At 38.4% G+C, this 288,358-nt stretch overlaps 1 protein-coding gene and 1 pseudogene across 10 annotated transcripts; both read right to left on the reverse strand.

Annotated features, from left to right (window-relative positions):
• Positions 1-4,697: 4,697 nt before the first annotated feature.
• Positions 4,698-183,424, reverse strand: Potefam2 (POTE ankyrin domain family member 2). 10 transcript variants are annotated; one of them, XM_039094164.2, is made up of 18 exons: positions 183,007-183,424; positions 176,951-177,065; positions 176,633-176,806; positions 145,499-145,605; positions 143,525-143,662; positions 142,469-142,530; positions 109,560-109,590; positions 106,884-106,956; positions 95,921-96,008; positions 92,991-93,073; positions 86,765-86,834; positions 82,306-82,334; positions 82,155-82,215; positions 80,670-80,764; positions 60,295-60,400; positions 58,799-58,875; positions 48,173-48,263; positions 4,698-7,618 (listed from the first exon to the last, which is right to left on the reverse strand). In XM_039094164.2, exons 1-17 carry the CDS (start codon positions 183,255-183,257, stop codon positions 48,189-48,191), a joined length of 1,635 nt encoding a protein of 544 aa, XP_038950092.1. In that variant the 5' UTR covers positions 183,258-183,424; the 3' UTR covers positions 4,698-7,618; positions 48,173-48,188. The 10 variants fall into 10 exon arrangements, 6 of the variants coding, with proteins under 6 accessions (XP_038950092.1, XP_038950086.1, XP_038950098.1 ...); XM_039094158.2 differs by lacking the exon at positions 4,698-7,618 and having other exon boundaries at positions 48,001-48,263; XM_039094170.2 differs by lacking the exon at positions 4,698-7,618 and having other exon boundaries at positions 48,001-48,263; positions 92,991-93,070; positions 183,007-183,391.
• Fbxw11-ps1 (F-box and WD repeat domain containing 11, pseudogene 1) lies at positions 158,381-176,619 on the reverse strand (annotated as a pseudogene).
• Positions 183,425-288,358: the final 104,934 nt, after the last annotated feature.

The following is a 288,358-nucleotide window of genomic DNA, read 5'->3' on the forward strand; positions in this document are numbered from 1 at the left end:
GGAGTTTTACTCTTTCTCCACATCCTCGCCAGCATTTGCTGTCACCTGAGTTTTTGATCTTAGCCATTCTCACTGGTGTGAGGTGAAATCTCAGGGTTGTTTTGATTTGCATTTCCCTTATGACTAAAGATGTTGAACATTTCTTTAGGTGTTTCTCAGCCATTCGGCATTCCTCAGCTGTGAATTCTTTGTTTAGCTCTGAACCACATTTTTAATAGGGTTATTTGTCTCCCTGTGGTCTAACTTCTTGAGTTTTTTATATTTTGGATATAAGGCTTCTAACTGTTGTAGGAATGGTAAAGATCTTTTCCCAATCTGTTTGTTGCCGTTTTGTCCTAACCACAGTGTCCTTTGCCTTACAGAAGCTTTGCAGTTTTGTGAGATCCCATTTGTCGATTCTTGATCTTAGAGCATAAGCCATTGGTGTTTTGTTCAGGAAATTTTTTCCAGTGCCCATTTGTTTGAGTTGCTTCTCCACTTTTTCTCCTATTAGTTTGAATGTATCTGGTTTGATGTGAAAGTCCTCGATCCACTTGGACTTAAGCTTTGTACAGGGTGATAAGCATGGATCTATCTGCATGCTTCTACATGTTGACCTCCAGTTGAACCAGCACCATTTGCTGAAAATGCTACCTTTTTTCCATTGGATGGTTTTGGCTCCTTTGTCAAAAATGAAGTGACCATAGGTGTGTGGGTTCATTTCTGGGTCTTCAATTCTATTCCATTGGTCTATCTGTCTGTCATTGTACCAATACCATGCAGTTTTTATCACTATTGCTCTGTAATACTGCTTGAGTTCAGGGATAGTGATTCCACCAGAAGTCCTTCTATTGTTGAGGATAGTTTAAACTATCCTGGGTTTTGTGCTATTCCAGATGAATTTGCAAATTGTTCTGTCTAACTCTTTGAAGAATTGGATTGGTATTTTGATGGGGATTGCATTGAATCTGTATATTGCTTTTGGTAAAATGGCAATTTTTACTATATTATTCCTGCCAATCCATGATCTTGGGAGATCTTTCCATCTTCTGAGGTCTTCTTCAATTTCTTTCTTCACAGGCTTGAAGTTCTTATTGTACAGATCTTTTACTTGCTTAGTTAAAGTCACACCGAGGTATTTTATATTATTTGGGATTATTATGAAGAGTGTCATTTCATTAATTTCTTTCTCGGCTTGTTTCTCTTTTGTGTAGAGGAAGGCTACTGATTCATTTGAGTTATTTTTATACCCAGCCATTTTGCTGAAGGGGTTTATCAGGTTTAGTAGTTCTCTGGTGAAACTTTTGGGATCACTTTAATATACTATTATATCATCTGCAAATAGTGATATTTTGATTTCTTCTTTTCCAATATGTATCCCCTTGATCTCCTTTTGTTGTCTGATTGCTCTGGCTAGAACTTCAAGAACTATATTGAATAAGTAGGGAGAGAGTGGGCAACCTTGTCTAGTCTCTGATTTTAGTGGGATTGTTTCAAGTTTCCCTCCGTTTAGTTTAATATTAGCTAGTGGTTTGCTGTATATGGCTTTTACTATGTTTAGGTATGGGCCTTGAATTCCTATTCTTTCCAGGACTTTTATCATGAAGGGGTGCTGAATTTTGTCAAATGATTTCTCAGCGTCTAATGACATGATCATGTGGTTTGTCCTTTCAGTTTGTTTATATAATCGATTCCGTTGCTGGTTTTTCATATATTGAACCATCCCTGCATGCCTGGGGTGAAGCCTACTTGATCATGATGGATGATTGTTTTGATTTGTTCCTGGTTTCAGTTTGCCAGAATTTTATTGAGTATTTTTGTGTCAATATTCATAAGGGAAATTTATCTGAAGTTGTCTTTCTTTGTTGGGTCTTTGTGTGGTTTAGGTATAAGAGTAATTGTGGCTTCATAGAAGGAATTCGGTAGTGCTCCTTCTGTTTCAATATTGTGGAATAGTTTGGATAGTATTAGTATGAGGTCTTCTAAGAAGGTATGATAAACCTGTCTGGACCTGGGCTCTTTTTGGTTGGGAGACCTTTAATGACTGCTTCTCTTTTGTTAGGAGTTATGGAGTTATTTAAATGGTTTATCTGTTCCTGATTTAACTTCGGTACCTGGTATCTGTCCAGGAAATTGTCCATTTCCTGCAGATTTTCAAGTTTTGTTGAATATAGGCTTTTGTAATAGGATCTGATGATTTTTTGAATTTCCTCTGAATCTGTAGTTATGTCTCCCTTTTCATTTCTGATTTTGGTAATTTGGACACACTCTCTGTGTCCTCTCATTGGTCTGGCCAAGGGCTTATCTATCTTGTTGATTTTCTCAAAGATCCAACCTTTGGTTCTGTTGATTCTTTGTATGGTCCTTTTTGTTTCTACTTGGCTGATTTCAGCTCCATGTTTGATTATTTCCTGCCTTCTACTCCTCCTTGGTGTATTTCCTTTTTGTCCTAGAGCTTTTAGGTATGCTGTCAAGCTTCTGATATATGTTCTCACCTGTTTCTTTCTGCAGGCATTCAGAGCTATGAGTTTTCCTCTTAGCACAGCTTTCATTGTGTCCCATAGGTTTGTGTATGTTGTACCTTCGTTTTCATTAAATTCTAAGAAGTCTTTAACTTCTTTATTTCTTCCTTGAGCAGATTGTCATTGAGTAGAGCATTCTTCAACTTCCATGTATATGTGCGGGTTCTTCCCTTATTGTTATTGAAGACCAGCTTTAGCCCGTCATTGTCTGATAGGATGCATGGGATTATTTCTATCTTTCTGTATCTGTTGAGGCCTGTTTTATGACCTATTATAAGGTCAGTTTTGGAGAAAGTACCATGAGGTGGTGAGAAGAAGTTGCATTCTTTTGTTTTAGTTTAGAATGTTCTATAAATGTCTGTTAATTCCATTTGGTTCATGACTTCTCTGATTCTATGTATGTCTCTGTTTAGTTTCTGTTTCCATGATCTGTCTTTTGATGAGAGTGGGGTGTTGAAATCTCCTACAATTATTGTGTGAGGTGTAGTGTGTACTTTGAGCTTTAGTAAGGTTTCTTTTATGCATGTAGGTGCCCTTGTATTTGGAGTATAGATATTTAGGATTGAGAGTTCATCTTGTTGTATTTTTCCTTTGATGAATATGAAGTGTCCTTAACTTTTTTGATAACTTTTATTTGAAAATCGATTTTATTCGATATTAGAATGGCTACTCCAGCTTGCTTCTTCAGACCATTTGCTTGGAAAGTTGTTTTCCAGCTTTCACTCTGAGGTAGTGTCTGTCTTTGTCTCTGAGGTGTGTTTCCTGTATGCAGCAGAATTCAGGGTCCTCATTGCATATCCAGTTTGTTAATCTATGTCTTTTTATTGGGGAGTTGAGACCACTGATGTTGAAAGATATTAAGGAATAGTGATTGTTGCTTCCTGTTATATTCATATTTGGATGTGAGATTATGTTTGCTTGCTTTTTTTCTCTTTGTTTTGTTGCAAAACAATTTGTTTCTTGCTTTTTCTAGGGTGTAGCTTGTTCCTTATGTTGGGCTTTACCATTTATTATCCTTTGTAGCGCTGGATTTGTAGAAAGATATTGTGTAAATTTGGTTTTGTCATGGAATATCTTGGTTTCTCCATCTATGTTAATTGAGATTTTTGCAGGATACAGTAACCTGGGCTGGCATTTATGTTCTCTTAGGGTCTGTATGACATCTGTCCAGTATCTTCTGGCTTTCACAGTCTCTGGCGAGAAGTCTGGTGTGATTCTGATAGGTCTGCCTTTATATGTTACTTGATCTTTTTCCCTAACTACTTTTAATATTCTTTTGTTATTTTGTGTATTTGGTTTTTTGACTATTATGTGACGGGAGGATTTTCTTTTCTGGTCCAATCTATTTGGAGTTCTTTAGGCTTCTTGTATATTCATGGGCATCTCTTTCTTTAGGTTAGGGAAGTTGTCTTCTATGATTTTGTTGAACATATTTCCTGGTCCTTTGAGCTTGGAGTCTTCACTCTCTTCTATACCTATTATCCTTAGGTTTGATCTTCTCATTGGGTCCTGGATTTCCTGTATGTTTTGGACCAGTAGCTTTTTCTGTTTTACATTATCTTTGACCGTTGTGTCAATGATTTCTATGTAATCTTCTGCTCCTGAGATTCTCTCTTCTATCTCTTGTATTCTGTTGATGATGCTTGTATCTGTGGCTCCTTGTCTCTTCCATTGGTTTTCAATATACAGGGTTGTTTCCCTTTGTGATTTATTTATTACTTCTATTTCCATTTTTAATTCATTCACCGGTTTGATTTTGTTTTCCTGGAATTCTTTCAGGGATTTTTGTGATTCCTCTCTATAGGCTTCTACTTGTTTATTTATATTTTCCTGCATTTCTCTAAGGGAGTTCTTCATGTCTTTCTTGAAGTCCTCCAGCATTATGATCAAATGTGTTTTAAAATCACAATCTTGCTTTTCTGGTGTGTTTAGATATTCAGTGTTTGCTTTCGTGGGAGAATTGGGTTCCGATGGTGCCATGTAGTCTTTGTTTCTGTTGCTTGGGTTCCTGTGCTTGCCTCTCGCCATCAGGTTGTCTCTGGTGTTACCTTGTTCTCCTATTTCTGACAGTGGCTAGACCTTCCTATAGGCCTTTGTGTCAGGAGTGCTGTAGACCTGTTTTCCTGTTTTCTTTCAGCCAGTTGTGGGATCAGAGTGTTCTGGTTTCAGGCGTGTAGTCTTTCCTTCCTACTGGTCTTCAGCTGTTCCTGTGGGACTGTGTCCTGAGTCCACCAGGCAGGTCACTTGGAGCAGAAAATTTGGTCTTACCTGTGGTCCCATGGCTCAAGTTGCTCATGGGGGGCTGCTTTTGAGCTCTCTGTGAGGCCTCAACCAGGAGGGCCTGCCCTGCCTTTTCCTGGAGCCCCCATGCACCGGGGTCCCAGATGGCATTAGGTGTTCTCCTCTGGAGTCTGTAATGTGGGCAGAGTGTAGTCTCTTCCGGTCTCCCAAGCGTGCCTGCGCCTCTGAAGGTTTAGCTCTCCCTCCCACGTGATTTGGGTCCATGTGGGACTTTCTTACAATGTGTAACATACACTTACCATGCCTAACAAGTTTTACTAATATCATCTCAAATGTGATATCACCATTTCTGGAATTTCAGTAATAGTTATTTTTATCACAATGTCCTTTAAGGAAACCAATGGCTTCCTTTAAATGGTCAGGTTCTTTTTTAATCATGAATTAAGATTTTCAACTCTTACCAAATTGTAGATTATTTGGTACTGCATCCATGGAATGTTTCATTACCAACACAAATATTTTCCAAGAGAATATCAAAACATGCTTATAGCATATATGAGTACTAAGTGTTACATATTTTCAAGGCCACATAATAATTTTTATCTTACATTTTCTTTTAAAATATAACTAAACTAAACCTAATTTAAATTTTTATTCTTTGATCAGTGCTCCTTTTGGCCCTCTTTTAAATTTATTCTTAGTTACTTTGGACATGTAGAAAACAGGAACTCTCCTTTCACACAATATATTAGACTGTCTATGTTATCTATCCTTCAGAAGTAAATCAATGGGGGTATCTCTGGTGACTAGCTTGAGGCCTGGTTCTTGGGAGACTTTTATATGCAGGGTCTATGGGAGGGACCCTAGCTTATATTGTTCCCTTTGGAGAATATAAAGTCTGAAATGGCTATTTCCTATAGCCAAGCAGGAATTCTGCAGGAAGAAGAGAAACATCAATCTACCCTTAAACCATCCTTCATTTTTTTTCTTTTGTACAACATGTTCAGGGTTAAAGATGGAGCAAAGAATGAGGGAATAGTCAACCAATGAGTGCCCTAGCCTGAGAAAAATTCCATGTAAGAGTTTATAACATGGACTTCTCACTGATATTGTGCTGTGTTTAAAAACAAAAACCTAGCATAACTACCTCCTGAGAGGCTTCATCTAACCGAGGATGAATCCGGTTGCAGAGACCAACAGTCAAACATCAGGCAATGCTTGAGAAATTTTGTGGAAAAATCTGGGACAGATTATTATCGTTGTTGTTATTATTATTAATAATTACTATTAATAAAGAATTTTATAATAGCTCAATATTTCAGCAGAAAACTTTATGAAAGATCTATGTTCATTACTTTAATACTGGTAATTCAATTTCAAAATAAATGACAGATGTATTGTTGTCTAGACAACATTTTAAATTTCTTTTATTTTGATCATTTGGTAAATTAATCAATGCCACAAACCAATTCCATTTTGCATTTCCCTATGCAACTTTCCCCATATTTCAACATTTCCCCTTCCAACTTATTGGCTTTGTTTTTGATAACTAAGTATGTTCAGTTAGTGATGTCAAATTGTAAATAGATTTAGGGCCATTTACTAGAGAATGCAGATCCTAACATAAACAGCATCCTCAAAATAGAATAAGTTTTTCTCCCATAGGCACACTATACTGACTATAGCTTATAGTACACTGGGGGAGCCCCAAAATATATCTAATGGAATGTCAGGGTTTACACTTTTTGATCTTGTGGAGATTGTTGAGTAATCAGAATTTCAAGAACTGCATCATATTTTAATGATAGCACTTCACAATATTCCTTAGTTGCTGGTTATTACTTCCTTCTGCCTCTTCTTATACCATAATGTTTCCTAAACCTTGATGATGAGCAGATTTGGTTAGCTGTTCTATTTAAGTTGAACTAGCAAGTATGATATTCTCTATAATTTAAATCATTATGCATTTTTGAATTGACAGCTGTGTACTATGTAATAAGATATAAATAACCTTTTATATCTAAGTTCGAGAGAAGCCTATGTGTTAGGTTTTAAACCTAAATATTTAGAAATATATTTAATGTTATGACCACTCAGCAAAATAACAACATATTGTGATTCGTTATGTTACACCATCACTCATGTGTTTTTCAACAGTATTACAATGTAAATCCTGAAATACATTCCTGTTAAAGAGCCTTCAAATTAAAAAGAAAAGCAGTTATTAATAGCATAAGATCATTGTACTTATCATGCCAAGTACTGAAAATTCATCTCACATGGAAAATTATTTAAGTACTTTTTGTAAAATATTTGCAGTTCTAGATCAATATAAAGGGTTTCATTATTACTGCCTATCTATACATACCATTCACTTGGCAATATTTTTTCTGGAATGTAATAATATCACAAAAACTGTAGTGGTAGTGTATACCAAATGAAATAATTTGTAAATCCAAGAGCCAATTTTCAGATACCATACAATTCAATAATAAAAGTTAAGCAACATTAAAGAATTAAAGTGCCTAATTATATAGTTTGTTCCAATAAAATGAGTTCAAGGCTCATATATTAAAACTTTATTATTTAGCTTATTTTCTATATTTTTCCATGGTAGAAACCTTATATTTTGATATAATACTTAATGAGAAGCCAGCTTTCTGATGATGTAGATGTGATTGATATACTGCATAAGCAGTTAAATTTTATTAATATTTTCAGATTTCGCAAGTGTTTTTCTGAACTTGTAAAAAGAATGTATCTGTGGTCTTAACAGAATAATATAGCACTTTGGAGAAAAGATGCAAAGAAGCAGTCCTGCCCTTGAGGCCAAGATGCAGAAGATCTCCACAGCAACCATAGCCTTGCCCTTGGAGCTGTAATAGACAGAGAGGAAAGTGATCCAGACGCTGCAGAATACCAACATGCTAAATGTCAGGAGCTTGGACTCATTGAATGTATCAGGCAGATTCCTGGCCAGGAAAGCTACCGTGAAACTTGCTAGAGCAATAAAGCCCATGTATCCCAGGACACAGTAGAAGGCAATCACTGAAACTTTGTTGCAAACAATGATAATGTGGCCATGTACCAGGTGTACATCACCATCAACAAAGGGAGGTGAAATTCTCAGCCAAATTACACAGATTATCAGTTGGATCGTGGTGCATATAGGAATGATGTAGTTAGGAGCCCCTGACACAAGCATCCCCATTAGCCTTCTTCCTGGAACAGTGGCCTTGAACGCCAGTACTACAGTAATTGTCTTGGTCAAGACAGTTGAGGCAGCCACAGTGAACACAATGGCAAATGTCTGCTGCAGAATGCAGCTGACCACACTGGGATGACCAATGTAGAGCAAGGAACAGATAAAACAAAATATGAGGGAAATGAGTAGGACATAGCTGAGAGTTTGGTTATTGACCTTGACTATAGGAGTTTCTCGGTGTTTCACGAAGACACAGAGTACAACAAATGTAAGAACAGAGAAGAACAGAGCCAAGCCAGCCAGAGCCATTCCCAAGGACTCTACATAATCAAGAAAGGTCACAGCTCTTTTGAGACAGTGAGTTTGATCGGTGTTGGCATACTGATCCTCGGGACACTTTATACATTGATCCATGTCTAATATAGGAAGTGAAGTATATCAGATCAAATTATTCTTCTTAATCATAGGATACATTAAATTAATGCAATGGAAAACCATAACTAAATTAGACATACATCATGTAGTATACTGAAATTTAAACGTGGAAGCTGATAGCAATTTCCAGTACTTATAAATTAATGCAAGTTTTTGGTAACATTTATCTTATATACTCAAGTGGTATGTAATATTTTCCAAAAAACATACTGTTACATAATATTCAGGTTTATATAATAATGTACCTTGGATTGATCATTCATGGAAATACAGTTTTGTCATTCATAATTTTGTATTTTATGCATAACTAGAACTTAGAAGAAACTATTTACTTGTACCTTATGATCTATTTGTCAGAAAAATGTTTTGTCCCATATATGGTCTCAAGTGGCTCTTTAGATATATAAACTCCAACACTCCATGTCTTAGAATATAGCATACAGCAAACACTGCTTAATTTTTATACTATCTAAATATGTTTTAATACAAGTTCTTAAACACACAACAAAGAATGTTGTTTACCATACATTATGTAAATTTATTAATGGAAAAGACACATAACACTAGACAAAGTAATAGCTGTAAAACTTCCGAGATTTGGAGTTCAGGCAAACTCAATCAATTCCTCACTAAGTCTAGAAAACTACTAATGAAGGGGTATAAAGATCATAAGAGCTAAATAATCAGAATTTTATGTGAGACTCTATTTCCAAGGAATTTTGCAAGCAGCATATATAAAAATCTCAGCAAATTGCCTGCTTAAACATAAATTGAATGGCCTTCTGGTCTGTACTTGTTCTGGGTCAGATTGGCATTTTTAAACCCCTCTCACAGTAAGCTTGTCTCTCAGGAGATCTGCTGCAGCCAGAGCCATAGAACTCCCAGGAGACCTGCTGCAACCCAGGGAAATAGGAGGTAAGATTCAGATAAACCCAAGCCAGCTAACACCAGAGATAACCAGATGGTGAGAGGCAAGGGCAAGATCAAAAGCAATAGAAGCCAATATATTTTGACACCAACTGATGCCAAAAAGCACATATTAAAAGGAGTCTTGTATAGCTGTCCCATGAGAGGCTCTGCTAGCACCTGACCAATCTAGATGCAGATGCTCACAGCCAACTATCAGATTGAGCAAGTGGATTCCAATGGAAAAGCTAGGGGATGGACCAAAGGAGCTGAACAGGATTGCTACCCCATAGAGAGAACAACAATATTAGCTAACTGTACCCCATAGAGCTGGCAGAGAATAAATCATGAAATCAAAGTGTACATTTGGAGGAACCCATAGCTGAAGCTGGATATGTAGCAGATAACTGCCTTATCTGACATCAATGGGAGGGGAGGCCCTTTGTCTTGTGGGGGCTTGGTACCAAAGTTTTGGGGGATGCTAGGCCAGTGAGGCTGGAATGGTTGGATAGGTTGGGAGTACCCTTATAGTGGTGGGTGAAGGGGGGATGGAATGGAGGGTTTGCAGAATAGAAACGAAGAAGGGGAACAACATTTGAAATGTAAATAGATAAAATAAGCAATGTAAAAGAAATGTTGAACATTCTTATTCATCAGGGAAATGCAAATAAAAATGACCCTGACTTTCTTCATTATTCCAATGATAATGGCTAAGATACAAAACTCAGGTGACTACATGCTCGCAAAGATGTCAAGAAAGAGAAGACTCCTCCATTACTGGTTTGATTGCAAACTGGTACAACCACTCAGGAGATTGATCTGGAGATTCCTCAGAAAATTTGAAATATTTCTGCCAGACCCAACTGCACCACTCGTGGACCTATACTCAAATATTCCCCACCATACCAGAGGGACCCAAACTCCACGATGTTCATAGCAGTTTTATTCATAATAGCTAGAATCTGCAAACAATCCTGATATCTCTCACAGGAATAATGGATACAGAAAATGTGGTTCATTTACACAATGAAAACTAAACTAGTATTAAGAAAGAGGACATGAGATTTGCAGGTAAAAGGATGTAACTGGAAAATATCATTCTGAGTGATCTCACCAAGACCCCAAAGTGCATTCATGATGTGTACTCAGGAAAACTGAATATTAGCCAAAATATACAGTATTCCTAAGATCAAGTCTCTGAGTTGCTAATTGCAATCTTTCCCACTGGGGCCAAGGCAAGGCAGCCCAATTAGGGGAAAAGATTCACAAATAGGAAACATAGTTGGGACAGTTCCCATTCAGATTTGGGGACTCATATGAAGATCAAGCTGCACATTTTTACATATATGTTGGGGTACTGCATTCAGTCCAAACATGCTCTTGGATTTGTGGTTCAATCTCAAGTGCTCCCAAGGATCCAGGTTATTTGACACTGTTGTAGAGTTTCAGTCATCTCCAAGGACCCAAATACTTCAACCAACTTTTCCATAAGACATTCTGAGCTCGTTTCAATGTACAGCTGAGGCCAGCTGTTCCTGTTTCATTTGGCTGCTGGGTAGACACTCTCAGAGGACATTTATGCAAGGCTCACATGGGCAAGCATGGCTGAGTATAAGTAATTGTGTCAGGGATTGTTACTAGTCATTTTTATGGGTCTCAAGTTGGACTAGTTATTGGCTGGTCATTCCTTTATTCGCTGATCTATTTTTTCCCTGTATTTCTCATAGATAGGACCAATTTTGGGTGAAAAGATTTAAGAGTGGTTGATATTCTTATCTCTCACTGAATATCCTACCTGTCTACAGAAGTTGGTCACTTCAGACTCCATATACTCATTGATAAGAGTCTCAACTAAAGCCACCCCCTATGATCATTGGTAGTGTCCTGTGTCCCAGGTCTCTGGCATACCTTGCCAGCTTCCAATTTTCACTGAATCTCTGACCCATTGGCCCTCTCTCATGTCTCCACACTTAATGCTCAACCCCTTTATTTGTCCTTTCTTTCTGCTCTCCCCACCCCCAGCATTTTCCCTCCATTTACCATCCTACACTTTTTGCCTAACATCCACTTACAAGTGAGTACATTCAATAAACATCCCAAAGTGTGGTTTAACTCACTCATGGTGATATTTTCTAATTCCATCTATTTTCCTGAAATATTCATGTTGTTCTTTTTTTTTAATAGCTGCATAGTATTCTATTGTGTAAATGAACCACATATGCTGTATCCATTCTACCATTGAGGGACATGTGGGTAGTTTCTAATTACCACTTATTATCAATAACACTGCCATGAACATAGTGGAGCATATTTCCTTGTGGTATGGTAGAGAATTAATCTGATGTATACCCACAAGTGGGTATAGTTGGGTCTTCATGTAAAATAATTTTCAATTTTCCTGAGGAGTCACCAGATTATGCAGAGAGGTTGTACCATTTTGCATTCTCACCAAACCTGCCCACAGAAACCTGATCTCCTAAGCCCAGAAGAGGGAGCCCACTTTTTTTCATTGACTATCCAAAAAGAGAGCTAGAAAACTAGTATACTCCAGGAGCACATAGGGCATGGGAACTGCAAAGAAGCCTGGGACAAGACACTTTCAGTCTACATCTACATCCAGAGCTAAGGCTGTCCCTAAGACCTATGGACCTAAAACCTGCCTGCAGAAAGACTGCCAGGAGCACTCTCAATCCCAAAACCACAGTTGGGAGCCAAATTTCATCTCACTTACTGTCCAAGGAAAGACCCAAGAGGAGCATGCAAGACACAGGAATTTCAGTGTGGCCTGGGAAAGGACCCTTCAGGTCTCCAGCTGTGTTCAGAGGTAAGGTGGTCTAGTCCCAAGCACTCTGGACCCAAAATATGCCCACACAGAGCTCGTCTCACAGGACAGCTCTCACTCCTAAGATTGCAGGCTCAGAGACTCAGAGGCTCAGAGGCTCAAATTCTCAGAGGCTCCCAGGCTCCCAGGCTCCCAGGCTCCCAGGCTCTCAGGCTCACAGGCTCACAGGCTCACAGGCTCACAGGCTCACAGGCTCACAGGCTCACAGGCTCATGGGAGAGACAAGGTCCAATCAGAGATTACAAGAACAAAAAGGTCAGCAATAACCCAATGGAGAAAGGAAAGAAAGAACCTAAGGAATAGAAACCAAGACTATTTGGCATCATCAAAACCCAATTCTCCAACCACAACAAACATTAGACATCTCCACACACTGGAAAAGTAAGACTTGAGTTTTAAAAACACATGTCCTGTTGATGATAGGGGACTTTAAGAAGGATATAAATAACACCCTTAAAAATACATGAGAACACAGGTAAACAAGCAGAATCCCTTAAAGAGGAAACACAAAAAAAAATCCCTTAAGGAGCTACAGGAAAACACCAACAAACAGGTAAAGGATTGAACAAAACCAGTCAATATCTAAAAATGGAAATAGAAGCAATAAGGAAATCACAAAGGAAGACATACCTGGAGATAGAAAACCTAGGAAAGTGTTTAGGAGTCATAGACACAAGCATCACCAATAGAATACAAGAGATAGAAGAGAGAATGTCAGGAGTAGAAGATACCATAAAAAGCATTGACACAATAGTCAAAGAAAATGCAAAAAGCAAAAAGCTCCTATTCCAAAACATCCAGGAAATTCGGAGCAAAATGAGAAGACCAAACCTAAGGATAATAGGTTAAAAAGGAGAATGAATTCCCAACTTAAAAGGCTTGTAAATATCTTCAACAAAATTATAAATAAACTTCCCTAACCTAAAAAATGAGATGCCCATGAACATTCAAAAATCCTGCAGAACTCCAAAAAGTTTGGACTGGAAAATAATTTCTTCTCATAACATACTAGTCAAAATACCAAATACACAAAGGAAAGAATATTAAAACCAGTAATAGAAAATGGTCAAGTAACATATAAAGGCAGACCTATCAGAAATATACAAGATTTCTCCAAAGAGATTATGAAGACTAGAAGATCTTGGACATATGTCATATAGGCCCTAATAGAACACAAATGCCTGTCCAGGCCACTATATCCAGCAAAACTGTCAATGATCATAGATGAAGAAACCAAAATATTTCAAGAAAAAAAGGAATTCACACAATATCTTCATACAAATCCAGTCCTACAAAAAGGACTCCCACACAAGCAGGGAAACTACATACTAAGAAAAGGCAGAAAAGTAATCTTCTCGCAACAAAGCCAAAAGAAGATAGCAACACAAACATAATTCCACCTATAACAACAAAAATAACAGGAAACAACAACCAATATTCCTTGATATCTATTAACATCGATAGATTCAATTCTCCAATAAAAAGACACAGACTAACAAACTGGAAACGTAAACAGGACCCAGCATTTTGCTGCATACAGGAAATTCATCTTGGTGATAAAGACAGACTCTACCTAAGAGTAAATGCCTGTAAATTTTTTTCAACCAAATGGTCTCAAGAAAGAAGCTGGAATAGCCAATCTAATATCGAGTAAAATTGACTTTCAACCAAAAGTTATCAAAAAAGGATACATTGTATACATAAACGGAAAAAAATCTACTGAGATGAACAATCAATTCTGAACATCTATGCTCCAAATATAAGGGGCACCCACATTTATAAAAGAAACTTTACTGAAGCTCAAAGCACACATTGTACCTCAAATAATAATAGTGGGAGACTTCAACACCACACTCTTTAATGGACAGATCATGGAAACAGAAACTGAACATAGACTTAGAGAAACTAACAGAAGTTATGAACCAAATTTACTTAATAGATATTTATAGAACATTGCATTCTAAAACAAAGAATATACCTTCTTCTCAGCACCTCATGGTACTTTCACAAAATTTGACCATATTATTGGTCAAAAACTAACAACAAACAAAGAATCAATGAAACCAGGAGCTTTTTCTTTGCGAAAATCAACAAGATAGATGAATCGTTAGCCAGAATAACAAGAGGGCCCAGAGACAGAATAGAAATTACCAAAATGAGAAATGAAAAGGGAGACCTAACAGAAACTGAGGAAATTAAAAAAAAATCAGATCTTCCTAATAAGTTCTATCCCAACTAAACTTGAACATCTGGGGGAATCGGGCAATTTTCTAGACAGATACAATGTACGAAAGTTAAAATCACCATCAGATAACCGTTTATACTCTGATAAAACCTAAAGGAATAGAAGCATTCATTAAAAGACTCATAGCGGAGACACCGCTGGAACCTGGAGGAAACAGACCGGATAAACAGTTCTCTGCACCCAAATCCCGTGGGAGGGAGAGCTAAACCTTCAGAGAGGCAGACAAGCCTGGGAAACCAGAAGAGACTGCTCTCTGTACACACATCTCGGACGCCAGAGGAAAACACCAAAGGCCATCTGGAATCCTGGTGCACTGAAGCTCCCGGAAGGGGCGGCACATATCTTCCTGGTTGCTGCCGCCACAGAGAGCCCGTGGGCAGCACACCGCGAGCAAACTTGAGCCTCGGGACCACAAGTAAGACCAACTTGTCTGCTGCAAGAAAGCTGCCTGGTGAAATCGGGACACACAGAGGCAGAATTCCTCTAGGACCGGGCACATCCTGTGTTTACCGGAAGTCCCACACCCGCGGATCCCGTGGGCTCTCCTGAGGCTGCAGAGCAGAAGAGACCACCAACACTGCCCACCCCTGCCCACATCCCTGGCCCAAGAGGAAACTGTATAAGGCCTCTGGGCTGCCGTGGGGGAGGGCCCAGGAGCGGCAGGACCCCTGCCTGAGACACCACCAGAACCTGAAGGAAACAGACCGGATAAACAGTTCTCTGCACCCAAATCCCGTGGGAGGGAGAGCTAAACCTACAGAGAGGAAGACAAGCCTCTGGAACCCTGGTGCACTGAAGCTCCCAGAAGGGGCGGCACGGGTCTTCCTGGTTGCTGCCGCCGCAAAGAGCCCGTGGGCAGCACCCTGCGAGTGAACTTGAGCCTTGGGACAACAGGTAAGACCAACTTGTATGCTGCAAGTGACCTGCCTGGTGAACTCAAGACACAGGGCCACAGGAACAGCTGAAGACCTGTACAGAGGAAAAACTACACGCATGAAAGCAGAACGCTCTGTCCCCATAACTGGCTGAAAGAAAACAGTAAAACAGGTCTACAGCACTCCTGACACACAGGCTTATAGGGACAGTCTAGCCACTGTCAGAAATAGCAGAACAAAGTAACACTAGAGATAATCTGATGGCGAGAGGCAAGCTCAGGAACCCAAGCAACAGAAACCAAGACTACATGGCATCATCGGAGCCCAATTCTCCCACCAAAACAAACATGGAATGTCCAAACACACCAGAAAAGCAAGATCTAGTTTCAAAATCATATTTGATCATGATGCTGGAGGACTTCAAGAAAGACGTGAAGAACTCCCTTAGAGAAACACAGGAAAACATTAATAAACAAGTAGAAGCCTACAGAGAGGAATCACAAAAATGCCTGAAAGAATTCCAGGAAAACATAAATAAACAAGTAGAAACCCATAGAGAGGAGTCACAAAAATCCCTGAAAGAATTCCAGGAAAACACAATCAAACAGTTGAAGGAATTAAAAATGGAAATAGAAGCAATCAAGAAAGAACACATGGAAACAACCCTGGATATAGAAAACCAAAAGAAGAGACAAGGAGCTGTAGATACAAGCTTCACCAACAGAATACAAGAGATAGAAGAGAGAATCTTAAGGAGCAGAAGATTCCATAGAAATTATTGACTCATCTGTCAAAGATAATGTAAAGCGGGAAAAAGCTACTGGTCCAAAACATACAGGAAATCCAGGACTCAATGAGAAGATCAAACCTAAGGATAATAGGTATAAAAGAGAGTGAAGACTCCCAGCTCAAAGGACCAGTAAATATCTTCAACAAAATCATAGAAGAAAACTTCCCTAACCTAAAAAAAAAAAAGAGATACCCATAGGCATACAAGAAGCCTACAGAACTCCAAATAGATTGGACCAGAAAAGAAACACCTACCATCACATAATAGTCAAAACACCAAATGCACAAAATAAAGAATATTAAAAGCAGTAAGGGAAAAAGGTCAAGTAACATATAAAGGCAGACCTATCAGAATCACACCAGACTTCTCGCCAGAAACTATGAAGGCCAGAAGATCTTGGACTGATGTCATACAGACACTAAGAGAACACAAATGCCAGCCCAGGTTACTGTATCCTGCAAAACTCTCAATTAACATAGATGGAGAAACCAAGATATTCCATGACAAAACCAAATTTACACAATATCTTTCTTCAAATCCAGCACTACAAAGGATAATAAATGGTAAAGCCCAACATAAGGAGGCAAGCTATACCCTAGAAGAAGCAAGAAACTAATCGTCTTGGCAACAAAACAAAGAGAATGAAAGCACACAAACATAACCTCACATCCAAATATGAATATAACGGGAAGCAATAATCACTATTCCTTAATATCTCTCAACATCAATGGCCTCAACTCCCCAATAAAAAGACATAGATTAACAAACTGGATACGCAACGAGGACCCTGCATTCTGCTGCCTACAGAAAACACACCTCAGAGACAAAGACAGACACTACCTCAGAGTGAAAGGCTGGAAAACAACTTTCCAAGCAAATGGTCAGAAGAAGCAAGCTGGAGTAGCCATTCTAATATCAAATAAAATCAATTTTCAACTAAAAGTCAGCAAAAAAGATAAGGAAGGACACATCATATTCATCAAAGGAAAAATCCACCAAGATGAACTCTCAATCCTAACTATCTATGCCCCAAATACAAGGGCACATACATATGTAAAAGAAACGTTACTAAAGGTCAAAACACACATTGCAACTCACACAATAATAGTGGGAGATTTCAACACCCCACTCTCATCAATGGACAGATCATGGAAACAGAAATTAAACAGAGATGTAGACAGACTAAGAGAAGTCATGAGCCAAATGGACTTAATGGATATTTAAAGAACATTCTATCCTAAAGCAAAAGGATATACCGTCTTCTCAGCTCCTCATGGTACTTTCTCCAAAATTGGCCATATAATTGGTCAAAAAACGGGCCTCAACAGGTACAGAAAGATAGAAATAATCCCATGCGTGCTATCGGACCACCACGGCCTAAAACTGGTCTTCAATAACAATCAAGGAAGAATGCCCACATATACTTGGAAATTGAACAATGCTCTACTCAATGATAACCTGGTCAAGGACGAAATAAAGAAAAAAATTAAAAACTTTTTAGAATTTAATGAAAATGAAGGTACAACATACCCAAACTTATGGGACACAATGAAAGCTGTGCTAAGAGGAAAACTCATAGCGCTGTGTGCCTGCAGAAAGAAACAGGAAAGAGCATATGTGAGCAGCTTGACAGCACACCTAAAAGCTCTAGAACAAAAAGAAGCAAATACACCCAGGAGGAGTAGAAGGCAGGAAATAATCAAACTCAGAGCTGAAATCAACCAAGTGAAACAAAAAGGACCATAGAAAGAATCAACAGAACCAAAAGTTGGTTCTTTGAGAAAATCAACAAGATAGATAAACCCTTAGCCAGACTAACAAGAGGACACAGAGAGTGCGTCCAAATTAACAAAATCAAAAATGAAAAGGGAGACATAACAACAGATTGAGAGGAAATTTAAAAAATCATCAGATCTTACTACAAAAACCTATATTCAACAAAACTTGAAAATCAGCAGGAAATGGACAATTTCCTAGACAGATACCAGGTACCGAAGTTAAATCAGGAACAGATAAACCAGTTAAACAACCCCATAACTCCTAAGGAAATAGAAGCAGTCATTAAAGGTCTCCCAACCAAAAAGAGTCCAGGTCCAGATGGGTTTAGTGCAGAATTCTATCAAACCTTCATAGAAGACCTCATAGCAATATTATCCAAACTATTCCACAAAATTGAAACAGATGGATCACTACCGAATACCTTCTACGAAGCCACAATTACTCTTACACCTAAACCACACAAAGACACAACAAAGACAGAGAACTTCATACCAATTTCCCTTATGAATATCGACGCAAAAATACTCAACAAAATTTTGGCAAACCGAATCCAAGAGCACATCAGAACAATCATCCACCATGACCAAGTAGGCTTCATCCCAGGCATGCAGGGATGGTTTAATATACGGAAAACCATCAACGTGATCCATTATATAAACAAACTGAAAGAACAAAACCACATGATCATTTCATTAGACGCTGAGAAAGCATTTGACAAAATTTAACACCCCTTCATGATAAAAGTCCTGGAAAGAATAGGAATTCAGGGCCCATACCTGAACATAGTAAAAGCCATATACAGCAAACCAGTTGCTAACATTAAACTAAATGGAGAGAAACTTGAAGCAATCCCACTAAAATCAGGGACTAGACAAGGCTTCCCACTCTCTCCCTACTTATTCAATATAGTTCTTGAAGTTCTAGCCAGAGCAATCAGACAACAAAAGGAGGTCAAGGGGATACAGATCGGAAAAGAAGAAGTCAAAATATCACTATTTGCAGATGATATGATAGTATATTTAAGTGATCTCAAAAGTTCCACCAGAGAACTACTAAAGCTGATAAACAACCTCAACAAAGTGGCTGGGCACAAAATTAACTCAAATAAATCAGTTGCCTTCCTCTATACAAAAGAGAAACAAGCCGAGAAAGAAATTAGGGAAACGACACCCTTCATAATAGACCCAAATAATATAAAGTACCTCGGTGTGACTTTAACAAAGCAAGTAAAAGATCTGTACAATAAGAACTTCAAGACACTGAAGAAGGAAATTGAAGAAGACCTCAGAAGATGGAAAGATCTCCCATGCTCATGGATTGGCAGGATTAATATAGTAAAAAGGCCATTTTACCAAAAGCAATCTACAGATTCAATACAATCCCCATCAAAATACCAATCCAATTCTTCAAAGAGTTAGACAGAACAATTTGCAAATTCATCTGGAATAACAAAAAACCCAGGATAGCTAAAGCTATCCTCAACAATAAAAGGACTTCAGGGGGAATCACTATCCCTGAACTCAAGCAGTATTACAGAGCAATAGTGATAAAAACTGCATGGTATTGGTAAAGAGACAGGCAGATAGACCAATGGAATAGAATTGAAGACCCAGAAATGAACCCACACACCTATGGGCACTTGATTTTTGACAAAGGAGCCAAAACCATCAAATGGAAAAAAGATAGCATTTTCAGCAAATGGTGCTGGTTCAACTGGAGGGCAACATGTAGAAGAATGCAGATCCATCCATGCTTATCACCCTGTACAAAGCTTAAGTCCAAGTGGATCAAGGACCTCCACATCAAACCAGACACACTCAACCTAATAGAAGAAAAACTAGGGAAGCATCTGGAACACATGGGCACTGGAAAAAATTTCCTAAACAAAACACCAATGGCTTACGCTCTAAGATCATTATCTTTGACTGTTGAGTCGATGATTTCTATGGAATCTTCTGCTCCTGAGAATCTCTCTTCTATCTCTTTTATTCTGTTGGTGATGCTTGTACGCCTCCTTGTCTCTTCCTTTGGTTTTCTATATCCAGGGTTGTTTCCATGTGTTCTTTCTTGATTGCTTTTATTTCCAATTTTAATTCCTTCAACTGTTTGATTGTGTTTTCCTGGAATTCTTTTAGGGATTTTTGTGATTCCTCTCTATAGGCTTCTACTTGTTTATTTATGTTTTCCTGTGTTTCTCTAAGGGAGTTCTTCATGTCTTTCTTGAAGTCCTCCAGCATCATGATCAAATATTATTTTGAAACTAGATCTTGCTTTTCTGGTGTGTTTGGATATTCTGTGTTTGCTTTAGTGGGAGAATTGGTCTCCGATGATGCCATGTAGTCTTGGTTTCTGTTGCTTGGGTTCCTGCGCTTGCCTCTCGCCATCAGATTATCTCTAGTGTTACTTTGTTCTGCTATTTCTGACAGTGGCTAGACTGTCCTATGAGCCTGTGTGTCAGGAGTGTTGTAGACCTGTTTTCCTTCTGCCATTTATGGGGACAGAGTGTTCTGCTTTCAGGCGTATAGTTTTTTCTATCTATAGGTCTTCAACTGTTCCTGTGGGCCTGTGTCTTGAGTTAACCAGGCAGGTCACTTGGAGCTGGAAGGTTTGTCTTACCTGTGGTCCCACGGCTCACGTTTGCTCGTGGGGTGTTGCTTATGAGCTCTCCGTGGCGGCAGCAATGAGGAAGATCCTGGCCACCTTCTCCGGGAGCTTCCATGCACCAGCGTTCCAGATGGCGTTTGGTGTTTCCCTCTGGAGTCAGAAATGTGGGCAGAGTCTAGTCTCTTCTGGTTTCCCAGGCCTGTCTGCCTCTCTGAAGGTTTCGCTCACCCTCCCACGGGATTTGGGTGGAGAGAACTGTTTATCCGGTTGGTCCCTTCAGATTCGGGCGGTGTCTCAGACGCAGCAGATTTCCTTCTCCTGTGCCCTTATCCAAGGGAACCCAGAGGCTGTATACAGTTTCCTCTTGGGCCAGGGATGTGGGGAGGGTTGGGTAGTGTTGGTGTTCTCTTCCGCTCTGCAGTCTCAGGAGTGCCCACCTGTCTCGGAGGTGAGCTCTCTCTCCCATGGGGTTTGGCAGTAGTGAGCTGGAGGCAGGGAGCACGAGATTCTAAACATTTCTTTAGGTGTTTCTCAGCTGTTTGTCCTTCCTCAGCTGTGAATTATTTGTTTAGCTCTGAATCCCATTTTTAATAGGGTTATTTGTCTCCCTGCAGTCTAAGTTCTTGAGTTCTTTGTATATTTTGGATATAAGCCCTCTATCTGTTGTAGGATTGGTAAAGATATTTTCCCAATCTGTTGGTTGCCGTTTTGTCGTAACCACAGTGTCCTTTGCCTTACAGAAGCTTTGCAGTTTTATGAGATCCCATTTGTCAATTCTTGATCTTAGAGCATAAGCCATTGGTGTTTTGTTCAGGAAATTATTTCCAGTGCCCATGTGTTCGAGATGCTGCCCTAGGTTTTCTTCTATTAGTTTGAGTGTATCTGGTTTGGTGTGGAGGTCCTTGATCCACTTGGACTTAAGCTTTGTACAGGGTGATAAGCATGCATTGATCTGCATTCTTCTACATTTTGACCTCCAATTGGACCAGCACCATTTGCTGAAAATGCTATCTTTTTTCCATTTGATAGTTTTGGCTCCTTTGTCAAAAGTCAAGTGCCCATATGTGCGTGGGTTCATTTCTGGGTCTTCAATTCTGTTCCATTGTTCTGTCTGTCTGTGTCTGTACCAATACCAGGCAGTTTTTATGACTCTTGCTCTGTAATACTGCTTGAGTTCAGGGACAGTGATTCCCCGTGAAGTCCTTTTATCGTTGAGGACAGTTTTAGCTATCCTGGGTTTTTGGTTATTCCAGATGAATTTGCAAATTGTTCTGTCTAACTCTTTGAAGAATTGGATTGGTATTTTGATGGGGATTGCATTGAATCTGTAGATTGCTTTTGGTAAAATGGCCATTTTTACTACATTAAAATCCTGCCAATCCATGAGCATGGGAGATCTTTCCATCTTCTGAGGTCTTCTTCAATTTCCTTCTTCAGTGTCTTGAAGTTCTTATTGTACAAATCTTTTATTTGCTTGGTTAAAGTTACACCGAGGTACTTTATATTATTTGGGTCTATTATAAAGGGTGTCGTTTCCCTAATGTCTTTCTCAGCTTGTTTCTCTTTTGTGTAGAGGAAGGCTACAGATTTAATTGAGTTAATTTTATACCCAGCCACTTTGCTGAAGTTGTTTATCAGCTTTAGTAGTTCTCTGGTGGAACTTTTTGGGTCACTTAAATATACTATCATATCATCTGCAAATAGTGATATTTTGACTTCTTCTTTTCCAATCTGTATCCCCTTGACCTCCTTTTGTTGTCTGATTGCTCTGGCTAGAACTTCAAGAACTATTTTGAATAAGTAGGGAGAGAGTGGTCAGCCTTGTCTAGTCCCTGATTTTAGTGGGATTGCTTCAACTTTCTCTCCATTTAGTTTAATGTTAGAAACTGGTTTGCTGTATAGGGCTTCTACTATGTTTAGGTATGGGCCTTGAATTCCTATTCTTTTCAGGACTTTTATCATGAAGGGGTGTTGAATTTTGTCAAATGCTTTCTCAGCATCTAATGAAATGATCATGTGGCTTTGATCTTTCAGTTTGTTTATATAATGGATCATGTTGATGGTTTTCCGTATATTAAACCATCCCTGCATGCCTGGGATGAAGCCTACTTGATCATGGTGGATGATTGTTTTGATGTGCTCTTGGATTGGGTTTGCCAGAATTTTATTGAGTATTTTTGCGTCGATATTCATAAGGGAAATTGGTCTGAAGTCCTCTTTCTTTGTTGGGTCTTTGTGTGGTTTAGGTATAAGAGTAATTGTGGCTTCATAGAAGGAATTCGGTAGTGATCCATCTGTTTCAATTTTGTGGAATATTTTGGATAGTATTGGTATGAGGTCTTCTATGAAGGTCTGATAGAATTCTGCACTAAACCCATCTGGACCTGGGCTCTTTTTGGTTGGGAGACCTTTAATGACTGCTTCTATTTCCTTAGGAGTTATGGGGTTGTTTAACTGGTTTATCTGTTCCTGATTTAACTTTGGCACCTGTTATCTGTATAGGAAATTGTCCATTTCCTGCAGATTTTCAAGTTTTGTTGAATATAGGCTTTTATAGTAAGATCTGATGATTCTTTGAATTTCCTCTGAATCTGTAGTTATGTCTCCCTTTTCATTTCTGATTTTGTGAATTTGGACACACTCTCTGTGTCCTCTCGTTTGTCCGGCTAAGGGTTTATCTACCTTGTTGATTTTCTCAAAACACCAACTTTTGGTTCTGTTGATTCTTTCTATGGTCCTTTTTGATTCTACTTGGTTGATTTCAGCTCTGAGGCTGATTATTTCCTGTCTTCTACTCCTCCTGGGTGTATTTGCTTCTTTTTGTTCTAGAGCTATTAGGTGTGCTGTCAAGCTGTTGACATATGCTCTCTCCTGTTTCTTTCTGAAGGCACTCAGCGCTATGAGTTTTCCTCTTAGCACAGCTTTCATTGTGTCCCATAAGTTTGGGTATGTTGTACCTTCATTTTCATTAAATTCTAAAAAGTCTTTAATTTCTTTCTTTATTTCTTCCTTAACCAGATTATCATTGAGTAGAGCATTGTTCATTTTCCACGTATATGTGGGCATTCTTCCCTTATTGTTATTGAATACCAGTTTTAGGCCGCGGTGGTCCAACAGCATGTGTGGGATTATTTCTATCTTTCTGTACCTGTTGAGGCCCGTTTTTTTGACCAATTATTCGGTCAATTTTGGAGAAAGTACCATGAGGAGTTGAGAAGAATGTAATCCTTTTGCTTTAGGATAGAATGTTCTATAAATATCTGTTAAGTCCATTTGGCTCATGACTTCTCATAGTCTGTCTACGTCTCTGTTTAATTTCTGTTTCCCTGATCTGTCCATTGATGAGAGTGGGGTGTTGAAATCTCCTACTATTATTGTGTGAGATGCAATGTGTGTTTTGAGCTTTAGTAAGATTTCTTTTACGTATGTAGGTGCCCTTGCATATGGGCATAGATATTTAAGATTGAGAGTTCATCTTGGAGGATTTTTCCTTTGATGAATGTGATGTGTCCTTCCTTATCTTTTTTGATGAGTTTTAGTTGAAAATTGATTTTATTTGATATTAGAATGGCTACTCCAGCTTGCTTCTTCCTACCATTTGCTTGGAAAGTTGTTTTCCAGCCTTCCACTCTGAGGTAGTGTCTGTCTTTGTCTCTGAGGTGTGTCTCCTGTAGGCAGCAGAATGCAGGGTCCTCGTTGCGTATCCAGTTTGTTAATCTATGTCTTTTTATTGGGGAGTTGAGGCCATTGATGTTGAGAGATATTAAGGAATAGTGATTATTGCTTCCTGTTATATTCATATTTGGATATGAGGTTATGTTTCTGTGCTTTTCTTCTCTTTGTTTTGTTTCCAAGACGATTAGTTTCTTGCTTCTTCTAGGGTATAGCTTGCCTCCTTATGTTGGGCTTTACCATTTGTTATCCTTTGTAGTGCTGGATTTGTAGAAAGGTATTGTGTAAATTTGGTTTTGTCCTGGAATATCTTGGTTTCTCCATCTATGTTAATGGAGAGTTTTGCAGGATACAGTAACCTGGGCTGGCATTTGTGTTCTCTTAGGGTCTGTATGACATCTGTCCAGGATCTTCTGGCTTTCATAGTTTCTGGCGAAAAGTCTGGTGTGATTCTCTTAGGTCTGACTTTATATGTTACTTGACCTTTTTCCCTTACTGCTTTTAATATTCTTTCTTTATTTTGTGTGTTTGTTGTTTTGACTGTTTTGTGATGGGGAGTGTTTCTTTTCTGGTCCAATCTATTTGGCGTTCTGTAGGCTTCTTGTATGCTTATGGGTATCTCTTTCTTTAGGTTTGGGAAGTTTTCTTCTATGATTTTGTTGAAGATATTTACTGGTCCTTTGAGCTGGGAGTCTTCACTCTCTTCTATACCTATTATCCTTAGGTTTGATCTTCTCATTGAGTCCTGGATTTTCTATATGTTTTGGACCAGTAGCTTTTTCCGCTTTACATTATCTTTGACAGTTAAGTCAATGATTTCTATGGAATCTTCTGCTCCTGAGATTCTCTCTTCCATCTCTTGTATTCTGTTGGTGAAGCTCATATCTACAGCTCCTTGTCTCTTCTTTTGGTTTTCTATATCCTGGGTTTTTTCCATGTGTTCTTTCTTGATTGCTTCTATTTCCATTTTTAATTCCTTCAACTGTTTGATTGTGTTTTCCTGGAATTCTTTCAGGGATTTTTGTGTCTCCTCTCTATGGGCTTCTACTTGTTCGCTAAGGGAGTTCTTCATGTCTTTCTTGAAGTCCTCCAGCATCATAATCAAATATGATTTTGAAACTAGATCTTGCTTTTCTGGTGTGTTTGGAAATTCTGTGTTTGCTTTGGTGGGAGAATTGGGCTCTGATGATGCCGTGTAGTCTTGGTTTCTGTTGCTTGGGTTCCTGCGCTTGCCTCTTTCCATCAGATTATCTCTAGTGTTACTTTGTTCTGCTATTTCTGACAGTGGCTAGACTGTCCTATAAGCCTGTGTGTCAGTAGTGCTGTAGACCTGTTTTACTGTTTTCTTTCTGCCAGTTATGGGGACAGAGTGTTCTGCTTTCGGGCGTGTAGTTTTTCCTGTCTAGATGTCTTCAGCTGTTCCTGTGAGCCTGTGTCTTGAGTTCACCAGGCAGGTCATTTCCAGCAGAAAGTTGGTCTTACCTGTGGTCCCGAGGCTCACGTTTGCTCGTGGGGTGTTTTCCTCTGGCATCAGAGATGTGTGCAGAGTGCAGTCTCTTCTGGTTTCCCAGGCGTTCTGCCTCTCTGAAGGTTTAGCTCTCCCTCCCATGGGATTTTGGTGCAGAGAACTGTTTATCCGGTAGCTCTCTTCAGGTTATGGAGGTGTCTCAGGCGCAGTGGTCCTGCTGCTCTTGGGCCCTCCTCTACAGGAACCCAGAGGCCGTATACAGTTTCTTCTTGGGCTGGGGATGTGGGCAGGTGTGGGCAGTGTTGGTGGCCTCTTCTGCTCTGCAGCCTCAGGAGTGCCCACCTGACCAGGTGGTGAGGTCTCTCTCCCACGGGGTTTGGGAGCAGAGAGCTGCTGCGAGCCGGGATCCGCGGGTTTGGGACTCCTGGTAAACAGCGGAAGTGCCCGGTCCTTGAGGAATTTTGCCTCTGTGTGTCCTGAGTTCACCAGGCAGGTCACTTGCAGCAGAAAAGTTGGTCTTTCCTGTGGTCCCGAGGCTCAAGTTTGCTCGTGGGGTGCTGCCTAGGAGCTCTCTGTGGCGGCAGCAACCAGGAAGATCTGCACTGCCCTTTCCCTACATGAAATTCTTAGGCAAATTAATGGAACTAGAAAATATCATTCTGAGTGAGGAAACCTAATCACAAATGAACACACATGGTATGCACTCATTGATAAGTGGATATTAGCTCAAAAGCTCTGAATAACCAAGAAACAATTCACAGACCATATGAAGCTCAAGAAGATGGAAGATGAAAATGCAGATACTTTAGTCCTTCTTAGAAAGGAGAAGAAATTACTCATGAGAGGATATAACGGGACAAAGTGTGGAGCAGGGACTGAAGGAAAGGCCATCCAGAAACTGCTACACATGGGGATACATATCACATGCAGTCACCAAACCCAGTCACTATTGGGGATGCCAAGAGGTGCATGCTGACAGGAACCTCACATAGCTGTCTCCTGAGAGGGTCTGCCAGTGCTTGAAAATATAGAGGTAGATGCTCCCAGCCAACCATCGGGCTGAGGATGGGTCCCCAGTGGAGGAGTTATAGGATGGACTAAGGTAGTTGAGGAGGTTTGAAACCTCATAGGAAGAACAATATCACCCAACCAGACATGCCAGAACTCCCAAGGGACTAAACCAACCAAGTTAGACATGAAGCAACCTGTCTCCAGCCATATATATAGCAGAAGATGGGCCTTGTTGGGCATCAATGGAAATAGATGCCCTTGGTCCTGTGATGGATTGATGCCCCAGTATAGGGGAATGTCAGGGCTGGTAGGAGGGAAGGAGTGGGTGGATAGGCAAGTGGGGGGGAGCACCGTTGTAGAGACAGGGTATGGGGGATGGAATGTGGGGTTTCTGGAGGTGAAACTGGTAAATGGGATAACATTTGAGCTGTAAATAAAGAAAATATTCAATAACAGAAAAGAAAAAATAACTGGTAGCTTCCCCTCTATGGAAGAAAACAGACTTTGGAAAGTCAGATCAGCAAGATTAATAAACTTTCAGTTTAATTAAAAATATGAACTACAAGCACAACACAGTCTCTTTGACATCTAAGCTTGCCTGCAATAATGTACAGATTTTCACAGGTTTATGGGGAAAAACCACATGTATTTCTGAAGATTTTGTTCTTCAAACTATTCAACTTCCTCTACATTCTTTCTCATATATATCTGCTTATTTGTACCTCTGGATCATCTCCTCCATCTATTATTTTTGTATTAAATAAACATGTTTCATATTATATCAAGGCATACTTCTACTGCAGTTTTCTCATCTTTCTGATATTTTCTTTAATATATTCCAAAGTAACAAACTTTTTCCTCTTTTTGATTTCATTCCAAGATATTCTGTTTAAAACTGAACACACTCTTTATCTAAAACTGTAAACATTACTGTGCTTATCTTCATTTCAAGAAATGCTCCAATTCAAAGACGTTTATGTGAATACTTAAAATGTTTTTCTTATCACTTTCTCAGCATATTACAGGAGAAATTGTTAGAATTTCTTTAGCTGAAATCTAAAATACATCTGAAATAAAAAGCATTGATAATCAGTTTTAATAGAAAATGTAAAAAATAAAATATGTGATAGGAAGATAGGAGCAGTCAATATGCAGGAGCCCTGTGGTTCATACTGCACCCAGATCTTAGCAGACCCAGTCAGACTTCTCCCAGGAAAGCAAACACTGACTATCCAAACACACCAGAAAAGCCAGATCTAGATTTTAAATCACACTTTATCATGATGATGGAGAACTTTAAGAAGGTCATAAATAACTGCCTTTAGGAAATACAGGACAACACAAGTAAACAACTAGAAGTCCTTGAAGAGGAAACACAAAAATCCCTTAAAGAACTACTGGAAAAAACAACAAAACAGGAGAAGGAAATGAAGATAACAATACAAGACTTAAAAATGGAAAGACAAACAATAAAGAAAGCACAAAGGGAGAAAACCCTGGAAATAGAAAACCTAGGGAAGAGATCAGGAGTCACAGATGAGAGCATCACCAACAGAATACAAGAGATAGAAGAGAGAATCTCAGGAGCAGAAGATTCCATAGAAATCATCGACACAAGTGTCAAAGATAATGGAAAATGGAAAAAGGTACATACAGGAAACATCCCAAAACATACAGGAAATCTAGGATACAAAGAGAAGATCGAACCTAAGGATAATAGATGTAGAAGAGAGTGAAGACTTCCAACTCAAAGGACCAGTAATTGTCTTCAATAAATTCATAGAAGAAAAATTCCCTAACCTAAAGAAAGAGATGCCCATAACCATACAAGAAGGCTACAGAACTGCAAATAGATTGGACCAGAAAAGAAACTCCTTCTGTCACATAATAGTCAAAACACCAAATGCACAAAACAAAGAGTATTAAAAGCAGTAAGGGAAAAAGATCAAGTAACATATAAAGGCAGACCTATCAGAATTATACCAGATTTCTCACCAGAGACTATGAAAGCCAGAAGATCCTGGACAGATGTCATACAGACCCTAAGAGAACACAAATGCCAGCCCAGGTTACTGTATCTAGCAAAACTCTCAATTAAAATAGATGGAAAAACCATGATATTCCATTACAAAACCAAATTTACACAATATATTTCTAGAAATCCAGCCAGATAAAGGATAATAAATGGTAAAGCCCAACACAAAGAATCAAACTACACCCTAGAAAAAGTAAGAAACCATTCTTTTTGCAACAAAACGAAGAGAAGACAAGCACAAAAACACAATCTCAGCTCCAAATACAAAGATAACAGGAAGCAATAATCCCTATTTCTTATTATTTCTCAACATAAATGGACTCAATTCCCACATAAAAAGACATAGATTAACAAACTGGATATGTAATGATGACCCAGCATTTTGCTGCCTACAGGAAACACACCTACCTCAGAAACAAAGACAGACACTACCTCAAAGTAAAAGGCTAGAAAACAACTTTACAAGCAAATGGTCGGAAGAAGCAAGCTGGAGTAGCCATTCTAATATGGAATAAAACCGATTTTCAACCAAAAGTCATCAAGAAAGATAAGGAAGGACACTTCATATTCATCAAAGGAAAAATCCACCAAGATGAACTCTCAGTCCTAAATAACTATGCTCCAAATACAAGGGCACCTACACAGAAAAGAAACCTTACAAAACCTCAAAGAACACATTGCACCTCACACAATAATAGTAGGAGATTTCAACACCCCACTCTCATCAATGGACAGATCATGGAAACAGAAATCAAACAGAGACATAGACAGACTAGCAGAAGTTACAAACCAAATGGACTTAACAGATATTTATAAAACATTCTATTATAAAACAAAAGGGTATAACCACTTCATGGTACTTTCTCCAAAATTGACCATGTAATCGGTCACAAAACAGGCCTCAACAGATACAGAAAGATAGAAATAATTCCATCCAAATCATACCACCATGGGCTAAAGCTGGTCTTCAATAAAAATAAGGAAAGAATGTCCACATACACATGGAAGGTGAACAATGTTCTACTCAACGATAACCTGGTCAAGGAAGAAATAAAGAAAAAAATTAAAGACTTCTTAGAATAGAGTGAAAGTGAAGGTACAACATATTCAAACTTATGGGACACAATGAAAGCTGTGCTAGGAGGAAAAGTCATAGCTCTGAGTGCCTGCAGAAAGAAACAGGAGAGAGCATATATCAGTAGCTTGACAACACACCTAAAAGCTCTAGAACAAAAAGAAGCAAATACATCCAGGAGGAAAAGAAGTCAGGAAATAATTAAACTCAGAGCTGAAATTAACCAAGAAGAAACAAAAAGGACTATACAAAGAATCAACAGAACCAAAAGCCGGTTCTTTGAGAAAATCAACAAGATAGATAAACCCTTAACCAGACTAAGCAGAGGACACAGAGAGTGTGTCCAAATTAACAAAATCAGAAATGAAAAGGGAGACATAACAACAGAATCAGAGTAAATTCAAAAAAGATCATCAGATCCTACTGCAAAAGACTATATTCAACAAAACTTGAAAGTCTGGAAGAAATGGACAATTTCCTAGACATATACCAGGTACCGAAGTTAAATCAGGAACATATAAAACATTTAAACAACACCTTACTTCCTAACGAAATAGATGCAATTATTAAAAATCTCCCACCTACAGACTGGTACAACAATTCTGGAAATTAGTCTGGAGGTTCCTCAGAAAATGGGACATTGATCTACCTGAGGACCCAGCTATACCTCTCCTGGGCATATACCCAAAAGAGGCCCCAACATATAACAAAAACACGTGCTCAACTATGTTTATAGCAGCCTTATTTATAATAGCCAGAAGCTGGAAAGAACCAAGATGCCCTTCAAAAGAGGAATGGATACAGAAAATGTGGTACATCTACACAACAGAATATTACTCAGCTATCAAAAACAATGACTTTATGAAATTCATAGACAAATGGATGTAACTGGAAAATATCATCCTGAGTGAGGTAACCCAATCACAGAAAAACACACATGGTATGCACTCATTGATAAGTGGCTATTAGCCCAAATGCTTGAATTACCCTACATGCACAGAACACATGAAACTCAAGAAGGATGACCAAAATGTGAATGTTTCACTCCTTCTTTAAAAGGGGAACAATTATACCCTTGGCAGGGAATAGGGAGTCAAAGTTTAGAACAGAGGGAGAAGGAACACCCATTCAGAGTCTGCCCCACATGTGGTCCAAACATATACAGCCACCAAACTAGATAAGATGGATGAAGCAAAGAAGTGCAGGTTGACAGGAACCGGATGTAGATCTCTCCTGAGAGACACACCCAGAATACAGCAAATACATAGGCGAATGCCATCATTAAACCACTGAACTGAGAATGGGACCCCCGTTGGAGGAATCAGACAAAGGACTAGAAGAGCTTGAAGGGGCTGGAGACCCCATATGAACAACAATGCCAAGCAACCAGAGCTTCCAGGGAGTAAGCCACTACCCAAAGGCTATACATGAACTGACCCTGGGCTCCAACCTCATAGGTAGCAATGAATAGCCTAGTGAGAGCACCAGTGGAAGGGGAAGCCCTTGTTCCTGCCAAGACTGAACACCTAGTGATTGTGATTGTTGTGGGGAGGGTGGTAATCGGGGGAGAGTGGGGAGGGGAAGCCCCATAGAAGGGGAGAGGGAGGTGTTAGGTGGATGTTGGCCCTGAAACCTGGAAGGGGAAAAACAATCAAAATGTAAATAAAAATACTCAAGTTAATAAAGATAAAAGAAAAATTAAAAATTCTCCCACCCAAAAAGAGCCCAGGTCCATATGGGTTTAGTGCAGAATTCTATCAGACCTTCATAGAAGACCTTACACCAATACTATCCAAATTATTCCACAGAATTGAAATAGAGTGCTACCGAATTCCTTCTATGAAGCCACAATTACTCTTATACATAAACCACACAAAGAACCAACAAAGAAAGAGAACTTCAGACCAATTTCCCTTATGAATATTGATGCAAAAATACTTAATAAAAGTCTTGCAAAGCGATTCCAAGAACACATCAAAACAATCATCCATCTTGATCAAGCAGGCTTCATTCCAGTTATGCAGAGATGGTTTAATATATGGAAAAACCATCAACGTAATCCACTACATAAACAAACTCAAAGACAAAAACCACATGATCATTTCATTAGATCCTGAGAAAGCATTTGACAAAATTCAACACCCCTTCATGATAAATGTCCTGGAAAGAACAGTAATTCAATGCCCATACCTAAACATAGTAAAAGCCATATACAGCAAACCACTAGCTAACATTAAACTAAATGGAGATAAAAGTGAAGCAATTACACGAAAATCAGGGACCAGATGAGGCTGCCCACTCTCTCCCTACTTATTCAATATAGTTCTCAAAGTCCTATCTAGAGCAATCAGACAACAAAAGGAGATCAAAGTGATACATATTGGAAAGGGAAAAGTCAAAATATCACTATTTGCAGATGATAAAATTGTACATTTAAGTGATCCAAAAAGTTCCACCAGAGAACTACTAAAACTGATAAAAACCTTCAGCAAAGTGGCCAGGTATAATATTAACTTCAATAAATCAGTAGCCTTCCTCTACACAAAAGAGAAACAAGCCGAGGAAGAAATTAGGGAAGCAGCACCCTTCATAATAATGCCAAATAATATAAAATGCCTTGGTGTGACTTTAACCAAGCAAGTGAAAGATCTGTATGATAAGAACTTCAAATCTCTGAAGGAAGAAATTGGAGAAGGTCTCAGAAGATGGAAAGATCTTCCATGCTCATGGATTGGCAGAATTAATATAGTAAAAATGGCCATTTTACCGAAAGCAATCTACAGATTCAATGCAATCCCCATCAAAATCCCAATCCAATTCTTCATAGAGTTAGACAGTACAATTTGCAAATTCATCTAGAATAACAAAAACCAAGGATAGTTAAAAGTATATTGAACAACAAAAGGACTTCCAGAAGAATCACTATGCCTGAACTCAAGCAGTATTACAGAGCAATAGTGATGAAAACTGTGGTATTTGTACAGAGACAGGCAGATAGATCAGTGGACTAGAAGTGAGAATTCAAAAATGAACCCACATACCTATGGTCACTTGGTTTTTGACAAAGGAGCCAAAACCATCAAATGGAAAAAAAGAGAGCATTTTCAGCAAATGGTGCTGGTTCAACTGGAGGTCACCATGTAGAAGAATGCAGATCGATCCATGCTTATCACCCTGTACAAAGCTTAAGTCCAAGTGGATCAAGGACCTCCAAATCAAACCAGATACACTCAAACTAATATAAGAAAAAGTAGGGAAGCATCTCAAACATATGGGCACTGGAGAAAATTTCCTGAACAAAACACCAATGGCTTATACTCTAAGATCAAGAATCGACAAATGGGATCTCATAATGCTATATAGCTTCTGTAAGGCAAAGGACACAGCCCTTAGGAAAAAATGGCAACCTACGGATTGGGCAAAAGATCTTTACCAATTCTACAACTGATAGAGGGCTTATATCCAAAATATACAAAGAACTCACGACGTTAGACTGCAGGGAGACAAATAACCCTATTAAAAATGGGGTTCAGAGATAAAGAATTCACAGCTGAGGAATATCGAATGGCTGAGAAACACCTAAAGATATGTTCAACATCTTCAGTCATATGGAAATGCAAATCAAAACAATCCTGAGATACCACCTCACATCAGTCAGAATGGCTAAGATCAAAAACTCTGGCGAAAGCACATGCTGGTAAGGATGTAGAGAAAGAGAAACAGTCTTGCATTGATGGTGGGATTGCAGACTGGTACAACCATTCTGGAAATCAGTCTGGAGGTTCCTCAGAAAATTGGACATTGAACTGCCTGAGGACCCAGCTATACCTCTCATGGGCCTATAACCAAAAGATGCTCCAACATACTCCAAAGACACATGCTCCACTATGTTCATAGCAGCCTTATTTATAATAGCCAGGAGCTGGAAAGAACCCAGATGCCCTTCAACAGAGGAATGGATACAGAAAATGTGGTACATCTATACAATGGAGTACTACTCAGCTATCAAAAACAATGACTTCATGAAATTCATAGGCAAATGGAGGGAAGTTGAAAATATCATCTGAGTGAGTAACCCAATCACAGGAAAATACACATGGTATGCACTCATTGATAAGTGGCTATTAGCCCAAATGCTTGAATTTCCCAAGATGCACAGAACACATGAAACTCAAGAAGGATGACCAAAATGTGAATGCTTCACTCCTTCTTTAAAAGGGTAACAAGAATACACTTTGGTGTGGATAGAAATGCAAAACTTAGAATGAAAGCCCATTCTGAGCCTGACCCACATGTGGCCCATACATATACAGTCACCAAACTAGATAAGATGGATGATGCAAAGAGGTGTAGGATGACAGGAACTGGATATATATCTTTCCTGAGAGATGCAGCCAGAATAAGGCAAATACAGAGGCGAATGCCAGCAACAAACAACTGAACTGAGAACTGGACTCCCGTTGAAGGAATCAGAGAAAGGACTGGAAGAGCTTGAAGGGGCTTGAGACCCCATATGTACAACAATGTCAACCAACAAGACCTTCCAGGGACTAAGCTGCTACCCAAAGACTATACATGGACTGACCCTGGACTCCAACCACATAGGTAGCAGTGAATAGTCTAGTAAGAGCACCAGTGGAAGGGGAAGCCCTGGGTCCTGACAAGACTGGACCCCCAGTGAAAGCGATCGTTGGGGGGAGGGCGGCAAATGGAGCGATGATGGGGAGGGGAACACCCACATATAAGGGAAGTGGGAGGTGTTAGGGGATGTTGCCCTGGAATCCTGGAAAAGGAATAACATTTGAAATGGAAATATGAAATACCCAATTTAATAAAGATAAAAAATAAAATATGTAAGGTGGACATATCCCCATAATACCCAAATTTATTCTGAATAATTATGGAAAGAGGACAAAAATATTTAAATGTGGATTGAATATAATGGATAATAAATATGCCATAACAATGAGGCATGAAAATTTTAAATCAAGAAATGACCCTCACCCAGGATATAGTCCACAGAACTGAAAAAGTTTAGCAGGTCGAAGGGCCTGAGTGAGGATGCCTCAATCCCACTTGGGAGGGGGAAGAAAGCAATCACAGGAGTGGATAGGGAAGGATGGGCCTGTGTGGGAAGGAGAGCAGGTACAGTAAGAGGGGAATATCATCAGGTGGGAGAAAAGGACTGAAATCCTGAATGCCAGTAGAAAGAATGGAATCAGGCTACCTCAGAGATAGAAGGTGTTGGTGGGGATTCTCCAGAATGTACAAGAGTCCTGGGTGGTGAGAAACTCTCCAGACTAAAGAGGAAGAACCTTAGATGAAATGCCCTACAGTGGGGAAGTAGGAACTTGTAGAGCCTACCTCCAGCAGAAAGACAGGGCATCAAGTGAGGGATGGGGTTGTTGTTCTACAATCCAAAACTCTGACCAATTATTTTTCCTCTCTGAAAGAATTGCAGGGATAGAAAGGGAGAAGAGCCTGAGGAAAAGGAGGTCCAGCGACAGGCCCAAAGTGAGATCCAGCTCAGATGGAGGCCCCAAGGCCTAACATTATTGCTCAGGCTATTGAGTGCTCAAACAAGGGCCTATCATGACTGCCCTCTGAGTGACAAAACAAGCAGCTGAAAGAGTCAGATGCAGATATTTATACCCAACCAATGGACAGAAGTTGCTGACCACTGTTGTTGAATTTGAAAAAAGCTGGAAGAATATGAGGAGGAGGGCAACCTTTTAGGAGGAACAGCAGTATCAATTAACCTGGACCCTGGAGATCTCTCAGACACTGGACCAGCAACCAGGCAGCACACACCAGCTGACTTGTGGCTCAAATGCATATAAAGAAGAGGACTTTCAGGTCGGGATTCAGTTAGAGAATATGCACCTAACCCTCAAGAGACTGGGGTCCTCTCAGGAGACCTCTTTCAGGAGTGAATAGGTCTGATGGAGTAGGGAGCAGTGGGTAGGGGGTATGGGGATGTCCTCGTGGAAATTAAGGGAGGAGGTATGGGATGTGGAATAGTGAAAGGGTGGACCAGAAGAGGGTAAAATGTAGAGATTAAAAAATATTTAAATAAAATTTAAAAAGAAGCAAAGAAATGACCTTCAGTCTGGGGAATGGACAAATTTGTAAGCATAGCACTCCTCTCTCAACCTTTAGCAAGTACCACTGAAAGCATCCTTTATTTTAGCACATGTAAACAAAAATATCAAGTCATAACTAGCGTGGGCATTCTCTTTTCTAACAAACTAACAAATTGTCTGCTGGAATAAGTAGATGATTCATAACTTTCTAGTTTAGAGCTTTGGCATAAAGTCCTGACATTATTTAATATAACAAAAATGTGGCTGACAATTTTAACAGAAGGTAGAGTAAAGGAAGCATAAATTTCTCATTTGAATAGAGATAGACTTTACAGTCCTGATTTCAGCTGTAGGAATCATAGACCACAACAATTTTGAAATTATGACATATAGATTATTTAAACAAAATCTCTATATTTTCTCAATACATGTAACTAAAAGCCAGAAAGATATAACAATGTCTTTTTGCAGGAATCATGCATTTATGCTGATGGAAGGAACACTAGCAGACCAGTAAAAGTCCACTTTATTATATCCTCTATTAGTTAAGGCAACTGTTCTTACTATTTTTCTCAGTAATATCACAAGGTACCATAAAATTGAAATTGACATAATAAGGGAATCTTTCTAGGGATAAGGTAAATAATGGGAGTCATTCAATCACTAAATTTAATCACACTGGAATTGTGACTCAAAATGACAAACTACCCTATAAAACTGCCAGAATTAAGAAAATAGGCAACAGTAAAACACACTATATTATGTTCCAGACTAGGACAGCCAGAAGGCAAACAAAATCATGGTTTACATCCAGCATCCCTAGAATGCTTTATCTCCCATGATAAACTAAAATATATAAATGAAAGATGCACTTACTCCTTGTCTAGATTCTCGCTGAAGTAATCATTCTTCACATAACCATGCTTTGCATAAATGCAAAAGAAACAATCAGCTTCTTTATCACCTAGCTCAATTATTATGCCTTTTGATCTCCAATAGCATCTGGGGTCACTCAAATGCGAAAAGATAGAGGAAAGCTTCAGAAGCAAGAAGAAAAAAAATCAAAGAAAACATCTTTGTTGTGTCACCAGGAAAGGTGCCTGAGTAAAATTCAACATGACCTGTCAGGCAGGCAGAATCTCATGTATATATTTTGAATAACCACATCCAGGTGTTAATTATTGCTGATATTGATTCTAAGGATCACATCTTCTTCAGTCAGCGCTTTACTGTTCAGTTCATGGTTTGTCTCTGGAGGATGCTTAAGCACTCTCTGGCCTGGGGCTCTGCATCTGAGAGCTGATGTCTGGATGAAAAATAAGGGGTAATAAGTTTGCTCATGATAATACTTCTTCTCCATGTCCCTTATGGTTATATTCACATAAGTAAACATGAAGGTCCCATTCATGATTCCTCTTGGACACATTTTCTTTTATTTTTCATTTTCAGAAATTTTTACTTACATTTTATTCCATTCCCCAGTTTCCTATACACAAGCTCCCTATACCATCTCCTCCCCCTTCTCCTATGAAGGTGTTTCACCTGCACAACCTCTCTTCCTTTCAGCCTCTCTGCCCTGACATTCCTGTACACTGGGGGTCCAGCCCTTGGCAGGACCAAGATCTTCTTACCCATTGGTGCCCAACAGGGCCATCTTCTGCTACATATGCAGCTGGACCCATGGATCTGTACATATGTATTCTTTGGGTAGTGGTTTAGTGCCTGAAGCGCTGTTGGTTGGTATTGTTCTTACGGGGTTTCAAGATGCTTTAGCTTCTTTAAACCTTTCTCTAACTCCATCAATAGAAACACTGTTCTCAGTTAAATGGTTTGCTGCTAGCATTCACCTCTGTATTTGTCATGCTCTGGCTGTGCCTCCTAGGAGACTACTATATCAGGCTCCTGTCAGCATGCACTTCTTGGCTTCATGTATATACTTGATCTCGAGGTGGGGCAGACTTTGAATGGTCATTCCATCAGTCTCTGCTCCAAACTTTGTCTACACATCCCCTCTGATGAGTATTTTTCTACCTTTTAAGAAGCATCTGTACTTTGGTAGGCCTTCTTGAGCTTCATGTAATCTGTGGATTGCAATTTGGGTAATTTGAGCTTCGGGGCTAATATCCACTTATTAGTGAGTGTACACCATGTGTGGCTTTTTGTGATTGGGTATCTCACTCAGGATGACATTTTCTAGTTCCAACCATTTGCCTATGAATTTCATGAAGTCATTGTTTTGATAGCCAAGTAGTATTCCATTGTGTAGACATACCATATTTTCTGTGTGCTTTCCTCTGTTGAAGGGCATCTGGGTTCTTTCCAGCTTCTGAAAATTATAAATAAGGCTGCTGTGAACATAGTGGTACATGTGTATTTGATGTATGTTGGAGCATAATTTGGGTATGTGCCCAGAAGTGATATAGCTTGGTCCTCAGGTAGCACTTTACCCATTTTTCTGAGGAATTTTCAGACTGATTTCCAGAATGGTCGTAACAGCTTGCAATCCAACCAATGATGGAGGAATATTCCTCTTTCTACAAATCCTCCCCATCATCTGTTATAACCTTAAATTTTGGTCTTAGCCATTCTGATTGTTGGGAGGTGGAATCTCAGGGTTATTTTTTGAATTGTATTTTCCTGAGAACTAAGGAAGCTGAACATTCCTTTAGGTACTTCTCAGCCATTTGATATTCCTCAGTTGAGAATTCTTTGTTTAGCTCTTTACCCCATTTTAATAGGGTCATTTGATTCTCTGGAGTCTAACATCTTGAGTTCTTTGTATATATTGGATATTAGCCCTTTATCAGATATATGATTGGCAAAGATATTTTTGAATCTGTTGGTTGCCACTTTGTTTTAATGACAGTTTCCTTTGACTTACAGAAGTTTTGGAATTTTATGAAGTCCCATTTGTAGATCTTATCACCATAGGTGTTCTGTTCAGGAAATTCTCTCCAGTGACCATGTGTTCAAGGCTCTTCTCTACATTTTCCTCTATTACTTTATGTGTATCTGGTTTTATGTGGATGACCTTGATCCACGTGGATATATGCTTTGTACAGGGTGAGAAGAATGGATCAATTTGCATTTTTTCTATATGCTGACCTTCAGTTTCATTTGTCGAAAATGCTATCTTTTTTCCACTCGACAGTTTTAGCTCATTTGTTGACGATTATGTGACCATAGGTGTGTGGTTTCATTTGTAGAACTTCAATTGTATTCCATTGTTCTATCTGCCTGTCTCCGGGCTAATACCATACAGTTTTTATCACTATTGCTCTGTAATACTCCTTGAGTTCAGGGATAGTGATTTCCCCCAAAAGACCTTTTAATATTGAGGACAGTTTTGCTCTCTGGGCTTTTTTTTTTTAATTCCTGATTACTTTGCAAATTGCTCTTTCTAAGTCTATAGAGAAATGAGTTTTAATTTTGATGGGGATTGCATTGAATATGTAGATTGCTTTTGGCAAAATGACCACTCTTACTAATCCTGCCAATTCATGAGCATTAGAGATCTTTCCATCTTCTGAGATCTTCTTCCATTTCTTTCTTCAGAGACTTGGAAGTTCTTGTCATACAAATTTTTCACTTGCTTGGTGAACAATTGTGAATGGTGTCCTTCCCTAATTTCTTTCTCAGTCTGTTCATCTTTTGAGTAGAGAAAGGCTACTGTTTTGTTTGAGTTAATTTTATACCCAGCTACTTTGATGAATTTTTTTTCAGGCTCAGTATTTCTCTGATAGAACTTTTGGGGTCACTAAGTATACTATCATATCATCTTCAAATAGTGATATGTTGACTTTTTTCTTTCCAATTTGTATGCCTTTGGCCTCCTGTAGTTGTCTTGTTGCTCTGGTTAGGATTTCAAGAGCTATATTGGAGAAGTAGGAGAAAAGTGGACAGCTTTGTCTAGTCCCTGATTTTAGTGGCACCCCAAATTTCTCTCCATTCAATTTGATGTTGGCTACTGGTTTGCTGTATATTGTTTTTAATATGTTTAGGTATGGGCCTTGAATTCCTGATCTTTCCAAGACTTTTAAGATGAAGGGGTGTTGGATTATGTCAAATGCCTTCTCAGCAGATAGTGAGATGATCATGGGTTTTTCTTTGTTCGTTTGAGTGTGTTTACACAGTGGATGATCTTGATGGATTTCTGTATATTGAACCATCCCTGCATCTCTGGGATGAAGCCTACTTGCTCATGATGGTGATCAATTAGATGTGTTCTTGGATTCAGTTTGGAAGAATTTTATTATTTTTGTTGATATGTTTTCTAGCAAGCCTACTTCATCAAACCATTTTTTCTGATTAACCATTTGAAATAGTTGACTCTGATTACAAACCTTCCACTATAACTCTTTTCTCTCTTTATACTTTGGGATATATTCCAAAGTATAAAAATTCAACTTATTCAATCTGTATAGTATTTTTACTTTTATGTATATTTTTGCACTGACCATTTGGTTTTGAATAACCAATTACTATACCCCTGTGTTAGAAGGATCCCAGCATTACTGTGATCCCAGCATTCAAGTAGATTTCATTCCAGGGATTCAGGGATGGTTCAATACATGAAGATCTATCAATGTAATACATTATACAACAAACTAACATAAAGAAAAAACACATGATTATCTCATTAGATGCTGAAAATGCATTTGACAAAATTCAACACTGTTTCATGTTAAAAGTCTTGGAAAGATAAGTAATTCAAGGTTCATAATCTAAACATAGTAAAAGCAATATACAGCAAACCAGTAACCAATATCAAACTAAAAGGAGAGAAACTTGAAGCAATCCCATTAAAATCAGGGACTAATGAAGGATGCCCACTCTCTTTCTACCAATTCAATGTGGTACTCAAAGTCCTTGCCAGAACAATTGTTAACAAAAGGAAGTCAAAGGGACACAAATTGGAAAGGAAGAAATCAAAATACCACTATTTGAAGATGATATAGTATAGTTAAGTGAACCCAAAAGTTCCACCAGAGAAATATTAAATATGATAAACAATTTCAGCAAAGTGGCTGGATATAGAATTAGTCAAATCAGTAGCTTTCATCAACTCAAAGGATAAACAAGATAAGATAGAAATTAGGCAAATGACACCCTTCACAATAGTAAAAAATTAATATGAAGTACCTTAGTGTGTCTGTAAAAAAGCAAGTGAAAATCTGTATGACAAGAACTTCACACTTTGAAGTAAGAAATTGAAGATTATCTTAGAAGATGGAAGGATCTCCCATTCTCATGGATTGGCAGGATTAATACCTTAAAAATGGCCAACTTGTCATAAGCAATTGACAGATTAGATGTACTCTCCATCAAAATCCCCACTCAGTTCTTCATAGAGTTAGAAAGAGCAATTTGCAAATTCATCTGGAAGAACAAAAAAAAAACAGGATAGTGAAAAATATCCTCAAAAATAAAAGAACTTCAGGGGAGTCACTATTACTCAAGATGTATTAGAGAGCAATATTGATAAAAGCTGTGTGTTATTGTTAGAGACAGGCAGGTAGAACAATGGAATTGAATTGAAGACCCAGAAGTGAAACCACACATCTATGGTCACTTGATCTTTGAGAAAGGAGTTAAAATCATCCAGTTGAAAAAGGACAGTATTTTCAAAACATGGGGCTGGTTCACCTGGACGTCAGCATATAGCAGAATGTACATCTATCCATTCTTATTGCAGTGTACAAATCTCAAGTTCAACATGATCAAGAACCTCCCCTTAAAACCAGATACACTCAAACTAAGAGAAGAATAAGTGGGGAAGAGCCTCAAACACAAAGGCACTGGAGAAATTTCTTGAACAGAACACCAATGGCTTTAAGATCAAGATCTACAAATGTGACTTTATAAAATTCCCAAAATTCTGTAAGTCAAAGGAAACTGTCATTAGGACAAACGGCAATCAACAGATTGGGAAAAGATCTTTACCAATCCTACATCTGATAGAAGGCTAATATCCAATATATAAAAAGAACTTACAAAGTTAGACTCCAGAGAATCAATTAACCCTATCAAAATGGTGTAAAGAACTAAACAAAGAATTCTCAGATGAGGAATATCAAATAGCTGAGAAGTGCCTAAAGAAATGTTCAAGATCCATAGTAATCAGGAAAATGCAATTCAAAACATGCTGAGATTCCACCTCACACCAGTCAGAATGGCTAAGGTCAAAATCTGAAATAACAACAGATGTTGGTGAGGATGTGGAGAAATAGGAACACTCCTCCATTGTTGGTAGGACTGCAAGCTGATACAACCACTCTGGAAATCAGTCCAGAGGAAATTGGACAAATATTACCTGAGAACCCAGCTATACCACTTCTGGACACATACCCAAAAGATGTTCCAATATATAACAAGGCCACATGTTCCATGTTCACAGCAGCCTTATATCCCTCAACAGAGGAATGAATACAAAAAAAATATGCAATATTTACATTTACTCAGCTATTAAAAACAATGATTTCATGAAATTCTTAAGCAAATGAATGGAAGTAGAAAAAAGGTACCCCAATCACAAAAATGCAGACATGGTATGCACTCACTAATAAGTAGATATTAGCCCAATAGCTCAGATTATCCAAGATACAATCCATTGAACTTATGAAACTCAAGAAGTAGTATGATATGACCAAAGTGCAGATGCTTCATTTCTTCATAAAAAGGGGGACTAAAATATTCCTAGAAGGAGATACAAGACAAAGTTTGGAGCAGAATCTGTAGAAATGGCTATTCAGAGACTGCCCAACATCTGGATCTAGCCCATATACATACAGACACAGAAACCAAGTCACTATTGGGGTTAAGAAGTGCATACTGACAGGATCCTGATATAGCTGTCTCCTAAGAGGCTCTGCAAGAGCTTGACAAATTGATATGGGGACTGTTGCAGCCAACTATTGAACTGAGAAAGGGGTCCCCTTTGGAGGAGTGAGAGGAAGAAATGAAGGAGCAGTATGGTTTTGCAACCCCATAAAAAGAACAATACCAACCAACCAGAGATACAGGGACTAAACCATCACCCAAAGAGTACACACATGGACAGACTCATGGCTGCAGCTGCATATGTAGCAGAGGATGGCCTTGTTGGTCAACAATGGGAGATGAAGCCCTTGGTCCTGCCAAGGCTGGATCCCCCAGTGTAAGAGAATATCAGCTCGAGGAAGCAGGAAGAGGTGGGTGGATGAGTGGGGGAACACCTTCATAGAAGAAAGAGCAGGGGTGATGGGCTAGGGGGCTTATGGATGGGATCAGTCAGGCTACATCCTCACTGATAAAAATGAGGATGCTTACAGCTAACCATTGAACTGAGCATGAGAACCGCAATGGAGCATTTGGAGAAATGACTGAAGGAGCTGAAGAGGTTTACAACCCCACAGGATGAACAACAATACCAACCAACCAAACTACCCACCATAGCTCCTAGTTACTAAACCATGAACAAATTAGTATACATGGAGGTGCCCAAGGCTCCATCCACATATGTAGCAGAGGGTGGAATTTTCTGACATCAATATGAGAAGCCCTTGGGCCTGTGAAGGCTTGTTTCCCAAATGTAAGGGAATGGAAGGCTAATGGGTGTGGGGTGTAGGAGTGGGAGAACCTTCATAAAATTAAGTGGGGGGAATAGGAGAGGGAGGAAAGGGGATAACATATGAAATGTAAATCCATAAAATATCCAATAAATTAAAATAAAACTTAGGTGACAACAGATGGTGGCAAGGATATGGAGAAATAGGAACACTCCCCCATTTTTGGTGGGATCATAACCTGGTACAGCTAATGCTAACTGGGACAGCAAAAGTACAGAAACATGAATTCTACCAAGATTATGAGAAAATCTGAATTATTTGGGTAATATGTAGTAGGTCTCTAAAAAAATCCAGAGTAGGATATACATGTATGAGTTACAAGTTGCCATGGACATGATAGGATACTTCAGTCAATAAGTAGAGCAAGTATAGGAAAAGGGCCAGGTGGACTGTACAAGGCAAGGCTGAAGAGGGTCTTCCGAGGCCCTTTGGTTCATTTCATACAATCATATCTCCCAGTTGCTGGACCTGGTGCTAATGATTTGGTATGTTCCCATTGAGAAATGGTTTTCTTCAGTAAAGCTTTCCTTGCTATTACCTAAACTTTCCTTTTTAGATGTTAGTCTTTACTCTGTGATGTTGTATAGTATAAAGAACAAGTATTTATATTGATTTTGCAAAATATCAGAGACTTGAGACTCAGAAAACACTTTGAACTTTGGACTTTTGCCCACTGGGGGAATGGTTAATTGTATGGGAGCACTGCAAGTTGACCTAAATGAAGTTTCCGTTATGAGAAAGATAACCATGAGAAATGTTATGGTTTATCTGTGAAATATCTCCCACTGAAATATGTAGTAATTAATTGCTTGTGCCCAATTGGTGATGCTGGTTTTTAAAAGCTGTAGGATTTGTAAAGGAGAAGCATGCCCTGTACAGTAGATTACTACTATCATCTCGTTGAAGAATATTCCAAATCCTTTGTTTCAGAACTTCTCATTTTATAGGTCTATCATAATGAGGATCTCTGCAACCTCCCAATCTAGCCACCTTCCACTGATTTGCTGCATCATGCCTTCTTCTTCCTGATGTACTAAAGCTCTCTGAATCGATACATCAAAACCATCCTTTGTCAAATGCTGTTTGTGACATGACTTAAATAACTTACACAGTTTCATAGAAAAAATTTCTTAGTAAATTTTCTTATCTCCTCCTAAATTTGTTAACAATGAAAGAAAGAATTCTACTATAAATTTTTGTTCAAATTAAGTTACCATCAAGGCTTCATTTTGAGGCATAAACAGTCTTAAATCCGAATATTAAAGTATCACATGTAATTTTTACTTTATATCCAGTGTTTTTGAAACACACAATTTTTATATGTATATGTATGCCAAATTGTAAATGATGACACAGAAGCATGTTAATGTGCAGTGGTTTAAGCAGTGCTAATTTTCAAAAAGTATACTTGAATAATCAATGACCATTGCTGAGTATTATATTCCTATATTAGAAACTAGAGTTAAAGGGAATGTAAATGGATGTCAACAACTTTAAATTGGTTACTCCATATATTTATTGAATAACTTTACACACTCAAAAATAATGTCTTATAAAAAGATGCATGTTATACAACACATAAACATAAGTAATATTTACATCAAGGGGAGAAGCAATAATATAAAATAAACATTCAATAGAATATATTAATATAACAAAACATAAAATAAATCCAAGGAAAGAAACACTGAAAATAATATAATATATTATAATAGACTACTATAATAAAAATGTGCTTCCCTTGAACCGATTTGTGGAAAAGAGATTTATGGTCTCCCCAGTTGTAATATTGTAGATGGATAGAATAATTTTCAGATAATCATGACAGGGCTGTCAAAGTTCCAGGATGAAAATATTACATTTAAGGGGCATAACTCTATCTTCTGCCTTATAAAACTATATGAAATATGATATAAAGAGTTAGAGCATTCATAACAAGTTATAGAACACTTATACCTGTAAAGATGGTTATAAAATCCATCTTTCATTCATCATGAATATTCAAATATATATCCTGTGTTCATGACAGGCCAATATGCACCAAGACAGCTGTCAACCTTAATATCAGCATGTACCTCTAACCTTAGTCTACTCTACCTATATAATTTTAAACCTAACCATAAAATTCAACTGAGCCTTAAATTCTAAACTGGATCATAACTCTAGTACTTGACAACAATGAGGAAAACATGGAGGGAGTTTAGGAACATTTTTTATTCATGAATGAATCTTTTCTACTAGAAATTCATTGATATTCTCCCTACAGTTACAGCTATTCCTTTTCTAAAGAATTGATTCTCTCACTTGTCACCATTCACACAGCCACATTTCTGCCATTTATTCCCTGTGTTTGAAATTGTTTATATTCTTTAACCAATATCATTCTATCTTATGCTTTATTTTCTAATATTCCCGAACTGTTAATATGTCACACACACACACACACACACACACACACACACACACACACACACACCTGAGATAACACTAGCTAAGACTTCTAGCCATGGGGGATATTAAACCAAAAATGGCTACCTCCTTCTACCAGACAAGATGGCCAATGGAGAGTTGATGACAAAAATGAAGCAACAAATTCTTGAATCCACAAGATTTTCATGACAACAAGATGTACAGGTATAAAGTGGGAGCAGAAGCTAAGGGAATGGCCAACCAATGATTGTCCCAACTTCAGACACATGCCATGAGAGTTCACCTCTGACATTATTAATGTACTTGCAGAAAAAAGCCTAGTATAACTGTCATCTGAGAGGTTTAACACACCAGCTGATGCAAACAGATGCAGCCAAACATTAGGAGGCTCAGGGGAATAGTTTTGAAGAAGGAGAGGAAGGATTAATGGAACCAGAGATATAAAGGATACCACCAGAAAACCTAAAATCCTAACTAAATGGAGGTCTATTGGACTGAACCACCAGCCAGACAGTGTGTATGCAATGGACCTAGGACCACATGTACATGTAACAGATATGCAGCTTGATCTTGATTTGGGACTCTGACAGCAAAAGCAAATGCTGTGTTTGACTCTGTTGCCTGATTTTGGATCCCCTTCCCCCAACTGAGCTGCATTTTCTAGCTTCAACTGAAGAAGATGCAATTGGTTCTACTGGAATTTGATATGCTAAAGTGATATGTTAGAGAAGGGGAAGAATCCCCTTCTCTGAGGAGAAAGGAAAGTGGAATGGGGTTGAGGGGAGGTAAGAGGGAGGGACTGGAAGGAGAGGAGGGAGGGGATGTTATGTTTGGAAAATAGATAATTAACTAATTAATGAAAAAAATCTGTCATTTTCCACCACATACACTGCAACATTTCCCTGCATTTATTTCCTGTGTTTGAAAATATTAATGTTCTTTAATATAAAACATTCTTTCTTATGCCTTATTTCCTAACATTTCTGAACTGTTAAAATGTAACATAAAAACACATAAAACGACATCTACATCTACATATCTGTTTATCTATATACCTTTTATAAATAATATAATCTTCATATGTATTTAAATATCTACTCATACATATGGCATGTATATCATCTGCATATCTGTAAGTCATCTATCTATATGGCACATTATCTATATATAGTACACCTTTTTAAATTTTAATTGGTTATTTTCTTTATTTAAATTTTAAATGTTATCCTCCTTGCCAGTTTACCCTCCACAAAACCCCCATCCTATCCCCTTCCTCTTTAACTCTAAGAGTGCAATACCTACTCACTCCCCCATTGCTGCCTCACCATTGCACAATCCCCTTCTACTGGAGAATCAAGGCTCCACAGGACCAAGGACCTCCCTTCCCATTGATGCCAGCCAGATAAGGCAATTCTCTGCTACATATGGAGCTGGAACCATGGAATTTTTCCTCGTGTACTCTTTGGTTAGTGGTTTAGTCTCTGGGAGCTCTGAGTGGTCAGGTTAGTTATTATTGTTCTTCTTCCTATGAGGTTGCAATTCTCTTCAGCTCCTGCCCTTCCCCTAACTCTTTCACTGTAGTTGCTGAGCTAATTCTGATAGTGGGCTGTGAGTATTTGCATCTGTATCAGTCAGGTGCTAGCAGAGCCTCTCTGGGGACAGCTATACCAGGCTCTTTTCAGCAAGCATTTCTTGGCATCAGCAATAATGTTGGAGTTTTGTGTCTGCAAGTGGGATGGATCCCCAGGTCGGGTGGTCTCTAGACAGCCTTTCCTTCAGTCTCTCCTCCATTTTTTCTCTGTGCATTACATTTAGATAGAAAAGATTCTGGGTTAAAATTTTTAAGATGTATGGATAACCCTATCCCTCCACTGGGGGCTGTGACTATCTACTAGTGAGGGTCTCTACAGGTTCTTTCTCCCCTTTGTTGGGTATTTTGACTAATGTCATCCCTGTTGGGTCCTTCACTGGCATGTGGAACTTTCAAGTAGCTATCCATAGTTCCCTATATGCCCAATGCTACACATTTCTGTTCAATTTATTGTCCCTATATACTTCTCTCCTGCCTCTTCCCATACCTGATCCTTTGCCCTTAACCCCCTCCTCTCTTCCTCTCGAGTCCCTACCTCCCACAATCTCCCAGGATTATTTTGCTCCACTTCTAAGTAGGATCAATGCATTCACACTTTGGTCTTACCATCTTTAATTAGCCTGTTTATTCATGAGATAAGTATTACATTGATAGTTAACTCTTTTATCCCTCATTCTACATTTAGATAATAACATTCCTCAGCTAGAATACAAAGTATATGTTTTATAAAAACATTATTTCTAAAGACTTTTAAGACAAAATGTAACTCTTACATACTTCTATGTTTTCTCTTCTATTTCTTGTGGATGGGGGAATAATTCCGTTTTATGGTGAAGCATGCACAAAAACGTGTTCTTATAGTATGAATCTGAAAGAAATTGTATAAAATAAGGAATTAATGAAATGAAAATCCAAACAATATTAGGTGTGATTTGGACCATTCCATCCAACTGAAAACTACAATATGAGTTTCATTCCTAATTTTAGAATATAATACATTATTATTAGAATTAGAATGAAATATTTAGTGTTGCAGAACCTAACCCACTATGACCTTTGCACTAAGGGAGGTACACCACTAGGAGGCTTAGCCCTACTTCTGCTGTACCAGAAACTCCAAAGCAATAAGAAAGACCCTCACTTCCCCTTGGGGCCATGTTAAATACCTGTGAACTTTGTCTTGTGGCCTGGCCTGGATAGTGTCCTACATCAATATAGGACCTGAGATTTCCAGTAAGGTTCTAGGCAGCATAACCTCCTGCAACAACTGAGGGATCCTTGTTTCCCACCAATGACACATAGTAATGTCTAAAAACAGGTAGAAAGCTCCCATTGCCCTAATTATGCCTATTTACACTGCTGGAGATCACTCCTCCAGATGGCTCATCTTCAGCTGCCAGATACCACCCGTATGACACAGGAACATTGCAGTAGTCTTTTGACAAATGCTGCTTCTCAGAATAATAGGCCTAAAGCATGTGGCTCTCAGTATTAGACAAAGTAAAACTCACATCTCAAACCTACCAAAACTTAGACTCCCCCAATCATTTTAAATGCCTACATTGAACCATAAAATGTGACGAAAAACAGGGAAAGGAGAAAATATTCCAATGAACAAACTGTATCCTCCCCCAAAATTATTTATCACATTATAAAGACCTCCAAAGAGAATGACATGGATGAACTTCAGGACAATGAATTGCAAAGAATGGTTATAACTATGTCTAAGAAATTCTATAATAATAAAGCTGAAAGCAATAAAATATAAATTTTAAAAATATTGCAAAAATAATAAACTGCATATTTGATTCTTTGAAAGATAAATAAGACTTATAAAGATAAATGATTGGGGAGATACAAATTAGTAAGGTATGAAATGAAAGAAAGTAGCATGACAGCAAATTGCAGTGAACTTTAGAAATCAGAAAAATATTTTTTAAAACATTCTACAATTAAATGTACATATTTCTAAGTTTAAGCTATATAACAAAATTAAGTCAAGATGATACAGATTATTTCAGTATGTCTCTAACAACTACTAACATTAAATCAGGGACAAGACAGAGCTGACAACTCTTTCCCTATTTATTCAATAAGTACTTGAAGTCTTAGCCAGTACAATCAGACAACAAAAGGAGGTCAAAGGGATTCAAAGTGGGAAAAAATCTAGATATCACTATTTGAGGATGATATGATAGTATTTATAAGCAACCCTTAAATACTACCAGAGAACTTTGAAACCTGATAAAAGACTTCAGAAAAGTAGCTGGATATAAACTTCACTCAAACAAATGAGTAATCTTCCTTTTTATTCAACAAATGATGTCGTCTACCTGGAAGTCTACATGTAGAACAAAAAATAAATCCATATTTATCATCCTTCATGAAGCTCAAGTCTGCATGGATCAACAACCTTTACAATAAAACTGGATACCCTAAATCTAACAGAGGAGAATAGTTTCAAATGAACTGGTATATGAGACAGCTTCCTCAATAGAACAACACCTCAGGAACTAAAAATATTTAATAAATGTGATCTCATGAAACTGAAAATTGTCTCAATGTCAAAGGACACCATCAATAGGATAACATGGTAGCTTTTAGCATGGGAAAATGTCTTCAACAACCCTACACCTCAGAGACTATTCCAAATTCAAAAAGAACTTGTAAAATTAGATATCAAGAGATGGTATAACCCAATTAAAAATGGATACTGGGGTTCCTGTAGATAAGGGTCCAGGAGCAGCAGGCCCGCTGTGTCTGAGACACCGCCGGAACCTGAAGGGACAGACTGGATAAACGGTTCTCTGCACACAAATCCCGTGGGAGGAGGAGCTAAACCTTCAGAGAGGCAAACACCCCTGGGAAACCAGAAGAGACTACACTCTGCCCACCTCTGACTCCAGAGTAAAACACCAAACGCCATCTGGGACTCTGGTGCACGGGGGCTCCCGGAGAGGGCAGCACAGGTCCTCCACATTGCTGCCCCCGTGGAGAGCTCATAAGCAACACCCCATGAGCAAACTTGAGCCTCGGGACCACAGGTAAGACCAACATTTCTGCTGCAAGCGACCTGCCTGGTGAACTCAGGGCACAGGCCCACAGGAAAAGCTGAAGACATGTAGATAGGAAAAACTACATGCCCAAAAGCAGAACACTCTGTTCCCATAACTGGCTGAAAAAAACAGGAAGACGGGTCTACAGCACTCCTTACATACAGGTTTATAAGACAGTCTAGCCACTGTCAGAAATAGCAGAACAAAGTAACACTAGAGATAATCTGATGGCGAGAGGCAAGCACACGAACACAAGCAACAGAAACCAAAACTACATGGCATCATCAGAGCCCAATTCTCCCACCAAAGCAAACACGGAATATCCAAACACACCAGAAAAGCAAGATCTAGTTTCAAAATCATATTTGATCATGATGCTGGAGGACTTCAAGAAAGACCTGAAGAACTCCGTTAGAGAAATACAGGAAAACATAAATAAACATGTAGAAGCCTACAGAGAGGAATCACAAAAATCCCTGAAAGAATTCCATGAAAACACAATCAAACAGTTGAAGGAATTAAAAATGGAAATAGAAACAATAAAGAAAGAACACATGGAAACAACCCTGGATATAGAAAACCAAAGGAAGAGACAAGAAGCCGTAGATACAAGCTTCACCAACAGAATACAAGAGATGGAAGAGAGAATCTCAGGAGCAGAAGATTCCATAGAAATCATCGACTCAACTGTCAAAGATAATGTAAAGCGGAAAAAGCTACTGGTCCAAAACATACAGGAAATCTAGGACTCAATGAGAAGATCAAACTTAAGGATAATAGGTATAGAAGAGAGTGAAGACTCCCAGCTCAAAGGACCAGTAAATATCTTCAACAAAATCATAGAAGAAAACTTCCCTAACCTAAAGATAGAGATACCCATAAACATACAAGAAGCCTACAGAATTCCAAATAGATTGGAAAAGAAAAGAAACACCTCCTGTCACATAATAGTCAAAACACCAAATGCACAAAATAAAGAAAGAATATTAAAAGCAGTAAGGGAAAAAGGTCAAGTAACATATAAAGGCAGATCTGTCAGAATCACACCAGACTTTTCGCCAGAGTCTATGAAAGCCAGAAGATCCTAGACAGATGTCATACAGACCCTAAGAGAACACAAATGCCAGCCCAGGTTACTGTATCCTGCAAAACTCACAATTAACATAGATGGAGAAACCAAGATATTCCATGAAAAAACCAAATTTACACAATATCTTTCTACAAATCCAGCACTACAAAGGATAATGAATGGTAAAGCCCAACATAAGGAGGCAAGCTATACCCTAGAAATAGCAAGAAACTATTCGTCTTGGCAACAAAACAAAGAAAAGAAAAGCACACAAACACAACCTCACATCCAATTATGAATATAACAGGAAGCAATAATCTCTATTCCTTAATATCTCTCAACATCAATGGCCTCAACTCCCCAATAAAAAGACATAGATTAACAAACTGGATACGCAATGAGGACCCTGCATTTTGCTGCCTGCAGGAAACACACCTCAGAGACAAAGACAGACACTACCTCAGAGTGAAAGGCTGGAAAACAACTTTCCAGGCAAATGGTGGGAAGAAGCAAGCTGGAATAGCCATTCTAATATCAAATAAAATCAATTTTCAACTAAAAGTCATCAACAAAGATAAGGAAGGACACTTCATATTCATCCAAGGAAAAATCCACCAAGATGAACTCTCAATCCTAAATATCTATGCCCCAAATACAAGGGCAACTACATACATAAAAGAAACCTTACTAAAGCTCAAAACATACATTGCACCTCACACAATAATAGTAGGAGATTTCAACATCCCACTCTCATCAATGGACAGATTATGGAAACAGAAATTAAACAGAGACGTAGACAGACTAAGAGAAGTCATGAACCAAATAGACTTAACAGATATTTATAGAACATTCTATCCTAAAGCAAAAAGATATACATTCTTCTCAGCTCCTCATGGTACTTTCTCCAAAATTGACCATATAATTGGTCAAAAAACGGGCCTCAACACGTACAGAAAGATAGAAATAATCCCATGCGTGCTATCAGATCACCACGGCCTAAAGCTGGTCTTCAATAACAATAAGGGAAGAATGCCCACATATACTTGGAAGTTGAGCAATGCTCTACTCAACGACAACCTGGTCAAGGAAGAAATGAAGGAATTAAAGACTTCTTAGAATTTAGAGAAAATGAAGGCACAACATACCCAAACTTATGGGACACAATGAAAGCTGTGCTAAGAGGAAAACTCATACCTCTGAGTGCCTGCAGATAGAAACAGGAGAGAATTTATGTCTGCAGCTTGACAGCACACCTAAAAGCTCTAGAACAAAAAGAAGCAAATACACCCAGGAGGAGTAGAAGGCAGGAAATAATCAAACTCAGAGCTGAAATCAGCCAAGTAGAAACAAAAAGGACCATAGAAAGAATCAACAGAACCAAAAGTTGGATCTTTGAGAAAACCAGGAAGATAGATAAACCCTTAGCCAGACTAATGAGAGGACACAGAGAGTGTGTCCAAATTCACAAAATCAGAAATGAAAAGGGAGGCATAACTACAGATTCAGAGGAAATTAAAAAAAATCATTACATCTTACTACAAAAGCCTATATTCAAAAAAACATGAAAATTTGCAGGAAATGGACAATTTCTTAGACAGTTACCAGGTACCGAAGTTAAGTCAGGGACAGATAAATCAGTTCAACACTCCCATAACTTCTAAGGAAATAGAAGCAGTCATTAAAGGTCTCCCAACCAAAAAGAGCCCACTCCAGACAGGTTTAGTGCAGAATTCTATCAGACCTTCATAGAAGACCTCATACCAATACTATCCAAACTATTCCACAAAATTGAAACAGATGGAGCACTACCGAATTCCTTCTATGAAGCCACAATTACTCTTATACCTAAACCACACAAAGACCCAACAAAGAAAGAAAACTTAAGACCAATTTCCCTTGTGAATATCGACGCAAAAATACTCAATAAAATTCTGGCAAACCGAATCCAAGAGCACATCAAAGCAATCATCCACCATGATCAAGTAGGCTTCATTCCAGGCATGCAGGGATGGTTTAATATATGGAAAACCATCAACGTGATCCATTATATAAACAAACTGAAAGAAAAAAATCACATGATCATTTCATCAGATGCTGACAAAGCATTCGACAAAATTCAACACACCCCTCATGATAAATGTCCTGGAAAGAATAGGATTTCAAGGCCCATACCTAAACATAATAAAAGCTATATACAGCAAACAAGTTGCTAACATTAAACTAAATGGAGAGAAACTTGAAGCAATCCCACTAAAATCAGGGACTAGGCAAGGTTGCCCACTCTCTCCCTACTTATTCAATATAGTTCTTGAAGTTCTAGCCAGAGAAATCAGACAACAAAAGGAGATGAAGGAGATACAGATTGGAAAAGAAGAAGTCAAAATGTCACTATTTGCAGATGATATGATAGTATATTTAAGTGATCCCAAAAGTTCCACCAGAGAACTACTAAAGCTGATAAACAACTTCAGCAAAGTGGCTGGGTATAAAATTAACTCAAATAAATCAGTAGCCTTCCACTACACAAAAGAGAAACAAGCTGAGAAAGAAATGAGGGAAATGACACCCTTCATAATAGACCCAAATAATACAAAGTACCTCGGTGTGACTTTAACCAAGCAAGTAAAAGATCTGTACAATAAGAACTTCAGGTCTCTGAAGAAAGAAGTTGAAGAAGACCTCAGAAGATAGAAAGATCTCCCATGCTCATGGATTGGCAAGATTAATATAGTAAAGTGGCCATTTTACCAAAAGCGATCTACAGATTCAATGCAATCCCCATCAAAATACCAATCCACTTCTTCAAATAGTTAGACAGAACAATTTGCAAATTCATCTGGAATAACAAAAAACCCAGGATAGCTAAAACTATCCTCAACAAAAGGGACTTCAGGAGGAATCACTATCCCTGAACTCAAGCAGTTTTACAGAGTAGTAGTGATAAAAACTGCATTGTTTTGGTACAGAGACAGACAGATAGAAAAATGGAACAGAATTGAAGACCCAGAAATGAACCCACACACCTATGGGCACTTGATTTTTGACAAAGGAGCCAAAACCATCCAATTGAAAAAAAATAGCATTTTCAGCAAATGGTGCTGGTTCAACTGGAGGTCAACATGTTGCAGAATGCAAATCAATCCATGCTTATCACCCTGTACAAAGCTTAAGTCCAAGTGGATGAAAGACCTCCACATCAAAGCGGATACACTCAAACTAATAGAAGAAAAACTAGGGCAGCATCTTGAACACATGGGCACTGGAAAAAATTTCCTGAACAAAACACCAATGGCTTATGCTCTAAGATCAATAATTGACAAATGGGATCTCATAAAACTGCAAAGCTTCTGTAAGGCAAAGGACATTGTGGTTAGGACAAAACAGCAACCAACAGATTGCAAAAGATCTTTACCAATGCTATAACAGATAGAGGGCTTATATCCAAAATATACAAAGAACTCAAGAAGTTAGACCACAGGGAGACAAAAAACCTTATTAAAAATGGGGTTCAGAGCTAAACAAAGAATTCACAGCTGACGAATGCTGAATGGCTGAGAAACACCTAAAGTAATGTTTAACATCTTTAGTCATAAGGGAAATGAAATCAAAACAACCCTGAGATTTCACCTCACACCAGTGAGAATGGCTAAGATCAAAAACCCAGGTGACAGCAAATGCAGGCGAGGATGCGGAGAAAGAGGAACACTCCTCCATTGCTGGTGGGGTTGCAGACTGGTACAACCATTCTGGAAATCAGTCTGGAGGTTCCTCAGAAAATTGGACATTGAAATGCCTGAGGATCCAGCTATACCTCTCTTGGGCATATACCCAAAAGATGCCTCAACATATAAAAAAGACACATGCTCCACTATGTTCATCACAGCCTTATTTATAATAGCCAGAACCTGGAAAGAACCCAGATGCCCTTCAACAGAGGAATGGGTACAGAAAATGTGGTACATCTACACAATGGAATATTACTCAGCTATCAAAAACAATGACTTTATGAAATTCGTAGGCAAATGGTTGGAACTGGAAAATATCATCCTGAGTGAGCTAACCCAATCACAGAAAGACATATATGGTATGCACTCATTGATAAGTGGCTATTAGCCCAAATGCTTGAATTACCCTAGACGCCTAGAACAAATGAAACTCAAGACGGATGATCAAAATGTGAATGCTTCACTCTGTTAAAAGGGGAAGAAGAATACCCTTGGCAGGGACGAGAGAGGCAAAGATTAAAGCAGAGACTGAAGGAACACCCATTCAGAGGCTGCCCCACATGTGGCCCATAAATATACAGCCACCCAATTAGACAAGATGGATGAAGCAAAGAAGTGCAGACCGACAGGAGCTGGATGTAGATCGCTCCTGAGAGACACAGCCAGAATACAGCAAATACAGAGGTGAATGCCAGCAGCAAACCACTGAACTGAGAATAGGTCCCCTATTGAAGGAATCAGAGAAAGAACTGAAAGAGCTTGAAGGGGCTCGAGACCCCAAAAGTACAACAATGCCAAGCAACCAGGGCTTCCAGTAACTAAGCCACTACCTAAAAACTGACCCTGGACTCTTACCTCATAGGTAGCAGTGAATATCCTAGTAAGAGCACCAGTGGAAGGGGAAGCCCTTGATCCTGCTAAGACTGAACCCCCAGTGAACATGTTTGTTGTGGGGAGGGTAGCAATGGGGGGGGAGAATGGGGGGAAACACCCATAAATAGGGTAGGGGGAGGGGCTAGGGTGATGTTGGCCTGGAAACCCGGAAAGGGAATAACACTCGAAATGTAAATAAGAAATACTCAAGTTAATAAAAAAAAAGCAAAAATGGAACAAACAAACAAACAAAAAAAACCAAAAAAGAAAAAAAATGGATACTGGTCCAAGCTAAGAATTCTTGCCATCTCTTATAACAAAGAAATGCTTGAGGGAAATTTCAGTGTCCTTAGTTGTTAGGGAAATGCTATTCAAAACGACTCTGAGATTCCATCTTACACTACTCAGTTGCTAAAGTCAATATCAAGTGATAGCACAAGCATGGGGAAACTCCTCCATTGAAGGTGAAATTGCAAACTTGCACAATCACTTTGGTAGTCAAGCTGAAAGTTTCTCAGAAAATTGGAAATAGTTCTGCCTCAAAACCCAAATATATATATAGATAGATAGATAGATAGATAGATAGATAGATAGATAGATAGATAGATAGAGATAGATCTCCAAGAAGTGTCCTACCAAACAACAAAGGCGCTTGCTTAACTATATTCATAGAAGATTCATTTGTAATTGTCAGAATCTAGAGAGAACCCAGATGTTTCTCAAATAAAAAATAAAATGAGGGGTATTTTCACAATGGAATAGTACTCAGCTATTAAAAGCAAGAGCATCATGAAATTTGCATGCAAATGGATGGAACTAAAAAATATCATCCTGAGTAAGGAACTAAGAGTCATAAGGACATGTATTTACTCACTATTAACCACAAAGAACAGGTTAATCACACTACCATCTAAAGACCCAAAAAGATAAACAAGAAAGAAAAACCAAGGAAGGATACTGGAATCTCTTTTAGAATGGAGCATAGAATAGACATTTGAAGTAGATGGAAAGAAAAACCTGGGTGGATGGGAGAGGAAATGTACAGAAGAATAGAGCTGGAGATCAATGTAGGGAAAATGAAAGTCGTGGGTGAGAGGGCTGAGAGAGTGAAGTGAAATTGGTGAGAGTACTTCTCTGGGAGAAATGAGTGACATGGAACACAAGAGGCTCCTAGTAGGAAATGACATGACCCTAGTTAAGAATCCTAGCAGCATGAGAAATGAACTGGAATTGATCACCTCCTGGAACCAGGCCAAACTTCTAGTGGAGAGAAGACACTAGACTACCCACTAAAACTTCAACCTCAAATTTGCCCTGCCTACAAGATGTGCAGGAATTAAGAATTAACAGGGATTGAGGAAATGACCACCTAATGATGGGCCCAACTTTGAGACCCAGCCCATTGGAAAGAGCCAATCCTTAACACTTTTAATGATACTTTGATATACTTAAAGACATGAGCTTAGCATAACTATCACCCTAGAGTCTTCATAACACAGCTGATAGAAACAGATGCATAGACCCACAGCCAATCATTCGAAGGAGTTTAGAGAGTCTTGTGGAAGAGTTGCTGGAAAGATTGAGGGAGTCATGGGAGTCAAGGATAGAAGAAAATCACCTACAGAGTCAACTAAACTGTGCCCATGAAAGTTCACAGATGCTGAACTACCAACCATAGATTATGCCTGGACTGAAATTAAACACCCAATATACATGAAGCAGATGTGAAGCTTGGCCTTCATGGGCTTTCTCTTATGCAGACTTTGTTGCCTGCCTTTGGATACATTTCCCCTAGTTGGGCTGCCTTGTCTGGCCTCTGTGAAAGAGGATGTACTTATCCCTGATGTGCCAGGGAAGGCCTCTTCAGAAAAGGAGAGGTAGAATTAGAGAAGGAGGGTATGAGATGGTGGAACTGGGAGGAGAGGTGGGAGAAGGCTGTGAGTGAGATATAAAGTGAATAAATAAATCAATTAATGAAGAAAATCTATATAGGAAACTACAATATTTGAAAATTTTGCAAAATGTAACTAGAGAGGCAATAGAGCACAGGTGGGAAAAAAATAACACTGGGAGAATGCTTTAAGCTAAAGGCTTAAGTGGCTATGTGGGTAGAATAATAAGTGAAGGTTTAAGTAAACATAAACTAAGGCTGTATGGGGCATCCTGGAAACTGCCAGTTTGTAAACTAATTTAAGATATGTATTTAAAATGAGTTTGTTTACAGGTACCAGGAATGTGTTGTGTTACCTTAGAAGTCATGAGCTTTTTTTGTGAAACTCCAAGAATCAAGGACAGGATACGCTTTTATGTGTTATAAGTCAAGAAGGACTCCATGCCATGCAAAAGAACACAGAGCATTGCTATGGATTCTGTTTTGTTTTCATAAATAAATGATAAGATCTTCTTGCTAAAGACACACATTCACACATGTTCAGCCATAATGGACTTGAAGAGGCTACTAATAATTTTTAATAGGACACTAAGCCCAGCAAAAGAAAGAGTACCAGAATGAGCTGGAGTGTTAATATGAAAGTTTCAAAGAATGAATAAAACTATTACTTTGAAAACATTTAAGTTTGATGTATTAATTCTAAAAGATATAAAATTTAACTTACTTCGCCTATAAACCATTATTTTGAGCAATATAAGGTGTGTGATTTTAATTTTAATATTTACTTACAAGGGGCCTTTTGCTTGTTCTAACAGTATTTTGTTCCTCTTCTTCTGAGGTCTGTATTTTATCTTCCATGGTAGATTCTGTGGGCAAGTGCACACATTTCACTAAGTTAACTATAAGGAATATATAAAATAAAAATCTGTGTATTGTAATACATAAAAATTAAACATGACAAAATAATTATTTTAATTTTCCAAGTAATATTTTGAATTAAATTAAAATATTGTGGAAATATTTCCTTCTTATAAAAGTCTTTTTAATTGGACGCCCTTCTGTAACTTGGTCACATGCTCATGTCAGAATGTTTTATCCATTCCAATATGTGGAAGGTAAACACATGTTGCTCTGCCTGTGGTTGGATTAGAATAGCTAAGGTAAAGAATGGGATCACGATTTAGTCTTCAGTAGGACTCAGATTATGCAAGTCTAATATGTAATTTCAATATGCTTGGACATTGATGTTTATAATTATAGTGTAAATGCATGTGTTTGCAGGCTGAACATGGTAAACATGAATAAGCTATATAAACAGTTTAATGGAAAGTAAGAACAGATACTAATAGTTTTATGAGCCTGAATTAAGGAGTTTCCAGAAGTACTGAATATGTAAAATGATCACAGCCTTGTGTTCAATGCAGAACATTAATAACAACAGATATATTTATATATTTGAAATTGTGTAGACCTGGACTCGCATTATTCCTTGGTGTAAGATATGTACCACTAACATAAACTCTTTTATGTTGTTTGTGTTACATTGTTGTTTTTCTGTTGTATGTTTTCTTATGATAATAGAACACATTTGGGTGAATTAAGATGTTTCTTGTAACTAACTTCAAGGCACATCACAACACAGTACCTTAAATTGGGATGATTTTGTCAGTGGCATAACATGTGCCTAACAAGCTGAGTGCCCATGTAAATCTCTAAGCAAAATCATTATCAACAATAAGAAAACATAACAAAATTAAAACAAAAGAATAAGCATTTACAAAAAATGTGAGGATACAAATTGTATTGATCTGTGAACTGCTCTAGGGTGGTTTAGGTAATGATCCTTAAAGTATGTGGACTATGCAAGGTAAGAACAAAAGAAAGCATGTATTACTATAATAACTAGTGTTTTTAGTTGCAGACCTGAATCCATGACTGATTAAAGGCACTGAAATCACTAATTATAATACACACAAATACAAAATGCCACCAGACTGAAGGTTCTCACATACATTACACCCTAATTTAACAACAAAATAAGCTCATTCAAAACCACCTATCCTTATACTGGGTTTTATCTCATTAAGAATTGTAGGAGGGAGGACTCATTCACCGAATATCTACATCTTACCTACTGCTCAAATTTTCTGACATATATATTATTACCAGTTGACTTATCTTTTGCTTACTACATCCGTAGATAGTAATCTTTGTCTACTTATAAGAGGTATGGTTCTGAACTACATAGTTTCTGTAACAATTATTTTTCAAAATGCACTACTCACTTTTCTCCAGAAGCTTTATTACTTTTTTTTCTGCATTATTGTACATATTAGATGAATGTGGAACTTCTGTGGAATTTTCATGCAGTCCATTAGAGTTAGACACACTCTGTTAATGACATTATTAACACATTTTAGAAATGTCTTATTTTATTTCTAAGAACATTATTTCTAAGCTTATGAAATTTGTACTTTAAAGTCTAGGAAACATGTTGAAAACAAAGATATTTTAATGGCATATCTTATATATACAATGAAGCTTAAATCTTACATTTCTGATGGAACCTCATTATATAACAGAGACAATGCATTCATAGAGTAGGATCTGATATGCAATATTAATAAAGGTTAATTATAAAGGTTACCTTTAGAATAAAAATTATTAATCCGATCTGTGCCTGGGAGGTGAACCTATGCCACAACCCACACATACCAATTTTGCCCAGAGACAGCTTGATGCCCAGGAGTGTTGACATATGTAAGCTCACAGGTGAGACCACCAATACTGCCACAATACCTGGCCAAAGTGGTATCTGCTGGGGCCCAGGAATCACAGCTAAGCCAGGGACAGAATCCTTCTGGTTTCCATTTGGACCCTGTGCTACAGCCCTCCCTACCACAATTCCACACAGAGAAAGTGTGAGTTCCAAGACTGCTGGCATATCCAGGGTTATAGGCATACAGGAGGGTCAAGTTCTAGTAACAGACAACAAGGCCAGCTAACACCAGAGATAACCAAATGATGAGATCCAAGAATAAGTATATAACCAACAGAAACCAATTCTACCTCACATCATCAGAACCCAGTTCCCCCACCACAGCAAGCACGTGGTACCCCAACACACCTAAAAAACAAGATCCTGATCTGAAAATTACATTTCACAATTAGGTGGGACTTAAGAAAGACATAAATAACCCCCTTAAAGAAATACATGAGAACACAGGTAAACAGGTAGAAGCCCTTAAAGAGAAAACATATAAATCCCTTAAAGAAATACAAAAAACAAAAAACAAAAACAAAATGAAACAGGTGAAGAAATTGAACAAAACCATCCAGGATCAATAAATGGAAATAAAAACAATAAAGAAATCAAAAAGAGAGACAACCCTGGAGTTAGGAAAACTATGAAAGAGATCAAAAGACACAGATGCAAGCATACCAGCATAATACAAGAGATAGAAGAAAGATTCTTAGGTATAGATGATACCATAGAATATATTGACACAGTAGTCAAAGAAAATGCAAAATCAAAAAGCCAGTAAATAGATTGGGCCAGAAAATAAATTCCTTCCATCACATAATAATCAAAACACATCAAAGAATATTAAAAGTGGTAAGGAAAAAAAGGTAAAGTTAAATATGAAGGCAGCCCTATCAGAATTATACCAGATTCTCAACAGAGATTCCAAAAGACAGATGGACCTGGGGAGCTGTCATACAAACCCTAAAGAAAATAATGCCAGCCCAAGCTACCATATCCAGCAAAATTATCAATTACCATAGATGGAGACACCTGGATATTACATGACAAAACATAATTTAAATATCTTTCCACAAATTCTGCCATACAAAGTATAATAGATGGAAAATTTCAACACAAGGAGGGACACTGCACCCTTGAAAAAGCAAGAAATTACAAAAAAACAAAAACAAAAAGAAGAGAGCATTTCTCTTTCAACCATCTCTAACAACAAAAATAACAGCGAGCAACAAGTATTGGTCCTTAATATCTGTTAACATCAATGGACTCAATTCCCCAATAAAAAGGCACAGACTAAAACACTGGATAAGTAAAAAGTACCCACCATTGTACTGCATACAGAAACAGATCTCAGAGTCAAAGTTTTACCTCAAAGTAAAAGGATGGAAAAATTTTATACGGCAAATAGTCTTAATAAACAACCTTGAGTACCAATTTTAGTATTCAATAAAATAGACTTTCAACAAAAAGTTATCAAAAATATGAGAAAAGATTATCCATAAATATCAATGGAAAAATTTAGTAAGAAGAACTCAATTGTGAATATATATGCCCCAAATGCAAGTACACCAACATTTGTAAAAGAAACATTACTAAAGCTCAAAGCTCACAGTGAGTTCACTTAATAATAACAGGGACTTCAACACCCCACTCTTGACAATGAGGAAAATGAAGTATCTCATGGTGCCTTCTCCGAAGTGTCAACATAATTGATCACAAAACAAGCCTCAAACAATGCAAGAAAACTGAAATAACCCCATGCAGCCTATCTGCTCACCATGGAATAAGAATGGTCTTCAGTAACAACAGAAACAACAGAAAACCAACATACATATAGAAGCTGAAGACCTTTCTACTCAATAACCTTTTCATGGAAGAAATACAAAAGAAATTAAGACTTGTTATAATTTAATGAAAAAGGAAGCACAACATTGCCAAACATATGGAACACAATGAAAGTAGTACTAAGAGAAAACTCATAGCTCTGAGTGCCTGCAAAAAGAAACTCAAGAGACCATATTACACGAACATTTTGATAGCTCACCTGAAAACTCTAGTAGAAAAAGAAGCAAATACACACATGAGGAGTAGATGACAGGAAATAATCAAACTCAGAGCTGGAATCAACCAAATAGAAACAAAAAGAACTATACAAAGAATCAACAAAACCAGAAGCTGGTTCTTTGAGAAAATCAACAGGATAGATACATCCTTAGCAAGATTAACAAGACAGCAGCTAAGACAGTATCCAAATTATGAATATCAGAAATGAAAAGGGAAACATGAAAACAGAAACTGAAGAAATGATAAAAAGCATCAGATCCTAATACAAAAGTTTATATTCAACAAAACTGGAAAATACTGATAGCATTTATGATTTTCTCTAGAGATACCAGGAACCAAAGTTAAACCACTATCAGAAAGAGCATCTAAACTAACTCATGGCTGCCAAAGAAATAGAAGCATTCATTATAAGTCCCTCTACCAAAAAGAAAAAAAAGAAAAAATCCAAGAAGAGATGATTTAGTGCAGAATTCTATCTCACCTTCATAGAAGATCTAATACCTATACTCTTCAAACTATTCCACACAAAAGAAACAGAAGGAACACTACCTAATTTGTTCTGTGATGGAACACTTATACTGATACCTAAACCCCACAAAGACTCAACACACAAAGAGTCCTTAGGACAAATTTTATGTATGGATTTCAATGCAAAAAGATCTTTACCAATCCTACAACAGATAGAGGCCTTATATCCAAAATATACAAAGAACTCAAGAAGTTAGGCCGCAGGGAGACAAATAACCCTATTAAAAATGGGGTTCAGCCCCCAGTGAACTAGACTATGGGGGGAGCTCGGCAATGGGGGGAGGGTTGGGAGGGGAACACCCATAAGGAAGGGGAGGGGGGAGGGGGATTTTGCCCGGAAACCGGGAAAGGGAATAACACTTGAAATGTATATAAGAAATACTCAAGTTAATAAAAAAATATAAAAAAATAAATAAATAAATAAATATAAAAATATAAAAAAGAAATGTCAGTAAAGAAATATATCTAATAAAAATTTTAAAAAAATAAAAAAAATGGGGTTCAGAACTAAACAAAGAATTCACAGCTGAGGAATGCTAAATGGCTGAGAAACACCTAAAGAAATGTTCAACATCTTTAGTCATAAGGGAAATGCAAATCAAAACAACCCTGAGATGTCACCTCACACCAGTGAGAATGGCTAAGATCCAAAACTCAGGTGACAACAAATGCTGGCGAGGATGTGGAGAAAGAGGAACCCTCCCCTATTGTTGGTGGGATTGCAGACTGGTACAACCATTCTGGAAATCAGTCTGGAGGTTCCTCAGAAAATTGGATATTGAACTACCTGAGGACCCAGCTATACTTCTCTTGGGCGTATACCCAGAAGATGCCCCAACATATAAACAAGACACATGCTCCACTATGTTCATAGCAGCCTTATTTATAATAGCCAGAAGCTGGAAAGAACCCAGATGCCCTTCAACAGAGGAATGGATACAGAAAATGTGGTACATCTAGAAAATGGAATATTACTCAGCTATCAAAAACAATGCCTTTATGAAATTCATAGACAAATGGTTGGAACTGGAAAATATCCTGAGTGAGGTAACCCAATCACAGAAAAACACACATGGTATGCACTCATTGATAAGTGGTTATTAGCCCAAATGCTTGAATTACTCTAGATGCATAGAACACATGAAACTCAAGACAGATGATCAAAATGTGAATGCTTCACTCCTTCTTTAAAAGGGGAACAAGAATACCCTTGGTAGGGAATAGAGAGGCAAAGATTAAAACAGACACAGAAGGAACACTCATTCAGAGCCTGCCCCACATGTGGCCCATACATATATAGCCACCCAATTAGACAAGATGGATGAAGCAAAGAAGTGCAGGCGACAGGAGCCGGATGTAGATCTCTCCTGAGAGACATAGCCAGAATACAGCAAATACAGAGTCGAATGCCAGCAGCAAACCACTGAACTGAGAATAGGACCCCGTTGAAGCAATCAGAGAAAGAACTCAAAGAGCTTGAAGGGGCTCGAGACCCCTTATGAACAACAATGCCAAGCAACCAGAGCTTCCAGGGACTAAGCCACTACCTAAAGACTATACATGGACTGACCCTGGACTCTGACCTCATAGGTAGCAATGAATATCCTAGTAAGATCAGCAGTGGAAGGGGAAGCCCTTGGTCCTGCTAAGACTGAACCCCCAGTGAACGTGATTGTTGGGGGGAGGGCGGCAATGGGGGGAGGATGGGTAGGGGAACACCCATAACGAAGGGGAGGGGGAGGGATTAGGGGGAATGTTTGCCCGGAAACCAGGAAAGGGAATACCACTCAAAATGTAAATAAGAAATACTCAAGGTAATAAAAAAAAAAAAAACTAAAGAGGCCATGGAACAGCAGAGCATTTATAATTTATACTGAGGATGGCCTGTGGATCTGTTCTTGGGGACCAATAGATTTTAATGTGTCTGAAAGGCCTTACACTTTCAGAATATAATTGCATAGGCTGTACCAATTTGTTTAGGTATTTTAGAGAGTACTTAATAACACCTTTATTTCATTAAAAAATACTCAATAAAATTGGCACAAACTGAATCCAAGAGCAAATCAAAATGATGATTCGCCAATATCAACTAGGCTTCATCCAAAGGATTCAGGGATAGTCAAATATATAGAAATCCATCAACTATATAAACAAACTCAAAGATAAAACCACATGATCCTCTCATCAGTTGCTGAAAAAGCACTGGACAGGATACAGTACCCTTCCTTGTTAAAAGTCTAGGACAATGCCTGTACCCAGAGCTAAACCTGTGACAGGTCTATCTGTACCCAGATTTCATGGGTAGAGAGCTGGCTTCTCAGAAGTGAACACAATATTGAGAGCCACCAGGAGCCTGGGACTGGATCCTTCAGGTTTGTGCACAGGGAGCTGAACCTGTGCCACAACTCTCTGTACTCAGATCCTACTGGGAGAAAGCTGGTCTCTGGAAGTGCTGACACATGGGGTAAAGCCACTGTCAGAGACAGGAAAACCAGCTAACACCAGAGATAAGCAATGGCAAGAGGCAAGGGCAAGAACCTAAGAAACAGAAATGAAGTCCACTTGGCATTATCAGAACCCAGATCCACCACCACTGCAAGCCTTGGACACCCCAACCAACTGGAAAGCAAAATTTGAATTTAAAATCACAACTTATGATAGTGACAGAAAACTTTAAGACATAATTAGCTCCCTTAAAAATTTAGGAAAATATAAGTAAACAGGTAGAAGCCATTCAAGAGGAAGCATAAAAACCCCTTGAAGAATTACAGAGAAACACAACAAAACAGGTAAAGGAATTGAACAAAATCATCCAGGATTTAAAAATGAAAATAAAAAAAAATAATGAAATTGCAAAGGTAGACAAATCTGGAGATAGAAAACACAGGAAAGAAATCAGGAGCCAGAGATGCAAGCATTACCAACAGAATACAAGAGATAACAGAGAGAATCTCAGGAGCAGAAGATATTATACAAAACATTGAAAAAAAACATCAAAAATGCAAAATGCAAAAGTCTCCTAATCCAAAACATTCAGGAAATCCAGCACACAATGAGAAGATCAAAACTAATACTAATAGGTATAGAAGAAAGCAAAGATTCCCAAATTAAATGGCCAGTAAATATATTCAGCAAAATATAGAACACTTCCTTAACCTGAAGACAGAGATGCCCATAAATATAAAAGAAACCTACAGAACTCCAAATAGATTGGACTAGAAATGAAATTCTTCCTGTCACATAATAGTCAAAAAACCAAATGCAAAAAAAAGAAGAAGAAGAAGAAGAAGAACATTAAAACCAGTAAGAGAAAAAGGTCAAGTTACATATAAGGGCAGACCTATCAGAATTAAAAGAGACGTCTCCACAAAGACTGTGAAAGCCAGAATTTCTGGGCAGAAAGCCAGAAAACAAAAATTCCAGCCCAGGCTACTATATGCAGGAAAACTCTCCATTACCATAGATGGAAAAACCAAGATATTCGAATGCAAAACCAAATCTACACAGTATATATCCACAAATCTAATCCTACAAAGTATAATATATAGAAAACTCCAAGTCAAAGAGGGAAACTACACCTTAAAAAATAAGCAAGAAATTGAATTTCAAATAACCCAAAAGAAGATAGCCACACAAACATAATTCTACCTGTACCAAGAAAAATAACAGGAAAAAGCAATCATTGGTCCCTAATATATCTAAATATCAATTGACTTAAAATATCCTCCAAAAGAGATAAACTAACAGATTGAATCTGTTAGAGGACCCAGAATTTTGCTACATACAGAAAATATCTCAGTGACAAAGACAGACACTACCTCAGAGTAAAAGGCTGGAAATTTTTTTCCAAGGAAATGGTCCAAAGAAAAAAGCTGGAGTACGCATTCTAATATCCAATAAAATGAACTTTCAGTCAAAATTATCAAAAATGATGAGAAAGAACACTTCATACTCATAAAAGGAAAAATCCACCAAGATTAACTCTCAATTCTGAATATCTGAGCTCTAAATGCAAGGGCACCTATATTCATAAACAAAACCTTACTAAAGCTCAAAGCACACATTGCAATTGACTCAATAAAGAGTGGGCGACTTCAACTACCCATTCTTATCAATAGAAAGATCATGGAAACAGAAACTAAACAGAGCCACAGAGAAATTAACAGAAGTTATAGAAGAAGTTAAATGCCAAATGGATTTAACAAACATCTGTAGAGCATTTCATTCTAAAACAAAGGAATTACCTTCTTCTCAGCACCTCATGGTACCTGCTCCAAAATTAACAATATAATCAGGCAAAAAACAGGCCTCAACAAGAAGACTAAAATAATCCCATGAATACTATCAGATCACTACAGACTAAGGATGGTCTTTAATAACAACAAAAATGAAAGAAAGAACACATAGATATGGAAGGTGAACAACACTCTACTCAATGATAACTTGGTCAAATAAGAAATAAAGAAATTAAAGACTTTAGAATTTAATGAAAATAAAGGGACATCCAACCCAAACTTATGGGATACAATGAAAACAGTGCTAATTGGAAACCTCATATCCCTGAATGTCTCCAAAAAAAACAAAAACAAAAACAAAAACATAAAAAAAATTACAGCTTGAAAGCAAATGTAAAAACTAATGAACAAAGAGGAGTAAATATTAACCCAAGAAAAGCAGAAGGCAGGAAATAATCAAACTCAGGGCTGCAATCAACCAAGAAAAAAGAGAAAGAACTATAGAAAGAATGAGAAAAATCAGGAACTGGTTCTTTGAGAAGATTAACAAGACAGACAAACCCTTAGCCAGACTAAGCAGAGTGCAGAGAGGATGTGCAAAATAACAAATCAGAAATGCAAAGGGAGAGAGAGGCAGACACGCCTGGGAAACCAGAAGAGACTGAACTCTGCACACATTACGGATTCCAGAGGAAAACACCAAATGCCATCTGGAACCCTGGTGAACGGAAGCTCCCGGAAAGAGCGGTGAAGATCTTCCTGGTTGCAGTGGCTGCAGGGAGCTCATAAGCAACACCCCACGAGCAAACTAGAGCCTCGGGACCACAGGTAAGACCAACTTTTCTGCTGCAAGCGAACTGCCTGGTGAACTCAGGACACACAGAGGCAAAATACCTCTAGGACCGGACACTTCCGGTATTTAGCAGGAGTCCCAAACCCGTGGATCCCTGCCCGCAGCAGCTCTCTGCTCCCAAACCCCTTGGGAGAGAGCCCTAACCGCCTGGTCAGGTGGGCACTCTTGAGGCTGCAGAGCAGAAGAGACCACCAACACTGCCCACCTCTTCCCACATCCCTGGCCCAAGAGGAAACTGTATACGGCCTCTGGGTTCCTGTACAGGAGAGCCCAGGAGCAGCAGGTCCGCTACATCTGAGACACCGCTGGACCTGAAGGGACCGACTGGATAAACAGTTCTCTGCACCCAAATCCCGTGGGAGGGAGAGCTAAAACTTCAGAGAGGCAGACACTCCTGGGAAACCAGAAGAGACTGCACTCTGCACACATTACTGATTCCAGAGGAAAACACCAAACGCCATCTGGAACCCTGGTGCACAGAAATTCCCGGAAAGGCAGCGCAGATCTTCCTGGTTGCTGCGGCCCTGGAGAGCTCATAAGCAACACCCCACGAGCAAACTGGAGCCTCAGGACCACAGGTAAGACAAACTTTTCTGCTGCAAGTGACCTGCCTGATGAAATCAAGACACAGGCCCACAAGAAGAGCTGAAGACATGTAGATTGGAAAAACTACACGCCCGAAAGCAGAACACTCTGTCCCCATAACTGGCTGAAAAAAAAAAAACAGGAAAACAGGTCTACAGCACTCCTGAAACACAGGCTTATAGGACAGTCCAGCCACTGTCAGAAATAGCAGAACAAAGTAACACTAGAGATAATCTGATGGCGAGAGGCAAGCGCAGGAACCCAAGCAACAGAAACCAAGACTACATGGCATCATTGGAGCCCAATTCTCCCACCAAAATAAATATGGAATGTCCAAACACACCAGAAAAGCAAGATCTAGTTTCAAAATCATATTTGATCATAATGCTGGAGGACTTCAAGAAAGACGTGAAGAACTCCATTAGAGAACAAGTAGAAGTATATAGAGAGGAATCGCAAAAATCCCTAAAAGAATTCCAGGAAAACATAAATAAACAAGTAGAATCCCATAGAGAGGAGTCACAAAAATCCCTGAAAGAATTCCAGGAAAACACAATCAAACAGGTGAAGGAATTAAAAATGGAACTAGAAGCAATCAAGAAAGAACTCATGGAAACAACCCTGGATATAGAAAACCAAAAGAAGAGACAAGGAGCTGTAGATACGAGCTTCACCAACAGAATACAAGAGATGGAAGAGAGAATCTCAGGAGCAGAATATTCCATAGAAATCATCGACTCAGCTGTCAAAGATAATGTAAAGTGGAAAAAGCTACTGGTCCAAAACATACAGGAAATCTAGGACTCAATGAGAAGATCAAACTTAAGGATAATAGGTATAGAAGACAGTGAAGACTCCCAGCTCAAAGGACCAGTAAATATCTTCAACAAAATCGTAGAAGAAAACTTCCCTAACCTAAAGAAGGAGATACCCATAAGCATACAAGAAGCCTACAGAACTCCAAATAGATTGGACCAGAAAAGAAACTCCTCCGGTCACATAATAGTCAAAACACCAAACGCACAAAAGAAAGACAGAATATTAAAAGCAGTAAGGGAAAAAGGTCAAGTAACATATAAAGGCAGACCTATCAGAATCACACCAGACTTTTCGCCAGAAACTATGAAAGCCAGAAGATCCTGGACAGATGTCATACAGACCATAAGAGAATACAAATGCCAGCCCAGGTTACTGTATCCTGCAAAACTCTCCATTAACATAGATGGAGAAACCAAGATATTCCATGACAAAACCAAATTTACACAATATCTTTCTACAAATCCAGCACTACAAAGGATAATAAATGGTAAAGCCCAACATAAGGAGGCAAGCTATACCCTAGAAGAAGCAAGAAACTAATCGTCTTGGCAACAAAACAAAGAGAAGAAAAGCACACAAACATAACCTCATATCCAAATATGAATATAACAGGAAGCAATAATCACTATTCCTTAATATCTCTCAACATCAATGGCCTCAACTCCCCAATAAAAAGACATAGATTAACAAACTGGATACGCAACAAGGACCCTGCATTCTGCTGCCTACAGGAAACACACCTCAGAGACAAAGACAGACACTACCTCAGAGTGAAAGGCTGGAAAACAATTTTCCAAGCAAATGGTCAGAAGAAGCAAGCTGGAGTAGCCATTCTAATATCAAATAAAATCAATTTTCAACTAAAAGTCATCAACAAAGATAAGGAAGGACACTTCATATTCATCCAAGGAAAAATCCACCAAGATGAACTCTCAATCCTAAATATCTATGCCCCAAATACAAGGGCACCTACATACGTAAAAAAGAACTTACTAAAGCTCAAAACACACATTGCACCTCACACAATAATAGTAAGAGATTTCAACACCCAACTCTCATCAATGGGCAGATCATGGAAACAGAAATTAAACAGAGACATAGACAGACTAAGAGAAGTCATGAGCCAAATGGACTTAACAGATATTTATAGAACATTCTGTCCTAAAGGCAAAGGATACACCTTCTCAGCTCGTCATGGTACTTTCTCCAAAATTGACCATATAATTGGTCAGGGAATGGGCCTCAACAGGGAAAGAAAGATAGAAATAATCCCATGCGTGCTATCAGACGACCACGGCCTAAAGCTGGTCTTCAATAACAATAAGGGAAGAATGCCCACATATAATTGGAAGTTGAGCAATACTCTACTCAATGATAACCTGGTCAAGGAAGAAATAAAGAAAGAAATTAAAGACTTCTTAGAATTTAATGAAAATGAAGGTACAACATACCCAAACTTATGGGACACAATGAAAGATGTGTTAAGAGGAAAACTCATAGCGCTGAGTGCCTGCAGAAAGAAACAGGAAAGAGCATATGTCACCTACTTGAAAACATACCTAAAAGCTCTAGAACAAAAAGAAGCAAATACACCCAGGAGGAGTAGAAGGCAGGAAATAATCAAACTCAGAGCTGAAATCAACCAAGTAGAAACAAAAAGGACTATAGAGAGAATCAACAGATCCAAAAGTTGGTTCTTTGAGAAAATCAACAAGATAGATAAACCCTTAGCCAGACTAACGAGAGGACACAGAGAACATGTCCAAATTCACAAAATCAGAAATAAAAAGGGAGACATGACTACAGATTCAGAGGAAATTCAAAAAATCATCAGATCTTACTATAAAAGCCTATATTCAACAAAACTTGAAAATCTGCAGGAAATGGACAATTTCCTAGACAGATACCAGGTACCGAAGTTAAATCAGGAACAGATAAACCAGTTAAACAACCCCATAACTCCTAAGGAAATAGAGGCAGTCATTAAAGGTCTCCCAAACAAAAAGAGCCCAGGTCCAGACGGGTTTAGTGCAGAATTCTATCAGACCTTCATAGAAGACCTCATACCAATATTATCCAAACTATTCCACAAAATTGAAACAGATGGAGCACTACCGAATTCCTTCTATGAAGCCACAATTACTCTTATACCTAAACCACACAAAGACCCAACAAAGAAAGAGAACTTCAGACCAATTTCCCTTATGAATATCGACGCAAAAGTACTCAATAAAATTCTGGCAAACCGAATTCAAGAGCACATCAAAACAATCATCCACCATGATCAAGTAGGCTTCATCCCAGGCATGCAGGGATGGTTTAATATACAGAAAACCAACAATGTGATCCATTATATAAACAAACTGAAAGATCAAAACCACATGATCATGTCATTCGATGCTGAGAAAGCATTTGACAAAATTCAACACCCCTTTATGATAAAAGTCCTGGAAAGAATAGGATTTCAAGGCCCATACCTAAGCATAGTAAAAGCCATATACAGCAAACCAGTTGCTAACATTAAACTAAATGGAGAGAAACTTGAAGCAATCACACTAAATTCAGGGACTAGACAAGGCTGCCCACTCTCTCCCTACTTATTCAACATAGTTCTTGAAGTTCTAGCTAGAGCAATCAGACAACAAAAGTAGGTCAAGGGGATACAGATCGGAAAAGAAGAAGTCAAAATATCACTGTTTGCAGATGATATGATAGTATATTTAAGTGATCCCAAAAGTTCCACCAGAGAACTACTAAAGCTGATAGACACCTTCAGCAAAGTGGCTCGGTGTAAAATTAACTCAAATAAATCAGTAGCCTTCCACTACACAAAAGAGAAACAAGCCGAGAAAGAAATTAGGGAAATGACACCCTTCATAATAGACCCAAACAATATAAAGTACCTCGGTGTGACTTTATACAAGCAAGTAAAAGATCTGTAGAATAAGAACTTCAAGACTCTGAAGAAAGAAATTGAAGAAGAACTCAGAAGATGGAAAGACCCTCCGTGCTCATGGATTGGCAGGATTATTATAGTAAAAATGGTCATTCTACCAAAAGCGATCTACAGATTCAATGCAATCCCCATCAAAATACCAATCCACTTCTTCAAATAGTTAGACAGAACAATTTGCAAATTCATCTGGAATAACAAAAAACCCAGGATACCTAAAACTATCCTCAACAATAAAAGGACTTCAGGGGGAATCAATATCCCTGAACTCAAGCAGTATTACAGAGCAATAGTGATTAAAAAAACTGCATGGTATTGGTACAGAGACAGACAGATAGACCAATGGAACAGAATTGAAGACCCAGAAATGAACACACACACCTATGGGCACTTGATTTTTGACAAAGGAGCCAAAACCATCAAATGGAAAAAAGATAGCATTTTCAGAAAATGGTGCTGGTTGAACTGGAGGTCAACATGTAGAAGAATGCAGATCGATCCATGCTTATCACCCTGTACAAAGCTTAAGTCTAAGTGGGTAAAGGACCTCCACATCAAACCACATACACTCAAACTAATAGAAGAAAAACTAGGGAAGCATCTGGAACACATGGGCACTGGAAAAAATTTCCTGAACAAAACACCAATGGCTTATGCTCTAAGATCAAGAATCAACAAGTGGGATCTCATACAACTGCAAAGCTTCTGTAAGGCAAAGGACACTGTGGTTAGGACAAAACGGCAACCAACAGATTAGGAAAAGATCTTTACCAATCCTACAACAGATAGAGGCCTTATATTCAAAATATAAAAAGAACTCAAGAAGTTAGACCGCAGGGAGACAAATAACCCTATTAAAAAATGGGTTCAGAGCTAAACAAAGAATTCACAGCTGACGAATGCCGAATGGCTGTGAAACACCTAAAGAAATGTTCAACATCTTTAGTCATAAGGGAAATGCAAATAAAAACAACCCTGAGAGTTCACCTCACACCAGTGAGACTGGCTAAGATCAAAAACTCAGGTGACAGCAAATGCTGGCGAGGATGTGGAGAAAGAGGAACACTCCCCCATTGTTGGTGGGATTGCAGACTGGTACAACCATTCTGGAAATCAGTCTGGAGGTTCCTCAGAAAATTGGACATTGAAATGCCTGAGGATCCAGCTATACCTCTCTTGGGCATATACCCAAAAGATGCCCCAACATATAAAAAAGATATGTGCACCACTATGTTCATATCAGCCTTACTTATAATAGCCAGAAGCTGGAAAGAACCCAGATGCCCTTCAACAGAGGAATGGATACAGAAAATGTGGTACATCTACACAATGGAATATTACTCAGCTATCAAAAACAATGACTTTATGAAATTCGTAGGCAAATGGTTGGAACTGGAAAATATCATCCTGAGTGAGGCAACCCAATCACAGAAAAACACACATGTTATGCACTCATTGATAAGTGGCTATTAGCCCACATGCTTGAATTACCCTAGATGCCTAGAACAAATGAAACTCAAGACGCATGATCAAAATGTGAATGTTTCACTCCTTCTTTAAAAGGGGGACAAGAATACCCTTGGCAGGGAATAGAGAGGCAAAGATTTGAACAGACACAGAAGGAACACCCATTCAGAGCCTGCCCCATATGTGGCCCATACATATACAGCCATCTGATTAGAAAAGATGGATGAAGCAAAGAAGTGCAGGTCGACAGGAGCCAGATGTAGATCGCTCCTGAGAGACACAGCCAGAATACAGCAAATACAGAGGCGAATTCCAGCAGCAAACCCCTGAACTGAGAACGGGACCCCCGTTGAAGGAATCAGAGAAAGAACTCGAAGAGCTTGAAGGAGCTCGAGACCCCTTATGAACAACAATGCCAAGCAACCAGAGCTTCCAGGGACTAAGCCACTACCTAAAGACTATACATGCACTGACCATGGACTCTGACCTCATAGGTAGCAAGGAATATTCTAGTAAGATCACCAGTGGAAGGGGAAGCCCTTGGTCCTGCTAAGACTGAACCCCCAGTGAACGTGATTGTTGGGGGGATGACAGCAATGAGGGGAGGATGGAGGGGACAGGGAGGGGTTAGGGGGATGTTTTCTGGGAAACCGGGAAAGGGAATACCACTCAAAATGTAAATAAGAAACATTCAAGTTAATAAAAAAAAAAGAAAGAAAGAAAAGAAAAAAAAATGCAAAGGGAGACATAACAATAGAAACTTAGGAAATTCAAAAAAAAATCATCAGATCCTACTACAAAAGCCTATACTCAAAAAAAAAAAGGAAAACCTGGATGAAATAGACAGTTTTCTAGACTGAGAGAAGGTACCAAATTTAAATCTGGATCAGATAAACCATCTAAACAGTGCCAAAACTCCTATGAAATAGAAGCATTCACTAAAAGTCTCCCAACCAAAAAAAGCTAAGAACCAGATCGGTTTATTACAGAACTCTATCAAACCATCACAGAAGACCTAATACCAATACTGTCTAAACTATTCAAAAAATAGAAACAGAAGGAACACTACCTAATTCCTTCAATGAAGCCACATTTACATTTCTACCTAACCTCACTAAGACCCAACACAGAAAGAGAACTGCAGACCAATTTCCCTTATAAATATCTATGCAAAAATACTCAATAAAATTCTCACAAACTAAATCCAAGGACACATCAAATGATCATCCATCATGAGTAAATGGGATTCATCCCAGGGATGCTGGGATGGTTCAATATCTGGAAATCTATCAACATAATCTACTATGTAAACAAACTCAAAGGAAAAAAATGTGATAATCTCATTAGATCCTGAGAAGGCATTTTACGTAATTCAACACCCCTTCATGTTAAAAAGTCTTGGAAATTTCAAGAAGTCAAGGCCCATACATAAACATAGTAAAAGGAATATATAGCAAACCAGGAGCCAACATCAAACAAAATGGAGAGAAACTTGAAGCAATCCCATTAAAATCAGTGACTAATGAAGGATGTCCATTCTTTTCCTTCCTATTCAATACAGTACTCAGATCTTATTAAAGCAATTAGGCAACAAAAGGAGGTGAAGGTGATACAATTGGAAAGAAAGAAGTTGAAATATCACTATTTGCATATGAAAAGATAGTATACTTACATGACCACAAAATTCCACCAGACTACTCTAAAACCTGAGAAACAACTTCAGTAATGTGGCTGGACAAAAAATTTACTCAAACAAATCAGTAGCCTTCTTCTACCCAAAGGATAAACATGCTGAGAAAGAAATTAGGAAAATGACACCTTTCGCCACAGTCACAAATAATATAAAATACCTTGGTGTGACTCTAACCAAGCAAGTTAAAGATTTATAGGACAAGAACTTCAAGTCTTTAAAGAAAGAAATTGAATAAGATCTCAGAAAATGGAAAGGTCTCCTATACTTAAGGATTGGCAGGAATAATATAGAAAAAATGGTCATCTTGCCAAAAGCAATCTACAGATTCAATGCAATTCCAGTCAAAATTACAACTCAATTCTTCATAGAGTAAGAAAGAGAAATTCTCCAAATCATATGTAATATTAAAAAACCCAGGATCTTGAAAACTGTTCTCACTAATAATCATACTTTTGGGGAATCGCCATCCTTGACCTCAACCTGTACTGCAGAAGAATAGTGATAAAACCCACATGGTATTGGTAAAGAGACAGACTAGTAGATCACTGGAACAGAATTGAAGACTTAGAAATGAACACACACTCCTAAGGTCACTTGATTTTTGACAAAGAACCCAAAAGCATCCCTTGGAAAAAAGCATATTCAACAAATCATGCTGGCATATGTTTTTGTCCATTCTTACCTACTTGTATAAATGACAAGTGCAAGTGGACCAAGAACCTCCACATAAAACCAGATACTGTGAATTAACTAGAAGACTAAGTGTAAAAGACTCTTGACCACATTGGCACAGGGGAAATTTCTTGTACAGAATACCAGTGTCTCTGTCTCAAAGATGAAAAATATGCAAATGGCATCTCATAAGATTGAAAAGCTTCTGCAAGGCAAAGGACATTGTAAACAAGAAAAACTCCAACCAATAGATCAGGAAAAGATCTTTACCAATCCTACATCTGATGGAGGGCAAACACCAATAAATACAAAGAACTCAAGAAGATAGACTTCAGAGAACAAAATAACCCTATTTAAATGGGGTACAGAGCTAAGCAAAGAATTTTCAGCTAAAAAATATTCAATGGCTGAGAAGTATCTAAAGATGTGTTAAAGATGCTTACTCATCAGGGAAATGCAAAGCAAAAAACCCAGCTTTTTGCTGCATACAGGAAACACAACTCAGAAACAAAGACAGACACTACATCAGAATAAAAGGCTGGTACCCAGATGCCCTTCACCAGAGGAATGGATACAGAAAATGTGGTACATCTACACAATGGAATATTACTCAACTATCAAACACAATGACTTTATGAAATTCATATGCAAATGGATGGAACTAGAAAATATCATCCTGAGGTAACCCAATCACAGAAAAACACACATGGTATGCAATTACTGATAAGTGGATATTAGTCCAAATGCTCGAATTGCCCTAGATGCACGGAACACATGAAACTCAAGAAGAATGACCAAAATGTGAATGTTTCACTCCTTCTTTAAAAGGGGAACAAGAATACCCTTGGCAGGGAATAGGGAGGCAAAGTTTAGAACAGAGGCAGAAGGAACACCCATTCAGAGCCTGCCCCACATGTAGCCCATACATATACAGCCACCAAACTAGATAAGATGGATGAAGCAAAGAAGTGCAGGCCGACAGGAACTGGATGCAGATCTCTCCTGAGAGACACAGCCAGAATATAGCAAATACATAGGTGAATGTCATCATTAAAGCACTGAACTGAGAATGGGACCCCTGTTGAAGGAATCAGAGAAAGGACTGAAAAGCTTGAAGGGGCTTGAGACCCCATATGAACAACAATGCCAAGCAACCAGAGCTTCCAGGGACTAAGCCACTACCCAAAGGCTATACATGGACTGACCCTGGGCTCCAACCTCATAGGTAGCAATGAATAGCGTAGTAAGAGCACCAGTGGAAGGGGAAGCCCTTGTTCCTGCCAAGACTGAACCCCCAGTGAATGTGATTGTTCGGGGGAGGGCGGTAATTGGGGAGGATGGAGAGGGGAAGCCAAATAGAGAAGGGGAGGAGGAGGGGTTAGGGGGATGTTGGCCTGGAAACCAGGAAAGGGAATAACACTCGAAATGTAAATAAGAAATACCCAAGTTAATAAAGATGAAATAAATAAATAAATAAATAAATAAATAAATAAATAAATAAATAAAAAGTCTGGAAAAGAGCTTTCCAAGAAAATGGTCAGAAGAAGCAAGCTGGACGAGCCATTGTAATATTGAATAAATCAACTTTCAACCAAAAGTCATCAAAAAAGTTAAGGAAGGACTCTTCATATTCACCAAGGAAAAATCCACCAAGATGAACTCTCAAACCTAAATACCTGTTGTCCAAATGAGAGGTCACATGCATTCATAAAAGAAACCTTAGTAAAGATCAAATCACACATGTACCTCAAACATTAATAGTAGGGGATTACAACATGTCACTTTCATCAATGGATGGTTCATGGAAACAGAAATTAACCAGAGACATAGAGAAACTGACAGAGGTTATGAATGAAATAGACTTAACATTTCATCTTACAACAAAAGGATACACCTTCCTCTCAGCATCTCATGGTAACTTCTCCAAATTTGACCATATAATCAGTCACAAAACAGGCCTCAACAGATACAGGAAGATAGAAATAATCCTATGCATCCTGTCAGATCACCACAGAATAAGGCTGGTCTTTAATAATAATAAAAAATGACAAAAAGACCACATATATATGGAAGTTGAACAATGCTGTGCACAATGATAACTTGGTCAAGAAAGAAATTAAAAAAGAAATTAAAGACTTCTTAGAATTTAATAAAAATGAAGGCATAACATCTCCAAAATTATGGGACACAATGAAAGAAGTGCTAAGAGGAAAAGTCAAAGCTCTGAGAGCCTGCAAAAAGAAACAGGAGAGAGCTTGATAGCACACCTACAAGAGCTAGAACAAAAAGAAGCAAATACACCAAAGAGAAGTAGAACACAGAAAATAATCAAACTCAGAGCTGCAATCAACCAAGTAGAAACAAAAAGGAACATACAAAGAATCAACAAAACCAGGAGCTGGTTATTTGAGAAAATCAACAAGATAGATAAACTCTGAGGCAGACTAAAGAGAGGGCACAGAGAGTGTATCAAAATTAACACTATCAGAAATTAAAAAGGAGACATAACAAGAGAATCTGAGGAAATTAAAAAAAACATCAGATCCTACTGCAAATGCCTATATTCAACAAAACTGTGAAGTATGTAGGAAGTGGACAATTTTCTAGACAAATCAGGTACCAAAGTTAAATCAGGAACAGATAAAGCATCTGAACAACCCCATAACTCTTAATGAAATAGCAGTTTTTAAAAGTCTCCCAAACAAAAAGAGGCAAGAACCAAATAGGTTTAGTGCAGAATTCTATTAGACATTCATAGAAGACCACATACCGATACTGTCCAAAGTATTCCACAGAATAGAAACAGACAGAGAACTACCAAATTCCTTCTATGATGCCACAATTGTGTTTCTACCTAAAACACACAAATATTCAAAAAAGAAAGAGAACTTCAGATCAATTTCCCTTATGAATATTGACAAAATATACTCAAAAATTTTCACAAACTGAATCCAAGAACACATCAAAATGATCATCCATCATTATCAAGTAGGCTTTATCCCAGGGATGCAGAAATGGATCAATATATAAAAATCCGTCAACATAATCTGTAAACAAACTCCAAGGAAAAAAAACACATGATAATTTCATTATGTGCTGAGAATGCATTTGACAAAATTCAACACTCCTTCAGAAAAAAAAAAGGTCCTGGAAAGATCATACCATAAAACAGAAACAAGAAGAAACAAGAAGAAAAAACAAAACCAAAAAGAACAAAAAAATTTCTGGATGCATCAATATTATAGATTTCAAACAAACAAACAAAATGGCATGGTAATGACCCCCAAACAAACTTTTAATTATTGGAAGGTAATCAAGGACCCACCTATGAACCCATAGTCCTAAGTCAACAATATGCATTGAGACATAAATGGTGCTGGTCAACCTGGACAGATATTGATAGATGAATTAGCTAGTTCTTTACCTCTCCCCCTGCATAATTCTCAAATTCAAATGAACTAGATATCTCAACATAAGGACTGATCTCTTAAGTCTAGTAGAGAAGAAAATAAAGAATAGTCCTTAATTCATTGGCAAAGTGAATGACTATATGAACATGATACTGTGAGTACAATCAATAAGACCAACAAGTAACAAATGGGAAAACAAAAAACTAAAAATATTCCTCTATAGAAAAAGACACAATCATTAACTTGAAAAGGCAGCTTAACAGACTAGAAAAAAGTCTTTACCTGTTATACATGTGAGAAAGACTACCTATAATATATAAAGAACTTATTCATTTATTCAAATGATGAATCATGATTCTCACATTTGACCTTATCATTGCCAATTACAAATGAAGAAATTGCAATAATCAGATATTTGCTTACTATACATCAAGATAAATTATTTAGCCCTGTAATGGGATTCTAAGGGTGTTATGTCATTGTAGTTAAATGCTTTAATTTACTATTAAGCTAGTAATATGTTGACTGTATAAGGTAGTTTAAAATATAGCACATTGACCTAAGGCAGTATCTTTGAAACAAACAATATTAAATGATAAATTTAAATTCTTACGTACAAATCCTTGAATTTCTGCACCCTTATGAAAACTTCTCTCACTTTCCAGTTTAGATTCTGATATTTCTTCTTCCAGTTCTTCTGACAAATCTATATCTTTTGTGTAAAAATTGGAACAATTATGTAAAACAATATTCTATAAAAAGAAATAATTTAAAGTTAAGTGTTTTTAAAATGTTTTTCAATTAACCATATTGTATACCTATATATTTACATCTTTGAAAAAACTTGTAATTGTAAAAAAAACTAACATCCTACTTGTATAGATACTAGATATTAGCTTATTTAGAATTGTGTTTTTATATGTTTTGTCTAGAAATTTACAAATAACTTTTCTTCACAATATCCACATTCAAAGATACTGTAGGAAAAATGCATTCATGTAGGAACAATTCTCATCCCTATAATAGTATTTCTTTAAATTCCATCTTAATAATGACATAATCAAGATTATTCTTAATTTAGCATACATTTATCAGTGAAAAGCATAGCACGCATATGCTCTGTACTGATGAGTTGCCTCTTTATGACATATTCTAGTTCATGGAGTCATTCCAGTGTATATTTCTCTTTTCACAGAAAAAAATGATTATTGTTTTCATTATGGCTACCAGAGTTTGTTATTGATGTTTAAATTATTCTGTACCTCTTCCACTAGAACCAACTTTGTTATAGGTATAGCCATTTTTCTCCTTGATAAGGAGGAATTATATTTTTAATCTGACATCAGGAGTTTTCATTTGTTTTTTTTTTGCTTTAATTTGTATATTCTCAATTAGTCCTAATATTGGCGATTGAAAACAAACAAGACATGGATTCTCTACTAAAATTCCAGTTTTGACATAGGTAGATTGAGTTTCAGAGAATAAGTACAGAAAAATAGATGTGAAACAAAAATATAGGTATATAAGGAAGTAACTGAATTCTCAATGACAGCTCCACCATATGACATTGTATTCTATTTTATTAAAACACATTATATAAATGGTATATTAATGCTATTTATTTTCCTTGTAAATAAAATACAAGGCGCTAGGAGTTCTAGAACAATACAACAATTGATTTTCTTTTCTGAAGGTGTGGTATATTGCTGTTTGTCCTGGGCACAACAGAATCTATAAATCAAATATGTCTCTGTCTTAGCATTTCAGGTGGCTTTGTGTACCAGTGTATACTCCAAGACCCAGGTCTAGCTAAATCATAGTTAAACTTTAAGCAACTCACATAAGTCTCAGGATTGCCTTCCATAAGTTTTATCAGACATTGCACACTGGAAATGCTAAGGCAATGGAAGCTGAATAATAAAAATCAAAGTGTATTTTACATTTATAAATATTTTATTTTGTGCTTGTGAATGTTTCTGAAGCATGAATAACATTAGTAAATGACATAATTATCATCAAAAATAATTGGTGTCAAGAAGAATTTGAGCATTTAAATGTATTAAATATGCATTTATCATTAAAATTCAACTCACAAAACTTACCTGGTTGAGATTGTTGTGATTCAGACTTAGGCTTGTAGATTGGATGAGAATAATCCCTAGTCTGAATAGATTTTGAAATGAGATAATTAATCAGTGTCTTGGACTTCAACTGTTATATAATTTTTCAAAATAAATATTAAAAAGGAATTACCTCTGGGTGTGGACATTTGTCAGCCCACACTAAAAGAAAAGAGTACATAATGAATCCTATGCACAATAACAAGTCCAAAAACTCTTTGTCAAGGATTTGAATGGCAATGAGTTTTCATTCCCTTATTTCAAAAGAAAAAAATCTGATTAATTTACTAGGTAGGATAGCAGCTGACAGAAATATAATAAAATACAACAGAAATTTATGGATTCAATGTGATCTCCATCAATATTTCAACATAATTTGTCATATATACTGAAAAACAAACCAAAACAAAACTAAAAAGGAACCTTCAAGCTTAGTATAGAAACATAGCAAATAAGGAAACAAACAAAAACAAGATTGCTAAAACCATCTTGATTATTAAAAGAGGCTGGAGGCATCACCATCCCAGATTTTCTGTTTTATTACAGAACCATAGTAATGAAAACATGATGGTATTAGCATAAAAATAGGCATTGATCAATGAAATTAAATTGAAGCATCAAACATAAGTCTAAACACATATGGGAAGAATTTTAATTTTAAAAAGCCAGAAATACACAGTGAGCAAATGAAAATATGTTCCACAAATGGTGCTGAACAAATTTAATGGCTGTATAAAAAAGAATGCACACAGAACTGTATTTATTACCCTTAACAAAACTGGACTCTAAATGGATCAAGTATCTCAATATAAGACCAGATACCCTAATTATGGCAGAAGAGAAAGTGGAAAATTGAGCTTGAACTTTCAGGTACAGAGAATGAGTCTTTGAAGATGAAAACTGTAGCACAGGCATGACAACCAGTATTTAATAAATGGAATGACATGACCTCAGGGCTAGGTCTCCTGACTGCCTCAGGTGGTAAGGAATGTAGCAGGAGAGGGCATCACCTACACACCAATACCTCACTGCCAAGGAGAGGATGGGCCAGCGTTTCCAAGCTCTTAGGGTAGCTCACCTATGTACCCTCCACCAGGGCCAGCTCTGTTGTGCTGTCCAGGTTGGGTACAGGACCAGCATTTCCAAGTGCTGTAGCTGTTGAGAGAGGACCTTGACCTATGCCTGGGCAGCACAGTAAAGATGACCCTGGTTATGAGGACAGTGGTGAACCTGGACCCCAGTATAAGCATGAGAGTTCTGGCTTGCAACACCTCTGCCAAGAGATGGAACTAGTGCTGAGTCAATGCCTTCCTCCCTCTTACCTCTTTCTGGCTATAGCACTTGGGAGGCAAGTCCCTGCACTTTGTTTGGGCAGCATAGTAGAGCTATTCCTGGTAGAGGAAACATGTATGAACCAGCCCCAAAGGCCTTAAGGTCACAGAACTAGCACTACCACCCTTCAACCATGAGGTAGTTTGTGCCTAGGAATGATGTCCTCTATCTACTTGCCCCTCACCACCTGAGGCAGTTGGGATTGCTGTCTCTGAAACTCATCAACTGTAGCACTCAGGAGAGTAGGCCCTATACCTCATATGAACAGCATGGTAGAGTTGGCCCTGGTGGCAGGGCTATGAGTAAATGAGCCCCATGGGCAACAAAAAGGGAGAGTTGTTCCTACCAGTCCTCCAAAGTAAAGTGGTATGAGCACCTGAGTGATGCTCTTCCTAACTCATGCTTCCCAACTGCAGAAATTGCAGACCTGGCCCAGAGAAATGAGAATAGGCTTTCCTGCCCCTCACTAGTTGTAGCACTCAAGAGGGTAAACACTTCAAATGGGCAGGGCAACAAGGTAGAATTGGCCCTGAGAGCAACAATGTGGGTGAGCCAGCCTCAAGAGTGTGAGATCAGAAAATCTGTTCTGGACTTCTGCACATGAGAGTACTGAGTGGCCTATCATGAAGAGTATTTGAGAGCTAACCATCATGGTATAGATAAAGAAAACACAGCAGGCTGAGAAGCTCAGCTACCATCTAGGCACAGGTCCAGGGTTTTGAGTTGACTCACTCCAAAATCTACATAATCTATGAATTGTAAAGTGTGAAAGCACTGGTCCTGTTTATCCAAATCAGTAATATCACCATTACACAGGGCAAGAACAGGCTAATCAGGCGAAGAGAGACCTAGCAAGGATATAGTATTGATGGTGTGGCAGAAGCCAGAGACTTTGATTAGGCTAATGACTGATTGCAATGAATATTTTCAAGTGAAAATAAAAATAAAAAAGAAATGTAGAGAAAAGTGGAAATTATGTAATATAAAGGTAAGCAAACAAATTAACCTAGAATAGGTTGAATGAGGTGACACAGATCCAAAATACAAATATTGTATGTTTTACCTCATATGGGTGATAAAATTCACAGAAACACAGGGGTTCTATAACAAGTAATAGATATCAGGGAAGGATCACTCAAGTAAGAAGAAATAGATTATAGAGTTGGAGTGTGTGGAAGCTTTAAGTAGGAAGGCAATGGAGAATAGTTAGAATGGTAAAATGGGGTGGTACAAGTCATTTGAAAAAACATATGGAAATTTATGATTATTGAAGCATTCTACAATAACTATGTATATGGAATTAATCTAAGTGGAGTCTGTATTGGCCAAAATGGGTCTAAAACATGACATGATAGGACATGATGAGAGGAATTAAGCAGGGGAAAACTTCATTGCTGATGGGAATGCAAACTTTCGCAACTACTTTGTAAATCAATTTGTCATTTTCTCAGAAAACTGGGAATAGTTCTACCTCAGTCCCCATATATATCACTCCTGGACATTTACTCAAATGGTACTCCAGCAAGAATCTTGCTCAACTATGTTCATAGCAGCTTTATTTGTAGTAGCCAGAAACTAGAAACAACCCAGATATCCCCCAACTGAAAACTGGATAAATAAAAGGTGGTACATCCACACAATGAAATACTATTCAGCTATTAAAAAAACAAAAAAAATGCACTTTGATGTCAAATGGGTGGAACTTGAGAATATCATCATGAGTGAGGCAACTCAGTCCCAAAGGACATGCATAGTATGTACTCACTTCTAAGTGGATATTAGCCATAAAATACAGGTACCATGTTACACCCCACAGACCCAAAAAAAGCTAAACAAAAAGGAAATCCAAACAAGAAAACTCGAATCTCACTTAGAACAGGGATTATAATAGTCCTAAGTGGTAGATGTAGAGAGGGAACTGGAAACGAGGAGCAATGGAAGAATTGAGGATCAGGTGTGGGGAGCACAGAAGAGATAGTTAAATGGCCATGCAAATGAACAAAAATCTGCAATTTATGGGGGTCAGGAATTAGGATCATCTCCAGAATAAGTCATGGCCTGGGATCAGGGAGGCAGTCAACAATTAATGGAGGTAACCTTACCTGTGACTGACCAAGAGACTAACTGGAAATAACCAACCTCAGGAAGTGAAAGGTATGGGGACCCTCTAGAGAGTACCAGAGACCTGGGAAGTGAAACATTCTCAGGACTCATTGTGAGTGACGTTAGCCAAAGAGGCTAACATTGGGCAAAGGGAACTCAAAGAGTCCACCTCTAGTAGATAGCCTCAAGTAGATGGACAGGGTTACTAACCCACAGTCCACATTCCTGACCCAGAATTGTTCCTGTCTAAAAGAACTGCAGGGACAAAAATGGAGAAGAGACTGAAGGAAAGGAGGTCCAATGACCGGCCCAACTTGAGATTCATCTCATAAAGGGGGGGGGGGGGCACCAAGGCCTGACACTACTATGCTATAATGTGCTTACAGATGGGAGCCTGGCACAACTGTCCTCAAAGAGACTCTAGCAGCAGCTGACTGAGACAGAAGCAGATACTAATACTCAACCATTTGACTGAAGTGAGGGATTCCTATGGTTGAATTGGGGGAAGGATTGAAGAAGCTGAAAGGGAGAGCGAACCCATAGGAAGACCAGCAGTCTCAAATAACCCAGACCACAGAGAGTTCCTAGAGACTGATGCACCAACCAGGAGCATACACGGTGTGGTCCTGAGTCCCTAGCACATATGTAGCAGAGGACTATCTGGTCTGGCTTAGATCGGAGAAGATGTTCTTAATCCTTAAGTGCCTTGAAGCCTCAGGAAAGGGAGAGGCTTGATAAAGGGGGAGCACCCTCTTGGAAGCAAGGGAAAGGAGGAATGTGATGAGGAATTGGGGGGAGGCTACAAGGGGACAACTACTGGAATGTAAATAAAATAATTTAAATTAAAAACATAAACATGGGCTGTGTGTAAAAATAATGAAAAAAATTGAAAGCATGTGAAACTTTTGATTACATGTGGTTGAGTCAATGGCCAAAAGGGCTCTTTGGAAACGCCCAAATATCTCAGTTGTAAGAGAACACATAGATCTTTCTGTGACTACACTAATTTTATACATTGCTCAAATTTAGTTACATCTGAGTCTTATTACAATTTTGATTGTCTTTTATCCTATAATAAATTTGTTCAGTGATTTATTCATGATGGTACAAACTATCATTAACTTGTCATAAAAAAAACTCTTCATGATGACATTTACCTTGACTTGTTTCATTATTGTCTGTACCATTTCCTGTGTTGTATGAATGGACAGCTTTCCTGGAAGTGTTCTGCAATGGATTGGGATCAAAGGTATTTTGTCAAATGATGTTAGTAATAATGAGCATCAGAAAGGTCTTATTTTCTATATATGAATATACTTTTATTTCTGACTTTAAGAAATTTATACTTGAAAATATAAGCAGTATATTTTGAAAAACATATTTTAGTGAGGAATCTCTTAAATATACTCAAGCTTACATTCATCTTTCATTTCTCATGGCACACCATTATATACAAGTTGTTCAGAAAAGAGGATACACATCTATACTCAGAGTATTATCTGAGGTGCAGATTTCAATACATGTTAATTAATTTTAAAGTATAATATCTAAAACTAATTTGTATTTCCTAGTAAAATTGTAAATTATCTATGAAATAAATATTAGCATTCTCAGAATGGGCATTTCTCTAACAAATACAAGATGAAACATGAAATAGTATAATAATGACACTGTTTTGTGTAGATAGGCATAATAGAAGGTATGTGATGGTTAAATTTATTTATAATATGTCATGATGAGTGTGCTAATCAATGCAGAAAAGGCTTCATTTCAGTAAAAATGTGCCAATATGTCAGAGTCTCCTAGGTTTGACCCCAGCTGATGCATGTGGAACCAGCACACCTGGACCACACCTGGGCGGTGGTCAATTCCCTCCTGCCTTTTGTTTTCTTGGCCTTTGTCCTTGAGATTTAGGCTGGTCTTCTCAGATTTCTCTCTAATTAATTCAGGTCACATAGTAGTAGCCAGGAAGTCATGAGACAGGGTTGTTTCCCACTGTGCTTCCCAGATTCTTTTTACCTGGGGAACTTGGGTATATAAGTGGTGAATAAATAATAGTAGGAGATTTCAACACTCCACTCTCATCAATGAACAGATCATGGAAACAGAAATTAAACAGAGACGTAGACAGACTAAGAGAAGTCATGAGCCAAATGGACTTAACAGATATTTATATAACATTCTATCCTAAAACAAAAGGATATACCTTCTTCTCAGCTCCTCATGGTACTTTCTCCAAAATTGACCATATAATTGGTCAAAAAACGGGCCTCAACAGGTACAGAAGGACAGAAATAATCCCATGCGTGCTATCAGACCACCACGGCCTAAAACTGGTCTTCAATAACAATAAGGGAAGAATGCCCACATATACGTGGAAATTAAACAATGCTCTACTCATGATAACCTGGTCAAGGAAGAAATAAAGAAAGAAATTAAAGACTTTTTAGAATTTAATGAAAATGAAGGTACAACATACTCAAACTTATGGGACACAATGAAAGCTGTGCTAAGACAAAAACTCATAGCTCTGAGTGCCTGCAGAAAGAAACAGGAGAGAGCATATGTCAGCAGCTGGACAGCACACCTAACAGCTCTAGAACAAAAAGAAGCAAATACACCCAGGAGGAGTAGAAGGCAGGAAATAAGCAATCAGCAGCTGGACAGCACACTTAAAAGTTCTAGAACAAAAAGAAGCAAATACACCCAGGAGGAGTAGAAGGCAGGAAATAATCAAACTAGAGCTGAAATCAACCAAGTAGAAACAAAAAGGACCATAGAGAGAATCAACAGAACCAAAAGTTGGTTCTTTGAGAAAATCAACAAGATAGATAAACCCTTAGCCAGACTAACGAGAGGACACAGAGAATGTGTCCAAATTAATAAAATCAGAAATGAAAAGGGAGACATAACTACAGAATCAGACAAAATTCAAAAAATCATCAGATCTTACTATAAAAGCCTATATTCAACAAAACTGGAAAATCTACAGGAAATGGACAATTTCCTAGACAGATACCAGGTACCGAAGTTAAATCAGGAACAGATAAACCAGTTAAACAACATCATAACTCCTAAGGAAATAGAAGCAGTGATTAAAGGTCTCCCAACCAAAAAGAGCCCAAGTCCAGACGGGTTTAGTGCAGAATTCTATCAGACCTTCATAGAAGATCTCATACCAATACTATCCAAACTATTCCACAAAATTGAAATAGATGGAGCACTACCAAATTCCTTCTATGAAGCCACAATTACTCTTATACCTAAACCACACAAAGACCCAACAAAGAAAGAGAACATCAGACCAATTTCCCTTATGAATATCGACGCAAAAATACTCAATAAAATTCTAGCAAACCGAGTCCAAGAGCACATCAAAACAATCATCCACCATGATCAAGTAGGCTTCATCCCAGGCATGCAGGGATGGTTTAATATACGGAAAACCATCAACGTGATCCATTATATAAACAAACTGAAAGATCAAAACCACATGATCATTTTATTAGATGCTGAGAAAGCATTTGACAAAATTCAACACCCCTTCATGATAAAAGTCCTGGAAGGAATAGGAATTCAAGGCCCATACCTAAACATAGTAAAAGCCATATACAGCAAACCAGTTGATAACATTAAACTAAATGGAGAGAAACTTGAAGCAATCCCACCAAAATCAGGGACTAGACAAGGCTGCCCACTCTCTCCCTACTTATTCAATATGGTTCTTGAAGTTCTAGCCAGAGCAATCAGACAACAAAAGGAGGTCAAGGGGATACAGATTGGAAAAGAAGAAGTGAAAATATCACTGTTTGCAGATGATATGATAGTATATTTAAGTGATCCCAAAAGTTCCACCAGAGAACTACTAAAGCTGATAAACAACTTCAGCAAAGTGACTGGGTATAAAATTAACTCAAATAAATCAGTAGCCTTCCTCTACACAAAAGAGAAACAAGTCGAGAAAGAAATTAGGGAAACGACACCCTTCATAATAGACCCAAATAATATAAAGTACCTCGGTGTGAGTTTAACCAAGCAAGTAAAAGATCTGTACAATAAGAACTTCAAGACTCTGAAGAAAGAAATTGAAGAATACCTCAGAAGATGGAAAGATCTCCCATGCTCATGGATTGGCAGGATTAATATAGTAAAAATGGCCATTTTACCAAAAGCAATCTACAGATTCAATGCAATCCCCATCAAAATACCAATCCAATTCTTCAAAGAGTTAGACAGAACAATTTGCAAATTCATCTAGAATAAGAAAAACCCAGGATAGTTAAAACTATCCTCAACAATAACAGGACTTCAGGGGGAATCACTATCCCTGAACTCAAGCAGTATTACAGAGCAATAGTGATAAAAACTGCATGGTATTGGTACAGAGACAGACAGACCAATGGAACAGAATTGAAGACCCAGAAATGAACCCACACACCTATGGGCACTTGATTTTTGACAAAGGAGCCAAAACCATCAAATGGAAAAAAGATAGCATTTTCAGCAAATGGTGCTGATTCAAGTGGAGGTCAACATGTAGAAGAATGCAGATCGATCCATGCTTATCACCCTGTACAAATCTTAAGTCCAAGTGGATCAAGGACCTCCACATCAAACCACATACACTCAAACTAATAGAAGAAAAACTAGGGAAGCATCTGGAACACATGGGCACTGGAAAACATTTCCTGAACAAAACACCAATGGCTTGTGCTCTAAGATCAAGAATCAACAAATGGGATCTCATAAAACTGCAAAGCTTCTGTAAGGCAAAGGACACTGTTATTAGGACAAAACAACAACCAACAGATTGGGAAAAGATCTTTACCAATCCTACAACAGATAGAGGCCTTATATCCAACATATAAAATATGCCCCAACATATAAAAAAGACACGTGCTCCACTATGTTCATTGCAGCCTTATTTATAATAGCCAGAAGCTGGAAAGAACCCAGATGCCCTTCAACAGAGGAATGGATACAGAAAATGTGGTACATCTGCACAATGGAATATTACTCAGCTATCAAAAACAATGACTTTATGAAATTCGTAGGCAAGTGGTTGGAAGTGGAAAATATCATCCTGAGTGAGGTAACCCAATCACAGAAAAACACACATGGTATGCACTCATTGATAAGTGGCTATTAGCCCACATGCTTGAATTACCCTAGATGCCTAGAACAAATGAAACTCAAGACAGATGATCAAAATGTGATTGCTTCACTCCTTCTTTAAAAGGGGAACAAGAATACACTTGGCAGGGAATAGAGAGGCAAAGATTAAAACAGACACAGAAGGAACACCCATTCAGAGCTGCCCCACATGTGGCCCATGCATATACAGCCATCCAATTAGACAAGATGGATGAAGAAAGAAGTGCAGGCTGACAGGAGCCGGATGTGGATCGCTCCTCAGAGACACAGCCAGAACACAGCAAACACAGAGGCAAATGACAGTAGCAAACCACTGAACTGAGAATAGGAACCATGTTGAAGGAATCAGAGAAAGAACTGGAAGAACTTGAAGGGCCTCGAGACCCTATATGTACAACAATGCCAAGCAACCAGAGCTTCCAGGGACTAAGCCACTACCTAAAGACTATACATGGACTGACCCTGGACTCTGACCTCATAGGTAGCAATGAATATCCTAGTAAGAGCACCAGTGGAAGGGGAAGCCCTGGGTCCTGCTAAGACTGAACCCCCAGTGAACTAGATTGTTGGGGGGAGGGCGGCAATGGGGGGAGGATGGGGAGGGGAACACCCATAAAGAAGGGGAGGGGTGAGGGGATGTTTGCCCGGAAACCGGGAAAGGGAATAACACTCGAAATGTATATAAGAAATACTCAAGTTAATAAAAAAAAAAAAGCTAAGGTACAGGACTCTCTCTCTCTCTTCCTCTTCTGGCTTGACACGAATAACCTGTGTGTGTGTGTGTGTGTGTGTGTGTGTGTGTGTGTGTGTGTGTGTGTGTGTGTGTTTGTGTGTGTTTAATCCTGCAGGCTTTTGCCTGATTCTCAGTACCATGTCGGTGCAGGCGCTGACACCGATAGAACTGACACATTTTATTAACTTCTTATACAGAAAAAACCTTTATCTTAATGATAAAAAAAAGACAAAAGTCTTTTTCTATATTATCGCCAAGTAATAAAATTGTATTTGGTATGCAAATAGTTCTCAGTGAACCTAAATATTCCCAAACATAGCATTTCCAAGTTTCTTCTATGTGTTTCCAAAGTAGCCACATCTTTCATTCTCATTACTCAGGAACTTTACAAGTTATGCAATGATGTTGTCCACAATTGCATATGTTCAGTCGTGCCAGCCTACTAGATAGTCACTGAGTGTACATATACACATACTCATTTTCTAAGACATTTTAACCTTCATGAATAGATTTCTGATAACAAAATACCATTTTCTCTCCTATCCTATACTAATAACAAGCATCCCTAAATCCTCCCAATATCATATGTTTTATCTACACTAAAATGCACCTTTCTGAAATAAAACAGTTGCTTGTTATGTTTTGTATCCTGTTACTATAACATAGGCTTGCATGAGGAGAATTCAATGCTTAGTTTCTCAGCATATAATAGATATGCACGATAAAGGCTTAGAAAGATTAAAAAGCTAAAAATATTTTCAGAATATCCTCATGTTATAGTAAGTTCATTACTGTCTGTTATGTCTGAAAAGATTGTGAAATAGGGAAATCTATAGTGTCTTGAATCTATGTGAATTCTGCATACTAGCTCAATTCCTAACATGTATTCATTCACTAAGGACACTGGATATGAATTGGACAACAATTGATTTTTTTTTCACGGAAATGAGCAAAATCATTTCAGTTGTTGCTTTACAATTAAGCTTTCTTTCTATAATCAAGCACTCTTAATATTCAACTTACATGATTACAGATTATATGATTATATTATTTCTTCAAATAAGGATCTTGAAATAATTTAATGACCATAAGGAAAAAATGCTCCTTATTATAACTTAATCTAATCAACACATCACAAATTTAGTTTTTCAGGCAGAATCATCTTTTGTAAATGAATCCGATTTGGAAGTCATTAATTTTTATATTATACATTATTTGAAATGGAGAGCCATGAGACACTTTATCCATGAAAAATGCTTGACATAGGCACACATTTAATCATATAATTATTTACTGAACAAGATAATGACTACCTATGTTACTGGTATCTAAGTATACCACATGATTTATAGGAGATAAAAGTCTTTTATTTTAATGTTAAATTATCACCTATTGAATGAAAGTATTATGCTTAAAGGTAGTTTACATTGGCCTATGGTAATATCATTAAAACAAACAGTATTAAATAAGAAATTTCAATTTAAAGAGATACATACCAAGTTTTGGTATTCTTCATTCTTATGGCATATGTCTTTATTTTCCAGTTTTAAATCCAGTACTGTTTCTAATCCTAGTTCTTCTGACAAATACACACATTTTATTTAAAATATGAAAATAAATTAGATAAATAATGTTCTATCATAAGGAATTAAAATAAATATATAAGTAGATTTTTTAAAAAAAGTTGATTCTAATTCAATTAAATATCATCTATAGATGAAACCTTACATAAAATTTCTAATATAGACATGACATGTTGCCTGTTTCATGTCATACAATTTTTTGACTAATTCTTCAAGAAATTAATAAATGATAATGCTTTCTAAAATCCACATTTTAAGATTTCATATACAGGAACACATTCATTGTATGCCCACCGCAGACACACACACACACACACACACACACACACACACACACACACACACACACGGGGAATAATTGAAACAAGCAAAATAGTTTCTGTTGTTAGACCTTAGTGCTATAGATGCCACATACTTCAGATAGAATTTGAATGAATTTACCTGGAGCTGACTTAGAAATCTACTTTTGTAGTATGAGAATGCAGTAGGCAAAGTACCAATGGAGGTGGGCAATCAGTAGTCTCACTAACAGACGATGGTTCAACTCAAAATATCTCTGAGCTGAGCAAGATATCCTTTATAGTATGATAGTAGCACTTTTACTTTTGAAGTAAGCAACAGTTTTCTCATTGGTCTTAAAGGCCCACTCAATGAATAACTCATGCTTGGTACTGTAAACCTAATCTATTACCCATGGATGGAGAAATCATACACCCTAGGTTAATCTCCTGGTATTACTTTCTTCTATCAGTATAGTTTCTGAATTCTAAGTATGATTCATATAGCCATTGTAATGCCCAGAGATAATGTAGCTCTTATTTCTCATCAACAAAGTTCCTTTATGCAGCAGACAGAAGTATTACAACACATCCAGAGCATGCCCAAAACAGAGGTCAATGCAAGCAGCAAACCACTGAACTGAGTACAGGACACCCCCTTGGAGGCAATTAGAGGAAGAACTGAAAGAGTTGAAGGAGCTTGCAACTCCATAAGAACAACCTGAGCTTCCAGGGACTAATCCACTACCGAAAGAATATACATGGACTGACCCAGGGCTTCAACTGCATATGTAGCAGAGAATAGCCTTGTTGGGGCACCAGTGGAAAGGAAAGCTCTTGGTTCTGCCAAGATTGGACCTCCAGTGCAGGGGAATATGGAGGGGGCAGTAAGGGGGATGTATAGGGGGAATACCCATATAGGGGAGGGGGAAGGAATAGGGGCTTATGGACAGGCAACCAGGAAGGGGAATAACATTTGAAATGTAAGTAAAGAAATATATCTAATAAAAATAAATAAATAAAATACATTGTAAAATACAGTAAAATGGTAGTAGTAGGTTCTTCTCTAGTGATTACAGCATGTCAAACATGGATTTTTTATACCAGTCATAACAATTGTGGGTTTCATCTTGTGGAGTGGGACTTAATTCCAACCAGAAAGTTTTTGGTTACTCCAGGTGTTTTTGAATTTCTGACGTTCTATAGCTTGGTCTGATTGATGATTATTCTTTCTTTTTAAGTAGGATGTATAACATCTTTCAACTCTTTTAAAGATAAGCAGTAGAAATGAAGATTTAAGTCAGCACTGGCTTGATGCTGCCTTATTCTATGTGTCAAATATATGGTACCCTTACCAATAGGTTATTGCAAGAAAGTTCTGGAGGACAATCAAGATCAATAGAAATAGCCTATAATCAATGTATCATTTTTAACATGTGATACATTTTCAAGGAAAAACATGTTATTAAAAGAAACAAAAAAATGGAGAAAATAATAAAGCTGTATGGCTCATCTTATATACTATATATTCCTTAGTCTGCAAATAGTATATGCTCTTACATTGCTTTGCTTGTGTGAAAAAATATATGACAATGAATGGACTAAGGCTTATTCTCAGATTAAATTTTTAACTTTTGTTCTTTCTTTTCTTATGCCAACTTGTAAGTTAAATCACCGTAAGAACTTAAAAAAAGAAGTATTACAGATAGCTACAGTAATACAAAATAAAATTAGTGACTATATAGTACCCAACCCCCACTTATACAGGCCTAAAATTAAGGTTCAGGGAAAATAGCAAAAGTGAGGAGATATAGATTACAAGATCTGGAGCCAGGACTCTTGCTGCTATATAGTATCTACTATGCATAGCTTAGATGTTGGAACCATGAAATTAGAAAAGTATGATATCATACAGATATCTGCAAAAGGACAACACCAGGTAAGGTGCTAATATGCATGAAGGAAATCTCAAAATACACATCCCTAGATGAAGAATAGGAAATCAGTGGCTGTTGAGAGAGGACAAACTAGGTTTCTTTTCCAGAGATGAGTTCTGTAATAGGTTATACAATTACAGTAGTCCACTTTAAATACTTTTATGTGTAAGCAACACCTAACAGATACACACAAACACATACACATACACAAGATAGAGAGATAGAGAGAGAGAGAGAGGGGGGGGAAAGAGAGAGAGAGAGAGAGAGAGAGAGAGAGAGAGAGAGAGAGGTGTCATTACATTAACAGTAGTATAGGCAAAGAAGTCACAAACAAGAGAGAGTCAGCAGCACAGAAGAGTGGAGGAATAAAGGAAAGAGTTAAAATGATGTAAATACATTGAATAGGAGTGATATTCTCAAAAATATTTAAAAAATAAAATAAAAGGCAACTCTTTTACTGACATTGTTCTGTCAACAATTGTATGAAAATAGTTCTGGCCTAAAATATTGACATTTTACTTTTGTTTTAATTAACAAGAAATTAGTAGTTCATTGTATTTGGCTACGTTATCTGTGATCATTAAACAAACTTATGTCAATTAATATTACACGATAAACATAACATTACCTTTTTGTTCTTCTACAGCATCATATATTTTGGAAGCTTCTGGTAAATCATCCACACCGTTTTCCATAATATTTTCAGGAATGTCTTGCTAAAATATATAATAATAAAGAGACATCAAAATGAGCTGAAGTTCCTATTTTGATTAAACTTAAAAGTAATAAATAATTAAAAATCAGAATATTTGCATAGAAAATTTTATATGCTCTTGAAGTCATCAGGTTTCCCTCATATATTACCATATGCTAAACCATAAGTCTAAAAACAGAAATATAAATTTATATGCAGAAATCAACAAGGAGCTAAGGTCATCCTATGAAAATTATATTTCTTACCAAACTTAAATATGATTTATAAAATACATACTTATGTGATAATTACTAGTGTGCTTGCTATATCAAAACCTTGATTTTTAAATAAATGTTATTGAGAATAATAAATTAGTATTAGAATAAGACTCTTGGATTACTAATAGAATACAAACTATGCTATCTGGAGAAAACCTTAAATTTTTAGAATCAGTTTTGTTTAGGAAAACAAAGATGTAAAAATCATAATTAATTTTGTGGAAAGTTTAGAGATAGAGAAAAATCAATTCACAAATTTAAATAGATAATATGTGAATCTGTTTTGTTAACATAAGGCACATAAACATTCATTGAAATATAAAAGCTCTTCTGTAATGAAGGGAGGATGTCACTAGGGCCTAGTAAACATTATTGTGAATAAAAGCATCAGGACATTCATTCAGTGTCTGGAATGATCCAGGTACTTACTTATTCTTGGCAAGGTAGAAGGTCTTTGTGCAATTACACAGTTTTAATACACCAGCATGAGTTATGAAAGACAATTTTGAATTCACATAAAATTCTAGTCTATTCTCTAAAAAGCATGACAATTTAATCACTTTCTATTTAAGTCACAGGTAGTGAGAACCTTAATTTAGAAAAGTTAAGTAATGAAACATCAATGTCACTATGCAAGTTGAGGATATGTAAATCTTCACATTTTGTTGAAATACTGTTATAGAAATGATGTCAAGCTGGTCCCAACATAAATGAAAAGGATGAAGAAAAGAGTAAAAAAATCTAATTGACTTTATCTTGAACTCCAAGTTGAAAGTATCTATGTATAGATTTTAACAATAGACTATAAGGGGTGGTTGTGTGGCAGAATTGTAGAGAATTTGTCTTGCATTCATTTGCTCCAGACTCTCAACTGATTACTTTTTCATTGGATATTTTAAGTATTTACATTTCAAATCTTATCTGCTTTCCATTTACCCCTCCACAACCCTATCACATCCCCCATCCCCTGCTTCTATGAGGGTGCCTCCACACGCGCATACACACAGACACAGACACACACACAGACACACACAGACACACAGACACACACACACACACACACACACACACACACACACACACACACACACACACACACCTCACTGTCCTGGCATTCCCCTACAATAGAGCATCACAGAACCAAGGGCTTCTCCTCCCACTGATGTCAAAAAAGGTCATCTTATGCAGTTGAAGCTATGTAAAGACCTCCAGCTCCTTCAGTTCTTTCCCTAACTCTTCCATTGGCGTCCACATGCTCAGTCCAGTGATTGGCTGCCAGCATCTGCATCTGTATCTGCCATGCTCTGGTAGATCCTCTCCAGAAACAGCTATACCATGCTCCTGTCAGCAAGCACTTCTTGCCATCTGCAATAGTATCTGTGTTTGGTGGCTGCATATGGGATGGATGCCCAGGTGGGGCAGTCTCTGGATGGTCTTTCCTTCAGTCTGCTCCCCATTTTGTTCCCATATTTCCTTTAGACCAGAGAAATTCTTAGTTAAAAAAAATCTGGAGATGAGTAGGTGGCCTCATCCTCCACAGGGACTCTTGCCTAACCTCTGAATATAGTATAGGTTCTCCCTCCCTGTTTTTTGGGCATTTCAGTTAATCTCATCCCTGTTGGGTCCTGTGAACTCCTTCTTTTCCTGGCATCTGGGACTTTCTGGTTGCTACCCACAGTAACACATCTCTCACAATTACTCACCTCTGTTCAATTTCCTGACCCTCTGTACTTCTTCCCATTTCTTTCCATACTTAAACCTGCTCTCCCTTTCTTTTTTCCCTCCTCTGTTCCATCCAAGTTGCCGCCCCTATCAATATATTATACCTCTTTTTGAGAAGGACTAAAGCATCCACAAATTGGTGTTCCTTCTTCATGAGCTTCATGTGGTCTGTGAGTTATATCATGGGTATTACAAACTATTTGCCTAATATCCACTTATCACTAAGTACATACAATGTGTGTACTTTTGTGACTAGGTTACCTCACTCAGGATGATATTTTATGGTTCCATCAATTTGCCTGTGATTTTCAAAGGCCATTGTTTTTAATACCTGAGTAGAACACCATTGTATAAATGTACCACATTTTTGCATCCATTCCACTGTGGAGGGACATCTAGGTTCTTTCCAGCTTCTCACCATAATAAATTAGGCTGCTATGAGCATACTGGAATATGTGTCCTAGTTATATGTTGGAGCGTCTTTTGGGTATATGACCAGGAGTGGTATAGCTGGGTCCTCAGGTAGTACTGTTGCCAACTTCCTGAGGAACCACCAGATTGATTTCCACAGTGATTATACCAGTTTGCAGTCCCACCAGTCATAGAATAGGGTTCCTATTTCTCCATATCCTCACCAGCAGCAATTTTGACTGGAGTGAGAAGGAATATCAGGGTGGTTTTGATTTGAATTTACCTGATGATTAAGGATGTTGAACATTTCTTTAGGTGCTTCTTCACCATTCAATATTCCTCAGGTGAGAATTATTTGTTTAGATCTTTACTCCATGATTAATAGGGTTAATAGGTTCTATGATTTAACTTCTTGACTTCTTTGTACATATTGTATATTAGCCCTCTATTGGATGTAGGATTAATAAAGAACTTTTTCCAGATCTATTGGTTGCAGTTCTGACATATTGGCAGTGTCCTGTGTCTTAAAGAAAAGCTTTTAATTTTATAAGTTAAATTTCTTGATTGTTGATCTTAGAGAATAAGCCACTGAAATTCTCTTCAGGAAATATTCCCCTGTGCCCACAAGTTCAAGGATCTTCCCCACTTCCTCTTCCATTATATTAATAGTATCTGGTTTTATAGAGATGTCCTTGATCCACTTGGACTTGAGTTTGTACAAGGAGATAAGAATGGGTCAATTTACATTCTTCTACTTGGTAACCTACAGTTGAATGAGCACCATTTGTTGAAAATACTGTCTTTTTTCAACTGAATGTTTTTAGCTTCTTTGTAAAAGATCAAGTGACCTGATTTTTGACAAAGGAGCCAAAACCATCCAATGGAAAAAAGATAGCATTTTCAGCAAATGGTGCTGGTTCAACTGGAGATCAACATGTAGAAGAATGCAGATCGATCCATGCTTATCACCCTGTACAAAGCTTAAGTCCAAGTGGATCAAGGACCTCCACATCAAACTACATACACTCAAACTAATAGAAGAAAAACTAGGGAAGCATCTGGAACACATGGGCACTGGAAAAAATTTCCTGAACAAAACACCAATGGCTTATGCTCTAAGATCAAGAATCGACAAGTGGGATCTCATAAAACTGCAAAGCTTCTGTAAGGCAAAGGACACTGTGGTTAGGACAAAATGGGAACCAACAGATTGGGAAAGATCTTTACCAATCCTACAACTGATAGAGGCCTTATATCCAAAATATACAAAGAACTCAAGAAGTTAGACCACAGGGAGACAAATAACCCTATTAAAAAATGGGGTTCAGAGCTAAACAAAGAATTCACAGCTGAGGAATGCGGAATGGCTGAGAAACACCTAAAGAAATGTTCAACATCTTTAGTCATAAGGGAAATGCAAATCAAAACAACCCTGAGATTTCACTTCACACCAGTGAGAATGGCTAAGATCAAAAACTCAGGTGACAGCATATGCTGGAGAGGATGTGGAGAAAGAGGAACACTCCTCCATTGTTGGTGGGGTTGCAGACTGGTACTACCATTCTGGAAATCAGTCTGGAGGTTGCTCAGAAAATTGGACATTGAACTGCCTGAGGATCCAGCTATACCTCTCTTGGGCATATACCCAAAAGATGCCCCAACATATAAAAAAGACACGTGCTCCACTATGTTCATTGCAGCCTTATTTATAATAGCCAGAAGCTGGAAAGAACCCAGATGCCCTTCAACAGAGGAATGGATACAGAAAATGTGGTATATCTACACAATGGAATATTACTCAGCTATCAAAAACAATGACTTTATGAAATTCGTAGGCAAATGGTTGGAAGTGGAAAATATCATCCTGAGTGAGGTAACCCAATCACAGAAAAACACACATGTATGCACTCATTGATAAGTGGCTATTAGCCCAAATGCTTGAATTACCCTAGATGCCTAGAACAAATGAAACTCAAGATGGATGATCAAAATGTGAATGCTTCACTCCTTCTTTAAAAGAGGAACAAGAATGCCCTTGTCAGGGAATAGAGAGGCAAAGATTAAAACAGAGACAGAAGCAACACCCATTCAGAGCCTGCCCCACATGTGGCCCATACATATACAGCCATCCAATTAGACAAGATGGATGAAGCAAGAGAAGTGCAGGCCGATAGGAGCCGGATGTAGATCGCTCCTGAGAGACACAGCCAGAATACAGCAAATACAGAGGCGAATGCCAGCAGCAAACCACTGAACTGAGAATAGGACCCCCGTTGAAGGAATCAGAGAAAGAACTGGAAGAGCTTGAAGGGGCTCGAGACTCCATATGTACAACAATGCCAAGCAACCAGAGCTTCCAGGGACTAAGCCACTACCTAAAGACTATACATGGACTGACACTGGACTCTGACCTCATAGATAGCAATGAATATCCTAGTAAGAGCACCAGTGGAAGGGGAAGCCCTGGGTCCTGCTAAGACTGAACCCCCAGTGAACTAGACTGTTGGGGGGAGGGCAGCAATGGGGGGAGGATGGGGTTGGGAACACCCATAAGGAAGGGGACTGGGGAGGGATTAGGGCGATGTTTGACTGGAAACCGGGAAAGGGAATAACACTCGAAATGTATATAAGAAATACTCAAGTTAATAAAAAAAAGTTTAAGAACCCTAAATAAAGTAGATTCAAAGGAAAATCCAAGCCTACGCAAAACAAATCCTTGAAGAATTTGTTCAGTAAAGTAAAGGCTAAACACATCAAACCAACAAACCTATAGTGGACATTGAAGTGAGCTTCATAACTCAGTTATATTATTGGTAGAAATGGCAGAACACAACAGGATAGACTGGAATATACCCCTTTAAAGAGTATTTGTGATTATCGATGTTTTCTTTATTACTTGTTTTTTTTTCTTCTACTACAAGTTGGGGGACTTTTTTGTCTGTCATCATGAAATGTAATATTCAACATATAACTCCTGCTTCAAATTTTTATTTTAGAATCCCATCATTGAAGCAAATGTTCCAATTGTAAACATTTTTTTGGAATGTTTTCCAGAAACAAGTGCACTCAAACACATTTTCATTGATAATCTGAGGAAAGAAACTTGAAACAACTTCTCAAACTCTTTCTTATTAGATCCTTCACATCATAAAAGTATCTAGAAGACTTCTCAGCCCACATATTTCCATAGAAATTGCATGACTCTAAATAAACTGAAAAGCTGCTAAAAAGAAAAACAATGTATCCTATTGTATCCTATGTTTCTTGAAGTTTTCTTTTATTATGCTAATGATATTGTTTTTGTTTGGGTTTTAAATAAATTTTTTCTTGCACAATTAAAAAAAAAAGACACTCCACGTGTGTTGAAAGTAAAAAAAAAAAAAAAAAAAAAAAAAAAAAAAACCATCAAGTGACCATAGGTGTGTGGGTTCATTTCTGAATCTTCAATTCTTTGTGTGTGTGTGTGTGTGTGTGTGTGTTTGTGTTTGTGTGTGTGTGCTTGTGTGTGTGTTCACTCGCATGCAAATGTGTGTGTGTGAGAGAGAGAGAGAGACTGAGACAGAGACAGAGACAGAAATAAAGAGGACGACAGGAAGACAGAGAGACAGAGAGAAACACTGTATTGTCTTCCTCTTGAAATCATTTTTTCTTTCTTTTAATTGGATTTTTAATTTATATTTCAAATGTTACATTCTTTCCCATCCATAAACACTCTATTCCATCCCCCATCACCCTTCTTGTAAGAGGGTGTTCCCCAACCACAATCCACCCCTTCCTGCTTTCAGCACTGACATTCCCTTACACTGTGGGGTTGAGTTTTGGCAGAACCCCAAAGAGTTTTGGCAGTATCTCCCTCCCATTGGTGCCCAACAAGATCATTCTTTCCTACATATGCAGCTGGAGCCATGAGTCTGTCCATGTGTACTATTTGGGCAGTAGTCTAGTCCCTGGTAGCTCTGGTTTTTGGGTATTGATGTTCTTATGGGGTTGCAAGCCCCTTCAGGTCCTTCAATCCTTTCTCTAACTCCTGCAATGGGGACTGTATTCTCAGTTCAATGCTGTGCTGCTAGCACTCGCCTCTGTATTTGTCATGATATGGCACAGCCTCTCAAGAGATAGCTATATCAGGCCCCTGTCAGCATGCACTTCTTGGCATCAGCTATGTTGTCTGGGATAAGTGACGATATGTATATGGGGAGGATCTCCAGGTGGGGGAGGCTATGAATGGCCAATTCCTTCAGTGTCTACTCCAAATTTTGTTTCCATATTGCCTCATATGAATATTTTTGTTCCTCCTTTTAAGAATGACTGAACCATCTGCACTTTCATCATCCTTCTTCTTGAACTTCATGTGGTCTGTGGATTATATCTTGGGTAATTCGAACTTTTGGACTAATATCCATTTATCACTGAGTTCATACCATGTGTTTTTTTGTGATTGCTATACCTGAGTCAGGATGATATTTTCTAATTCCAACCATTTGCCTATGAATTTCATGAAGTCATTGTTTTTAATGACTGAGTAGTACTCCATTGTGTAGATGTACCACATTTTCTATACCCATTCCTCTGTTGAAGGACATCTGACTTCTTTGCAACTTCTGGTTACTATAAATAAGGATGCTATGAACATAGTGGAGCATGTGTCTTTGTTGTATGTTGGAGCATATTTTGGGTCTATGCCCAAGAGAAGTATAGCTGGGTCCTCAGGTAGTGGAATGTCCAATTTTCTGAGGAACCTCTAGACTGATTTCTAGAGTGGTCATACCAGTGTGCAAGCCCACAAACAATGGAGGAGTGTTCCTCTTCCTCCACATCCTCACCAGCATCTGCTATTATTTATCTTAGCCATTCTGACTGGTGTGAGGTAGAATCTCAGGGTTGTTTTGATTTGCATTTCCCTTATGACTAAGGATGTTGAACATTTCTTTAGGTGCTTCTCAGCCATTCAGCATTCCTCAGCTGTGAATCCTTTGTTTAGCTCTGAACCCCATTTTTATAGGGTTATTTGTCTCCCTGCAGTCTAACTTCGTGAGTTCTTTGTATATTTTGGATATAAGCCCTCTATCAGTTGTAGGATTGGTAAAGATCTTTTCCCAATCTCTTGCTTGCCATTTTGTCCTAACTACAGTGTCTTTGGTTTACAGAAGGTTTGTAGTTTTATGAGATCCCATTTGTTGATTCTTGATCTTAGAATATAAGCCATTGGTGTTTTGTTCAGGAAATTTTCTACAGTGCCCATGTGCTCAAGATTCTTCCCACTTTTCCTTCTATTAGTTTGATTGATTTGCATTCTTCTACATGCTGACCTCCAGTTGAACCAGCACCATTTGTTGAAAATTCTAATTTTTTGTATTGGATGGTTTTAGCTCCTTTGTCCAAGATCAAGTGACCATAGGTGTATAGGTTCATTTCTGGGTTTTCAGTTCAATTCCATTTATCTACCTGCCTGTCTCTGTACCAATACCATGTGGTTTTAATCACTATTGGTATGCTGTATAGCTTGAAGTCTGGGATGGTGATTCCCACAAAATTCTTTAATTGTAGAGAAATATTTTTGAAATAATTGTTTTTTTCTATTCCAAAGGTATTTGCAAATTGCTCTTCCTAACTCTAGAAGTGTTGAGTTGGAATTTTGATAAAAATTGCCTTGAATCTTTAGATTACTTTTGGCAAGATAGCCATTTTTACTATATTAATACTGCCAATCCATGAGCTTATAGGAGATATTTCCATTTCTGGGCTCTTCTTTGAATTCTTTCTTCAGTGACTTGAAGTTCTTGTCAAACAGATCTTTCTCTTGTTTGTTTAATGTAACACCAAGGTATTTTATACTATTTGTGACTATTGTGAAGGTTGTTATTTCCCCAATTTCATTCTCAGTCTGTTTATCCTTTGAGTATAGGCAGGCTACTGATGTGTTTGAGTTAATTTTATAACCAGCCACTTTGCTGCAGTTGTTTAGCAGGTTTAGGAGTTCTCTGGTGGAACTTTTGGGGTCACTTATGGATACTATCATATCATCTGCAATTTTCAATTTGTATTCCTTTTTCATCCTTTTGTTGTCTAATTGCTCTGGCTAGGAATTTGAGTATGGTCTTGAATAAGTAAGGAAAGAGTCAGCAACCTTATATATTCAATGTTTTTAGTGGGATTGCTTCATGTTTCTCTCCATTTAGTTTGATGTTGGGTACTAGTTTGCTGCATATTGCTTTTACTATGTTTAATATCTTTAATTCCTTTAATTCCTGATCTTTCCATGATTTTCAACATGAAGGGGTGTTGAATTTTGTCAAATGTTTTCTCAACATCTAAAGAGATGATCGTGTGTTTTTTTCTTTAAGTTTCCTTATATAGTGGATTATGTTGATGGATTACCTTATATTAAACCACCCCTTCATCCCTGGAATGAAGCCTACTCGATCATGGTGAATGATAATTTTGACGTATTCTTGGATTTGGTTTGCGAGATTTTACTGAGCATTTTTGTATTACTTTGAAAGTAATTGTTTTATGTATTTATGTAATTATTTTATTGTATTATGTTTTCTTTGAATGTCTGAGAGAATTCTGCACTAAACCCCTCTCTTTCTGGGATTTTTTAGGCTGGGAGACTTTTGATGACTGCTTCAATTTTTTTAGGGATTGTGGGACTGTTTATATGGCTTATCTGATCCTGATTTATCTTTGTTACCTAGTATCTCTACAGAAATTTGTCCATTTCATCCAGATTTTCAAGTTTGGATGAGTAGTAGGGTCTGCTGATTTGGGGAATTTCTTCAGTTTTTGTTTTCTTTTTCTCCCTTTTCCTTTCTGATTTTTGTTAATTTGGATATTCTGTCTGTGCTCTCTGTTTAGTCTCGTTAAGGCTTCCTCTATTCAAAGGATAAACAGTCTGAGAAAGAAATTAGGGAAATGACATCCTTCATAATAGTCTCAAATAATATTAAATACCTCGGTGTGACTTTAACCAAGCAAGTGAAAGATCTGTATGATAAGAACTTCAAGTCTCTGAAGAAAGAAAACAAAGATCTCAGATGATGGGAAGATTCCCCCATGCTCATGGATTGGCAGAATTAATATAGTAAAAATGGCCATCTTGCAAAAAAAGCAATCTATAAATTAAATGCAATTCCCATCAAAATTCCAACACAATTCTTCAAGCAACTTGCAAATTCATTTGGGTTTGCAAGCTGGTACAACTACTGTGGAAATCAGTCTGGCAGTTGTTTAGAAAACAGGACAGAGTATGACCTGAAGACCTGGTTATACCACAAAGATACTCCATCATATAACAAGGATATATGCTCCACCATGTTCATTGCACCTTCATTTATAATAGCCAAAAGCTGAAAAGAATTGAGATATCCTTCAACAGAGAAATGGATCGAGAAAATGTGGTACATTTACACAATGGAATACTTTTCAGGTATTACAAACAATGATTTCATGAAATTCTTAGGCAAATGGTTGGAAATAGGAAATACCATCCTAAGTGAGGTAACCAAAACAAAGAAAAGCAAACATGGTATGCACTCACTGATAAGTGGATATTAGCCTAAAACTTAGTATAGCCAAGATATATCTCACAGATCACATGAAGCTAAATAAGAAGGAAGACCAAAGTGTGAATGTTTCAGTCCTTCTTAGAAGAGGGAAAAAATACAGAATGAAACACAGAGACAATATTTGGAGCAGAAACTGAAGGATAGGCAATCCAGAGACTGTCTCACATGGGGATCAATCCCTCATACATTCACCAAACCCAGACTGTATTGTAGATGCCAAGAAGGGGATGCTAACAGGAGACTGAAATAGCAGTTTCCTAAAACGCCCTGCCACAGACTGACAAATACAGAGGTCAATGCTTGCAGTCAACTATTGGACTGAGAACTGGGTCCCCAATGGAGAAATTAGAGAAAGGACTGGATGAGTTCAAGGGATTCTCAACCCCAAAAGAAGAACTACACTATCAACCAACCAGACACCCCAGTGATCCCAGGGACTAAACCACCAACAAAGGAGTATATATGGAGCCAGGGCAAATCAGGAAAGGGGATAAAATTTGAAATGTAAGTAAAGAAAATATCAAATAAAAGAAAAAATATAAAAGGAGTAAATTTAATATTCTATCATATATATACATATACATATATATGTGTGTATATATATAATATATAATATATATTATATATATACTCTAATACTATATATTATATATAGTATAATATATAGTATTATAATAATAATAATATATATATACTCTAATACTAGTACATTCTTTGGCCTAAATATTTACTATGTTTTGGTATTTTTCACAATAAAGGCATTAGATTATCATCATTTTGAAAAGAAATGCTTTTTTAGCCAACTGTCCAGCTAAAATTGTGATAGTTCAGATAGTTCAACAACTGCTATGTTCAAACAATTCAAACACCACAAAGAAAAACTCAGGTCAAGAATCTATCTGAAAAATCTCTGATTACCTGGATTTCAGAATAATATTCATCCTCCTCTCTTGAACACATAGAAATCAGTGACTCGGATCTGAAACCATATCTTTCAAGAACAAACATATAATAAAATGGGTGAATTGTACTCAGTAAAAATATTCTTAATGACTAGTCATTTGGACAGCAAATAGCTTTATAAAATTCTTTCAGTTGTTACTTTCTGCTTCTAATTCTCCCAATCTCTCTGGACTTATCAATAGAGTATGAACATAGTTCAACATAAGATTTGGTCAGTCAATATATTGATGGAATCTGAATATCATTTATCCCTAAATTATTTGTCCTGATGGTTGCACCCAAATTATAATTAATTGCTCATATACACATTCAGCATAAACATAATGTGTCACCCCTAAATAAAGCAGAACATTGCAGTGTCTACATTCTACTCCCTATTCATAAAACATCAAACTATATAACTTAAAAGTAGCAGTCCTCATTCTTGAGCATATTAATTGGTTATTGAAAGGAAATAATCACATTCATCCATTTAAACATAACTAATAAAGTCATTTAAAAACTTTTAAAACTCTTGAAGACTAACTTTATAAGTAAACACACAAATTATGTGCATTGCTGTTAGTCTTGCTCTTTTAAGGGGGTAACATACTGCAACAAAAATAACTCAGTTATGTTTCCTAATTGGTTCAATTTTATTCAAAGACTACAAGGACTTAAAAACTTTCTTATGTGGTTGATCAACATCATAGAATTCTTGATAGAGTACTTTTGCCTCCTTTGCCCTCTACATTCTCAACATGTCTTTATTCTATATAATATCATTCCTGCTCACTCTTCTACAGTGTTAAATGATGCTCCTTAGCCTTTAAAAGTCCATCCCAGGTAATTGCAGATTCCTGAAAGTAAACTATCTAAAAAACCTGAGAAGCAATTAGTTCCATGATTCAGGCAAATAAGGTAAATGGAGCATCAGCAAAACATAACTTAAGCCTATGCACGCTAGTATTTTCTATGAATATATTGCACATCCCAATCTATATGTAAGACTTGGGATAAGACACACAGGAGAAAAGGCCTTTGTCACCAGGTCACATATATTTGTCTTTCACTACTTCCCATAATTCATATATACTCTATCCCACTCTCTGTTTACAGAAACATTCCTCTTTTCTAGAAAGGATTCACTGTGGCTCAAGTAAATTTTCAACAGAAATATGGATATTTGTCATGTGTTACAATGAAGCACAAAGTCAATGCGTTTTATAAATTACTTTCAACCCTATTCTAATACACAGTATTAGATGATTTTCAATATCCTGTGTCGTGTATAATTAACTGTATTGTCTTTTTAAAACTCATCAAAAGTCTAACCTCTTATTCCTATTGACCTCCATGATGTTCCTTTTGAAATTGCCTTCCCCCTTTTAAAGGTATTCTAATGGTCCACTATAGACCACCAAAAAACTAATCATAGCTCTTTAATGTCATGTTTTTCCTCTCTCATTGAGAACAATTGATTCACTCCCTTATTCTACTATTGAAATATTTAATCAAATACTGGTCAGCAAAAAAAGATAACTAGCCTTATTGGTAAGAAACATATGCAAATCTAAATTGAGGCATATATATTTACATATCCATAGAATACTGTCCGTTAGCCTTGGGTGGTCCATCAAAACAACCACTTATCTACACTGATGAATCCAGTTTGTTTTGCTTGGGGTATTTTTATTAGCTTTCAGTATTCCTTGAAGACTCAAACTTTTAAAATTTGAGATTCTTAAGAACTAGAAGACAATTTAGCAGCCAAAACCTACATATAAAGAAACATGAAGAAAATTATACTATATAGTAAAAATGTCAAGAAACTTAGTTTCATGAGGCAAAAAGACTTAAAAAAAACCACATAGTAATACAGAGCAGTAGTTTCTAGAGAAAACAGACCTGAGAATAAATTAATAATACTATTTAAGTAGATGCAGAACACAATAAATATAACATGGTGTATGTGAATAGGCACTACAATTCTAATAAAATTGTTTTGAGACCTCTCTGATATTTACTATTTCAAAACTATGATTTTATGGGCACAGTTAATAAAGGTCTTCCTCTCCATTATTTGACAGTAGTATGCTTTAGTCATGTGTTGACTAACAGCAAATGTCAAAAGGATAAGATAAACTGTGGAACTACAAATATAACTCTCAGGAAAATTCTAAGCCAGAGTTGACACCTGGGACTATTCCAATATAATCAGAAAAACAAGAGAATACATAGCCCGCCATTTAAGTCATGACCTTGTTACTTGGTAACTATGGGATCATGAAATTTATCAAGTTTTTAGATGACAACTGCTATATCAATAAGATACTTGGTTATAATGATATAAAAGTTTAAAACATATTGTTTTAAAAAGGTACAATCTCCATTAAAGGAGCCACATGGAATCCAGTGGACAATACTGATTAAACAGCAGCATTTTCTCTAAGTGCTGGTGTCATATGCTTATAATCTTTGGGCTTGGTAGGCAGAAGAATGTGGATCTCTGTATTTGATACTAGTCTGGTCTACATAGTGAAGAAGTCCTGTATCAAAATGTCAAAACAATTAATAGTTTAATAATTAATAAAAGAGCTATAATTTGAAATTATAAATAAACATTCATTTTTAAAAATTCTAAAATCCTACCCTGATGAGTAGAAGTCTGCATGTAGATTTCCTGTGATTGAAACAATAGTAAAACATATTTGAGTAGACGAAATTAGTCTATAAATGATAATAATTAGACATGTTGTAGCTTCAATGATAAATGATAACTATACCTCTGGCAAAAAATTAAGGCATCAAAAAATCTTTATTCTTTGAATTTAGCTTTTGATACTCAACATTAAGTCAAAATAAAATGTGACTATAATCCCAAATGAACTATCAGACTGATAGAAAATAAGACCATCACAAGCATCAGTAACTATTATAACTAACAATCAAATAGAGTAATTTGTCTGGAATAATGGTAGCAGGGTCAGTTATAACACAGAATAAATATGTTGTTATAAAACAAGACTTCTACAGATATGTAAATGCATTTCTTATGGTAAGGGCAAAACAGCCTATCAGAAAGAAGTGGAGTCAATGAGCAGTGCACCTTTGAATCCCTAAAATTATACAAAAGGATTAAAAAATTCTCATAAAGATTTTCCAGGTATCTGAAAAAAGACCTAAGGTTAAATCACGTTTGCCCATGCTCCCTTATTTTCTGTGAGATTAGGTGGCAATGAGTTATTTTAATTCTTGCTATAATTATTATTTTTACCTGTAAGCAATGTGGTAGAAACTCGATTGCTATTGTTGCCAACCTTGAAGTATCTGCTGGTTAGCAAACCTCATAATGAAACTATCTACTCTATACTCATAGCAGAAGTTTAAATGTATGCACTGCAAAAATAATGTCAGAGAAAATCACTGTGGAGGATGGATTATTATAAAATTATAGATAAATATGAAAGTATGTGCATATATATCACTTAATAACTCACTAAAGTTGTTTCTATTGGGATAAAAACTAATATTCATTTTATATAAAACATGAAGGACAACACAGTTTGAGATCCCTTGAGAAGTATCTTCCCATGAAAAAAGATGACTGGACATCTGCCAAAGTGGTAGAACACCTGGCTTTCAAATATAGGATAAGAGATAATCTGGGATTATAGAGTGATAATTAGGCATCTCTTGGTTTATGTATTACTTTAATGCTTAACACCACAGACACCAATCACATACAAACAAAAGAACTATCTCAGAGTAAAGGATCAGAAAAACATTTTCCAAGAAAATGATCCCAAGAATCAAGATGGAGTTGCCATTCTTATATCCAATGAAATAAAGTTTCAACCAAAAGTAATCAAGAGAGATGGGGAAAAATATTCCACAAGCATCAAACAAAATAATCCCAAAGATGAAGTCTCAATTCTGAACATTTATACCACAAATGAAAGGACAACCACATTTGCAAAAGGAACTTCATGAAAGCTCAAAACACACATCACAATATAGTGAGAGACTTCAATACTCTATTCTCACCAATTTACAGATCATTGAAATAGAAACTAAACAGACATAGTGAAACTAACAGAATTTATGAATTAAATAGATTTAACAGATATCTACAGAACATATTAAAGCAAAATAAGGAAATACCCCTCCTCAGCACTTCATAAAACAAGAAGATTGAAACACATACAAGAACATATACAAGAAGATTGAAACAATCCTATCCATGCATTCTATCAGATCACCATGGACTAAAGCTGAACTTCAATAAAAACAAAAACAACAGAAATCCCACATATTTAAGGAAACTGAACAACTTTCTTCTCAATGATAATTTGGACAGAGAAGATATAAAGAAAAATTAAAGATTTTCTAGAAATCTATGAAAATAAAGGCACAGTATACCCACAATAATGAGGCACAATGAAAGCAGTGTTAGGAGGAAAATTGATAATCACTAAGTGCCTTCATAAAAAAGTTGGCGAGATCCCAAACTAGCAACTTAACCCCACACCTAAAAATTCTAAAACAAAATGAAACAAACATAACGAAGGGGGTTAAGCAGCAGGAAATTGTCAAACTTAGGGATGAAATCAATCAATTAGGAAAAAAAGAGAAAAATGCTAAGAATCTACAAAACAAAGAAGTGGATCTTTGAGAAAATCAACAACATCAATAAAACCCTTAGCCTAACTAACTAAAAGACACAGAGAAAGTATCCAAATTAACAAAATTAGAAATGAAAAGGGAGATGTAACTGAAAGTGAGGGAATTAAAAACTCATAGATCTGACTACAAAAGCCTACTCATGAGAAAACTGGAAAATCTAGGCAAAATAGATGTTTTCTAGACAGATACCACAAACCAAAGTTAAATCCAGACCAGCTAAACTATCTAAAGAGACTCATAACCCCTAAAGAATTAGAAGCAGTCTTTAAAAACTGTCCAAAGTAAAACAAAAATGCCCAGGGGCAGAGGTTTTAGTGCAGAATTCTACCAGACACCAAAGAAGAGCTAATTCCAATGCTCCTTAAACTATTCCACAAAATAGAAACAGAAAGAGAACTACCTAATTCATTCTATGAGGTCACAGTTACTCTGATACCTAAACTACCCCAAGACCCAACAGAGAAGTTCAGACAAATTTCACTTATGAATATCAATACAAAATTTATCAGTAAAGTATCCACGAATTAAGGACAAAAACATATTTAAAAACATCATTTATCACAGTCAAGTAGGCTTCATCACAGGGGTGCAGGATTGGTTCAGTATTAAAAAAAAATCCATCCCCCTAGGCCTGAGACACCGCCAGAACCTGAAGGGACAGACCAGATAAAGAGTTCTCTGCACCCAAATCCCATGGGATGGAGAGCTAAACCTACAGAGAGGCAGACAAGCCTGGGAAACCAGAAGAGACTGCACTCTGCACACACATCTCGGACGCCAGAGGAAAACACCAAACGCCATCTGGAACCCTGGTGCACAGAGGCTCCCAAAAACGGCGGCGCAGATCTTCCTGGTTGCTGCCTCCGCAGAGAGCTCATAGGCAGCACCCCACTAGCAAACTTGAGCCTCAGGACCACAGGTAAGACCAACTTTTCTGCTGCAAGAGACCTGCCTGGTGAACTTAGGACACACAGAGGCAAAATTCCTCTAGGATCAGGCACTTCCTGTGTTTACCAGGAGTCCCAAACCTGCGGATCCCGGCCCGCAGCAGGTCTCTGCTCCCAAACCCCATGGGAGAGAGACCTCACCGCCTGGTCAGGTGGGCACTCCTGAGGCTGCAGAGCAGAAGAGACCACCAACACTGCTCACCCCTGACCACATCCCTGGCCCAAGAGGAAACTGTATACGGCCAATGGGTTCCCGTGGGGGAGGGCCCAGGAGCCGCAGGACCCCTGCGCCTGAGACACCGCCGGAACCTGAAGGGACAGACCGGATAAACAGTTCTCTGCATCCAAATCCCGTGGGAGGGAGAGCTAAACCTACAGAGAGGCAGACACGCCTGGGAAACCAGAAGAGACTGCACTCTGCACACATCTCTGATGCCAAAGGAAAACACCAAACGCCATCTGGAACCCTGGTGCACAGAGGCTCCCGGAAACGGCGGCGCAGATCTTCCTGGTTGCTGCCACCACAGGGAGCTTGTAGGCAACACCCCACTAGTAAACATGAGCCTCGGGACCACAGATAAGACCAACTTTTCTGCTGCAAGTGACGTGCCTGGTGAACACCAGACACAGGCCCACAGGAACAGCTGAAGGCCTGTAGATAGGAAAAACTTCACCGCCCGAAAGCAGAACACTTTGTCCCCATAACTGGCTGAAAGAAAACAGGAAAACAGGTCTACAGAACTCCTGACACACAGGCTTATAGGACAGTCTAGCCACTGTCAGAAGTAGCAGAACAAAGTAACACTAGAGATAATCTGATGGCGAGAGGCAAGTGCAGGAACCTAAGCAACAGAAACCAAGACTACATGGCATCATCGGAGCCCAATTCTCCCACCAAAGCAAACACAGAATATCAAAACACACCAGAAAAGCAAGATCTAGTTTCAAAATCATATTTGATCATGATGCTGGAGGACTTCAAGAAAGACGTGAAGAACTCCCTTAGAGAACAAGTAGAAGCATACAGAGAGGAGTCACAAAAATCCCTGAAAGAATTCCAGGAAATCATAAATAAACAAGTAGAAGCCCATAGAGAGGAGACACAAAAATCCCTGAAAGAATTCCAGGAAAACACAATCAAACAGTTGAAGGAATTAAAAATGGAAATAGAAGCGATCAAGAAAGAACACATGGAAACAACCTTGGACATAGAAAACCAAAAGAAGAGACAAGGAGCTGTAGATACGAGCTGCACCAAGAGAATACAAGAGATGGAAGAGAGAATCTCAGGAGCAGAAGATTCCATAGAAAGCATTGACTCAACTGTCAAAGATAATGTAAAGCAGAAAAAGCTACTGGTCCAAAACATACAGGAAATCCAGGACTCAATGAGAAGATCAAACCTAAGGATAATAGGTATAGAAGAGAGTGAAGACTCACAGCTCAAAGGACCCGTAAATATCTTCAACAAAATCATAGAAGAAAACTTCCCTAACCTAAAAAAAGAGATACCCATAGGCATACAAGAAGCCTACAGAACTCCAAATAGATTGGACCAGAAAAGAAACACCTCACGTCACATAATAGTCAAAACAACAAACGAACAAAATAAAGAAAGAATATTAAAAGCAGTAAGGGAAAAAGGTCAAGTAACATAAAAAGGCAGACCTATCAGAATCACACCAGACTTTTCGCCAGAAACTATGAAAGCCAGAAGATCCTGGACAGATGTCATACAGACCGTAAGAGAACACAAATGCCAGCCCAGGTTACTGTATCCTGCAAAACTCTCAATTAACATAGAAGGAGAAACCAAGATATTCCATGACAAAACCAAATTTACACAATATCTTTCTACAAATCCAGCAGTACAAAAGATAATAAATGGTAAAGACCAACATAAAGAGGCAAGCTATACCTTAGAAGAAACAAGAAACTAATCGTCTTGGCAACAAAACAAAGAGAAGAAAAGCACACGAACATAACCTTACATCCAAATATGAATATAACAGGAAGCAATAATCACTATTCCTTAATATCTCTCAACATCAATGGCCTTAACTCCCCAATAAAAAGACTTAGATTAACAAACTGGATACACAACGAAGACCCTGCATTCTGATGCCTACAGGAAACACACCTCAGAGAAAAAGACAGACACTACCTCAGAGTGAAAGGCTGGAAAACAACTTTCCATGAAAATGGTCAGAAGAAGCAAGCTGGGGTAGCCATTCTAATATCAAATAAAATCAATTTTCAACTAAAACTCATCAAAAAAGTTAAGGAAGGACACTTCATATTCATCAAAGGAAAAATCCACCAAGATGAACTCTCAATCCTAAATATCTATGCCCCAAATACAAGGAAACCTACATACGTCAAAGAAACCTTACTAAAGCTCAAAACACTCATTGCACCTCACACAATAATAGTAGGAGACTTCGACACCCCACTCTCATCAATGGAGAGATCATGGAAACAGAAATTAAACAGAGATGTAGACAGACTAAGAGAAGTCATGAGCCAAATGGACTTAACAGATATTTATACAACATTCTACCCTAAAGCAAAAGGATAATACCTTCTTCTCAGCTCCTCATGGTACTTTCTCCAAAATTGACCATATAATTGGTCAACAAACGGGCCTCAACAGGTACAAAAAGATAGAAATAATCCCATGCGTGCTATCGGACCACCACATCCTAAAACTGGCCTTCAATAACAATAAGGGAAGAATGCCCACATATACATGGAAATTGAACAATGCTCTACTCAATGATAACCTGGTCAAGGAAGAAATAAAGAAAGAAATTAAAGACTTTTGAGAATTTAATGAAAATGAAGGTACAACATACCCAAACTTATGGGACACAATGAAAGCTGTGCTAAGAGGAAAACTCATAGCTCCGAGTGCCTGCGGAAAGAAACAGGAAAGAGCATATGTCAGCAGCTTGACAGCACACTTAAAATCTCTAGAACAAAAAGAAGCAAATACACCCAGGAGGAGTAGAAGGCAGGAAATAATCAAACTCAGAGCTGAAATCAACCAAGTAGAATTAAAAAGGACCATAGAAAGAATCAACAGAACTAAAAGTTGGTTCTTTGAGAAAACCAACAAAACAGATAAACCCTTAGCCAGACTAATGAGAGGAAACAGAGAGTGTATCCAAATTAACAAAATCAGAAATGAAAAGGGAGACATAACTCCAGATTCAGAGGAAATTCAAAAAATCATGAGATCTTTCCATAAAAGCCTTTATTCAACAAAACTTGAAAATCTGCAGGAAATGGAAAATTTCCTGGACAGATACCAGGAACTGAAGTTAAATCAGGAACAGATAAACTAGTTAAACAACCCCATAACTCCTAAGGAAATAGAAGCAGTCATTAAAGGTCTCCCAACAAAAAAAGCCCAGGTCCAGACGGGTTTAGTGCAGAATTCTATCAGACCTTCATAGAAGACCTCGTACCAATATTATCCAAACTATTCCACAAAATTGAAACAGGTGGAGCCACAATTACTCTTATACCTAAACCACACAAAGACCCAACAAAGAAAGAGAACTTCAGACCAATTTCCCTTATGACTATCGACGCAAAAATACTCAATAAAATTCTGGCAAACCGAATCCAAGAGCACATCAAAACAATCATCCACCATGATCAAGTAGGCTTCATCCCAGGCATGCAGGGATGGTTTAATATATGGAAAACCATCAATGTGATCCACTATATAAACATACTGAAAGAACAAAACCACATGATCATTTCATTAGATGCTGAGAAAGCATTAGACAAAATTCAACACCCCATCATGATAAAAGTCCTGGAAAGAATAGGATTTCAAGGCCCATACCTAAGCATAGTAAAAGCCATATACAGCAAACCAGTTGCTAACATTAAACTAAATGGAGAGAAACTTGAAGCAATCCCACCAAAATCAGGGACTAGACAAGGCTGCCCACTCTCTCCCTACTTATTCAATATAGTTCTTGAAGTTCTAGTCAGAGCAATCAGACAAAAAAGGAGGTCAAGGGAATAGAGATCGGAAAAGAAGAAGTCAAAATATCACTTTTTGCAGATGATATGATAGTATATTTAAGTGATCCCAAAAGTTCCACCAGGAACTACTAAAGCTGATAGACAACTTCAGCAAAGTGGCTGGGTATAAAATTAACTCAAATAAATCATTAGCCTTCCTCTACATGAAAGAAAAACAAGCCGAGAAAGAAATTAGGGAAACGACACGCTTCATATAGACCCAAATAATATAAAGTACCTCGGTGTGACTTTAACCAAGCAAGTAAAAGATTTGTACAATAAGAACTTCAAGACTCTGAAGAAAGAAATTGAAGAAGTCCTCAGAAGATGGAAAGATCTCCCATGCTCATGGATTGGCAGGATTAATATAGTAAAAATGGCCATTTTACCGAAAGTGATCTACAGATTCAATGCAGTCCCCATCAAAATACCTATCCAATTCTTCAAAGAGTTAGACAGAACAATTTGCAAATTCATCCGGAATAACCAAAAACCCAGGATAGCTAAAATTATCCTCAACAATAAAAGGACTTCAGGGGGAAATCACTATCCCTGGACTCAAGCAGTATTACAGAGCAAGAGTGATAAAAACTGCATGGTATTGGTACAGAGACAGACAGATAGACCAATGGAACAGAATTGAAGACCCAGAAATGAACCCACACACCTATGGGCACTTGATTTTTGACAAAGGAGCCAAAACCATCAAATGGAAAAAAGATAGCATTTTCAGCAAATGGTGCTGGTTCAACTGGAGGTCAACATGTAGAAGAATGCAGATCGATCCATGCTTATCACCCTGTACAAAGCTTAAGTCCAAGTGGATCAAGGACCTCCACATCAAACCTGATACACTCAAACTAATAGAAGAAAAACTAGGGAAGCATCTGGAACACATGGGCACTGGAAAAAATTTCCTGAACAAAACACCAATGACTTATGCTCTAAGATCAAGAATCGACAAATGGGATCTCATAAAACTGCAAAGCTTCTGTAAGGCAAAGGACACTGTGGTTAGGACAAAACGGCAACCAACAGATTGGGAAAAGATCTTTACCAATCCTACAACTGATAGAGGCCTTATATCCAAAATATACAAAGAACTCGAGAAGTTAGACCGCAGGGAGACAAATAACCCTATTAAAAAATGGGGTTCAGAGCTAAACAAAGAATTCACAGCTGAAGAACGCCGAATGGCTGAGAAACACCTAAAGAAATGTTCAACATCTTTAGTCATAAGGGAAATGCATATCAAAACAACCCTGAAATTTCACCTCACACCAGTGAGAATGGCTAAGATCAAAAACTCAGGTGACAGCAGATGCTGGCGAAGATGCGGAGAAAGAGGAACACTCCTCCATTGTTGGGATTGCAGACTGGTAAAACCATTCTGGAAATCAGTCTGGAGGTTCCTCAGAAAATTGGACATTGAACTGCCTGAGGATCCAGCTATACTTGGGCATATACCCAAAAGATCCCCCAACATATAAAAAAGACACGTGCTCCACTATGTTCATCACAGCCTCATTTATAATAGCCAGAAGCTGTAAAGAACCCAGATGCCCTTCAACAGAGGAATGGATACAGAAATTGTGGTACATCTACACAATGGAATATTACTCAGCTATCAAAAACAATGACCTTATGAAATTCGTAGGCAGATGGTTGGAACTGGAAAATATCATCCTGAGTGAGGTAACCCAATCACAGAAAAACACACATGGTATGCACTCATTGATAAGTGGCTATTAGCCCAATTGCTTGAATTACCCTAGATGCATAGAACACATGAAACTCAAGATGGATGATCAAAATGTGAATGCTTCACTCCTTCTTTAAAAGGGGAACAAGAATACCCTTGTCAGGGAATAGAGAGGCAAAGATTAAAACAGTGACAGAAGGAACACCCATTCAGAGCCTGCCCCACATGTGACCCATACATATACAGCCATCCAATTAGACAAGATGGATGAAGCAAAAGAAGTGCAGGCCGATAGGAGCCGGATGTAGATCGCTCCTGAGAGACACAGCCAGAATACAGCAAATACAGAGGCGAATGCCAGCAGCAAACCACTGAACTGAGAATAGGACCCCCGTTAAAAGGGGAACAAGAATACCCTTGGCAGAGAATAGAGAGGCAAAGATTAAAACAGACACAGAAGGAACACCCATTCAGAGCCTGCCCCACATGTGGCCCATGCATATACAGCCATCCAATTAGACAAGATGGATGAAGCAAAGAAGTGCAGGCTGACAGGAGCCGGATGTAGATCTCTCCCGAGAGACACAGCCAGAATACAGCAAACAGAGGCATATGCCAGTAGCAAACCACGGAATTGAGAATAGGACCCCCGTTGAAGGAATCAGAGAAAGAACTGGAAGAGCTTGAAGGGGCCCGAGACCCCATATGTACAACAATACCAAGCAACCAGAGCTTCCAGGAACTAAGCCACTACCTAAAAACTATACATGGACTGACCCTGGACTCTGACCTCATAGGCAGCAATGAATATCCTAGTAAGAGCACCAGAGGAAGGGGAAGCCTTTGGTCCTGCTAAGACTGAACCCCCAGTGAACTAGATTGTTGGGGGGAGGGCGACAAGGGGGGGAGGATGGGGAGGGGATCACCCATAAAGGAGGGGAGGGGGAGGGGGATGTTTGCCCAGAAACCGGGAAAAGAAATAACACTCGAAATGTATATAAGAAATACTCAAGTTAATAAAAAAAAATCCATCAATGTAATCCACAATATAAACAAACTCAAAGAAAAAATCCTCACAATCATCTCATTAGATGATGAAAAGCCTTTGAAAAATTCCAGTACCTTTTCATGTTAAAAGTCTTTAAGGTATCAGGAAATCATGGTACATACCTAAACATTATAAAAACCATATAGAGCAAACCCCCAGGAAATATCAAATTAAATGGAGAGAAACGTGAAGCAAGTCCACTCAATTCAGAGTCGACACATGTCTGGCCTCTCACTCCCTACTTATTTAGTATAGTATTCAAAGTTCTAGCTAGAGCAATTCAACAGCAAATGAAAATCAAGGCTATAAAATTGGAAAGAAGAAGTTAAGCTATCACTATTGGCGCATATATATATATATATATTTATATATATATATATATATGAATGAGACCCCAAAAATTCTACCAGAGAATTTCTACATCTGATAAACAACTTCAAAAAAGTGGCTAGATATAAAATTATTTCCAAGGATTCTGTAGCCTTCCTTTATAGAAACAATAAACAGTCTGAGAAAGAAATTACAGAAACAACACCCTTCACAATAGTCACAAATAATATAAAATATATTGATATAACTCTAACCAAGCAAGTAAAAGATATGTATGATAAGAACTTCAAGTCCCCAAAGAAATTGGAGAAGATATCAGAAATGAAAAGTTGATTGGTAGGATAAACAGTAAAAATTGCCAACTTACAAAAAGAAATTCACAAATTCAGTGCAGTCCCCATAAACTCCAGAACAATTATTCACAGATATGAAAAGAGCAATTCTCAACTTCATATAGGAAAACAAACAAACAAAAATCAGGATGGCCTAAAGAACTCTCAACAGTAAAAGAACTTCTGGGGAAATCGCCATCACTGACCTAAAGCTGTATGAAAAAGCAATAGTGATTTTTAAAAATAACATAGTATTGGTTCAGAGACAGACAGGCCAATCTGTGAAATAGAATTGAAGATCCATAAGTAACCCCATGTACCTATGGACACTTGATTTTTGACAAAGAAGCCGGACCAATACAATGGAAGAAAATAAGAGCCATCAAAAAATAGTGCTAATTTAATAGAAATCTGAATGTAGAAAAGTGAAAATTGATCCATATTTATCAACTTGCACAAAGTGCATGTCTGAGTGGATCAAGAACCTGGACATAAAACTGGATACATCGAATCTAATTGAAGAGAATAGCCTGGAAATCATTAGCACAGGATAAATTTTCCTGAACACAATAGGAATGACTCAGGCTCTAAGACCAACAATTGATAAATGGGACCATACAAAACTGAAAACCTTCCATAAGGCAAAGGATGCAAGGCAAAGGATAAAGCAGCAACAAAAAAAATCTTCACTAACTGTTCATCTCTAAAGAGCTAATATCTGAAATATATAAAGAACTAGGAAGGGGAATAACATTTGAAATGTAAGTAAAGAAATATATCTGATGAAATTTTTTTTTTAAAAAGAAATCCAATTAAAAAATGCGGTATGGAGCTCGCTGATCCCGGCCCACAGCTCCCTGCTCCCAAATCCCGTGGGAGAAAGAGCTCATTCCCCAGACAGGTGGACACTCCTGACACTGCAGGGCAGGAGAGACCTCCAATACTGCCCACCCTTGCCCACATCCTTGACCCAAGAGGAAACTCTATAGGGCCTCTGGGAACAGGAAGATAGGGGAACTCAAGCTGCAGGAACTCTATGGTCCAGACTCCACGCGGATCTGAAGGCACCTGATCAAATAGCTCCCTGCACCCAAATCCTGTGGGCAAGAGAGCTAGACATTCAGAGGAGCAGACATGCCAGGGAACCCAGACGAGGCTACTCTCTGCCCACATTTCTGACTCAAGAGGAAAATGCCTAGAGCCATCTGGGCTCCCTGTGCACAGGGTATGAGAGAAGGTGGGGCAGGCCCTTCTAGTTGCTAAACTCACTGAGAGCTGAAACCTGGCTCTGAGGAGCGACTTCAGGCCTGAGACCAAAGGTAAGACCAACCTTTCTGCTCCAAGTGACCTGCCTGGTGGACTCAGAATATACACCCACAGGAACACCTGAAGACCAATAGACAGGAATGACTACACACCTGAAAGCAGAACACTCTGTTCCCATAACTGGCTGAAAGAAAACAGGAAGCAGGTCTACAGCACTCCTGACACACAGGCCTATAGGACGGTCTAACCACTGTCAGAACTAGCAGAACAAGGTAACACCAAAGACAACGTGGTGGCAAGAGGCAAGTGCAGGAACCCGAGCAACATAAAACAAGACTACATGTCATCATCAGAATGAAATTCTCCCACCAAAGCAAACACTGAATATCCAAACACATCAGGAAAGCAAGATCTAGATTTAAAATCACATTGGATGATAATGATGGAGGACTTTCAGAAAGACATAAAGAATTCCCTTAGAGAAATGCAGGAAAACACAAAGGAACAAGCAGAAGCCTTTAGAGAGGAAACACAAAAATCCCTGAAAGAATTCCAGGAAAACACAATTAAACAGGAAAAGGAATTAAAAATGGAAATAGAAGCAATAAAGAAAGCATAAAGGGAGACAACCCGGGATATACAAACCAAAGGAAAGGAAAAGGAACCGTAAGTACAAGTGTCACCAACAGAATGCAAGAGATAGAAGAGAGAAGCTCATGAGCAGAAGATTCCATAGAAATCACTGACACAACTGTAAAAGATAATGTAAAATGGAAAAAGATAACGACCAAAAACATACAGAAAATGCAGGAAACAATGAGAAGATCAAGCCTAAGGATAATAGGTATAGAAGAGAGTGAAGACTCCCAACTCAAAGGAACAGTAAATATCTTCAACAAAATCATAGAAGAAAACTTCCCTAACCTAAAGAAAGTGATGCCCATGAACATACAAGAAGCCTACAGATCTCCACATAGATTTGACCAGAAAAGAAAATCCTCACGTCACATAATAGTCAAAACACCAAATACACAAAATAAAGAAAGGATATTAAAAGCAGTAAAGAAAAAAGGTCAAGTAACATATAAAGGCAGACCTATCGGAATTACACCAGACTTCTCCAAAGAGACTATGAAAGCTAGCAGATCCTGGACAGATATCATACAGACCCTAAGAGAACACGAATGGGAGCACAGGTTACTGTATCCAGCAAAAATGTCAATTAACATAGAATTGGAGAAACCAAGATATTCCATGACAAAACCAAATTTGCACAATATCTTTCTACAAATCCAGTGCTACAAAGGATAATAAATGGTAAAGCCCAACATAAGGAGGCAAGCTACACCCTAGAAAAAGCAAGAAACTAATCATCTTGGCAATGAAACAAAGAGAAGAAAAGCACACAAACATAATCTCACATCTAAACACGAATATAACAGGAAGCAATAATCACTATTCCTTAATATCTCTCAACATCAGCAGACTCAATTACCTAATAAAAAGACACAGATTAACAAACTGGATATGCAATGAGGACCCAACATTTTGCTGCCTACAGGAAACACACCTCAGAACAAAGACAGAAACTACCTCAGAGTAAAAGACTAGAAAACAGCTTTCCAAGCAAATAGTCTGAAGAAGCAAGCTGGAGTAGCCATTCTAATATCGAATAAAATCAATTTTCTACCAAAACTCATCAAATCAGATAAGGAAGGAAACTTCATAGTCATCAAAGGAAAAATCCACCAAGATGAACCCTCAATCCTAAATATCTATGCTCCAAATAAATGGGCACCTATACATAAAATAAACCTTACTAAAGCTCAAAGCACACATTGCACCTCACACAATAATAGCAGGAGATTTCAACACTGCACTCGCATCAATGGACAGATCATGGAAAGTGAAATTAAGAGAGACATAGACAGACTAAAAGAAGTCACGAACCAAATGAGTTTAACAGATATTTATAGAACAATCCATCCTAAAATAATCGAATATACCTTCATCTCACCACCTCATGGTACTTTCTCCAAAGTAGACCATATAATCGGTCATAAAATAGGCCACAACAGATACAGAGAGAAAGAAATAATCCTATGCATCCTATGAGACCACCATGGGTTAAAGCTGGTCTTCAATAACAATAAGGGAAGAACAACCACACATACATGGAAGTTGAACAATCCTATAAGCAAGGATAACATGGTCAAGGAAGAAATAAAGAAAGAAATTAAAGACTTCTCAGAATTTAATGAAAATGAAGGTACAAAATACCGAAACTTATGGGATACAATGAAAGCTGTGCTAAAAGGAAAACTCATAGCTCTGAGTGCCTGCAGAAAGAAACATGAGAGAGCATGTATCAGCAGCTTGACAGCACACCTAAATGCTCTAGAACAAAAAGAAACAAACACATCCAGGAGGAGGAGAAGGCAGGAAAAAAACAAACTCAGAGCTTAAATCAACCAAGAAGAAACAAAATGGACTACGCAAAGAATCAACAGAACCAAAAGCTGGTTCTTTGTGAAAATGAACAGGATAGATAAAGCCTTAGCCAGACTAACCAGAGGACACAGACAGTGTGTCCAAATTAACAAAATCAGAAATGAAAAGGGAGACATAACAACAGAATCAGAGGAAACTCAAAAATCATCAGATCCTACTACAAAAGCCAAGGTTCAACAAAACTTGAAAATCTGGAGGAAATAGACAATTTCCTAGACAGATACCAGGTACCAAAGTTAAATGAGGAACAGAGAAACCATTACAACCACCCCATAACTCCTAAAGAAATACAAGCAGCCATTAAAAGTCTGCCAACCAAAAAGTGCACAGGTCCAGATAGATTCAATGCAGAAATCTATCAGACCTTCAAGAAAACTCATACCAATACCATCCAAACTATTCCACAAAATTGAAACAGATGGAGCTCTACCGAATTCCTTCTATGAAGCCACAATTACTCTTATAAGTAAACCACACAAAGACCCAACAAAGAAAGAGAACTACAGACCAATTTCCCTTATAAGTATCGATGCAAAGATACTCAATGAAATTCTTGAAAACCAAATCCAAGAGCACATCAAAACAATCATCCATCATGATCAAGTAGGCTTCTTATGAATGCAGGGATGGATTAATATACGGAAAACCATCAATGTGATCCATTATATAAACAAACTGAAAGATCAAAACCACATGATCATTTCATTAGATGCTGAGAAAGCATTTGACAGAATTCAACACCCCTTCATGATAAAAGTCCTGGGCAGAATAGGAATTTAAGGCCCATACCTAAACATATTAGAAGTCATATACAGCAAACCAGTAGCTAACATTAAACTAAATGGAGAGAAACTTGAAGCAATCCCACTAAAATCAGGGACTAGACAAGGCTGCTCACTTTCTCCCTACTTATTAAATGTCATTCTCGAGTCCTAGCCAGAGCAATCAGACAACAAAAGGAGATCAAAGTGATACATTGGAAAGGATGAAGTCAAAATATCACTATTTGCAGATGATATGATAGCATATTTAAGCCATCCCAAAAGTTCCACCAGAGAACTACTAAACCTGATAAACAACTTCAGCTAAGTGGATGGGTAAAAAATTAACTCAAATAAATCAGGAGCCTTCCTCTACAAAAGAGAGAAACAATCAGAGAAAGAAATTAGGGAAATGATACCCTTCATAATAGTCCCAAATAAAATAAAATACCTCGGTGTGACTTTAACCAAGCAAATAAAAGATCTGTGTGATAAGAACTTCAAGCCTCTGAAGAAAGAAATTGAAGAAGACCTCAGAAGATGGAAAGGTCTCCCATGTTCATGGATTGGCAGGATTAATATAGTAATAATGGCCATTTTCCCAAAAGTGATCTACAGATTGACTGCAATCCCCATCAAAATTCCAATCCAATTCTTCATAGAGTTAGAAAAATTTGCAAATTCATCTGGAATAATAAAAAACCCCAGAATATCTAAAACTATCCCCAACAAATAAAAGGACTTCCGGGGGAATCACTATCCTTGAACTCAAGCAGTATTACAGAGCAATAGTGATAAAAACTGTATGGTATTGGTACAGAGACAGGCAGATAGACCAGTGGAATAGAATTGGAGTCCCAGAAATGAACCCATACACCTATGGTCACTTGATTTTTGACAAAGAAGAAAAAAACCTTCCAATGGAAAAAAAGATAGCATTTTCAGCAAATGGTGCTGGTTCAACTGAAGGTCAGTATGCAGAGGAATGCAGATCGATCCATTCTTATCACCCTATGCACAGCATAAGTCCCAGTGGATAAAGGACCTCCCCATCAAACCAGATACATTTGAACTAATAGAAGAAATAGTGGGGAAGAATCTCGAATACATGAGCACTGGAGAAATTTTCCTAAGCAAAACACCAATGGCTTATGCTCTAAGATCAAGAATAAATAAATGGGATGTCATAAAACTGCAAAGTTTCTGCAAGGCAAAGGACACTGTTGTTAGGACAAAATGGCAACCAACAGATTGGGAAAAGATCTTTACCAATCCTACAACAGATAGAGGCCTTATATCCAAAATATACAAAGAAATCACGAAGTTAGTTAGACTGCAGAGAGACAAATAACCCTATTAAAAATGGGGTTCGGAGATAAACAAAGAATTCATAGCTGAGGAATGCTGAATGGCTGTGAAACACCTAAAGAAATGTTCAACATCTTTAGCCATAAGAGAAATGCATATTAAAACAACCCTGAGATTTCACCTCACAAAAGTGAGAATGGCTAAGATCAAAAACTCAGATGACAGCAGATGCTGGCGAGGATGTGGAGAAAGAGGAACACTCCTCCATTGTTGGTGGGATTGCAGACTGGTACAACCCTTCAGGAAATCAGTCTGGAGGTTGTTCAGAAAATTGGACATTGAACTGCCTGAGGATCCAGCTATACCTCTCTTGGGCATATACCCAAAAGATCCCCCAACATATAAAAAAAGACACGTGCTCCACTATGTTCATCACAGCCTTATTTATAATAGCCAGAAGCTGGAAAGAACCCAGATGCCCTTTAGCAAAGTAATGGATACAGAAAATGTGGTACATCTGCACAATGGAATATTACTCAGCTATCAAAAACAATGACTTTATGTAATTCGTAGGCAAATGGTTGGAACTGGAAAATATCATCCTGAGTGAGGTAACCCAATCACAGAAAAACACACATGGTATGCACTCATTGATAAGTGGCTATTAGCCCAAATGCTTGAATTACCCTAGATGCCTAGAACAAATGAAACTCAAGACGGATGATCAAAATGCGAATGCTTCACTCCTTCTTTAAAAGGGGAACAAGAATACCCTTGGTAGGGAATAGGGAGCCAAAGATTAAAACAGACCAAAGGAACACCCATTCAGAGCCTGCCCCATATGTGGCCCATACATAAACAGGCACCCAATTAGACAAGATGGATGAAGCAAAGAAGTGCAGGCCGACGGGAGCCAGATGTAGATCGCTCCTGAGAGACACAGCCAGAATATAACAAATACAGAGGCAAATGCTAGCAGGAAACCACTGAACAGAGAATAGGACTCCCGTTGAAGGAATCAGAGAAAGAACTGGAAGAGCTTGAAGGGGCTCGAGACCCCATATGTACAACAATGCCAAGCAACCAGAGCTTCCAGGGACTAAGCCACTACCTAAAGATTATACATGGACTGACCCTGGACTCTGACTTCATAGGTAGCAATGAATATCCTAGTAAGAGCACCAGTGGAAGGGGAAGCCCTGGGTCCTGCTAAGACTGAACCCCCAGTAAACTAGATTGTTGGGGGGAGGGCGACAACGGGGGGAGGATGTGGAGGGGAACACCCATAGTGAAGATGATGGGGAAAGTTTAGGGGTATGTTGACCTGGAAACCAGGAAATGGAATAACAATTGAAATGTAAATAAGAAATAACCAATTTAATAAAGATAGAGGGAAAAAAATGTGGTATGGAACTAAACAGAATTCCCAACTGAGGGATCTCTACTGTCTGAGAAACACTTAAAGAAATATTCAACATCCTTAGTCATCAGGGAATTGCAAATTAAAACCCTGAGATTCCACTTTGCACCTATCAGAATGTCTAAGATCAAAACCTCAAGTGACACTATATGCTAGTGAGGATATGAAGAAAAGGATACTCCTCCATTGTTGGTAGGATGGCAATCTGCTACAACCACTGTGGAAATCATTCTGATGTTTCCTGGTATGATAGTTTAAATATGCTTGTCCCAGGGAGTAGCCCTATTAAGAGGTATGTCCTTGTGGCTGTAGATGTTGCCTTGTTGGGTATGGGCTTCAGAAAACTCATTCCAACTCCGAGGAAACCAGTTTTCTCCTAGCAGCCTTCAGACATAGATGAGCACCTCTTGTACCATGCCTGCCTGATAATGGACCTCTAAATCTGTAAGCCAGCCACAATTATAGGTTCTCAAAAGAGATGCATTGGTCATAGAATCTGTTCACAGCAATAAAACCCTAAGCAAATACCGAAGTAGCTACTAGGGACTCAGGTTTTGCTGTGATGAGCCTGACCATACTTTTGTTTGGAAGAATGTGGAAGATTAGGGAACTTTCCATTCAGAAAGCAGTGGAATGCTTTAAGAGGGGCTTAATGGGATTTTCTAGTTGGAATATAGAAGGCTTTGTTAGTGAGAGTGATTTGAGCAGTGCAGACCTGGCCCAAGAAGTTTCATAAAGAATTTCAACATGTGGCCTAGAGACATAGTTTGTGGTATTGTGGTGAAGAAAGTGGCTGAGTGTATCTCAGGCTAAGGTATAGAGATTTATATTAATTGCATTGAGAATGAAATCTCAAAAAAGTCCAGCAAAGACTTTGTTCTCAGGGTATAGCTTATGAAGAAGATTTTGAACAAGCATAACAAGCTTAGAAAGGAAAAAATACGTAAAACATATGGTTCAAAGGCCACCAGGACATAGAATGGAGTTGAATCCTGTGTTCTAGAAAATAAGAGTTTAAGGGAGTGAGAATATGGTGGAAGATTCCACCCAGATAAGTTTAATCCCAGGAGACAGAGCCATGCAGATATCTAAGTTCAAAATCAATCTACAGAAAACATTCCATGACAACCAAACTTAGGCAGTGAGGGAGTTGGAAAAGAGAAAACTGGTAACAGAATAAGGGGAGGCATTGTTCCAGCCCCAGCAAGCAGCAGAACTCAGCAGCTTTCCCATATGGCCCTGGCTGTACAATCAAGAATAGAAGGAACTACTGGGACAATCGATGCAAGTTAGCTGGAACTAAGACATTGGCAATGATTAAGAAGAGACAAGCACCACTGAAATGACATCTTTAAGAAAGTGTTTCATGAGAAAACACACACACACACACACACACACACACACCAAAACCAAAACCAAACAAACACACAAATGAAAAATGTGTTAGCATGTTCCAGATAGACTCAAGGATGTACCTCATGCTGCAACTGGACTTGGTAATATGTAAGAATCAACAAAGTGGTACTGGTTTTGGAAGTATGAAGGGGTCATGAATAGCAGCTGAGGCTTGGCAGTGTGAAAGGCAAGGGAAGAACATTGTTGAAGGTGCAGCCTCAGGTGCAGTTGACAGTTCAGGACCGAAGGGGTCATACAAAGAAGTTGAGACTTGAACTTATGAAAAAAGTCTTTAAGGGACATTGCTGAAACCAAGTTGCAGCAGAAGACCCCAGTGTAATAGAGACGCTAGTACCATAGGATGGTCATCAAGAACAGCATCAGCCATATAGTCAACCATAGTCTAGAGTACTACAGAAGGCAAAACTTGAGATGAGACCTTCTCAGCAGAAAAGAGCAGGGGATAATAAGGGGAGGAGCCATGTGATGGAGGATTTGGAGGAGGGGTGCTAATAATGGGATGGAAAGAGAAATGAATGAATGAATGAATGAATGATTAAAAGAATATACGCTCAACATAAAGTAAAACATTGAATGGTCCTGAAATTTGAATAATGGAAAAATTCCTAAAAAGAGCACAAATTTTATGTTGAATTCATTCATAAATTGGTGAAATTATAAATAGATAAGGTTCAAAACGTTTTAGAAATTCAAAATTGTTTATAGCTTCTAGCTGTATTTATTGTCCATGCTTACTCATATTAAACACTATTTTCTTTTGAAATGTTCCCCTTTGCCAGTTATGCATTAATTCATTGAAAGTATTCATCAGAAAAAAAGGAATGATAGCTGATTTCTCAAATGAAAATTTGAAATCCAGAAGAGGCTGAAGGAATTCACTTTATATACCAAGAGATCATGCATGTGAACTAATACTTCAGTGCCCAGCAAGCTTTATGACATAGTTAAAGGAGAAATATAGTTTTTCATTGTACAAACAGCCTCAAGCAGAGATATCAAATAAAAAAAGCTTTTAATAGAATACAAAATGAAATACTTCTAACTGAAAAGAATAAGGATAACAAGAAACTTTTAGAAAGAAAACAAATCACCCTACTCTACCCATAATCATCCACCATAATTCTAAACTACCCTCATCCCTATTCATCATATCTCAGGTAACACTTCTAGCAGAGGCTTCCTACACCACCAGAAGCCAGGCCAGCACCCTAATCCTCAAGTAAGACTATGTTCTCACTCCACCCGTAACTTCATGTCATAACCACAACCAGTCCCTCCTCCTTCTTATTATATTACACCCAGCCCATGCTACTGTCAGAAGTTTTCTAATCCACCAGAGGCCAGGCCAGGATCCTGAACCTAAAAGATCAGGCTAGCTCCCAAGGAACCAGGCAGAAGCCTGCTGTTCTATCTGAAGCCTGAATCCCAGAGGATCCCTGGCAAGATCAGAGGCCACACATATTGACAGAATTTCAGTCCTTATTTGTGCAGCAGATGCCTGCTTAGACTAGGAGCTCCACAGGCCATCTTTATCCCAGCCCCCACTTTAGGTAGAGTCCTTCTACTTGACCACAGGCTGCTCTGGCCAGAAGACCAGATAGGAAAAAGATACAAAGGAACAAAATACCCATCGAACAAAGATAAATCAGCACCTGTAATAATTATTCAGTTGCTTAAACATGAGTGTTAGAAAACAATAGCAGCCAGGGTAATATGTCACCACCAGAATTCAAGCATTCAACTATGAGTATTCCAACATAGCTGAAGGCACAAAAATGGTCTTAAAACCAACTAAATGAAAATGATAGATGTCCTTAAAGAGGAAATCAATAAACTCTTAAGGAAATAGAAAAACAATAAAAATTGGAGGAAATCAGTAAATCCCTTAAAGAATTCATGAAACCAAGAAAACACAGTTAAAGGAAACAAACTGTTGAAGACCTGAAAATGAAATAGAAGCAATAGAGAAAACATAAACTAAGGGAGTTGTGGAAATGGATAATCTAGATAAAAGAAAACAAATTGCAGATGCAAGCATCACCAACAGAATTCAAGAGATGGAAAAGACAATCTCATGCATTAAAGACAAGAAGAAAGACAAATATATCAGTAAAAGAAAATGTTAAATCTTAAAAAAAATTCTGACACAAAACATCCAGGAAATCTGGGACATTAGAAAAAGACTAAACCTAAAATTAATAAGACTAGGAGAAAATTCCTATCTATAACACTCAGAAAATATTTTCAACAAAATCAAAGAAGCAAATTTTCATGACTAAAGGAAAATATGCCTGTAAATGACAAGTAGCTTATAAAGCATCACATAACTATACAGCAAAAGAAAGTCCCTTCACCATACAATAATAAAAGCACTAAACACAGAGAAGAAGATTATTCCAACTTACAAGACAAAAAGGGCAAGTGACATATAAGTCACAATTACACCTGGCTTCACAGTGGAAACTCTAAAAGACAGAAAGACCGGAAAAGATGTGTTAAGAGACCACAGAGGCCATCCCAAATTTAATTACCATAGATGGAGAAAAAAAAATCTATAACAAACAAATTTATATAATATCTATCCACAAATCCTGCCCTATAGAGGGCACAAGAAGGAAACCGCCAACCCAAGGAAGTTAACTACTCCCACAAAAACACAATGAAGAATCTTACATTAGAAATAACCCAAACAGTGAACACACACACACACACACACACATACACACACACACACACACACACACACACACACACTCATGTATCTAAACTACCAACAACTACAAAAAACAAAAACAAAAACAAAAAAAACAGGAATTAACACTTATTGGTCATTGATATCTCTCAGTATCAATGAACTCAATAACCAAATTAAAAGGCAAAGGCTAACAGAATGGAAGCAAAAAAAATAATATCCATTCTTCTACTGCATATAAGAAATACACCTCGACAACAAAGATAGATATTGCCTCAGAATACAATATTTGAAAAAGCTTTTCCCCACAAATAAAGCCAAAAAGAAAGCCAAAAAGCAATACCTAACCAAACCCCCCCCAAAAAAACCCTTTCATCCAAGTTTAGTGAAAAAAAAAGGAAAGGACAAGGACATTGCATAATTATCAAATGAAAATCCACTATAATGACATTTCCATTCTGAATATCTCTCCCCTAAACAAGAGCACCCAGATATAGAAAAGAAATATTACTAAAGCTTAAAACACATATCAGTCCTCAGCAGTAATAGTGGGATACTTTAATAGCTCACTCTCATCAATGAACAGTTCACTCAAAAATAAAAGAAGATAAAAATAATGGAGCTAACATGTTATGAGCAAAATGAACTTAACAGACATCTATAGAATATCTCACTCAAATAATATACTTCTTCTCAGTCCCTCCCAGAATATTATACAAAATTGACCATATACCCAGTAACAAACAAGTCTGAACAGATACAGAAAATTGAAATAACACTTTGAATCCTATCAGATCACCATTGATTGAACTTTAATTTCAACAATCCCAGAAGCAACAGAATGGCTACAAAATTAAGGAAACTGAACAACTGTATATGACACCTAAACCAAGGCAGAAATAAAGAGGGAAATTAAAGACTTCCTAGAATGTAATGACAATGGATTTATAACAAATTATGAGGCATGAAGCAGTGCTAAGATGAAAATACATAACAATAAGTGCCTTCATAAAAATTTAGATAGATCTCATTGTAGATCTCATTGGGGCTAAAAATCAATAAAATAAAAACAAAGAACAATAAAAAGAATCAGTGAGACAAGGAATTGGTTCTTTCAAATAATCATCGAGATAAACAAGCCTTTATCAAAACTACCTAAAAGACCAAATTAACTAAATATAAATCAAAAGAAGAGGACATAGCAACAGATATAAAAAAATCTGAATTGTCACCAGATATTTTTAAAATTTTTATTTGCAATAACAAAAAAAGAGCAAAAACCAATCTCAACAGCAAAAGAACTTCTGGGGGAATCACCATTTTGACCTCAAGCTATACTATGAACGATAATCATAAAAATCATATGGTATTGGTACAGAGAAGGGCAAATAGATGAATGGATTAGAACTGAAGACCCAGAAATAAACCCACACAACTTTGTTCACTTAATCTTCAACAAAGGAGCCAAAACTGCCCAGTGAAAAAGGGAAAAGGACAGCATTTTCAACAAATCGTGCTAGTTCAACTGGCAGTGTGCATGTAGAAGAATGCAAATTGATCAATTCTTATCTCCTTGTACAGAGCTCATGTACAAGTAGATCAAGGTTCTCCACATAAAAACAGATATTTAGAGTCTAACAAAATAGAAAGTGAGAAAGAGCCTTGAACACATTGGCATAAGAGACAATTTCCTGGACAGAACACCAATGCTTTATGCTCTAAGATCAAGAATCATCAAATTGGACCTCATAAAACTGAAAAGTTTCTATAAGGCAAGGAACACTGTCAATAGGGCAAAACAGCAACCCACAGATTGGAAAAAGATCTTTACCAACCCTACACTCAATAGAGGAATAATATCCAAAATATACAAAGAACTCAAGAAGTTAGACTCCAGAGAACAAAATATCCCTATTGAAAAATGGGGTACAAAGCTAAACAGAGAAGTTTTACTGGGGAATTTCCAATGGCTAAGAAGCACTTAAAGAAATGTTCAACATCCTTAGTCATCAGGGAAATGCAAATGAAAAACAACCCTGAGATTCCACCTTACAACAATCAGAATGGTTAAGATCAAAAACTTAGGTGACAGCAAATGCTGGCTAAGATGTGGAGAAAGAGGAATACTCCTCAATTGCTGGTGGGATTGCAAGCTGGTACAACCACTCTGGAAATCAGTCTGGTGGTTCCTCAGAAAATTAGAAATAGCTTTACATACACACCCAACTATACCATTTCTGTGCATATACCCAAAAGATACTCCAACATATAATAAGGACACATGCTATACTATGTTCATAGCTGCCTTATTTGTAATAGCCAGAAGCTGGAAGCAATCCTGCATGATATGTACTCACTTATAAGTGCATGGTAGCCAAAAAGAAGCTCAGAATACCCACATACTACTTGCAGATCATATGGAACCCAAGAAGACCACACCAAAGTGTGGATGCTACAGTTCTTCTCAGAAGTAGGGAGAAAGTAATCTCAGGAAGTATAGGGACAGAGGGATCTGGGAGGGGGAAGAAGAGGGCCAGGTCAGATATGAGAGGAGATGAGGGAGAAGTACTGAGGGTCAGTAATTTGAAGAGTTATGTTGCAGTGAGGAAGGCAAACTGGGGATAGCTACTAGAAAGTTCTAGATGACAGGGACTCAAGAGATTCCGAAGACCCAATAGGGAGGACATTAGCCAAAATACACAAAAAAGGGGAGAAGAGCCATGAGAGAACATATTCAGTGGATAGGTATGACCCCGGTTGAGGGATGGAATCATCTGCCTACTTCAAAAACTTTAATCTGGAATTTTTCCTGTCAAAACAAAAAGAGTGGAGCAAAGACTGAAGGAAAAGCCATCCAGAGACTTCCCTACCTAGGGATCCATCCCATCTACAGACACCAAACCCAGACACTACTGCTGATTCCAAGACGTACTCACTGACAAGAATCTGGTAAGCTGTCCTATAAAAGACTCTGCCAGACATTGAAAAATAAAAATAAACATTGGACTGAGTGCAGGGACACCAATGGAGAAGTTAGGGCAAGGACTGAAGGAAGTAAGGGGGTTTACAACCCCGGAAGAAGAACAACAATATCAATTAACCAGAACCCCCAAAGCTCCCAGGTACTAAACCATCAATCAAAGAGTAGACACAGGGGGAACTATAGTTCCAGTTCGATATGTAGCAGAGGGTTGTCTTATTTGGCATCACTGGGAAGGGAGCCCCTTGATCCTGTGGAGTTTTGATGTGCCAGGATAGGGGAATGCTAGGGTGATCAGATAGAGGTGGCCTGGGGAACAGCTTCATAGAGGAAGGGGGATTGTGGACAGGAAACTGGTAAGGAGAATAACATTGGAAATGTAGATAAATTATCCAATAAAATTCTTTTAACTCTAAAAGAAATGGACAGTTTTCACTATTAAATCACTTTAGAATCAAAATTTAACTGAAGTTAAATCAAGAGCAGATAAATAGTTTAAACTGACCTATAACACCCATGAAAAAAGAAATATTCTTTAAATGGCTCCTAGCCAAAAAGTGGTCAGGGCCAGGTGAGTTTATATCGGAATTCTACCATACTTTCATAGACGATCTCATGCCAGTGAATTTACATAGAAAAAATACTTTTCAACACATAATTCTTATATCATGGGCTCATCAAATTATACATCATCACCTGATTGATATTTCTTCATAATGAATTAATTATTTAAAATTTATAAAATGATGACAGTTATACTGATTCATTCTCTACCATTTTAAAGCATAAATGCCAAGGATTAAGAATTAGCTCAGCAGTCGTCTGATATGATTTTGGTTGCCAGGATCCACATCCTATTTATTACAACTAACTCTCTATAACTCCAACTCTGTGATCACTTTGGTCTTTATGGTCACTGAACTCATGTACTGTATCCATATGCAAAGCTAACACACACATAAATATAAAACTAAATTTATATAGAATAAAGGACTCATAATAGTGTATTATTCTTATAATTCCTTGATTATTACCAGTGTCACTCTATATTTACCCAAATTCTTTATCAAAATATCAATTAAAATATATTAAATTCACAGGTGACATATGTTTCTGACCTCAGTGCTTGGAGGCATAGATGGGGAAATTGCAGAGGATCATTGAACCCAGTCTACCCAACACAGAAAGTTTGAAGGTTGGTGAAAATCCCTGTATCAAAAAACAATTGCAGAACAGTAGCAGGAGTAACCAGGAATAGACTTCAGTGTTGGTCACATCTGCAAAAGCTATGTAGCACATAGATACACACACACACACACACACACACACACACACACCACACATACATACATACACGCACATAGACACACAGCACTAGTGTAGTATGTTTTATTAGGGGAATATTCTTGAGTTATATGAAAATGCTGCAACATATTTTATAAGAAATTTGAGAAACCATAGATGTTGGTGTTGACAATGGGTTTTAGAACCAAATTCCACTGTGGAATCAAAGGGAAACTCCATATAATTTGAAGAAACCACAAAGAATACTTTTGAGAAAAAGATTTGTGAGAAGATACTGGAGGTGAAAGAAATAAACACCAGCAGTAATTGAGTAGAATTGTGTGTGGACAGTTCAAACATGTGATTCTGATGAAAGTTGAGAGAACAAGCATGAAGCCAAGCCTTGGTTCATTCTACTGAGCCAGTCCTCTGTATTGTACATACATCTAGACTTCACTTAGCTTCCCATGAAAATCTGGATATATCTATTTAAATTGATGATAACTGATGAATCAATGGGTAAACATTGCATTCACTGAGTTTGTGTTTTCAGAAAAATGTAGGCTGTTATAATTTCTTAACTAAATTTCAGTACTAATGTGATGAAAATAAGAAAAATATTAACCCCTCAAATATTAAAACATTTATTTAAAATTTTACGAAGGGAAATGCAACATTTTTCTGAAAATCAGAAATCTATAACTTTTTCAGGAGAAGAATTAAGTCTCTATCATTATTTTCTGTCCATTTTCTTCCACTATACTTCTATCACATGTTTGTCAAGCTGAATTTGTTCTCAGTAAAATGACTAAAGCATTAAAAAAGTATCTCGTGCCAATACACTTCAAATTATTCCACAAAAGAAACAAAAGGAATATTAGCAACTACCAACATCAGTTTATAAGATCACAGTCAGTGAGATACACAAACCACAAGATTCATCAAAGAAAATTACTCTATTATGAATTCTTATGAACATGAATGAAAAATACTCAATGAAATACGTGCAAATTGAATCCAAGAATACATCAAATAGATCATGCCCAATTCTCAAGTAAGCTACAACCCAGAGATTAAAGGATGTGCAATATATGAAAATCTATTAATATAACTCACTATATAAACAAACTGAAAGAACACATGATAATCTCACTAAATACCAAAAAATGTTTGACAAAATTCAATACCACTTCATAATAAAAGCCTTGAAGAAATCATGGATACAAGGATGTACCAAAATATAATAAACCAATAGTCAACATTAATATAAATGAAAAATTCAAAGCAATTCTGCTGAAATCAAGAACAAGACAAAGCTGTCCACTCTCTCCACATGTATTTAATAGAGTATGTGAATATCTTGCTAGAGCAATAGGACAACAAAGCGAGATCAAGAGATAGAAATTGAAAGGAATACATGAACATATTGTTTTTGCAGGTGGTATGATAGTACCCTAAAGCAACCCCAAAATGTCTACTGGGGAAATCCACACAGCTAATAAACACCTTCAGCAAAGTGGCTGGATACAAAATTAGTTTTAAAATAACAGTATCCCTCTTATATACAAATGCAATGCTGAGAAAGAAATCAGAGAAATACCATTCACCATAATGACAAATAATATAAAATATCTTGGTTTAACTCTAACCAGGCCAGTGAAAGTGCTGTGTGATAAAAATTTCAAGTCTTTGTAAAAGGAAATGAAAAAATTATCAGAAGACAGAAAGATCTCCCAAGCCCATGAATCAGAAGGATTAACATTGTAAAAATTGCCATCTACAGATTTTCAATAAAATCGCTATCAAAAATCCAAAGCAATACTTTACAGAATTTGAAAGAACAATAGTCAATTTCATATGTAAAATCAAAAAACCCAGGATACCTAAAATCAATCCTATACAATTAAATAAAATCTGGAAATATCATCATCTCTTATCTCAAGCTATACTATACAGCAATAGTTAAAAAAGAATATGGTGTTTACATAAAATAAAAAAGTTGATCAATTAAAAAACAGACATAAATCCACATACCCATGGACAGATAATTTTTATAAAGGAGCCAGAAATATACAATTGAAAAATGAAAGCATTTTCAACAAGTAGTACTGATCTAACTATATATCTGAATGTAGAAAAATGCAATAAGATCTATATCTATCACCCTGCACAAAACTCAAGTCCAAGTGAGTAAATGACCTCAAAATAAAGAAAGAAGCATAGAATCTATAGAAGAAAAATGAAGATTAGCTTTGAATGTATAGGGACAAGAAAAAACTTCCTGAATTGAGGAACAGCAGCACTGTCACTCAGATTGACAATTATAAAGATGACCTCATGAAATAGAAAAGTTTCTGTAAGGTAATGGACACCATCAATAGGATAAAACAGCAGCCTTCAGACTAGAAAAGACTTTCCCCAACTCCATATCTGACATAGGGCTAATATTCAAATATATATGAAGAACTTAAGAAATTAGACGTCAACAAACTAAATAATCCAATTTTAAAATGAGGTACAGATTTAACAAGAATTCTCAACAGAGGAGTCCCAAATAACTGAGAAACACATGAAGAAATGTTCAATTTCCAAGTCATTGGGGAAATGCAATTAAAAAAAAACTTTGAGATTACAGTGTATACCTATCAAAATGGTAAAGATTAAAAATGAAAATGACAACTCATGCTGGCAAGGATGTGTAACACCAGGAATACTCCTCCAGTGCTAACTGAAATGCAAACTTGTACCACCATGTTGCTGTAAAAATATAAAAAATAAAATTACTGTCTTTTATCCCCACTAGGTCTAGCACCACAGTGCCCCATGATATCTGATAGATATCTGAAAACTCAGTCAGCAAAGCATCTCACCCGCTCTGCTCCACGCTATATAAAACTGCCAAAGGCCTCTCTCTGAACCTGGCAGCAATCTCTATATCTATCTAGTTCCCAAGGCAAGTTTCCGTGCCAGAAACACACACTCCAACTCTGTGGGAGCCCAGACCAGCCACCACACACTTTCCTACACTCAAACCTTCATATAAAAGAACACACAACACAATAACCTTAGATCCAACTGATAAGATATAATTGCCCACCTAAACACACAAAACCCAGTACCATCCATTCCTTAAGAACATTAATAACAACCTGTAAATAAACAGAGTGGAATCTTATTGTCCTGACACAGCTTCTCTCCCTATCCCTCCTATCTCTTCCTTCTTTCCTTTCCAGACCCCTCCTCTCCTTCAAACTTTTTTCCTGACCACCCTTCCTTCTCGTCCAATGACAGGCCTCCTTCTATCTTGTACCTGCCTCACCTGTGACATCATGCTACATGACCACTTTTGAAATTGATATGCTGGTTTGTCAGAAAATTAGAAGTAAATCTACCTCAAGACCAGTTATACCACTTTTGGGCATATACCAAAAAGAAATGCACCATACTACCAAAGGGATACTTTTTCAACCATGTTTATAGCAGATTTATTCATAATATCCAGAAACAGGAAATAAATAAGGTGTTTCTTAACTGAAAAAAATGGATAAATGAAAATGATACATTTACAAAATGGAGTATTCCTCAACTGTTTGAAAAAATAGCATCTTGAAATTGGCTAGCAAATAGGTAGAACTATAAAAAAAATATCATTAGTGACATAACACAGACACAGAAAGACAAACATCATATATTAACTGATAAGTGGATACTAGTTGGAAGAAAAGAATAATCATGGGATAATTCATTGACACAGAAATCCTATGTAGCAAAGGGGGCTTGAGGGGAGATGCTACAACCAACAAATTGGGAAAAGATCTTTACCAATCCTACATCTTTTAGAGAGCTAATATCTATTATGTACAAAGAACTCAAGAAGTTATACTCAAGAAAATCAAATAACCCTATTTAAAAATTGGATAAAGCACTAAACAAACAATTCTTGACTGAGGATATCGAGTGGCTGAGAAGTACATAAAGAAATGTTCTACACCCTTACTCATCAGGGAAATGCAAATCTAAATAACCCCTAAGATTCTACCTCACACCACTCAGAATGGCTAAGATCAAAAGATCAGGTGACAGCAGATGCTGGTGAGGATGTGGAGAAAGAGGAGCACTCCTCCATTGTTGGTGGGTTTGATATCTGGTTCCTTATAAAATTGGACATAGTGCTCCCTGAGGGCACAGCTATACCACTTCTGTGCATATAGCCAAATGATGCTCCAACATATAACAAGGACACATGCTCCACTATGTTCATAGAAGCCTTATTTATAATAGCCAGAATCTGGAAAGAACCCAAATGTCTTTAAACATGGGAATAGATACAGAAAATGTGGTATGTTTACACAACTTAGCTATCAAACTAATGACTTCATGAAATTCATAGCCAAATGGATGGAATTAGAAAATATCATCCTGAGTGAGGTAACCCAATCACAAAAGAACCACACATAGTATGCACTCATTGATAAGTGGATATTTGCCCAAAAGTTCAGAATACCCAAGATGCAATCCACAGACCACATGAAGCTCAAGAAGTTGGAAGACCAAAGAGTGAATTCTTCAGTCCTTCTTAGAATGGAGAACAAAATATTCACAGGAGGAAATACAGAGATAAAGTTTACAGCAGAGACTGAGGAAAAGGTCATGCAGAGACAGCCCTACCCAGAGATCCATCCCATATGCTGTCACCAAAGCCAGACAATATTATAAATGCCAAGAAGTGCATGCTGACTGGAGCCTGATACAGCTGTCTCCTGAATGGCTCTGCCAGATCCTGTCAAATACAAAAGCAGGTGCTCACAGCCAACCATTGAACTGAAAATGATATCCCTATTGGAGGAGAGTTAGAGGAAGGACTGAAGGAGCTGAAGGGGTTTTCAACCCCATAGGAGAACAAAAACCAACCAGATCCCCCAGAACTCCCAGAGACTAAGCTACCAACCAAAGAGTACACATGGAGGGACCCATGGTGGAACACCCTCATAGAGGCTAGGTGACAGGGGAAGGGATGGCGAACTTCAGAGGGGAAATCAGGAAAGGGGATAACATTTGAAATGTAAGTAAAGAAAATATCCAATAAAAAATGCCTTCATGAAATCCTTAGGCAAATGGATGGAACTAGAAAATTTCATCCTGTGCAAGGTAACTCAGTCACAAAAGAACACACATGGTATGCAATGACTGATAAATTGATATTAGCCAAAAAGCCTGGAATACCAAAGATACACTTCACAGACCATATGAAGTACAAGAAAAAGGAAGACCAAAATGTGGATGCTTCAGTCCTTCTTAGAAGGGAGAATGAAATACTCCTGGGAGGAAATACAGGAAAACAGAGAGGAGCAAAGACTGAAGGAAAGGCCATCCAGAGACTGTGCCACATGAAGATCAATCCCATATACAGCCACCAAACTCAATCACTATTGCTGAGGCCAGGAAGTAATTACTGACAGGAACCTGATATGGATGTCTCCTGAGAGGCTTTGCCACAGTCTTACTGAAACTTATGAGGATGCTTGTAGCTAACCATTGGGGACTCCAATGAAGGAGTTAGAGAAAAAACTGAAGGAGCTGAAGGGATTTGAAACCACGTAGGAAGAAAAACATTAACTAATCATACACCGCCCCCCAGAACTCCCAGAGACTAATCCACCTACCAAAGAGTACACTGAATTAAACCATGGCTCCAGACACATATGTCGCAGAGTATGGCATTGTCTGACATCAATAGGAGGAGAACCCCTTGGTCCCGTGAATGCTCATTTCCCCAGTGTAGGGGAATGCCAGGGTGGTGAGTTTTGAAGGGGTTGGGTGGGAGGGTGAGCATCCTCAAAGAAGCAGGCAGAGGGAGAATGGGGGCAAACCAGGAAAAGGGATAACATTGAGATAAAAAAAAAGAGAGGAGATGTGAAGATCTTCCTGGGAAGAGGATACAGAATAGTTTATACTGTGTGAACTGGAGACAGGTAGGAATGAGAAAAGGAAGGATATGGTTGCAGGGATTGAGGGAGGGAATACTGGCAGTGAGAACTGGAATTGAGGGACATTTAGGAAGCTAGGTAAAAACTTGTGCAATAGAAACTAGGAAATCTATCAGGGTGACACTAGGAAAGACTCCTAGTAACCAGTGACACAGAGCCTGAACTGTCCATCATCTACCAGGCAAGGCATCAAGTGGGACACAAGCTTAGCAACAAAACTTTCAACCAAGAGTTTACCACGCCTGCAGGATGTGCTGAGACAAGACCTAGCTTTATAAAAGAGAGACCACAGAGACTTTATCCAGCATCTGATTGAAGCAGATGCAGAATCCCACAACCAAATAGTATGGAAATTTGGGGAAGTTCTGGGGAGGAGAAGGAATTATTGTATAAGCCATAATATCAAGACCACAGAATCAAGTGATTAGGATTCAAGTGGGCTCACAAAGATCAGGAAGCCTCCTGTGCCTGACCTAGGATCTATGTATATATGTTGTGGTTGTGTAGCTTGGTGTTCTTGTGAGAGAAAGATCTATTATCCATGTATATGGAGTTGCATCATTCATCCTTGATATGAGAATATATGCCTTGTATTATTATAGCTTGTTATGCCTCTGTGAAGGCAGCTCATAGAATTAAGGTCTTATATTAAAAATACATACAGAAGACAAATCAATCCATAGAGCCTTTTATGGAAAGGATACTGGAAATAGATCAATCTCACAATCCAGCTGTAAAACCCTTGGGCACATACACAAAGGGGATTCTATTACAGAGAATCAAAGAACTCCTACTACAATCTTTTTTGCTAAGAAAGAACTATGGAGAATGAAACTGCAAGAAGACTTACCTGTGAAGATACTGTGTTGACTTAAGAGGAGTGAGTCCTCATAGTCCAAAATTATATCCTTTCTGCCATGTACAGAATTGGTGGTAGATAATGTTACTATTTTAAGACTAAAAAGAAACCTTTTAGCTATAGATTAAATTCTTAAGAATTTTTTAAGTAAAAGATTTATTTAAGATTTTGCCATACCCTTCAAATTTATAAGCTCTAAACAGTTTTTTACAAAGTTTCTCATTGAAAAAGAGAAGAGGATTCGTGAATCTAGATTATCTTGACATTATTGAAAGTACCCTGATATCAAAAGGCATCCCAAGTCTCCTTTTCTGGAAGTGTTTCTCTTAGACTCCCAATTTAGGCTTTCAAAAGTTGGGATTTTATTATTTTATTTATCCAGGTGGCTATGAAGATTTCATCACATGAAAATATGTACATACGTATTTTAAAAAGTATATAATTGGCTTCTCAATCTTGAACTGATTAGAATCCTAAGTGAAATCCACCGTGTAATTCATCAATGGGCCTATTATCAAATTCTGCTGTACCAGACATTGTAACTACTGAACTAGAGTCAGCCCAAAGTGAGAACTCTAAACATAGGTTGCTCTATTGCCCTTCTTCCTTTAGCCAACAAGGAACTGAGCCAGGTGAGAATTGTCAAACTGATACTGAGTCTCTGTGCTTACCTTCAACTTATATGGAAGACAAAACCATTGTTAATACATTTATAAACATACTGATGAGATGCAGTGGGACTTATTAAATATAGTGAACACAGGCTAGAGGTGAATTTCAATGCTAGTATATATGCCTATTACCTTCAGATCCCTTAATGTGATTCCAAGAATCACCATAAATCAATCCTGATATATAATGTCTCCTGCACTCATTGCTACTTCAGAATAATCTGTCCCTCTGCACACTCTTTGGCAAGTGCAGTTGACTAAAATGTTTCTGTTTCCAAAGAATGTAAATAATGTAGTCTCACCTTGTATAAAATACATTAGTAAATATTTCATGCTTACATTTAGTGTTAATTAGCATTGTGACACATATACTTACACTTTGCGTTTTCCTGCCACTGCATACTGAAGTGCACTCCATCCAAATGAGTCCTTTAAGGAGTGATCAATTCCTTTCTCCAGTAACTGCTCAACAATGACTTCAGAATCCCATTGCACTGCATACATGAGTGTTGTTCTAGAATGCCAGAGACAAATTGTATAAAGACTGGATATACTATATTTTACCAATTTAATGTGCTTAAGCACAAAACATAATATGTTTTACTAAGTAGATATATAGCTGGGGTATATATAGAATTGACCATTTACTAACCAGATTTAAGAATATTGAAAGCACAAAGTTCAATTTATAAGGCTAAATAGAGAAAACAAGCAAAAACCTTCTTGACCCACAGTGTGATCTTTATAGGAGAAGGCCTATTTTAATTGGTTTATTGTGAATAATTATGTGAAGAACATTTACCAGAAGTATAGAAAGATTTATGTGAAAAGGAATGCCATATACTTCCTACTCTAATATAGTATAATTCACTGTCAAATACATAATATCCATCTGCATAAAAGCATATTAGTAATGTTAACGATAAAAATACATAGCATAGCCTTTTCATTTACTGATTTTAGTAAGCATTGAACTGCATAACACTACATAATTTTGCAACCACCATTCAAGTTGGTTTTGCATATCCACACACAATGAAAAATATTTGGAGGTTAAAGACTGTTCACAAATTTGTGTGAGTAGAAACTGGAAAATTTTGAACTAACATTATCTTGTATCACCAAGGACTTCTCTAACACTCACATACTATTTATTTTCATTGAACTTTATCCAATTAAAGCCACTTTTCTTCCTTTCATTGATACGAGATAATGAAACTACAAATGCTTATTGCATAAAAAGCAACATTAACAGTATCTGGTAATGATAATCATGTAAGATGATGTCATTATGCTACCTATCATTGGTGAGGAAAAAGTCTAGGAAGAAGAGAAGAGGAGGAGTAAAAAATCAAGATGGAGACAACCAAGCAGGATGATCCAGATCCAGATGGACTACGTCAATTTTATCTTGTCTAGGTAGGCGTTTTGTATCTTAATTAATTGGCAGTGAATTTATCCTGTGGATGTGTTGTGGATTGAGAATTTAACATATAAATCTGATTAATAAATTACAGGAACTTTGATTTTACTGGGCTAAAGAGGACAGTGTGTGAAAGATATGGCTGAGAGGCAGTTGGAGCATGCAGATCTGGTTCTGTTGGGTAGACTCAGAATACACAGGGCCCGCAGAATGAGAGCTCTGTGTGTGTGTGTGTGTGTGTGTGTGAGAGAGAGAGAGAGAGAGAGAGAGAGAGAGAGAGAGAGAGAGAGAGAGAGAGAGGGGGGAACATGGTAACTAGGGGGCCACGCGGAGAGGGCGGCTTGCAGACCGCGTGGCAGAGTAGCAGCCAGAATGGGAGGATCCAGAGTATGGGAACTGATAGAAAACTTTCCTTTTATTATTTTATCACAACATGATCACTTGGGAAAATCCTGATAAAAGTATTATTCAAAGAAAGAAAAAGATATAAGCATTATTCAGAGTCATGAAACATATTTTTAATTTATTCATAGTTTAAAGTGATTATAAATTTCATAACAAATCAGTAATTTAAGTTATAGATCATATGTTTTAGAACAGTTACATGAAGTCTTAGAACTCATATAAAATCATATGAAGGACAAAATAATATTGTAAATGAGAAAAAAACCTCTCATAACGAATATAAACCTCTCGTTATAAAGAAGGAATATAACAAGGAATATCATAGATAGACAGATATCATACATAGATAAAGAGATATAGATATAGGTATAATTCTTTTCTATATAAATATATTATAATTTCATAAGTGATATATTTAATGTGATTGATGATTTGATTCTTTCTAGTATATTTATATTATAGTGTTTATTTGAGTGAATTTTACTAGACAGTAGTAGTATTTTAAAAGTCAAAGTACAGTACCTTTGATAATCATCCCGTGCATAAATATTTGCACCATGTTTTATTAAATATTCTGCTGTGAGGAGTTTCCTTTCTCGAAGTGCCAGCAGGAGAGGTGTAAACCCATCCTGTAATTATATAAATTAATAATTCACAATATAGCATATTCCATAGCTAAGCTGAATATCACATATCAAGCCTTGTGAATAGAATATTTACCACAGACTAGGGATGAGTACTTTTTTCCTTATTAGCCTAATACACATTCTCACGTTTCTCAGTATTGCAATGCTCCAGCCCTGCCTGTACTTGTTATAAGACCTCTAGTCTACTCTAAACCTGATGTGAAACACTTAAGTCCCTCAAACAGTATGTTCCCATGGACCTATTGTTCCATCACAGCAGCTGACTTCGAATTTTAGTTACATTATTGTTCCCCTCTAATGAAAGTTTCCCGAGAGTTTATCTTGAGAAATCCCAAAGACACACAGAAGCAAAGGTTTTCATTCCTTTGTTGCATGGATCAGCTAAAATCTCTTTGTGTCAGAAATTCTCCTGAATTTCAAAATATTTATGTGGCAGATACACCAATTTCCAACAGGAAATTTCAAGTATAATATGATCAACATTATGATAAAATTTGGAATTGTCCAGTACTTAAAATATGATTTCTGAAATACTGTTTAACAGATCTTCTATTGGACAAACATTAGCAACAGCAGAAGTTGGGCAAAACACATAATTCTCAGAGCTTTATAAGGATGTGGAAGTTTGCAGAGGACATAGAGGAAGCCCTCCTTGATTCATTGTTGAGCATGGGTCCAAGCTGACAATGTCAACATCTTGCTCCAAAAGGTCACCAAAGTAATGGACTCAAAATGTGCAATACCTCAAAGAGATAGTAACTTTGGCTAACTAGAAATTGATTCTGTCCCTTTAGAATATGAAAATTGTCTTAGCCTTTAGAAAACCCAATACATCATTGTAAAAATATTTTAATTTAAATTATTTGTTATGTTCTTATATGAGAACAGTATTTATTTAATATCCCCTCACTCCTCCAAATCCTCTTATGTGCCCATTCCCTCTCAAATTCATGACATCTTTATTGAGGATACACACACATATATACATACAGCCTATAATTCCATTTATTGTTACCCCCTCTCTCTGCCTTCACATCTCCTTGTCTGTCTTTCTTACTCATTCTGTCTCTCTGTCTCTCCTTTGATGTGTGTATGAGTGTGTGCTTATAGCTGGATATTATCACTGGGTAATCTATCAGAGTTATCTCTGGAGAAATATGAATTATTCTCTCCTCAACCATGGCTAGCAGGCAACTCTTCTTTCATCAATGGTTCTTTTGAAGTTCTCCCATCAGTGTTTCCATGTCAATTTATGATTTTACTGTGCCAATCTTGTTTAGTCAATCATATTATTGAGATTTGATAGCTTCAATAGCCCTTTTATCTCTAGAAGACACTGCCTTACAATGAGCATCTTGGTCTCTGGACCATACAGGCATTTAGACTTCTCTTCCTCAAGGCCATGAGTCTTCCTTAGGTGTGGTAGTTATATTGCAGATGTACCAATTATGGATACACACTCATACCCTTTTATTTTTTCTTTTCTTATTGTATTTTATTGGATATTTCCTTATTTACTTTTCAAATAGTACTCCCATTCACAGTTTCCCCTCCAGAACCCCCTATCCTATCCCATTCCTTTTGCTTAATTATTATTACTTTTTTTGGGTTTTTTTAATCTAACTTCTTTTTTTTTAATTTATTTAATACTTAATAATAATTCTTTGGTTTCCGGGCAAACATCCCCCTCCCCCCTCCCCTTCCTTATGGGTGTTCCCCTCCCAACCCTCCCCCCATTGCCGCCCTCCCCCCAACAGTCTAGTTCACTGGGGGTTCAGTCTTAGCAGGACCCAGGGCTTCCCCTTCCACTGGTGCTCTTACTAGGATATTCATTGCTACCTATGAGGTCAGAGTCCAGGGTCAGTCCATGTATAGTCTTTAGGTAGTGGCTTAGTTCCTGGAAGCTCTGGTTGCTTGGCATTGTTGTACATATGGGGTCTCGAGCCCCTTCAAGCTCTTCCAGTTCTTTCTCTGATTCCTTCAACGGGGGTCCTATTCTCAGTTCAGTGGTTTGCTGCTGGCATTCGCCTCTGTATTTGCTGTATTCTGGCTGTGTCTCTCAGGAGCGATCTACATCTGGCTCCCATCGGCCTGCACTTCTTTGCTTCATCCATCTTGTCTAATTGGGTGCCTGTACATGTATGGGCCACATGTGGGGCAGGCTCTGAATGGGTGTTCCTTCAGTCTCTGTTTTAATCTTTGCCTCTCTCTTCCCTGTCAATGGTATTCTTGTTCCCCTTTTAGAGAAGGAGTGAAGCATTCACATTTTGATCATCCGTCTTGAGTTTCATTTGTTCTAGGCATCTAGGGTAATTCAAGCATTTGGGCTAATAGTCACTTATCAGTGAGTGCATACCATCTGTGTCTTTCTGTGATTGGGTTAGCTCACTCAGGATGATATTTTCCAGTTCCAAACATTTGCCTACGAATTTCATAAAGCCGTTGTTTTTGATAGCTGAGTAATATTCCATTGTGTAGATGTACCACATTTTCTGTATCCATTCCTCTGTTGAAGGGCATCTGGGTTCTTTCCAGCTTCTGGCTATTATAAATAAGGCTGCGATGAACATAGTGGAGCACGTGTCTTTTTTATATGTTGGGGCATCTTTTTGGGTATATGCCCAAGAGAGGTATAGCTGGGTCCGCAGGTAGTTCAATGTCCAATTTTCTGAGGAACCTCCAGACTGATTTCCAGAATGGTTGTACCAGTCTGCAATCCCACCAAAAATGGAGGAGTGTTCCTCTTTCTCCGCATCCTCGCCAGCATCTGCTGTCACCTGAGTTTTTGATCTTAGCCATTCTCACTGGTGTGAGGTGAAATCTCAGTGTTGTTTTGATTTCATTTCCCTTATGACTAAAGATGTGGAACATTTCTTTAGGTGTTTCTCAGCCATTCGGCATTCCTCAGCTGTGAATTCTTTGTTTAGCTCTGAACCCCATTTTTGAATAGGGTTATTTGTCTCCCTGCGGCCTAACTTCTTGAGTTCTTTGTATATTTTGGATATAAGGCCTCGATCTGTTGTAGGATTGGTAAAGATCTTTTCCCAATCTGTTGGTTACCGATTTGTCCTAACCACAGTGTCCATTGCCTTACAGAAGCTTTGCAGTTTTATGAGATCCCATTTGTCGATTCTTGATCTTAGAGCATAAGCCATTGATGTTTTGTTCAGGAAATTTTTTCCAGTGCCCATGTGTTCCAGATGCTTCCCTAGTTTTTCTTCTATTAGTTTGAGTGTATCAGGTTTGATGTGGAGGTCCTTGATCCACTTGGACTTAAGCTTTGTACAGGGTGATAAGCATGGATCAATCTGCATTCTTCTACATGTTGACCTCCAGTTGAACCAGCACCAGTTGCTGAAAATGCTATCTTTTTTCCATTGGATGGTTTTGGCTCCTTTGTCAAAAATCAAGTGACCATAGGTGTGTGGGTTCATTTCTGGGTCTTCAATTCTATTCCATTGGTCTATCTGTCTGTCTCTGTACCAATATCATGCAGTTTTTATCACTATTGCTCTGTAATACTGCTTGAGTTCAGGGATAGTGATTCCCCCTGAAGTCCTTTTATTGTTGAGGATAGTTTTAGCTATCCTGGGTTTTTTGTTATTCCAGATGAATTTGCAAATTGTTCTGTCTAACTCTTTGAAGAGTTGGATTGGTATTTTGACGGGGATTGCACTGAATCTGTAGATCGCTTTTGATAAAATGGCCATTTTTACTATATTAATCCTGCCAATCCATGAGCATGGGAGATCTTTCCATCTTCTGAGGTCTTCTTCAATTTCTTTCTTCACTGTCTTGAAGTTCTTAGTGTACAGATCTTTTACTTGCTTGGTTAAAGTCACACCGAGGTACTTTATATTATTTGGGTCTATTATGAAGGGTGTCGTTTCCCTAATTTCTTTCCCGGCTTTCTTTCTCTTTTGTGTAGAGGAAGGCTACTGATTTATTTGAGTTAATTTTATACCCAGCCACTTTGCTGAAGTTGTTTATCAGCTTTAGTAGTTCTCTGGTGGAACTTTTGGGATCACTTAAATATACTATCGTATCATCTGCAAATAGTGATATTTTGACTTCTTATTTTCCAATCTTTATCCCCTTGACCTCCTTTTGTTGTCTGATTGCTCTGGCTAGAACTTCAAGAACTATATTGAATAAGTAGGGAGAGAGTGGGCAGCCTTGTCTAGTCCCTGATTTTAGTGGGATTGCTTCAAGTTTCTCTCCATTTAGTTTAATGTTAGCAACTGGTTTGCTGTATATGGCTTTTACTATGTTTAGGTAGGGGCCTTGAATTCCTATTCTTTCCAGGACTTTTATCATGAAGGGGTGTTGAATTTTGTCAAATGCTTTCTCAGCATCTAATGAAATGATCATGTGGTTTTGTTCTTTCAGTTTGTTTATATAATGGATCACGTTGATGGTTTTCCGTATATTAAACCATCCCTGCATGCCTGGGATGAAGCCTACTTGATCATGGTGGATGATTGTATTGATGTGCTCTTGAATTCGGTTTGCCAGAATTTTATTGGGTATTTTTGCGTCGATATTCATAAGGGAAATTGGTCTGAAGTTCTTTTTCTTTGTTGTGTCTTTGTGTGGTTTAGGTATAAGAGTAATTGTGGCTTCATAGAAGGAATTCGGGAATGATCCATCTGTTTCAATTTTGTGGAATAGTTTGGATAATATTGGTATGAGGTCTTCTATGAAGGTCTGATAGAATTCTGCACTAAACCCGTCTGGACCTGGGCTCTTTTTGGTTGGGAGACCTTTAATGACTGCTTCTATTTCCTTAGGAGTTATGGGGTTGTTGAACTGGTTTATCTGTTCCTGATTTAACTTCAGTACCAGGTATTTATCTAGGAAATTGTTCATTTCCTGTAGATTTTCAAGTTTTGGTGAATATAGGCTTTTATACTAAGATCTGATGATTTTTTGAATTTCCTCTGAATATGTAGTTGTGTCTCCCTTTTCATTTCTGATTTTGTTAATTTGGACACACTCTCTGTGTCCTCTCGTTAGTCGGGCTAAGGGTTTATCTATCTTGTTGATTTTCTCACAGAACAAACTTTTGGTTCTGTTGATTCTTTCTATGGTCCTTTTTGTTTCTACTTGGTTGATTTCAGCTCTGAGTTTGATTATTTCCTGTCTTCTACTCCTCCTGGGTGTATTTGCTTCTTTTTGCTCTAGAGGTTTTAGGTGTGCTGTCAAGGTGCTGACATATGCTCTTTCCTGTTTCTTTCTGCAGGCACACAGCGCTATGAGTTTTCCTCTTAGCACAGCTTTCATTGTGTCCCATAAGTTTGGGTATGTTGTACCTTCATTTTCATTAAATTCTAAAAAGTTTTTAATTTCTTTCTTTATTTCTTCCTTGACCTGGTTATCATTGAGTAGAGTATTGTTCAATTTCCACGTGTATGTGGGCATTTTTCCCTTATTGTTATTGAAGACCAGTTTTAGGCCGTGGTGGTCTGATAGCACGCATGGGATTATTTCTATCTTTCTGTACCAGTTGAGGCCCGTTTTTTGACCAACTATATGGTCAATTTTGGAGAAAGTACCATGAGGAGCTGAGAAGAAGGTATATCCTTTTGCTTTAGGATAGAATGTTCTTTAAATATCCGTTAAGTCCATTTGGCTCACGACTTCTCTTAGTCTGTCTACGTCTCTGTTTAATTTCTGTTTCCATGATCAGTCCATTGATGAGAGTGGGGTGTTGAAATCTCCCACTATTTTTGTGTGAGGTGCAATGTGTGTTTTGAGATTTAGTAAGGTTTCTTTTACATATGTAGGTGCCCTTGTATTTGGGGCATAGATATTTAGGATTGAGAGTTCATCTTGGTGGATTTTTTCTTTGATGAATATGAAGTGTCCTTCCTTATCTTTTTTGATGACTTTTAATTGAAAATTGATTTTATTTGATATTAGAATGGCTACTCCAGCTTGCTTCTTCTGACCATTTGCTTGGAAAGTTGTTTTCCAGCCTTTCACTCTGAGGTAGTGTCTGTCTTTGTCTCTGAGGTGTGTTTCCTGTAGGCAGCAGAATGCAGGGTCCTCGTTGCGTATCCAGTTTGTTAATCTATGTCTTTTTATTGGGGAGTTGAGGCCATTGATGTTGAGAGATATTAAGGAATAGTGATTATTGCTTCCTGTTATATTCATATTTGGATGTGAGGTTATGTTTGTGTGCTTTTCTTCTCTTTGTTTTGTTGCCAAGATGATTAGTTTCTTGCTTCTTCTAGGGTATAGCTTGCCTCCTTATGTTGGTCTTTACCCTTTATTATCCTTTGTAGTGCTGGATTTGTAGAAAGATATTGTGTAAATTTGGTTTTGTCATGGAATATCTTGATTTCTCCATCTATGTTAATTGAGAGTTTTGCAGGATACAGTAACCTGGGCTGGCATTTGTGTTCTCTTAGGGTCTGTATGACATCTGTCCAGGATATTCTGGCCTTCATAGTTTCTGGCGAAAAGTCTGGTGTGATTCTGATAGGTCTGCCTTCATATGTTACTTGACCTTTTTCCATTACTGCTTTTAATATTCTTTCTTCATTTTGTGCATTTGGTGTTTTGACTATTATGTGATGGGAGGTGTTTCTTTTCTGGTCCAATCTATTTGGAGTTCTGTAGGCTTCTTGTATGCCTATGGGTATCTCGTTTTTTACGTTAGGGAATTTTTCTTCTATGATTTTGTTGAAGATATTTACTGGTCCTTTGAGCTGGGAGTCTTCACTCTCTTCTATGCCTATTATCCTTAGGTTTGATCTTCTCATTGAGTCCTGGATTTCCTGTATGTTTTGGACCCGTAGCCTTTTCTGCTTTACATTATCTTTGACAGTTGAGTCAATGATTTCTATGGAATCTTCTGCTCCCGAGATTCTCTCTTCCATCTCTTGTATTCTGTTGGCGAAGCTTGTATCTACAGCTCCTTGTCTCTTCTTTTGATTTTCTATATCCAGGGTTGTTTCCATGTGTTCTTTCTTGATTGCTTCTATTTCCATTTTTAATTCCGTCAACTGTTTGATTTTGTTTTCCTGGAATTCTTTCAGGGATTTTTGTGTCTCCTCTCTATGGGTTTCTACTTGTTTATTTATGTTTTCCTGGAATTCTTTCAGGCATTTTTGTGATTCCTCTCTGTAGGCTTCTACTTGTTCTCTAAGGGAGTTCTTCACGTCTTTCTTGAAGTCCTCCAGCATCATGATCAAATATGATTTTGAAACTAGATCTTGCTTTTCTGGTGTGTTTGGACATTCCATATTTATTTTGGTGGGAGAATTGGGCTCCAATGATGCCATGTAGTCTTGGTTTCTGTTGCTTGGGTTCCTGCGCTTGCCTCTCGCCATCAGATTATCTCTAGTGTTACTTTGTTCTGCTATTTCTGACAGTGGCTAGACTGTCCTATAAGCCTGTGTGTCAGGAGTGCTGTAGTCCTGTTTTCCTGTTTTCTTTCAGCCAGTTATGGGGACAGAGTGTTCTGCTTTCGGGTGTGTAGTTTTTCCTCTCTACAGGTCTTCAGCTGTTCCTGTGGGCCTGTGTCTTGAGTTCACCAGGCAGGTCACTTGCAGCAGAAAAGTTGGTCTTACCTGTGGTCCCGAGGCTCAAGTTTGCTCGCGGGGTGCTGCCCACGAGCTCTCTGAGGCGGCAGCAACTAGGAAGATATGCGCCGCCCTTTCCGGGAGCTTCCGTGCACTAGGGTTCCAGATGGCGTTCGGTGTTTTCCTCTGGCGTCCGAGATGTGTGTGCAAAGTGCAGTCTCTTCTGGTTTCCCAGGCGTGTCTGCCTCTCTGAAGGTTTAGCTCTCCCTCCCACGGGATTTGGGTGCAGAGAACTGTTTATCCGGTCTGTTTCCTTCAGGTTCTAGCGGTGTCTCAGGCGCAGGGGTCCTGCCACTCCTGGGCCCTCCCCTACGGGAACCCAGAGGCCTTATACAGTTTCATCTTGGGCCAGGGATGTGGGCAGGGGTGGGCAGTGTTGGTGGTCTCCTCCGCTCTGCAGCCTCGGGAGTGCCCACCTGACCAGGCGGTGAGGTCTCTCTCCCTTATTATTACTTTTTATTTAATTGTTTTATACTGATCACTGTTGCCCTACTGGCCACACCCCTTTCCATAATCCTTTCTCCCATCTCCCCTCCTTTTCACCTCTGAGCAGGCGAGGGCCTCTCTGGGCATACCCCCACCATGGAACATCAAGTATTTTAATTATTGCTGTATGCTTACCAATGAATTACACAAATCAAGAGTTGAAAGTATAATCTATCATGCTTTTCTCACAGGAAATCTGTCTCTGATAACAGTTTGAAGGTGGAATATCATGCATAGTCTGAAATTATTGACATCCAAACCCAACTGGTCATTATTTTTGGTAGTTTTTGGAATCTTTCAAAATTGATCCTTCCTTGTAGGTTGAATATATGGACAGTCTTAGGGATACACCTATTCTGAGACTGTCCAGAGCACTCTGATTCTGGTTTCCTGGAATTATGAGGAAGGTGAGTTTCAAAATCCTGATACCATGAACCAAACTGAACCCAGCTGCTTGGCTTTCTCACCCAATACCAAACTCTATCCCATGAACCAGAGTAAATCCTTTGTAACTTATGTTGCTTCTACAAGTAGACTTATAACAGTAATGAGAAAAGTGACTATCATGGACCCTCAAATGCAATAAAGACATCATGATGATTATTTTAGCTGCCAATGATATCAACCATAGTGATCTAGGAAGCAAGTTACAGTGGAGAAACCATCTACATACATTCTACTTATGGATATGCTGTGAAAATTTATCTTCGTGGCTAGCTGCTAAAAAGAACCCTGGTGAGTGGTATCATAACCTGGTTAGGAAACAGGACTCTGTAAGATTTCAGATGACTAAATGAATACTAAGCAAATAGGAAGCTTGGATTCATTCATTTTATTCTCTTTTTAGGGAAGGTTGAATGAGTTTTGGATGATTGTCTCAAGAGCCTGCATCTATCTTTCCTAATAATATAGAATAATCTGGAATTGTAAGTCAAATAAATATTTTAGAACATTAAGTGTTTTCAAAAATATTTTTATGGAAGCATAAAAGTGAAGCAGGGACTGAAAGAAAGGTTATACTGAGACTGGCTCACCTGTGAATCCATCCCATATGCAGTCACCAAACCTAGTCACTATTGCTGATGCCAAGAAGTGCTTGCTGACAGGAGGATCATATGGATGTCTCCCAAGAGGCTCTGCCAGAGCCTTACTGATACATATGAGGATGCTTGCAGCTAACCATTGGACTGAGCATGGGGACCTCAATGGAAGAGTTAGATAAAGGACTTAAGAAGTAAAGTGGTTTTCAACCCCATAGGAAGAACAACAATATCAACCAATCAGACCACCCAGAGCTCCCAGAAACTAAACCACCAACCAAAGAGCTCACATAAAGTGACCCATGGCTCCAGACACATATGTGGCAGAGGACAGCATTGTTTGGCATCAGTAGGAGGAGAAGCCCTTTGTCCTGTGAAGGCTCATTTCCCCAGTGTAGGGGAATGCCAGGGTGGTGAGTTTTTAGGGGGTTATGTTGGAGGGTGAGCATCCTCAAAGAAGCAGGCAGAGAGGGCATGGAGGCAAACCAGGAAAATGGATAACATTTGAAATGTAATATATAAAATATTCAAAATTTTTTGAGATAAAAAAGGGGAGCTGCAAAGATCTTCCTGGGAAGAGGATACAGAATAGTTTACACTGTGTGAACTGGAGACAGATAGGAATGAGAAAAGAAAGGATATGGTTGCAGGGATTGAGGGAGGGAATACTGACAGTGAGAACTGGAATTGGGGGACATTTAGGAAGCTAGGTAAAAACTTGTGCAATAGAAACTAGGAAATCTGTCAGGATGACACTAGGAAAGACTCCTAGTAACCAGTGACACAGAGCCTGAACAGTCCATCATCTACCAGGCAAGGCATCATATGGGACACAAGCCTAGCAACAAATTTTTCAACCAAGAATTTGCCATGCCTGCAGGATGTGTTGAGATGAGAGTGGGTGGATGGTAGTAGGAGCATCTTCATAGAAGCAAAGGGAAGGGGGACATGGGAGGGGAGGGGGAAAAAGAGAATAATATTTGAAATGTAAATGCAGAAAATATCCAATAAAGAAATAAGGAAATAAATTAACATTCAATTTCTATCCCATTTAAAATCATTTGTGAGAGATCCATACAAATTATTTTGATCACATTCACCCCTTTTCCCTCAACTACTCCCTGAATTTACCCCATTTCTTTAGCCACCCCTCTTTCTGTCTGTTTATATAGCCACCCTTTCAAGTCTTAGGGTCACAGAAGAAAATTGATGTATACTATAAAAGCCAGAGAAACTGGATAATCACAAGGAGAGTGTCTTCAGGGCACAACAGAGTAGATGGCAGATATACATATGGAATTATAATCTGGAAAAAATTGTGGAAGCTCAAGCAACAATTTTGCATGACGTTCTACTTCCAAGTGAGGACTGATTAAAAATTGATAGGTGCTGGGAATGTGTAGTCATTCGTTTTTTGTTTTGTTTTGTTTTGTTTTGTTCTGTTTTTTGTACTGCAACCTTTTATTTAGAGTATTGGCTTGAATTAGTAGCTGAAATAACAATTGCCATGAAGCCAGGTCAGGTGTACTGCATAATAATCATCTTGATTTATTGACATTACTTAGCAATTTATTGGGCAAACTTTTGTTTTATTAAGCACATTCCACAGTACAAAGCCATCATGATAATATTTGTACAATTTAACAGGTTCAATAGCTGTTCAGACACATTTTTATTTCAAACAGATAATTGGCAAATATAAATAATCACCAGTTAGAATTAGACTACCCTGGTACTTTAACGCATTAATATAGTAATAATTTACAATTACTCAATTACAGTTAGCAAGATAAAGTTCAGAGTACAGCTGGGAGTTACTATTGTAATTCCAGAAATTGAAATTCCTTGGGTACTCAAGTCCCCTGCTATAAATTAGTAGGCATAATTCAAAGGTCGTGGGCATATCTGAAGGCCATGATCCCACAAGGACTGACAAGAACTTCTATATTCAACATATAGAAACAACAGAAAAGTTCAATTGGGCAGAACTCACCTCCTTCCCTCCCCTCCACTGGGCACTCCTGTCAAATGTGTGATGAGCTGTAAGGTGGTGTGTTCACACCCCCTTATGGACTGGGGCCTACTTTCTATTCATTTAAGCTCCCACCTCTCGAAAACAAACATGGAAGCATGTGAGAATTATTTATTGGGAAAACAAACAAACAAACAAAACTAAAAACTTAAAAATCTAAAAAGGAAAGCCAACCCAGTAAACACGTCCAGTACTCACTAACCCCACTATACAACAATGCCAGGACCAGCTAGCCCAGAGGCTGTCTCTCTCCTAGAGTGCACTTCCATGGAAAGTGGCTTCATTCACAGGGAGGGCTGGTTGTGCCTTTAAAACTGTACTGATATTCCTTGATCTTTGGAAACAATGGCAAGGGACAAATCAAAACCTAATCTTGAAAGAGGGAAATAATGTCACCCATGTCTTGCCTGTGTGTCACTCTCACTCAGGAGCTTTGAGAACACTCACAGTGATGAGTGTCACCAGATCTGACAGGGTCTGAGGCTGTGCTCCACACACACATGAGTGCCTTGTCCCCTATGTGGGTTCTGAACAGCTGACCATCCACAGGCTCTAACTCAGCAGCCCCCAACAGCCCATCACATTGAGTCTCTGGACTCAGAGGAACAAGCCCTGTCCTTGGTGCCACCGTCTCGGTCTCTCAGGGTCACTACCCTATGATAGGATGTTGGACAGAAAAACCAATGACGACCCTGAGAAGGGTACTCATGAGGGAATGAACAGTGGTGTGGAGACTGCAGATACCTACCCAATGCAGATGCCACACAACAAACACCCAAGGGAAACTTTGCAAGCTCTGTCTGAAAACACATACAGCACACACAAAGACAGTGACAACTAAAACCCAAGTGAATACTGAAGGAAGGTTCTAGGCCCGCACAGCAACCCTGGAGTTAGATGTGACATTCTTCACAGTAGTGTCTCAGGTGCAGGGTCTGACCAGTCACCTTGAGCTTGAATTGTGATGTACATTATATGTACATGCGGATACAGCATTTTAAATTAGGAGGAAAGCACTCAAATAAAGGTGTTACTCTACCAAATATCAGAAGATGGAGGAGGTGGGAGACAACGGAGAACAGTTAATAAAAGAAAATAGTTGGAGAGAGAGACCCAACCGCCTGGTCAGGTGGGCACTCCTGAGGCTGCAGAGCAGAAGAGACCACCAACACTGCTCACCCCTGCCCACATCCCTGGCCCAAGAGGAAACTGTATAAGGCCTCTGGGCTCCCGTGGGGGAGGGCCCAGGAGCGGCAGGACCCCTGCCAGAGACACCGCCGGACCCTAAAGGAAACAGACCGGATAAACAGTTCTCTGCACCCAAATCCCGTGGGAGGGAGAGCTAAACCTTCAGAGAGGCAGACAAGCCTGGGAAACCAGAAGAGACTGCTCCCTGCACACACATCTCAGACGCCAGAGGAAAAAGCCAAAGACCATCTGGAACCTGGTGCACTGAAGCTCCCAGAAGGGGCGGCACAGGTCTTCCTGGTTGCTGCCGCTGCAGAGAGCCCCTGGGCAGCACCCCACGAGCGAACCTGAGCCTCGGGACCACAGGTAAGACCAAATTTTCTGCTGCAAGAAAGCTGCCTGGTGAGCTTGGGACACACGGAAGCAGAATTTCTCTAGGACCGGGCACGTTCTGTGTTTACCGGAAGTCCCACACCCGCGGATCCCGGCCCGCAGCAGCTCTCTGCTCCCAGACCCGGTGAGAGAGAGACCCAACCGCCTGGTCAGGTGGGCACTCCTGAGGCTGCAGAGCAGAAGAGACCACCAACACTGCTCACCCCTGCCCAAATCCCTGGCCCAAGAGGAAACTGTATAAGGCCTCTGGGCTCCCGTGGGGGAGGGCCCAGGAGCGACAGGACCCCTGCCAGAGATACCACCGGAACCTGAAAGAAACAGACCGGATAAACAGTTCTCTGCACCCAAATCCCGTGGGAGGGAGAGCTAAACCTTCAGAGAGGCAGACAAGCCTGGGAAACCAGAAGAGACTGCTCCCTGCACACACATCTCGGACGCCAGAGGAAAAAGCCAAAGACCATCTGGAACCCTGGTGCACTGAAGCTCCCGGAAGGGGCGGCACAGGTCTTCCTGGTTGCTGCCGCTGCAGAGAGCCCCTGGGCAGCACCCCACGAGCAAACCTGAGCCTCGGGACCACAGGTAAGACCAAATTTCTGCTGCAAGAAAGCTGCCTGCTGAACTCAAGACACAGGCCCACAGGAACAGCTGAAGACCTGTAGAGAGGAAAAACTACACACCCGAAAGCAGAACACTCTGTCCCCATTACTGACTGAAAGAGAGGAAAACAGGTCTACAGCACTCCTGACACACAGGCTTATAGGACAGTCTAGCCACTGTCAGAAATAGCAGAACAAAGTAACACTAGAGATAATCTGATGGCGAGAGGCAAGCGCAGGAACCCAAGCAACAGAAACCAAGACTACATGCCATCATCGGAGCCCAATTCTCCCACCAAAACAAACATGGAATATCCAAACACACCAGAAAAGCAAGATCTAGTTTCAAAATCATATTTGATCATGATGCTGGAGGACTTCAAGAAAGACATGAACACACTTAGGGAAGCACAGGAAAACATTAATAAACAAGTAAAAGCCTACAGAGAGGAATCGCAAAAATCCCTGAAAGAATTCCAGGAAAACACAATCAAACAGTTGAAGGAATTAAAAATGGAAATAGAAGCAATCAAGAAAGAAAACATGGAAACAACCCTGGATATAGAAAACCAAAAGAAGAGACAAGGAGCTGTAGATACAAGCTTCACCAACAGAATACAAGTGATGGAAGAGAGAATCTCAGGAGCAGAAGATTCCATAGAAATCATTGACTCAACTGTCAAAGATAATGTAAAGCGGAAAAAGCTACTGGTCCAAAACATACAGGAAATCCAGGATTCAATGAGAAGATCAAACCTAAGGATAATAGGTATAGAAGAGAGTGAAGACTCCCAGCTCAAAGGACCAGTAAATATCTTCAACAAAATCATAGAAGAAAACTTCCCTAACCTAAAAAAAGAGATACCCATAGACATACAAGAAGCCTATAGAACTCCAAATAGATTGGACCAGAAAAGAAACACCTCCCGTCACATAATTGTCAAAACACCAAACGCACAAAATAAAGAAAGAATATTAAAAGCAGTAAGGGAAAAAGGTCAAGTAACATATAAAGGGAGACCTATCAGAATCACACCAGACTTCTCGCCAGAAACTATGAAGGCCAGAAGATCCTGGACTGATGTTATACAGACCCTAAGAGAACACAAATGCCAGCCCCGGTTACTGTATCCTGCAAAACTCTCAATTAACATTGATGGAGAAACCAAGATATTCCATGACAAAACCAAATTTACACAATATCTTTCTACAAATCCAGCACTACAAAGGATAATAAATGGTAAAGCCCAACATAAGGAGGCAAGCTATACCCTAGAAGAAGCAAGAAACTAATCGTCTTGGCAACAAAACAAAGAGAATGAAAGCACACAAACATAACCTCACATCCAAATATGAATATAACGGGAAGCAATAATCACTATTCCTTAATATCTCTCAATATCAGTGGCCTCAACTCCCCAATAAAAAGACATAGATTAACAAACTGGATACGCAACGAGGACCCTGCATTCTGCTGCCTACAGGAAACACACCTCAGAGACAAAGACAGACACTACCTCAGAGTGAAAGGCTGGAAAACAACTTTCCAAGCAAATGGTCAGAAGAAGCAAGCTGGAGTAGCCATTCTAATATCAAATAAAATCAATTTCCAACTAAAAGTCATCAAAAAAGATAAGGAAGGACACTTCATATTCATCAAAGGAAAAATCAACCAAAATGAACTCTCAATCCTAAATATCTATGCCCCAAATACAAGGGCACCTACATATGTAAAAGAAACCTTACTAAAGCTCAAAACACACATTGCACCTCACACAATAATAGTGGGAGATTTCAACACCCCACTCTCATCAATGGACAGATCATGGAAACAGAAATTAAACAGTGATGCAGACAGACTAAGAGAAGTCATGAGCCAAATGGACTTAACGGATATTTATAGAACATTCTATCCTAAAGCAAAAGGATATACCTTCTTCTCAGCTCCTCATGGTACTTTCTCCAAAATTGACCATATAATTGGTCAAAAAACGGGCCTCAACAGGTACAGAAAGATAGAAATAATCCCATGCGTGCTATCGGACCACCACGGCCTAAAACTGGTCTTCAATAACAATAAGGGAAGAATGCCCACATATACGTGGAAATTGAACAATGCTCTACTCAATGATAACCTGGTCAAGGAAGAAATAAAGAAAGAAATTAAAAACTTTTTAGAATTTAATGAAAATGAAGATACAACATACTCAAACTTATGGGACACAATGAAAGCTGTGCTAAGAGGAAAACTCATAGCGCTGAGTGCCTGCAGAAAGAAACAGGAAAGAGCATATGTCAGCAGCTTGACAGCACACCTAAAAGCTCTAGAACAAAAAGAAGTAAATACACCCAGGAGGAGTAGAAGGCAGGAAATAATCAAACTCAGAGCTGAAATCAACCAAGTAGAAACAAAAAGGGCCATAGAAAGAATCAACAGAACCAAAAGTTGGTTCTTTGAGAAAATCAACAAGATAGATAAACCCTTAGCCAGACTAACGAGAGGACACAGAGAGTGTGTCCAAATTAAAAAAATCAGAAATGAAAAGGGAGACATAACTACAGATTCAGAGGAAATTCAAAAAATCATCAGATCTTACTATAAAAACCTATATTCAACAAAATTTGAAAATCTTCAGGAAATGGACAATTTCCTAGACAGATACCAGGTATCGAAGTTAAATCAGGAACAGATAAACCAGTTAAACAACCCCATAACGCCTAAGGAAATAGAAGCAGTCATTAAAGGTCTCCCAACCAAAAAGAGCCCAGGTCCAGACGGGTTTAGTGCAGAATTCTATCAAACCTTCATAGAAGACCTCATACCAATATTATCCAAACTATTCCACAAAATTGAAACAGATGGAGCACTACCGAATTCCTTCTACGAAGCCACAATTACTCTTATACCTAAACCACACAAAGACACAACAAAGAAAGAGAACTTCAGACCAATTTCCCTTATGAATATCGACGCAAAAATACTCAATAAAATTCTGGCAAACCGAATTCAAGAGCACATCAAAACAATCATCCACCATGATCAAGTAGGCTTCATCCCAGGCATGCAGGGATGGTTTAATATACGGAAAACCATCAACGTGATCCATTATGTAAACAAACTGAAAGAACAGAACCACATGATCATTTCATTAGATGCTGTGAAAGCATTTGACAAAATTCAACACCCCTTCATGATAAAAGTCCTGGAAAGAATAGGAATTCAAGGCCCATACCTAAACATAGTAAAAGCCATATACAGCAAACCAGTTGCTAACATTAAACTAAATGGAGAGAAACTTGAAGCAATCCCACTAAAATCAGGGACTAGACAAGGCTGCCCACTCTCTCCCTACTTATTCAATATAGTTCTTGAAGTTCTAGCCAGAGCAATCAGACAACAAAAGGAGATCAAAGGGATACAGATTGGAAAAGAAGAGGTCAAAATATCACTATTTGCAGATGACATGATAGTATATTTAAGTGATCCTAAAAGTTCCACCAGAGAACTACTAAAGCTGATAAACAACTTCAGCAAAGTGGCTGGGTATAAAATTAACTCAAATAAATCAGTTGCCTTCCTCTATACAAAAGAGAAACAAGCCGAGAAAGAAATTAGGGAAACGACACCCTTCATAATAGACCCAAATAATATAAAGTACCTCGGTGTGACTTTAACCAAGCAAGTAAAATATCTGTACAATAAGAACTTCAAGACACTGAGGAAAGAAATTGAAGAAGACCTCAGAAGATGGAAAGATCTCCCATGCTCATGGATTGGCAGGATTAATATAGTAAAAATGGCCATTTTACCAAAAGCAATCTACAGATTCAATGCAATCCCCATCAAAATACCAATCCAATTCTTCAAAGAGTTAGACAGAACAATTTGCAAATTCATCTGGAATAACAAAAAACCCAGGATAGCTAAAGCTATCCTCAACAATAAAAGGACTTCAGGGGGAATCACTATCCCTGAACTCAAGCAGTATTACAGAGCAATAGTGATAAAAACTGCATGGTATTGGTACAGAGACAGACAGATAGACCAATGGAATAGAATTGAAGACCCAGAAATGAACCCACACACCTATGGTCACTTGATTTTTGACAAAGGAGCCAAAACCATCCAATGGAAAAAAGATAGCATTTTCAGCAAATGGTGCTGGTTCAACTGGAGGGCAACATGTAGAAGAATGCAGATCGATCCATGCCTATCACCCTGTACGAAGCTTAAGTCCAAGTGGATCAAGGACCTCCACATCAAACCAGACACACTCAAACTAATAGAAGAAAAACTAGGGAAGCATCTGGAACACATGGGCACTGGAAAAAATTTCCTGAACAAAACACCAATGGCTTATGCTCTAAGATCAAGAATTGACAAATGGGATCTCATAAAACTTCAAAGCTTCTGTAAGGCAAAGGACACTGTGGTTAGGACAAAACGGCAACCAACAGATTGGGAAAAGATCTTTACCAATCCTACAACAGATAGAGGCCTTATATCCAAAATATACAAAGAACTCAAGAAGTTAGACCGCAGGGAAACAAATAACCCTATTAAAAAATGGGGTTCAGAGCTAAACAAAGAATTCACAGCTGAGGAATGCCGAATGGCTGAGAAACACCTAAAGAAATGTTCAACATCTTTAGTCATAAGGGAAATGCAAATCAAAACAACCCTGAGATTTCACCTCACACCAGTGTGATTGGCTAACATCAAAAACTCAGGTGACAGCAGATGCTGGCGAGGATGTGGAGAAAGAGGAACACTCCTCCATTGTTGGTGGGATTGCAGACTGGTAAAACCATTCTGGAAATCAGTCTGGAGGTTCCTCAGAAAATTGGACATTGAACTGCCTGAGGATCCAGCTATACCTCTCTTGGGCATATACCCAAAAGATGCCTCAACATATAAAAGAGACACGTGCTCCACCATGTTCATCACAGCCTTATTTATAATAGCCAGAAACTGGAAAGAACCCAGATGCCCTTCAACAGAGGAATGGATACAGAAAATGTGGTACATCTACACAATGGAATATTACTCAGCTATCAAAAACAACGAGTTTATGAAATTCGTAGGCAAATGGTTGGAACTGGAAAATATCATCCTGAGTGAGCTAACCCAATCACAGAAAGACATACATGGTATGCACTCATTGATAAGTGGCTATTAGCCCAAATGCTTGAATTACCCTAGATCCCTAGAACAAACGAAACTCAAGACGGATGATCAAAATGTGAATGCTTCACTCCTTCTTTAAATGAGGAAAAAGAATACCCTTGGCAGGGAAGAGAGAGGCAAAGATTAAAACAGAGACTGAAGGAACACCCATTCAGAGCCTGCCCCACATGTGGCCCATACATATACAGCCACCCAATTAGACAAGATGGATGAAGCAAAGAAGTGCAGACCGACAGGAGCCGGATGTAGATCGCTCCTGAGAGACACAGCCAGAATACAGCAAATATAGAGGCGAATGCCAGCAGCAAACCACTGAACTGAGAATAGGTCCCCTATTGAAGGAATCAGAGAAAGAACTGGAAGAGCTTGAAGGGGCTCGAGACCCCAAAAGTACAACAATGCCAAGCAACCAGAGCTTCCAGGGACTAAGCCACTACCTAAAGACTATACATGGACTGACCCTGGACTCTGACCCCATAGGTAGCAATGAATATCCTAGTAAGAGTACCAGTGGAAGGGGAAGCCCTGGGTCCTGCTAAGACTGAACCCCCAGTGAACTAGTCTATGGGGGGAGGGCGGCAATGGGGGGAGGGTTGGGAAGGGAACACCCATAAGGAAGGGGAGGGTGAGGGGGATGTTTGCCCGGAAACCGGGAAAGGGAATAACACTCGAAATGTATATAAGAAATACTCAAGTTAATAAAAAAAAAAGAAAATAGTTATACTACCTGTGCAGAGGTAATATAACCTGATTTTTCATTAAATTAAATGAAACAAACAGAAAGGGAGTGTAATCCAAAAATACTAAAATAATCCAGATCTCTCCATTGTCTGACACATTCCTATGCATGTTTTCAGAGCAACAGTGACTGTGACTGACTGACTAAGGAGAAGTTGATGCTGGAGAGAAAAGCCCTGAAGACTCTGCGTAGTCTTTGACAGCCAGTACTTCACCAAGAACACAAGGCTGCTTTTAGTACCAAACCAAGGCACAAAGCGAAAGCATAAATTAGAAGCAGGGCTTCTCCTGAAGGCCTTTGCTGTGTGTCCTTCTTGGGAACATGTGTATCAGAAGTGCTGGGGTCTTCACTGAAGAGACGGGCATGAGCGGCTGCTTGACTTGCAGTGGTGAGCTAAGGAGTCCTTCTCCAAGTAAAGCTGGGGTGCAGTGAGAAATGTTGGGGCTTGAGGGGTAGAGTTGTTTGGTGTCTACACAGCATCTGGAACCAAGTTCAGCACCAAAACTCAGCTGTGAACAAACTCCCTTAGGCATGTGATAGCCATGGAGCCAGGAGTTCAAGACCAGGAAACACAGAAAGGGCAGGCTGCTATCTGGAGATATAGGTGTAGATTCAGGAGGGAAAATGACTCATTTCGGGCACTGGGAGGCACATTTAAAAAATCACAAATAAAAATAGTGTTATAATGGGAGCTGATGCTGATCTGAAATTCATCAAGCTGCAGCCAAAACATATGTCCAGAATGTTCCACCAAGGTGCGCAGACACAATGTGCTTGCTGGGGCCTGAGGGTCAACAGCAGCCTGCAAGTCCCAGGCTTTAATCTTCCCATCATAAGTGCCACTGACAATCCTCTTGTTATCAAAATGGATGCACCGGAACAGTTCTTCATGCCCCTCTAGGACTCTTAGGCAGGTGCCAATTCAAAATCCCATAACCGGATGGTATTATCTGATGATCCACTAACAACAAGCCAGTCCCAGTACTGCAGGCAGATGATGCCTTGTTTATGCCCATTCAGAGTGTGGACAAACTCACAGGTGCTCATGCTCCACACTTTAATGGTCCTGTCTCCAGAGGTAGACATGATGTACTTATCATCAAAGTCTACTATATTGACAGCAGCATGGTGGCCAACCAGGACACGGTGTAAAGTGGTATTAGTGGCAGAAACCACATCCCACACAGTGATGGAACCATCCTTGGAACAAGTGACTATCAGTCCATTGCCTAAGCATAAGTGCAGTACAGCTTATTTGTGGTGGATGAGTGTGTTGAGAACTTCACCAGTGTTCACATCCCAGGCTCTCACCGTGGAGTCTGAAGAACCAGTTACAATGACTCGCTCATTATATTGGAGGCAGAGGACAAATCCTGTGTGTCCCATTAGCACTTTTAAACATCCCAAGCTGCTTTTATCTCAGATCTTTACAGAGTTGTCTCAGAGGCCACTGATAATTTTGTCATCATCATATTGCAAAGAGTAGACACCCTTAGTATTTTCAGAATGGCACTGGATCCTCTGCGAGTTGTGTCATCCACATTGCCAGTTGGGTTCTATGGTTTCTGTGCCTTGGATAACCTTTGGGCATAATGATCTATAAAATGAGCTGGAAGGTCCATCTATAGTTCATTTTTTAAAGAGGTACTGATCCCAGCCTCTTCCTTCTGAGAGTCCTTCCAGAAAGTGTCTGTGCGCACCATGCTCTCAATCAGCTTCTTCCAAAGATTCCCTTTGGAGCTTACTCACTACTATTCTTTACACAGCAGCTCTGCTGCACACAGAGACCTGGCATCCAGGTAGGAAATAATGTTTTCTGTTATGTGATCTAAATCTTGCTCTGGCAAAGCAGTGATTAAAGTCCTGCTACAACATGGGCTTCAGTTAAGAGTTAATATGGCTATGCTGATAATAGATTGTGAGATAAGATGCTTCAGAAATTCTACCTGATCTGATTCAGACCACTGATTTAAGTACTTAATGAACAAGTCATTTTTTTTTCTGGTAGTTCCCCTCCAATGACCTTTCTAGAGACAATCACAGATGACATTCCACTACTTATCTGGAAAGTATTTTGCACTGCAGATCCACCACTTAATAAGTGGGGAATTCCTTTTAGACTAGTCTGAGAAAATGCTCAGTCAATAGCAGTCAAGCATCTTCTAAGATTCTTTCTGTTTACTGTATCCAGCTTCCTTTAACAAAATCCCAAACATGCACTTTAGTAACATAAGCTTGATGGTCTTGTCTTCAATCACCCAGTCAGGCTCCATGGCAGGCCAGGTGCCCCACCTCACTATCTCTGCTCAGTGGCAGAGGAGGCAGTGGCAGCAGCAGTTGTGAAGGCAACTCTTACACTCACTCTATCTGTGAGCCTGCCTAGGCTTCTGGCAGTTCCACCCTCCAATTTGTTTCTGTTTTTGTTTTTGTTTGTTTAAATGTATGAACCCTAACACCTCCTGTAGCAAGCAGAGCTCCCAGTGGAAAGATACAGACCAGAGATCAACCCACCCACAAAACCCTGGAGCCAAAATTTGTCCTGCCAATAAGAAGCACAGTGTAGGTTGATATCTTTATGCAGGAAGGCAGGTTAAAGGATAGAAAGAGGCCTGGGGAAGGAAGGATGGATAGGAACAAAGGTTTAGGAAGAGGAGAAGGAGTAGGAGCAAAGAGAAGGAGCTGGGAGAACATGGTAGAAGGTGTTAAGATTCTTCTCTGCACTGCTAGCAGGAACAGGATACAGATCTCTCCTAAGAGAAACAACCAGAGCATGTCAAATACAGAGGTGAACATTACTAGCAAACCACTGAACTGAAAACAGGATCCCGTTTGGGGGAATTAGAGAAAGGATTGAACAAGTTGAAGGGGTTTGCAACCACAGAACAACAACAATGCCAACGAACCAGAGTTCCAGGAACTAAACCACTACCCAGAGGCTATACATGGACTGACCCTGGGCTCTAACTGCATATGTAGCAGAGAATAGACTTGTTGGGGCACCAGTGAAAGGGGAAGTCCTTGGTTCTGCCAAGGTTGGACCGACAGTGCAGGGGAATGTCAGGGGGGGTTATAAGGCGGGGGGTAGATGGGGGGGAACACCTGGGTTCTTTCCAGCTTCAGTCTATTATGAATATGGCTGCTATGAACATAGTAAAGCATATATCCTTTTTATATGTTGGAGCATCTTTTGGGTATATGCCCAGGAGAGGTATAGTCAAGTCCTGAGGTAGTACTCTGTCCAATTTTCTGAGGAAACTACACACTGGTTTCCAGAGTGGTTGTACCAGCTTGCAATTCCAACAATAATGGAGGAATGTTCCTCTTTCTCCACATCCTTGCCAGCATCTGTTGTCATCTGAGTTTTTCACCTTAGCCACTCTGATTGGTGTGAGGTGGAATCTCAGGGTTGTTTTGATTTGCATTTCTGTGATGACTAAGGATATTGAACATTTCTTTAGGTGCTTCTTGGCCATTCCGTATTCTTCAGTAGAAAATTGTTTAGCTCTATTCCCCAATTTTAATAGGTTAATTTGATTCGTTGGAGACTAACTTCTTGAGTACTTTGCATATATTGGATATCAGCCCTTTATTGTATGTAGAACTGGTGAAGATCTTTTCCAAATCTGTTAGTTGCTCTTTGGTCCTAATGACAATATTCTTTGCTATATAGAAGCTTTGAAAGTTTATGAGGTCCCATTTGTCTATTCTTGATCTTAGATCATAAGCCATTGGTGTTCTTTTCAGGAAATTTTCTCCAGTACCCATATTTTCTAGGCTCTTCCCCACTTTTTGTTCTATTAGGTTGAGTGTATCTGGTTTTATGTGGAGGTGCTTGATCCACAGGGATTTGAACTTTGTACATGGTGAAACAAATGAATCAATTTGCATTCTTCTACATGCTGATGTCCAATTGAACCAGCACAAGTTGTTGAAAATGCTATCTTTTTTCTACTGGATGGTTTTAGCTCTTTTGTCTAGCATCAAGTGACCATAGGTGTGTGGATTTATTTTTTGGGTCTTCAATTCTATTCCATTGAACTACCTGCCTGTCTCTGTACCAATACCACACAGTTTTTATTACCACTACTCTGTAATTGCTTGAGATCAGGAATGATAATTCCCTCAGAAGTTCTTTTATTTCAAATGAATTTTGAAATTGCTCTTTCTAACTCTACGAAGAATTGAGTTGGAATTTTGATGGGGATTGCATTGAATCTGTAGATTACTTTTGGAACAATGGCCAAGTTTACTGTATTAATCCTGCTAATCCATGAGCAATGGAGATATTTCCATTTTCTGAGACTTGCTTCAATTTCTTCAGAGACATGAAGTTCTTGTTAGACAAATCTTTCACTTCCTTGGTTAGAGTCACACCAAAGTATTTTATGTTATTTGTGACTATTGTGAAGGCTGTCATTTTCCTAATTTCTATATCAGCCTGTTTATCCCTTCAGGAGAGAAAGGTTATGGATTTGATTGAGATAATGTTATATTCAACCACTTTTCTGAAGCTGTTTATCAGACTCAGTATTCCTCTGGTGGAACTTTTGGGGTCCAGTAAGTATACTATCATACCATCTGCAAACAGTGATATTTTGAGTTCTTCCTTTCCAATTTGCATCCCTTTGGCCTCCTTTTCTTGTCTGATGGCTCTGGCTAGGACTTCAAGTACTATATTAAATAAGTAGGGAGAGAGTGGGCAGCCTTATCTGGTCCCTTATTTTAGTGGGATTGCTTCAAGTTTTGGCCCATTTAGTTCGATGTTGGCTACTGGGCCTTGAATTCCTGATCTTTTCAAGTCTTTTAACATGAAGGGGTGCTGAATTTTGTCAAATGCTTTCTCCGCATCTAATGAGATGATCATAATCTTGTTTATATACTGGATTCAATTAATGGATTTCCATATATTAAACAATCCCTACATCCCTGGGATGAAGCCTACTTGATTATGATGGATGATCGTTTTGAAGTGTTCTTGGATTTGGTTTGAAGAAATTTACTGAGTATTTTTGCATCAATATTCATAAGGGAAATTGCTCTGAAGTTCTCTTTCTTTGTTGGGTTTTTGTGTGGCTTAGGTATAAGCTTAATTGTGGCTTCATAGAAGGAATTGGGCAGTGTTCCTTCTGTTCCTATTTTGTGAAATAATTTGAACAGTTTTAGAATTAGGTCTTCTATGAAGGTTTGATAGAATACTCCACTAAATCTATCTGGTCCTGGTTTTGGGGTTTTGTTTGTTTGTTTGTTTGTTTTGGTATTTTTGGGTTTTTTTGTTGGGAGTCTTTTAATAACTGCTTCTATTTCTTTAGAAGTTATGGGATGGTTTAGATTGTTTACCTGATCCTGATTTAACTTGACTACCTAGTGTCTGTTTAGAAAATTGTCCATTTCATCCACATTTTCCAGTTTTGACTAGTACAGGCTTTTGTAGGATCTGATGATTTTTTTAATTTCCTCAGTTTCTGTTGTTATGTCAAGCTTTTCATTTCTGATTTTGTTAATTTGAATACTCTCTGTGTGCCCACTGGTTAGTCTGGCTAATGGTTTGTCTATCTTGGAAATTTTCTGAAAGAACCAGCTCCTGGTTTTGTTGATTCATTGTATAGTTCTTTTTTGTTTCTATTTGATTGATTTCAGCTCTGAGTTTGATTATTTCCTGCCATCTACTCCTCTTGGGTATATTTGTTTCTTTTTGTTCTAGAGCTTTTAGGTGTGCTGTCAAGCTGCTAATCTATGCTCTCTCAACTTTCTTTTTGGAGACACTCAGAGCTATGAGTATTCCTCTTAGCACTGCTTTATTTACGCCCCATTAGTTTGGATATGTTGTGCCTTCATTTTCATTAAATTCTAAAAAGTTTTTAATTTCTTTATTTCTTCCTTTACCTAGTTATCCTTGAGTAGAGTGCTGCTAAGCTTCTGTGTTTATGTGGGCTTTCTGTAGTTTCTGTGTTGTTATTGAAGACCAGCCTTAGTCCATGGTGATCTAATAGGATACATAGGATTATTTCAATCTTGTATCTGTTGAGTCCTGTTTTGTGATCAATATTTTGGAGATGGAACCATGAGGTGCCGAGAAGATATATTCTTTTGTTTTAGGATGAAATGTTCTATAAATGTTTGTTAAATCATTCTTTTAGTTTCTCTATGTCTCTGTTTTGTTTCAGTTTCCATGATCTATCCATTGATGGGAGTGGGATGTTGAAGTCCCCCATTATTATTTGTGAGATAAAACATGTGCTTTGAGCTTTAGTGAGGTTTCTTTTATGAACGTAGTTGCCCTTGCATGTGGAGCACAGATAGTCAGAACTGAGAGTTCCTGTTGGTGGATTTTTTCTTTAATTATATAAGTGTCCTTCCTTATCTTTTTTGATAACTTTTGTTTGAAAGTCAATTTTATTGGAAATTAGAATGGCTACTCCACCTTGCTTTTTGGGACCATTTTTTTGGGAAATTTTTATCCAGCCTTTTACTCTGATGTAGTGTCTGTCTTTTTCACTGAGGTGTGTTGCTTGTATGCAGCAAAATGCTGGATCCTCTTTGCATATCCAGTCTGTTAGTCTATGTCTTTTTATTGGGAAATTGAATCCATTGATGTTAAGAGCTATTAAGGTATGGTGATTGTTGTTTTTTCTTATATTTCTTGTTAGAGGTAGAATTATGTTTGTGTGACTCTGTTCTTTTGAGTTCATTGCAAGATTATTTTCTTGCAATTTTTAGTGTATAGTTTCCCTCCTTGTGTTAGAGTTTTCCATCTATTATCCTTTGTAGGGCTGGATTTGTGGAAAGATGTCATGTAAATTTGATTTGTTCATGGAATATCTTGGTTTCTCCATCTATGTTAATTGAGAGTTTTTCTGGACATAGTAGCCTGGGTTGGTACTTGTGCTCTCTTAGGGTCTGTATGACATCTACCCAGGATCTTCTGGCTTTCATATTCTCTGGTGAGAAGTCTGGTGTAATTCTGATACATCTCCCTTTATATATTGCTTGACCTTTATCCCTTACTGTTTATAATATACTTTCTTTGTTTTGGGCATTTGGTGTTTTGACTATTATTTGACAGGAAGAATTTCTTTTCTGGTCCAATCTATTTGAAGTTATGTAGGCTTCTGGTATGTTTATGGGCATCTCTTTGTTTAGGTTAGGGAAGTTTTCTTTTTTTTTTTTTTTTTTTTGAAGATATGTACCGGCCATTTAAGTTGGAGTCTCTGCTCTCTTCTATACCTGTTATCCTTAGGTGTGACCTTCTCATTGTGTCCTGGATTTCCTGGATTTGGGAGTTAGGAGATTTTTGCATTTTACATTTTCTTTGATGGTTGTGTCAATGTTTTCTATGATATCTTCTGCCCCTGAGATTCTTTCTTCTATTTCTTGTATTCTCTTGTTGATGCTTGCATCTATGACTCCTGATCTCTTTCCTGGGTTTTCTATCTCCAGTGTTGTCTCCCTTTGCGATTTCTTTATTGTTTCTATTTCCATTTTTATATCTTTGGTGGTTTTGTTTCACTCCTTCATGTATTTGTTTGTGTTTTCCTGTAATTTTTTCAGGGATTTTGTATTTCCTCTTTAAAGGCTTCTACTTGTTTGCCTGTGTTCTCCTGTATTTCTTTAAGGGAGTTATTTATGTCCTTCTTAATTTACTCTTCTATCTTTATGAGATATTATTTTAAATCTAAATCTTGCTTTTCCGGTGTGTTGGGATATCCATTATTTGCTTTGTTGGGAGAACTGAGCTCTGATGATGTCATGCAGTCTTTGTTTCTGTTGCTTAGTTTCCTGAGCTTGCCCCTCACTATCTGGTTGTCTGTGGTGTTACCTGGTCTTGTGTCTCTGATAGTGGCTTGACCCTCCTGTAAGCCTTTGTGTCAGTTTCCTGGAGACTGGCTTTCAGCCCTTAGTGTAGGCAGAGATGGGAAGGACCCTCTCACTGACTGCTCCTAGGTTCCTGTGTCTAGTGGACTCTAGGCAGGTTCTTCTTGGGCCAGGAATGTGAGCAGAAGTGATGTTCTTCCCTGAACTCTCAGGATTGTCTGCACTTCTGAGAGTTTAGCTCTCTCCCCAATGGGATTTGGGAACTGAATTTCTTATCAATTTAAAATTAATATTGCTACCCTCATATATAGGCACTGTTCCTATACAACACATTTAACTATAAAAGGCTCATACCCTGTTCTTTATTGCTATTAAAAATGTAGTCTGAGATCATTAAACATGTGAGTTAATGGCCAGATATCAAATTCATGACTCTAAGTTTATTGTTAGAGTGCTTTCAAGGAATTTTATTAAGATAATTAACAGACAACAGAACAGTCCAGACTACCTGCATAGTTACCTGGTTTTCAAAAACATCAGAAATCCACAAAATGTGACACTTATTGTAATTTATCATTTGTTCAGTCATGTCTACTCCTAACAGTTCAGCTTTGGTGGATTCAAGGAAGATATTGAACATCTATACCCCCAGGTGAGGTGAGATTTTATGCCTACATAGCCACTGGGCAGAAATTTCCTGTTCCATCTACAGACAAAATACTATCCAGAAAAGGACACTTTGCAGAATAATTGACTGATAATTTCTCCTGAGCCAGAATGATCAGTCCTTCATAATTCTGCATTTTATGTCTGTCAGATGATCCTAGGCCAGAAGGCTGAAGACTTGCTCTCATATGCTGCTAACAGGGAATTAGGCAATTAGAAAATTGTCTCTTCAACCTGTCTCACATTGGGAAGCTGTGTTAGGCTTCCTCTATTTTCAGATAATATAGATCATTCTCAGATTTCTGACAGGGTTGAAACTAGTTATAGTCTTATAGCCTAACCAGGCTATTTAACTTTGAGAATACATATTTAATTGGATCTTTACCACATAGTATACAAGCTAGCAAGACATTACATGGATTTTAAGCCTTTCTTAAGCTAGAATATATAACTAAATGTTCTGTTTAACTGATAAAGTTTTGGACTTGGCGTTACATATATTTTATACTTTATAAATTACAAATGATAATAGCTTACATTTGAGAAAAAAGGTTGTTTTTTTTTAATTAGACAGAAAGGGTGATGTGTATGTTGATTGATATCTTTATGCGGGAATGTACAGGATAGAACAAGGCCTGTCATTGGATGAGAAGGAAGGATGGGTGGGAACAAAGTTTTAGAAAGAGAAGGAGCCAGAACAAGGAGAAGGAGCTGGGAGAGCATGGCAGCAGATGTTAAGATTCTTCTCCGTGCATAAATACAGTTGTTATATTTTTAAGTGATTGGTGTGTACAAGATTTTAGGCTGTCTGATGGGCAAGTTATAGCTTATCAATTGAATCAGAGGTATGTTCTTTCATGTGACAACTTAATTGAGTTCAAGAGAAGGTGTGGTGGCAGTGGTGGGATGCATCATGCCGGACAGGAACTGGGATGTATATGCCTGGTGTGGTAACAACTCACAAGAGAACTGTGAGTGAAAGCAACATGGCCAGGTGCCATGTTGGAATGGCTTGCAGACTGCCCTGGTCAGATATTACTTGGGGACAGGGTGGAGCCACTGAGATAAGGATACTCCACAGTGCCATGAGGTGCCACGGGTGATGGTGCTAGTGTGGGATAAAAGGTTTTGCAAGTTTTATTTAATATTTACTGCAACAGCACAGGGACAAAAATGGAACAGAGACTGAGGGAGTGGCCAACCAATGACTGGCCAATTTGAGCCCCATCCCATGGGAGGCAAGAACCAATCTCTACAACTCTTAATGATACTCTGTTATGCTTGCAGACAGTAGTCTAGCATAACTGTCCTCTGAGAGGCTCCACCCAACAGCAGATTGAAACAGAGGCAGAAAACCACAGCCAAACAATTCATGGAGTTCTGGACATCTTGTTGTAAAGTTGGGGGAAGAACTGAGGGACCCAGAGATGATTAGGACAGAAAAAGAGCCACCAACAAAATTGCACACAGAGGTTGGACCTAGGTTCGCTGTATCTATGTAGCAGATGTTCAGCTTGGTTTTTAATGCAGATTCCCCAACAACTGGAGCAGAGTCTGTCCCTGACTGTGGCCTGCCCATGGATCCTGTTCCCATAACTGCACCTTCTCGTTTGGTCTCAGTGGAGAGGATATACCTAACCATGAAGTGACTTGATTTGCCATGGTGTGCTGTTATCGAGTGGCCTTCCCCTTTATAGAGGAGAAAGGGGTGTAGTTATGTGAATAAGGGAACTGGGAGGAGAGGGTGGATTTAATAGTGATATAAAGTGAATGAATGAATGAATGAATGAATGAATGAACGAACAAAAAATAAATAAATGGTGTGTCCTTTATCAGCTGACTAAACTCCACTTATGGCCATATACCCAAGAATTATGGACTGCACAAGTAGAGCTCAGTGGGTTAAAAACTAAAAAACTAAAAACTAAAAAAGCAGTATCAATATTTAAATAAATATCAATCAAGTTATTTCAAATTTCAGTCAAGAGCTATTACAAACAAGAACTTCATGAAATTTGTAGACAAATCGATGGGTCTAGAAAATACCATCCTGAGTGAGATAACCCAGACACAAAAAGACACACATGGTACACATGGTATGTACTCACTGATAAGTGGATATTAGCTCAAAAGCTCAGAAAACTGATGATACAATGAACAGACCATATGAAGTTTATCAAGAAGGAAGATCAAAGTGGGTTCTTCTATCCTACTTACAAGGAGGAATAAAATAATTACAGGAAGTAGAGGAAGTGGGGGGTCCTGGGAAAGAGGAGGAGGGGAGGGGGACGGGATAAAGTATGGAAAGAGACAGGCGAGAAGTCCAGAGGGCCAAGAAAATGAAAAGAAATATGTAGCAGTCGGGGTTGAGGATCTGGGGGGAGCCACTAGAAAGAACCAGACACCAGGAAAGCAAGAAGTCCCCAGGACACAACAAACGGGATGACATTAGCCAAAATACCCAATTAAGAGAAGATGGAACTTGTAGAGATCACCTCCAGTAGATAGACATGACCCCCAGTTGGGGGATGGGGCCATCAACCCATCTCAAAACTTTTAACCCAGAATTGTTCTTGTCTAAAGTAAGCACAGGGACAAAATACTGGAACAGAGACTGAAGGAAAGTCCATACAAAGACTGTTTCATCTAGGGATCCATCCCATCTGCAAACACCAAACCCTGACACTATAGCTGATGCCAAGAAGTGCTTTCTGACAGGAGCCTATGTTAGAGGTCCCGTGAGAGGCTGAGCTAGCACCTGACTAATACAGATGCAAATATTCACAGTCAACCCTTGGACTGAGCCCAGGGACCCTAATGAAAGAGTTGGAGAAAGGGGCTTAAGGGAATTGCAACTCCGTATAAAGAACAACAATATCAACTAACTAATCTCCCCAGGAACTACACCACCAACCAAAGAATATACATGGATGCTCCATGGCTCCAGCTACATATGTAGCAGGAATTGCCTTATCTGGCATCAATGGAAGGGAGGCCTTTGGTCCTGTAAAAGTCCTGTGGAGGGGGATGGTAGAGGAGTGAAGCGGGAGAGGATGGGTGGGTAGAGAAGAACTCTCTTAGAGGCAAAGTGGAGAGGGATTGGTTGGGGTATTTGTGCAGGGGATACTGTGAGAGGGAACAACATTTGAAATGTAAATCAATAAAATAACCAATAAAAAGAGAAGACTTGAACTTCTAAACTTGGAAAATTGGCCCTACAAATGACATTTTTAAAACACTTATCTTTCCAATATTGGGATTCAATTTGCAAAATCAGTACCTTTGTAGTTTCTTCAATGTCTGCACCATATTCAAGGAGACTGGCAGCAATATCTGGACTGTCAACATATACTGCCTGATGTAGTGCTGTTTCTCCATTGGAATCTTTACAATTGGGATTTGCTCCATTATCAAGGAGGACAGAAGCAATCTTTGTCTCCCAGCTTTGTACAGCCTAGGAAAAATATTGTCAATTCAAAGAATTCAACATGAACTTCCCCCGGTTTTCTTCATGATTTATATTGAAGTGATACTAATGTTCCTTTTACTCTAACCATTTAGATTAAATTCATTCTTGAAATTGAAAACTTTGAACTACCTTCATTAGTGGTGTGGCCTTTTGATCATCAAGGGCATTTATCATGCAGTCATTATATAATAAGAACTGAACCAGATGCAGATGACCATAAAAACATGCGAAGTGCAGTGCAGTTCTGTGGGAATGAGACACAATTTAATGAAACTGCACTGTAGGGCACTATGTCAGCATGCACAGTCACTCATGTATTTGCAAATATTACAGGATATTTAAGTCTTCTGACCATTAACCTTAAATATTTAATTTTATTCTAAATTATATTTATTTGCTCTTATAATTTACTATATTAGACCATTCTACCATTCAGAAATTTTATGGCAGTTTGAATAAAACCCATAGCTGTTGCAGCCTAGATAAGTACTCTTATCATTGATCTAAAGAGCCAAGAACATCCTATTTGAACAGCAGAAATATAGCCATTGGATCAAACTCCTGTTGAATTCTCATCCTGCTCTAAGACCAATTATCAATCAACCATTCCCCAGGCTTTTTGTGTTGTAATCACCTTGTCCATGAAATGAGAATTAAAAGAGGTACTTCCCTTCTGACAAATTAGGATGCATGAATAAGAACTTTTGCAACAATGATAACTGGATTTACTAGGTGAGTGACTATTGAAGAAATGACAGAGGAACCACAAGTGGAGGAACAGATTTTTAGCAGCACTACATAGGGATGGTTCCCTTTTCTCAGTGTACTGGTAAACTACAGCCTGTCTTTTAAAAAATAAATGAACACATGAATTAATAACCTTTTCACCTATTCAGGAAAAAATTCTTGAACAACTGGTCATCTATTAGATATTAAAATTATTACTATTAACATTAACAAATACATTTCACTTCAAACTTAGTTCCATTATAACTATTTTGCAAACAATATTAAGGACTATCTATTACACAGAGGCTAAAGATAATGCCCTTAAAAATTTGAGACATGGTCTGTTTAAATTTAAGCTCCTGCTGCCTTAGACTACAGGTAATTTGAATTGTAGATACAACATAGGACCAAACTCGAGATTCTCTTTTTCTCACATTTTAACTCATCTAAAATCAAAATATTTATAACTCAATATAAAGACAATTGCCAACAGTTCTTAATACACAAGGTAAAATGCCATCATGCAATCCATGATGTTAAATGTGACATATATGCACAGCATTCTTAATATTTAGCCTGGTGTTCATAAAATATCTAGTTATGAAAACTACTATGGATGAAAACCATGAAAAATATCAGCAGCAGCATGTACATGCACAGAAAATATTTCTTCATTTTTAAGAAACTTGAAGTAAAAGGAAACTTGAGGTTTACATAAGTAAATATGGCTCATTTTGACAAGTTAAATTCATACAATATATAGAAATTAGATATTTGCTAACCCTAATGACAGTAGGGATAGTAAATTTCTGACTTAACAAGACTTGTTTTTTTGTTTAATTTTGAAACTCAGAAAGCTTTATCTGCCTTCATCAGAATAAGTAAAAATGTCAAAAGTAACCTGTAGGTAACCTGGAACTTGTCAACAAAATGGTTTAGGAAAAATGTGGCTGATCAAGGCAGTGTTGAGTAAGTCTTATGAAATATATGAAGCAATGAGTAAAAAAAGCTTAAGATAAATACGGGAAATCAACTGAGATGTAAAAATGGTACATTTAGGTCTCTACTGAGCAATAATGAGAAAATGAGAGAAGACAAGGAGCATAGAGGTTTGAAATTTAGACTGTTGAGAGAGGCGGACACGCCTGGGAAACCAGAGGAAACTGCACTCTGTGCACATCCAGACGCCAGAGGAGAACACCGAGCGCCATCTGGGACCCTGGTGCACGGAGGCTCCCGGAGAGAGCGGCGCAGATCTTCCCGGTTGCTGCCGCCGCGGAGAGGACTTGGGCAGTACCCCACGAGCGGGCTTGAGCCTTGGAACCGCAGGTAGGACCAACTTTTCCCCTGCGGGAAACCTGCCTGGTGAACTCAGGACACACAGAGGCAAAATTCCTCTAGGACCAGGCACTTCCTGTGTTTACCAGAAGTCCCACACCCGCGGATCCCGGCCCGCAGCAGCTGTCTGCTCCCAAACCCCGTGGGAGAGAGACCTCACCGCCTGATCAGGTGGGCACTCCTGAGGCTGCAGAGCGGAGGAGACCACCAACACTGCCCACCCCTGCCCACATCCCTGGCCCAAGAGGCAACTGTATAAGGCCTCTGGGTTCCCATAGGGGAGGGCCCAGGAGCAGCAGGACCCCTGCGCCCGAGACACCGCCAGAACCTGAAGGAAACAGACCGGATAAACAGTTCTCTGCACCCAAATCCCGTGGGAGGGAGAGCTAAACCTTCAGAGAGGCGGACACGCCTGGGAAACCAGAAGAGACTGCACTCTGTGCACATCCAGATGCCAGAGGAAAACACCAAAGGTCATCTGGAACCCTGGTGCACGGAGGCTCCCGGAAAGAGCGGCGCAGATCTTCCCGGTTGCTGCCGCCGCGGAGAGGACTTAGGCAGTACCCCACGAGCAAACTTGAGCCTTGGAACCACAGGTAGGACCAACTTTTCCCCTGCAAGAAACCTGCCTGGTGAACTCAAGACACAGGCCCACAGAAACAGCTGAAGACCTGTAGAGAGGAAAAACTGCACGCCCGAAAGCAGAGCACTCTGTCCCCATAACTGACTGAAAAAGAGGAAAACAGGTCTACAGCACTCCTGACACACAGGCTTATAGGACAGTCTAGCCACGGTCAGAAATAGCAGAACAAAGTAACCCTAGAGATAATCTGATGGCGAGAGGCAAGCGCAGGAACCCAAGCAACAGAAACCAAGACTACATGGCATCATCAGAGCCCAATTCTCCCACCAAAGCAAACACGGAATATCCAAACACACCAGAAAAGCAAGACCTAGTTTCAAAATCATATTTGATCATGATGCTGGGGGACTTCAAGAAAGACATAAAGAACTCCCTTAGAGAACAAGTAGAAGCCTACAGAGAGGAATCGCAAAAATCCCTGAAAGAATTCCAGGAAAACCCAATCAAACAGTTGAAGGAATTAAAAATGGAAATAGAAGCAATCAAGAAAGAACACATGGAAACAACCTTGGACATAGAAAATCAAAAGAAAAGACAAGGAGCTGTAGATACAACTTCACCAACAGAATACAAGAGATGGAAGAGAGAATCTCAGGAGCAGAAGATTCCATAGAAATCATTGACTCAACTGTCAAAGATAATGTAAAGCAGAAAAAGCTACTGGTCCAAAACATACAGGAAATCCAGGACTCAATGAGAAGATCAAACCTAAGGATAATAGGTATAGAAGAGAGTGAAGACTCCCAGCTCAAAGGACCAGTAAATTTCTTCAACAAAATCATAGAAGAAAACTTCCCTAACCTAAAAAAAGAGATACCCATAGGCATACAAGAAGCCTACAGAACTCCAAATAGATTGGACCAGAAAAGAAACACCTCCCGTCACATAATTGTCAAAACACCAAACGCACAAAATAAAGAAAGAATATTAAAAGCAGTAAGGGAAAAAGGTCAAGTAACATATAAAGGCAGACCTATCAGAATCACACCAGACTTTTCGCCAGAAACTATGAAAGCCAGAAGATCCTGGACAGATGTCATACAGACCCTAAGAGAACACAAATGCCAGCCCAGGTTACTGTATCCTGCAAAACTCTCAATTAACATAGATGGAGAAACCAAGATATTCCATGACAAAACCAAATTTACACAATATCTTTCTACAAATCCAGCACTACAAAGGATAATAAAGGGTAAAGCCCAACATAAGGAGGCAAGCTATACCCTAGAAGAAGCAAGAAACTAATCGTCTTGGCAACAAAACAAAGAGAATGAAAACACACAAACATAACCTCACATCCAAATATGAATATAACAGGAAGCAATAATCACTATTCCTTAATATCTCTCAACATCAATGGCCTCAACTCCCCAATAAAAAGACATAGATTAACAAACTGGATACGCAACGAGGACCCTGCATTCTGCTGCCTACAGGAAACACACCTCAGAGACAAAGACAGACACTACCTCAGAGTGAAAGGCTGGAAAACAACTTTCCAAGCAAATGGTCAGAAGAAGCAAGCTGGAGTAGCCATTCTAATATCAAATAAAATCAATTTTCAATTAAAAGTCATCAAAAAAGATAAGGAAGGACACTTCATATTCATCAAAGGAAAAATCCACCAAGATGAACTCTCAATCCTCATCTTCGATTGGTTTATATACAAGTGTGCAATTTCTAGGCTTGAAAGTAAAATGATGCTATCTGGTGCTGGATAGAGGAGCCTTATTTTTTATTATGGCAGCTTGCTATTTTTGTAACATGGTGATTTGGTTGAACACATTAAAGTACAGTAGTAACTGAAAAAAAAAATAGATAGATTTCCCAGACCAGGTCAGGACTTCATAGAGAAATATTATCCCAAAAAACCAATAATAATAATAATAATAATAATAATAATAATAATAATAATAACAAAAACAACAACAACAAAAACAACAACAACAAAAAACAACAACAACAATGATAATTACAAGATCGCTATACTGATGGAAACGGAAATGCTGTTAAAAGAAATTAAAGAACATCAAATGAACAGACAGCCATTCAGAGTCTACCCATACTAAGCACTCAATGCTGTTAAAAATGGCAACTTTCTTTTTTGGCAACTCCTGACAGTTGTAGCCGCACATTTAGCTCTCCCTCTCCCTGCCCGCCCTCTGCCTCAAAAGCACAGTATCAAGACTGCACTCCAGAGGCAGAGGCAGGTGGATATATCTAAGGGCAGCCTACTCTACAGAGTGAGCTTCCTGTCAACGAGGGCTACACAGAGAGATCCTGTCTCAAACAAACAAAAACCAACCAACCAAAACAAAAACCCCAAAACCAACAAATAAAAAGTTGTAGTAAAATACTAGGACTAATGGCGCATTTCCGAAATTCCAGCACTCAGAATGAGGTAGGAGCTCAACATGAGTTCCAAGCCAGCTTGGGGCTGTCTCAGACAAATAAACAAATACATATAACTGTGGTTTAAAACAATATAGCTCAGCATTTATTATTTTAATCATTCATAAGTGCACAATCCATGGCCATTAAATACGTCTGCCATGTTTTGTAATCATTATGTTTATGAATACCTAAAACCCTTTATTGTCCCCTAACAAAGATTCCATACCCATCAGAGGGCCCCACATCTGTCTCTGGTGTCTGCTGACCCCTCCTTATCCTGCTTTCTGCCCCTCTGAGCTGATAACTTGAAACAGTTTGCCTCACCACACCGATAGTCAAGAGCAGAGAAGTAGCTCGGTGTTTCCAGGGCTCAGCCTGTCTCTACATTTCCACAGTCCAGGACCCAAATCCAGGGACTGGTGGTGGCCATAATGGGTGGGTCTTCCCATTTTAATTAATGTAACCAGGAACAATCCTGACAGGCTTGCTATACACAGGCCTACTCAATCTGTTGCTCTGAGACTCGCTGCCCAGGTGATTCGAGATTGTGTCAAGTTGCTAATTAAAATTAGCCATCCCAGCTGCTACGGACGTCAGAGAAAAAAAAAAGAAATTTAGACTGTTACTGTTATTGTTCAGTAAGGGATATAAATGTTAGTACACAATGACATAAAATTCACACTGAATTATACCTCTATAATTTTAGGGGTGAGGAAGATGTAGTATGAGGAACATTACTTGAATTCTGAATTTTCAATAGTTCATATCAAACACGGTGTTTATTATGTACATTGAAATTAAATCCTATTTCTTTATATTTTGTTATGCTATTCCAAGATTATTCAATAAAACGCTCTTTAGAGGAATTATGGAGTAACCCTAAACCTGCTGGAGATTCTTCTCCCAAAAGACCTGGACATTGGATCTCCGTGTGATTATAGGTGCCAAGAACACTGTAGTACAGAAATCATAGCTGGACTTTCACCACCCATCTTGTCCTCAGTGAAGCTAGAAAAGGTAGGTTTTTCCCATCACCCGATTTCCGTATGGCCTGTCATCCTCAGTTTCCAATTGCTCTCACCGTTTTCCTTTATCCGTGTCATTTATGCTAAATTTCTTCTTAGAGAGGAGATGCAGCACCACTTTGATCTTTCCCATGCACACTGCTTCATGAAATTTATTATCCGGATCATAAGAGTGCCCATACTTATCCTCATGACTACAGTCACAACAAGCCAGGCTCCCCTCCCTATTGCTTGGGCCATCACAAAACCCCAAGGGGGTTTTTGGCTCTCTCTTAAAGCAGCAGAGCTTCCTCAAAGTGGAGAACATGTCTTTAGCCACCTTTGTGTAGGCTCAGAACTAATTTTAAGAAATAAAAACTTTTAATTACTTCTAACAGTCAGAACCTAACTCTGGGAATCCCAGAAGTGATGAGCTCTGACCAGGCAAACCACCAGCCCTTATGGAACAGCCGTTGCTAGGAAACAACGGTAAACAAGCATGCGCTTTCTTCCTCAGGGTAACGGACAGTTCCTGGAGAGAATATACTCACTGCGCATGTGTTTCCGATCTGTATCCCCTTGACCTCCTTTTGTTGATTGATTGCTCTGGCTAGAACTTCAAGAACTATATTGAGTAAGTAGGGAGAGAGTGGGCAGCCTTGTCTAGTCCCTGATTTTAGTGGGATTGCTTCAAGTTTCTCTCCATTTAGTTTAATGTTAGTGACTGGTTTGCTGTATATGGCTTTTACTATGCTTAGGTATGAGCCTTGAAATCCTGTTCTTTCCAGGACTTTTATCATGAAGGGGTGTTGAATTTTGTCAAATGCTTTCTCAGCATCGAATGAAATGATCATGTGGTTTTGATCTTTCAGTTTGTTTATATAATGGATCACATTGTTGGTTTTCCGTATATTAAACCATCCCTGCATGCCTGGGATGAAGCCTACTTGATCATGGTGGATGATTGTTTTGATGTGCTCTTGGATTGGGTTTGCCAGAATTTTATTGAGTATTTTTGCATCGATATTCATGAGGGAAATTGGTCTGAAGTTCTCTTTCTTTGTTTGGTCTTTGTGTGGTTTAGGTATAAAAGTAATTGTGGCTTCATAGAAGGAATTCGGTAGTGCTCCATCTGTTTCAATTTTGTGGAATAGTTTGGATAATATTGGTATGAGGTCTTCTATGAAGGTCTGATAGAATTCTGCACTAAACCCGTCTGGACCTGGGTTCTTTTTGGTTGGGAAACCTTTAATGACTGCTTCTATTTCCTTAGGAGTTATGCGGTTGTTTAACTGGTTTATCTGTTCCTGATTTAACTTCGGTACCTGTTATCTGTCTAGGAAATTGTCCATTTCCTGCAGATTTTCAAGTTTTGTTGAATATAGACATTTATAGTAAGATCTGATGATTTTTTGAATTTCCTCTGAATCTGTAGTTATGTCTCCCTTTTCATTTCTGATTTTGTGAATTTGGACACACTCTCTGTGTCCTTTCATTAGTCTGGCTAAGGGTTTATCTATCTTGTTGATTTTCTCAAAGAACCAACTTTTAGTTCTGTTGATTCTTTCTATGATCCTTTTTGTTTCTACTTGGTTGATTTCAGCTCTGAGTTTGATTATTTCCTGCCTTATTTCTTTAGATGCTTTGTGGTCACTCAGTAGTCCTCAGTTGAGAATTCTTTGCTTAGCTCTGTACCCTATTTTTAATAGGTTTATTTGATTCTCTGGAATCTAACTTCTTGAGTTCTTTGAATATATTAGATATTAGCCCTGTATCAGATATACAGTTTGGAAAGAACTTTTTCCAATCTCTTGGTTGCCATTTTGTCCTATGGACAGTGTCCTTTACCTTACAGAACTTTGCGATTTTATGAGGTCCCATTTGTCAATTCCTGATCTTAGAGCATAAGCCATTGGTGTTCTGCTCAGGAAAATTTCCCCTGTGCCTCCATGTTCAAGGCTCTTCCCCACTGTCTCTTTTATTAGTTTCAGTGTATCTGGTGTTATGTGGAGGTCTTTGATCTACTTTGATTTGAGCTTTGTACAAGGAGGTAAGAATGGGTCAATTTGCATTCTTCTACATGCTAACCGCCAGTTGAATCAGCCCCATTTATTGAAAATGCTGTCTTTTTTCCATAGGATAGTATTATATCTTTGGTCAGTGTTCAAGTGACCACAGGGGTGTGGGTTCATTTTTGGGTCTTCAATTCTATTCCATTGTTCACCGGCCCTTCTACCATGCAGTTTTTATCAGGATTGCTCTGTAACACAGCTTGAGGTCAGGGATGGTGATTCCCCTAGAAGTTCTTTTATTGTTGATAATAGTTTTCATTATTCTGGGTGTTTTGTTAGTCCAAATGAATTTTCAAATTGCTCTTTCTAACTCTATGAAGAATTGAGTTGGAATTTTGATGTGGATTGCATTGTATCTGTAGATTGCTTTCTGAAAGAGGGCCCTTTTTACTATTTTAATCCTTCCAATCCATGATTATTGGAAATCTTTCCATCTACTGAGATTTTCTTTGATTAATTTCTGCAGAGACTTGAAGTTCTTGTCATACTGATCTTTCACTTGCTTTGTTATCCAATATTTGCTGTGATAAGAGAACTTGGTTCTGATTATTTTGGTTTCCGTTTCTTAGGTTCTTGTGCTTTCCTCTAGCCATGTGATTATCTCTGATGTCAGTTGATCTTGCAGTTTCTGACTGGAGCTTGTCATTCCTGTGTGCTTATGAGCCTGTCAGCCTGTGATCTTAGGAGTGAGTGTGCTTCTGGAAGAACAGCACTCTCTGGGCAAGTTTAGGTTCTAGAGGGCTGTGGGAGTCGCCTTATCTCTGGACACAGATGGAGACCAGAAGGATCAAGTCCCAGGCCTCGCTGTGTGTGCGGGTTCTGGGTGGGTCCCTCCTTGGATAGTCAGTGGAGCGAAAATGGGGTTCCATCTGTGGACTAAGGAGTGCTCCTGGGACACCAGCTCTATGTGGGCATGTTTTGGGTCTGTAGGGCTGTGGGACAGCTTCAGCTATGTGTGTAGAAGAAGACTGGAAGGGTCCTGGCCCAGGCTGCCCTGCTGCTCCTGCACCCTGTACACTCCCAGGGTTCTTTCTTTGAATAGTAAGTGGAGACAAAATGGGGTCTGATCTGTGGCTTTAGTTAGTGAGAGCACTCCTAGCAAACCAGCTCTCTGTGGGCAGGTATTGGGTCTGAAGGTCTGCGGAGCAGCCTTAGCTCTACTTCTTTGATTTCTTTCTTCAGACACTTGAAGTTCTTGTCATACAGACGTTTCACTGGCTTGGTTAGAATCACACCAAGATATTTTATATTATTCATGACATTTGTGAAGGGTGTACTTTCCCTGAATTCTTTCTCAATCTGTACATCCTTTGAGAAGAGGAACATTACTGATTTCTTTGAGTTAATGTCATATCCAGCCACTTTGCTGGGTTGTTTATCAGGTTTAGGAATTCTCTGGTGGAATTTCCTCAGTTTCTTTTATTATGCTCCCTTTTCATTTTTCATTTGTTAATTTGAATTCTGTCTTTTTGCTTGCTGGTTGGTCTGGCAAATGGTTCATTATATTGTTGATTTTCTCAAACAACCAGCTCCTGGCTTTGTTGATTCTTTGTATAGTTCTTTTTGTTTCTACTTGGTGGATTTCAACTCTGAGTTTGATTATTTCCTGCCTTCTACTCCTCTTGGGTGTATTTACTTCTTTTTCTTCTTGAGCTTTCAGGTATGCTGTCAAGCTGTTAGTGAATGCTATCTCTAGTTTCTTTTGGGAGGCACTCAGATCCGTGAGTGCTCTTAGCACTGCTTTCTTTGTGTTTCATATGTTTGGGCATGTTGTTCCTTCATTTTCATTAAATTCTAAAAAGTCTTTACTTTCTTTATTTCTTCCTTGACCAGGTTGTCATTGAATCTGGTGCTCTTCAGCTTCCATGTATGTCAGCTTTCTGTCGCTTTTGGTGTTATTAAAGACCAGCCTTAGTTATTGGTGATCTGATCAGATGCACGGTATTATTTTAATCTTTCTGTATCTGTTAAGGCCTATTTTGTGACTGATGATATTGTCAATTTGGGAGAAGGTACCATGAGGTGCTGAGAAGAAGGTATAGTCTTTTGTTTTACAATGAACTGGTCTATAGATATGTTAAATCCATTTGGTTCGTAACTTCTGTTAGTTATACTGTGTCTGTGTTTAGTTTCTGTTTCCACAATTAGAGTATATTGATTAGAGTGAATGTTGAAGTCTCCCACTGTTATTGTGTGAGGTGCAATGTTTGCTTTGAGTTGTAGCAAGGTTTCTTTTGTGAATGGAAGTGCCCTTGCATTTGGACTATAGATATTCAGAATTGAGGGTTCATCTTGGTGGATGTTTACTTTGATGAATATGAAGTGTCCTACCTTATCTTTTGTGACCTTTGGTTGAAAGTCGATTTTACTGGATATTAGAATGACAATTCCAGCTTGTTTCTTAGGACCATTTGCTCAGAAAAATTTTTCCAGTTTTTTAGTCTGAGGTAGTGTCTGGCTTTGTCACTTGGGGTGCATTTATTTCTTTTTTATTTGATATATTTCTTTATTTCCACTTCAAATGTTATTCCCATTCCAGGTATCCTGTTCATAAGCTCTGTATCCTCTCCCCCTCCCCCATAAAGCTGTTCCCCCCCACCATCCAACCCACTTACTGCCCACTACCCAGAGACTTTCCCCCAAGAACTGAGGCTATAGCCTTGGCAGGATCAAGGGCTTCCCCTTCCATTGGTGCCCCAGCAAGTCTATTCTCTGCTACACATGAGCCCTGGGTCAGTCCATGAACAGCCTTCAGGTAGTGGTTTAGTCCCTGGAAACTCTGATTGGTTGGTACTGCTGCTCTTATAGGGTTGCAAGCCCCATCAGCTCCTTCAATGCTTCCTTGTATTCCCCCAAAGGGGGTCCCGTTCTCAATTCAGTGGTTTGCTGCTAGCATTAACCTTTGTATTTGACATGCTTTGATTGTGTCTCTCAGGAGAGATCTATATCCTGTCCCTTTCAGCATTCACTTTTTAGCTTCATCAATCTTACCTAATTTTGGTGGTCATATATATATGAGCCACACGTCGGGCAGGCTCAGAATGGACATTCCTTCAGTCTATGCTCTAGACTTTGTCTCCCTATTCCCTCTCAAGGGTATTCTTGTTCCCCTTTTAAAGAAGTGAAACAGTTGAATTTTGGTCATCCTTCTTGAGTGTCCCGTGTTCTACGCATCTAGAATAATTTGAGCATTTGGGCTAATATCCACTTATCAATGAGTGCATACCATGTGTGTTTTTCTATGATTGGGTTACCTCACTAAGGATGATATTTTCCAGTTCCATCCATTTGCCTATGAATTTCATGAAGTCATTGTTTTCAATAGTGGAGTAGTATTCCATTGTGTAGGTGTACCACATTTTCTGTATCCATTCCTCTGTTGAAGGGCATCTGGGTACTTTCCAGATTCTGGCTATTATGAATAAGGCTGCTATGAACATAGTGAAGCACGTGTCTTTGTTATATGTCAGAGGATCTTTTGGGTATATGCCCAAGAGAGGTATAGCTGGGTCCTCAGGTAGGTCAATGTTCAATTTTCTGAAAAAACTCCAGACTGTTTTCCAGAATGGTTGTACCAGTCTTCAGTCCCACCGACAATGGAGAAGTGTTCCACTTCTTGTACATGCTCGCCAGCATATGCTGTCACCGGAGTTTTTTATTTTAACCATTCTGACTGGGGTGAGGTGGAATCTCAGGGTTGTTTTGATTTGCATTCCTCCTTATGACTAAAGATGTTGAGCATTTCTTGAGGTGCTTCTCAGCCATTCGGCATTCCTCAGCTGTGAATTCTTTGCTTAGCTCTGAACCCCATTTTTAATAGGGTTATTTGTCTCCCAGCCATCTAACTTCGTGAGTTCTTTGTATATTTTGGAAATGAGCACTCTATCAGTTGAAGGATTGGTAAAGATCTTTTCCCAATCTGTTGGTTGCTATTTTGTCCTAACAACAGTGTCCTTTGCCTTACAGAAGCTGTGAAGTTTTATGAGATCCTATTTGTCCATTCTTGATGTTAGACCATAAGCCATGGGGGTTTTGTTCAGGAAATTTTTTCCACTGCCCATGTGTTCGAGACTCTTCTCCACTTTTTCTTCTATTAGTCTGAGTGAATCTAGTTTGATGTTGAGGTCCTTGATCCACTTGTACTTAAGCTTGTACAGGGTGATAAGCATGGATCTATCTGCATTCTTCTATACGCTGACCTCCAGTTGAACCAGCACCATTTGCTGAAAATGCTATCTTTTTTCCATTGCATGGTTTTGGCTCCTTTGTCAAAAATCAAGTGACCATAGGTGTGTGAATTCATTTCTGTTCTTCAATTCTATTCCACTGGTCTATCTGCCTGTCCCTGTACCCATACCTTACAGTTTTTATCACTATTGCTCTGTAATACTGCTTGAGTTTAGGGATAGTGATTCCCCCCGGAAATCCTATTATTATTGAGGATAGTTTTAGCTATCCTAGGTTTTTTTGTGATTCCAGATGAATTTGCAAATTGTACTTTCTAACTATCTGAAGAATTGGATTGGTATTTTGATGGGGAATGCATTAATCTGTAGATCGCTTTTCATAAAATGGCCATATTTTTACTATATTAATCCTGCCAATCCATTAGCGTGGGAGATCTTTCCACCTTCTGAGATCTTCTTCAATTTCTTTCTTCAGAGGCTTGAATTTCTTATCATACAGATATTTCACTTGCTCGGTATTTTATATTATTTGGGATTATTATGAAGGGTGTCCTTTCCCTAATTTCTTTCTTGGCTGCTTTCTCTTTTGTGTAGAGGAAGGCTACTGATTTATTTGAGTTAATTTTACACCCAGCCACTTTGCTGAAGGTGTTTATCAGGTTTAGTAGTTCTCTGGTGGAACTTAGTTCTCTTGGAATTACTTAAGTGTACTATCATATCATCTGCAAATAGTGATATTTTGACTTCTTCCTTTTCAATCTGTATCCCCTTGATCTCCCTTTGTTGTCTGATTGCTCTGGCTAGAACTTCGAGAACTATATTGAATAGGAAGGGAGAGAGTGGGCAGCCTTGTCTAGTCCCTGATTTTAGTGGGATTTCTTCAAGTTTCTCTCCATTTAGTTTAATGTTAGCTACTGGTTTGCTGTATATGGCTTTTACTATGTTTAGGTTTGGGCCTTTAATTCTTATTCTTCTAGGATTTTTATCATGAAGGGGTGTTGAATTTTGTCAAATGCATTCTCAGCATCTAATGAAATGATCATGTGGTTTTTAACTTGTTTGTTTATATAGTAGATTACGTTGATGGTTTTCAGTATATTAAACCATCCCCGCATGCCTGGGATGAAGCCTACTTGATCATGATGGATGATTGTTTTGATGTGCTCTTCGATTCAGTTTGCAAGAATTTTATTGAGCATCTTTGCATCCATATTCATAAGGGAAATTGGTCTGAAGTTTTCTTTCTTTGTTGGGTTTTTGTGTGATTTCGGTAGCGCTCCATCTTTTTCAATTTTGTGGAATAGTTTGGATAATATTGGTATGAGGTCTTCTATGAAGGTCTGATAAAATTCGGCACTGAACCGATCTGAACCTGGTCTCTTTTTGGTTCGGAGACCTTTAATGACTGCTTCTATTTCTTTAGGAGTTAGGGGTTGTATAAATGGTTTATCTGTTCCTCATTTAACTTTGGTACCTGGTATCTGTCTAGGAAATTGTCCATTTCCTGCAGATTTTCAAGTTTTGTTGAATATAAGCGTTTGTAATAGGATCTGATGATTTTTTGAATTTTCTCTGATTCTGTAGTTATGTCTCCCTTTTCCTTTCTAATTTTGTTAATTTGGGCACACTCTCTGTGTCCTCTCGTTAGTCTGGCTAAGTGTTTATCTATCTTGTTGATTTTCTCAAAGAACCAGCTTTGGTTCTATTGATTCTTTGTATAGTCTTTTTTGTTTCTACTTGGTTGGTCCCAGCTCTGAGTTTGATTATTTCCTGCCTTCTACTCCTCCTGGGTGTATTTGCTTCTTTTTGTTCTAGAGCTTTTAGGTGTGCTGTCAAGCTGCTGATATATGCTCACTTCTGTTTCTTTCTACAGGCACCCAGAGCTATGAGTTTTCCTCTTAGCACAGCTTTCATTGTGTTCCATAAGTTTAGGTATGTTGTACCTTCATTTTCATTAAATTCTAAGAAGTCCTTAATTTCTTTCTTTATTTCTTCCTTGACCAGGTTATCATTGAGTAGAGCACTGTTCAATTTCCATGTGTATGTGGGCGTTCTTCCCTTATTGTTGTGGAAGACCAGCTTTAGGCCGTGGTGGTCTGATAGCACGCATGGGATTATTTCTATCTTTCTGTACCTGTTGAGACCTGTTTTATGACCAATTATATGGTCAATTTTGGAAAAAGTACAATGAGGTGGTGAGAAAAAGGTATATCATTTTGTTTTAGGATAGAATGTTCTATAAATATCTGTTAAGTCCATTTCGCTCATGACTTCCCTTAGTCTGTCTATGTCTCTGTTTAATTTCTGTTTCCATGATCTGTCCATTGATTAGAGTGGGTTGTTGAAATCTCCTACTATTATTGTGTGAGGGGCAAAGTGTGCTTTGAGCTTCAGTTAGGTTTCTTTTATGTACGTAGTTGCCCTTGTATTTGCAGCATAGTTACTTAGGATTGAGCGTTCATCTTGGTGGATTTTTCCTTGGATGAATATGAAGTGTCCTTCCTTATCTTTTTTGATGACTTTTGGTTGAAAATTGATTTTATTCAATATTAAAATGGCTACACCAGATTGCTTCTTCACACCATTGCTTGGAAAGTTGTTTTCCAGCCTTTCACTCTGAGCTACTGTCTGTCTTTTTCTCTGAAGTGTGTTTCCTGTAGGCAGCAGAATGCAGGGTCCTCATTGTGTATCCAGTTTGTTAATCTGTATCTTTTTATTGGGGAATTGAGTCCAATTATGTTGAGAGCTGTTAAGGAATAGTGAATGTTTCTTCCTGTTATATTCATATTTGGATGTGAGGTTATGTTTGTGTGCTTTTCTTCTCTTTGTTTTGTTGCAAGACGATTAGTTTCTTGCTTTTTCTAGGGTATAGCTTGCCTCCTTATGTTGGGCTTTACCATTTATTATCCTTTGTAGCGCTGGATTTGTAGAAAGATATTGTGTAAATTTGGTTTTGTCATGGGATATCTTGGTTTCTCCATCTATGCTAATTGAGAGGTTTGCTGGATAGAATAATCAGGGCTGGCATTTGTGTTCTCTTAGGATCTGTATGACATCTGTCCAGGATCTTCTGGCTTTCATAGTCTCTGGTGAGAAGTCTGGTGTGATTCTGATAGGTCTGCCTTTATATGTTTCTTGACCTTTTTCCCTTACTGCTTTTAATATTCTTTCTTTGTTTTGTGCATTTATTGTTTTTGACTATTATGTGACGAGACTAGTTTCTTTTCTGGTCCAATCTATTTGGAGTTCTGTAGGCTTCTTGTATATTTATGGACATCCCTTTCTTTATGTTAGGGAAGTTTTCTTCTATGATTTTGTTGAAGATATTTACTGGTCCTTTGAGCTGGGCGTCTTCCTTCTCTTCTCTACCTATTATCCTTAAGTTTGAACTTCTCGTTGAGTCCTGGATTTCCTGTATGTTTTGCACCGGTAACTTCTTCCGTTTTACATTTTCTTTGACCCTTGTATGTATTTTTCTCCTTTTTAATTAATCAGTCCATTAGTTTACATCTCAAATGATATCCCCTTCCCAGTTACCCTTTCAGAACCCTCCATGCCATCCACCCTCTTCCCCCATCCCCTTTACCTCTATAAGCGGGCTCCCCCACCCAACTACCCATTCTCACTTCATTGTTCCAGCATCTACCTAACTTGGGGCATCAAACCTCCATTAGTACCAAAGGCTTCCCCCTGCCTTTGATATCAGACAAGGCCATTCTCTGCTATATATGTATCTGGAGCCAGGAATCTTCCATGTACACTCCTTGGTTGGTGGTCTATATACCTGTAGATCTGTGTGGTCTAGCCAGCCAACATCATTCTTTTTACGGGGTTGCAAGCCCCCTCTACTCCTTCAGTCTTTTCCCTAACTCCCCTACCAAATTCCTTGAGCTCAGTTTGAAGGTTAGCTTCTAGCATCCACAAATTTATTAGTCAGGTGCTAGTAGAACCTCCCAGAAGACAGCCACACCAGGTCCTGTCAGCATGTACTTCTTGGAAATAGCAACATGTTGGAGTTTGGTGTCTGCAGACAAGATGGATCCCCAGGTAGGGCAGTCACCAGATGGCCACTCCTTGAGTTTCTGCTCCATTTTTTGTCACTGTCTTTCCTTTGGAAAGGAGTATTTCTGGGTTAAAAATTTGGGATGGGTGGGTGCCCCCATCCCTAGATTGGGGCCCATGCCTCTCTACTGAAGGTTGTCTCTACAGGTTCTATCTCCCCTTCACTGAGCTTTTGAGCTAAAGTCATCCCCATTGGTTCCTGGAAACTTCTCATTTTCCTTGCATCTGGAACTCTCAAGTGTCAACCCCCAGTTCCCCATTCTTCACTGCTTTATAATTTTTCATTTATTTTATTTATTATAATTTAATTTATTATAATTTTTCTGACCCTCTCTGCTGTCCCCTCCATGATCATCCTGCTTCCCACCTCTAAGCAAGACTGAAGCATCCATAACCTGGTCTTCCTTCCTCCTAAGCTCCATATGGTCAGTGGGCTATATCATGGGCATTTGGAGCTTTGGGGCTAATATTCATTTGTCAGTGAGTTTATACCATGTATATTATTTTCTGACTAAATTACCTCACTCAGAATGATATTTTCCAGTTCAATCTATTTACCTGTGAATTTCGTGAGGTCATTTTTTTAACTAGCTAAGTAGTACTACATTGTGTAAATGTACTACATTCTCTGTATCCATCCTATTGTTGAGAAATATCTGGTTGTTTCTAGCGTCTGACTATTATAAATGAGACTATTATAAACATAATGGAGCATGTGTCCTTGTTACATGTTGGAGCATCTTTTGGTTATACGTCTAATAGGGGAACATCTGGTTCTTTAGGTAGAACTATATTCAGTTATCTGAGGAACCATCAGATTGATTTCCAATGTGGTTTTACCAGCTTGCAGTCCCAAAATCAATAGGGGAGTGTTTCTCTTTGTCAACATCTTATCCAGCATCTGTTATTACCTGCACCTTCAATCTTAGCCATTCTGATTGGTGTGGTGTAGAATCTCAGGGTAGTTTTGATTTCCATTTCCCTGATAACTAAAGATGTTGAACATTTCATTAAGTGTTTCTCAGCTATTTGATATTCCTCAGTTGAGAATTTTTTTAGCTCCATACCCCATTTTTTATTAAATATTTTTTATTTATATTTAAAAATTTATCCCCTTATACCCATACATAAACCCCCTATTCCATTCCCCCTTCCCCTTCTTCTATACAGGTGTTCCCACTCCCCAACCATGCACCCTTTCATGCCTCTCCTCTCTGATATTCCTCTACACTGTGGGGTCCAGCCTTGAAGGACCAAAAGCTTCTTCTCCCATTGGTGCCCAATAAGGCCATCCTCTGCTACATATGCAGCTAGAGCCATGGGTCTGTCCATGTGTACTCTTTGAGGAGTGCTTCAGTCCCTGGGAGCTCTGTTTGTTTGGTACTGTTCCTATGGGTTTGCAGGTCCAGTAAGCTTGTTTAATACTTTCTCTAACTCCTCCAATGGGGAACACATTCTTAGTTCAATGGTTTGCTGCTAGTATTTGCCTCTCTATTTCCCATGCTCTGGCAGAGCTTCTCAGGAAACAGCTATATCAGGTTCCTGTCAGCATGCACTTCTTGGCATCAGCAATATTGTCTGGGTTTGGTGGCTTTAAGTTTATGGGCTGGATCCCCAGGTGTAATAGGCTCTGAATGGCCATTCCTTCAGTCTCTGCTCCAAATTTTGTCTCCATATCTCCTCCTATGAATATTTTTGTTCCCCCTTCTAAGAAAAACTGAAGCAACTGATGTTGGGTCATCCTTTCTCTTGAGCTTCATGTTGTCTATGGATTATGTATGATGGAATGGGTAATTCAAGCTTTTGGGCTAATTCCACTTATAAGTGAGTACATACCATGTGTGGATTGTGTGTGTGTATGTGTGTGTATGTGTGTGGTGTGGTGTGATTGGGTTACAAAACTAAGGATGATATTTTCTAGTTCCATCCATTTGCTTATAAATATCATGAAATAATTGCTGCTACAAATATAGTGGAGCATGTATCTTTGTTATATGTTGAAACATCTTTTGTGTGTATAGCCAGGAGTTAGTATAGCTGGATCTTCAGGTATACTAACTTCAGAATCTTCTATAGCTAGATTTCTGAGGAACCTCCAGACCGATTTCCAGAATAGTTGTACTAGCTTGCAATCCCACCAACAGTGGAGGAGTGTTGCTCTTTCTTCAGATCCTTTCCAGCATCTGTTGTCACCTGAGTTTTTGAACTGAGCCATTCTGACTGGCATGAAGTGGAATCTCAGAGTCATTTTGATTTGTGTTTCCATGATGACTAAGGATGTTGAACATTTCTTTAGGTACTTCTAAGCCATTTGATATTCCTCAGCTGAAAATTTTTTGTTTAGCTCTGTACCCCATTTTTAATAAGGTTATTTGACTCTCAGGAATCTAACTCCTTGAGGTCTTTGTATGTATTTGATATTAGCACTCTATCAGATGTAGGAGCATAAAGATCTGTTCCAAATCTGTTGGTTGCCATTTTGTCCAAATGACAATTTCCTTTGATTTTCAGAAGTTTTACAATTTTATGAAGTGCCATTTGTCAACTCATGATCTTAGAATATAAGCCACTGGTGTTTTTTTTTTTCAGGAAAATTTCCCCAGTGCCCATGTGTTTGAGGCTCTTCCCCACTTTTTCTTCTATTAGTTTCAGTGTCTCTGGTTTTTAGTGAAAGTCCTTGATCCACTTGGATTTGAGCTCTGCAAACAACTATAAGAACAGGTTGATTTCCATTCTTCTACAAGCTGACCTTCAGTTGAACCAGCACCATTTGTTGAAAATGCTCTTTTTTCCATTGGATGGTTTTGGCTCCATTGTAAAAAATCAAGTGACCATAGGTGTGTGAGCTCATTTGTGGGTCTTCAATTCTATTTCATTGATCTACCTGCCTGTCTCTGTACCAATACCATACAGTTTTTATCACTATTTCTCAGGGATAGTGATTCCAGCAGCATATTTTATTGTTGAATTTTCCTTGTATTGTTGCCCACTCTTTACCAATACCATGCTGTTTTTCTCATTATATCTCTGTAGTACAGCTTGACGTCATGGATTGTGATTCCCCTAGAATTTATTTTATTGTTGAAAATTGTTTCTACAATTCAGGGTTTTTTCTTATTCCGGATGAGTCTGGAATTTGCTCTTTCTACCTCTATGAAGATTTGAGTTGGAATTTTGATGAGGATTGCATTGAATCTGTAGATTGTTTTCAGTACGATGTCCATTTTTACTATGTTAATCCTGTCAATTCATGAGCATGGGAATGCTTTCCATCTTCTGAGGTCTTCTTCATTTTCTTTTTTTGAGACTTTAAGTCCTTGCCATACAGATCTTTTACTTGCTTGGTTAGAGTCACACTGGGGTATGTTATGTTATTTGTGACTATTGTGAAGGGTGTCATTTTCCTAATTTCTTTCTCAGCCCAAATATCAAGGTCCATACATAAACATAATAAAAGCAATATACATCAAACCAACAGTCAACATTAAACTACATAGAAACTCAAAGTGATCCAATTAAAATCAGGGACAAGACAAGGCTGTCCACTCTCCTCTTATCTGTTCAAAATAGTACTCAAAGTTATAGTCAAAGGAATTAGACATCAAAATGAGATCAAAGGGATACAAACTGGGAAGGAGGAAGTCAAGATAAAACTGTTCATTGATGATATGATAGTATACATAATCAAACCCCCCAAAAAAATTTACCAAAGAACTCCTACAGCTGATAAACAAGGTCAGCAAAGTGGCTGGATATAAATTAAGTCTCAAATCAATAGTCTTTGTCTACTCAAAGGATAAATGTGGGAGCAGGAGCAGGTATAGGAAGACACAGGAGAAAAGTACAGAGGAACAGGAGTATGAATAGAAATATGCAGCAGTTGGGGGTGGGAACTGGGGTAGCCACTAAAAAGTCTCAGACACCAGGGATGCAAGAGTTTCCCAGAACTCAATGGGGATGATATGAACATAATACCTAACAAAAGAGGAATTCAACCTGCTGGGAATACCTCCAGCAAATTGGCATGGCCCTCGAGGAGGGATAGAGCTACCCACCCATCTCAAAATTTTTATCCCCAAATTATTCTTTTCTAAAGGAAATTCAAGGACAAAAATGGAGCAGATACTGAATAAAAGGCCTTCCTGAAATATCCCACCTTGGTATCCATTACATCTGCAGACACTAAACCCTGACACTATTGCTGATGCAAAGAAGTGATTGCAAACAAGAGCTTGGTATGGCTGTCCTCTTAGAGGTTTAGAAGCAGATTCTCACAACTAATCATTTGACTGTGCCCAGGGATCCTAATGGAAGAGTTGGGGGAAGAATTGAAGGAGCAGAAGGGGATTGCAACCCCGGAGAAAGAACAACAATATCAACTAACCAGACCCTACAGAGCTCCTAGGGAATAAACCGCCACCCAAGGAGTATACATGAGTGGGTCCATGGCTCCCACTACATATGTAGCAGAGGATTGCATTATATGGCATCAATGAGAGGGGAGGTGCTTGTTCCTGTAGAGATTTGATACCCCAGTATATGGTGATGCTAGAGCAGTGAAGTGGGAATAGGGGGGGTGAGTTAGAGCATATTCATAGAGGCAGAGGGGAAGGAGTATGGAGTGGGGTGCTTGTGGAGGGAAAACTGGAGGAGGGGGACAACACTTAAATGTAAATATGTAAAATAACAAAATTTTTTAAGATAAACCTAGCATGTACTCATGAGCATCATCATTAGTCACTATTTGACTTCTTGTTCCATGTATCATTTTGGAAGCAATTGTCTGTGCCGTATTGGATTCTAAATGTTTTGGGGAGGTGATAGGCCTCATGGAAATCTCTATTTCCTTAGTAATTTATGGTATGAGATGCATTTGTGCAATAGTTACTTGTCTTTATTCCCTATCTGGCTCTCTGCTATTTCAAAGAATAAAGACAACAGTGGAATGACAAGAAATAGTTTAGGGACATGGACTCAGTCCATAACTCTATCAACACTCATGTGGATTTGCAAGTGGATGCCTGGGGACAATTCTACTCTTATTTTTCTGTCTGTTTTCCTTTTTGTTTTCAAAACTATGTTCACTAACCAACCAATTGAGAAACCTAATATCCTGGATATTCTGTGCTCAGACACAGTTAAGTTATAGAAGAACTTCGAATCTTGCTTCTAACAAATAGGGGCTAAGAATTGCTCACAACAGTACTCATCCCTACTCTTAGGGCAAGATCCTTCTGAGCACTCTTCTCATTGCCTTTTGAAAATAGAGGCCTTCCAGATTGGCTGGTAGGCACAGGGACTGTTGCATGCCCTGTGCTCTATCATCTGATCCTTTTATTCTCTTGGATAGTTCCTTCTTGGGAGAAAGAGTTCTCTCATAGGCTTATAAAGCTAAATAGTTGAGAATGTTCCTCTGAAGACCTCAGTCCCCACTTCCTCCCTCTCATCAACTCTAGTAACATTACTATTCCTATAGTTTAATTGACCCAAGGAATCTATTGGGTTCTGCCATTATTTCCCTTTCTTACTTAAGGCCTTGAAAACCTACTAAAGGAAGTACACTGGGACACTCATCCACACTTCCAGATGTTATTGTCCTTCATTATGTGATGTCAGTGTCTCAAACACAAAACTGTTGTTTCATGTACTTTATTCCTTGTTACTGTTCATAGTGTTGCTCATGTAGGAGAGTTAATCTGGTCCTGTTATTGCATCCCAACCAGAAGTGAAATTTTGGGGTTCAAGAAGCATTGAACAGTAAATGTAGGGCTTTCAAGAAATGAAAGAGATCATCTTTACATATAAACTCTTTTCCCCATAATTTTCTTCCTGTTTCATTTACTCATTTATACACCAGCTATGTTCTTCACACAGTAGGTACAAAAACACAGTAGTGAACAAGAGACCTCTACAGTTTATAACCTCCCATGAATTTAGTAAAGAATCCTGGGAAATTTGAACACAGAAAACAATTTGGATACCAAATAGAAGACCATAGAAATAGAAGCCAGAACATCCTGTTTCATACTTCCTAGTGTCTTTGCTCAAGTCTTCACTTCTGTTCATTGATTGCAGTTTGATTCTATCTTAATGTTTGAAAAGAGAAATTTAATTTATTTAAAAGTCAAATCAATGAACCTTTTCTTCACATAACCTCTCTGGCTCTAGGGACTGTAGCTTGGTTATCATTTATTTAATGACTAATGTCAATTTGTAAGTAAATACATAACATATTTACCTTTCTGATTCTGGGGTGATTGTACTTAGATTCACTTTGCTGCAAAATTAATGATGTTATTTAACAGTTGAGTAATACTCCACTGTGTAAATGTACCATATTTTTCCTATTCCTTTGTTGAGGAACATTTAAGTTGTTTCCAATAAAGCAGGATTGAACGTGGTTGAGCAAGTATGCTTGTGGCCAAGATTGATAGAACTGATTCTTGTGGTAAATTGATTCCCAATTTTTTGAGGAACTGCCATATTGTATTCCAGGTGGCTGTACAAGTTTGTGTTCTCACCAGCTATGTAGGAGTGTTCCTCTTTTACATCTTTGCCAGCATTAACTGTCACTTGTGCTAGAAATCTTAAGCATTCTGATAGATGTAAGGGGACTTTTAGTGAGAGTTTCTATTACACTAGAAGTTATAGGTCTGTTTAAATTGTTTATCTGATCTTGATTTAACTTTGGTAAGTACTAACAATTGAGAAAAGTGTCCATTTCTTTTAGAATTTCTAGTTTGGTAAAGTATTTTTTCCTTTTTATTAATTATTTTATTTACTTTCATTTGCAATGTTGTCCCCTTCCTGGTCTTCCTTCCTCAAGCCTCCACCCCATCTCTACTACCCTTCCCCTCTAAGAGGGTGCTCACCAACCCACCTCAAACTTCTAGCATTGCCCTTCTCTTGGCATCAAGCGTCCATAGGACACCACACACCTTTTCACTGATGCCAGACAATGTAGTCCTCTGTGGCATGCACAGCATGGGCCAAAAAACAGCTCATGTATTCTCTTTGGTTGGTGGTTCCTGGGAAAAATGGAGGTTCCAGTTAGTTGATACTGCTGTTCTTCCTATGGGGATGTCAATCACCTTCAGCTCTTTCAGTATATGCCCTAACTCTTCCATAAGGGTCCATGGGCTTTTAGTCCAGTGATTGGCTGTAAGTATCTGCTCAGTCTCAGTAAAGTGCTAGTAGAACCTTTCAGAAGACAGCCATGCCAGGCTTCTGCCTGCAAGAACTTCTTAGCATAAGCAATAGTGTTAGGGTTTGGAGTCAGCACATGAAATGGATGTCAAATTGGGGCATTAGCTGGATGGCCTTTCCTTTGGTCTCTGCTCCATTTTTTTGTCTCTGTATTCCCTTTAGATAAGAGGAATTCTGGGTCAAATTTTTTGAGATGTGTGGGTGGCTCATCCTTCATCTGGGGTGTGGGCATGTCTATGTACTGGAGGTGGTCTCTTTGGGTTTTATCTCCCACTCTTGGAGGTTTCAGCTAATGCCATACTCACTGGTTCTGAAAGCTCTCACATACCTGGTGTCTGGGACTTTCTAGTGGATTCCCCATCCCCCAACCACACTGCTGCATTTTTCTATTCATCCTCCTGGCCCTCTGGGCTTCTCTTCTATCACCCCACAAAACCGAACTTTCCCTCCTTTTTCCCTTCTACTCCAACCAGAGTTTTCCTCCCCCTCTCCACTGCCATGATCATTTTGTTCCCCCTTCTAAGTGTGATTGAAGCATCCACACTTGGGCCTTCCATTCTCTTAAGCTTCATATGGTCTATGAGTTGTATTATGGGTATTCTGAACTTTATGTCTAATATCCACTCATCAGTGTGTACATGCATGTCCTTTGGGTCTGGGTTGCCTCATTCAAGGCTATGTTTTCTAGTTCCATCCGTTTGCCTGCAAAATCCTTGATGTCCTTGTTTTAAATAGCTGATTAGGTATTCCATTGTGTAAATGTATCTTGTGTTCTGTATCCATTCTTCAGTTGAGGGGCATCTAGATTGTTTCAAGCTCCCGACTGTTATAAATAACAGTCTGAACATAGTGGAGAATGTTTCCTTGTGATATTGTGGAACATCTTTAGGGTATCACCTGGGTCTTCAGGTGAACATATTTGCAATTTTATGAGGAATTTTCAGATTGATTTCCAGTGTGCCTTACCAGTTTGCAATACCACCAAGAGAGGAGTGTTCCTCTTTCGCCAAATCCTCACCAGCATCAGCTGTCACCTGAGTTTTAATCTTGCCATTCTTACTGGTGTATGGAAGAATCTCATGGTTGTTTTGATTTCCATTTTTCTGAAGACTAAGGATGTTGAACATTTGTTAAGGTGCTGCTTGGACAATGGAGATTCCTCAGTTAATCAGAGCCAGCACTCCAGAACCCTTCCCACATGTAGAGGCAACCTGACTCCCAGGAGATCTGTCATAAACAGGTTAACAGGCTCAAAGGAGGGACAGGACCCAGTCAGAGAGAGCAAGGCCAGTTAACACCAAAGATAACCAGATGGTGAGAGGCAAGCACAAGAACATATGCAACAGAAACCATTGCCACTTGGCACAGCTGGATCCCAGTTCTCCCATCACAGCAAGCCCTGGATAGCCTAACATACCTGCAAAGCATGGTTCTAACATAAAATTCCATCTCAAGATGATAGAGGACCTTATGGGGGACATAAATAACTCACCTAAAGAAATACAGGAGAATACAGGTAAACAGGTAGTAGTCCTCAAAGAAGAAACATATATATCCCTTAAAGAAATACAGGAAAATACAGTCAAAAGGTGAAGTAATTAAAAAAACCCACCTAGTATCTAAAAATGGAAAGAGAAAAAATAAAGAAATGACAATGGGAGGCAACTCTGGAGATAGAAACACTAGGAAAGTGATCAGGAGTTACAGATACAAGCATCACCTAGAGAATACAAAAGATAAAAGAGAGAATCTCAAGCACAGAGGATGCCATAGGAATTATTGGAACAACATTCAAAGAAAATATAGAGTGCAAAAAGCTGCTACCCACTCCCTCCTTCTGGCAGGACAGGCTGCTAGCGAGTCTGCTCCCCAGAAGACACTATATCCTGAGGTAGACCAGAGGATACACTACACTAAGAGCATTTGATATGACATCCTGAGGCATGCCAGGAGAACTACTGCACCAAGTGCATCTAACACCACAGTTGGACACATTCGAAAAGGTACATTGCACACAGAACACCACAGCTTGAAGGCATTTCAGGAGTTCTGTACACAGGGAAACTGGGCAACTGACACCACAGTCTGAACACCTCGCAGCAAAGCAATTATCCAAAAGACTGAGAGCCTCCCTGGAGTTCAGCTGCACACAAGGAAAGAGAAACCATAGCCCATAGCCCTAGTAGCACCCCTCCCCACACCCAGAGAACAGCTTCACACGGGACAACAGCATGGCTGCTCCTCAGAAGACCCAACAGTCTGAAGGCCTCACAGGAGATCTACTGTAGCCAGCATAACAAATAAGCAGCGTCTCTGCAACCTTTAAAAAAAACTCCAGTTGGAAAGCCCCACAATAGGTATGCTACAGTTAGAGCCACAGGAATACCAGGAAACCATTATCAACCCAGGACCAAAGGAGCACACTCCAGACAGTCATCCAGACAAGCAAACACAAGGGATAACCAGATGACAAGAGGAAAGCACAAGATCATAAGCAATAGAAGCCAATATAGGATGGCATAATCAGAACCCAGTTCTCCCACCACAGCAAGTCCTGAATACACCAACACATCTGAAAATTGGAAAGCCAACCTAAAATACTATCTCATGAAGACAATAGAGTTCTTTAAGGTAGATATAAATAGGTTGCCAAACCCCATGGGGGAGAGAGCTCACTGCCCAAACAGGTGGGCACTCCTGAGAATGCAGAGCTGGAGAGATCACCAATACTTCCTACCCCTGCCCACATCCCTGGACAAAGAGGAAACTGTATATGGCCCTGGGAACTGGAAGATAGGTGCACTCAAGCGGCAGGTCCCCTGCAGACCAGACCAGACCTGAAGAGACCCAGTCAAGCGATCCCAGCACCCAAATCCAATGGGAGGGAGAACTAAACCTTAAGAGGGGCAGACAAGCCTGGGAAGCCAGAAGAGATTACACTCTGTACACATTTCTGACTCCAGAGGAAAATACCTAACTCCATCTGGGATCCCGGTGCACAGGGGCACTGGGAAAAGGCAGGGCAGGCCCTTCTGTTTGCCACCCTCACAGAGAGCTCAAAAGCAGCCCGCGAGGAGCAACTTCAGCCCCAGGAACACAGGTAAGACCAAATTTTCTGCTCCAAATGACCTGCATGATGGACTCAGGAGACACGCCCACAGGAACAACTGAAGCCCAGTAGACAGGAAAGACTATACGCCTGAATGCAGAACACTCTGTTCCCATAACTGACTGAAAGGAAACAGAAAAACAAGTCTACAGCACTCCTGACACACAGGCCTATAGGACGGTCTAGCCACTGTCAGAAATAGCAGAACAAGGTAACACCAGAGACAACCTGATGGTGAGAGGCAAGCGCAGGAACCAAGCAACAGAAACCAAGACTACATGGCATCATCAGAGACCAATTCTCCCACCAAAGCAAACACAGAATATCCAAACATGCCAGAAAAGATCTTGATTTAAAATCACATTCGATCATGATGATGGAGGACTTCAAGAAAGACATAAAGAACTCCCTTAGAGAAACAGAGGAAAACAAAAAGAAGTAGAAGCCTATAGCGAGGAATCACAAAAATCCCTGAAAGAATATAGGAAAATACAAGCAAACAGGTGAAGGAATTAAAAATGGAAATAGAAGCAATAAAGAAAGCACAAAGGGAAACAACTCTGGATATAGAAAACCAAAGGAAGAGACAAGGAACCGTAGTTACAAGCATCACCAACAGAATAAAAGAGATAGAAGAGAGAATCTCAGGAGCAGAAGATTCCATATAGAGCATCAACACAACTGTCAAAGATAATGTAAAATGGAAAAAGCTACTGGTCCAAAACATATAGGAAATCCAGGATAATATTAAAAGATCAAATGTAAGGATAATTGGTATAGAAGAGAGTGAAGACTCCCAGCTCAAAGGACCAGTAAATATCTTCAACAAAATCATACATGAAAACTTCCCTAACCTAAAGAAAGAGATGTCCATAAACATTCAAGAAGCCTACAGAACTCCAAATAGATTGGACCAGAAAAGAACTATTATCTATCCTCCCGTCACATAATAGTCAAAACACGGAATGCACAAAACAAAGAAAAAATATTAAAAGCAGTAAGGGAAAAAGGTCAAGTAACATATAAAAGCAGACCTCTCAGAATCACACAAGACTTCTCACCAGACTATGAAAGCCAGAAGATCCTGGACAGATGTCATACAGACCCTAAGAGAACACAAATGCCAGCCCTGGTTACTCTATCCAGCAAAACTCTCAATTAATATAGATGGAGAAACCAACATATTCCATGACAAAACCAAATTTACACAACTTACACAATTTCTACAAATCCAGTGCTAAAAAGGATAATAAATGGTAAAGCCCAACATAAGGAGGCAAGCTACGCCCTAGAAAAAGCAAGAAACTAATTATCTTGGAAACAAAACAAAGAGAGGACAAACACACAAACATAATCTCACATCCAAATATGAATATAACAGGAAGCAATAATCACTATTCCTTAATACCTCTCAACACCAATGGACTCAACTTCCCAATAAAAAGACATAGATTAACAATGGTTATCTATAACTGGATATGCAATGAGGACCCTGCATTCTGCTACCTACAGGAAACACACCTCAGAGACAAAGACAGACACTACCTCAGAGTAAAAGGTTGGAAAACAACTTTCCAAGCAAATGGTCAGAAGAAGCATGCTGGAGTAGCCATTCTAATATCGAATAAAATCAATTTTCAACCAAAAAGTTAAGGAAGGACACTTCATATTCATCAAAGGAAAAATCCACCAAGATGAACTGTCAATCCTAAATATCTATGCTCCAAATACAAGGGCACCTGCATTATAACAGGAAGCAGTAAAAACTATTCTTTAATATCTCTAAACATCAATGGTCTCATCTCCCTAATAAAAAGACATAGATTAACAAACTGGATATGCAATGAGACCCTGCATTCTGCAGCCTACAGGAAACACATCTCTGAGACAAAGACAGACACTACCGCAGAGTGAAAGGCTGAAAAACAACTTTCCAAGCAAATGGTCTGAAGAAGCAAGCTAGAGTAGCCATTCTAATATTGAATAAAATCGATTTACAACCAAAAGTCATTTAAAAAGTTAAGTAAGGACACTTCATATTCATCAAAGGAAAAATCCACAAAGATGAACTGTCTATCCTAAATATCTATGCTCCAAATATAAGGGCACCTACATACATAAAAGTAACCTTATTAAAACTCTAAGCTCACATTGCAACTCACACAATAATTGTAGGAGATTTCAACACCCCACTCTCATCAATGGATAGAGCATGGAAGCAGAAATTAAACAGACATAGACAGAATAAGAGAAGTCATGAACCAAAGGGACTTAAAAGAAATTTATAGAACAGTCTATCCTAAAACAAAAGGATACACTTTCTTCCCGAAACCTCATGATACTTTCTCCGAAATTGACCATATAATTGGTCATAAAACAGGCCTTAACAGATACAGAAAAATAGAAATAATCCCATGCATCCTATCAAACCACCACGGGCTAAAGCTGGTCTTCAATAACAATCAGGGAAGAACACCCACATATATATGGAAGTTGAACAAAGCTCTACTCAATGATAACCTGGTCAAGGAAGAAATAAAGAAAAATTAAAGACTTCTTAGAATTTAATGAAAATGGAGGTACAACATACCCAAAATTATGGGACACAATGAAAGCTGTGCTAAGAGGAAAACTCGTAGCTTGGAGTGCCTGCAGAAAGAAACAGAAGAGAATATATCAGCAGCTTGACAGCACACCTAAAAGATCTAGAACAAAAAGAAGGAAATACACCCAGGAGGAGTAGAAGGCAGGAAATAATCAAACTCAGAGCTGAAATCAACCAAGTAGGAACAAAACGGACCATAGAAAGAATCAACAGAACCAAAAGTTGGTTCTGTGAGAAAATAAACCAGATAGAAAAAAACATTAGCCAGACTAATGAGAAGACACAGAGAATGTGTCCAAATTAACAAAATCAGAAATGAAAAGAGAGAGATAACTTTATAATCAGAGGAAATTCAAAAAATCATCAGATCCTACTTACTACAAAAGCCTATATTCAACAAAACTTAAAAATCTGCAGGACAAGGACAATTTCCTAAACAAAAACCAGGTACCGAAGTTAAATCAGGAAAAAATGAACCATTTAAAGAACCCCATAATTTCTAAAGAAGTAGAAGCAGTCACTAAAGATCTCCCAACCGGGGGTTGGGGATTTAGCTCAGTGGTAGTGCGCTTGCGCAGGGCCCTGGGTTTGGTCCTCAGCTGCGGAAAAAAAAAAAAGTCTCCCAATGAAAAAGTGCCCATGGCCAGATGGGTTCAGTGCAGAATTCTATCAGCGAACATCGAAGACCTCATACCAATACTATCCAAATTATTCTACAAAATTGAAACAGATGGAGAGCTATCAAATTCCTTCCATGAAGGCAAAATTACTCTTATACCTAAACCACACAAAGACCCAACAAAGCAAGAGAACTTCAGACCAATTTCCCTTATGAATATTGAAAGAAAAATACTCAATAAAATTCTGGAATATAGAATCCAAGAGCACACCAAAACAGTCATCCATCATGATCAAGTAGGCTTCATCCCAGGCATGCAGGGAAGATTTAAGACACTGAAAACCATCAACGTAATCCACTACATAAACAAACCGAATGATAAAAACCACATGATCATTTCATTAGATGCTGAGAAAGCATTTGACAATATTCAACACCCCTTCATGATAAAACTCCTAGAAGAATAGGAATTAAAGGCCCATACCTAAACATAGTAAAAGCCATATACAGCAAACCAGTAGCTAACATTAAACTAAATGGAGAGAACCTTGAAGAAATCCCACTAAAATCAGGGACTAGACAGGGCTGCCCACTCTCTCCCTTCCTATTCAATATAGTTCACGAAGTTCTAGCCAGGGCAACCAGACAACAAAGGGAGATCAAAGGGATAAAGATTGGAAAGGAAGAAGTCAAAATATCACCATTTGCAGATGATATATTAGTATATTTAAGTGATCCCAAAAGTTCCACGAGAGAACTACTAAACCTGAGGAACACCTTCAGCAAAGTGGCTGTTTATAAAATTAACTCAAATAAATCAGTAGCCTTCCTCTACAAAAAAGAGAAACCAGCTGAGAATTAAAAGGGAAACGACACCCTTCATAGTACTACCAAATAATATGAAACACCTTGGTGTGACTTTAACCAAGCAAGTGAAATATCTGTATGATAGGAACTTCAAGCTTCTGAAGAAAGGAATTGAAGATCTTAGAATAAGGAAAGACCTCCCATGCTTATGGATTTGCAGGATTAATGTAGTAAAAATGGACATTTCACCAAAAGCGATCTACAGATTCAATGCAATCCCCATCAAAATGGCAATCCAATTCTTCAGAGAGTTAGAGAGAACAATTTGTAAATTCATCTGGAATAACAAAAATCCCAGGATAGTTAAAACTATCCTCAACAATAAAAGGACTTCCGGAAGAATCACTATCCCTGAACTCAAGCAGTATTACAGAGCAATAGTGTTAAAAAAAAACTGCATGGTATTGGTACAGAGACAGACAGATAGACCAATGGAATAGAATTGAAGACCCAGAAATGAACTCACACACCTATGGTCACTTGACTTTTGACAAAGGAGCCAAAACCATCCAATGGAAAAAAGATAGCATTTTCAGCAAATGGTGCTGGTTCAACTGGAAGTCAGCGTGTAGAAGAATGCAGATCTATCCATGCTTATCATCCTGTATGAAGCTTAAGTCCAAGTAGATCAAGGACCTCCACATCAAACCAGATACACTCAAACTAATAGAAGAGAAAGTGGGGAAGCATCTCTGACACATGGGCACTGGAGAAAATTTCCTGAACAAAACACAAATGGCTTATGCTCTAAGATCAAGAATCGACAATTGGGATCTCATAAAACTGCAAAGCTTCTCTAAGGCAAAGGCACTGTTGTTAAGACAAAATGACAACCAACAGATTGGAAAAAGATCTTTACCAATCTTACAACTGAAAGAGGGCTTATATCCAAAATATACAAAGAACTGCAGAAGTTAGAATGCAGGGAGACAAATTACCCTATTAAACAATGGGGTTCAGAGCTAAACAAAGAATTCACAGCTGAGGAATGCCGAATGGCTGAGAAACACCTAAAGAAATATTCAACTTCTTTAGTCATAAGGGAAATGCAAATCAAAAAAACCCTGAGATTTCACCTCACACCAGTGAGAATGGCTAAGATCAAAAACTCAGGTGACAGCAGATGCTGTAGAGGATGTGGAGAAAGAGGAACACTCCTCCATTGTTGGTGGGATTGCAGACTGGCACAACCATTCTGGAAATCAGTCTGGAGGTTCCTCAGAAAATTGGACACTGAACTACCTGAGGACCCAGCTATACCTCTCGTGGGCATATGCCCTAAAGATGCACCAACATATAACAAAGACATGTGCTCCATATGTTCATAGTCACCTTATTTATAATAGCCAGAAGCTGGAAAGAACCGAGATGCCCTTTAACAGAAGAATGGATACAAAAAATGTGGTATATCTACACAATAAAATATTACTCAGCTATCAAAAAACAATGAATTTATGTTATTCATAGGCAAATGGATGTAACTGGAAAATATCATCCTGAGTGAGGTAATCCAATCACAGAAAATCACACATAGTTTGCACTCATTGATAAGTGGCTATTAGCCCAAATGCTCGAATTACCCTAGATGCACAGAACATGTGAAACTGAAGAAGGATGACCAAAATGTGAATGCTTCATTCCTTCTTTAAAAGGGGAACAAGAATACCCTTAGGAGGCAATAGGGAGGCAATGTTTAGAACAGACTCAGAAGGAACACCCATTCAGAGCCTGCCCCAAATGTAGCCCATACATATACAGCCAGCAAACTAGATAAGATGGACGAAGCAAAGAAGTGCAGGCCAACAAGAACTGGATGTAGATCTCTCCTGAGAGACACAGCCAGAATGTAGCTCATACATAGCCGAATACCATCATTGAACCACTGAACTGAGATCGGGACCCCCGTTGATGGAATCAGAGAAAGGACTGGAAGAGCTTGAAGGGGCTTGATACCCCATATGAACAACAATGCCAACCAACCACTTCTCCAGGGACTAAGCCACGACCCAAAGACTATACATGGACTGACCCTGGGCTCCACCCTCATAGGTAGCAATGAATAGCCTAGTAAAAGCACCAGTGGAAGGGGCAGCCCTTGGTCTGCCAAGACTGAACCCCCAGGGAACGTGATTTTTGGAGGGAGGGTGGTAATGGGGGGAGAATGGGGAAGGGAATACCCATAGAGAAGGGGACTGGGAGGTGTTAGGGAGATGTTGGCCGGGAAACGGGATAAGAGAATAACAATCAAAATGTGAATAAGAAATACCCAAGTTAATAACGATGAAAAGAAAAAAACAGAAAGAAAGAAAAGAAAACTAAGGCTGACAGAGAGTGAAAATCCTTGTTGCAGAATCATCCAGACAAGTAATATGTAAGATTAGTTACTTGAAAAGTAAAAAACAAAGAAGCTCTATTAACAATAATACCTTTTCTCGCTGAAACCAGCACACGTAGTTAATGCAGTGCACAGTGAATGTAAATATTCTACGCTAAAGAACATGTATTTTGTATTCAACTCACTTTAAACAAGGTAGAATGTCAAAAATTAAAGTATAGAACTTTAAAGTATAGAACTTTTTCTATCCACATAGAAAATTGAATAAAAGGCTCCCAAACCCCGTGGGAGAGAGAGCTCACCGCCGGGAGAGGTGGGCACTACTGAGACTGCAGAGCAGAAGAGACCACCAACACTGCCCAACCCTGCCCAAATTCCTGGCACAAGAGGAAACTGTATACTGCCTCTGGGTTCCCTTGGATAAGGGCACAGGAGCAGCAAGTTGGCTGCGTCTGAGACACCACTGGAACATGAAGGGACCGACCAGATAAATAGTTCTCTGTACCCAAATCCCGTGGGAGGGAGAGCTAAACCTTCAGAGAGGCAAACACACCTGGGAAACCAGAAGAGTCTACACTCTGCCCATATCTCTGACTCCAGAAGAAAACTCCAAACACCATCTGGAACCCTGGTGCACAGAAGTTCCCGGAATGGGTGGCACAGATCTTCCTGGTTGCTGCGGCCGTGGAGAGATCATAAGCAACACCCCACGAGCAAACTTGAGCCTCGGGACCACAGGTAAGACAAACCTTCCTGCTTCAGGCGACCTGCCTGGTGAATTCAAGACACAGGACCACAGGAACAGCTGAAGAGCTGTAGATAGGAAAAACTACACGCCCAAAAGGAGAACACTCTGTTCCCATAACTGGCTGAAAGAAAACAGGAAAACAGGTCTACAGTACTCCTGACAAACAGGCTTATAGGACAGTCTAGCCACTGTCAGAAATAGCAGAACAAAGTAACACTAGAGATAATCTGATGGCGAGAGACAAGCACAGGAACCCAAGCAACAGAAACCAAGACTACATGGCATCATCGGAGCCCAATTCTCCCACCAAAGCAAACATGGACTACCCAAACACACCAGAAAAGCAAGATCTAGTTTCAAAATCATATTTGATCATGATGCTGTAGGACTTCAAGAAAGACATGAAGAACTCCCTTAGAGAAACACAGGAAAACATTAATAAACAAGTAGAAGCCTATAGAGAGGAGTCACAAAAATCCCTGAAAGAATTCCAGGAAAAAACAATCGAACAGTTGAAGGAATTAAAAATGGAAATAGAAGCAATCAAGAAAGAACACATGGAAACAACCCTGGATATAGAAAACCAAAGGAAGAGACAAGGAGCCATAGATACAAGCATCACGAACAGAATACAAGAGTTGAAGAGAGAATCTCAGGAGCAGAAGATTCCATAGAAATCATTGACTCAACTGTCAAAGATAATGTAGAGTGGAAAAAGCTACTGATCCAAAACATAGAGGAAATCCAGAACTCAATGAGAATATCAAACCTAAGGATAATAGGTATAGAAGAGAGTGAAGACTCCCAGCTCAAAGGACCAGTAAATGTCTTCAACAAAATCATAGAAGAAAATTTCCCTAACCTAAAAATACAGATACTCATAAGCATACAAGAAGCCTACAGAACTCCAAATAGATGGGACCAGAAAAGAAACACCTCCTGACACATAATAGTCAAAACACCAAATGCACAAAATAAAGAAAAAGAAAGAATATTAAAAGCAGTAAGGGTAAAAGGTCAAGTAACATATAAAGGCAGACCTATCAGATTCACACCAGACTTCTCACCCAGAAGATCCTGGACAGATGTCACAGACCATAAGAGAACACAAATGCCATCCCTGGTTACTGTATCCTGCAAAAGTCTCAATTTACATAGATGGAGAAACAAAGAAATTCCTTGACAAAACCAAATTTACACAATATCTTTCTACAAATCCAGCACTACAAAGGATAATAAATGGTAAAGCCCAAGATAAGGAGGCAAGATACACCCTAGAAAAAGCAAGAAACTAATCATCTTGGCAAGAAAACAAAGAGAAGAAAAGCACACAAACATAACCTCACATCCAAATATGAATATAACAGGAAGCAATAATCACTATTCCTTAATATCTCTCAACATCAATGGTCTCAACTCCCCAATAAAAAGACATAGATTAACAAACTGGATACGCAATGAGGACCCTGCATTCTGCTGCCTACAGGAAACATACCTCAGAGACAAATACAGACAGTAACTCAGAGTGAAAGGCTAGAAAACAACTTTCCAAGCAAAGGGTCAGAAGAAGCAAGCTGGAGTAGACATTCTAATATCAAATAAAATAAATTTTCAACAAAAAGTCATCAAAAAAGATAAGGAAGGACACTTCATATTCACCAAAGGAAAAATCCACTAAGATGAACTCTCAATCCTAAATATCTATGCCTCAAATACAAGGGCACGTACATACATTAAAGAAACATTACTAAAGCTCAAAACACACATTGTACCTCACACAATAATAGTAGGAGATTTCAACACTCCACTCTCATCAATGGATAGAGCATGGAAACAGAAATTAAACAGAGATGTAGACAGACTAAGAGAAATCATGAACCAAATGAACTTAACAGATATTTATAGAACATTCTATCCTAAAACAAAAGGATATACATTCGTCTCAGATCCTCATGGTACTTTCTCCAAAACTGACCACATAATTGGTCAAAAACCGGGCCTCAACAGGAACAGAAAGATAGAAATAATCCCATGCGTGCTATCAGACCACCACGGCCTAAAGTTGGTCATAAATAACAATAAGGTAATAATGCCCACATATACGTGGAAGTTGAACAATGATCTACTCAATGATAACCTGGTCAAGGAAGAAATAAAGAAAGAAATTAAAGACTTCTTAGAATTTTAATGAAAATGAAGGTACAACATACCCAAACTCATGGGACACAATGAAAGCTGTGCTAAGAGGAAAACTAGTAGCTCTGAGTGCCTGCAGAAAGAAATAGGAGAGAGCATATGTCACCAGCTTCACATCACACCTAAAAGCTCTAGAACAAAAAGAAGCAAATACACCCAGGAGGAGTAGAAGACAGGAAATAATCAAACTCAGAGCTGAAATCAGCCAAGTAGAAACAAAAAGGACCATAGAAAGAATCAACAGAACCAAAAGTTGGTTCTTGAGAATATCAACAAGATAGTAAACCATTAGCCAGACTAATGAGAGGACACAGAGAGTGTGTCCAAATTCACAAAATCAGAAATGAAAAGGGAGACATAACTACAGATTCAGAGGAAATTCAAAAAATCATCAGATCTTACTATAAAAGCCTATATTCAACAAAACTTGAAAATCTGCAGGAAATGGAAAATTTCCTAGACAGATACCAGGTACCGAAGTTAAATCAGGAACAGATAAACCAGTTAAACAACCCCATAACTCCTAAGGAAATAGAAGCAGTCATTAAATGTTTCCCAACCAAAAAGAACCCAGGTCCCGACGGGTTTAGTGCAGAATTCTATCAGACCTTCATAGAAGACCTCATACCAATACTATCCAAACTATTCTACAAAATTGAAACAGATGGAGCACTACCGGATTCCTTGTATGAAGCCACAATTACTCTTATACCTAAATTACACAAAGACCCAACAGAGAAAGAGAACTTCAGCCCAATTTCCCTTATGAATATCGACGCAAAAATACTCAATAAAATTCTGGCAAACCGAATCCAAGAGCACATCAAAACAATCATCCACCATGATCAAGTAGGCTTCATCCCACGCATGCAGGGATGGTTTAATATACGGAAAACCATCAACGTGATCCATTATATAAACACACTGAAACAACAAAACCACATGATCATTTCATTAGATGCTGAGAAAGCATTTGAGAAAATTCAACACCCCTTCATGATGAAAATCCTGGAAAGAATAGGAATTCAAGGACCATTCATAAACATAGTAAAAGCCATATACAGTAAAACAGTCACTAACATTAAACTAAATGGAGAGAAACTTGAAGCAATCCCAATAAAATCAGGGACTAAACAAGGCTGCCCACTCTCTCCCTACTTATTCAATATTGTTCTTGAAGTTCTAGCCAGAGCAATCAGACAACAAAAGGAGATCAAGGGGATACAGATTGGAAAAGAAGAAGTCAAAATATCACTATTTGCAGATGATATGATAGTATATTTAAGTGATCCCAAAAGTTCCACCAGAGAACTACTAAAGCTGATAAACAACTTCAGCAAAGTGGCTGGGTATAAAATTAACTCAAATAAATCAGTAGCCTTCCTCTACACAAAAGAAAAAGAAGCTGAGAAAGAAATTAGGAAAACGACACCCTACATAATAGTCACAAATAATATAAAGTACCTTAGTGTGACTTTAACCAAGCAAGTAAAAGATCTGTACAATAAGAACTTCAAGACTCTGAAGAAAGAAATTGAAGACCTAAGAAGATGGAACGATCTCCCCTGCTCATGGATCGGCAGGATTAATGTAGTAAAAATGGCCATTTTACCAAAAGCGATCTACAGATTCAATGCAATCCCCATCAAAATACCAATCCAATTCTTCAAAGCGTTAGACAGAACAATTTGCAAATTCATCTGGAATAACAAAAAACCCAGGATAGCTAAAACTATCCTCAACAATAAAAGGGCTTCAGGGGGAATCACTATCCCTGAACTCAAGCAGTATTACAGAGCATTAGTGATAAAAACTGCATGGTATTGGTACAGAGACAGACAAATAGACCAATGGAATAGAATTGAAGACCCAGAAATGAACACACACACCTATGGTCACTTGATTTTTTACAATGGAGCCAAAACCATCCAATGGAAAAAGGATAGCATTTTCAGCAAATGGTGCTGGTTCAACTCGAAGTCAGCATGTAGAAGAATGCAGATCAATCCATGCTTATCACCCTGTACAAAGCTTAAATCCAAGTGGATCAAGGACCGCCACATCAAACCAGATACACTCAAACTAATAGAAGAAAAAATGGGGAAGCATCTCTGACACATGGGCACTGGAGAAAATTTCCTGAACAAAATATCTATGGCGACCCCTGCTCACATCCCTGGCCCAAGAGGAAACTGTATACGGCCTCTGGGTTCCCGTAGAGGAGGGCCCAGGAGCAGCAGGTCCGCTGTGTCTAAGACACTGCCAGAACCTGAAGGGACCTACTGGATAAACAGTTCTCTGCACCCAAATCCCGTGGGAGGAAGTGCCAAACCTTCAGAGAGGCAGACACGCCTGGGAAACCAGTAGAGACTGCACTCTCACACCTCTCTGATGCCAGAGGAAAACACCAAGCGCCATCTGGAACCCTGGTGCACGGAAGCTCCTGGAAAGGGCAGCGCAGATCTTCCTGGTTGCTGCCGCAGCGGAGAGCTCATAAGCAACACCCCACGAGCAAACTTGAGCCTCAGAACCACAGGTAAGACAAAATTTTCTGCTACAAGTGACCTACCTGGTGAACTCAAGACACAGGACCACAGGAACAGCTGAAGACCTGTAGATAGGAAAAACTACACGCCCGAAAGCAGAACACTCTGTCCCCATAACTGGCTGAAAGAAAACAGGAAAACAGGTCTACAGCACTCCTGACACACAGGCTTATAGGACAGTCTAGCCACTGTCAGAAATAGCAGAACAAAGTAACACTAGAGATAATCTGATGGCGAGAGGCAAGCGCAGGAACCCAAGCAACAGAAACCAAGAATACATGGCATCATTGGAGCCCAATTCTCCCACCAAAGCAAACACGGAATATCCAAACACACTAGAAAAGCAAGATCTAGTTTCAAAATCATATTTGATCATGATCTGGAGGACTTCAAGAAAGACGTGAAGAACTCCCTTAGAGAAACACAGGAAAACATTAATAAACAAGTAGAAGGCTACAGAGAGGAATCACAAAAATCCCTGAAAGAATTCCAGGAAAACATAAATAAACAAGTAGAAGCCCATAGAGAGGAGTCACAAAAATCCCTGAAAGAATTCCAGGAAAACACAATCAAACAGTTGAAGGAATTAAAAATGGAAATAGAAGCAATCAAGAAAGAACACATGGAAACAACCCTGGATATAGAAAACCAAAAGAAGAGACAAGGAGCTGTAGATACGAGCTTCACCAACAGAATACAAGAGATGGAAGAGAGAATCTCAGGAGCAGAAGATTCCATAGAAATCATTGACTCAACTGTCAAAGATTATGTAAAGCAGAAAAAGCTACTGGTCCAAAACTTACAGGAAATCCAGGACTCAATGAGAAAATCAAACCTAAGGATAATAGGTATGGAAGACAGTGAAGACTCCCAGCTCAATGGACCAGTAAATATCTTCAACAAAATCATAGAAGAAAACTTCCCTAACCTAAAAAAAGAGATACCCATAGGCATACAAGAAGCCTACAGAACTCCAAATAGATGGGACCAGAAAAGAAACACCTCCCGTCACATAATAGTCAAAACACCAAGCGCACAAAATAAAGAAAGAATATTAAAAGCAGTAAGGGAAAAAGGTCAAGTAACATATAAAGGCAGACCTATCAGAATCACACCAGACTTTTCGCCAGAAACTATGAAGGCCAGAAGATCCTGGATTGATGATGACAGACCCTAAGAGAACACAAATGCCAGCCCCGGTTACTGTATCCTGCAAAACTCTCAATTAACATAGATGGAGAAACCAAGATATTCCATGACAAAAACAAATTTACACAATATCTTTCTACAAATCCAGCACTACAAAGGATAATAAAGGGTAAAGCCCAACATAAGGAGGCAAGCTATACCCTAGAAGAAGCAAGAAACTAATCGTCTTGGCAAGAAAACAAAGAGAAGAAAAGCACACAAACATAACCTCACATCCAAATATGAATATAACAGGAAGCAATAATCACTATTCCTTAATATCTCTCAACATCAATGGCCTCAACTCCCCAATAAAAAGACATAGATTAACAAACTGGATACGCAACGAGGACCCTGCATTCTGCTGCCTACAGGAAACACACCTCAGAGACAAAGACAGACAGTAACTCAGAGTGAAAGGCTGGAAAACAACTTTCCAAGCAAATGGTCAGAAGAAGCATGCTCGAGTAGCCATTCTAATATCAAATAAAATCAATTTTCAATTAAAAGTCATCAAAAAAGATAAGGAAGGACACTTCATATTCATCAAAGAAAAAATCCACGAAGATGAACTCTCAATCCTAAATATCTATGCCCCAAATACAAGGGCACCTACATATGTAAAAGAAACCTTACTAAATCTCAAAACACACATTGCACCTCACACAAAAATAGTGGGAGATTTCAACACCCCACTCTCATCAATGGACTGATCATGGAAACAGAAATTAAACAGAGACGTAGACAGACTAAGAGAAGTCATGAGCCAAATGGACTTAACGGATATTTAAAGAACATTCTCTCCTAAAGCAAAAGGATATACCTTCTTCTCAGCTCCTCATGGTACTTTCTCCAAAATTGACCATATAGTTGGTCAAAAAACGGGCCGCAACTGGTACAGAAAGATGGAAATAATCCCACAAATGTTATCAGACCACCACGGCCTAAAACTGGTCTTCAATAACAATAAGGGAAGAATGCCAACATATACATGGAAATTGAACATTGCTCTACTCAATGATAATCTGGTTAAGGAAGAAATAAAGAAAGAAATTAAAGACTTTTTAGAATTTAATGAAAATGAAGGTACAACATACCCAAACTTATGGGACACAATGAAAGCTGTGCTAAGAGGAAAACTCATAGCGCTGAGTGCCTGCAGAAAGAAACAGGAGAGAGCATATGTCAGCAGCTTGACAGCACACCTAAAAGCTCTAGAACAAAAAGAAGCAAATACACCCAGGAGGAGTAGAAGGCAGGAAATAATCAAACTCAGAGCTGAAATCAACCAAATAGAAACAAAAAGGACCATAGAAAGAATCAACATAACCAAAAGTTGGTTCTTTGAGAAAATCAACAAGATAGATAAACCCTTAGCCAGACTAACGAGAGGACACAGAGAGTGCGTCCAAATTAACAAAATCAGAAATGAAAAGGGAGACATAACAACAGATTCAGAGGAAATTCACAAAATCATCAGATCTTACTACAAAAACCTATATTCAACAAAACTTGAAAATCTTCAGGAAATGGACAATTTCCTAGACAGATACCAGGTACCGAAGTTAAATCAGGAACAGATAAACCAGTTAAACAACCCCATAACTCCTAAGGAGATAGAAGCAGTCATTAAAGGTTTCCCAACCAAAAAGAACCCAGGTCCCGACGGGTTTAGTGCAGAATTCTATCAGACCTTCATAGAAGACCTCATACCAATACTATCCAAACTATTCTACAAAATTGAAACAGATGGAGCACTACCGGATTCCTTGTATGAAGCCACAATTACTCTTATACCTAAATTACACAAAGACCCAACAGAGAAAGAGAACTTCAGACCAATTTCCCTTATGAATATCGACGCAAAAATACTCAATAAAATTCTCGCAAACCGAATCCAAGAGCATACCAAAACAAACATCCACCATGAGCAAGTAGGCTTCATCCCAGGCATGCAGGGATGGTTTAATATACGGAAAATCATCAACGTGATCCATTATATAAACAAACTGAAAGATCAAAACCACATGATCATTTCATTAGATGCTGAGAAAGCATTTGACGAAATTCAACACCCCTTCATGATAAAAGTCCTGGAAAGAATAGGAAATCAAGGCCCATACCTAGACATAGTAAAAGCCATATACAGCAAACCAGTTGCTAACATTAAACTAAATGGAGAGAAACTTGAAGCAATCCCACCAAAATCAGGGACTAGACAAGGCTGCCTACTCTCTCCCTACTTATTCAATATAGTTCCTGAAGTTCTAGCCAGAGCAATCAGACAACAAAAGGAGATCAAGGGGATACAGATCGGAAAAGAAGAAGTCAAAATATCATTATTTGCAGATGATATGATAGTATATTTAAGTGATCCCAAAAGTTCCACCAGAGAACTACTAAAGCTGATAAACAACTTCAGCAAAGTGGCTGGGTATAAAATTAACTCAAATAAATCAGTAGCCTTCCTCTACACAAAAGAGAAACAAGCCGGGAAAGAAATTAGGGAAACGACACCATTCATAATAGACCCAAATAATATAAAGTACCTCGGTGTGACTTTAACCAAGCAAGTAAAAGATTTGTACAATAAGAACTTCAAGACTCTGAAGAAAGAAATTGAAGAAGACCTCAGAAGATGGAAAGGTCTCCCATGCTCATGGATTGGCAGGATTAATATAGTAATGGAATCAGATATGTTCATTTATGAAAGTATTCTGTTCTTCTGTGGAAGGTATCAAGTAGATATTTGATGATATTTTGTGCTAACTTATAAAAGGTAGTTCTACAAGTTCTTGAAATCTTAATTCTACTTGAATGTTCAGCTTTCACATTTTTCTTAGCCATTTTTCTATTGTTTACCGATGTTATGCAATGGAAATTCTTTATTAGTGTGAAGAGAAAAGAAATACCCTACTACAATGGAAGCAAGATGATTCATAAATAACAATGATGCCAGAAATGTACTTAACTATTGAAATACCCACTAACTGAGGTAACTTTTAATAAGCATTTATTTCAAGCTCATTACCTCCCATTTAGACAGATTGTTGTGATGTTCAAATTCTCTGGGAAAGACTGAAATTCAGGCTCAATTCAAATTGAGATTAAATGAATGTATTCTTACTGCTAACAGGAAGACAACAGCTTTAGAGTCAAGCAGTGTTGAAGGGGGCTAAAGAAGGGGCTTAAAAGGTGGATATCAAAGGAGTACATTACAATTATCAGTGGAATCCACAGCTAGACAAGAGAATTATTTTACACCCCTCAGTTGTTTCTCTCCCCTGTACCTGGCAATAGAAGGAATAGTTAAGCAAAACAAACAAACAAACTGAAAACAAGTGGTTAAATACCTCACAGAAGGATCACCATTATCCTATTCTTATCTTACTTGCAGGACACTAAGATCACACAGACACTTCAGGGAAAGGTCAGTAGTCCTTCAGGGATGCCTTGCACCATATTAAGTCACTTTAGCCATCACAGCAGAGTTATATGTTTTACACAGTTCTGGATACTCTGGTGGCATGGCTCTGATGAGTGAGATAGAGCAGTTTATTTCTGGGCAGGCAAATATACTGTGTGTTCAGTTTAGGGGTGGCTCTCACATCTCCACAAGACCTATACACTCCTTCCCTGAATATCATTCTGAACAATTTTCCATCATACTCCTGGAAAGTTCAAAACTGTCAGAACAATCATTGGTTGCAGCTCATGAGTCAGTATGTAATAACATATTTAATCACTTTTTTACCTAGAAATAAATTCACAGCTATGTTCACTGCATAAACTTCTCCTGACTGTAAAGATGAGAGTTTACGGTTGTTCAAGAATGGTTCCCACTGCCCACCTATGAGTGGTACCTGCATAGAAGGCAGAACAAAAAATTAAGACACTTGCAACCAGCTTTAATGAACTGAGTAATAATGATTAAGATTTCTATTTCATTGATTTTGATATCATAAACTTTTATCAATAGTGATTCATAGATTTTCCTCTTCTGGCACATTCGGAGAGTTAAAGGAAATGTGAGAATCACTACTTACATTGTTCATGTATTTGATGATGTCATATTTTGTGTAACCTCTCCAGTGATTTATATTGTTCTTTTATTGAAATTTCTCCTAGTAGAGGCAGTTCTAATGGCTTTCACTTTTCATTTTCAATTATGATATCTCTCACTCAGAGAAGATACGAAGATATGATCAGAGAAGAAATGTGGTGATTCTACCAACAAGTAAGTAACAATACCAATTATATATTCTCAGACTGGAAAAATGATCACAGGATATTTGCAAACCAACTACAATGAATATGTGTCAGACTGACCCAAGTCACAGGGACCCCAAAGATCATCGAACAGAAAATCGCAGCCAATTCTGATTCAAACACATAAAGGTCTTTATTACAAGCTTGGGAGCAAGGTCACTCACTCTCCTGTCACAGTGGATCGGAATGAGAGCCCCACATCTAGGGGCGCAGGTATTTATTGTAGTTACAACAAGCTTGGGGAGTTCCTATATGGGTCAGCAAGCTAATATTTTAAAAATTGCATTTCTGGCATAATTGGCAGGAACCAAACACAGAGGCAAAACCACCTGACAAACAGGATGGCTAAATCATCTATTCTCTACAGAATGTCTTTGGTTATCTAATTTACCATGACCCTGCTATTGTATCATGACTGGCTGTTGCCAAGGAAGGAGAGGTGCCATGCAATGCTTTTTCAAGAGGACTTTGTGATTTTTATCATTGAATTGGAATTTATACACTGAATTCCAAAAAAAAAAAAATGGAGTTTCTTCAAGAACTGTGTTGGTTGGCCTTTACACAACTCTAGTAAAATTAGAGGGTACATGTTTCATTTAATTTCCAGGATCAATATGGTAGATCAAAACTAACTTTCACTTCAATCCTAGTGAATACAAGATTCACATCTACCATTCAAGGGCTTTGCATGTTCATGGTACATAGACATACATGCAAAACACAAACACAACACAAAAAAACAGACATCTATATCCAAAAATTATGCCAGTAAACTCTTAAAGCTGATAAACAACTTCAGCTAAGTGGCTGCATTCAAAATTAAATCAAACAAATCAGTAGCTTTCTTCTACTCAAAGGATTAATGGACTAAGAATAAGATTAGAGAAATGATAACCTTCACGATAGTCACAAGTAATATAAAATATCTTTGTGTGACTCTAACCAAGCAAGTGAAACATTTGTATGGCAAGAACTTCAAGTCTCTGAAGAAAAAATTTGAAAAACAACGCAGAAGATGGGAAGATCTTCCAGGCACATGGATCAGCAGGATTAATATAGTAAAAATGACCATCTTGCCAAAAGCAATCTACAGATTCAATGTAATCTCCATCAAAATTCCAACTCAATTATTTACAGAGATAGAAAGAGCAATTCTCAAGTTCATCTGGAATAACAACAACAGCAAAAACAAAAACAAGATTGCAAAACCTATTCTCAACAATAAGAGAAATTCTGGGGGAATCGCCGTCCCTGACTGAAAGCTCTACCCCAGGGTAAAAGTAATAAAATGGCATGATATTGGTACAGAGACAAACAAGTAGATAAATTAAATAGAATTGGAAACTCACAATTAAACTCACATACCTATGGTCACCAGATATTTGACAAAGAAGTCAAAACAGTACAGTGCATTAAAGACAGCACACTAAACAGATGGTAATGGCTCAAATGGTAGTCAGAATGGAGAGGAATGTAAATTGATCCATTCTTATCTCTTTGTACAAAGGTCTAGTTCCAGTGTATCAAGGACCTCCAAATAAAACCTGATACACTGAATCTAATAGAAGAGAAAGTGGGGAAAAGCCTCAAACACATTGGCAAGAGGGAAAATTTCCTGAACAGAACACCAATGGTTCAGGCTTTAAGATCAACTCTAAACAAATGGGATATCATAAAACTGAAAGCTTCTGCAAGGCAAAGGACACTGTCAATAGGACAAAATGGCAACCTACAAACTGAGAAAATATCTTTAGCAATCCAACAACTGATAGAGGGCTAATATTCTATATATTAATATTCTATATTTAAGAACTCAAGAAGTTAGACTCCAGAGAAACAAATACCCCTATTCAAAATGAGGTACAGAGCTAGAAAAAAGAATTCTCAACTGAGGAAACTTGAATGACTGAGAGGCACCAAAAGAAATATTCAACATCCTTAGTGATCAGAGAAATGCAAATCGAAACAACCCTGAAATTACACCTCATACCAGTCAGAATGGCCAAGATAAAAAAAACTCAGGTAACAGGAGATGCTGGTGAGAATCTGGAAAAAAGAGGAGTACTCCTCTATTGTTGGTGTGATTGTAACCTGGTATAACCACTCTGGAAATCATTCTCCTGGTTCATCAGGAAATTGGACATAATACTACCTGAGGACCCAGCTATACCACTCCTGAGCATATACCCAAGAGATGCTTCAGCATAAAACAAGGAAACATGCTCCATTATGTTCATAGCAGCCGTATTTATAATAGCCAGAAGCTGAAAAGAACCCAGATGCCCTTCAACAGAGGAATGGATACAAAAAAAATGTGGTACATTTACACATTGGAGTACTACTCAGCTATCAAAAACCAATGACTTCAAGAAATTCATAGGCAAATGGATGGAAATAAAAAATAATCATCCTGAATGAGGTAACCCAGTCACAAAAGAACACACATGGTATATAGTCACTGATAAATGGATATTAGGCCAAAATCTAGAAACACCCAAGATACAACTCACAGACCATATGAAGTACAAGAAGAAGAAAGACCAAAGTGTGGATGTTTCAGTCTTTCTTAGAAGGGGGAACAAAATAATCATGGGAGAAAGAGGGAGGAAAGTACCTGGGAGGGAAAAGGAAGGAGAGGTAAAAAGGGGGCAGGATCAAGTATGGGAAGAGATGGGGAGATTACAGAAGGTAAGGAAATTGAGTGTAGGTATGTTGCACTAGAAAGTCCCAGACACCAGAAAAGCAAGAGACTCCCAAGACTCAACAGGGATGGCATTAGCTAAAATTCCCAACAAAGCAGAGATAACCTGTAGAGATCATATCCAGAGGTTAGCCACAGCTCCTGGTTGAGGGTTGGTGCCACCCATCCATCTCGAAAATATTGGCACAGAATTGTTCTAGTCTAAAGGAAATGCAGGGACTGAGTTGAGCAAGGACTGAAGGAAAATTCATCCAGAGACTGCCCCACCTAGGGATCCATCCCATTTGCAGACACTAAACTCAGACATTATTGCTGATGCCAAGAAGTGCTTGCTGACATGAGTCTGATATAACTGTCCCCTGAGAGCCTCTGTCAGAGCCTGACCAAAACAGATGTGGATGCTCGCAGCCAACCATAAGACTGAGAACAGGAATCTCTGTGGAGGAATTACAGGAAGGACTGAAGAATCTGAAAGGGTTTGCAACACTATAGGAAGAGCGACAATATCAACCAACCAGATCCCCCAGAACTCCCAGATATTAAACCATTAACAAAAGAATATACATGGAGGGACCCATGGCACCAGTGCAACGGGAGGTCCTTGGTCCTGTAGAAACTTGATGCCCCAAAATAGGGGGAGTGCTAAGACAGTGAGGTGGGTGCAGGAGCTCACTCATAGAAGCAGCGGGGAGGGATTGGGATAGGGTTTTTACAGAGGGTAACCAGGAAGGAGGATAACATTTGAAATATAAATAAATAAAGTAACCAATAAACAGAACAATAAAGAAAAAACATACATGCACATGAAAATTAACATTAAATATAAGCAACAAAAAAGAAAAATCTATTAATCTCCTGACATGTACTGCCCCCAATTTAAGAAGAGGTTCACAATGCCACTTGGGGTCCTTTGAACTCTGAAATGTCTGCTTAATTCTTTCCCGAGAGTATAGAGTCAAACTAGTACAAGACCATAAGTCCCTGGTATCAAGAGCAAGAGCAAGAAAAAGATTGATTTTAAAATCTTTTGGTATTCTAGCAAATCCCTTTCTTAAAGGTTCTTGGTCTCTCCTTGATTCTACTAGTTCCAGAGTCAGTAATTGGACAACTTTGTATGTCATTATGATTCAAAGTAGACTTTTAGCCATTTGTCCTCTGGTTATTTTTCTTATACCGAATGAAAAAAACTTTTAAGTTAATATCAATAGACAGTGCTAAATTCCAAACCATCAACTTTTGGCTCATAAATAAAATTAACAGAAAGTTGTTGTACAATTGCTTTCACGACACTTAAATAAGGTATCTGTGAAACATGAATCGACTGAATTTGAGAAAAGGACTTTATACACAGGAATATCTACTTCTTTAGAAACTATCTTAAAATTCACCTATTTCTAAAATTTAAATAGTCTCCTGGAATTATAGGTAATGAATTTTTAGGTTAAGTACAATCCCAGGATCCAGGAACACAGGTACCCTGGCTCAGCCAGGGGCTGGACCTGTGCCCTGAGCAGACCTTCGGCGCTGGCTCCACACTCATTCCCACAATACCCAGAGGATGCCCAACTCCCAGGTGCTCTAATAAGCCCAAGATCACAGTTGAGGAGGCCACAACAATTGCCCCAACACCCGGAGTAACTGGGACCCCCAGGGACACAGGAACTCCCAACCTGCAAATGGCTTGGTCTGAACCAGTGCTCTGAGCAGACCTTGGATGCTAGCTCTGCATCCACACCTACAATGCCCAAAGGGAGCCCAAATATCAGATGCTCTGGAATGCCCAGGATCACAAGAGAGGCAACAATATCTATCCCAATATCTATCCCAATACATGGAGTAACTGAGTCCCCCAGGATCCAGGAACACAGTAACCACCACACAGCCAGTGGCACCGGTTCCTTCCTGTCTGAACCTGACCCAGAGTAGACCTGGGTTGCTGGCTCTGCATCATCTCTTACAACAACCAGAAGAATCCTGACTCCAGGGTGCTCTAAAACACCAACGATCACAAGATCACAAGATCACAGAGAAAGCTCAACACCCAGGAGATTGGACAGAACTTGGAACACTGGAGCTCTGACATGCTCAAGATCACAGTTGAGGCCACAACATCTTTTTCAACACCCATAGTAACTGGGACCCCCACAGGAACGAGGGAAATCCAAACCCCACTCAGCCAGAGGCACAGGTTTCTTCCAGCTTGTACCTGTGCTGGGAGCAAACCCAGGGCTCTGGCTCCCAAAACATTGTGGCAACATCCTGAGAAACCTTGACTCCCAGGAGCTCTGACACAACAGAATCTCAGTAGCTTGGTCACACCAGGATTACAAGATCCGAGAGGCAGCTTGACTCCTAGGAGCTCTGACACACCCAGGATCTCAGAATCACAGGATCTCGGAACTGAAGAATCACAGAAACAGCTGGAATCTGAGTAGTTCTGAGACAACCAGGATCACAGGAGGGGCAGGCTCCAGTCAGACACAGCAAGGGCAGGTATCATTAGATATCCAGATGCTAGAGGCAAGCACAAGAACATAAGAAAGAGAAAACAAAGCTGCTTCTCATTATCAGAACAAAGTTCTCCCCCCCCCACCCCAGAAACCAGGTCTTAGACACCCCATCACACAGGAAAGCAAGGTTTGGATTTAAAAATCACATGTCATAATGATGACAGAGGACTTTAGGAAGGACATAAATAACTCCCTTAAATAAATACAGGAGATTACAGGTAAATAGGTAGAAGTCCTTAAAGAGGAAATGCAAAAATCCCTTAAAGAATTACAGGAAAACAGGCAAATGAATTGAACAAAACCATCCAGGGACTAAAAGAGAAACAATAAAGAAATCACAAAGAGAGACAACCCAGGAAATAAAAAAAAAGTAGGAAAGAGATCAGGAGTCATAAATGCATCATCAACAGAATGCAAGAGTTTAAAGAGAGAATCTCAGGGTCAGACCATACCATAGAAAACATTGACACAACAGCAAAAAATGCAAAATGTAAAAAAATTTCTAAACCAAAACAACCAGAAAATCCCAGACACAATGAGAAGACTAAACCTAAGGATAATAGGTATAGAAGATATTGAAGATTCCCAAATTAAAGGGCAAGGAAGTATCTTCAACAAAATTGTAAAAAAAAATCCCTAACTTAATGAAAAAGATGCCCATAAACACAAAAGAAAGCGACAGAACTCCAAATACCCTGAATCAGAAAATAAATTCCTTTCTTCACATAGTAATCAAAATACAAAATGCACAAAACAAAGAACGAATATCAAAAACAGTAAGGGAAAGAGTCAAGTAATATATAAAGGCAGACCTATCAGAATTACACTAGACATTCTTACCAGAGACTATGAAAACCAGAAGATCCTAGGCAAATGTCACACAAACCCTAAGAGAACACAAATACCAGCCCAGGCTACTATACCCAGCAAAACTCTCAATTAACATACATCCAGAAAACAAGATATTCCTTTACAAAACCAAATTTACACAATATCTTTCCACAAACACAGTCCTACAAAGAATAATTAATAGGTGGAGAACCCCAACACAAAGAGGGAAACTACATCCTAGAAAAAAAAATCTTTCCCTAACAAGTCCAAAAGAAGATAGCCACACAAGCATAATTCCACATTTAACCACGAAAGTAACATGAAGCAACAATCACTTTTCCTTAATATCTATAAAAATTGATGGACTCAATTCCCAAAAACATGACATAGACTAAATGACTGGATATGTATACAGAACCCAGCATTTTGCTGCATACAGGAAATGCACATCAGTGAAAAAACAGACACTATCTCAGAATAAAAGACTGGAAAAAAAATTTTTTTTGCAGCAAATGGTTCCAAAAACCAAACTGGAGTAGCCATTCTAATATCAAATAAAATCAACTTTCAACCAAAATTTATCAAAAAAGTAAAGGAATGACACTTTATACTCATCAAAGGAAAAAACTACCAGGATGAACACTCAATTCTGAATATCTATGCTCCAAATGCAAGGGCACTCACATTTATGAAAGAAACTTTACTAAAGCTCAAGGCACACACTGCACCTCACACAATAATAGTGGAGACTTCGACATCCCATTCTCATCAATGTACAGATCATAAAAACAGAAACTAAACGCAGACACAGTGAAACAGAAGTTATGAACCAAATAGATTTAACAGATAATTATAGAACATTTCATCGTAAAACAAAAGAATATAACTTGGTCTCAGCACCTCATGATACTTTCTCAAAAACTGACCATATAATTTGTCAAAATCAACACTCAACAAACACAAGATTGAAATAATCCCATGCAGCCTATCAGATCACCAAGGACTAAGGCTGGTCTTCAATAACAACAAAAACAACAGAAAGCCCACATACATATGGAAGTTGAACTACACTCTCTTCAATGATAACTTGGTCAAGGATGAAATAAAGAAAGAAACTGAAGACATTTTAGAATTTAATGAAAATGAAGGCACAATATAACCAAAACTTATGGGACACAATGAAAGCAGTGCTAAAAGAAAAACTAATAGCTCTGAGTGCCTCCAAAAAGAAACCGGAGAGAGCATACACTAGCAGCTTGGCAGCACACCTAAAAACTCTAGAAGAAAAAGAAGCTGATACACTTAAAGGAGTAGAAGATAGGAAATAATCAAACTCAGATCTGAAATTAACCAAGTAGAAACAAAAAGAACTATACAAAGAATCAACAAAACCAGGAACTGGTTCTTTGAGAAAATCAACAAGACAGATAAACCCTTAGCCAGACTAACCAGACAGCAGAGAAACAGTATCCAACTAAACAAAATCTGAAAGGAAAGGGGAAATATAACAACAGAAACAGAAAATTCAAAAAATTATCAGACATTACTAAAAAGGCCTATATTCAGGAGAACTGGAAAATCTGGAGGAACTGGACCATGTTCTAGACAGATACTAGGTAACAAATTAAAATCAGGATCAGATAAACCATCTAAAAGCTCCCATAACCCCTAAGAAAATAGAAGTAGTCATTAAAAGTCTCCCAACCAATGAAAGACCAGGACCAGATAGGTTTAGAGCAGAATTTTATCAGACCTTCAAAGAAGTCCCAATACCACTACACTTCAAATTATTCCATAAAATAGAAACATAATGAACACTACCCAATTCATTCTATGAAGCAACTATTACACTCATACCTAATCCACACAAGGACCCAACAAAGAAAGAGAACTTCAGACTCAATTTCCCTTATGAATAACAATACAAATACTCAATAAAATTCTCCCAAACTGAATCCAACATATCAAACATCATGATCAAATAGGTTTCATTCCAGGGGTACAAGAATGGTTCAATATAGATAAATCCAACAATGTAATCCACAATATAAACAATCTCAGAGGGATAAAACACAAGATCTTCTCATTAAATGCTGAGAAAGCATTTGACAAAATTGCTTTCATGTACAAAATACCCCTTCATGTAAAAAATTCTGGAAAGAACAGGAATTCAAGGCCCATACCTAAACATAGTAAAAGTCATATACAGCAAACCAGTAGCAAACATTAAACTAAATGGAGAGAACCTTGAAGCAATCCCACTAAAATCAAGAACTAGACAAGGCTGCCCACTCTCTCCCTACTTATTCAATATAGCTCTTGAAGTCCTAGCCAGAGCAATTAGACAACAAAAGGAGGTCAAAGAGATACTAATTGGAAAGGAAGAAGTCAAAATATCACTTTTTGCAAATGAAATGATATTATATATTAGTGACCCCAAAAATTCCACTGAAGAACTTCTAAAACTGAGAAACAACTTGAATAAAGTGGTTGGACATAAAATTAACTCAAACAAATCAGTGGCCTTCCTCTACTAAAGGATAAACACGTTGAGAAATTAGGGAAAAGACATCCTTCACCACAGTAACAAGTAGTATAAAATACCATGCTGTGACTCTAACCAAGAAAGTGAAAGAACTGAATGACAAGACCTTCAAGTTGCTGAAGAAAAAAATAGAAGAATATTGAGAAGATGGAAACATCTCCCATTCTCAGGGATTGGCAGGATTAATATAGTAAAAATGGCTATCTTGCCTAAAGCAATCATACATTCAATGCAATCCCCCATCAAAATATCAACTGTTCATAGAGTTAGAAAGAGAAATTTGCAAATTCATTTGGAATAACAAAAAACCCAGGATAGTGAAAAGTATTCTCAAAAATAAAAGAACTTTTAGGGAAATCACTATCCCCGAACTTAAGCTGTATTACAGAGCAATAGTGATATAAACTGTATGGTATTGGTACAAAGACAGGCACATAGTTCAATGGAGTACAATTGAAGACCCAGAACTGACCCCACACACCTATGGTCACTAGGACAAAGGAACTAAAATCATCCAATGGAAAAAATACAGCATTTTCGACAAATGATGACGGTTCGACTGAAGGTCAGCATGTAAAGGAATGCAAATTGATCCATTCTTATCTCCTTGTACAAAGTTCAAGAACAAATTGATCAAAGACCTCCACATAAAACCACATACATTGAAACTAATAAAAGAGAATTGAGAAAGAACCTCAAATACATGGGCACATGGGAATTTTCTTGAACAGAACAGCAATGACTTATGCTCTAAGATCAACAATAGACAAATGGGACCTCATAAAATTGCAAAGCTTCTGTATAGCAAAGAACATTGTCAAGAGGACAAAATGTCAGCCAAGAGATTGGGAAAAGATCTTTACCCATCCTACATCTGATAAAGGGCTAATATCCAATATATACAAAAACTCAAGAAATTAGACTCCAGAGAATCAAATAACCCTATTCAAAAAGAGGTATAGAACTAAGCAAAGAATTCTCAACTGAAGAATATCAAATTCCCAGAAGCACCTATGAAAATGTTCAATATCCTTAGTCATTAGGGAAATACAAATCAAAGCAGCCCTGAGATTCCACCTCACACCAGTCAGAATGGCTAAGATCAAAAACTCAGGTGACATCATGATGATGCTGGCAAGGATGTGGAGAAGGAAGAACACTCCTCCATTGTTGGAAGGATTGCAAGCTAGTACAACCACTCTGGAAATCTGTCCAGCAGATCCTCAGAAAATTGGACATAGTACTACCTGAGGACCCAGCTTGGCATATACCCAAAAGATGCTCCAATGTATAACAAGGACACATGCTCTACTATGTTCATAACTGCCTTATTTATAATTTATTATTTATAATAGCCAGAAGCTCGAAAGAATCCAGATGTCCTTCAACAAAGGAATTGATACAGAAAACGTGGTACATCTACACAATGCAATACTACTTGGCTACTAAAAAAATGGCCTCATGAAATTCATAAGCAAATTGATGGAATTAGAAAATGTCATTCAGAGTGAAGTAACCAAATCACAAAATAACACACATGATATACAGTCACTGATAAGTGGATATTAGCCCAAAAGCTTTGAATACCATGATACAATTTACAGAACCACATGAAGCTCAAGAAGGAAGACCAAAGTGTGGAGGCTTCAGTCCTTAGACGATGGAACAAAATACTCACGGGAAGAAATATGGAAACAACGTGTGGAGCAGAGACTGAAGGAAAGGCCATCCAGACACTGCCACCCCTGGAGATCCATCCCACATACATATACCAAATCTAGTCACTATTGAGGATGCCAAGAACTGCATGCTGACAGAAGCCTGATATTGCTGTCTCCTGAGAGGCTCTGCGAGAGCCTGACAAATACAGGGGCCTTTGCTTACAGCCAACCATTAGACTGAGAAGGGGTTCCAATGGAGGAGTTAGAGAAAGAAGTGAAATAGCTGAGGGGGTTTGCAACCACATAGAAAGTACAACAATATCAACCAACAAGAGCCCCCAGAGCTCCCAGAGACTAAAATACCAACAAAAGAGTACACATGGAGGGACTCCTGGCTCCATCCACTTTTGCAGCAGATGATGGCCTCTTTGGGCATCAGTTGCAGGAGCAGGCCTTGGTCCTGTGAAGGCTTCATGCCTCAGTGTAGGAGAATGCAGGGGCAGAGAGGTATGAGGGAGGGAGTTGGTGGGTGGGTGGGGAAGCACCTTCATATAATAGGAGGAGGGGGCATGGGATGGGTTTTCTAGCGGGGAAACCAGGAAAATGGATAACGTTTGAAATGTAAATAAAGAGACTATCTAATATAAAAAAACATGTCATTCATTTTTGTATGCGTTCATTATACTTGCAAGATAAATATATACAGAATGTCTTAGTCTCTTTTCTTTTAGGCTTCTCACTGTAGAATAAAAGAAGTTAACTTTTTTTTTTTTTTTAATTGCAAACACCTGCTGTTCTAACCATGGCCACCAGAGGGACTCGTCTATATTATATGCTGACCTCATTCCAAAAAATTCAAACTGTTGTTTAATTTAACAGCCACTAGAGGGCAGAAGAGTCTTTGTTCAGTACACCACATAATTAAAAACAGGATAACCTGCCTGAAGTTTGTATCCAAAACTACAGTGCTTTTAAAATGTTATAAAATTATTTCCATTTTTTTCAGGAAAGAAAAAATAATTTTCAAAAACATAAGATGAATGAACTTGTCCCAGGCCAAGTGGATATGCTGTAATGAGCTACAAAACTAGAATGGCAATCTGAGACAGATAACACACTGGAAACATGAAATAGTAGCTCATGTGTGAGAAAAAAAATATATAATCTGACTTTTGAACTCCAACTAGATTGTTACATAGCTCTCAGTTTCCTCTTTAATAAAAGCAAAACAACAACAAAAAAAAGCTGCTACTCAAACAAGATTTCTGGCATCTGATGAAAGGACTGTCAATGGTTGTAATTGTTTTTAGCTTTTGTTTCTCTATTCCTGTCTGCTCTATTTATTTAGTTGTGGTTTTGAACTTTGTGTTTTTTACTGATATATTTTTGAATATATGTTATCAGAGGCAGAAATGTGTCTTTATACTCTCTCAATATTGAATTGCACTTAAAGAATATTTTAGAAAAGTGTAATTCACCAATGTTTATGATCTATGAATTAGCCTTTTGGTGATGCTGAGAATTCGTCGATAACCCCACGTGCATTTGACTTATTTTGAATACATGTGCCATATCCTCTAGGTTCACGATTTTATATTGGTACCTCATGTTCTATCATTTCTTGGGATCAATTGCTCGGTAATAACTATATTCTTTCATACGTTTTGTCAGAAATAGACTGGTGATACTACTCTCCAGCTAGCCCAAGAATTCCATTCTGAATTACAGATCTGTGCTACTCTTTTACTTTTATCATTTTGTTTGATCTTACAGAAAAAGCATTGAGTTTCTAATTGGGATGATTAGAAACATTGTGATGCCAGTTGCATATGTTTTATATAAATCCTTTATAGTGGGACCATGAAAGAGAGCCTTGTTCCTGGATGAGCTAAGGCTTGAAACCCCGGTGACCCTGAAGGGAAGGTAGGTGCTTCCCCTGCTTCCTTCGCGCCAGGCCCCTGTCACTAGCCATAGCTCCCCATGGATTTGTGGCCTTCAGTCATGTAAGAGCAGTGCCCCCAAAACCCTCCACATGGAGAGGATGTGACCCTGTGGTAGGCTCAAGACAGATCTCCATTTTAATGAGGTACCGAAAGGCCGTGAGTACTTAGCCAATAAACTCTCCTTCCCAGACACTCCTCTCTGCAAAAGGTATTTAACTTCAGTCCTGCCCTGAGAAGTGTGGTATGGTTTTACTCATCTACTTTCTGCCAGGACAATAAAAGTCTTAAAACCATAGACTGTCTCTTTTCATCAGGATCTGCCTTGGGGAGCCATGGAGAAGACCTTTGCCTACAGAGCTATCTAATCTCCCATAGAAGGCCTCTCTGTGCTCCCAGTCACGGCCATGGCCAAGCCTGCCACCATCGTCAAGCCAAGGACTCTCTCTGAGGGACCAGCTGGAGCTCCCCTCTTTCCCCCTTGACCCCAGGCTACATCCAGCCCACAAGTCCCCACTTTGTTCTCAGCTCTTCCTTGGTATCCAGCAGTGCCTAAGTGTCCGACAGCCCAAGAATCACATGGCCCCTTGCTGCAGGGCCAGGAACCCCTGAGCCAGCTCCAGCTATGCCTCAGACTGCGCTTCCCTACACCCGAGTGGTGTCCCTCAGCTTCCCTATAGCCCGACACATGTCTGGCAACTGCATGGGATCAGCATGGTCAAACTTCCCGTGTCCTTCCTTCTCGAGCGACTGAGCACTGAGCGACTGATCAGATGCGGGACTCACAACCCTACACTGTATAAGCTGAAGAAAATTCCTTCTACTTCTAGTTTTGTTTTAGAGTTTGAAACATGAATGAGTGTTGACTTTATAAAACTGGAGGTTCTGCTTGTGCTAAGATGCCCAGTCTCTTCTCCGGTGTTATTTTGATGAATGGAATGAATCAACATTACAAAGTGTTGAATCAGACTTATACTTTTGATGTAAAACTCATTTCTTTATCCTGTATTATTTTGCCTTTGAAAAGTTATTAGATATTATCTGCTACAACTTAAGAGATTTGGTGTAATGTTCACCTAGAGATATCAGTCTTCTCTTGCTTAATGTATCTGGCTTTGGCATTGTGGAAAATGGTAGTTTCATAAAATAAAGTTAAAAATGCTTTACCTTCACACTTTCTGGAAACACAGTATATGTGATCCACACCATTTATTTGTAGAGAAGGATTGGAGACGGTTTCATTATATGAGTCAGGCTAACCTTGAGCTTTGCATGCCCCTACCTTGTCTCCTAGAGTTTTAAAAGTACCTTTTCTTAAACATTTTACAGAGTTCGTCAGTGAAAGTATTTTGATCTCATGCTGAAGCTCATAGTCATAATCACATTACGTAGTTATGTGTACAAGGTGAAAAATGCATCCTCATGAAATTTAGTTATTTTCCAGACACAATGGGCTGCCTTTACACAATCCTGGACTGAGTAGCTCCATCATTTATTATATCCCTGTTGAGAAATCAAAACAAAGTTCATAGTATCACGACATGACATCCTAATTCCACACTGATTTATAATGAATACAGTATTATTTTACTTAGCTCTTCTGTTATGATGAAACAGAATGACTGAAAGCAAGTTGGCGAGAAAAGGGTTTCCTTGGCTTACACTTCTACATCATAGTCCATCACTGAAGGAAGTGAGATCAGGAACTCAGAACAGGAACCTGGAGGCAGGAGCTGACACAGATGTCATAGAGGGGTGCTGCTTACTGGCTTGTGCTCAGTGGCTTACACATCCTACTTTCCTATGGAACTCAGGATGACCAGCAGAGGAATGGCACCACCCACAGTGGCCTGGGCTCTCTTCCATCAATCACTACTTTAAAAAAAGTCCCTATGGGCTTGCTTACAATGTATTTTTTTTAACAGCCTAGTCTTTTTTTTTTTATTAACTTGAGTATTTCTTATTTACATTTCGAATGTTATTCCCTTTCCCGGTTTCCGGGCAAACATCCCCCTAATCCCTCCCCCTCCCCTTCTTTATGTGTGTTCCCCTCCCCATCCTCCACCCATTGCCGCCCTCCCCCCAACAATCACGTTCACTGGGGGTTCAGTCTTAGCAGGACCCAGGGCTTCCCCTTCCACTGGTGCTCTTACTAGGATATTCAATGCCACCTATGAGGTCGGAGTCCAGGGTCAGTCCATGTATAGTCTTTGGGTAGTGGCTTAGTCCCTGGAAGCTCTGGTTGCTTGGCATTGTTGTTCATATGGGGTCTCGAGCCCCTTCAAGCTTTCCAGTTCTTTCTCTGATTCCTTCAATGGGGGTCCTGTTCTCAGTTCAGTGGTTTGCTGCTGGCATTCGCCTCTGTATTTGCTGTATTCTGGCTGTGTCTCTCAGGAGAGATCTACATCCAGCTCCTGTCAGTCTGCACTTCTTTGCTTCATCCATCTTGTCTAATTGGGTGGCTGTATATGTATGGGCCACATGTGGGGGCAGGCTCTGAATGGGTGTTCCTTCTGTCTCTGTTTTAATCTTTGCCTCTCTATTCCCTGCCAAGGGTATTCAAAAAATCATCAGATCAGATTAACGAGAGGACACAGAGAGTGTGTCCAAATTAACAAAATCAGAAATGAAAAGGGAGACATAACTACAGAATCAGACGAAATTCACTTATCAGTGAGTGCATACCATGAGTGTTCTTTTGTGCTTGGGTTACCTCACTCAGGATGATATTTTCCATCCATTTGCCTAAGAATTTCATGAAGTCATTCTTTTTAGTACCTGACTAGACTAGTACTCCATTGTGTAAGTGTACCACATTTTCTGTATCCATTCCTCTGTTGGAGGACATCTGGGTTTTTCTGAGCTTCTGGCTATTACAAATAAGGCTACTATGAACATAGTGGAGCCTGTGTCCTTGTTATATGGTGGAGCATATTTTGGGTATATACACAGGAGTGGCAATCTCCATCAAAATGCCAACTCAATTCTTCATAGAGTTAGAAAAAATTGCAAATTCATTTGGAATAACAAAAAACCCAGGATAACAGAAACTATTCTCAAAAATAAAAGAACTGCTTGGGGGAATCACCATCCCTGACCTCAAGCTGTTTTACAGAGCAATAGTGATAAAAACTATATGGTATTGGTACAGAGATAGGCAGGTAGATCAATGAAATAGAATTGAAGACCCAGAAATGAACCTACACACCTATGGTCACTTAATATTTGACAAAGGAGCTAAAACCATCCAGTAGAAAAAAAGATAGCATTTTCAACAAATGGTACTGGTTCAACTGAAGGTCAGCATATAGAAGAATGCAAATTGATCCATTCTTATTTATTTGTACAAAGTTCAAGTTCAAGTAGATCAAGGACCTCTGCATAAAGCCACATACACTGAAACTAATAAAAGAGAAATTGGAACAGAGCCTCAAATACATAGGCACATGGGAAAATTTCTTGAAAGGATACCAATGGCTTATGCTCTAAGATCAACAGTAGACAAATGCGACCTCATAGAATTGCATAGTTTCTGCAAGGAAAAGTATATTGTTAATAGGACAAAACAGCAAACAACAGATTGGGAAAAATAATTCTCCATCCAATAGAGGGCTAATATCCAAAATATGCGAAGAATTCAAGAAGGTAGACTTCAGAGCACCAAATAACCCTATTTAAAATGGGGACAGTGCTAATCAAAAAAATTCTCAACTGAAGAATAACAAATGGGCAAGAAGTACCTAAAAAATGTTCAACATTCTTAGTCTTCAGGTAAATGCAAACCAAAAGAATGCTCAGATTCCACCAGTCAGAACGGTTAAGATAAAAATTCAGGTGGCAAGAGATGTTGGCAAGGATGTGGAGAAAGAAGAAAACTCTTCCATTGTTGGTGGGATTGTAAGCTGGTACAACTGACCTGGAAATCAGTCTGGAGATTCTTCAGAAAATTGGATACAGTACTACCTGAGGGCCCAGTTATACCACTTCTGGGCATATACCCAAAAGATGCTCTAAAATATAACAAAGACACATGTTCCACTAAGTTCATAGCAGTCTTATCTATAACAGCCAGAAGCTAGAATGAATCTAGCTTCCTTCAGAAGAGGAATGGATACAGAAAATGTGGTACGTTTACGTAATGTAGTACTATTAAGCTATTAAAAACAATGACTTCATGAAATTCTTAGGCAAATGGATGGAACTAGAAAGTATCATGCTGAGTGAGGTTACCCAATCACAGAAGAAGCCACATAGTATTTATTCACTAATAAATGGATATTAGCCTGAATGCTTGCAATACCCAAGATACTATCCACTGACCAAATGCAGCTCAACAAGTTAGAAGACCAAAGAGTGAATGCTTCAGTCCTGCTTAGAAGGAAGAACAAAATATTTACAGGAGGAAATACAGGGACAAAGTTTGGAGCACAGACTGGGGGAAAGGCCCCACCTGGGGATCCATCCCATATACTGTCACCAAACCCAGACAATATTGTAGATGCCAAGAAGTCAGTGCTGATAGGAGCCTAATATAGATGTCTCCCCAGAGGATCTGCCAGAGCATGGGAAATACAGTCAAATGCTTTCAATCAACCATTGGACTGAAAACAGAGGCCCCAGTGAAGGAGTTAGAAAAAGGACTGAAGAAGCTGAAGGAGTTTTCAACCCCTTTGGAAGAACAATATCAACCAACCAGAACCCACAGATCTCCCAGAGACTAAAACACTAACCAAAGAGTACATATGAACCCATGCCTCCAGCCACATATGTAGCAGAGGATGGCCTTACTGGATAGCACTGAGAGGAGAAGCCCTTAGTCCTGTGAAGGCTCAATACCACAATGTAGGTAAATGCTGGGCAGAGAGAAGGGAGGGAGTCAGTTCATGGGTAAGGGAACACTCTCATAGAGGCAGGAGGGAGGGGAAGGGAAAGGGAATAGCATATGAACCGTAAGTACAGAAAATATCTAATTAAAATAATCTACCATGATGAACTTTCAATTTTGAACATCTATGTTCCAAATGTAAGGGCACACATGTTCATAAAATAAACTTTACTAAAGCTCAAAGAACATATTGCAACTGACACAATAATAGTGAGAAACTTTAACATCCCATTCTCAGCAATGGATAGATCATAGAAACCGAAACTAAACACAGACACAGTGAATCAGAAGTTATGGAACAAATGGATTTAACAAATATTTATAGAACATTTCATCCTAAAACAAAAGAATATGCCTTCTTCTCAGCACCTTATGGTACCTTCTCTAAAATTGACCATATACTTAGTAACAAAACAGGACTCAACAGGTACAAGAAGATTAAAATAATCCCATGCATCCTATCAGATCACCACGGACTAAGACTAGTCTTCAACAACAACAAAATAGAAAGCCCACATATACATGGAAGCTGAACAATACTCTACTCAATTATATCTTGGTCAAGGAAGAAATAAAGAGGAACTAAATCCACTGATCCAACAGCTCCCTATACCCAAATCCCATGGAGGAGAGAGCTGAACACCCAGAAGTGTGAACAAACCCGCGACTTCGAGACAAACTGCCATTTATGCCCACTTATGCCCACATTCCCGGCCCAAGAGGAAATTGCATAGTGCCTCTGGATACAGGAATATAAGAGCAGTCAGAGGCAGGAACCAGTGGTTTCTGGCTGTGCATGGAACTGAACTAAACTGGTACCACAGTTCCCTGCACCCAAATCCTATGGGGGGAAAAGCTGAACCCTCAGAAGCGTGGACACTCCTGAGAACACAGAGAAGGCAAATACTTTCTACCCACATTCCTGACTGAAGAGGAAATCGCCTAGTGCAATCTGTGCCCCTGGGCACAAGGACCTAAGAGCAGTCAGTGTCCGGACACTTCAGGTTTCTGCCTGCAAGGAGAGATGGAAGCCAGTTGCCAGAAACACCTACACACCTGGGAGCAGAACTCTCTGTTCCCAGATTCAGGTGAAAAAGAAAAAAAAAAAAGCAGATCTACAGGAGTGCTAACACACAGGCCAAGCCACTTTGAGAGTCCGCAGACAAGTCAACACCAGAGACAACCTGCTGGCGAGAGACAAGCACAGGAACCTAAACAACAGAAACCAAGACAACATGGCATCATCAGAGCACAGTTCTCCCACCAAAGCAAATACTAGATAACCAAGCACACCGGAAAAAGCAAGACTTGGATTTAAAATAAAATTCTATGATGATGATGGAGGACTTTAAGAAGGATACAAATAACTCCCTTAAAGAAATACAGGACAATACAAGTAAACAAATAGAAGCCCTTAAAGAGGAAACACAAAAATCCCTTAAAGAATTACAGGAAAACACAACAAAACAGGTGAAGGAAATGGACAAAACCATCCAGAATTTAAAAAAGGGAAATAGAAACAATAAAGAAGGCACAAAAGGAGGCAACCCTGGAGATAGAAAACCTAGGGAAGAGATCAGGAGCCATAGATCACCAACAGAATGCAAGAGATAGAAGAGAGAATCTCAGGGGCAGAAGATACCATAGAAAACATCGACACAACCATCAAAGATAATGTAAAACAGAAAAGGCTTCTAGACCAAAACATCTAGGAAATCCAAGACACAATGAGAAGATCAAACCTAAGGATAACAGGTATAGAAGAGAGTGAAGACCCCCAACTTAAAGGGCCAGTAAATATTTTCAACAAAATTATAGAAGAAAACTTCCCTAACCTAAGGAGAGATGACCATAAACATACAAGACTACAGAATTCCAAATAGATTGGACCAGAAAAGAAATTCTTCCTGTCACATAGTAGTCAAAACACCAAATGCACAAAACAAAGAAGAATTTTAAAAGCAGTATGAGGAAAATGTCAAGCAACATATAAAGGCAGATCTATCAAAATTACATCAGATTTCTCACCAGAGACTATGAAAGCCAGAAGATCCTGGGAAGCTGTCATACAGACCCTCAAAGAACACAAATGCTAGCTCAGGCTACTATATCAAGCAAAACTCTCAATTAACATAGAGGGAGAAACCAAGATAGTCCATGACAAAACCAAATTTACACAATATCTTTGTACAAATCCAGCCCTACAAAGGAAAATAGGTGGAATATTCCAACACAAGGAGGGAAACTACACCCTAGAAAAACGAAGAAAGTAATCTCCTTGCAACAACATCCAAATAAGGGAGACACACAAACATAATTCCACCTCTAACAATGAAAATAACAGGAAACAACAATCACTATTCCTTAATATCTCTCAACATCAATGGACTCAATTCCCCAATAACAAGAGATAGACTAACAGTCTGAATATGTAAAGAGGATCCAGCATTTTGCTGAATACAGGAAACACACCTCAGAGACAAACATAAACACTACCTCAGAGTAAAAGGCTAGAAAACAAATGTCCAAGCAAATGGTTTGAAGACACAACTTGGAGTGGCCATTCTAATATAAAATGAAATTGAATTTCAAGCAAAAGTCATCAAAAAAGATAAGGAAGGACACTTCATATTCATCAAAGGAAAAATTCACCAAGATGAACTCTCAAACCTAAATATCTATGCTCCAAATGCAAGGGCACCTAGATTCATAATAGAAACCTTACTAAAGCTCAAAGCCCACATTGTACCTTACACAATAATAGTAGCAGATTTCAACTCCCCACTCTCATCAGTGGACAAATCATGGAAACAGAAATTAAACAGAGACATAGAGAAACTGACAGAAGTTATGAATCAAATGGACTTTAACAGATATTCATAGAACATTTCATCCTAAAACAAAAGGATATACCTTCTTCTATGCACCTCACGATACCTTCTCCAAAATTGATCATATGATCTGTCACAAAACAGGTCTCAACAGATACAAGAAGATTAAAACAATTCCATGCTTCCTATTAGACCACTACAGACTAATGCTGGTCTTCAATAGCAACAAAAATGACAAAAAGCCCACGTATACATGGAAGTTGAACAAGTTGAGTTCTATGACACCTTGGTCAATGAAGAAATAAAGAAAGACATTAAAAACATTTTAGAATTTAATGAAAATGAAGGCACAACATATCCAAACTTATGGAACACAATGAAAACAGTGCTAAGAGGAAAACTCACAGCTCTGAGTGCCTCCAAAAAGAAACAGTGGAGAGCGTACATCAGCAGCTTGACAGCACACCTAAACTCTCTAGAACACAAAGAAGCAAATACACCCAAGAGGAGTAGAAGGCAGGAAATAACCAAGCTCAGGGCTGAAATCAACCAAGTAGGAACAAAAAAAGACTATACAAAGAATCAACAAAGCCAGGAGCTGGTTCTTTGAGAAAATCAACAAGATACATAAACCCTTAGATAGACTAACCAGAGGGCACAGAGACAGTATTTAAGTTAACAAAATCAGAAATGAAAAAGAGGACATAACAGCAAAAACTGAGGAAATTCAAAAAGTCATCAGATCCTACTACAAAAGCCTATACTCAGCAAAACTGGAAAATCTGGTGGAAACGGATAACAGGTACCAAAGCTAAATCAGGATCAGATAAACCATCTAAACAGTCCCATAACCCCTAAAGAAATAGAAGCAGTCATTAAAATGTCCTAACCAAAAACAGCCCAGGACCAGATGGATTTAGTGCTGAATTCTATCAGACCTTCGAAAAAGACCGAATACCAATACTCTTCAAACTATTCCATAAAATAGAAACAGAGGGAACTCTAACCAATTTGTTCTTTGAGTCCACAATTATGCCTATACCTAAAGCACACAAAGATCCCACAAAGAAAGAGAACTTCAGACTAATTTTCCTCATGAATATCGATGCAAAGGTATTCAATAAAATTCTCACAAACGGAATCCAAGAACACATCAATGTGATCATTCACCATGATCAAGTAGACTTCATCCCAGGGTTACAAGGATGGTTCAATATACGAAAATCCGTCAATGTAATCCTCTATATAAACAAACTCAAGGAACTAAAGGCAGTAAAACAAAGTTAAAGATATGAATAGTAAAGGTTAATAACTTAAATATGTGCATGAGTTAATTGTTCAAATATACAACTCAAACATTTGAACAGAGAAATGGATTTGCTTATGACAGATTTGCTCACATCCATTTCACATATTACCTTGACTGCCACTGTGTTTTTGTAAGCTGTAAAACAGGCATTTAAAAGACAAAGTTTAAAAAACAATTTTAAAACTACATTTACAATAGCAACTCTCCAGTTAACTGTGTGTAAATCTAATAAAGCATTTGTAAGACCCTTGTTGAACTTCTCAAGGTGTCTTAAAGGGAAAGTGTAAGTGGGGCAGCATTTATCAAATAGTGAACAGTGTGATGCCTCAAATCTCTACTCTCAAAATTGTTAATCACTTAATCCAAGGAACCTTCTAAACCACAGTTTTATTTTTAAAATCTAGGAGGTGATTTTTCTACAAAAGCAAAAAATCCTAAATAACTAAAATAATCCTGACAAAAACTTTAGAAGAAAAAATAGACAGGAAGATTACAGAGAGTCAGGAAATTGAACAGAGATGTGTAGCAGTGGGGGTTGGGGAACTAGGTCTAACCACCACAAAGTCCCAGATGCCAGGAAAGCAAGAGGCTCCCAGGACCCAACAGGGATGAGATAAACTGAAATGTCCAACAAAGCTATAGGGTCTATATGCAGAGGTTAGGCACAGCCCATGGTCGATGGGGACATCCATTCTTCACAAAATCTTAACCCAGAACGGACTAAGAGTGGAGCAAAGACTGAAGGAAACTCCATCAAGAGACTGCACCACATGGGGAACCATCCTATATTCAGTCTCTAACCCCAGTCACTACTGCTGATGCCAAGAAGCACTTGCTGACGAGAGTCTCATATGGCTCTTCCCTGAGAGGTTCTACCAGAGCCTGATCAATACAGATGCAGATGCTTGCAGCCAACCATTAGACTAAGCACAGGGACCCCGATGGAGGAGTTAGGGGAAGGACTGAAGGAGCTGAGGGGGCTTACAACTCCATAGGAAGAACAACAATATCAACCAGCCAGAGCTCCCAGGGAATAAACCACCAACCAAAGAATACAGATGAAGGGACCCATGGCTCCAAATGCATATGTAGCAGAGGATGCCCTTATCTGGCACCAATAGGAGGAGAGGCCTTTGATCCTGTGAAGGCTTGATACCCCAGTGTAGGGGAATGTTAAGGCAGTGAGGTAGGAGTGGGTGGGTGGGGAAACACCTCATAGAAACAGGGGGAAGGTGTGAAATAGGGGATTTTCAGAGGGGAAACTGGAAAGGGGAATAACATTTGAAATGTAAATAAGTAAAATAACCAATATTTTTTTAAAAAAAGAGAAATGTTTAGGACATTGAAGAAGTAAATGAAAAGAAAATAGAAAAATGGGGTGGGGTATTAAAGGCCTCTGTTGTGCTGAATGTTTATGATTGACACATGAACCAAAAGGCAGTAGCTATGATCAGAGCACAAGGCCAGAAATTGGGTGTTGAAAGAGAAAACACACATGAAGAAAGTTGTAAAGGACATATAATAATGGTCATTTCAACAAAAAAACCTGTATGCAGTAAAAGTAAACCTCAATGTCTACCTCACACTACAGAAATGATCCTCCTTTTACATATGACAAGCTAAAACATGAGAAGGAACAATAGCACAAGATGCCAGGCACAGTGGCATGCATCTTTAGTCTTAGCAGATGTAAGCATATCTCCATTAGTTTGAGGCCTCCTGGTCTCCAGAATGAGTTCAAGGACAGCCAGGAATATAGACTGAGATGATGCTATTTTTAAAAATGAACAAACAAAACCAATAGATTTAAAAAAAATAAAGCTGATGTATGTTATCATTTTAACAGGAAGATTCCTTAGGTTAGGAAACCACCAACTGTATATGCAGATTGTTAAATTGCCCGAGATTAAGAACTTTTATTAAGAATATATGATAGCAGGAATGACTACCTAACAGAAACTACTTACTTTGATTCCCTGCTTCAGAAAGCTCAGACCATAGTTGCTTGACTCTGTGTATTCTTTGAGCAGAGCCTCACAGTAGAGGGAGCATGTAGTATGTGGTATGTGACATGTTACATGTGGCAGAAGTTATTCACTTCTTGTCAGACAGGAATCAGGAAAAGAAGGAGAACAAGAAAAGATAATCACCCATATAGCATGAAGAGACACATCCCCACTGACTTTCTCCTATCTTTTACAACCTCCATTATTACCACAATATTATAAATATGTGAGGAGATTAATCCATTTTCTAAATCAGAGCTAACATCTGTTTAGATGCTATCACAGATACTACCAACGCTGTGCTTCACTATTCAAATAGGCAAGCAAAATAACCCATCACAGCAGGTAAAAGTCACACTGATAGGGAGATTATAAATGAGTACACCACTTTGGTGATGGCTACACAGTCCCTAATCTATATTTTATATACCCTAACTGTCATCTGAAGGGCTTCACCCAGCAGCTAAGGGAAACAAATGCAGAGATGGATATCCAAAGATTAGGTAGAGCTCAGGGAATCTTGAAAGCAATTAGAGCTTGAAGGGGCTCGGGACCCCATATGAACAACAATGCCAAGCAACCAGAGCTTCCAGGGACTAAGCCACTACCCAAAGACTATACATGGACTGACCCTGGGCTCCAACCTCATAGGTAGCAATGAATAGCCTAGTAAGAGCACCAGTGGAAGGGGAAGCCCTTGGTCCTGCCAAGATTGAACCCCCAGTGAACGAGATTGTTGGGAGGAGGGCAGTAATGGGGGATGGGGAGGGGAGCACCCATATAGAAGAAGAGGGGGAGGGGGGATGTTGGCCTGGAAACCAGGAAAGGGAATAACAATTCAAATGTAAATAAGAAATACCCAATTTAATAAAGATGGAGGGAAAAGCAATTTTATATTAAATTAATCATTTTAAAAACACAATGCCTCATTGAATTTTTTTATCCAGTTAAATTATGAACTTTCTCATATATATATATATATGAATTAGGAATATGCACACATATACATATGCCTAAAATACATATTATATATAATATATATGATATGTATATAACTATAGTATATGTATGAATGTACTCTATAACCTACCGATCTATATGCATAGCTACAAATAATATGGTCTAAAACTTGAGGTACTATATCTAAGTAGAAAGTATATATACTTATCCAAAGGCTAGCATAATAATATTTACAGTGCCATTATTTATCTCAGAAGCTAGAAACTGTAAACCATTACAGATCCATTAGTAGAATGGACAAATATGTTTGCTAATTGCTTGAAATACAATGCATCAGTAAAATACATTAACCTGTGTACCACTGTGATGTGTATTACTATTGCAGACATAAAATTGAATTTACAAGGTTATTATCAAATGTGTTTATCTCAGGTATGTTCATTTGTGTGAAATTCAAACCTCTGTGGATATGTTATATCAGAATCTGTATCAAAATAGCAGTTACTTTAGGAATGAGTTAATGAGGAAGGATTATAAAAAGTGCCAAAAAGATTCCATAGGTTCTTCCAGATGATGACTACACAAATATATGTGTCTCTAAAATTAATCAGCTTACATACTTGAAACTAATAAACTCTGATAGGTTAGCCATATTTTAATAAAATGTATAGAAGGCTAAAAAAGATACCAATAAAAGTAAAAGAAGACCTAAATCGTTAGAGCAATATATGGTAGTCTGAATTTGAAATGCTCGGTATAGTAGATGGCAGCTCTCTCTAAGGTGATCTATAGATTCAATTAAGTTGTCAAAATTCTAGCAGTATTTTGTAGAAATTTATAAGCCAAATCTGTGAAGACAATAAGAAAGCCAAGACTATCCTTGACAAAATAAGGGATCACACTGATGGATGTTAAGTCATTTTTTAAAGCTGTACTAATTAAGAAATTGCTACAGTGATGTAAGAGTCAAAGGGACAGAACCAACTAGTTTTTAAATAAATAATTAAATGGATCCACATACATAGCTATTGATCATCTATGATCCATCTATCTCTATATGTATGTATCCATTTATGTATACATGCCTGAATATATGTCGTCTGTATAGATATACAGATATGCATGTATTCATGTTTGTATCTATGTATATATGCATACACATATGTACGTGCCTACCGATCTGTGTTGGTTACTTGGTTGTTTTTTTGTGTTTGGTTTTTCTCAAGTTGTCACAATCTGTAGTCACCTGAGAAAAGGAAAACAAGCAGGAAAATGTCTCCACTCAAATCGGTTTGTAGGCAAGTGTGTAGGGGTATTTTCTTGACTAGTGATTGATGTGTAAAGACCCAAGTCACTGTGAATGGTGCCATACCAGGATATGTGGTCCCATGTTGTTTACGAAAGCATCTTGAGCAAACCAGGAAAATGAAATAACAAGCAGTGTTCCTTTCATAACTGTTTCAGTTCTGACTTGCAGGTACGTGCCTTGAGTTTCTGCATGGCTTCCCTCATGTGCATTGTACCTGTGAGCCAGATGGAGTCTTTCCTTCCTAAGTTGACGTTTGTCATAGTGTTTATCACAGCAGTAGAAAGCAAACTAAAACACTATATGTCTAACGCACACGCGCATCTGTCTGTCTATTTCTCCATCTTCTTCTCTACAGTTAGATGAGAAAAACACATTTCCAATACATAGCATAGCAAGCACTGAGTATCTACACAGAAAGGAGCCTTGGATACAGCTTCATGCTCTAAACAGAAATTAACTCCAGGTAGACACTGATGTTTATGTGAAAGACAATAATGTTTCTACAAGCTAACAGAAGAGTATCTTCAGATGTTAGAAACAGCACAGAAAAGCCATTAAACCAAGACGAACGTGGCAGTAATTTTGCATTCGTGAAGATTAACAGATTTGGATACTTGTCAAGACTAACTGAAAGCTCAACAGACCAAGTATAAATAGCTGGTTTAAAGATGAACAAAGATCTAAACATATTTCTCAAAAGAAGACCTACAGAGATGGGTGATAGATACTGTTTGAGTTTAATGATACTGTCATGGAGTACCCTGACAAAAGCAACTGTAGAGAGAAAGGATTTATTCATTTTACAGGCTTATACTTCTGGGGTTAAAGGCCATCATTATGAGGAAGTCAAGGAAGGAGTTGGTCACATTCATCAAGATCAGACATACAATGGATGCACACATGACTGTCTATATTCAGCTGGCCTTTCTCTTGTTCATTTAGTACCGAATCCAACCCTTGAAATGATGAAATCTGCTTTCATGGGAAATCATTCAATTTCAGTTACTCCAATTTAGAAAACCTTCATAGGAATTCCCATGGGCAACTGAATACAGACATCCTCTCACTGAGGATGATTCACTAAGGCAATTCTGGGTTGGGTCAAGTTGACAATGAAGACTAACCATCATAGCTGTATAAAACTGTGTAGTGTTGATCATCAGGAAACTATAAATAAAAGCCACAATAAGATATCAGTCCACTCATGAGAGTGTCTACTGTCAAATAGACTAAAGATAGCAAGTGCTAGTGAGATAGATGCACACCATTGGCTGGCTTATAAATTCCTACAGCCTTTATGGGTAACCGTATGAAGGTTCTTTGAAGAGTTAGGAAAGTGAAACTAGCCTGCGGTGCAGCAATCCCACAATACTGAGCACACATTTAGGAGGCGATAAAACCAAAGTCTTAGGAAGACTTCTGTGTCTCTGCGTTCATCACATACCCATTCGCTGTAGCAGGAAAAGAGCATGGAAACAGCGCAGAGGAACACGGAAGTAAACATTCCATTTAAATATAGGGGAGCACAAGCCAATGTGTCCTCACAGTATGGCAGGTTATGGAACTTCAGATCCTGTTGAGAAGTGAATGAAGAAAGCCAGGTACAGAAAGGTGAGCATATACTCTCTCTCATCTGTGGAATGTTAAAAGGTACTTTCCAAGAAACCAAGAGAACTGTTGTTAGTGTTGACTCAGAGTAGATAAGGGGGACGGGAAAGGCTGATACTATGCTGCATTCTGATGTCAGCCAGATACATCAGCCTGCTCTCACACAGAGCTCTTGCCCTGCAGCTGTATATGATACAGCTGGTGCCCATGACTAAATAAAAGATAAATAAAAGAGGAAAGGTCATGATTGCTCCTAGGTACGTTATAGGAGAAATTTTATTGTGCACGCATGCACGCATGCGCGCGCGCGCGCACACACACACACACACACACACACACACACACACACACATCCCTAATTAATCTATATAATGTTATTAGTATGTATTGTCTCTAGGGTTGTAACACAATTTTGCACAGCTCTAAAGGCAACCAGAGAAATCAGATCTGATGAACTTTATAAACTAACAGCCGCTACCTCTACCACAGGAGGGCGCCAATACACTACCAATCGTCGTTTAAAGAAGGAAGACTTCTAAATTGTTGTCAAGCTAATTGTGCACATCAGTTTATAAAGCTTGGTTTCTTTTAAGTAGGAAATGGGTGTAATAAATATTCTTTTTCAGAAGTTTTAGAAACAAAAAAAAGGAAGACTTTATTTGAATTTGATACTGGCTGTCAAAGGAAAAACTAGTTTTCTTCAATGGAGTATCACTGGTCATATCAACTATTGCAGGCAGGCCCCATGCCCAGGAGTAGTTGTCTTATTGGTTTTTGTGGGTTTTGTTTTTGTTGTTGTTGAGAGAGAGAGAGAGCATAAAGTTGGATGGTACAGAGGTTGGGAGGATCTTGGAATTGAGGGAGGGGAAAGCACAATCAAAACAGAATGTATGAAGCCAAGCAGTGGTGGGGTACTCCTTTAATTCCAACACTTGGGCGGCAGATCTAGTCATGTCTCTGTGAGTTTAAGGCCAAGCCGATCTATAAAGTAACTTCAGGACATCTAGGACCCTTACACAGAAAAACCCTGTCCTGAATGTGTGTGTATGTGTGCATGTATGTGCATGTGTGTGTGTGCATGTGTGTGCATGTGTGTGTGTGCATGTGTGTGCATGTGTGTGTGTGCATGTGTGTGTGTATGTGTGTATGTATGTATGCATGTATGTATATATGTATATATACATATATATTAAGAAAGAATTCTAATAAAATATCAAATTCTTGGTCAAATAATATCTCATTTGTTGAAAACAACACACAGCACTCAAAGCATTGATTAAAATTACCACAATTGTAGAAGAGTGGGGTAGTCAAATCTTGCAAATTAAGTAGTACTGAAAATGATATTCATATTGATGTTTTTCAAGGACTCTGGCTTTTGAAATCAATATAAATTAACAGTAAGGTGCAGGGTCCACTGCAGTTACCTTTAGACTCTAAGAGTCAGCAAGCAGCTTGCAAATTTTTCAGCATGTATAATGCCACTAGTGTTGGTTCTCAGGATAAACTGCTCCTCCACCCATAAAACCACAATTAAATATTCTTAAAGTTGCCTACCTTAAAATGAGAAATTACACACAAAAATGTAATGACACCCATAGGCACAGACATAGACATGATGGTCTCAGAGAGATGAACAGATGCCTCTGTGTGTGTGTGTGTGTGTGTGTGTGTGTGTGTGTGTGTGTGTGTGCATGATGCTTCCATTTACTTTTGCCCCTGGCAGCATATCACAAGAGATCCTAAATGCAGAACTATCCTAGCAAAATTGTATAGATATCCTGGTTATACCTCACCTTACATTATCTGCACCACCCCAGTGGCAATCTGCCAGAAACCTTGAGTTCTGCCCCAAAGAAATCAGCAAATGCAATGTCCACAAAGGCAGACACAGTGTTTCAGGCATCTCTGAGCACTTTCTAGAATGTCTGCTCACCAAATTTGCCTTCTTCAGTTAGAGTGGTGTCACTGGGTCAGGGATATTTAACAGAACATTACTCTGATTCAAGAAGCCACATCACAGGAAAAAGAAGTCCCCACTACAATTCACCTTCCAAAGTTGCCAAGAGAATCACACAGACCGGAAGACTCTCAGCATGAGCTGATGTTGCAGGTGTGTAACTGTGGGCTTCTTCGGGTTTGTTCATCTTCCAGTCAACACTTTACACATCCATATGCATAAATCAATTTGCTCAAATATCTATTAAAGTATAAACTTCATATTGCATATCAAATCTGTACTTGCTACCTAAGGCAAAGGTTTTTCTACTGAAGTGAGTGTTCACTTACATAAAAATGTACCTCTGTGAAATTATCTCTTGCAGTATTCTGAAGGTCTCAAGTCTTTCATCATACCCAAATTTGTATACAGATACTTTTTTATGTGAGAAAAAGATGGGCATGTTTTAATACCTATGGATACACTCAACTTGTTGAATGAATATAAAAACATCTGTATGCATATATGCGGAACTCCCTTATGTCTGTACATGCTGAGGTGGCCATGAGAACTATGGCCTAGCAGTTTTCACTTTGAAGAAATCTTTAGATTTCTGTGAACCACTGCCATTGACAGGCAGCCTGCGTTTGACCTGAAGCCCAGACGGTGACCTAGCAGGCATTCTAGACAAAGGTCAACCAGACTTCTTGCAGGTCACAGGTTTGTCTGCAGACATTTCACATCTACTTGGGTGGCTAAGCCCAGAACTTTAGACTCTAACCTCTGCATCTTGCACTAGGAGTTCATTGCACAGAAAATAATGTAGAATGAAGCCTTTGTCTAGAAGGATGCTCAACAAGTGGAAGTGCTGTAAACTCAAGTCTTTCCAGAAGTTTCTTTTCAACATACAGGTCAATTTTTTTTTATTATTATGGCTCCCTAGGACCAGGTCCATACTGTCAGGACTATATGAATATAGAAGACCAAAACTTGATTGCTTTCAGTCCTGATGCCAACTCATACACGTGTTCTTACAAAAGTCCAACCACAGTAAGCTGTACAGATGCCCATGATGCCGAACCTTACATAGATTTTCAGTGTTCAAATTGCAACAAGAGCAGTCAACCACTGTGGAACTTTCCAAGAGAAAGATGCAATCCCTACATTTACCACAAGGGGGTGATATTGTACAGCCTACCCTGAGACACCATTTTAACAATTGAGCCCAGTGAGTAAGCATCCACTTGAGATGTGTATTTACATATTTATACATTTATGAACACTGTAAATTTGTTCAAGAATATAAATATATGCCTGCGACTGTTGACAGAAATACTTCCTTCCCGGTATGTGTGTGCTGTAGATTCCTTCTAAGTCACAGTCCAGCATATTTTACCCCAATGATACGTCCACCCTGTGACATCATGTCCAAGTCTGTGACCTGAAGCAGTGAAAGCTCATCAACTCACCCTTACACAGGTCTTCATAGGTGACAGAGAAAGTAGGAAAGCTCCTCCTGATGTCACCATTGGATTTTTTTTTTTTTTTAAGATTTGTTCAAAGCTGTGTGTACACGTGAGGTTAGGTGCCTACAGATGCTACAGGCATTGGATCACCCTGGAATTGAAGTCATAAACAGTTGTGAAACTACCTAGGAACTAAATTCGGGTCCTGTTCAAAAGTGGCAATGTGTCTTGACCTCTAAGCTACCTCTCCAGCCCCATGAAAAACCATTTTTCAACTTTATGCATTAAAACAAAAAGTCCACAAGCCATGAATGCTGACACGCCCTAAAGTCTTGACTGCTTGAGAGTCAGGAAGCAGGAAAATCACATGAACATCGAAGTTGGAGGCCAGCCTGGGCAACACAGACCACTTCTCTAACAAACAGATCTATAAGTACATTTAAATGAAACATATGCAAACTTAGAGAAAATATTGGAATCATGTGTGAAAATATAAGAAATTCAAGATTGCTACATAAAAGAATATTTGATCATGAAGAAAATGCAGTCACATTAAATGGTAAATTGGTAAATAACATTAAATTGGTAAATAACACAAGGAAGCAATTTCAAAACTAGAAGCATGACTCAGCAGCAGATTTATCAGCAAACTTATGAAAATACATCAAAAGAATCTTTTCCTTTTTCCAAACACATGAAGAGTTATTTTATATATCTATTCTTCATTGGAAACCACACAGTAGTATTTGCTTTCCTTGGTAATTGTGTACTTTATAATCACTACTTTGGAGGTAACACAATGGTTACACAAATATGAATGGCAATATCCTTTTTTGCAGTTGTAGCAATTGAACCCATGTGCTTGAACATCCAAAGCAAGCACAGAGATACAGCACTTTAAGTCTTCTACTATGACCTGTTGTCAAACATACTAGGAAACACGCCCTCGTACACTGCTGAGAAGTAGGTACTGATACAACCTGCCCAGAGAACAGGCTGCCAATTATGTATAAATTAAATGATTTATTATTGGGGATTTATGCTGGAGAAATAAGCATGATAACTGTGGCTCTATTCATAGCACATTGATGATAACACAGAACTTTCGCAACAAAACCTAGAGTCTTTTTTCGCCATTAATTTGTTTATTTATTCACTTTACAGCCTGATTGCAGGCCCCTTCCTCTCCTCCACATCTCATCCTTACAACTACCCTCATTTCCCCTTCCCTTCTCTTCAAAGCAAAGGAGGACCCTCATGGGTACCCACCTACCCTTGTATATTAACTGACAACAGGAAAGAACATCCTCTGCCAATGAGGTCAGACAAGGCAGCATATCTATAGGAAACAGATCCAAAGGTCCACAACAGAGACAAGATAGTTTCTGCTCAAATTGGTAGGAGGCGCACATATTGGATTCCTAGTTTGGATACATTAAAAATCTGTATTTGGATAAGTCAGGCACAAGGGTATGCCACTGACCTTCAATCCATGTACTTCTGTGAAGTTGTGTTCCCCATCCACAAAATTGTGGAACCAGCCTTCTCTCTCAACAATTAGTGGAATCTTAAGGCCCAGAGCTGCTCTGGTGTTTCCTTCTATTCAGAGTAGCACTTTGATTTATTGCTGACCCTAGCATTTCTTAGATATATCTGAAACTTAAAGGGCAACTGACCTCCAACCAAGCCTATTATGTGCTCATAACCTTGGACAATTATAACTCATTTCCATGTACATTCACAAGTGACCTCTTCAGCTCCTGCAACTGTCATGTAAACTTTCCTTGCTTCAAAAGCATTGCTTTATCTAATGTTTCAGTATTGTATCTGCTGAGGAGGCAGAACCCAGCACTGACTCTGAGTTTGCTTCTCATGCCTGGCAGATATTGTCTTGATCAGAAAAACAACAGAACATTGCCCAATTATTAAATGACAGAGGAGATCCTAAGCTCTGTGGTCGAGTATTAAGCTAGATACAAGTTCCCCTGGAAGGAATCACTTAGGGCGGCTAATATTAGACAGAAGTATTTTCCTCAGAAGTGCCTTCTCACTTTCATCCGGTTCCATTCCCTGGCCTTTGAATGATCACAATGGCCTTCTGACAGTCCAAGCTACAAAGACCATCAATTACCCTTCTCCATGCACATACACATGGCATGGCAGCCAGCTCTCTCTGTCAGCTGGTACATAGCTAGCCAATCTTGTGTCTGAGGAGAGTACTAGCTGCACTTTCACACACCTGGATCATACTGTAAATATCGCCTTGCATACTCCCAGGAAGGACTGCTAGGTGAAAATTCGGCTGAGAATGTGTCCCTGCTGGAGGACTGTGACCGTGCATCTAGTAAATGTGCATAACCTTGTTTGTTGCCATCAGCAAGGAGCTACCTAGAACTGACATCAAGGTTGTCTTTAGAGATTTTGGTTCTCATTGCTTCCAGAAAATGATTAAAAGGCCCACTGCCACTGGCCAAGAATCCAAGTTTGCAGGTGGTGCTTATGAAACTATAATTCTGTGTTTCATTTTGGCTATGTTTATTTTATGCATACATATTTATTTATTTATTCATATACTTGGCTATACATCTGTGCATTTTATCCATACATCTACATATGTAATATTTATTTATACATATTTTGTGTGAATATATAAATATTTATCAGGCTGGCTATTTGGAGTCTACTTGTCTTTACAAGATTCATTTTAACATTGATGTTCCAAAAACATCTTCCAGTGTTCCTGACCCCTCATCTCTCCCTGTCTGCACTATGGCCTAGACTTATAGACATGCACAATTTACCTCTCCTGGAATCCTATACTAGAACTTCGGGGCCATATGTTAGCTTCTATGCATAGCTATATACACAGGGCTACCTCATATTTAATTAGTTATTTGGTTAGATTTACATAGTAGTAATCCTGCATCAGGCAAGGCTAACAGCACATGCTGAATTTGTAACTATGAGTTGTAATTTGGTAATTCTTACAGGATTCCAACTCTTTCATTAGTATTCTATCTTTTTGGCAATCACTGAACCAATGAATAGTTTGATGACAACTATTGTGGCACTCTGTTTTAGTTAGTGTTTCATTGCTGTGAACAGACACTATAGCCACTGCAACTCTTATAAAGGAAAATATTTAATTGGAGCTGGCTTACAGTTTCAGAGATTTAGTCCTTTGCCATCATGATGAGAGGCATGGCAGACATGGTGCAGGAGGAGCAGGAAATTCTTCATCTTAATCTACAGACAGCAAGGAGGGGACTCGGTGTCACACTGGGGTAGCTTGCACATATATAATAGCTCAAAGCCTGCCTACACAGTGGCACACTTTCTCCAACAGGGCCACAGACACTCCAATAAGGTCATACCTCTTAAAGTAACATTCTCTATGGCCAATCATTCAAACACATGAGTCTATGAAGGCCATATCTATTCACACCATCACACACTCATACTATAAACCAAAGTATGTGTGCATGTATTCTGTCTGTTCCACAAATAAGCAAATAAGCTCTCTCTCTCTCTCTCTCTCTCTCTCTCTCTCTCTCTCTCTCTCTCTCTCTCTCTCTGTTGCTCACTGTCCTGCCCATTCCTCAAGACACAGAGACACAAACATATTGATATCATGTCATTTAATAGCCTTTAAATAGCTTCTAGGTCTTCAAGTATCAGGAAAAATCACAAGTGTTTCACCTCTAATCAAAAGCAAGAAATGTATAAGTGTAATGTAAAAGATAGGGTGAGAGAAAACAGGATGAGAACTATATTTAATGTAGATCCCAAAGAAAATTTATTGAAGTAGCTTAAAAATATGAGTTATAAGAAGTTAAAACAGCCCTATTCTTGTCAATAGTATGTACAAAGCCAGTTCAACTCAACCATGGCATTAAATCACAGCCCAGAGCAAGCCTCTAAGTCCCCATGACTCAGTAAAGACAAGGATAGGCAAAAAAGAAGACAAACTTCTGTGTACTCTGAGGAAAGAAGCCCCCTCTCCCAAACCATAAAATGTGAGGCAATTCAGCAATGCTGATGCAAAAGCTACTAGTTACCCAGGACTTCCTCAAGCCTGGAATCATCCTCTCCTCTTGTAAATACCCGAGGTGATTTCTTCTCCCATCACAAGGCTATATACCACACACTGAACCCTGACTTTTAGTATAACTGTCTTCATTATCTAGTTATGGTGGGAAAGCAAAGTGTTGGCTTCAAAACACCAGAAGAGTCTTGGGTGGGTTGAGATACTTGGTAACACAACAATGTTCATATACCATTAAGAGAATCCCAAGGAAGATTAAAAATTACACTAAATCTATTCAGATAATAGCACACCTGTTTACAAGATAATTTCATTTATTTCATAAACTTGCCACAGCTATTATAATCACTACAACTACATGCCATTGGTACTGAAGCAAAGCAGACTACCAGAAAAAAAATATTTATATTCCTTAGAAATAAAGTGGTTTTGTTTTCTAGCAACATGAAATCTTGATTACCTTTTCTATTGCTGTGATAAAATACCCCAACAAAGGGCTTTGATTTGCTTACAATTCATGATACATTCAACCATGGAGGGGAAGCCTGGGCAGCAGCAAGCTCGAGCAGCTGGTCCTATAGCATTGACATCCATGAAGCAGAGAAGGGTGATCACTGGTGCTCAGCTGGAATTACCATTTTTATATGGCACAGGATCCAATCCCAGTTAACAGTTCCACTCTGATTTAGTGAATCCCTTTCTAACTCAGTTAACCTAATCTAGTCCTTCCTAGGTGTTCCCAGGGATCTGTCTCCTAGGTTCCTCTAGACCAGGCCCAGTTGGTAATGAATATTAACCATCATGCATGTGTCCACTGTTGCTTTAGGTATGATGTTCTTGTTCTTATGATAGACTATTATGTAAAAATAGCTTTTCCATGACTTGAAACCAAACAATTAGTGCAACTAGACTTACTAACATATTTGTTTCACCCGAATGGGCACAGTATCACTGAGGTATGCCTTCGTCTTCTGAGAGGCAATTTGTGATTTCTAATCTTCCTTGTTAACTAGACTAGACTTAGAAGCACTTAAAAGATTGAGGTATATTCCTGGGTGTGTCTGCTAGAGTGTTTCCTGAGAAGATTTACTAAGGAACAAGGGAAAGTCTTGTATATCAATGACATTATCCCATGGGCTGGAGGCCCAGATGCAATAAAAGAAAGGAAAGGAAGATGGAAGTCAGAGGCCATCACTCTGTCCCACCATAGTAGGTAGGAATCTTCTCCTTCATTCCTTCCTCATCATTATGAACTAAACTTGAACATGTGGGATAAAATAAACTTGTCCTCTTTTCAATTGCTTCTACCAGGAATTGTGATCACAATAATAAAATATATATCCAATAGGTAATTATTAGCCTGCTATTTGGGGCCTGAATAAAAAAATCAAATGCTTGATCGTTAGTAACAAGTTTTTATGTAATTACGAGTCTTACTACAAATTTTTACATAACGAACTAAACCACAAAGTTAAGCATGCATAGAATAAAATGATTACTGAATAAGCTCTAAATTATAGGAAGTAGTAAACCAAAGGTTCATTATTCTTACCGTTCTATGCTGTCTTCTGTCTCCTTTATGTTCTTTAAAATCATGAGGGAATTTCTTACTATGTATTAACAAAAGACATGATGAAATTAAAAGCTTCATTGTACATGACAAAAGGCATCACTTGAAAGCAGAGTGATAGATAGCACTATGGTTCCTATCTGGAATATTCTAGAAGTTAGCAGTGAAGGATATCATTCCAGAGGGAAGAACTTTGGGTCATACAGCTAGTTGTATGCATTGATTTGGAGGGAGATGTGGCCACACATATGATTATGTACTAATATCAACTAATCATGGAATACGTGGTTGCGAATTTGGAAGGAGCACTATTGGAATATTGCTGAAAAACATTTACAGAAGGAATGTACGACTATATCTCTCTGTAAAAACAAAAGCATGAAGACATTTGTGGCTCCAGTGAATATCAATAGAGAATGGTTTTAATAATCAAGTTGATAGTTGACATATTTTATGGCTATCAAACTTGCCCTTGGCCAGTGGGCTTACGAATGAAACGGCCTTGGTTACAGGGCTGGAGGCTATGAATGAGCACACCATGGTCAATACAGCTGTATCATAATTCACCAATTTGTCATCAGCAGAAGCTAGTCCTGAGGTAGAGATATAGAACTGTTCTCTGGGGCATTATTCCAGCTGCCATGAAGGTTACACTGCACAGTTTTCATCAAGCAAGGCTTTCTTTTTTGAAATAGATTCTATTTTTGATATTCCAGAAGATGTAGAATTTAAAATATTAAACAATAAAGAAAATTATATTTATTAACATGGATGTGTAGCATCCAATGACTAAAGGATCCACAGAGAACCAAAGGCAAATAAAATATCTCCCTCCTTTCTTCTTCTTCTATTCCTCTCTTACTCACTAATCTCCCAACTACAGATGTATTGATTTCTCCCTTTCAGGCATGAGAGCTATGGAACTTACGCCACCATATTCTCCTTTTCCTGATTTTCAATACTTTGAACTTACACTGAATCTCATAGTGGCTGTCGTGATTACTAGCTTAGAGAAGGCACATGGTGGTTTCCATAATCATATAATCTAATTCCCAGGATGTCTATTGCTTTATCTTCTACCTATACATCACATATACTCTATTTTCTATTTTCTGTCTATCTGTCTGTCTGTCTATCCACTCATTGCTGTAATAATGGTATGGATTCTATAGGAACAAACAACCACTTTCTGGTGGAATTTACTAGACATGATGAAACACATGTTTAGTATTGTTAACTGGGCCAAAGCCCCATGAATAGCTATGTCATAGGCCCTCATGTAGAAGCTAATAATATTATTTTGTGTTTAATGGATATAGCAATTAATTGACTCCTAAATTCATGTCTTTATATCCATATAGTAGTGTATCTCTCAATCCTCATTAGAAAAGTTTTTAAGATAGTAATACAGAATGAGACCTACCGAATAGTCAATGTGCACAGAATAATAAACTACAGTTTTTGCATATCTTTAAATGGGAATACTATATCACACCACTTGGTCTATACCACTGAGGCTCAGGGAGAATCACAGAAAATGAACATTGTAAGAGTTAAAGGTAATGGGAGTCTACAGGAAAACAGTAGTATTTACTTTTCATAATAGAACCAGTTGTACACATGAATTCACAACAGCTGAGATAACATACACAAAATCTACAGAAGATCAAGTCAACCAAAGTGCCAGCATGGGTGCAAGAGGTACTCACAAAATTTTACCCCTTGCTGGAATGATATTGATAAATGAGAGCTTCTGGGTGATGGAGATTGAGTTTTCTTCAAGAATATGTTTTGGGAAGAAATAGTGATGGTACATATAGGAGAACATTTTGAAGATAGCAAAAAGGGGTTTGATTAAATTGTGTTATATGCCCTATACAAATTTCAAAAATTAGATAAAAAGCTATTATCCGTTTATCTATCTATCTATCTATCTATCTATCTATCTATCTATCTATCTATCCATCTATTTACCTATCATTTCTCTCATTGGTTTTGACTGTTTCACTATAAAATGATGCTAGTTAAAAAGACAATCTCAAATAACTGTGTTCTGTAAGATTCTATGTGCAATATATTAGTGGACATCAGGAATTTAGTGTGTATATAAGTTGGTAACAAAATTGCTTTAAGAAGTTATTGAAATGGGTGTTCTTTATCTCACTTACACAGGAGTTATCTAAATCTACATATGTATTAAAATTCATAAATAATATATATATATTGGTTATAGTATAATATGTTTGAGGCAGGTTTTTGATATCTTGTCAAGGCCTGTCTTCAATCCTGTGCAAGAATAGCCCATACTCACACCCCTCCTAAGTGGAATGCAAACATGTGCCACCACACTTAGCGACAATATTTCTGAAATGGCACATTTGCACATTTGACAAGCCATGATTTCAAAGCTAAATTGAAATGTTGAAATAAAATGTTGATCTAGTAAATGCAGATTTACATAAAATGAGTTATTCCTTAATCTAGATAATGTCACATAAGTTGTGTAGACACTTTCTAATTGCATTTTAAAAACATTTTCTGTCATTAGTTATTTTATGATTGCATGCATTTCAGATATAACACTGCATAAACAGAGGAATACCATATATTCTCTTTTATTTCATAGACAAAGATGAAATTGAAAATGATGAGTGGTGCTTTGAATGGCCTTTGTTGTGTACATACAGGAGGAAACATTAAGATAGATATCTTCTGTGCACAGTGCATAGCAGAATCTCCTGAATGCAATTGTGTGAAAGAGTACCTTGGACTTGCAAAAATTGGGAGGAAACAATGAGCAACAGAGTAAGAACAGAGAATATATAGTGGATGCTGCACTCAAAACACAGTGGACAGACTGAAATTTATGTATAGTAGCAGAGGCTATTTATGTATCTATACATGCAAGTTTGTATCTCCCTATAAACTGTCTATGGTACATTGATCATCTCTCTTCTTTTCCACAAAAGGGGAAGTAGCATGACAGATTTTACCAAATGAATAGATTTATAAAACTCCATATAATCAAGAAAAAGCTGACCTAGTTCTATCACTTCCTAAAGCTACCTCATGTCATTCCCCAGACTTACACTATGGATTCTAGAGTCCTCCTGATCCCTTGTACCTACCTAGCTGCACTAAAATGTCTGTTATCTGATAAATAACAGTTATATTATTTAATATGAATACTAAAATATAATGTATTTGTGATTCATTCTGCAAGCAACTATTAGATTCTTTCAAAGAAAAACTCAAAATATTAAAAAAACTAAAAAATGAAAATTGATATTAGATATCAAGATCAGAAAAACTCAACAGTAGAAATTAAAAAATAAGATATATTTTGCTTTTCTAATTGTGTGGCATATAATGCTCTTACATTTAAAAGGATAATGTCTTTATTCATATTATGAAATGATATAAAACACTTTTTAAAAAATACAATGTAGAGGGTGTTTTTTCTCATTGTTAGGTAAAGAAGTAATGTTTAATAATCAATTATTTTGTACCCAAAATAGGCTAAGTACCTACATCACAATACTAATAGTCACAACTATTAAATATTTTTCTAAATCAAAGGATAAGAAGAAAATAGGTTAAAAAGTTGATTGAAGTTATTCATCTGCTAAATAACAGTCTTTTTAGATATTCTTGTCAAACTGTATCCTGTTGAAATCCCACCATGAAGACCAGAATTGTATTGAAATTCACATCTTCTTCCCTCAGTCACACAAATGCTAGGATTATAAACATGTACTGCTATGCCTGACTCAGATTTTTATCTGTATACATTATTTTTGAGGATGGGGCAGGATGTTCAAGTAGACCTTGAGGCAGACTACTGGATAATAAGTTTATTTAAAAAGTTATTACACTCTTGATCAGATAGAGGGACAACACCATGGTATGGGCTTCAGGGAGAATTTAGGCCCCAGCACCAGAGATAGACAGATAGATGGAAGGGAATCCGAGCCCATAAAGCATAGGGGGTAGCATCTTCTTATACATTTTGAATATGGGAAGAGGTTCAAAGCAAGAACTCGCAAATTTGCAGTATTTCCCCTACAACTTTCTGGAGAGGTTCCAGCATGCTCATATGTCCCACCACTACTCTCTTTTTCTTTCTCACTGTGCCATGTTCATGGCATTAATAATTCTTCTAATAAGTCCCTTAACCCTGGTAACCCATCTGTCTCACTTCCCAAGTGAGATGTAACACCCTCAATTCTGCAAGCATACATTCACAGATGATGTCCTAATAGGGTACCTGTCAGTGTCTATGTGAGGAATCCTGAACAGTCTTATAAAGTTTGCTTTATAAAAATATATTTCTAAGTTATACATATGTATGTATATATGCATTATATATAAATATTGATATGTACATACTCTTATATACACAGAAATATTGTTTGAATGTAATAGAAGATAAATGGTAGTAGAAAAAGAAATACTGTCTTTTAGAAGTATGTGTTTCTTTGCCAGTGTTCTTTCCCCTTCATACAGATCTTAGTTACTGCACCATGTCCTTTCATTTCAGATTATCTAGTTCTTTTCTGCATGTGTCATGGGACAGACTGCTAGACACTTTGTCCCAGCTATCCAGTAATGTGTGCATTTCCCTTTACTTTAGAGGAAAACATATTTTGCACAAAAATTTTTAGTGGCAGATCACATTCTTTCCCAATTTTGGATATCTTATCCCACTGCCTGCAGGGCTACATGGTTCCTAATTAGAGAGGAATCATTGGTTTTACTGAGAAGCCCATGTATGTACCAGGGCACATTCCTCAAATTGCTGTCCTTAGGGGCAGCTTCAGTTAATTACTTTGTCCCTGTGTGTGAATTATACTTTTCTGTCTCTTAGCAATCCTCATTTTTGTTGAAAATTGGAAAATGAAATACTTTGGCAGTCCTAGGAATTAGACTCCTCTAGAGTTCTCTATCATTGCTATTTAGATTTTATTGTTGATGTTAGTGTTGCTTACTTAGTGGCTTTCTTCAACTAATCCTTTTTTCTAATGCGTTTTTGTTGTAGTGGTTATTGTTGCTACTGAATTCTGGGTAATTTGCTTAGTGCTCAGCTAGTGATAATGCAGAGATTTCCCTAAGTGCCCTGTGGTTTTATATCTTTATTTTTTTTAAGATCATAATATATTGTACAACATTTCTTCCTCCCCTTTTCTCCATATAAATTCCTATATACCCTTACCTGCTCCTCTTCAAAGTCATGACCTCTTGTTTCCCTTGATATATATATATATATATATATATATATATGCATATATATATTTAATTATATGTATATGTGCATTCCTAAATATAACATGTTTAGTCTGTATAATGGAATTTTTGTGTTATTTTCTGGGCAGACTATCTGGCATGTACAACAACTTGATGTGCTTTACCTAGAGAAAGAGCACCTCTCCAGCTCCCAAATGCCTTTGGTTGTCTGTATTTCTTTGTATAAGGTTGAGAGCTGTGGACTTTTTCTCTGCCTATTTTGGCATGTCGATCTGTATCATCTTCACTTGGCTCACATTTGGGAAGTCATGATGGTGAAGCTTCATAGATGCAGCTTCAGATGTTGCTAAGAGATACAATTTCACAGCAAATTCCTTAATCCTCCGGTGCACTTCTGATGGATACATCTACACTCCACCATCTGAGGTTCATGTGGAAAGAGTATAATGCATTGTGTTTTTAAGCTACCCATACTTTGGTCCTGGACCCTGATGCACTCTTCTTTGCTCTGGTAAGTAATTTACAACTGCTCTGCATCTAAGCACAGCTTTTTAAAGCTTCAAGGTCACCCACTGGGGAGAGCTTTTGACCTTCTATGTCTTCTCTGATACCTGCTTATGTACATGGGATGCTTCTTGATTCTGAGAAATGGGTCCTAAAGTTTAAAGAACCATAGAATCACCATCCTCTCAGATTTCCTTCCTACCTTCCTTCCTTCCTACCTACCTTCCTTCCTTCCTTGTCCTTGTCCTTGTCCTTGTCCTTGTCCTTCTCCTTCTTCTTCTTCTTCTTCCTCTTCTTCATCTTTTTTATTTTGAAAATCTCATTTGACTCAAATTGATATGTATCAAAGGTCTCAATAAGAAATGGATCTCCCTGGGAAGGGTAAATAGAATAGATTTTACTGGTGGGCTGGAGGTTGGTGGAGATGGGAAAAGAAGAGATCAGGTGAGGAGGATTAGAGATGTAGAGGGATAGAGTCCTGGGAGAGATATCTGTAATTGGCTGGCAATTGTGGGGTGATGTATTGGTCTAATGCAGTGGAAACTCCCTGGAATCTATAAGTGACCCTAGCAAAGTCTCCTAAGGGAACACAGAACCAGTCCTTCTCTCCCTCTGTTTTGAACCTAATATTCTGTAACTCAGATACCAAACATTTTGATAACAACATCCTAGTATTCACCAACCAAAAAGCACAGAATTTATTGACTCTACCTCCAGTACAAAGACAGGGCATCAAGGTTACTATCCCAGAGCCAAAGCTTTGACCCATAATTCTTCCTGTCTGAATTCTTCCTGTCTGAATTTTGCATGGATGGAAATTGAGAAGAGACTGAGTTAAATAAGATCCAGTGACAAGACCAAAGTGGGTTCCAGCTCAAGGGGAGACCCCAAGGCCTAACACCATTACTGAAGCTATGGAATGGTCACAAAAAGGGACCTACCATGACTGCTCTCCAAAAGACCCAACAAGCAGTTGAAAGAGTCAGACGCAGATATGTACACCCAACCAACAATCAGAAGCTGCTGACCCCTCTGGTTGAATTAAGGAAAAGCTGGAGGAAGCTAAGGAGGAGGGCAACCCTGTAGGAAGACCAGCAGTCTCAATTAACCTGGACGCCTGAGATCTCTTAGACACTGGAATACAAACCAGGCAGCATACAGCAGCTGAGATGAGGCCTCCAACACATATACAGCAGAGGACTCCCAGGTCTAGGTTCTGTCAGAGAAGATGCACCTAACCCTCAAGAGACTCGAGGCCCCAGGAAGTTTAGAGGTCTGATGTGATAGGTGGGGTGGGGACATCCTTGTGGAGAGAGGTGGGAGTGCAAGGGTGAGTGAGGAGGAGGAATGGATGTGGAACCCTCATGGTGGACAGGGAGTAAAATAAGATCTGGAGTGTAAAAATAAATAAATAAATAAATAAATAATTTTAAGAGCAAGGACTCCAACCAGAGAGACACACAGCAGAGGTTTCTCCACTTTGCTTCAACCCACCTACTTACTGGTTCCATCAAAATATTTGAAGTGTGCCTTGATTTATTATCTTACTTTGTTTTATTACTATAACAACACCATCAAACTGTTACCATGTTGTATGTAGTATGTACTTACAGTAACCTAAATATGTGTCATGGTCATTTATATTTGGCTTCAGAATAAATGATCTCTTACTCCCTTTGAGGCAAGAGTTTTGGTTTGCCATGGACAGAGACAAATCCCTGAATAGCTGAAATAATTCAGCACTGACTTTTTTGCACAAATGCTCCAAAGGAAAAGGCTATTTCAAGTGACTGCACTCTGAGTGTGGCAGAATAAAACAAATTCTGTGTGCAGGGTTCACAGACAGCTTCCAGATACACAAAATGATATTTCTTTTAGAATGCTGCTTTGTAGAGACTACAGCTCGAAGTGTTCTCTCTATCTGTTCAGTTTTCACTCAGAACCACTGTGGGGCTGAGTTTACTCAAGGATTCTACAGAAGTAGCAAGAACTAGACAGACAAAAGGTGAATTAGAAGGAGCTAACTCACTGTTCTTCAAATTTTTTCCTGTACTTAATTTTTTCCTGTCCAAACATTATTATTTATTTGCATTTTTATAGATACAGACATCCAGTTTGATCAACACCATTTGTTGAAGATTTTCTCATTTCTTTCAGTGTGCATTTCTGCATTCTTTATTTTAAAAAAAAACAGGTGTTCATAGGTGTATTGATTTATATCCGAATCCTCAATTTGATTCCACTATCGACGTGTATATTTTTATGCTAATACCATGAGATTTTCATTATTATAGCTTTGTAGTATAATTTCAAATCCTGAGGCTCCCAGCAGTTCTTTCATTGTTAAGGATTGAGGGTTGTTGTTGTTGTTGTTCTTGTTTATGAACTGAGAACTTTCCTTGTGTATTTCTAATTTTAATAACTTATCTCTTTTTTTCTGGTTAATTAGGCCAAGAGTCTCTCAATCTTGTTTATCTTTTCAAAGAAAGGGCTCTTTTTTCCATTTTTATAAAATTGGATATTTCTTTACATTTCAAATGTTATTCCCTTTCCTGGTTTCCTGTCCATCAGCCCCCTAACTCCTCCCCCTTCCCTTCTATAAGGGTGTTCCCCTCCCCTCCCCATCTACCCACCTTTACTTCCCCCCAACAATCCCCTACACTGGGCATCCAACCTTGACAGGACCAAAGGTTTCCCCTTCCCTTGGTGTCCCAACAAGGGTATTCACTGCTACATATGCAGCTGGAGCCCAGGGTCTGTCCATGTATAGTCTTTGGGGAGCAGTTTAGTCCCTGGAATCTCTGGTTGGTTGGCATTGTTGTTCTTATGGGGACACAAGCCCCTTCAGCTCTTTCAGTCCTTTCTCTAATTCCTCCAATGGGGGTCCCGTTCTCAGTTCAGTGGATTGCTGCTAGCATTTGCCTCTGTATTTGACATGCTCTGGTTATGTCTCTCAGGAGACTTCCATACCCAGGTCCTGTCAGCATGTACTTCTTAGCTTCATCATCTCATCTAGTTTTGGTGGCTGTACATATATGGGCCATATATGGGACAGGTTCTGAATGACTGTTCCTTCAGTATCTGCTCTAAACTTTGCCTCCCTATCCCCACCTATGAATATTTTTGTTCCCCTTTTAAAGAAGGAGTGAAGCATCCACATTTTGATCATCCTTTTTGAGTTTCATGTAGTCCATGCATTTGGGTAATTTGAGCATTTGGGCTAATATATCCACTTGTCAATGAGTGCATACTATGTTTGTTTTTCTGTGCATACTATGTATGTTTTGGGTTACCTCACTCAAGATGATATTTTCTAGTTCCATCCATTTGCCTATGAATTTCATAAAGTCATTGTTTTTTATAGCTGAGTAGTACTCCATTGTGTAGCTGTACCACATTTTCTGCACTTAATTATACACTATAAATACTACTCTATAGCTTAACTTGATATTTTCAATTCCAAATAAATAAATAAATAAATAAATAAATAAGTGCTCTTATTGTTATCTCTCCCTAGGATTAGATTGTTATACACTGGCTAATCATGCCAAATTAAATGGTGAAGTTATTATGTCTATGTTTATCTTATGGAGACATTTTTGGAAGCTATCGGCATTCACTGAAGAATCAAACTCTTTAAACTCTCCCATCTTTCCACGCTCTAATCTTTGAGACAAAACCATTGGTGAAGCCCAAATTTAAATTTAAGAGTTTGACATCCCCTTTAATGGAGAATATCTACCTGTATTTTAATTTTTTTCTACTCAGAGGATATATCTCCTCCTCCAATTGTTTTGTGTTCAGTTCTCTACTTATATCTTATCTATTCATCTTGTATATTGGATTATAGTTCCACACTCTATAATTTATTTCTTTGGCATTTGCTCTTTATACTTTTGCACTTTTCTGGTTCTGGTTGCTGTAATACATTGCTATCATAATGGCATTTTTTAACCTTAATGGCTTTCTAACAATACAAAGTGGTCTAGATTCATCCTGTACATTCACTGGTCCAAATCTCTGACTCATCCACTTTTTTAACAATTTTTTTTTTGTTTTGTTGGAGAATATCATACCTTGTCTTTATTATTCAGTAGTCTTTTCTTTCAGATAGTGGATACATATCACACATCATCAGAAAGTCCTGACCATTTCTTCTATGTCTCCCACATGCACAGCCTCCCTACCTTGTTGTATACCCTGGACTAACTGGTATGCTTGTTAATCTGTAAATGGACATTGATGAACTCTTACTGTTCAAAATCTACAGTTGGTATTATCTTGTTGGATTTTTATCATGAGGGAAAAAATTGAGATGTCTATAATGATGCTTTTAACTATAACTATTAATATGATTATGTTTTAAAATGCTTATTAATGTGATAAATTATATTTAAAACAATAAAACACTAATGTAGTAATTATTTCTTTGTGATAATTTTTGACATATATGGATTTGATTTGATAATTTTTATTTCAAAGAATTTTAAATCAAGATTCCTGAGAGATACAGGTCTATAGATTTTCTTTTGCTATAATCTTTATGTGTTTGAGCACTAGATTAATGCCAAAATGCTAAAATGAGTTGAAAAGTTTCCTCTGCTTCTGTTCTGGAAGATATTTTAAAGAATTATTTTCCAGCTGCTGCCTGTGCCAGGAGCTGAAAGCTGGGCTCCAGGAGTACAGACACACCTTAGCGCAAAGTTCTATTTACCCAGACCCTATGTGGAGAGAGCAGGAGAGAACAGAGAGAACACAACTTCTGCTCACATCCCTGGCCCAAGAGGAACCCACCTTGAGCCCTCTGGACACAGGAACATAGGACCAGTCAGGGACAGGATCCTTCTGATTTCTAACTGTGCTCAGAGATGAGTCTTTGACACAGCTCTTTGTACCCAAATCCCACTGGGAGAAAGGCAGTCTTCAGGAGTGCTAACACACAGACTTGCACAAGGGTTAAGCCACTGTCAAACAGCAAGACATGATAACACCAGAGATAACCATGAGGTGAGAGGTAATCACAGGAATCTAAGCAGCAGAAACTAAGACTACTTGGCATCATGAGAACACAGTTCTACTAACAAAGCAAATACGTGATATCCAAACACACCAGAAAAGCAAGATTTGGATTTAAAATTATGTATTATAATGATGATGAAGTCTTTAAGAAGGACATAAAAAACTCCCTTAAAGAAATACAGGACAACACAGGTAAACAAGTAGAAGCCCTTAAAGAGGAAACACAAAAATCCCTTTTGTGAGAAAATCAACAAGATAGATAAACCCTTAGGCAGACTAACCAGAGGTCACAGTGAGTGTATCCAAATTAAGAAAATCAGAAATGAAAAGAGAGACATAACAACAGAATCTGAAGAAATTAAAAAAAATCATCAGATCCTACTACAAAAGCCTATATTCAATAAAACTGGAAAACCTAGAGGAAATGGACAATTTTCTAGATAGATACCAGGTACCAAAGTAAAATCAGGGACAAATAAATCATCTAAACAACCCCATAACTCCTAAAGAAATAGAAGCAGTTATTAAAAGTCTCCCAACCAAAAAGAACCCAAGTTCAAATGGGTTTAGTGCAGAATTCTATCAGACCTTCATAGAAGACCCCATACAAATACTGTCCAAAATATTCCACAAAATTGAAACAGACAGAGTGCTACCAAATTCCTTCTATGAAGCCACAATTACTCTTATACCAAAACTACACAAAGACCCAACAAAGAAAGAGATCAGCCCAATTTCCCTTATGAATATTGATGCAAAAAATACTCAATAAAATTCTTGCAAACTGATCCAAGAAAACATCAAAACAATCATCCATCATGATCAAGTACACTTCATCCTAGGTATGCAGGGATGGTTTAATATACAGAAAACCATCAATGTCATCCACTCTATAAACAAACTGAAAGATAAAAACCACATGATCATTTCATTGGATGTAAAGAAAGCATTTGACAGAATTCAACACCCTTTCATGATAAATGTCCTAGAAAGATCAGGAATTCAAGGCCCATATCTTTACATAGTAAAAGACATATACAGCAAACCAGTAGCTAACATTAAATTAATGGAGAGAAACTTGAAGCAATACCACTAAAGTCAGGGACTAGACCAGGCTGCCCACTCACTCTCTACCTACTTATTCAATATAGTTCTCGAAGTCCTAGTCAGAGCAATCAGATAACAAAAGAAGATCAAAGGGATACAGATTGGAAAGGAAGAAGTCAAAATATCACTATTTGCAGTTGATATGATAGTATATTTAAGTGATCCCAAAAGTTCCACCAGAGAAATACTAAACCTGAAAAACACCTTCAGCAAAGTGTCTGGTTATAAAATTAACTCAAATAAATCAGTAGCCTTCCTCTACACAAAAGAGAAACAAGCTGAGAAAGGAATTAGGGAAATGACACCCTTTATAATGGTCCCAAATAATATAAAGTACCTCGGTGTGACTTTAACCAAGCAAGTAAAAGATCTGTACAATAAGAACTTCAAGACACTGAAGAAAGAAATTGAAGAAGACCTCAGAAGATGGAAAGATCTCCCATGCTCATGGATTGGCAGGATTAATATAGTAAAAATGGCCATTTTACCAAAAGCAATCTACAGATTCACTGCAATCCCCATCAAAATACCAATCCAATTCTTCAAAGAGTTAGACAGAACAATTTGCAAATTCATCTGGAATAAGAAAAAACCCAGGATAGCTAAAGCTATCCTCATAAAATCCAATAAAAGGACTTCAGGGGGAATCACTATCCCTGAACTCAAGCAGTATTACAGAGCAATAGTGATAAAAACTGCATGGTATTGGTACAGAGACAGACAGATAGACCAATGGAATAGAATTGAAGACCCAGAAATGAACCCACACACCTATGGTCACTTGATTTTTGACAAAGGAGCCAAAACCATCCAATGGAAAAAAGATAGCATTTTCAGCAAATGGTGCTGGTTCAACTGGAGGTCAAAATGTAGAAGAATGCAGATTGATCCATGCTTATCACCCTGTACAAAGCTTAAGTCCAAGTGGATCAAGGACCTCCACATCAAACCAGATACACTCAAACTAATATAAGAAAAACTGGGGAAGCATCTGGAACACATGGGCACTGGAAAAAATTTCCTGAACAAAACACCAATGGCTTACACTCTAAAATCAAGAATCGACAAATGGGACCTTGTAAAACTGCAAAGCTTCTGTAAGGCAAAGGACACTGTGGTTAGGACAAAACGGCAACCAACAGATTGGGAAAAGATCTTTACCAATCCTACAACAGATAGAGGCCTTATATCCAAAATATACAAAGAACTCAAGAAGTTAGACCGCAGGGAAACAAATAACCCTATTAAAAAATGGGGTTCAGAGCTAAACAAAGAATTCACAGCTGAGGAATGCCGAATGGCTGAGAAACACCTAAAGAAATGTTCAACATCTTTAGTCATAAGGGAAATGCAAATCAAAACAACCCTGAGATTTCACCTCACACCAGTGAGAATGGCTAAGATCAAAAACTCAGGTGACAGCAGATGCTGGCGAGGATGTGGAGAAAGAGGAACACTCCTCCATTGTTGGTGGGATTGCAGACTGGTAAAACCATTCTGGAAATCAGTCTGGAGGTTCCTCAGAAAATTGGACATTGAACTGCCTGAGGATCCAGCTATACCTCTCTTGGGCATATACCCAAAAGATGCCTCAACATATAAAAGAGACTCGTGCTCCACTATGTTCATCGCAGCCTTATTTATAATAGCCAGAAACTGGAAAGAACCCAGATGCCCTTCAACAGAGGAATGGATACAGAAAATGTGGTACATCTACACAATGGAATATTACTCAGCTATCAAAAACGAGTTTATGAAATTCGTAGGCAAATGGTTGGAACTGGAAAATATCATCCTGAGTGAGCTAACCCAATCACAGAAAGACATACATGGTATGCACTCATTGATGAGTGGCTATTAGCCCAAATGCTTGAATTACCCTAGATCCCTAGAACAAATGAAACTCAAGACGGATGATCAAAATGTGAATGCTTCACTCCTTCTTTAAATGAGGAAAAAGAATACCCTTGGCAGGGAAGGGACAGGCAAAGATTAAAACAGAGACTGAAGGAACACCCATTCAGAGCCTGCCCCACATGTGGCCCATACATATACAGCCACCCAATTAGACAAAATGGATGAAGCAAAGAAGTGCAGACCGACAGGCGCCGGATGTAGATCGCTACTGAGAGACACAGCCAGAATACAGCAAATAGAGAGGCGAATACCAGCAGCAAAACACTGAACTGAGAATAGGTCCCCCGTTGAAGGAATCAGAGAAAGAACTGGAAGAGCTTGAAGGGGCTCGAGACCCCAAAAGTACAACAATGTCAAGCAACCAGAGCTTCCAGGGACTAAGCCACTACCTAAAGACTATACATGGACTGACCCTGGACTCTGACCCCATAGGTAGCAATGAATATCCTAGTAAGAGCACCAGTGGAAGGGGAAGCCCTGGGTCCTGCTAAGACTGAACCCCCAGTTAACTAGACTATGGGGGGAGGGCGGCAATGGGGGGAGGGTTGGGAGGGGAACACCCATAAGGGAGGGGAGGGGGGAGGGGGATGTTTGCCCGGAAACCGGGAAAGGGAATAACACTTGAAATGTATATATATATATATATATATATATATATATATATATATATGTATATATATAAAAGAATGCGGAGAAAGAGTCACACTTCTCCATTGTTGGTGGGATTTCATACTGGTACAACCATTCTGGAAATCATTCGGGAGGCTCCTCAGAAAATTGTACATTGCACTACCTGAGGACTCTCTTGGGCATATAACCAAAAGATGCTCCAACATACAACAAAGACACATGCTCCACTATGTTCATAGCAGCCTTATGTATAATAGCCAGAAGCTGGAAAGAACCCAGATGCCCTTCAACAGAGGAATGGATACAGAAAATGTGGTGCATCTACACAATGGAATATTACTCAGATATCAAAAACAATGACCTTATAAAATTCAAAGGCAAATGGATGGAACTGGAAAATATCATCCTTAGTGAGGTAACCCAATCACAGAAAAACACACATGGTATGCACTCATTGATAAGTGGATATTAGTCCAAATGCTCGACTTACCCTAGATGCACAGAACACATGAAACTCAAGAAGGATGACCAAAATGCGGATGCTTCACTCCTTCTTTAAAATGGGAACAAGAATACCCTTAGGAGGGGATAGGGAGGAAAAGTTTAGAACAGAGGCTAAAGGAACAGCCATTCAGACCCTGCCCCCACGTGTGGCCCATACATATATAGCCACCAAACTAGATAAGATGGATGAAGCAAAGAGGAGCAGGCTGACAGGAACCACATGTATATCTCTCCTGAGAGACACAGGAGGAATATGGCAAATATATAGGCAAATGCCAGCAACAAACCATTGAACTGAGAACGGGACTCCCGTTGAAGGAATCAGAGAAAGGACTGCAATAGCTGAAGGGGATTGAGACCCCATATGAACAACAATGCCAACCAACTAGAGCTTCCACGGGCTAAGCAGCTACCCAAAGACTATACATGGACTGACCCTGGGCTCCAACTGCATAGGTAGCAATGAATAGCATAGTAGGAGCACCAGTGGAAGGGGCAGCCCTTGGCCCTGCCAAGGGTGGACCCCCAGTGAACGGGATTTTTGGGAGGAGGGCAGTAATGGGGGGGAGGATAGGGAAAGGAACACCCACATAGAAGGGGAGCAGAAGGGGTTGGGGGATGTTGGCCTGGAAAGCAGGAAAGGGAATAACATTTGAAATGTAAATAAGGAATACCCAATTTAATAAAGATGGAAAAATTACATAAAAAAGAAGGGAGCATAAAAGATTGATAGGAGGAAATACAGAGACAAAGTTTATAGCAGAGACTGAAGTAATGGCCATTCAGAAACTGCCCCACCTGTGGATCCAGCCCATACACATACAGCCAACAAACCCAGACAATATGGCTGATGCCAAGAACTGCATGCTGATAGGAACCTGATATAGCTACCTCCTGAGAGGCTCTGGCAAAGCATGACAAATACAGAGGTAAGTGCTCACAGTCAACCATTGAATCCAGAAAGGGGTCCCCATTGGAGGAATTAGAGAAAGGATTACAGGAGCTGAAGAAGTTTGCAACACCATGAGAACAATACCAATCACCCAGACCTCTCAGGGATTAAACCACCATCCAAAGAGTACACACGGACAGACCCATGGCTCCAGATGCATATGTAGCAGAGGATGTCCTTGTTGGGTACCAATGGGTGAAAATCTTGGTCCTGCAAATCCTCAACCCACCCCCCTCCCAGTGTAAGGGAATATCAGAGCAGGGAAGGGGAAAGGGAAAGTTTATGGGTGTGGGAACACCCTCATAAAAGAAGGGGGTGAGGGGATGGATAAGGAATTTATGGATGGAAAGTAGGAAAGGGAATAACATTTAAAATGTAAATAAAAAATCCAGTAAAAAAGTGGGGAAAAAAGAATTATTTTATTGGTAATAATTACTGCTAAAAATTAGGATCATCTAGACTTAAGCCTGGTGTTCCTTTGAAAAGTTCATTATTGACATTTTTACAGCATGAATAGGGAGCTAAGAATTTTGGAATACAGATATAAATATAGGACTTTGAAAGCCGGGTAGGATTGTGCGCTAAACAATTTTGAACTATCTGTAAAGATTTTGTCTTTGAGTTTGTTTATATAGTAGATTACGTTGATGGATTTCCATATATTGAACCATCCCTACATCCCTGGGATGAAGCCTAGTTGATCATGATGGATGATTCCTTTGATGTGTTCTTGGATTCAGTTTGTGAGAATTTTGGAAAATTGTCTGAAGTTCTCTTTCTTTGTTGTATGTTAGTGTGGTTTGGGTTTAAGGGTAATTGTGGCTTCATAGAACAAAATCACTAGTGTTCCATCTGTTTCTATTTTGTGGAATAGTTTGAAGTGTATTGGTATTAGGGCTTTTTTGAAGGTCTGATAGAATTCTGCACTAATCCATCTGGTACCGGGCTTTTGTTGGTTGGGCGACTTTTAATGACTGCTTCTATTTCCTTAGGGGTTATGGGACTGTTTAGATGTTCTATCTGATTATGATTTAACCATCCCATATACAGTCACCAAACCCAGACACTATAGTGGATGCCAAGATTGCATGCTGATATAGCTTTCTCCTGAGAGGCTCTGCCAGAGTCTGACAAATACAGAGGTGGATGCTCATAGCCAACAATTGGACTGAGAATTGGGTCTCCAATGGAGGGTCTAGAGAAAAGACTGAAGGAGCTGAAGAGGTTTGCAACCCCATAGAAAGAACAACAATATCAACCAACCAGACACCCCAGAGCTCCCAGGGACTAAATCACCAACCAAAGAGTATACATGGAGCAACCCATGGCTCCAGCTACATATGTAGCAGAGGATGGCCTTGTCCAGCATCAATGGGAGGAGAGGACCTTGGTTCTGTGAAGGCGCGATAGTCCAGTGTAGGGGAATGCCAGGGCAGAGAGGTTGGAAGGAGTGGTGGGTAGGTCAGAGAGCACCCTCAGAGAAGCAGGAAATGGGGGAATGGGATAGGGGATTTCTTGACGGGAACCAGGAAAGGGGATAACATTTGAAATGTAAATAAAAAATATCCAATAAGAGAAAAGAAAAAAATTTTTATTTTAGTTCTCTCAATTATGCATGGCATATTTTCAAACTCATTTATGCTTTTGAAGAACTAGCTTTTAATTTTGCTAATTCCTCTATTTTGTTATAAAAGTTTTACACTTTGTTATCATATATTCTAATATGTATTGTTTTCTTACCAGTGACTACTTTAGATTTAATTTATATTTCTTTCTCACAATGTAACATACATTTAATCCTGTTCCAAGTGTCCACAAAACCTTGGCTTTCCCAGTATTATTCAAAAACAACAATCTAAGTTCAGTTATGAAGCCTTCTAGACACCATGAAGAAAGTCCCAAATGTTCAAAATGAAACAGCACAGGTACATTTACAGTTTTCTGTAATAGTTCTGACGTGCTCTGTGTGGCTATAAAGTTTTGCTATAGTCATGCTGTCCACAGAGTCCCTCAGCAACCATTTCACATTCCTGACTTTTCTATCTTCATTTTCATGAATTTCTACTTTGCCCTGTCGAGGTCTCTGACCCTGCTAACCAGTTTAGCCTCCCAGAATTGCCTTTGAAATTTTACATTAAGCCTTCATGATTTCGTATTCTGTATATCTGCAAATTCAGCATGTATAGTAAAGAGTGCAGAACAGAGACCTGATTAAACCATAGCCTGAGTGGCCTCTAGGTCATCTGATAGTTAAACGTGAGGAAATTTTCCCCAAATAGCCCAGCTTTATCAGGGTATCCTAGAGCTCGCCTTTGGAACAAAAATCCACAGAACAAAACTTCCTTTCCATCTGTAAGCCAGGGTGGGTAAAATTTCATTGACTGTTGCCATATCTCTAAGACATCTCCCTCTTTATTCTAGTACAAAGCACTTGATTTCTGTTTTGTTTTTTAACCAGATATTTAATTCAAGCTTTATCATTTTTTCATGGATTCTTGCAAGTGTTTTCTAAATATACCCTCAACTTTTTTCATTATGTAATATGGAAACCTCACAAGATAAGTTTTCTTCTATTCATTTTACTTGCTGTTTGAATTTTATTATATGCATTAATTATTCACTATCTGTAGTATTCTGAATAATACTCATGAGATATTTAACAACTGTTTGTTGGATAAATGACTTTGTCATCAAACCAATATCAACCTCTAGCAAACAGGACAGGGTCTCATTTGCTATGAAATAGCTACCCTTATCACAGCAGTACATTGTGCCCTGATTCTCCTATACAATCCATAGTACTCCTCTTGGTCCTTCATATTACAAAGTACTCAGAGATTGTAATATGAATATAGTTTTGAGAATGGCAACTATTGCCCCTTTCATTTAATTTATCTGATCTAATATTGAAGAGACATAATTGTTCCTTAGCATGAATGTACAGAAAAGATCATATTACATTTGATAATAAAATCAATATATACTGATAATGCGTCTTTCTGCTTAGGATGCTCTACCAGTGATATCTCCAAGATATTTTGATGTATTTACCTAAAATGAGGAATCATTGCTGTTTCTACAGCTTATAAAATGGGAGAATAAACAATCCTTCATGGTACAGCCAGGGGTCTTATTATCCACCCTAGTTTTTTTTAGTTATTCTGGAGACCACAGACTTGATGGACTTTCTGAGTATTGGATATATAGAATGCATGTTCCTGAGTTTATTTATGTTGCTGAAGTTTGCTTACTAACAGACTCGGGGTCACAGATCCATACACTAAAGTTATTTAAAAACATAGCTTCTCTAATATCTTGCAGCACATACTAGATATTTTCCTGAAATACCACCATGGCTACACAGCTTCAGCTAATGGTTGTGATCTTGTGGAGGAATGGAGCCTGTGAAAGAAAGAGCTCCCCTAATGTTGATGCTATCATTATCTAGGCCATTCCATAAAGGGCTTTAAGGCTTAAGAAGAAACTTCCTAAAGGCATTCCCCCATCTTACTTTATATCTTATACCCATTTTACAGCAATACCTTCCTGAATTCAAGGGGGCTTCTACTAACATTGAGCCAGTAATGATTCCAATATCAATGAAAGTGCCTAGTTCTGGGACATTAATAAAAGTACTTTTTTGTAACTTTCTCTTACTACTATACAGTGAAAAATTATGACCCATCCCGCTCCTCCATTGTCACTTGCTAGTTTAAGTTGAAATAACTTCTTTTATAGACACTTTCCAAAGATTTCCAACAGCCCTTCTTTCTCCAAGTCTCCCATTACTTCAGTCCTTATGAAGCTTTTTCAGAACCACCTGTTTTGAGTTTTGATTTTTAGAATGGCCTTCTAAATATCCCAAGGTCTTTATAAATTCTGGCTTTATAAGTTTGCTATCCTGTACCCTCTCTCTTCAAAGTGCTGCATAGAATTAGTCTTAGTAGATACACATGCCACTTGTAATGTCATCCTTTTCTGTTTCTGTTCTGAATTTTCTGACAGTTTCATGGGCTTTGCGCTTCATATTGTCCTCAGTAGATTTTACCAAAGCATACGCAAATAAATGAAAGAGTAAAAGTGTTTTACAATCTTAATTTCTTATGCACAGCAATCTCTTAGTTAAAGTTGTGTGACCCAACTCCACTCAGCTGCTGTTAAAATAAATATGAGTATGATGAGATGAAATTTCTGAGCATCGCGGTCTTTCATAAAGGATCTTCATTCATCATTATGAATACAAGTCACTGCAGAAAAGATTCAAAGTGGCAAGTAGGATATATATCTTCTGGAGTAAACTATCATTTTTTAGGAAGAGGGTGCAAGCTGCAGTGGAATAACAATGAGATAATATATTTTCTACCTTCCTTCTTTTCTAGAATAAGCCATGATTTTGGTGAAGATGTTGTAAGCTGCAATTGTGTAACCATTAGAGATAATTAGAGATAATTCCTTTACTACCTTTCTTCAACCCCCAAAGAGAAATAATACCACACCCCATGCTGATTACAGAGAAAAAGGAAGCACTTCAAATAATCAGTAAGGAAGACTAATATTCAAACGAGTAGTTCTAACACAAAATGGGAACATGACATTCTTGAAATAGAAAATATAAATAACATTTATCTAAAGCATCCAACCCTTGTATTTTACACTTGATGATAAACATAAAATGTCTTTTTCATTTAAGGAGTCTGACAGCCATTTCTGTCCATATGAAACTCTATATATCTTGTAAATTGCTTCATATTATTGTAAGTTCATGCTCAAGCACATTAGGAGTAGAACAACATATCATCAAAATTCAAAACACTGTCATATTTAGGTTAAAAATCGACATATGTATCAATAAATATGTCTAATAATGATACAAGTAAATCACATATGGTAAGGTTTTTTTCAATTATGGAACCAAGAAAAGTCAACTTTGCAAACAGTTGAAAGTTGGTGAATAAAGTTTTGTAATGTGATTGTATTGACATTAATCATCTTTGTCTTGTGGAGCTTAAACTGACATCTAATGTTTATAGGGTATGTGGTCAAAAGCAAGTTATTCAATTTTCTGGCTTGCTTCTGTATAATCTGAAAATATTATACTATCTATTCAAAGGTAGTGCAAGGAAAGATGAAAAGCACTTCATTCCCAGACTGCACAGCATAACACTTTAGCAAACCTCTGAAAGACCTTGATATGAAATGCTGAGGCTTTAGTAAAACTTAAACATTATTTCTTCCCAGGTTTATAATGGTATACTGAATACACACCTGTAAATAAGTGAGCATTTATTACCAGAGGAAAAAGAATGTGGATTTGGACTTTTATTTATGTGTGAAAAAAATGTTATAAAGACTTGAACCAATAAGTCCTCTCACAAAGAAAAATCAAATTTATCTTATCCCTATGGACTGCTTATGTAAAAGTAGCGTGTGTTGGCTCACAAAATCTAACAATAAAAGCTATTATCTCTTTAAAAAGTCATCTGGGTCAAATTAAGCATACAAGAAATGGCACTTTTACCAGGACACTTTTCATTCTTCATAGCTGTCAAATTCACATGCTGTGTTACAAAGGTAGAATCTCAAGGCAAATCTAAAGGAGAGCTGTCAATCATATAGGAAGTGATTTGTGAAATTTATAAACTGAATCTGATATAAATTGGGTATTTAAACACTGAGTGTTAGCTACCCAGGTCGTTAAGAGAGTGTGCACCTTTTTCTAACACCCACATAACAAAAATAACATCAACAAAACTCACTTTTAGCACATGAATTATATTGCATGTAACGTGCGGCAAAAACAGCTGCAAAATCATTTGACATTAAGTAACAACAACGGGTGGGATCTTTAAACCAAACAGAGGGAGAAAATGCTGCAGATTCAGGTTTTAGTTCTGTTCTCACCAGGGAAGAAGCATGGCTGTTGGCTCTTTGAATAAAGAGTAGTCATGAGTTACTAGATGGCCCTAGACCAGTAGAAATACTTCCTTAACTGGGGAGAACTGCTCAGTGACCAGCTCTCTGTTGTACTGTTTTTACTGTTAGGGTTTATATTGAGCTTGTACTATAACTGCAAATGAGTACAAATTTAGATGTAATGTTTTCCTCATGATTTGCACATTCACAATTTTGGAAATGTTCGTTTTCTATTAAATATTTGTCTTTATGTTAGGAATGTAATATTTATAGAACATGCATTTGTAGTGAAGCAGAACAAATCTTCTTAATTCAGTTTAACACTTTATCTTTCCATATATTTAAGGTTAAGTGACCATCACATGTTGAAACTACACCAAACAAAAAATTATTTCAATTCATTAAATGAATGTTAGACTTTTTGTGGCCAGTTGATAAAACTGACAATATTATTTATTGCCACAGGCTACTGTATAAACAATGTAGAATTTAGTATTATTTTCTTGTACTGTATCAGCTGATATCATATTTTGATGAATTTCTATCATTATAACAAAAATAATTTTGCTGTTGAAATCAGTGTTTGTATGAATTTAAATGTTTATCAGCAAATTGTCTCATAAAATATCTGAATGTACAAAGCCTGTGTTTAAAAGTAATGGTATTATACTACATTTCTCTGAAACCAATGGGAAGTGCATGTTGTGAAATTTGTATGTAAAAGAAAAGTGATAGTTCTCAGAGTTTTATTTAAGCTTGGCCTATTTAACCAGTCTGCTTTGGCATTCTTAGAGATGTTTAGAGTTAATTTTAATAAAGAGATTAACTGTGAGAGGAAACTGTATCTAGTTCATACTAACTATGCAATGAATTTTAGTTTTAAAAATATATTTTTCGGGGTTGGGGATTTAACTCAGTGGTAGAGCACTTGCCTAGCAAGCGCAAGGCCCTGGGTTCGGTCCCCAGCTCCGAAAAAAAAATATTTTTCAATAAAGTATATTTATTTGTTTTTAGGTGTCAAATTCTTATCTTGTATTATAAAATTAGAATCTCCACAGATAGTTAAAAAAGAAATGTAAATAGTAGAGCTGTAAATGTATGAAAAATTTTTGATATTTAATTTGACCATTTTCAAAAGTATTTTTTAACAATTCCGCATGCATGTGTATGTGCAAGGGGAAGGGCTACAGAGAGCAAGAGGGTGTCTTATTGGCAAAGAAATTAGTCTAATGAGCTGCAAGCAGCAAAGCTTCACTAATAATCGACAGGAACTGCTTTTCCCCCCATATTACCCAATTTAATCTTATGTGAAGAAAGTTAAAGATGTGAAAGCAATGAACTGCACTGTCTCCTCTCTAGTCTATCATGCTATTTCTCCATTTTTATTGGCACATACTTCAAAAAGATTGTTTGCATTCTAGATATATATGATAATATTTGGACATATTTACTTGAGGTAAAAAATGATCACCAAAATCAAGCTAATCTGCATATATGCTAACCATGTTTGGTAAGAAGACTCAACTTCTTGGTGAGCAATATGAAATATCGGATACCTTGTTACTAATATTGTTATCATGATGAGCATTCATTGTTCAGAATTTGGTGACCATATAACTAAAACTGTACCATTTGACAAGTATATTTTTATGTTCTCCACTCCCAATCAATTCCTGGTCATCATTTTTTTTGTTTCTTTGAGGTTAATTTGTTCTAGATGCTGTATACAAGACTATAAAACATGTGTCTGCCAGGGGCCAACCCCAGTATTCGTCTTCTTTCTCGTTGGTTCTTCTTGAGGCAGTGGAGGGGGAAGAACATCAACAGATGGTAAGACTTTGTCTTACGAGATATTTAGAGTTGCTATATAAGTTTTATCTAAAACTTATCTAAGTCTAAGTTACTACGTTACTCTAGATGATTTACTTCTTTATGGCTAAGTTACTGTACTTTGCTACTGTAGCTGACCCATCTTCTATGTTCCTCTGAGGCCAGAAACTGCAGGCTCCAGCACTTAGCACCTCATTCTAAAACATCAGGAAATAAAGTAAAGGATTAATTGCTAGAACCTTCTCCCTTTTGTCCCTATGCCTTTTGCTTGTCAGGCTAGGGGGAAGTTTGGAGCAATAAACTTCTATTGAACCAAGAGAAGTGAATAGCACTTGCAGAAGGAAAAACTTTTACATAGGCAAATATGCATAAACTTACATAAGTTCATATACAGATTCATGAATGTGTATTTATACATTTCCACTCAGACCACTTGGGCACAACTTACATACATTCTCACAATTACATTCTTACACATACACATACATACATTCTCACAATGACATACCTACACACACATCCATACTTACATATGCATATGGAGCAAAAGACCAAGCACCAGTGCAAAAAAGAACTCACTCATTCTGGATGAAAAATGAGCTCCAGTCTTTATTGCATAGAGAAAGAAAAAACTTTAGCATTGGGTTTAATGCTAAATGAATTAAACCCAAGTTTGAAAGAAAAAAGACTAAGTCTGCCTTGTTATTAGGAAATGATCTGTTCAGTCAATGGCAAGGAAAAACCTGCCTGCTCCTTCTGCTCTCTGCAGCTTCTTCTTTTTTCCCTCTTTCCCTCTGCATTCTACACATTGCTCTTTTATGTTACCTATAGTCTTTATGTTATCCCACTCTACATTCCCCTTCTAATCTTGCACTCTCTTCCTGCTCTAATGTCCCAATAATGCTCTTACTCTCAATGCCTTTTCTCCCAATGCTATGCCTATACTGCTAAGTTCTTCTTGAGTTCAGTTCTGTCTAAAAAAGTGTTCTGTCTAAAAACTTCTCCTCAGCTCAGTTCCTTTCTCAGCTCAGTTCTTCTTAGCCCAGATCTTCTTAGCTCAGTTCTCCGTAGCTCAGTTCTCCTTAGCTCTTTTCAACTCGGTTCTCCTCATCTCAGCCCTTCTTAGCTCAGTTCTCCTTAGCTCAGTTCTGATTCTTCTCTTTGTCCTCAGCAACATCTTTCAGAATACATGATCACATCACAAGTTCATACAAAAAGTCAAATCATAAATTGAAATAGAAATTTGCAACAGAGAATGTTTACATGTATATCCATTAGGAGTAATTATCTGGCTAAACATCTATCACCTGTCACAGCTCCACATGCTCACTGAAGGTTTAAAACCATAACTAAGCTATTAGTGAAGTTTTGTACAGATAAACCCAGTCAATATTTTATCCTATGTCCTAGCACCTAAAATAAATCAGTAGTTCCCATTTTATGACCTTTGATTAATTGTTTGGCAACCTCTTGGAATGTGCTCTGAGTAGGAGAAAGTCTGGTTACCATCTAAGAGCAATTAACTGGTGACACTTGGGAGACTGGCAGAGTTCTCACTGCAGTTTTGACTATCAGAAAAAGACTTAATATCTGTCCCACTATAAAAGAGCTTAATAATCAATGTTATAATTTTAGGAATTCTTATAGGATCATCATTAAGACTTAAGAAGTCATCTATTTGTCTATATAGCATCATGACAAGACAGTACATCTTCGTAAATCTGCAGATATCTGCTCCAAAAGGGTGTCCTATTACTTAATGATTGTTATACGTGTTTAATAATAACAAGAAAAGCATTTTAATAGCAGGAACCTTTCCTAAATTGAATCCCTTACAGCCTTGCTTAATAAGGGCAAACCTGTCCAGATTATATAATAATCTGAGGCAGTCCATCTCAGGATGATCACCTGCTAGTTATTAGCTTCTCCTACTATGGCTCCTGACATGTGTCTCTGTTTCTGGCTTACTTGACAGACCATAATATACTCAACTGCACCTCTATTAGACTTATGGTTTTCTAGTTGCTAATTTTCTATACATTTATCAGTTGATGGGTATAGGTTGTTTCTATGCTTAAGCTACCATGAATTAATAAACATGGGTATGTTAGTAGATAATTACAAACATTATTCTATTTTCTTGGAATATATTACCTTAAAAATGAAAATTAGAATGCCCATTCTCTTTTAGCTTCTTTGTAATTAAAATTAAAATGATATGATCACAGTTCAAAATTATAGAAATCAAAATTTAGTTCTATTTTTCTGTTGCTTTTTGTAGCTGGAATTCTTGAAAAAACATTTTTATAAACTCTTTGCTTTCTGATAATATTTACTTGCAAACTTAATTCAATAATACATACAAAACAAGTCAGCCAAGAAACATTAGTTTGGTTTACATACAAAACTGTTCATGTAAATTACCACATTAAAAAACTCAATGAAAGAAATTGCATGATCAAGGGATGTAAAGAAAGCTTCTAAAATAAATAAATAAATAAATAAAATAAAAAAGAAAGCTTCTGATGAAATTTAACATCATTTTAGAATAAAAGTTCTGAAGAAACTAGAAATATAAACAACAATGTATATGACAAACTTAAAATGACTGTTACACTAAATGGAGGAAAACAAAGACTTTTCATTATAATTAGAATCAAGATAAGGATGTCTATTTTATTTGTATTTGATATAGTTCTTTAAGTCTTATAAAAAGCTATACAAATATTACGTTGATAAAAGGATATTAAAAAGTAAATTACCCTTATTTGAATAAGATATATTCTACCAGAAACTCCAATAAACATTTTCAGAAAATTGATAACATACACAATTAACATACAAAGTTAATAGATTCTTATAAAGAAATAACAGACACGTTGTGAAATAAATTAGGAATAATTCAAAACCTTTCCCACAAAGTACCTTGGAGTATACCTAACCAAGGAACAGGAAAAACCTCTAAAATAAAAGGTAAAACACTGAATAATGAAATTTAACAAGAAATTAGATTATGGAATAACCTCCCATTCTCAGAGACTGGAGAACTAATATTGCAAAAGTAGTTATACCAATCAAAAACAATCTAGAAAGTCAGCCACAACCCACCATAAAAATCCTAATATCATTCTTCATAGATATTGAAAAAGCACCTTTAAATTTCATATGGAAGTAGTAAAGACCATAGATATACAAAGAAATCTTGAGCATGAGAATGGTACATAAGGGATTACCACATTTGATTTTAAGTTATACTACAAAAAAGTAACAGTAAATAGAATAGCAAGGGGCTCTAAGAAAGCAGACATGTAAGTCAGTGCAATAGAATAGAGTAGAAGAGAGAACCCAGGTATAAATCACACAAGCACAATTGAATATCCTCAAAAACTCTTTCTGGGTTAGGTAGTAACATCAATAGACAGTTCTGGGAAATTTGAACAGCCACATTTATATGAATAGAACAAGATTCATGTCTCATTCTCTATATAAACCTATTCCAAAAGATCATCAACCTTAATCTAAGACCAGAAATTGTTAGAGAAAAAAGTATGTAAAACACTTTAAAATATCACCATAGACAAAAGCTTTCTGGAAAGGAGTGTAGTCACTCAGGAAATAGTGCCAACAACTATTGGTGTTATAACTACTCCAGACCTCTAATTATACCATAAAGCTAGAGTGATAAAAAAGAATGGTATTAATATAAAAACAGATATTTTGATCAATGGAATCTAATTGAAGACCCAGATATAAGTCTTCACAGCCCTGGATATCTGATTTATTTATGATTAAGAAACCAAAATATACACTAGAGACAAGATACTATTTTCAGCAAATGCTACAGGTCAAACTAGACAGCTGCATGTAAAAGAATGCAAACAGTCCCTTACTTGTTACCTTGAACAAAAATCAACTCCAAATAGACCAATGACCTTACCATAAGAACAGGAACCTTGAAACTTATAGAAGAAAGTATAGGATAAACTTGAATACATTGGTTCATGAAAGAACTTTCTGAACAGACATTGATAGCATTCTCATCCATTAAGACCAACAACTAGTATCTGGGACTTCATTAAACTAAAAGTCTTCTGTGCAATAAAGGACAGCATTATTTAGGCAAAACAACAGTCTATACAGTGGTAAAATACCTTACCAACTATACATGTGATAGAGAGTTTATCTAAAATACATAAAGAACTAAAAATTCTGAGCATCAAGAAATTTACTAACCCAGGCAGATGCTTGCAGCCAACCATTGAACTGAGAAAGAGGTCCCCAATTGAGGAGTTAGAGAAAAGACTGAAGGAGCTGAAGGGGTTTGCAACCCCATAAGAAGAACAGTAATATCAACCAACCAGACTCCCCAAGAGCTCCCATGGACTAAACCACTATCCCAAGAGTACACGGGGATGGACCTATGGTTCCAGCCACATATGTAGCAGAGGATGGGCTTGTTGGACATCAATGGGAGAGGAGGCCCTTGGTCCTGCCAAAGCTTAATGCCCCAGTGTAGGAGGATATCAGGGTGGGGAGTTAGGAGGAAGGAAGTGGTTGGGTGGCGAAGAACCCTCACAGAAACAGGGGGAGAAAGTGGGTTTCTGGAAGGGATAACAGAAAAGGGTATAACATTTGAAATGTAAATAAAATAATCTAATAAAAGAAAAAAAAAGTAAAAAAATGGAGTACAGAACAAAGCAGGTTTCCAAAAGGTGAAATACAAATGACTGAGAAACACTTAAAGAAATATTAAACATCCTCAGCACTTGGGGAAATTCAAATAAAAGTCACTTTGAGATTCCATCTTATTCCAATCAAAATGGTCAAAACCAATAAAAAGATTGGCAGCAGGCTTGTGAGGAGGTGGGGAAAGAAGAACACTTATTTATTCCTGGTCGGAGTACAAAATTTAGAGTACTATAAAAATTAGTGTGACTGCACATCCGGAAACATGAATCAAATACAGCATACTTGGTAAAATATGCAAAGAACTCCACATCCAACTACAGAGACACTTGCTTTTCCTTGTTCACTGTATTCAATTCATGATAAACATAAACAGACAAACTCTGTAAACAGCCTAAATGTCCATCAATTCATGAGTGAGTACTGACGAGGTGGCACATATACAAAATGGAATATTATTTAGCTGTAGAAAAATAAAATTGGTAGGTAAATGAGAGGAACTAGAAAATAAAGCATCCTGAGTGAGGGAATCACAACCAAAAAATATCAAATTTTTAATATGTTTTCACTTCTATTTGGATGTGGATGTTAACTTTTAAGACTTTAGTATACATGTGTGTTTCAATCTTCTTTGGTAAGGGAATAGCAGTGAGAACAAGATTTCCAAGAAAGGAAAACTAAAATAAGGAGAAACCAAAATAAAGAGATTAAACAGGGAGGAAACGGGATAAAGGGTAAAGGAGGGAATATTGGCAGAGACAACAAACACTAAGGCCATTTGAAAAATTATATGAGTTTTCTGTAAAAAAAAAAAAAACCTCCCTAAAACACATTCACATATGAAAGAAATCTAAGTGATTTCATATATGAAAGAAATGAAGTCACCACTTGATCAGAGAGAGCATGTTCTAGCTAGACATCTTATGCCTCCAAGTAAAAACTCCAGTGACAGGCATGAGTTGCATCTTATTGAGTTCTTGGCCAAAGAGGCTCTATGGAAATCCCCAAACAACAAAGGTGATTTATTCCCAAGTCTCTTTATAACTCTTCACAATCTGATGGTAAGGTCCTATTGCTGAAGATTACATTTACATATGTCATCAAACACAAATTAGGCTGCAGCTTCGCTATAACTTTTACCCTTACTGACTAGTGTTCATGATACTGGAATGCACTCTCCATGGTTTTAAAAGAGAAAAATAGAAGAGAAAAATAATCATCAGTGTCTCCCAGCTGTGAATGCTGTGATGTACAACAGTGACCTACCTGCAATACATACTGGTGCAATAATGGCACAAATGCTATGGGAGTAACTAATCATGTTCTTACTGGATTTGAAGGGTCACTCCACACAATGGAGCCCATATCTGATATTGCTAATGCGGCCAATAACATGAGACTAGATCAGTCATATACCTAGGGCTAAATTTAATACTTTTAGTTTTCTAAAGGAATATAACAAAAAATGATGCCTAATGGCATTCATACTTATACAACATACACATACATACACATACATGCACATACACATACATACATATACACATACATACACATACATATATATACATATACATATACCTACATACACATGTATACATCATTTATTTACTTTACATCCTGCTCACTACATACATTCCAGCAACCCATTCCCACAATCTTTCCCTTATCCCTACCTCCTCTTCTCCTGTGAATGGGTGGGGCCCCCTGAAGTACCCTGGTACATCAAGTCTCTGTGAAACTAGGTACATCCTCTCCCACTGAGGTCAGACAAGTCAACTCAGCTAGAAGAACAAATCCCACATACAGACAACAGTTAGCTTTTAGGAAATAGCCCACTCCTTTTGTTCAGGACCCACATAAAGACCAAGTGGCACAACTGCTCCATATGTGAATGGGGGCCTAGGTTTAGTCTGTGTATGTTCTTTGGTTGGTGGTTCACTGTCTGAGAACCACAAAGATCCAAGTTATTTGACTCTATTGGTCTTCTTGTTGATTTTCTATCACCTTAGAGGCCACAATCCTTCCTGCTGTTCTTCCATAGAAGTCCCCAAGCTCCCTCCACTGTTTGTCTGTGAGTGTCTATATCTGTCTGAGTCAGCTGCTGCTCTGTGGCGCCTCTCAGAGGACAACCATCTTAGATTCCTGTCTGCAGGCATAACAGAGTATTATTATTACTAATACTCTGGGATGCGTCAAAATTGGGCCAGTTATTGGTGGGTCATTTCCCCAGTCTCTTCTCCATCACCCTCTCCCTGAATTTGTAGTATGCAAGATAAATTCAGGACAGAAAATTTTGTGGGTAGATTGGTATACCTATTGCTGAACTGGAGTTCCTACCTGGCTATAGCTGGTGGCCTATCCCAAATTCTGTGAGTCACTTTTAGGGGCCCCAATGGTTCAGGTTCTTAGATCAGCAATTGATTAATACAAACCTCAGGAAACTGCAAAGTTCTGTTAGGCAAAGGACACTGTTAATAGGACAAAATGACAGTCTACATATTGGTAAAGGATCTTCACCAACTCTACATCTGACAGAGGGTTCATATCTAAAATTTATCAACAACTCAAGAAGTTAAACTCCAACAACCCAAATTAAAAAATGGGGCACATGGCTAAACAAAGAATACTCAGAAGAGGAATCTCAAGTGGCCGAGAATCACATAAAGAATGTCCAAAGTTCTTAGTCATCAGGGATATGTAAATCAAAACAACTCTAAGATTCCATTTTACAGTGGTCAGAATGGCTAAGATCAAAAACTCAAGTGAATGTACATGCTAATGAAGATGTGGAACAACAGGAACACTCCTTCATTGCTTAGTGGGAGTGCAAACTTGTACAACCAATTGGAAATCAATTTGGCAATTTCTCAGCAGACTGGGAATAGTTCTACCTCAAAACTCAGCTATACCACTCCCGAGTATATACCCAAAAGATGTTCCACCAGCCCACAAAGACACTTGCACAACTATGTTGATAGCAGCTTTATTCATAATA

Source organism: Rattus norvegicus, chromosome 1 (assembly GCF_036323735.1).
Source record: "Rattus norvegicus strain BN/NHsdMcwi chromosome 1, GRCr8, whole genome shotgun sequence".
NCBI lineage: Eukaryota > Metazoa > Chordata > Mammalia > Rodentia > Muridae > Rattus > Rattus norvegicus.

What these genes read in the sequence shown, in the direction of transcription:
- Potefam2 (XM_039094164.2), bottom strand. Translation starts at nt 183,257, where the DNA reads ATGTTCTCCACTTTGAGGAAGCTCTGCTGCTTTAAGAGAGAGCCAAAA. An exon ending in GTGGCAGGAAAACGCAAAGT is followed by an intron (nt 142,531 to 143,524) that starts GTAAGTATATGT and finishes TGTACATGGCAG; the next exon opens with AAAGGATATAATTTTGGACT. An exon ending in ACAAATGTCCACACCCAGAG is followed by an intron (nt 82,216 to 82,305) that starts GTAATTCCTTTT and finishes AAATCTATTCAG; the next exon opens with ACTAGGGATTATTCTCATCC.